Source organism: Drosophila persimilis, unplaced genomic scaffold, assembly GCF_003286085.1.
Source record: "Drosophila persimilis strain 14011-0111.01,24,50 unplaced genomic scaffold, DperRS2 tig00000191-arrow-pilon, whole genome shotgun sequence".
Lineage (NCBI taxonomy): Eukaryota > Metazoa > Arthropoda > Insecta > Diptera > Drosophilidae > Drosophila > Drosophila persimilis.
This window is the reverse complement of record NW_020825298.1, coordinates 11,026,948-11,240,305: the sequence shown is the minus strand read 5'-3', so window position 1 is coordinate 11,240,305 and position 213,358 is coordinate 11,026,948. Positions and strand designations below refer to the sequence as shown.

Here is a 213,358-nt window from a genome sequence, read left to right as displayed (position 1 = left end):
TTAATTTTAGTTGGAGATTTGGCAAGGTCGTAATCTGAAGGGCGGGCGGGCTGGTTGGGAGGGTGCTGGTGCTGTGGCTGGGTTCGGGGGATTAGGTGGCAAGTCGAAAAAGGAAATTAAAAGAAGGAAATAATTTTTCAACCTTGACGGATAACGAAAGAGTTTTAGAGGTTCTTAATGGGTTGGAAAGAAAGTGCTTTGAAGGTAAACGAAGGTCAAATCTTAAGCGAAAAGTGTCTTTGGAGGCAATGGAAACTTTGATAATTTATAAAACAATTTTCTTCGAAATTTTGAAAGAAAAACTAGCCTTTTTTTAAAGAACTTTAAAGAAAGACTGCTCTAAATTCTCGCATAGATAAAATATACCTTTTATTTGTTATTTCCAGTAAGAAAACTCTTCTCTTCAAAGATACTCAAAGTTTCTTCAACAACTTCTATAAAAAACCATAAAACTAGCACCAAATCTTTTACTATTATCGAGGACACAGCTGATTATGCGATTGCCTATCGTTTACGAACAGTTTACCGATGACTAATCTCAGACACACAAGCGACAGGAAGTGCCCCTCAGGAACGACTATAAAAGAATGATAACTTTTGGCACAATCCTTGGAATACTCATCCCCTCGCTTCCCCCTCTTTATGTGCTTGTTTTCTCATAACTGTAATGCTCCTTGATAGTCCTTGATGATGACTTTATGTGAATGACTCACGTAGTCAAACAGTAAAAGTTTTCAATTGGTATTATGCCATTATTAAAAGATACCCGAGACGGAAGCCCAGCCCCAGCCCCAGCCCCAGCCCCCTCTCAAGGACTTGTGCCAATGCAGTTCTTCACGCAGAAAACTTTTAGATTCTAGTTTTCCCCTCCGTTGTTTTTCCCGAAAGAAAAACAAAAGAAAATATAGATAAGAAAGAGCAACACTCAGCAGAAATCTCACTCTTCGCGAATTGAAAAAAAAAAAAAACAGAAAACTGTAAAATGCAGACAATTGCGATAAATGCGCGGGGGGAGTGGGGGAAGGGAGAGAGGGGGGTTTGGTGGAACGAAATCATTGAATACCCGCAACGTGATGCAGAAACTTCGCATATTTTTCCCCCCCTCCCCACACGTGCTGCCATTTCCGTTTCCTGTTGCAGCTTCTCCTTGGCTCACACACACTCGTTTCTATGTATGTGTGTGTGCATGTATGGTGCATTCTTATGCATGTATTTGCCGTGATAAATAAAATGTTTAAGCACACATTTTGGATCCATTGTGTAGATTTGACTTTGAATCGTCGCCTCGCCCCACTGCCACTGCCCCTTCGTACCCCTTTTTTTTTCCTACGTGATGCAGCAGCAAAAGTGCGGCAGACAACGATGACGACAGCAACCATGCTGCCACGATGCTCTATCTGCAATTGCTTTTATCAAAAGTGCAAGGAATGCGGGATTCCAGAGGGAATACTGACGTGACGTTCCTTTAAAGCATAAAGATACAGAAACCATAGAAGATTGGAGTCACTTCACTACATGCTTTGAGACTTGTCCCTCACAGAAGAGGTTCTTTGAGTTGTTTTAAACTGGAAAGAGATCTATAGCACATCATTGTTGTCTTAGAGGTGGATCTAATGGGTTTTCTATTGCAATAAAGGTTCCCTGGCACTCTAGATCCAAAGCTGATGATTTAGATGATTTTAAGGGTAGATTTCCTGATAGATGTACTAGTTATAGAAAGTTCTCTGATTATGAAAAGATCTGTATTCCCTGTTTATGGCTATTCGCTTTCTATCAAACTTCTTTGCTGATTCTACGAATTGTTAGAGCTCTCCTTTTCTAGTCTTTAAGATTGAAATGTTTTAATAGATTATCTAATGGATGGATATGGCCAAAAAGTCGTAAGATTAGAGTTCAAACTCTCCTGAAATCATTGAGATCAAGTGCTCTTGGGATGGACGAACATACGTCCTGGGGGACAAACTTATGTATGTACCTTCTTAGGAAACATCTCCCAGAAGACCTGATTGATAAAAGATCCCTATATCTTCGAAGGAATATCCCAAGTATCTTTATGGAGATAGCGATCGAGGCTCTCTAAGGTTTTCAATTGAAAACCCTCTGCATTTCCTTACAATCCCCTAAATCTTATTTTTTCTACAAAGAGGCGGGCTGTTTTACGGCGGACCTTAGCCATAGTTTTGCCATCTATGAAATAGTTCTTTCTTTTGTTTATAATACGATATATACCAGCCTTGAATCTATATACCTACCCTATAGAGGGGACTCCTCCTTCCATAGCCCATATATCTTTTTTATTTTTTGTTGTATTTTTTTTGTGGCATTTTCAATTGGAATTTTTGTGCTGCATTTGCTGCTTTTGACACGGCACAAAGCTCTATCTCTAAGATGCTGAGACATCAGGCGAAAAACCAAGCCCTTAGCTAAGAAATTTTCAAGAATTTTCCTATGCATTTTGTAGCTGTAGCTGCAGCTGTTGTTGTTGCTTTTGGTGGTTCTCTTGGCTGGTTCTCTTGGCTGGTTAGTAATGTCTCTTACACACGCTAATGAGCAAAATAATTAATGATGCTTCTGTCGTCTGTCGTCTCAGTTGCTGGCTCCGCCATTTCTGTGGGCTCTCTGCTGGTTGTTGTAACATTTTCCATGCCATTTGGCAGAAAAGTTTCACTTGACAAAACTTGAAGTAGTCCCTCCGTCCGTCCGTCCGTCCACAGCCCTGCACAGAGCGCAGCAGAGCACGGCCGCAGTAGTGGAAGCGGAATCCATCACAGGCTTCCATGCTGCCCTTAATAAGCAGTTAATTTCATAGTTTTCCTACAGTTTTTCCTTCTCCTCCTCGCATTAAAAGTTGGAAAATAACATTGCCAACATGTTGTGTGTGTGTGTGTTTGTCTGTGTGCGTGTGTGTGTGTGTGCGGCTTCTGTTTGTTGTCGGCTTTTCCTGGCTGTCGGGAGGTAGATTTTTCCCCATTTTCATTTCATTATGCTCCAGCTTCAGAGGTTCGGTCGGTAACTCTTCATTCGTTCAACTTAATTTACGTTTTATAACTTTTGCAATCATTACATGTTGCATTTATTTTTCTATGGTTCCCTCTTTCCCTTTCCCTCTCCCTCGCTCTCCCTCTCTCTCCCACTTGTTTTCCTTATTGTTTTTTTTTTGTTTCTAGTTTCCTGTGTTATTTTTTTTTTGCTGTACGTCAGAGCCGTGCCTTCCATGTGCGCATAAACCATTTAGTAACAATTTTTGCTTTGGCAAAGTTTACTTTTTTCTCTCTGGCTGTTCGGCATCGAAATGCTGTGCTGTGCTGTGCTGTGCTCTGGGTGCCAGGAGAATGCGCCACAGAGGATGATGATGAGCTGTGGGAGTACTGTGTATCCCACTCAGTGTACCCCAGGGGTCCCTATGTTATCATAGGGTCATAACTTTAAGGAGGTGTATATTGTTTCTATCTCTTGCTCGTTTCTTCTTTTTTTTATTCCCTACGACACATTATTTGTGGGCGGATACGGGATACAGGTGATAACAGTGAATTATAGTTGTATAATTGTTTAGAATGAGTAGGCAAAAAATACTAGAAAACAGAGCAGAAAATTCTGGAAATATACCATAAATAATAAATAACAAAAAAGACATGCTAGATACTAGAACTAATTCCAGATAAATACTAGAAATAAGACCTCTAAATTCTATAAATAATCCCAAAAACATACTTGAAATTATTCGAAAAAATATACCATAAGTATCTTAAAAATACAACAAATAATACCGCCAAAAAACTAGAAATTATAATATAAATAATACCACAAGTAATAGAGTCAATACTATTGGTAGAGTACTGGAGATAGCGCAAATACAAGCAAGAAAACTTTTGAAAAAATACTGGCAAATAACACACATAGCATTCCATACAAATTCTAAAAATAATACCAAAAAAATACTAAAAATAATACCGAAACTTGGTATAAATAATACCAGAAAATACTAAAAGTAAAACTAGAAATGCACCAGAACGAATACCAGAAAAAATATTGACCTATGTAATACCTGTACAATACTTAATTACCGGAAAAATACTAGAAACCTGTTCTCTAACAGTTCGGCATTGATCAATCGTACAGTCTGGCACACTGCTTAGGAGAGATTCCGCCATGCAACATGTAGAGCGATCAGCTGTGCATTTCAAGCTTCAATAAGTTGCTTATTCCCGGAATAGAAATTCTCTAGATTATATTTTTCCATAAAAATAATTTCCATATTTCGCTAATCGCCGAAATTTCCAGGGTAGCACGACAATAAGAGCAAACGCACACACACACACACACGCGTCCATTGGCATAGCCATCTAAACAAGAAAACTTTCCCTACTATGTATTTCCGTTTGCAAATTCATTTTAATTAACCGATAATTGTGTAAAAAGGAGAAAACATTTCAATGAACCAGTCCCTGGCTGCCACGAAGCATACTTATTGGCTTGCAAACTGCATGGCTTTCCAATTGGCGCACAAAAGTACAGTACTCCAGGCCACAGAGACGCAGATGGAGAGCAGCACATGGTTGGCTGTTAAGTGTAAGTCACATTAGCGCCAGGAGTCCGTCCTCCAGGGTCCCTGCCCTCCCATCGATGGAGCGAAGGAGCGAAGGAGCGATGGAGCGTTGCAGCTTATCCGCTGTATTTGGTGGGGCGGGGGGAGGAGTTCTTTTGCTGTAAGTGAACTTTTAGTAACTGCTACAAATCTGTAACCAGGGAGAGCTAGTTAGCGAAGGCTTATCACACAGACGGGCGGACTAGAGACGCCGTACAATCACTCAGACAATCTCTCACATGGGAGGAAAATGACAGCCATACATCACATTGCTGGAAGAGCGGCAGCTGGGGCAGGATTCCCTCAAAGACAGGAACACAGACACTTCATAATGACACCCAGGCTCCTGGCTCCTGGCTGCTGGCTCCACGAACTCCTCTGCAATCCCCCACTCACATGGCTATGAATTACATTTTACGTAACGTAAGCTTCTGCCCAACGTAATCGCAACATGACAACAAGTAATGAGCTTTGACACGCCCTCCACACACACACACACACACACTCTCTCTCGCCCTCTTCCTCTCCGTCTCTTCCTTTGCTTTCCTTCTCTCTGGCAACTCCTATCGGTGGCTCCCTATCCGAGTAGATCCGACTTACGGACAGGAGAGACGACTACTTAGCATTTCTTTTCACCCCGAAACGGAAGCAGGTAAATGCAGTGAGAGAAATTAATGGGGGTGTTAAGCAGGGATAGCAAGGTGTGTGGAGGTGTGGTGTGTTTTACGGGTTGTGTAAATCGATTATGGAATCGACTGTTGCCGGGGAAACTTTCGCTTTTTTGGAGGATTATTCAATGGTTTAGGATTTATCATACTGGGAATGAAAGGATTAGAGAAAATAATTGAAAGACTAAGGAGATTGGACAGGAAAGGAGGGAGTGGAACACAAAACTGTTGACAGGTAGGAGGCTAGATGGGATAAGGGATGATTAGCAATGATACCTGAGATTCCAGACCAAATATTAGACTATAGATTGGGCAGCTAAGGGACTTGTTCAGGACTGAATAAAACCAGAACTCGACTAGAAAAAGGAACAAGATATGAGGTTTGGCCTTGGAGAAGATTCTATAGAAGAAGACGTTAAATAAGAGATGAAACTAATGATGGATCTGGAACATAGAGATCTCGATATACCCAGAGCGGTTTAATCCTATACGAATTTCTCTGAGTGCAGCTTTTGCAGGCTTGGACCAAAGCTATTTCTCATTTTTGTGACATCCACCCTCTGCCCCCTCTCCCTGGCAGTCTGTATTCCAGTGCAAGGTGTCGGTTAAATCATAGCAAAAGTATCTCTGCACTTCACTGGGAAAAACTGAGGAAAATCAGGGGGGAGGGGGTGGGAGGACAGCAAGCAGCCCGAGTTGATAAGCATCTGTGCACTTCATTTTTGCACTTTTCTGAAGTCCTTGCAGCAATTTTATTACAAGCAACTTAAAACCCCCAACCCCACGGTGTCCGCCCCTCCGCCCCCGGCCCGTAACATTCATCCGCAGCTACAGCTCGACGGCTCGACGGCTGTACGGCTCTCCTTCCCGGGCTGAAACTTTGTTCGTTCCGCAGCAGATCCTGGCGCGCTGGTTGCGCTTTCTTATTTATTTGCAATTGCAATGACATTGCCGTCGCCGTCATAGCCATCGTCATCCGGGTGCTGGTCCATCGTCCTCTGGTATTTATTCAAGTGTGAGCATCAGAGCCCCCAGGAGTCCTGCCCGTCTGTCCGCCTGTCTGTCGTCCTGCTGCCTGCTTGTGAATGCGATTTAAACTTCTTACACACACATTTTGAATGGGCAAGTTGCAAAGTGCCAAGTCCATTACGAAGACAGTGTCCTGAGAGATGGCACGGCACGGTAGGGCACGGTGCAAAGCAGAGGATAACACCGCCTTGACACTGACTCCACTCCGCCCCACCCCCCCCTCTCGCAGCCCTTCGGAAGCAGCCTTCAATCGCTGCCTTGCTCCTACTTCTTGTCAATCGGAATTAAAATCACAAAACAGCCTTCAGGAAGCCCTCTTCCTGGCGGAAGGAGGAGGTTAGAGGGGCCTCAAGGAGGCGGCAGATTGGAGGTAAGAATAAATATAGATGGACCTGCTCGCCCACTTGCCCTTCTCGCCATTTCTTCGCTGCTCAAAATCCTTTTCTTGCCTTCAACTGCCACTGGAATATGAAACTTTCCAAGTGGCCAACGGCAACGGCACTCGAAAAGAAAAATCGTTGCAGAATTGCAATCACTCACACCACAAACACACACAGACACGCACGCACACACACAGACACATACGCACACTCACACGTAAGAAAAACGAATAAGAATGATATATGTGGGGGCAGGATATAAGGACCTTGGGATACCCCCTAAAGGTTAGCTTTTTTTTCTTTTTTGGGAAAATATGTAAAAAAGAATCTAATGAATCTCTTGCTTTAAATGAAGTCCTCGTTCCATGGTTTATGTGATTAGAATGTAATGTATTTAACTATAATGGTTTCGGGGGGATGGTTAGATGATGTTTTCTCTATGTTTTGATAGCCATAGTTTATACCTTGATTTATGGGCCTTTTTTGCAGCCAAAAACAACAGATAGACAGACACCCACGGACTTTTAACAAAGACCTCAGAAAATTAATTAAAAAATACAAATTTTATATACTTTACTTCTAAATAGGGTTCTCTGCAGGTGTCCTTCAGCGCCTACATTTCCAAGCGATGATTTCTTATAAAAAAAAGTATATTTTTGTATGGTTTGATCGGTCTAATTTCTCTCTTAGGATGCAATACAAAGCAAAAGGCACTCCATTTTATTTTATCATTAATATTCTCTAGGAAATTTATTTCTGATGAAAAAAGGATATGTTCAAATGAATTTCTTCAGAAATGCTTCAGAAAAATCTATGATCTAGTAAAAGATGGAGTGTATAGTTCTTTTTGGAGGTAATCTATAAATACTGTGTCTTCTTTTTTTTTAAGGTGCAACTAATAAATAAATAAAAAATTACTTTGTGATCAAATATGAAAATTTGTAGAATAAATTCGTGAAAACAATGGGCTTCCTTTTTTTAGAAATTTCTTTTAAAAATTAAAAAAAAAAAGATTTTGAAATTAAAATTCCCTGAAACTTGGGAAAACGTTTCCCAGCTCTGTTACACACTCCCCTTGAACACAACATACCCCGTTTTAATCTTCCGACGCTACCCTGTATAATAAAAAGGGGGGGACAAAAGAGGAATTGATGGCATGACTAACTGACTAACTGCGAAGAGAGACCTAAATGATAAATAGCAGCGACTGATACGTTGTTACTTCCTTCGCAACCCCTAAGCATTCATTGCGCCCCTCCACAGGTTGACTTTCGAGTTGCAGGCGGCTCTATCTCCGTGGCTGCTGCTGCTGCTCCTACGCCTCTTCACATGCCTCAAGATTTATGTTGCGCATCAATTGCTTTGAGAGAAGTTCTTCCCATGGCTTGAGGACTTCAGGTAAAAAGCGGGGGGGCCAGAGGGGGCAGAAAGGGCGGCAAGTGGTTGGTGTACCATTTAATGCCTGCCTCGTAATTTATGAAATGAAATGAAGTATGGCCTGGCTGCCAAGTGACGTGGAGGGGGCGGTGGGCAGGGGACAGGGGGCATATTGTGAATGACTTTGACTTTACAAGTGATTCGAGGGGCATTCGTTTCGACTTAAAAGTTATCAACTCTTAAAAGTATGAGGGGTAGGGGGGAGGGCAGGGTGGGTGCCGAAACATATGAATGTCTATCTCTCCACGCGGCACTTGAGTTTTTGATTTTCGCCTTGAAATTATATTTTAATTAGGGATTTTAGCAGGGAAATGAGTTTTATTTGAAAGGTTCTAATTGGCCTCTGATTTGAGGAGATGCTGAAGGGTTTCTAGGGACCGCCTTTAGAGGAAGGACCTGCCCAAGGTTAGAAAACTTAACCAGGAAGATATATCAGTATCAAAAGTATAGTATGTCCCCCTTTCTATTACCCCACAGCCCTCTCTGCATCTGAGTCTTTATCCCGCCATTAATCCTCTTTCTAAGCCCCCCTTTACTGCCACAAAAACTTGTGTCCCGCACTCAAAGGTTAATCTCTCAATAAGCCGCTGGAAATCTCCATCATTTAAGCGCTCAACTTTCACCTGCTCTTCATTCATTCAGTCCTTCAGTCATTCATTGGCTCAATCACTCACTCAATCATCGATTTGTCAGCTGTTGGGCAATTTTCTTCTTGGCCAAAATCTAGAGGGAATTAAGAGCCATTTCCAAGCAATTGATTTTGGGAAGAAAATCAGATTTCAAGAAGTCAGAATGTGTGTGTGTGTGTGTGTGCCGTACCTTTTTAATTAACATAAAAATCTAATTTGACTTTGGGGCACGCGACAGCTGTGGCAGAGAGGCATCTGTGGGGGGAGTGTGTGTAATGTGCGGGGGGTGGGTGTGTGTGTGTATGTGTGTGTGTCTCTAGTATTATGAAAACAGCTTAACCTTATGGCCAACGATGTGTGCTATAATGGGCTCTCTCTGCCGCTCATTTTTATTCTATGCTTTTTCTCATTTCGTACTCTTTTGAGTACAGGGTATAATGGTTTTCATTGGATGTTTGCAATGCAAACAAAACCTTTGTCAAACTTGGAGCCTTGTCGGCAATCCCTCGAAGGTAATCAAGGGCCTACGATCGCCGCGGCTCAGCGGTACTTGGAAGACTATTAAATTCAAAATTTCATAGAAAAAATGGCTCTACAAGTGTATCTGTACCTTCGGCATTCCCAGCCCTGCTTTTCTAGCATTATTTTCCACCATTTCCCTGCTCTTCCCTGCTCTTCCCTCTCTCTCTCTCGCTGTTTCCCTTTGTCAGCTAGCTTCGCTTTTGACATTGGCTTAGACAAGGCCAAAAGCTTACCAAAACACCTGCCTGCATCTCTGGCCATGATGGCTACGTTCTTCACATCAGCGTCAGCATCAGCATCAGTATCACATCCACACAGAGCCCACACAGGACCCACATCACCAACAACCCACTGTGTCGTTGTCCTCGCGGCACATTAGCGACATTTACACGTCGCAGCAATTTCAAACAGCAGCCGACATCCCAGCCACCGCCTCCTGGTAGCGCCTCCATGTAGCTCCTCTCGCTTTGATATAACATATACGGAGACGGAGACGTGGACGTGGATGTGGATGTGGATGTACACCCCCCCAGCATGCAGTCAGTCATAATCATTTTCATTGTCAACATTTTGCGCGACACATGACAACAGCAACATCAGGAGCAGCAGCAGCAGCAACAACAACAACAAACGGAGGCGACAACGAAAGCTCAAGCAACAGCAAAAACACCAACAATGGCAAAAATGTGCTCCTATTTTGTGTGTCATCTTGTTGGATTGCTCATTAGAAGCAATTAGCTCTATCGCTACCTCTCCCTCTCTCTTTCTGTGTATGATAGCCAGCAACAAAAATTAAGTATTCTAGTATTCAGACTATAAAGATACCCGGCAAGGCGATTCCTATTTAATTTAAAATTATTGCAAGCTTTTGCGGAAAAAAATCAGCAAAAACAAACACTCAGAGCTAGCAAGAAATTATTTTATACAGAAATACAGGAATACAGAAAAATATCACACTTTATGGGGCCTGCCTGCCTTGCCTGGCAAGTCCCGGCAGGTACACGATTCGAAGGTGACGAAGCGACGGCTAAGCGAGAACTAGGAAAAATTGTTGTTGCGATTTGCATTGGCTTCTGCCAGCGCGGCTGATCGTTCGGCTGATAAATATTTGCAGGCAGCAGGAAAAGCAAAAGCAATATATTTTGTATTTGTATTGCGCTCTCTTTCTGCCTAAGCAAGGGAATACGGCTGCTCGACGTCGTTGGGGTGGAATGAAGGAAGGCAAAAACCGAGACGCACCGTTGCGATCGAAGGCTTTGGATTACCGAGTGATCGCCGAGGGTATAAGCGACTGTGTGCTTGCGTAGAGCTCTTGTGTCCACTGTGTTTTCGACTGTGAGTCATAGCATACCCTCACCCCTAACGAGTATAGGGTACCAACGCCGAGCGTGTGCACAAAAAAATGGGAGTACCAAATTAGTGCCTACTTTGCTGCTGGCGTGTCGGTTGGCGGCTCATTTAAATTATATATTTACAGGCATGCAAATTTGATTGCCACTTTCAACAATTTTCTCGCTCTCTTTTCGCTTTTTCTGAATTAAATTTTTAGTGGTAAAAACGGGGAAGGGGGGAGGATGTAAAGGACCCTGTAAGAGCTTCACCACAGTGTCTGTGGGGGGGCGGAGGGGTGGGGTGTAATGTCAATAGCCAAACGGCAAACAATGACAACGACCACTCGTTGTCGCTGGCAAACATTTGACCAAAATGACCGCAACGCACCGGAACGGTGACGGTGACAAAAAAAAAGAGGAAAGAATTTAATAAAAAATAAATTACAAAATGAGTGGAAAATTAAGCGCAAAAGATGGCATCGAATTGAAGATACCCCACAGCAAAAAGTGCCATTAAATGATTCATGTTGCGACTATTATGGGCTTTGAGTGCATATGAATATTGTTTTCCACACAATTGGGTTCTTCCACTACCAGCAATCCCTAGGGGTTCTCCATAGGGCGTATCCACCCCTATCCCCCCCCTGTAAACGAACATCCATCCTCCTGGATGGACACTTCCGAATTAGCTGTCGCCCCCGAAACCGCTTTTCTCACAGCACATTTCCCCTGCTCAATGGTTTATGTAAATTTCAGTAATTTGCCCAACACACAACAGAAAACAGGCCACGCCCCCGGTGGCCCCCACGTTCCGCCCACCCCCCTGGCACTAGCATTTACATTTAAATCTCATTAGATTTTAATGGTTTTAGATTTTCTGTGTTTTTTGTTGTTTCTTTTTGCACTTTTGCATTTTTTGGTTTTTTATTTTTACATTTTTCTGGCAACTCTCTCTTCCTGTCTTCCCTTCTGGTTACAACTTTCGTGTGCCATATCCGGCGGAAACAAAACATGGCGGCTGTTCCACTTGCACGCAGCAGCACCGCACCGTACCGCGCAGGGTGTCAGGGGGGGGTGGGGGGTAAACCACAAAACGCGCGACCCTAAGCGCCCCGCTTTATCTCCCATAATTGGGGGAATGTGTTGTTGCCATTCTCGTTGTGTGTTTATTTAATGAAATTGCAAACAAAACATATGTTTCACTCACACACACCCATTCGCGGAAAGAGAGCTGGAAAATGCTCGTATTTCGTAGCATACTTTTCCGCTGAGGGCTGCATATCCGTTGCTGCTGCTGCACTTGATTTCTAATGACTCCATTTGTCCGTTTTTGGCATTTTGGCTGTTTGCTGGCTGTGGCACGTTGTCTGCTGTGGATGCAACATTTTCCACATTCCATTTTTTTTGGGACTAGGGACTAGGGTATATGCCCAAGCATATAAGGATTGGTTATGGATATGGGACTATAGTCAAAATACGGCCAATCTAGGCTTCTGAGGGATTGGTTTTGCAGGCCACAGAAAGAGTGAAAGGAGGGCTTGGATATGGAATTATCTCTGATATCGTCCGTAGGTATACGGATGGGAAATACATTCTTTCCTGCTCTTCCAATAATGTTCCAATGCAAGTTCTGTAAGTGATTTGTTTTTCTAAAAGGCGACCAAGAAATTTCTAAAGATTTCCCAATAAAATAGAGGTATTAAAGTGGTTCAAAAAGGCACAAACCTATATTTTATTAACGAATATTATTCCCTGCTATAACGTGTCTAAGTGTGTCCTATTCAAGGCTTAAAGACATATATTTTTCCCAAGGTTTCTTCCTTTATGATCTCCCTAGCTCCTGCCCTGTACCCAACGCAGCCTCGTTTACAGGTCATCTGCCCGTCAGCCATTATCCCGGGGTCATGTCTCACCTGATTCCCATTCCCATTCGCATTCCCGTCTGGTTTTTGTGTCCGTGTGGCTTTTGTGCCTGTGAATATTTTAACATAATTGCCGTGTAAGCGAAATGTACAGCTTCTGGGGCTTTAAGCCACTCTTTTTTTAGGCCATTTTTGGTGGCGCCTCGTATGAATATGCCACATTGTTTATGGGGCTTAATTTGCATTTGTCTGTTGCTCATTTATGCGACATGGCCGGGTCTGCGTCTGCTGATGCCTTTTGCATCTGTCTATCTGTGTATCTTTGTATCTTTGTATCTGTGGAGTGCATTGCCCTTTTGTGGCACTCGCAGATAAATCCACATACATTTATGTATATTCATATATCACAGATACATTTATATCTGTGTTGCACGGGGCATTAATGTCGCTTTGAATGGGGCTTCAGATCGTGCACGTCCTTGGCTGGTGGGTGGCTGTTGGCTTTAAATTTTCAATTCGCATGCAATGACTTAATTGTTCATAATTTTGTTATCAGATTAACACAAATTCCGCTTAACGATAATGACTTCATGCAGTTTATGGGCAGTGCGTGCGCCAGTATCCAGAGCCGAGGACCCGGGACCCTGGGACCCTCAGCAAAGGACACGGCGCGGCACTCGGGGCACTCGCGGCACTCGCGGCTTATCCATTATCAGCTGCACGCCAGCACTCGTCGGACCACTCTCACTCACCCTCTACCTCTCTTCCCCTCCCTATCAATGTCCTTCTCTAGGGGCCATTGGATTTTATCGCAGGACAACGCTGATTAAATATCAACGTAATTTATTATTCAAATTAAGTTTATCGCCGAACAAAAGGCAGACGGAATGCCCTGAAATGGCGTATCCAACTCCCCCCCCTTACACGGAAGTTTATGTGGTCTACACTGAGAGAAATCTATTAGCTAAATTGGTGGAAAATTATCTTATATTTCAGGTATAAGGTGTACTGTGGCTTCCAAGGAAAATCTGGGTTTATATTTGGGGGTGAAATCAGCTACAAAGCCACACTGGGAAAGGTCAAGAGAGGGCGAGCGTAATTTCGTATATTGGGGATCAAAAACGATAACAAAGAGAGTGCCACTCTTTGGGTGCATAAAAACCCATTTTTTAATGCTAAGACACACTGGGAGAGAGAGAAATATTTCCCGAAAAATCCTTGCAAATAATTTCACGAAATTTACAAGTTTTTAGGACGACGTTTTTTTAAACTTTTTCACAATTTTGGTGCTAAGCCACACTGGGAGATGGCGATAGAGGCAAAGAAAGAACGAGGGCACGCTCGAAATTTTGTATTTTCTGGGTATAAAATGCCAAAAGGAGTGAGTGATGATCTTCGAGTACTGCTAGGCCACACTGGAAGAGAGAGAATAGACTCGAAATGAAGACCACCCTTGAAGACTAAGCCACACTGGGAGAGAGAGCCCATTGCCTACATTTTGGAGAAATATATATCAGAGTGTTGTGTGTTTTTTCGAGTGTAGGATTATTCATGTCCATACATCAGTCCATATATGTACATATGTGTGGGTGTTCCAAATTGACATATCGCTTTCATACACTATACATGCATATGTGTGTGTATACATGGACCCCTCCCACCCCTCCCCCCAGCACCCTTTTAGGCAAACAAATTAGCTACGGGTATAGGCTATCCATAACAGAGCGACAGAGCAGCGACCAGAACTCCGACTCGTACTCGTGCACTCCACTAAAGTACATGCCACTCGCCTATCACGTGGATTTTCATATACATACGAATACATATATGTATGTGTGTGTGTGTGTATACATATAGTATGCATCGCATACACAAATGAGAATTTTGACGCTCCATGGGGTTTTCTATCAAAAATGCATTTGTCATTATAAATGCAACGTGCAACCAACCAGCACTCAACGTGCATCGTGCCTCGTGCATCGTGCTCGCTCTCTCTCCCTGTCTCTCTCTGACACAAAACTCATTTCAGGGGTAGATGGAAAATGACATGTGGAAGGTGCATGTGGCGTGTGGCATGTCGAGGTGCTTATATCTTTGATTGAAGGGGAGAAATGATTTATGCTTCTCGCAGGGAGTATACAACAAATATTTATAGCATCTTAAAACTAATTGGAAATTAAGCAAAGGAATCGGATTTTGTGGAATAAAACTATATCAACGCCAGGCCAACAATCATTAGGCCTTAAGGATCTTTTATTGAGCCATAGAACACCCCTTAAGAAAGCCTCTACAGATCATAAGAAATCCTCTATGAATTCCTGCGGTATCCCTTTTCTGGAAGCCTAAAAGTGTCTTTGATCGAGGGAAAAGGAAGCTTTATTGTGGTTCCAAGAGAGATTATTAGAACACTCCTTCCCAGAGGAGATCTCTCAATATATATCTGTCTCAATCCATATGATCTTTAAGCCCATTCTACTAGCTTTTAATTCTATGATATTTTAATGATTTTGTTTCTTCATTTTTTATAGATACCCTATAAAGTACCCCCTAGAAAACGAAAAGCTGCTAAACAGGTAAGCCCACCATTTTTAAGAGCATTCAATCATCAGCGTTTTATGCCCCAGCAAACATTTTGCCACTTGTTTAATTTTCAATTATAAATTCATATAAATTCAATGCCCGACGCTGGCCATTATCCCACTCATCCAGACACCGGCCCAGGCCCCACCTGGAAAAGCCTGCCCCATGGCCCTCGGGGCGGACACAATGGTGGGCTTTTGGGGGCCAGAGCCGCCATTATGTTGCCGCCTGAGTCGCCTAGATCTCTGCTGCTGCGGCCCGGTCGAAACGTGTTCAATAATTTTGTCAATAAAATGTCAGAGCAGAGCAGCGAGAGGCCTCATCGTAGTTGTGTTTGCCCCCAACAAAAAAAAAATGGAGTGAAGTGTTTTATTTATATTTTCTCTACTTTTTTTCTCGGCTGGGGCTGGGGCTGGTCGTGTGGCCTACAAATCGTACCCCTGAATGCGGCTGTCCTCTCTCTATCTCTATCTCTCTCTTCTCTCAGCTTTGTGTGTGTCCTCCCACTCGCACATTAAACTCATTGTGTTTATGGCATAAATTTGCATGTTTTTCACGTAAATTTTTCAATTTGAATGGACGTCGATCCTTTTTTTTTGGGGGCCAGCAATAGACTGGTAGGAGGTCCTGGGACATGGGTCCTTTGTTGGCAGAGGCCTTTTCTCGATAGGTTCGATAGGTGGCATGTTGTTGGAGATGTTAAACACAAAAAAACATTTAAAGGTGAGAGAAAGTCATCCATCGGGGGGGGCAGAGGGCAGATCAAATCAGTTTCGAAATTGATTTGTGTGCCCCAAGAGTGGCTTAGTTTATAGGTTTCCTCTGGGCCCTTAAAACTAGTTAAATTTGTAGATGTTTCATAAGCTAGAGGCCACAGGAAATTGACTTAAAAGCCACTGTTCTGCAGAGGCTGATGTCAGTCCTTAGCCTGGAAAAATCCATAAAAATCCAAGCTTAAAACTGTTTTCCCCATTTAATTTTTTAACCCACATTTAAAGCCAACCCCTCCCCCCCCCCTCTACTTGTGTGTGTGCTACTACTTTTTTTGTTAAATATTTATATGAATATTTATGTTTATATTTACTGTACGGGTACGGGCGGGTCACTCAAAAGCACGACAGTTTTCCGAGTTGATTTTTGTGCCCGGTCTTCGTTTTTTTTGCAGGACCTTCCATGCATGCAGTGTGTGTGCCAGTACCAGGACCAATACCAGGACTAATACCAGTACCAGGACCCCTGTATATAAGTGTCAAAGGCATGTGTTTAGCATGCCTCATTTGAGCGCAAATACACCTGCAGCCATCAATTATGCAAAGAGCCGGAGACCGAAGTCCGTTCCGGGGGCTTTTCGTCAGTGAGGCGTCTCCGTCTCCGTCTCCGGCTTCAGTTTGGGTCCTGGCTTTTTGGCTTGGGGCCTGGGCCTGCCTGCGCTTGCCTTTCTGGCCGTGTTCTGTTTAGACCAACTTCTAGTGGCAGGCAGGCAGGCGGGGAGGCGGCACATTCAACGCCAGCTGCCTCTCTCTTCGCTCATTCATTCAACCAGCGCTGCCTTCTCTCTAAATTAATTTATTGGCCTGCCTTGCATACACCAAATAACTGCAGTTTGCATAATCATCACACACACACACAGAGAGGGGGGAGGGGGGGAGAGGGGTAGCTTATATAATATTTATACAAACTGCAAGTTGACTGGCAACTCCTTTGGCTGGCTGGCGCCTGGCAGAATGCAGAAATTTCGGTGAAATATCCTTTGATGCCGAGTCGATTGCTAGGGTGGGGGGAGGGGGGAACAGGGATCGTAAAGAGAGGCTCAGACATTAGAACTAATCTTGGAGTAAACTCGAATCGAAGGACCAACGAAATTTAAGATTGTTTCCTGGGAATTTCGGGGAATTTCTAGAATTTCTCTATACAAAATATTGGGATACAGGAAAAGGAGATATTCGTTTTCTTTAAACAAAGCATTTGGACTATTTTGACTGCTAAGCCACACTGTGAGAGGGAGAGAGCATTTTAGATATATATTATTCAGAGATGTTTGAAGCGTTTAGAAATTCTTGTAATCGATTAAGTGGCCGAACCAAAAACCCAAGAAACGGAAACCCCTTTCCGCCTACGCCTCTGTGTGGGTGGGTGGGTGCCTCTGTGGCAGTGGCTTGGCTTGTACCTGCCACACGGACATAAAATTCATGCCGCAAAAGGTCATTGAAAATCGTTTATCGAAAACTAAAGTTTAATTACCAGAACACGCCCAATTTGCCACGCCCCCCGCCTAAGCCTGTAGCAGTAGCCCCTGCCCCCCCCCACCGAGAAAGGTTGCCTAATTGAGGGTTAACAATCTGAAAACTTATTGAACTACGAAGCAAGGACAACGCCCATCTCATCAATTATGCTGCTCAACGCAGGAGGAGAGTCCTCTGTGCTAAGGCTATAAAAGGCAGCAGGACGACCGGGATTATGAGCTGAAAAGTGCAGACGGAGAGCGGCAGTAGAGAGCGAGATGTTACCTCGATTCCTCACCTCGTCACTGGCCATGGAAAGGCATTATTTTCTGGTGCCAAAGTTTGCACTGTCGCTGATTGGATTCTACCCGGAACAGGAGCGAACTCTGGGCCTTCGTCTGTGGAGTTTCTTCAACTTTTTCATACTGGCCTACGGCTGCTATGCGGAGGCCTACTACGGCATACACTACATATCCATTGACATAGCGACGGCCCTGGACGCCCTCTGTCCAGTGGCCTCGAGCATTCTGTCCCTCCTGAAGATGGTCTGCATTTGGTATTACCGGGACGAGCTCAAGTCGTTGATTCACAGGGTCAGAACCTTGACGGAAGCACAGCACTCGGAGCGGAAGCTGGCCTACAAGAAGCGGTTCTTTACGCTGGCCACCAGGCTGACGACAGTGCTCCTCTGCGCGGGGTTTTGCACGAGCACTTCCTACTCGGTGAGGCATTTGCTGGACAATGTGCTGAGACGAGCCCACGGCAAGGACTGGATCTACGAGACGCCCTTTAAAATGATGTGAGTGAAAGGTATGAGGGCTGTTTTCCCATCTCTCAGATGATGGGGCTTCTATCAAGAGACTCCTGTCCGCCTCCTCCTGTGTTCGACGGCCATTGATAGCAGACTTCCTCGTAATTTGTAGAGATACTGGAAAAAAGTGAGTTCCTGTGCGCTCATTAGGCATTTCTTTGTGAAAAGAAGACATGACTCAATCCATTTCGATGGTAAAAAAGTAGTTTATTGAAGCCGAACATCCAGGATTCCCAGTTGAGGTCTCTAGACCCAAAAAAATTGACAAAAACTCACGATCGGGGATTGAAAGTTCGAGAGACTGTGGCTCGTACACCCTGTTGGGGCTTGGAAGGCTCCTGTAGCTTATTTTTCTTAAATTTCTACTTTAATTTAGTCTTCCCCTTCCTGCCCTTGTCATAGCTTTCCAGATCCTCTCCTGCGTTTGCCGCTCTATCCCCTCACCTACATCCTAGTCCATTGGCATGGCTACATCACGGTCGTTTGCTTTGTGGGAGCCGATGGCTTCTTTCTCGGCTTCTGTTTGTATCTGACGGTGCTGCTGCTCTCCCTGCGCGATGATGTCAACGATCTGCTGGAGGTTTCCAACATAGAAGAGAGCCCCAACGAGGAGAATGAGGCCCGTATTGTGCGGGACATGGAAAGGCTGGTGGATCGTCACAATGAGGTGGCGGAACTCACGGAGCGACTGTCGGGCGTCATGGTGGAGATCACCCTGGGGCATTTTGTCACCTCTAGTCTCATTATAGGAACCAGTGTGGTGGATATGCTGTTGGTGGGTTGGCTTTTGTTTCTATATAGATCGGTGTATCTTTTATTAGCTCTCTCTTTTCTTTTGTAGTTTTCTGGCGTTGGCATCATCGTTTATTTGGTGTACACCTGTGCTGTGGGCACTGAAATCTATCTGTATTGCCTGGGAGGGACGCACATCATGGAAGCGGTGCCTATGGTCTCAGATTTCTGTCTCCGAAGAACCTTCTTTAAGGAATCTTTCGTTTCTATCTTCCATTTAGTGCTCGGATCTGGCTCGTTCTACGTTCGCCAGTCACTGGTATGGCCACAGTGTAGGCGTACAGAAGATGGCTCTCCTGATGGTGGCCCGCGCCCAAAGGGTCCTCACCATCAAGATTCCTTTCTTCTCCCCATCGCTGGAGACTCTTACGTCGGTGGGTGATCTTTAGTGCCCTGTAATTGGGTCTCTTTTAAAGGTCCTTTCTTTGTCTGTAGATTCTACGCTTCACTGGTTCTTTGATTGCTTTGGCCACGTCCGTGATTAGATAGAGGAAACTCGGGAACTCTTACGTTTTGGAGATTAAAGATAAATAAAACGAATTGGAATTTGGAGGATTAATCAATGAAATTTCTTAGAGTTTTCCTAGCCCTCTTCCAGTGTGACTTAGCAGTGAGAATAGGCTCTAAAATATTACCGAATTTCGATCGGTTTGTAATGGCTTACGTTGCAGAAATCGCTATCCCCTACCCGTATCATTTCCCTTCTTTTCCGTTCACTCTCTTGAAACTCATTTCCTTTTGTAATATTTCTTTCATTCTTTCAGCTTCAGCTTCTGTTCTGCTCTGCTCTGCTCTCCTTGTGTCTCTTCATCGTCTGTGCGTTAATTCGTGTTTCGGTTTACTTTTCATTTTTGCTGGCTCTGCCATGCTGCCACGCTGCCACTCTGCCTCGAATGACCCTCTGATTGTTGTTCTGGATGTTGTCGAATTAAAGCTGCAATGTTGTTTAACATCTCTTCCCCCGCCGACCCCCGGCGAGCCCCACTTTCTGCTTGCTGCTCCTTTCTCTCTGGCAAATTGGTTTCTTTACCGGTCCTCATTGCAGAGTCCTCTCGGAATTGCACAGCTCTCTGGGGGGAAAACCTTGCTCTGCTTTCCCACACTTTTCCCGCACTGCACTGCACTGCACTCTTTGGCACTTTCCCCTTGGCCATTCCACTTGGCCATTTTCAGGCTGCAGTTGTGCTTACAGTTCATTTCCATGCTCTCGCACTTGCAGTCACACTGCCACACCCACCCACACCCACACGCACACACCTTAATGACATCCGGACGGGGTGGAGTGTACACTGAACAAAATGGGTACAAAATGTGGTTGAAATCAATGAAGGAGAGTGATCTTATCCTCAAGATTCCCAAGTCTGATTGCCACCGGATCATTATTATAGCCAAAAGGGAATTCTCCTTGGTTTCCCCTCTTCCAGTGTGGCTTATTACGCCTGCGTTACTTCTATGGAAGCTGTCAGACCCAATCTTTCGTAGTTTTTCCCAAGTGGACGGTTCCGGGGATACATCATATCCGTCGGGGGCCCTCCCTCCCACTCTTTTTTCTGGGACTCCCTCTCAAAGACAACCTCTTCAATGATGTTGATGTTCTCTGTGCGTGTGTGTGTTTTGGGGTTCTTCTGGGTTTTTCCCATTGTTCATGCACCAAATTCTTGCCATACTTTTTCCTTTCTTTTCTTTTCTCTTGCTCTTATTTCTGCTTAATGTTGTAGTCCTTGAAATCCTTTACACGCACATGAATGAGCCTATCTACTGTCTCTCTCTCTCTCTCTGTCTGGCTGTCCCTGTCTCTGCGTCTGTCTCTTTCCTTCCTTATTACTGTTTGTCCGTCTGTCTTTTGTTTCTTTTGCCATTTGTTTGTTTGTTTTTCGCTGGCGCCTTCTTTTGTCAAAAGTGCTTTTGCTTGTAATGTGTTCGACGTCAGAACCGAACCGAGACGAGACGCTACGAGTGGAGTGGAGACGACCCCTTTCCCTATCTACGGCTTGTCGCCTCCCACCTTTCTCACACTAAGGGGATAACCTCAGGAGCAGCCTCCTACTTTTTGCTCCTGCGACAGCCCTTTAGTTTCTTGTCTACCCTGTACTTGCTAAGGTAGGGTGTTGCATGCAACAGAAGGAGTGAATCTTGATCGATCTTCACTGCTGGTGGACTAGTATTGCACAGCAGATGCTGCGGATCGATACTGGCATAGCTTCAATTAATCTTTCCAATCCCTGATCAAGAAAAGTACTTCTTCTTGGCTTTTTTGCTATTGTTTGTTTTTCTTTATTTTGTCTAATTTTTCTAAGGTGTTCTTCTACTATTTTTCAGGTATTTCATCTAGTACTTTTCTGGTAGATCATTTTGCATATTTCGGTATTTTTCTAGTATTTTCGGTATTTTCTAGTATTTTTGGTATTTTTCGGCATTTTCTAGAATGGTTCGGTGTTTTCTAGTATTTTCGGTATTTTCTAGCATTTTTTCGGTATTTTCTAGTATTTTTCGGTATTTTCTAGTCTTTTTCGGTATTTTCTAGTATTTTTCGGTATTTTCTAGGAGTCTTCAGTATTTTCTAGTACTTTTGGTATTTTCTAGTATATTTCAGTATTTTTGGTGGAAATATCTTTGCAATTATTCTCTGGCATCATTTTTATAATTATTCTGGTTCCATTTTAAGTATTTCGACTAGTATTTTCTGGTCTTTTATCTTATATTTTGTCTGGTATTTTTCGAACAACCTTCAAAGAATAGTTCTGATACAAAAATATCTAAAACTAAACGAATTTCCATATTTTAGACATATTTTCAGATATTTTTCCCAGGCCTTGGACATTACTTATTGAAAATGACTCGTTTTTGAGAACAGTTGTCTGAATAATGGGTATGTGGTAGCTCTGTAATCCTTTTAGTCTTTTTCTTTTCGCCCTATTTTAGAGGTTCTCCTCTCTGTTCATTTGGCCTTTTCTTCTGCCCCTGTTGCATCTGCTGTTGCTGCTTCTGCTTTTGCTTGTTGCTTTTTGCTTGTTATTTTTATTTCGTTTCCATTCAGTCAGAGCTCAGAACTGGTTTCCTGCCCCCCAACCCTGGCCCACAAACCCAAACCGTCACCCACAAATGTACCGCCCAAAAACCCTCTCTTATGGTCCTTGTTAATGTTGTTCGTTTTCACATTTTTATGTGCATTTTGTGTGTGAGTATGGGTACGGGTGTGGGTGTGTGTGTGTTTGTGTGTGTGTGGGCCATACATCCGCATTTGCTACGCAATTTTTGCACTCAAGTTTACCTACTTTTTATGGTAAACACCCAAGGTTGCTTGTTTATTCTAGCAAAAATGTATTTAGGTGAAGCTTAACTACATGTGAATGTGGGCTGTGGATGAGTACGAATGAGTATGAGTGCGAGTGCGAGTGCGAGTGTGGGCACTGTTTGGAGAGCGGGTAAGCCGGGTAAGCAGTGAGGTTAAGTGAGGTTCTCTCGTTCGGTTTGGGAGTGCCGGAGAGCCCGGGGGTCACACACACAACAGCATTACTCCAAACAACCAAAAAAAAAATTAAAAAACAAGCAGAAAGAACCGAAAGTTAAATAAATACTTCACCGTTTGTTGTGTGCGGAATTCCCGCCCTCCCGAAATTATAGTTTCTTTTTTAGCGGTATTTCAATAATAATATTTTCTTAATAAAAGAAATATTAATTAATCGAGGGTAAAAATAACTCGTTAAATATATAATTTATTCATTTGAATGGAATATAAATACTCAAACACGGATGTACATAGCACTATATTAAGGTCTGAAAGCCTTTCTTTTATTGTTTATCAAAATATCATCAAATAAATGTTTGCATTTAAAAAGACAGGAATCGTAAATACTGAATTTTTATATTTATTTCTGTAAACAATAAAATCATACCCGTAGAAATGTTCAAATTTTAAGCAAATTTTTCGGTGATAAAATTTATTTTTATTAATTAAAAAAATTAAATCTCAAATATAATGATTAATTAATGAGTTATCTTTTGCTGAAAAATAATTATTATAGAATTTTAAATGAAAAACATCCCAAAAAAAAATTGTTTTGTTTGTTTTTTGAAATACTATAAATAATGTTAATTTTATTTGACTCCTTTATTAGAAACTGTGCACGCAAATTTGCCCGTTTTATTACCATTAGAAGTGAATTCGACGTACATTTTCGCATATTTTTTTGGATCCAAAATTGTTTCGGTGAATTCCCTTTTTCCGCAGTAAACGCGAGTGCTTTTGGGGTTTTCAACTGAATCCACGTAGGTGATCACAACCATTCGGTGATTGATGCAGCCCTTTTTCTAAAATTATTAAATGTTAAAATAATAGTTAATAATTTAAAGTAGCACAACTGTTGTCCCAGGCACTCACATCCTTTGGTATGTCCATGTTGCACTTTAGTTCCAGCTGGTTATTAGCCCAATTGGTTACTGCTTTAAGCTTGCAATTGGTTCCGGGTTGGTATTGGGCGGGATAATTGGGACTTCTAAAATAAAACGAAGCTCCCATATCAATCGACTGCTCAAAGTTACAGTCCTCATTCCACTGGATCTCGCCCTTGGCCAGCAAGATGGGAAGCAACAAAAAGCTCAGGATCTCAAAGGTGATGTGCATTTTGCTCAGAACTTGTCGCCGTCAGAGTCAGCACTCAAATGGCTATTCCCTTAACTGGATATACTCATAGAGGTATCGAAGCCAAATCAATGAAGCCAAACAATGAAAAACCTGTCTTTCAGAATTGCCAATTATTCTGTGTACGCTTGATTATGCATAAACCAGTTAACCCTTCGACTGAGACGAGTTTTCAACTACACAAAGGATCTGATACAGGTTGGATTTAGTATATACATAATGTAAGAAGGAACAACAGATAAGAAGCAACGGCAGAAGGAGAGCACTGCAGAGAGGAGAACCGCAGCAGTCAGAGCAGACATAAGCCGAGATCGAGCCGTGAAGTTTCAAATACTTGTTCTTACATTTACCAGCCTACCGCGATTTAGTTTTATTGTCCAGCAACTGAGCTTAGGACAGACAGCTGTATCCCATAAGCACTCCCGCGACGGTTTTTACCCCTAACCAGGGCCATATTGGCCTATGTGTGGCCCCGCTGAGGGTCGTCCGGGCTAACCTTTCCTAACCTAACCTACTGAGCTTTTTCAACAGCGTAATGTTTGTTTTAATTAGGTTTATTCGGATAGGTCGAATAGTAATATAGCGATAGCGACGAGTAAGTGGATCGATTCCAGACGGGGTCTTCTTGAAAACGCAGGGTCGTACCAGTTTGAAGATCAATTAAGCGAAGTGCGAGAAGTCAGTGCTAGATCAAGACTGAATTCAAGGGAAGGCGGGCGAATTGTACTCGCTCTAATTTAAGCGAGGCTTCGACTAGAGCACGACAGAAACGAGAGCGCGACAGATTGAGACAGCGAGAGCGCGAGACAACGAGAGCGAAAGTAAAGAAAAGAAGGAACGGCGCGACATGAAGGCAATGGAAAAGAGCTGCATAGGCTGCTGTCGTTTATATATACTCGTTTAGGTGGTACAGTGGGCACTGCAAATGACGAACAATAATGGTGTTCTACTCCACTGGTGCACCTTTGACTATAATCTATGGAATATTGGCAAATATAGGGCTGCGTTACCCAAAAAATTCTCACGAATTCACTTACTTCTTACGATTTCCACTGCGGTAGAAAATCTACATGTAAATATACAAATCTCAGCCCTTTTTTCTCTGGGTGTATCTTCATGAAAGGTATCTGGAAGTGCTTCTTTGTGGGTTGCTGTTGGTTCTCCTCCCACCACTGCTGCTGCTGTTTTTTGGCCCCTGCCTCTACCCCTGTCTCTGTTTTTGTTGTTGCTGTCCACGAGGGCGAAATAATTTTAAATGTAATTTTTACCTACACGACTAATTAAATTTCGCATTTTATGCGCGCGAAGGGCCAAGTGAAATGTACATAAAACGGAGGACCCACAGCTAGAGCCGGAGCCGGAGTCGGAGCCGGTGACGGAGCCGATGACGGAGCGACGGAGCTGGAGCCTCGTGGCGAACGAATTACCAAAAACAAACACGACCCTAACTGTAAAATGGTGACCCCAACAAGCGGGAGACGAGCATACAGCATGTCAGTGCCCCCCCCTCCCTACACTGGGGGGAGGGAGGGGTCTGGGAATGCGCCAGCGTCGCCACATGAGTGAAATTTTAAGCAGGCGCCAAAGTCTTTGGGCCATTTTCCTTCTATAAAACAGAACAAGACACGTTCGGTCAGAGAGAGAGAGAGACAGTGAGAGAGAGAGAGAGGGGGTATCGGATCCATTAAAATTCCGTTGGGGCATTGCTAAATAAATCCACTTGCAAGTGGTATAAAACAGGCCCCAACAACAACAGGCAACCCCCAAAGAAAATGGCAAAGAAATCGAACGAAAAAAAGTCGTCATCGTCAGCGAGTTTTGTTGTTGTTGTTGTTGTTGTTGTTGTCTCTCTCTCCCTTTGGCGTCAAATGCCAAACGCATGTGATTCCTGCAGTCAGCGGAGTCCTAGGGAAATGTGGCAAAAACAACAGCCAGTAAAAGAGATATAGATTAATGGGTGTGGGCTACGACTAGACGATACCCTAGCCGATCTTAAGAAATACAGATTCAGAGTATTTTTTGGGTATTCAATGGAGAGAGTAGAGCGGAAGATGAATCTTGGGTATCTGCTATCCAAATGCTATCCAAATTTGCTTTAGATTGAACGATAATGTCTTTGTATACATCTCCACCAAATGTAGAAACTCTCACCTTTAGAATGGCCTCAATAATGGAAAGAGATCTCCACATATGGATATATTGTATGTACACAGAAAGATCTCTATAGATCTGATGATTCCCTCTCTCTCTTCTTCCTTGGAGCATCCCTTTGAGGGCCATCTAAATCCAGGGTATCAGCAGGCAAACACCCACGCCGTAAAGCCGAGGACGAAGCGCTTTGCCATCGTCCTTGTGATATGTGAAATGGCAAACAAATATTTTTTTGATGTACGGCCTAAAAGTATGCATTGAAATTCAACACGCGGCACAACAAAACACAAACGTTGCTGCCCCGAGTACCCCCGTACCCGTACTCGTACTCGTATTGATTGTGGCAGAGGCAGGGGCAGGGGCGGGGGCTGGGATGGTGCTTTAGCGGCATGTGGTATTTGAAATGTTGTAAAGCAATCGCTTGAAATTAGCACAAGATCTTTGTTGTTTAAAGCGCGACTCAAGAGACACGCGGCACCAAAAAACGAGTATCCAGAGTGGCAGGAAATTACACGAAAAGCGAGACATGTGGCAGGAATAAGTTGTGAAGGTGGGGGCGGGGGCTGGGGCACGAGGAAGTCAAGTGAATTGAAATGGTAATGATACATGACAATGTTGCTCCCGCGAAGAGATAGGGCGAAATGGAGACAGACAATCGCATCGCTTCGCTTTTGATGTGGAGTCGGAATGTGGGGGACGTACGAGGGGGAGGAGGGGTGATGCCTGGGACAAGTGCCGTGTGCTCCTGTCCCTACGTTTGAATTTGTGCTTAGAATTCCACTTCGAATTGGAGGTGCTTTAACAGATGTCATAAGATAAACGTGCGGTGTTCTGTGGGTTTCGGCTTAAATTTTGTTTAAAGTTGTGCAAATGTGTGGAGTGTATGGAACGATAAAGCTAAGGGGTAGTAAAGGAGGCGATTAGTAGGAAAATAAGTTATATTATATGTATAAATGTATCTTTTATTATTATTAAATAGTTTACATGCGATAATGAGATGCTTTTCTTATTGTATTTAAAATGTGGTCTTTAAAGCTAAAACTACGAAAAAATCTGGAATTTATTCCTTTGTTAAAGGAGGTTTGAGATAAATTTTAGTCTTTAATGGAGTTAATTGTTCAGCCATGGAAATTATTTCTTATGACTGGTTCTTTCTCACTTTTTCCTTCAGATTTCTATAGTCTGCAAATATTTGTAAAATGTTTTGCTTTGTAATAATTTATATATTTGGTACACATTTCTTTCTATTACCTTCTTTTTCCTTGTCCACATTTTCGCCATACAAATAATCATGAATTTCTATAAATTATCACCATTTCAACAGGCCCTTTCTTCACACTTTTTCCCCATTTCCATTGACTCTTAACCTTGAAAAAAAAAACCCACAGCAATGCTAAGCCTTATTGGGGCTTCCCATCTTTTATCTGCTTATGGGAGGTTTTTCCTCTTAAACGTTTACTGTGTTTTTATCACGCATACGCCCAGTTGAGCGCCTAAAAGACTGAGTCGCAATTAGAGACAACAGCCAGAGAGGGAGTCCCCCCCACTGCCATGTGTCTGCCCCTGCCCACTTGCTCTCCCCTCATTTTCCTGTCCATCGCTGGCTGTGTTTTCATCCAGCAGCGGCAGCACCAGCAGCACATAATCTGCATACAAATGCGTTGATTTGCCTAATCGACGCCTATTTGTTTGGACCAAAAAGAGAGCACAAAAAACGAGGGAAAAAAACCCACCAGCAGGAGAATATTCTGTCTGCCTCGAAAAGTTGTACGCCCCAAAAAGTGGGAGGAACTTTCGAGGGGGTGGGCGGCGGCGCGCCGAGGCGGTAAAGTAAACCGACGTTTAATTTTTTGAAGCGTGTTGCACGCATTAAAATTAAAAGGAGAGGCACGCCCCCATACATCCCCTCCTTTGAGCCAGTGGCACTTCCGTTTGGAGCCACGTACGTGATGCTTGGAGCATCAAAAACTGGCAATTGGGGGGCGAAGGGGGAACGGGAATGGGCACGGAACGGAACGTTGCCTTTGACTATGTTTTGCATTTGCATGCAAATGTTTTTTCATTGGCGTTTTCACTTTTCGTGAGAGCGGAAAGCCACGCCCACACACCCACACACAAAGGGAATGAAGATGGCACGATAGAGAGAGTTTTCTGCAAAAGAAAGTAGCATTCTTTTCACTCGCATTCAATTGACAACTACAGCCCATCATCTTCATCTTTTTGTGGGGGTTCGGCTCTTTCTGCTACCCTCTAATCACTGCCTGTCACGTGCTCTTCCCCTTTTCCGTTTTTTTTGGGACATTTTCTTGCTGTCAACTCCTTTGTCTGTGCTCCAAAGTTTAGAGTAGGTTTTTCTTTGGGATAAACGTCGCTTGGGGAACCATTTTCCATTTTCATTTTCATCTGCTGCCTTGACATTCGCGCATTTCCGTTTCCGGCCGTAGTCGTCGTCGTCGTCGTCGGCCAGGCTCCACTTCCGCCGCAAGACGATGCGCCGCAAATGTGACATCCTCTACCGCCTTCTGTTCGTGTGGCTGCCACAAAATTATAGGCCGCTACTCAAGGCGGTAATTACTATATTATAAATGTGGGCGATGGTTGCTGGTGTGCGTGCAGAGAGATGGGTGGGGGAATTTTAAAGGGGGGAGAGGGAGATCACTCTCTGATGAAACACTCGAGGAACTTAAGAGCAACTTTGAAAACATTTTCGACTTCTCAGAGGCGGAAAATTGTGTTCGATATTAATATTAGAAAAAATACCAGAAAAATTCTTTTAAAAATACCAGAAACTACTGGGAATTGCAAGAAAATACCAGAAAAACATACTAGACATTATAAAAATACTGTAAAAATACTACAAAAATATTATAAATACTAAACAAATACTATTCATTCAATCTGTTTTGTAGTGCTCTAGAAAAAAATACCAAAATAATACTAGAGGACTCTTTTCATGAAAAATTCGTAGTTACTGATGAAAATGTATAAAATGCAATAGAAAACACTAAAGGAACCAATAAAATACTACTATAAGAAGATCAATGGAGATCTATCAGAGATCTGATATTCCTAAAAATTTTAAGCACCTAAAGTATTGGAAAGATATTACCAAAAAGTTCTTGGTTGATATTTTTCTTGGTTTTTCTCTTTTATAAATATTTATATATGTCTTTTTATACCAGGTACTCGAGGGAATAGGGTATATTAGAGTATATTAGAATTGTGATAAAAGTAACACCCAGAGGGAAGGGTTTCCGACACCATATACAAAGTCTGTGAATTTCTCCCTAAGGAATTGTTTTAAAGATAATTCCCGAGTACCTCCAACAGAAAACACGTACCAAGTAGAGCATGGACACCTTTCATTGACACATCTAAAGATCCCTCTCTCTATCAGGTATTGTCTTCCCATATCAACCCATTCTCTCAACTCTTCCTCTTGTTTAGGTGAAAGCCCCAATCGATTGATCAACTCTCGCCAACCGTGAGGAAACCCATCAACGCTTTAGTGATTCCATTAACCATTCCATAAATTGAAGGCGCCAATGCATAGACGCCCCCCGCCCCCCCTTGGAACCTCCCGCTCTGCTGTCTGCAGTGCCCCTCCAATATCCTGTCATATACACAGCTGATAATCGAATTCGACTTTTCAACGCCCCAGCGAATTATGGAATCCCAGGAGAGGAGCAGGAACAATTTATTGGCCTTCCCAGTGAATGGATGGGGCAGACAGCAGGAGAGGGGGAGAGCGGCTGAGGGGCAGAGGGGCACACCCACTCGGCTTGCAATTGCAATTAAAACATGCACATGGCATTAATTTAGAGGATGCGACACCTGAGGGCACCGCACTCGGACATAAATCCGCTCCAAAAATGGCCACGATGGCTGAAGCGATAATTTGCAATTATGTGGGGAGGCCACCACACAGCCACCACCCCCCCGCCTCCGAAAAAAGAGAGGAAAAATACGAGAGTAGAGGAGAAACAGGAAACGAAAGGCGAGCGAGGGAAAAACAACAAGTGGAAAAGTGGTTTAAATAAATTGCAGCAGACCAGAGATCAGGGGGAGGGGCGGCACGGCACGGACAGGCTGTGGCAAGTGGCATGTGCAGTGCTTTTGTTGCTGCTGCATCGTTTGCGGCCTGTTGGCAGCCAACAAATCTCCTTTTGGGGTCCCCTCCTTTTGCCTGTGCCCTGCCCCCCCTGGGGCCCGGCTCCTCGGTCTGGACCCTGGACTCTGGAGCCTGGAGCCTGGGGTCGCTCGTCATAGCCTTCTGACCTCTTGGTCTTTTCGCCTCTTTAACCGGCTTGGCCCGTTTGCCGCCATTACGTTAAATATTTTATGAACCATTAAAAGTTTTTGCAAATTTTATGGCCGCTTTGCATACACATATACAAAAAAAGAAAGGAAAAGGGAAAACAAGAAAGAAAAGCTTTTGGTTTCGACAGGTCGATGTTGGGGATACCCTGAAGGATCTAAGGGTTCGCAAGGAAAATATAATATAACCTTTACTAAAACATAGAAACAAAAGAAAAGTTTATTGAACTAATATACTAGATAAATACTAGAAAAACATCAGCGAATTGAAAATTACTTTTAACTGTAACAAACGTCTTCATTGCCAGAAAATATACCAGAAAAATACTAGAAAATGTCTAGAAATAATGTCAGAAAATAATTCTAGAATACCTAGACGACTAGAAAACACCATGAAAATACTATAAATATTATAAAAATACTTCTGTTTAGTGAATTACTAAAAATATACCATCAAAATTACTAGATATACCAAAAAATACCACAAATAATACTATAACTGCGGTCTGCAATGTTTTTGTGAATATTTAGTGTAATTTTCTGGTTTTCAAACAATTGTTTATGCGGATTTCTATGGAGATCTTTGATATAATGAATGGATCTTAGTGGATCCTATAAATAGGCATCAAATAGAACGAAAGATCTGCACAAAGAACAAATTTCTAAGGAAGCAAAGAGAACCTGGGTACCGACGATTCTTCTGTTGATGTTTTATCAAGGATATACGAGTATATATGCTCTATAGGGTCGAAACTTCTTTCTTTTTGTCCATCACACACACCCCCAGTTTCTCTATAGCACCCTCTAAATAGAGTATCGAAAAGAAAGGCACCCGCCTGAGATGAGAAGCTAAGAGAAAGCGGCAAGCTGGCGGCATTCGACACTTTGCCTTCCAGGGGCACTCTGCCCTTCTGCAGCCCCTTCTACCCTTGTACCCTTCTACCCTTTGGCTCTCTCTCCCGAACGACCTCGGGAAGCGTGTTAGTATGTCACGACTTGTGCAAATGACTGGGCCATCAGAGAGAGAGTGCCAAAGGAGCTCATAAAATATCCCCTCACCCCACACCCCGTCCCTCCCGACTCTCCTCTCATATGGCATCCCATATCCCCATGCCCCATGCAGCACTTTCGATTCGACAACAAAGAGCGCGCCATGCGGCTGTAAGTTTTCAGTTTGATGCCAGAAAAGAGCCACCAAAAAAAAAAAAAAAAAATACCGAAATTTTTTGGCGGAAACTGTCGATGGCGCTGTGACATTGTCAAAGGCAATAACGCATCCAAAACAGCAATACAGCAGCAATGAAAATGGGAAATATAGCCCCAAGGCAGGGGGGGATGGAGTGGAACTGAAGCTACTTTAAGGTTGAAACCTCATGTGCGATATATATGGATACCATGGACTGAAGAACAGATCAACGATTTATTTATCAACTTTCAGACGAGCCAAACGATAATCTTTTGGGTTTTGCAACTCCTTTTTACCTACAACCAAACCTACAAATGGATAACTTTTATCCAAGGATGGATGGTGATTCCCAAACTCCTTTGAACACTTAAATGTAATGAATTTATTCAATATTTATGCAGATTCCTTTGCTGTGGGTTCTGTGCCCACAGCTCATGCAAGTTTTTAACAATGTTTGCAAGTTTTCTGATCAATGCAGAAGCCCTTGAAAAGTGCTCGAGAAAACACTCGAACGAGCAGCACTTTAAAGATTTGTGGGCACAATAATAATCAGCAAAAAAAACAGAAACAATTACAAAAGAAAAGTAGAGAAGAGACGACGTCGACGATGACTACAACGACGACGACAAGTGTTGTTTGGGGAAAAGTTTTTGTTGGCAGGAAAAGTTGCCTTTGGACGGAGTGAAGTCTCTGGCCTTCCCTGTAGGCCAGGTGCCGCATGTGTGACCCTATTTGTGTGTGTGTGTGTGCATCTATGACTGTCTCTCTCTCTGTGGGGGTGACACATATGCATAGCCTTAGTGTTACAAGGCCGCCTGACTGACAGTAACAGCTGGCAGTAAACTTTAAAGCAGTGCGAAAACTTTTAATTAACAAAATTAATGTTATGGCAACGCTATACGGCACACACACAAACACAAACACATTTACATATGTATGTACTACATTCTACAATCAGAGAGCTGCCACGACTCTCTCCGGCCCAAGGTAGCTGTGAATGTTTATGCATGAATATCGACTAAGGCGAAAGAAATTTTCGAGCTGTAGCCCGCCTTCCCGCCTTTCGCCTGCCTGCCCGCTGCTTGCTTTTGCTCATTAAAAACGCCCAAAAGCAACAGCAACAACAACAACAGCTGTTGCAACTGTGGCGCTTGCAGCAGCCAAAGCAGCAGGAGCAACAGCAACACGCTGCGTATGCTTAATTTCTATGCAGTTTATTCTCTCTCCTTCGCTGCGGGATGGCAATGAGAGGGGAGGGAATGGGCAGAGGCAGAGGGGGGTAGTGAATGAGATGGGTGGCAGCACACACAATAAGGACAGCATTGCGTATGCTGTTCTTTTAATTTGCGCCCAACATCTGGTGGATGCAGTAGAATCAGAAAAAATGTAGCATACTTTTCAGCGCACGTATTTAAATGCGAAATGCAGTCGGGGCTAAATTGTAGCATACTTTCAGGGCTAGCATTTAATGAGGGGAGGCAATAAATACAGAAAATCGCAGATAAACACACGGGAAACCTAAGGAAAATAGAGGATTTAGGAAATATGTTATGAGAAGAAGAGTCATGAATATTGAGGGAATAATATTTACACAGATTAAACAGAAAAGTTTTTAATGAAAAAATACTTTATTTCTTGGCTCGATAATTTCCATATTTTTGAGTGAATAAGAAAATTGGATAATATGTGAAAGGAAAATTTGCAGCTCAAAGAATGTGAATGGAACAAGAACATGAATTAAGATTTTAAGCACGTTTAAGATATTATTAATCGCTTGGTTTCCCTTTAAATCATTAAATTCAAAACAAAAGCATATTATTTGCACAAATTCGTTGACTTTCAATAGCTTTCCACTCTTCTGTTTTCTATTAAGAAAATTTCATGCAAATTAATCTTCTTCCAAATTAGTTTTCCCCTTGGAGCATTATCGTTAAGCCTTGGAATTAAATAAGAAAATGTTCACTTTGACATGTCGAAAATGTGACGAAAACAAGTACAAGAATTTAACTATATAATAAATATACATAATTAAATAAATTGGTGCCGAAGAAAACGCTCTTAGAGCCATTGAAAGAAACATCTGCCAATGGCAACATATCGTTAGCGGCAACATGTGACAAGGACAACATTTCCTTTGCAACAGTCCCTAAATGATGTCATGATTTCCTTCTCTATTGTTTCTCCTTTAGAGCATTCCCCATTCGCTGTAAAATTGATTAAATTTTCCGGAAATTTCCCAGTGGCCGCAAGACAATGAATCTTAAAATTGAAAACTGCAAATGAAAATGATAATTTCATTAAGCCTGCCCCACAGGAGGCAGCAGCTTCGTTTCTGCCGCTGCTTTGGCTTCGACTTACAACGGAATGGATACGAATGTGAGTGTGGAGTATATGGCATTTATATCCGTCTGACTGTGGTTAATCAGCAGGAGCTTTCGGGCCGTGGCCGTCTCCGTATCCAGCCTCTGGCCTGCCCATGCGCCCCCACTTAATGCGCATCAGCAGTCGCAGTCACAGTCGCAGTCGCAGCTGTAAGTCTCGACATCCTTCGACATCGGCGTCACTGGGGCATCATGTAACGGCATTGTAAATGTACATTTAAAACCCAGAGCATTAATTATGCAACGAGTGGAGTCCTTGCCGTATCTGCATGGAAATATATATTTTAAAAATGCATTTATAACCATAGAAGCTGTGGATAACATTTCAATTAAGTTTCCACTTGAGTTTTAAGTTCAAGTCGCGCTTCACATTAAGTATACGTAGCGCGGAGTGGTTTGGCTTGTCCATATCCTGACAAAAGCAGTAGCCGCAATGCTCTTTCCTTTTTTTGATAGATGCTTTTTTCCGTGAGTTTTGTACCCTTGAAGAGAGTTTAGCGCTTAACTTTGGGTACCGGATTCTTTCAAATCGTTCCAAAATCTGCAGAATCTCCAAAAGACTCTGCCATCTGTTTCCCATAGGATCCTTTAGTGGAGGCATCATTGTCTTGGCCACATGATCGTCCAGCGGCTGCTTTGATGGCGTATCGCATCTTTAGCAACATTTCCTTGGTCACACTGTCGCTAGAAACATCTGTCAACGGCTTCACGACTTCTGCAACATGTCTGTGGTCTGTCAACGGCAACATTTCCTTGGCAGCATGATCCTCCAGCACTGCGATGTTCGCGATGTTTTCTTCGACTCTGAATCGGTTTTGTTGTTGGGTTCCACAAGGTTTTTAGAAAAGTTTTCCATTAAAAGAAGATCCTTCTTCTCCAATAAATCCCTTATAGATGGATACATATAAATATATATAGTTTTAAGAGTATCTAAAGCTTTGGCTTTGGCTTTTTCCCGCTGTTTCGTTTCATTTCGCTTTGTTTTTTGTTGCTTGCCGCTGCTCTGGTTTTTCGATCTCTCTACCCAGCAGCAGCCAGCAGCTGTCGCATTAACCAATGTCCATTTTGTAGCCTGTCGGCCATTGTACTTCATTCCGCTGGTGTCGTCCCTTCCGCGCCCCTCCGCTCCCCTGCGCCCCTCCTGTACATCCTCTTTGGTTTTGCTGTCGCGACGTCGTCTGCCTGTTATTAAAATACATAAATAATAAGCGGCATGTCAGCGGCGGCTTTTGTTGCTCCGCCAACGGCTCGGCTACTGTAGTGTACTGTTATGGCCATGGCAGAGGCACTTAAGCGGCCGCGGCATCCCCCACTCCTCTGGCGGAGGCAGAGCGCAGCAGGCGCCATGTTTGTGCCCCACTCTCCCCCTCTGCCCGGCACCCTCTTTAAAGGAACGCAAATTAGCTATAGATAGAGCACCATTATCTTGATGGGCGAACGGCGGTCGAGTCTATGCGAGTGAACAATATTTTATTGGCAGTTAAAAATTAATTGAACTATAAAGGAACTTCTGCTCGTACCAGGGAAATGTTTCTATCTATCTTTTGGCTTCAAGGGGCAGGAGGGTGGGGGAGTGGCAGAAAATCAAATTGAAATTAATGGTTAGAGGTTTTTTGGGCTTTGGTAAATAATACTTTGAGCATATTTCAAATTTAAGTCGATGGTTTGTGGAGTGCAAAATTCAACGGAAATTTATGTGCAGCCGAAAGTTTTCACTGTATAAATAAAGGGGCTTTAATTGTAAACAATTCAAGTTAATTCAAAGGAAAGAATTGGAGATGATTTTTCGGCTGTTTTCCTGGAAAGAAAAACAATCGAAATTAGCGAAACTTCAGAGTACAAAGAAAGTTTATTTAAAATTATGACTAAATAATAATTTAATATCAAAGAAAACTTTGAGGTGAGGAATGGAAATTTTGCAGAGAAAATTCTGGGAATATCACAGGAAAACAATTGATGTAAAAAAGATCTAAAGAACATTGGGAAATTTCCGGAAAAATACTTAACGTTTATTGAATGAAATAACTGAAAAAGAGACTACAGAAATGGTTTTTAAGGCAAGAGTCAGGCCGGACTACACCAAATTCCCTTTCAATGGGTTAGAGAGACTTTTAAGTACTAGACTTGAGACTTTTCTGAATGATTATCCACCAGGAATGGAGATTTAAACCAGATTCCCAAATGATATCCCCTCAAATCCTCTTTATTTACCATCAAATGTAGTTTAATTGAGTTCGTTTCATTCTTTAGGACTTGCCACTTTGTCGATGATGGTTAATCGTATATTTTTTAAAATTCCTTAAACTCTTCGCTTCGCTTTCGGTGTAAATTTCCATTTGCAAAAGAGAATTTTGCCAATTAACCAGCTTGATTGCTGCACCCCCGCGCCCCCGCGCCTGCCATCCACATTTCCACTCATCGATTTCCGCATAAGGGTCGCCAATCATGGCTGGAAAAAAGAAAACCCCTTATGGGCACTCCGCGGGAATATTATTTAGCACCTCCCCAGCTCTATCTCTATCTCCCTCTCTCTCCAGCTCTCTCTCTCTCTCTCTCTCTCGGGCATGCTTTTGCCCACGCATCTCTCCATTATATGCATTTCAATTTTTACTGAACTACGGATATATTTTTAACCATTTTTTAACCTTTTTTTTTTACACATTTTTTGTTGTTATATTTTTTTTTTATTTATCAGTGGTCCGTACTTGAGTTTCAATTTTTGCCACATTTCGCCCCCGCGCACGCTTCCACTTTGGTGAGTAAATTTTTTCCGTTGACCCACGCAGTGGTGCCGATGGCCCTCTTTATAACTAGCATATTAAGCCCCCCCCTCCCCTCCCCATATGTAATTCATATGTGTGGATACTGTGGATAGTCCCGGCAACAACAGCAAAAAGCACCACAAAAAAAGACTGAATATTATTTAAATTGTGGAGGCTTTTTTTTTTGTTTTTTTGTGTGTGTTTGCCATCCTTTTGTTTGATGCAAGAAATCAATTTTTATGAGAATTTCTGTTTTATTTCTGTGGCATGTGGCATGTGGCAACAACTACAAAACATTTTAAATTTATTAAGCTTTAAATGGAAAATGCAAGTGCGGAAGCTGTCACTCGTTAAGGGTATTGGGATTTTGGTTTTAAGCTTGTTAGGGAATTGCACGTAAAACGTTGAATATTAATTGGGGATCAATGGAGCATAACTAATGCAGAGAAACATATTGATTCACTGTAACTGATCTCGTAATTAAAACTATTTTTGGACAACCGTGACTCTAGGTTTGGAGTGGAGGGAAGTCCTTAAGGAAAGCCCTCCAATAGCGCGTGGCTCTAACTATGAAAGTGCTCGAATCCAGGTGTTCAAAGAGCTAAAAGACAGGTGCGTTTCAACTGGTTTTGATTATCCTTCCCTAAGCCTTGGATATACAACTAATTTAGGAGTTAGTTACGCCCCAAAAGGCGTTTCTTTAGTGCTTTTGGGTGAAGATAGCAGGTCTTTAAAAGTCCTTCAGCCTTGGAAAGCCTCATTGCTTGAAAACCCCAGGTATTTCCCCATTTTTCACCATATCCCATAACAAATATTACCTGAATAATAACAGAGTATCTACCTCTTCATCCTTTACTTCTAAATTTCTAAATTCTCTGCCGTTTTGCATGTTTTTGGAACATTCTCTTTTAGTCAAGGTCGAAAGGTTGATGGGTTTGTGTGGTTTTTGGCACATAATCGACATGTACATCAAATTTATGCTTTTTTATGGATTTTTTCCTTACATTTTTGCGGCCCAGACATTGGCCATAAAATGGCGTACACCCAAGCCGCCCCAACAACTAGGAAACTACCAGGAGGAGGGGAGGGTGGTGCAGGGGCGGCTGAAGGCGAATCAACCTCTTGGCCATAACATTTAAAGTCAAATTACGGCAAATGGTCGCAAAGTGTGTGATTTAAATGCACTTGGGCGACACTTTAAGACGCTCAATTGCTCCGCTTTATTGTGGGGGGGACCATAAAAAAGGCGACAACCCTGGCAGCGCGACGCACGGAGGCGGGACTGTACTCGTGATGGTCTGTGAAAGCCGAGCAATTGTCGCCAGAGTCACGTTTGTCACATAAACTCAATGCTCGGGCTCGGGCTGCCTGGCGGTCAAACTGAACAAGTGAAAAACTATTATTATTTGGTGGCATGCCCCATCCAGAACCACTCTTCTTCTCTCAGAGTTAGACTAAGAGAGCGAGACAGAGAGAGAGAGAGGGGTGCCCCTCTCCAAAATGGTTTTTTGTTCGTAAATCCATCAGTTTTATGTTTTTTTCTTGAAGCATTTTCAATTTTTTTTTCTTTCTGGCTTTTGGTTGAATTTTTATGTGCCCCCAAAATCGTTTGCTGGAAGTTTTTTTCTGGCTCAATTTTTGTGCTTTGACGATGCTGCAGTTTTTCCTACGGTTTCTTCTTCTTCTGCAGTTCCTCTCTCCATCTCTCTCTCTCTCTCTCTCTCTCTCTCTCTCTCTCCGTCGAGTTCTGCGTCAGCATAAAAATTAATTTCATTTTTAAGGGTCCTTGGGTATGGCTTTCTTCCACTTTGGGGATCAATCTAAAGTCATTAAATTGGGTTGACCAGCGAAGGGGTGGCAAAGGGGGGCAAGGGGTGGAGAAATTGAGGAGAAAGTGTTTTTATATATTTCATATTTTTTTGACAATTTTTTAGCTATAGATTGATTCGGGGGATATAAATATTTCATACAATGATTGAGTAATTCCTGAGGAAAGACCTTTTAATTAACAAACTCTTTTGGTATTCTTATGGGGAGTCTTGTATCTATTCGTTTTTAAGATACTTCTTTAGATAGAAGCTCATATATACAAGGTTCTATCCTAGGTGCCACCGCCCTTGACGCCCTTTGGGACGTAACTTCCTTCTAAATTAGTTGAAAGTTCAGTATCCAAAGTTGAGGGACATAGCAATATTTTAGTCAGAATAAATATGCCTTTTAGCTCTTTGAACACCTGGTTTTCGAACACTATTAAAGTTAGAGCCATGCGCTTTTGGACTTCTTTCTTTAAGGACTTTCTTCGACTCCTTTTTGGGACTTTTCGAATCAGTTTTTAAAGTTCACAGGGCCAAAAGCAGTTCTAGCATAATTCCCATTTAAATAAAAGTTAGTTTCCCTAAAAGTGGAGGTATTTCCCTGTTCCTGTTCCTCTCCTCAAAAATAAACCTTGAATTTAAAGGACTCTTGTTGTCTTTCAACTAGAATAATATTTAACCAACTAAAGATTTCCCTCTGGCCGCAGCAGAGTTCAGCTTTGCTTGCACTTGTTGTCAGGGTAATTGCTGTAAAGTGGAGTGGATGTCTGAGTGACTTTACTGGTTTACTGGAGTAACGGCCACCGTCTCGTTCTCCGTCTCGTCTCGTCTCGTCTCTGGATCTGTGGATCTGTGGATTTGGGGCCTGGCTCCTTGTCTCGCTCTGTCAGTCATTCCAGTCAACGCAACCGCATTCATTTGCCAAATTAATGGCATTTCATTTGGGTATCTGATGCTGCCGTTGCTGCTTCTGCTTCTGCTGCTGCTGCTTCATTCATGCAAGGATGTTGTGCCTCCAACCTCATAGTTGTCATTGTCGATGTCGTCCTTTGTTGGGTGGTGGTGAGGGGAGGCGGGGGCCTGACATGTCTGGGACATGCCTCGCCGTCCGAATTTACGTGTCTGGTTGTGGGCCGCTTCAGGCAAAAGATACTGCCCCTATCCCTAGCCGTATCCCTAATCCTGATGCAGGTCCTGCTCTGCCAGAGAGCGAGCCTCTTCTTTCAGCCAACTGGCGCCATGCCATGACACTCCACTACAGCCATTCACTTTGCGCTTTGTTTGGTGCGGAGTGTACCCTGCTTTACGGGAGGATAGGGGAGTGCTGGTTTTGGGGAGATCAGAGCTTTGAGACGGCTATGCATTCCTATTGAATGCCCAACGGGAAAGTCCTAAAGGGCAAAGGGAGGCACTTTCCTACCAAAATTTGTCTCTTCCCGCATTAACCACCTTACAAATTTGTTGCCTTTTCCTATGTGTGATAGATACTTATTCTATAGGTTACAGATATCATAAGATTATACATATACTGGTTGGCTATCGCTCATAAAAGTCGAGCCGCGGCGCGTGCCGCAACTGCCATGCAGTGCCCAAGTGATCTCCGAGTATTCTTCGACTCTGTGCCTCTATATTCTCATCTTTTTGCTCACTTCCCTGGGCTGCAATCCACATACAGGGTATCTTCTCAGTCGTCATGCCAATTACACCGCTTTCTACCAGTTCGTTCGCTGTTTTTCTGTGGCTTCTATCCCTCGGGGACCTCGGGGGATATAACATTTCCAGGCGAACGATTTTGGCAGCCAGTTGTTTGTCAGCGGCGTGCGATTATTCAAAAGTGCAACATGCAAATTTATTTTGTGCATAAAATGTTATGAGCTCTCGCATGAAAATGTCTGACAACAATTGTGACTCTCCTCCAGCCATCCACCCCCCTCCTAAAAATCCCCAATGCCCCAAAGTTGTTGGCAAACATTTCCAAGGGGGCAGAGGGGGGCGGAATATTGCGAACTTTGCGAATGGCAAGTGAGTCACAAATTGACATTCGTTGAGGTATTTTTGGGGCGAAGAGCGTCTGTCATGCCACAAAACAAAGCTTGTGTGGAATTGTTGCCCCAATCTGTGTGCCACAGCCTCTGGAATCTTAATTGGATGAGAGAGGCTGGGTGAATGGAGTCCACATCCACATTCAGAACGAACCGATTCCCCGCTAACCGCATTTCAATTAAAATAAATATAAATTTGTGTATATATTTTTACCATATTAATTTCCATTCAGGCCCAATCGTTTGGCCAGGGGACAACAGCCAGAAAGCCGCCAGTGATTTGCACTTTTCCAGCTCATTAAAATCGCATAATTTGTTAAATATTTACGAGTTTGTTGAGCGCGTTTCCGTGGCCCCACAGCCGGTCCACAGCTCGATGGCAGCGACACGGCATCTACCGCTCATTTACCTAATAAAATTACTGTCAATTAACGCCTGGGATCGCTCTCACCTACATCATACCATCCCCAGTCTCTCCCCCCCTCTCTCTCTCTCTCTCTCTCCCTCTGTCACCTTTGAACCTTCCTCTAGGCTGAGGCCGGAGCTGGAGCCACTGCCATTGCACGTGCCACATCCATTTGGCTTATTATTTACTTTGAGGGCTTCAAATTCAGGCTATAGGTTGAGCTTCTGGCGCTGGTAGAGCGGGTCCGGGTCCGGGTCCGGGTCTGGTCTCTGCCGTACAACACGGTCAATAAATTATGTAAACGGCTTAAGCTTCTGGGCTTGTTTTTTTTTTGGTGTGCATAAATTAGAAGTCGGGACTTCACAGCATTCAAAATTATGTATTTTAACGAAATTAGATTGAACACCTTTTCGGGTTGGCGGAAAAATGATAATTCCGGGGAAAATATCCCAGGATTTTTGGCAAGGTAAAGAAGGCTGGAAATGCCAGGAAATAAATCATGATTTTATGTATGTTTCATGGGCAGATGGAAATTTAATGATCTAGAGGGGATTGTATGGCTTGAGTGGGGGGGGGGGGTCTTTTCTGAAGAAGGGAGTAGGGGAATAGCAGGAGAAAGTCTCACTAGTGAAGCAGGGGAAATCACTCTCGAATAATCCTAGAAATTGGCACCATTCAAGGTGTATCCGCGGAACAGATCTAACCGGAGAGATCCCGTCGAAAGCTGCTTTGTTTTCTTGGAGCACTGGCTACGATGATGATCTTTGCACTCAAATTTCTTTTCTCCCTGAAAAGTAGGTTAAATGTCAACCCGTCTGTCTCTCCCCTCTGCCCGCTGCCCCTCGACTGCCTCAAATCAAAGCTTCTGGCCTGCACTACGCCTTGGTAGCACCGATTACACAAATTGGTTGTTCCTGTGTCCATCTGTGGCCATATTTCATAGTGGCGCCTCGCCGTTCGCTTTGCGTCACTCGCTCGTCGCCTGCCGGAGGATATGCGGGGCCTGGGGCCATCTATCAAGCAAGTGCTGCAAGTGCTATATAATATTTCTGTCATTATGCTTAATTATCTGGTTCCTGGGCAATGCGTCAACGTTGACCTAACCACTGAGTGACAGACACACCGCCTCCCAGCCCCCCAGCCCCCAGCCCCCCTGCCATCCTGCTGGGGGCTTGCGTGCTCTTGTCGAGCTTCAATGTGAAATTAGTTGAGGCAGGGCAGGGCAGGGTCTGGACAGTCTTTGAACATGTAAGATTGAGGTTGAGGTTTCGTTTTGGGGCTCGGGCTCGGGCACGGGGGAGTGGTGGCCATCGCGTGCTGCAAACGGGCGGGCCATAAATGAAATCTGCTGCCACTTTGTCGCCCATTGTTTAATAATGAAATTAAATCGTTTTACCCGACAAACTCTACAGAAATAAAGAATGGAGTGGCGCATAGTGTGCTTGACCCTTTGGAAAGGGGTGTGTGAGGGGGTGTGTGGGGGTGTGGGGTGCCCCATCCGCTTCTCACTTGTCAGCGCTCTTGTTGACGCTTGACAAATGGTTTTTCGGGGGCGAGCAGGAGCTCCTCCTCCTCCTCCTCCACCACCTCATCCGCATCCTGGCCATTCTTCTTTTGATTTACTGCCACATTTTGTATACTTTTTCCCCTTTGTGGCAGTACTTATTGTGTTCGTTGGCAGCGCCAGAACTAAGACTAATTCCCACTGAAATGAGTGTAAAAAAGTGAAATGTGTTGAGGCTCGGGCTAAGTGAAATGTCAGGCAATTGTTCAACGTCCGAAATGTAACCTCAAACTGGGCCAAATTGCATGCAATGTTTGCGAGTGTGTGTGTGTGTGTGTGAGTGCGGTTTGATACCCTTTAAAGGTTACAGGGATAGGGGGGGCTCTGTTGGGCCATTCTTTTGTTAGTTTGGCTTTAATGTGCGCTAATTGTCTCATTCGTTTTTAATGATTCTAGTGTTCACTTTTGGGATTACTTTTCTTATAAAATATGGCATTGGAGTGCAGATTAGAGCCCACTTCGATGGCGTCTCCTTCGACACCAAGAACCCCTCTGTAGTGCCAACGAGAGAGCGCCTATCTGTCTGCCATCTCCAGGGCATTTATTTATAATTTATTATAAAAACCCCCTTAGGGTATTCACATAACCCATCCCATCATTCATTCCCCCCATGGCGTGACCAACTTTTGTTAATATATTTTCTTTTTTTGTTGCCATTTTCAATTTCGTTATTTTTACTATTTTTTATTTGTATTTTTTCCGAGGACTATTTTAACTGATAATTTGCGCGCTTGTTGATTTGGCAGCTAATTACATAGTTGTGGCCCTTTACGTGTGCTTTTTATGCCTTTGTTCAACAATTTTATAATTTTACGAGTTATTTGTGTTTAATTTTAATGTGCAATTTGTTGGCCAGCAAAATGGCCCTCAGGGCGCGACATGTTAACGCAGGAGAAGAGGGCCCCCAAGGGGGGTAGTACGCTCGGCCAAAGGGCAACTGTTTCTGGGCCACTGGCTGTTGTGTCAAGTGCTTAAAGTGCCCCAAACAGTTGTTGCCTCCTGCCTCCTGCCGCCAGCAGCCAGCAGCCTCTCCAGCGGCTGTCTCTCGTGCCACTCGTGCCACCGATGCGATGCGATGCGATGCTGTGACATAAAATAACAATTACGCAATTAATTGCAGCATTTCAATAATATTTAATGAAGCGTAAACAAAATGAAATGACAGCGGGAACAAAGCCGTGGCCAACATGGCAAAATAATTGCAAATAGCGAAAAAGAAACAACAAAAAAAAAAAGAAGCAGAAAGTGGAAAACAAATTTTATATATTGTCAGATAACCCCCTCCTCCCTCCTCCCTCCCCCCTCTCGTACTATGTAGCCTACATAGTACTCTATATAGTAAATACTTTTATCAGAACATATGTATTTATACTCATTCGCTCATGGGCCGTACAATTTATGTGTTTTATTATAATAACCATGAATAAACCATATGGATAACTGCCAGTATTTTTCCACTCCAGCGAATGAGTCGATTTTGAGGATGGATCGATGGTCGGGATACACTTTCGGATAATTAATATCTGTGCTTTATTTATGCTGATGACGATTCTTCTAGTTAGTCCCGCTTCAAGAGATTCGAAGTGATCAATCTGTGTTTTAAATCACCAAGAAAAAAATATAATTATATTTAAAGGCATTCATTCCTTTATTTATTTTAAAGTTGGGTTGGCCGCAGAAATTCGAGGACATTCTTTGGAAAATTTTAATGATTGTTAGCCGAGTTTTGTTCAGAATTAATGTCACTAAAGAACTTTCGTCTAAAAATTTGACCATAAGATACAAAATAAAAATTGTAAAAAATTCCAAGTTAAAGAAACATTAAAAATGGTAGAAAACTTCATTTTTGGTTCTCTATATCTTCAGGTGTTTCCATTCTATAGACGCGAATCAAAAATCCTATGAAACGTCTTAGGATTCTTCCTTAAACCTAAACATTTTTTGTAGATATCCTGCAGATGAAGATTACAAATTATTTAAGAGGTTTTGGAATATTTAGAAAAGATTTATGGGCTATATTCCAAATTATAAGTACCATCCAAGCCTATAAACTAATATTTGTCTATTGATTTGTGATATTAACTAAAATATTCAATGTCTGTCCCGGTCCCTCGTCAATTTTTGGTCAGGGAGATCCTGAAAGATACAAATCTTGCTTCTTCACTTCTTTCTGAAGATCTTCGACGATCGTCTTTCCATTTGTGACATACGTTTCCCTCTCTGCTTGGCAAATATCTCCCCCAAAGGGTAATACCCTCCTTAAGGCGCTACAGAATTAAAAGAATAAGATCCTCCTTAGTGCCTCCTGCTCCTCCTTCTTCTCCTGCTCCTGCGCCTGCTGCTCCTCCCATTCCTTTCCTGCTGGTAGCGGTCTTAATGGTAGTCACTGTGTGGCTGTGTGGCGCTTGGTCACATAAATCTCGGCCACTTAATAGACGACTGCATAATTTAACAGATAAACAAACAAACGAAGCAATGAAGCAGCGAACAAGCGACGACTCGGCAGAATGCAAGTGCCAATGAATGCGAAACTAGTGCACAAGTGGCAAGACAGAGACAGCTACAGGGGGTGTGAAAGAGAGCGGGAGAAGAAGCTGGCAAAGAAAAAACCTACCAAACGAGAGCCAAGCCCGAGCCAGAGTCAGAGCCAAATAGAGAGACAGTGAGGGCCGAAAGCAAAAGCTAATTGCCAAATACTAAATTACCCATTCAGCAGTAAAAACATTCCCAGGCTCAAGCCCAGTAAGCCAAACATGTGAGAGAGAGAGAGAGAGAGAGAGAGAGAGAAAGAGGTAACCCCCCGTTGAAAGCCCTCGAAAGTGTGGTGTAAAACGTGGGCTGGGGAGGGGCCAGGAGCAGCAGCAGCACTCGGCCAAAATGCTGGGCAAATATATTTCGAATTTGCTGTCAATGCGAAAAAAAACACTCCAAAAACACACACACACACACATACACCCAAACACAGAGAGTGAATCCTGTCGAACGGCCCGCCGTTCCCCAACAAGCAGGGCGTATTTTCTGGGGGGATGTCTCTGGCTATGGGCATGGCTTTTGCTGATATGCCAGTAAATGCCAGTAACTGCAGAAACTGGCCAAAGGAAATGGAACCAGGAGGAGGCCAGGGCAGGGCAGGGCTGGGAGAAGGACAAGTGTTAACAGTATCCATGGTTGACCAAGCGAATGCGCTGCCTTGGCCAGAAATTAGCCAGAGATTTTCGGTCTGGGGCCAGGCCGCCGCCATAGGGGGCTCGTACTACTCTGTGCTCGTATGTGCTCATTGATATCGATGTTTTATGACTTCTTTTATCGCTAGTTTGCGAGTGGCTTTCAGTGGGGCATGAAAAATTAATACCACCGAAATGATGTGTTTGGCTACGTGGTCGCCACATAATGACAGGGATAATAGATTTTGTTCGCGGACATAAGAAATAAATAAGTACAGACGGCTCACAGGTTATCGATACATAGTCGATTATTTATTAACAATAATTTAGAGAGAATTTCGTGAAGAGTTTTTAAACAGAAAGCGGATATAGCATATATGAAATGTTAGTTATCGATAAAAATAGTTAACAGAAATAATAAATAAATAATATAATATTACGTCCCCTGGCAGATGGTTTACAAGGTATCGATAAAAGATCGATTATTTAAAAAAGGATTTGATGACAATTTTAAGAGATGAATTTCTTGACAGAATCTTTAAATAAATAATAAAATAAAAGGTAATCAGGCGGATGGCCTACAAGTTATCGATAAAGAATCGTTGTTAAATTAGTTATCGATAAAAATCGATTATTTAAAAAAGGAATTGCTGAGAATTTTTATACAGGAATTTGTTGACAGAAATTATAAATAAATATTAAAATATTAAGTAATCAGGCAGATAGTTCACAAGTTATCGATAAATAATCGATTATTTGAAAATATTTACTCTGGAGAGATTCCTCTCGTGATTGTAACTATTTCATACGTGCCCTCGATAAAGAATCGATTAATTTACGACAAAATTTAAGAGAAGTATTATCTGTAAAGAAAACCCCATTCAACAAATAATCTCAAGGTGGGCTCAAGGCGATAAATAATCGGTAATAATGTGATGGTCACGTGTTTGTATTTTCCTAGACTAACACTTCTCCTATGTCTCTAATAAGCTCCTCCTTTCTTATAAGCATCTACCATATATTGTATCGTTTCAGGGACAGCCAACTTTAAAGTGTAATCCCTCGGAGTTGTCTGCGAAGCGCCAAAAGTCCTAGGACCCACACACGTTGTGGCACAACAGGGGTGCACAAGGGGTGCTGGGGTGCTGCGGTGCTGCTGTGTGGCAGAGGGATAATCGTATCGTTCGATGGTCGTCGTATAAGTAAGCACATACTTACATCTGAAAAGTAGTTCCAAAGTGTAGTTTTCAAATGTAAAATTATAAGCAATGGCTATGCTATTTCGGTCATATCCGTTTCGAGAGTGGAGCAGCCCTTGGCCAAGGCACCCTCCGCCCCTCTAGAGTGTCTCCCTGTGCCTCGTTTTTGCACTTCGGCTCGTCGCCTCCGTTTGTCAACGAGTTCCGGAAATGATGATAAAAAATGGCTGCTGCTTGCAGTTGCAGCTGCTCCTCTTTTTCCACTCTTATGACACATACGTGTGTGTGTGTGTGTGTATCTGTGTGTGTGTGTGTAAGGGTTTGACTTAGTAGCTAAAGGAGCTAGAGGCTGCAGCTAAAATTTCATTGCACTCGACTGCTGCGCGACTACTTAGCGCCAAGTGAGTCGAAGGCCCCCGAAGGCAGTCGGCAAGGAGGAGCTGCTGTTGGCCAGGCTTAAACTTGAACATGGCTGTAGAACCATTCAGAGAAAGTCGGAGAGAAAGAGGGGAAGAGAGACCAAGACAGCTGCTCATTTCCGCACGCTCAGGCGACGATGACTCTGAGATGCTGTTGGTGGGTGGGTGGATGGGTGGAGGAGGGTGGCATAATAAGCAACTAAGACAGCTTACAGCCACCCATCCACCCATCCCCTGTGTTGGCTTTCCATGACAGGCACTTTCAAATGCATTCCTCTCTTCGGCTCGGGGCTCTGACTTCTTCTCCGACTCTCTGCCACTGCCACAATAAATGTCAAGTGCTGCCAAGTGTCGACCGAGAGTCCAAAAGAGTCTCGCTCCCCCCTCCCCCCCCCCCCCCCACCCACCAAAAAACTTCTACTTGTCCACCCACACATGCATAGATTATTACCTGCCACTTGCCACATGCCACTTGGCACCTTTTTCCACTGCGCCCCGCCCCCCTCAACTTTTAAGGAGTTTTCTTTCGACATTTTTCCTTTGCCTTTGGCCCGCTTGCTGCCAACACATGTTGAAAAGTTTTCACTTGGTTTTTACTGCTGTTTTTCCTTCGTTTCTTTTTTGTTTTTTTCCCCCCCCCTCCCTTCTGTTTGCAGCAACATGAAAATGCTTTGAATCTCCATGCAACAAGCAAAAGGTTTAGACGCAGAGCGAGAGGGGAGGGGCAGAGAGGGGGGTGGGGGGATTGAGAGAGGTCTAGGGGCATGGATTGGTAAAATTAAATTTGGCAGCTGCTGCCATTTTGCTCCTTGTACAAAAAAACTCCTGACTAATTGACATGTTGCATGTTGCAACAGAGCATACGAGGATCTGTCTGTGTCTGCCACTCTCTCTGTGCGTCTCTGGCTCTGGGAAAGCGTTAAGGTGTTGACTCCTGAACGAGTGAAATGTATTTAAACATTTCCTTGGCACATTTCAATTTGAAATCTCTGCCTGGCAACCGCAAGGGAGAGGCAGACAGACAGACAGGCAGACAGACAGACAAGGTAGGAGCATGATTCCAGCTTTGAATGCCCTGTTAATTACACGAAACACCAGGCAATAGGTTGTCTCCCTCTCTGGCTCTCTCGAAGGGCAATGGGGCTGCTAAGCTGCTGCATTAGTCGACCACTAAGCGGCAACACAATGCACTCTCTGTGCCGCACAGCCACAGACAGACAGAGACAGAGACAGACACTGCCACACTTGCTCCTGCAGCAGCATTCATTCGGCACTCAGCAAAGTCCTCTGGCAGAACGAGAGTCGAATGTTTATTCACCGAAAATGTATGTCCTTCAAGGCCGCAGCCGCAGAAATTCCATGAAATTTTCCAAAAGGCTTGCGATTCCAGGAATATTCTAATCGGGTTTTGGCTTGGGTTGGGGGAATATTTGTTTAATTTTGATTCATTTATCGAGGACCTTAAAGAAGGACCTAGCTTTAAACCTGGGGAGTGGACAGTGTTTGTGGATTTAGGAGAGGGTTTGGGGGTAGTACCTTAAAGAAGGACACTTTGGGAGATCTCAAGACATATTGGAGACCTGGCCGACCTACCTCCGAGCCTTGGCCGTGACCTCAGACCCCTCCTTTAAGCCTGCCCCATGCTTTTCCTAGTGAAACACATCCATGAAGGGAAAGTGGGCCTCCTCCGGCTCGAGCAGATCCACCAAATAGCAAACAGTCCCGGCCACACCCTCGTACAGGCTGTGGGGTCTGTCGGGGACGCGAGCCTTCTGCTTGAACTCGTCGCTGGTCAGCAGCTCCATGAACTTGTGGGCCCTGTAGAGGTAAATCGTGTCGTGGGTCAGGCGGAACAGCAGCAGAAACACGTAGGCATTGCCGGCCACACCGTGACAGATGCCAGGACCCTTGCGGAGGAAGCCCCTGCGCCACACGCAATCGGCTGAGCGCTCTATGGCCTGCAAGTACTTGTGCTCCTTGAAGATCAGGTAGGCCTTGGCCAGCAGATAGACGACACCGGGCGCACCGTGGCACCACTGCACCAGCCGCCTGTCGTTGCCCTCCTCCAGGGTGATGGGAAAGTTTCCCTCGTCATTCTGCAGCGTGAGAATGCAGTCGATGGAGCGCTTGAGGTCGTGCAATACGTCCGCAGGAGCGGATATGTCAAACAACGACGATTCTGAGGCCAGGGAGTGGCCCTTGCGGAACCACGGACTTTCCAGGAGCATGTGCAGAATGCCGGACAGTCCGTGGGCGGCTCCCAGATACTCCGTGCCGTGAAAGGCGTACATCAGCGGCAGGTGGGAGTGGTTCTTCGCGCTGTACTGGCGACCGCTGGCCACTATGTCCTGGCAAACGGCGATCAGGTCCTCGTCGGGGATCTTCTGGTCCGCCAGCACGTCGTTCAGCCAGTAGCAGCCGGACAGATAGCCGGCACGTCCCACCAATATCTCATCGCAGCCGCCGGTGTCCTTGTCCGAAGGCATGGCCGCCCTAAAGCTCGCCAAGTCCTTGGACAGCCCCTGGGGGTCCTTGAGGGCCTCCGAGATGGCTGCGGACACCGCATAGATGCCAGCACTGCCGCAGAGAAACGAGTAGCTCTGCAGCGACGAACGCCTCTTGAAGAGCTCGGCATTCGCCTTGGCCTTGCGTATGAACGTCGAGGCGTGCTGCAAGGCTGTGGGCCACAGATCACGGGTATGCCTGCTGCGCGACAGCTTCCAGAACATGTAGGCTATGCCCGCGTTGCCCACGTACAGGTCTCCGCGATCCTCCTTCTGGGGCTTGCAGGTCTCCAAGATGCTCTTCACGTAGGTGGAGATTAGGTCTTTGATGGGCTCTTCATCGTAGGCCGCTGTGTTGTCGCCCTTTCTGGGGAAGTCCGGGTAGGTATTCTTCAAGTATCGAACATCCATCTTCGACTGGAGTTGGGATTTGTGCGCAAGAAAATTTTGGATTTGTGAGCTAGATAATAGAAATAAAATATTTACACAAATATCCGGGCATTCTATGAGTTCCTTGCCATCTGTCTAAAGTGCTCCGAGATGCTGCGAGTGCTGCAAAGAATCCAGAAACAAAGTACACTCATGAGCGCGAAAGGGATTGGCAGCGAGGCTCGACAAGGAAGGTTTTGGACCTGTCCAAGATGCTATAAGAGTGCCTAAAGCGGGTCTGAATCATACATTTGGTGCCAAAAACCTCTTTCAATGTGCATTGTTTATGGTTTAACCTCTACTATTTCCTCCATACTTTCGTATCTTTATATATTACTATAGATACATATCTCATAACTTCTTTAATGCATATTTATACCTCTCTCTCTCTCTTTCTCTAGTAAATATCGTATAGGAAAGGTCTTTGTGGGTGCTCAACCGATCAGAGAACGAGAAGGAAGTGAACTACGAGGATGATAAGGAAGGAAGACACCCCTGAGAATGAATCTAATGACATCGAGAGCGAAATATCCCAGAGAAATATATATAGATAGTCTGCCCTTTCTACGTAAGTACCTACTACGATATATATCCCTTATCTTTCCATTCATATTCCTCTCCATATTTTAAATGAGGATATAATAATCTTTGAGCCCTCCCCTAATCATATCTTTAAGAACTTTTGAGCCCCAAATTTTCATATCTCTATATATCTACCGCCTCCATCTGCCCTCTTCCAGATCCCCTTGATGCCTCGTTAACCCCCTATTACCCTATTACCAGGTGTGCCATCCTTTTGCTTTGATTACCCATTCAAATGGCTTTTCAAAGCCACTTTTAACAGCACTTTAATAGAGCCAAAGAATGGTCAGGCTCAAGCCAGGCTCAAACACCTCGGAAAGCCTTAAAGCACACACCATGAAACGGGAAAGCAGCAAAGTTTTTCAATGTCCTGCGGCTTATTTATGTCCACAGCTTGACTTAATGACCTTTGAGGGGGGGGGGGAGGTGTGTGTGGTGTGGTGTCGGTGACGGTGCCCCCTTTTGATAGTTGCAGGCCCCCACAAAAGGAAAGACAAAGCGACTGGCGGTTAAGTCAAAAGGCGTTGAAGGCACTTTCATGAGCTGCCGCCTGGACACTGGACACTGGCCACTGGCCACTGAACACTGGCCTCTGTGTTGGTCCTGGACAATCACTGAGCAAATCCTGGGCCATTGAAATCAATAAAAGTTAACGGCTTCTCTGGCGGAGCAGGACCGACGTCAGCCAGGACGAAGGATGACTACGATTGATGTGCCATAAAAGTCGCAATTGAAGCGCACGCCCGCAGTGTACGACGAAAGGCGGACTGACCAAAGGCGGAGAGGGGGGGTTGGGGGTTGGGGAGGCTTAAGGACAGACAGACAGACAAACAGATGGGGCTGCGGATTGCGGGGGGATTGCAGGGGATTCCCCGCTTTCCGATTGAGTCGTGTCGGAAGTGCGTCATCATAAAAAGCTTTCACGGCATTGACTTTGCTGCCAACGACCCCCCTCCCCCCCGCCGAACCCCCAGCCGAACGCACTGCTTATTGTCTGTGCGGCGGGCGCATAATTTATCATTTAACTGCTTTAATAGTTCCGTTATATTGAAAATATAACGGGTAGCGCAACGGCTAGGGATGGGTCCATAAATTGCGCAACAACTAATGGCCATTCGCAGGATATAGCCCTCTGCATCCTGTGGCATCCTGTGGGGGTCCTGTGGGCTCCCTTATGTGGGTCTGTCCTGCTCTTTCTCGTCAGACTTTTGACTAATGGCCAGGAAAGTGGATGATGGCTCAAAGGGAGTGAACGAAGGGCACATAGAAAGGAGTGCTGGAGAGTGGAAGGAGGATACATGACAAATTCACCTGCCAATCCAAGGACCTTCGCTGCGGCGCAGATATTTATGATTTTAGCCACAAGATGACTTGCCGGCTGGCGGCTCCATTGATTTTTCTTTGGTCAAGAAAAGCACCAAAATGGATACAATTGGAGGAGCAGAAGAAGGAGCAGACGAGGGAGCAGAAGGAGCCACAGCAGCACGACAGCCGACAAGTCAATTTTTCTGTTGGCATTTGACGAAATTTATGAACTACACATCCGTTTTGGGCACTGCTTTTGGGCGCTGCCTTTGGCTGCTGTTTACTTGGCTTGCAACATCCGACTGGCTTTTGGTGGTGACTGGTGTGCCGACCCACATTTCTTCCTTTCTTCCTTTCGCTCTACTTTCTCTCTTCTCTCATTCTCCGCTGGTCTCCTCTTTTGAGGTTAAGTTGCACGTGCGCCACATAGCAAACGAGGCGTGTCCTGACACCTGTACTATATAATTCCGCATCTATGCCACACACATGCCACATGCCACATGCTGACTAGAGTCTAGGTGTGTGTGTGGGATTTCTTTTGGCCAGGCTTTTGATTTGTTTGTTAACCCTCATGCGGTCACCAGAGCTCAGAGCTCAGAGCTCTCTTTCAACGTTTCACTGATCATTTGGGTTGATTGTGGTCACTCCGAGGAGCTGAACGATGAAGGATGTGCAGGGGGAAGAGGCTCTGCCACCACCGATGGGGATTTCCTGACAAATTAGCAATGAAATGGAACAAATATTCATTGGAATTCGAAGAAAATGGGAATATATTGCAAATGGAAGGCATCTGATTCGAAGTAGATTGGGAATGGTATGGAAAATATACGAATTTCTTAGGGAAAAAGATGGGATATGACTGTGGGAATTGGCTAGAATATAAATTGTATACAAATATAGAAGAAAATCTAACATAAAGTAGAAATATTCTGTTTAAGTAATGGGTAAATGTAACTAAGAAATATCCATTCAGAAATACCAAGAAAATTCTAAAATAAATATAGAAATAAACTAACAAAAATTCTCAACAGTTTTGCAATTTATTTCTTCCATTATTTCTAAATCCTCGAGCACTTCTGCAATGCATATATTTTAACAATTACCCTAACAACCAATAAATATGTTTAAAGTATATAAGTTTATATTCTAAGTTGTTGGTATATATGTACATATAGTATTTATTACACGACAAAAATATCGTATGAATTCTTTTCGTTATTTTTTTTAGACTAAGCCTTTGGAAGGCTTTTATCGAGGCCAGACGTGGCTCGAGGTTAAAATACACCAGATTCTCAGTTTATATATTTATTTAATTTTTATTTTTTTTTAATATTAATTATTCATAATTCCTTGAAAAGAGTAAGGCCAGGTATGATTGAACTCTCGCTGGAATAGGGGTATCCTTAATCTTTATTTTTTTATAAATATTTACTGTTTTTTAAAGCTCTTTATTTCTAAGTTCAACTACCAATGAAAAAACCTATTAAATTTAAATTTTCTTTACTTGTTTTTTCAGATGAATTCATTGGAAATGTCAGCCTTTCATCATGGACTATATTTGTACTTCTTTAAGCACATTCCTTAAGTAAACCAAGATCTACCACAAATGCCAGTTTCCATGGATTTTCTCAGGTCTTTGGAATCACTTAAGGTACGTTAAACTGGTTTTTTCCCCTTTTCGAGGTGATGAAAACCAGCCACACATACAGACATATTTGTGCTTCAATTAGGTAAATCCCTTCCCTGGGGAAAACTCTCCCCCAAATCTCGCTCAAGGGTTAAGGCTCATCTGTGGTCTCCCCCCACCACACCCCTCCCTCCCTCTCGCACCCACGCTTTCTGGTTAGTTGGCCAAATCACTGCTCAGACGAAATTCACACAATAAACCCCTGGATGAGGCGGAGAAGCGGAGACGGAGGCTTCGGGCCAACAAATTTGGTCACAGACAAAAAAAAAAGAAATACGAGACAGGCTCAAGGACGAAACCACACACAGATACAGAGACAAAGCAGCTGTGAGTGTGTGTGTGTGTGTGCGCATGTAGCCCATTTGATTGCAGAGATTTACGGCATAACAATTTATGGAATGACGAAATGATTTCCTGTGTTTTTTACGATTCAATAGAAGAGACCAGCAGGAAGAAGTGGCCGATGGATCACAGCATCACAGCCCACACGCACCAAAACAGAGAGAGAGAATTATGGGAGAGGGAGATAGAGAGAGAGACTGATGTAGAGACGCCTCCTCCCTGCTTTTGGGGGCCCTGCCTTTTGGGCATTTGCTTCCATCACGCCTTTGCAATATCATTTCAATCAATTTTGAGTCGGGGAATTTCCTTCTCTTTCCTGCGCATCAGTCGAATAAAATTAAAACGTCAGCAGGGGCTGGGCTGGGGCAGGGGCTGGGGCATGGCTGGGAGTCTCGGAATGTATTTCCTCTGACTGGCAGTGCGGCAGTGCGGCAGTGTGGCAGTGGGGGAGTATAATGATATACATGCCACGTACATGCATGCCGTGGGTCGTGCCTAGTCCACTAGTGCACACACAGGAGGACCGTCCATCGAGGACCCGTAGCCGTAGCCGTAACAGGATTCAGGCATAGGCCCGACCCACACGCCTCTGCTGCTGCTACTGCCAGTGCGGAAGTTCAATCGAATTTCAACGGAAATTGCCGACATTTCATGAGGTGTGAAATGATTTTATTACATCATTACGTGCAGAGAGAGAGAGAGGCGCTACTCGTGACACCCTCCTCCGACACTTTCCATGGGTTTTCCCCCTTCTAAAAACCCCTTTTCGTGGAGCACCCCCCCGGTGGAGGAGGCCGCAGGGTTTGCGTCGTTCCCTAAACCAAAACCTGAAAAAGAATCTCTGCTCCACTCTCTCTCTCTCTCTCTCTCTGTTCCTCTCTGTGTGTGTGTGTGGCATACTTTCCAGCGTTTCGGTTCCGTTCCGTGTTGCATGTCGACATTTAATTATGGCCACGTACTGTCCGCGGCACACAACGAGGCAGCAGCGCCAGCAGCAGCGACCCAAGCGACGAGGCATGCTATTGCATGCAGTGGGTCTACAGTGGGGATTGCCTGGGTGTGATTTTCGGCCTGCCAGCAGATGAATTAAAGATGAATTTAAGGGAGAAAATTAAATCAGGTTCAAAGGGTAGCAAACAGAAAAAAATAAAGGTGAAGTTTTGTTGAAGAATTCATGGAAAAAAAATACTTTAAATGGGGTTTTATTTTCCACAGCTCACATAGGTATTTTCTTAAATTATTATACTTTTATGGGCTGAAATTTTAGCAGTTTATATGTTTTTTTGAACTTTTTCCAAGAAGAATATCGAATATGCCTTTTCCGTCTTTTTCTCATTAAGAACTGTTTATTTTCGGACCCTCCCCGACTTAGTTAACGATCCTAAAGTTCTCGAAAACTTTAAGATTAGTTTCAGCATTCGATGACGATTGATTTTGGAACTCTTTGAGGGAAAAGAAGAATATATGTAAGTCTCTACTCTTTGAGAAGGCCTCCCATTCAGTCCTTCATTTGCCAATTCTTTTTTTCTTTCTTTGCTTATAGTTTTCCACTCAAAATTCATTGTCTAGCTGCCCATTCAATCTTGATTCCATTCAAAACCAATGTATTTTTAGCTACAACCAAAATTCCATTCCACCGCACATCAATCTCCATTGGAAGCTCCTTTTACATGAAATTTAATTCACTCTTTCGCTCTGAACAAATTTTCGGGGTTATATATATTCAATTAACAGTGTGTTCTCGTTGTGACTCTAGAATTTACTTTTTATTACACGTGAAAAATGGGCGAAAAATATGGAAACAAAATACAGCCAAAAAAGCGCCTGAACAGCGGCCATTGGAAAAGCGTATAAATATACATCCATACATAGGTGGAAAATTCTTTATGCTCTGCCGCCCGCCGACAATTGTGGACACAAGCGGCGGAAATTGAATATATTTCGAAGAAAAACCCTCAGTTCTTTAGAGTAATTTTTTTTGCATAGGATAAATATTTACTATATACCAGTATTCCAGGCCAGGCCAACAAAGGGCAGCGGGAAAAACTACAAGAATCGCCCTTTTTGATGGGGTCTACTGTTTGGGCCCCCTTTCCCCCCCGTTCGGGGCCCTGTGGCCCCCAATCAATCGAGTTGATTGAATGCCTCTAATGAGAGCCGCAACTATAGCCAAGGAACCCTTTTCTAACACTCATTATTTCATACACTTGTGACATTATTTTTGGAGAGCCCCCGTGGCCCTCGACCGCAGTCACTTTTGCAATTAGAGCGTAATTATTTAATAAACCAAAATGTCAGAGCAGAGTGCTCAGTGCTCAGAGTGTGCTGAAGAGTCAATGAATCGAACTGCAAGTGCGAGTATTTGGTACAGTGAATAATGTGAATGATGTGAGTGCTAGTGTGTCAAGCTGTCAGGCACTCATGGCATATTGGGTGAAAATGCGACTAAATGACGCCAGCTCCGGAAATGGCTGTCATTTGCAGGAGTATCTCTCTCTCTGGGTCTGTCTATCCGTCTATCTGTCTGTCTGTCTGTCTGTTTGTGGTTGTATCTGTGAGTCATCTAGTGGCAGCATGTGTGTTTAGTTTTAGATACGTAACATGTATATTTGATAATGAGAAAATGGAAATAGATTGGAGGTAACTTTTGTGGCGGATTGAAAGCAGTAGATGGCAAGGAACTTATTGATGATTTCTTGTAGAAATGTCTAGAAAGTAAAATAAATATTACAGAGAAGTCTTGGGCCCATAATTGGGAACTTGATCTGCTTAAATGTAGGAATTATCCTTCATTGATTGCCAAGAAGCTAACCAAAAATATTACACAATTGTTCCCCATATATCCATCATATATCTTGCCACATTTGTCTGGAAATGATACATTTTTCATTGGTAGGACTTCTCTTTAGAGAAATGTAAATCATCTTCAACATTTTGTGGTATTTTCTACCACATTTATGCTTAGAACATTCCAGCAAAGATCCATTTTCCATCTGAATATGGGCTATCTTGATGTCGAGGCCTGTGTGCCTCTACAGAAAATATTCCCACTGTTATTTATACTTTATTCAAAATGTTTTTCTGTTTTTCCTTTCAAAATTCTCCCCAATTCTGGAATATTTCTGCTGGATCTTCACTATATCATCACCAAAAGGAAGGATTCATTGATACGTTGTCTAGAGAAATTCAGTGGATATGAAAGGTAATGTAAATCGAAGTTCTTTGTATCGTCAAGCATACATTAAATATATTTCAGGTGCACAATTATTCTCACCTCTGGCTCTCCGAGAAGGAGACGTCCCATTAAGAAGTCTGCGAATGAATATTCCTTGCCAGAGAACAGCAGCATCCTTTCGTTTGAATAAACCAATTACGATCTGTGCTCGTTCTCACTGGCAATCACCTCCTTGCCGCTGTCCTGTCCTGTCCCATTGCTGATTGGCATTCCATTATCTGCATCTTCACGAGAAGCTTCTTCATTATTCCATCATCATCATCGGAAGGAGCTGCAGGAGCTGCACGAGGAGCTACTGCTTCAGTGGCAGTAACAGCTGCCACTGCAGGATCCTTCATTATGTTGATTTGTGAGGAAGGACGAGAGCGAGTGCGAGTGCTGCGTATTTGGTTAAATTGTTAAAGGTCGCCCGAAGGCAGCAGCACTTTTGTGGGTCTGCCTGCCCGTGGGTCTGCCTGCCCGTGGGTCTGCCTGCCAAGTCTCATGTGCATAATTCAAGTTGTTGCACATGCCACACACATACACACACAAACATGTGAGACACTCGAGCGGCACGACGAGCCCTGTCGACTGTCGACTGCTAAGTGTCCTTTGGCAGGCGCAAGATGAAAGCAAAAGGCGGCTGAAATTAAATTAAAATGAAATGCATGCAAAGTGCCACAGCGGCAGCGACAACGACATGGTCCCGCGTCCCGTGTCCCGTATCCCGACTCCCAGCTCCCAGCTCCCGAGTCCTCTTTTAGTCCTCGTCATCGGTGTGTCCTGAGTGTGTACTTTAAGCTTACAATTAAATTGCAGGACGAGCCGCACCGCTGCCACTGCCGCCGCACGGGAATTGCACAGGCTCTCCGATAGCGAGGAGATGGAGATCCCTGCCGCCCAGAGGGTGGGGAAGAGGGCATGTCCAATGCATATGCATTGCAATTAAGCAATCAATGGCATAATTATCGACACATGAGAGTCACTCGATTTATTAACACGCCTGCCCCGAGGCGCTGCTGCAACAGCAACAGAACAGCAATCGACAATCGATTGGCAACTTGTTCAATTTAAATGCTCAAACAAACAAAGGAGGCCAGACACAGACACCGGAGAGGCGGGGGGCTGGCAGTGTGGGGAGAGTGGTTTTCGGGCGTACAGCCGGAGCCGGAGTGGGGGGTTAACCAAGAAGCCATTTGCAGACCAGATCCAGATCCTGTGCCAATCAGCAGCCGCAAGCCACACAAAAACTGTCGCGACACCGAAATGGCGGCCAAAGAAGTGTTTCGGTAAGTGCAATGTCCTTTTCTACAAGGCTAGACTTTTGAATATGTATGGAACTTGGTTTTTGGAACTTAAACAAGTTTATTTAATGGCCTATTGAAGAGCTTAAATGGGCATAATGTGATCTTTATGTTGGAGAATACATGTATTTGATTGATTGTTGAGGTGGAAAGTATGGAAATTATTCATTAAACATTCAAAATGGTATCAGAAATGGTTAACAGGAGTTGCAGCACTACTCCTCGCCAGAAACCCACTGATTTGTTCATCAGAATGATGTTCAATGAATGGTTTTTTTAATTCAAAACCTAAGATAAAGAAGCCTTTCAGGATAAGGTTCAACTTTGTTCGAAATATGGTGATATTTGTACATAGAAAGAAACCATAAATAAACCAAATCGTAGTGCTTTAAAGACACCAAACTATAATGACACAAAGGAAATTTATACATTTATATAATTTATAGTGCAAATCCCTTTTCCCGCACTAAAATGTTGGAAAACCTCATCGAAAATCAAAAGAAATGTAGAAAATTCAATGCGATTTTGCTCCTCATAAGCCGATATTTTGTTTCACTAAAACCAAACAAATCCCAACAAACTATTATGCGAATCATAAGCCCCTGAAGATAGATGGTATATCATTCCCAACCCAAAAACCCAGCCAGAAAACGCCATATGAATCCGGTTCATAATTCTTTCTGTTTTGACAAATGCCCCTCCCTCTTTGGTCGGTCCGTCGCCCATTGAGGCTTAGTCGGGCATTAAAGACCGATATTAAGGGATCAAAAATATCGCCAGCTGGTTTTAAATTGAATTCAAGTTTTAATGCTTTAATGGCTTTCCCTTTCGCTCTTTTCCCCCCCTCTTTTATTCTTTTATCTGTGCTAATTGCAAGAGAGCAGTCGCCTGAAAAGAGAACTCAAGAGCACTAGCCATTGATTTTCCGTTTGGCTTAAAGGAAAAGGGGTTTTCCAAAGCCATCACCCACTCGTCTGGCAGGCCATAAATGATGACAATAAAAAAATAATACCACGGAGTGGAATGGAATGGAACGGCAACAAAAAAAGTCAGCCACGCGTTGCAGCTTAGCTGCTGGGAAGCTTTCAATTTGATGACAATTCCGTAGATGATTTGACGGTTGCCCCAGCATTGGGGCATTTTTTAATATGATTCTGGTATTTCCGTTTTCGTTCTGCCACAGAGAAGGGGGGTGGGGGTGCTGGTCGCGTCTCTGGGGGATGACAGCATCTAGAGCTCATCTCTCTCTGTCCCTCTGCCTTGCTTTTGATGTTTCAACAATAACAATTTTTCGCTGGCATGAAACTGGAACCAGCCACCCCTCTGAGATGCATGCTGCAACCCTCCCACCCCCTCTGCATGGCATCCGCTCCTTTGGGACCGGGTTTTGCGGCTTTTATTTTATATTTATTCTTAATCGCATAAATCGTCAAGTATGCGTAATAATCTAATCGTCCTAATTCCAACTGCTGCTCACAGAATCTCAGCATGAAAATGCGAATATTTTCCATGCATTTTCCTTAGATTTCCAGCGGGGGATGGTCCACTCATGGCTTGTCTGAGTCGTCGTCTGTGCCCAAAAAAAATTGAATTATTTGCCACATTTTGTATTTCGCATTTTGCAAATTTTTAAATGCTTTTGATGACATTTTTATTTATACGCGAAGCACACGACGACGACAGCGACGAATACGAGTACACATGTTTTCTTCACATTTTTCTGTGTATGTTTCTCGTCTCTTATTTATGTGGGGATTTCTTTTCTTGGTTCCCTTCCCTTCCATGCCGCGCGCGCGCTTAAGAGTCTTAAGTGCCATCTGGGGAAATCATGGCGAGAGAAGATGGCTTGAGGCTGGGGATAAATGGAAAATGGCTCTGTGGGAATACTCACTCGTACTCGTAGAATATCCGAACGTCCTTACCGTCTGGATGGATGCGGATAATGAGTTGGCGATAATCCCTGCGAAACGAAACGAGGTGTTTATGGCTAGTAAAAGATATCCATAAATGTGGCGCAGTGATTGAGTTATTGGAGTTTTTGGGAACGAGTTGTAAAGTAGATAAATTCAGATTTTATTTCAATTCATAATTATACAAATATTAAAAAAATTCCAATTAATAATTCTACAAAAAAAACCAAAAAATATTGGAATAATATCAGAAAAATACTATAAAAATATTAGAAATACCAAAAAAAAAACCAGAAAAAAGGATTATATTTTATTTCAATTAATAATTCTACAAAAATACCAGAAAATAATAGAACAATGTCAGGCAAATACTATTAAATAATAAAAATATAAAAAAAATACCAGAAAAATAAAAGTATTAGAATGAGAATATAAAGGACCTCTATATAAGGAGTTGAAAGGATAGAAAGAATGAGCAGCACACGTTCCTGGACATCAATATACCTGGCGATACTCCTTTACTATCTCTGAGAATTAGCTTTAATTTTCCATTAATTACATTGCATAATTGCCATTCGTTAACCCTTTAAAACGTCAATCGTTAAGCCTTTGTTTGTGCAATTATTAATGACCGTAAACTAATTATATCCTTTTAGCTCGCACTTGTATCCTTTGGCATTCACACACTGACTTGAAACTATTCCGAAATTAAAGTTAAATTTATCTCCTGTGTGTGTGTCTCTGTCTCTGTCTCACTATCTCTCTATTTCTATTTCCACTATTTTCTATCCTTTGCAATCACATTTGATTCATCCTTTGTTTGCCATCGCAAAATGATTTCTTTGCCATGCTTTATAATTAATTGCAAAATGTTCGATTTGCAACACGCTAATTGCAACTTTGTACTCCACTTTCTGCCCCAAAGAGCTGCCCGGGGCAGAAGGCGAGGGAGCGTGAGAGCGTGAGAGGGAGGGCCCTTGTGGATGGATGCGTTTGGTTACATTTTGCGAATGATATATGTATATTTTTGTAGCTGTTTTCGGGGTTATGCAGTAACAAAGTAAATGGAATTTAGAGCAGAAAATGTCTGCCCCGAGGGCCACAAAGCACACAAACACACAGGGATGGCCCCCGCATGCGGCAAGCGGCAAGCGGCATGCGGCATGCGACTCCTCTTGGAATCTATTTGCCTCTGTCGCTGTTTGAGTTGCATTGATTTGTTGACTTTGTCGCTTGCAGCTAATCGAAAACAAATGTACAAAAATGGAAGCGCACATCTATTGCACATACAAATACATATGCTATAGATAGGATAGATATATCCTACATATTTGATATGTATGGGGAGAGACAAAGGAATTTTTGCCACGCGTTGATTTTGACTCATAATTAACGCAAAAGTGTGGCAAATTGGCAAACAGGACAGCGCCTGATGGCCAAGACAGACAGACAGACGGACGGACGGACGAACAGTCAAATGAATGACAATCACCTTTGTGTGGTGTATCTGTGTGTGCAGTTCTGTGAGTGTGTGTGCAAATGGCAGTTTACATGACAATAAAACCGACAGGAGGGATCGGGCGCGCTGTGGTTTGATGATTGCGAAATGAGATGAAATATAAATATTCGAATATTCAATTATTGTCCGAAAAGCACCAAAGAAAGGGACAGCGACACCGAGCACAATGGAAAGACAGAGAGCGCACACAAATCATCATTCCAAACGCCCAAAATAGACAATATGACAAAAACAAAAATTCAATTAATATGCTAAATGCAAATTGATATTTTACATGGCGTTTACACTGTTTGTTCTTTATTTGAAAAATAATAATATTCATAATCATTGTGTGCGGACAGTGCAGGGCAATATAATATTGTATGTATTACAAGCCGAGCAGCAGCAGCAGCAGGGCCCCACACAAAAGAGCCATCGAATGAATGGATGCTCATAAGCTATGGGTTCCAGGATCTACAACAACATCAACAACAACATGTGCAATGCAATACACCAACAAGGGCATTCAACTGCTGATTCTGCTGCATACTTTTGGGGCGAAGCGAATTTTAATAGAATTAAGCTAATTGCCATACAAAAAGCCTCTTACCAGCCCCCCATTTGGACAACGTCCGTCTGGCTGAAATGCCAAATGATGATTCGAATGAAATGAGAAAACTGATTGAAATTTCGCAATGTGCATAGCGAAATGCTGGGCACATTTGTTAGCGGGTGAGAGGAGGCTGTTCTGGAATATGCTTTCGGCATTTCGGCATCGCACAAAGAGGCAATAAATGGTAAAATTTTTCGATTGTGAGCACTTTCTGAAGTGCTGTGCTTTTATGGGTTTGCTAGGAGGTCCTTAATGATGAGTAAAGAGAAGTAAATCCATCCACAAGTAAATGCAGGAAGAGCTGCTACAAAGATTTATACCTTCTAAAAGAACACCTCCACACTTTAGTATTTATTCAGGTATCCTTTAAGAGTAGGTATAGTATTTTTCTGGTATTTTTCTAGTGTAATTTACCTACCGATTCTATACTCTCAGGCCGGCACATGTTTTATTATTGCCCATTAGGTCCCACTTTCCAAGCATTACTAAAATAACACAATGACAGATTTCGTGGCGTTTCTGGGAACCAATTTCCATTAAGAAATTACATCATTAAATTGGTTTTTGATTAAGTTGTAAGACACTTGTAAATTGTAGCAATTCCCAGAGAGGATCTCTTACAAGCGAATCCAGAAATAAAATGATTCAATTTGTGGAAATTAATATGATAGATAAATGGATTCGCAGAACTCCCCAGTGAAAAGTGTGCACATGTCCGGACTGAGCGGAGCGGAGCTGAGCTGAGCTCAGCAGTAAAAAGGAAAACCCATCCACTTGCCAGCTTTTCCACCCACAGTGTCTAAATTTTATTGAAAGCAAATATTTTTGCAAATTACATTTTGAAGGCTATCGCCGGAAAAGACGCGGGCGACGGCGGCTCCAATAACCAAAAATCCCCATTCGGGATGGCCAAAGAATCAGAATGAGAATCAGAGAAGAGAATCGCGAGATGTGGGGCCCAGAAGGAGAAAGAGAGCAATTTGTTTGATTAATTTGAGGAGCAGAGCATTCGAGGAGGAGTGAGAGTGGAGAGCCGACCTTCATTATGTAAATTGTATGGGGAAATTTAAATAATCATCTGCAATTTAAATGCAGAGCAACACTTTGAGCCAAGCCGAAGCCTCGACAATTAATCGTTTCCCGTTCCCGGTTCCCCGGTTCCCCGATCCCCATAAAAGATATGGCAAATGTGCGCCTTATGTTCATTTTCTATTTTAAGACAGCAGATAATATATATGGCTGCCAGCCGGTCGGAATTAACTGCCGCCAACGCATATTTATATGGCAGTATCTGTGTGTCTGCATTCGCATCTGAGTATCTGTATCTGTGGCTGTGTGCTTCTGCCATAAATAATTATTCATATTTGTATAAAATACACACAAAATTTAATTAAAAATTGTTTCGCAGCGGCAGAAATGGAGAACTCGTCTCCCTCGGTTCTCTCTCTGGAGAAGTATTTCTCGTCTCCATTCTCCTTGGATTGGCATAATTCCCTTTGTTTTTTGGACACTTGTTTGTATCTTGTATCTCTCTCTCTCTCTCTGTCTGTCTTACACTTGTTTCTCCGTTCAAAAGGGACAGCGAGATAGACAGAAGACTGAGTGGACGGTTGTGGCGTGGGGGAAGCATAACCCGCCCATCATCCACTCGAGAGTTGGTCCAGTGGTAAAGTGCCATTGCCATTTTGGCTCATAATAAAATTAAAACGAAATGAAACGAAATGAAAAAGTAATAAAGTCCTTATGGAAAATGCCATCCCCATGAAGGGAAAAGCTTCTGCTTCTGTTTCTACTTCTGTTTCTGTTTCTGCTTTTGTTTTTGGTTCTGCTTCTGGTTCTGTTGCTTCTGTTTCTGTTATTGCTTTAGCTTTGGCTTCAACTTCAAGTTCTGTGTTTCTGCCAGGACTTCAACCAGAGACTACTTATGGCAACTGCTGCTGCTGCTGCTGTCCGTCTGCTGCTTCTGCTTCATGCCACATTCAATAGATGAGAGGGACAGCAGCAGCAGCAGCAGCAGCGACAGTGGCCATTGGGAGTGAGGCGTTGGCTGTCGAACAGACGGTCAACCCTTCAGTGGATACCCTGTAAATATTAAAGAAGTGATGGAAGGGTATATGCTGATATATTTCGAAACAATTAGTGTACATTTTTAGCAGTATTAGATTAAAAGACTCTGAAAGCACTCGAATGCTAGGCAGAAATCTGATGTAGAAACGAATGTGTTGTTGCTCTTCCCAAAGGCAACAAAACGGCAAAGAGAGAACTAGAAAAAATTGTGTTTGCTATTTTCATTGTGCTCTGCCAGCGCGCTGATCTGCAGATCTGATAAAACAAGCAAAGCCAAGTATTGCTCTCTCGCTCTGCCTACAGCGAAGCTGGTGACGTCGTTCTGCGTTGTGGGGTGGAATGAAAGAATGAACAAAAACCGAGACGCGAAGCTAAGACGATCGTCGAAGCTGATTACCGCGTGATCGCTGGAGTACGAGTATATGCGACTGTTTGCTCATGCAGGTATGTGTATCAGTGTTTCATGGAATACTCTATACAACTCCACCAACATACTCTTACAGGGTATACACATGGCTTGCCTTCCTTCCTGCTGCCCTTCCTGTCGACACCCATTAATAATTGTTGTTGCTAGTTGATGCGCGGCAATGGCTTTTGCTTGTCTTTGAGCTTTTGTGCACAAATTTTTGAAATGCTGAAACGCTGAAAAGCTTGTAAACGCGTGTCGGCCCATAGTCTGCGACGGGGAAGGGGGGCTTTGGATTGAGTGAGGATTTGGCAGGGTTTCGGGCACTCAGTCTCGGGCATGGGTTTGGGCTTGGGTATGGGTTTAGGGTTCCAGTGTCTGGCTGCTGCCTGCGCATAATTAAGCGGCGGGTCTACAGTGTACAGTCGACGGTCGACAGTCGACAGTCTACGCCTTTTCCACTCTATTGTGAAATATATTCGGCCATTGCATTTAAGTGTTTTGCTCGTAAAAGGAGGAAGAAGGCCAGACAGTGAATTCATTAAACCATTAGACGGGTGCTCCAAAATGGAAGCGATTAACGAAAGATGCTTTACTGCTGCCTGCCTGCCTGCCAATCGCCTGGATCCTCTCTTTGGGGCGGATGGGGTACGGGTACGGCGCAAATCAAACGGAAATCAAAACCCAAACAAGTAAATCACAGAGAGCGAGACAGTGAGACACAGAGTCCTGGCAGCCATGTTATAGGGGACTGGTGGAGGGCGTAGGAGGACGGTCCAGGAGGCGGACACCAGGACACAGCATGCGTCATCTGAAAATTGTTGCAATTACGTCGTAGCAGGCAGCCGAACAATGAGTGGAACGGGGCAGGCCCATAGGCTGAAGGGTGGGATGGGTAAGATGCCCGGAATTTCCATAAACACAATGGCGAAATGATGCCCCGACCATTGGAAATTGGAATCGGGCAGGGATCGAGGGCTATGGCACTCCTGTCAAAGGCTGTGTGGTGGTGCCACTGCCTCTGCCACTGTCACTGGCAGAAAAGTGCCAGTCGTTGCCAGTTGTTGCTACGGTAAATATGGGCGGCCATCGATGTGAAGGCGTGGCCAGGGGGTGCATACATTTGCGTGATTTACGAGCTGTCTTTCATATAGTAGGCCGATGACGACAGAAGGAAGGACAGGACAGGACGACAAAGCGCTGAACATCGAAGGGGGTTGTGGTTGTGCCACTTGTTGTGGCAGAACGAATCGTGACACGAACCCAATTATGAGTAGAAATAATCGGAGTAAAAGTTTGACTCCTGCGGAGTTTTATATCCTGTACGACATTTATTAATAAAAATGAAGCAAAAATTGGTAAACCCTAAGCAGGAAAAGTCATAATCCATCGGAAATAATGATAGATATAAAGAGATGGATATATCCTTCCACAAATTTCTATAAATGTTATAAAACCTAATCTAACCTAAAAACCTAACCTAACCTAAAGTTTTACAGACTGTAAGCGCATTTTATGGAACTTTTGTCCTAATATGAAGGAAGAGACATTTGTAATGGAAAACGATGCAAGATCTACAATGTTCAAAGGTAAATAAAAGGAATATGATTTAATAGATTTTTGTTTACATTTTAATATTTATAATCCGAGTATTATAGGTTTTTGAAACCATTTTCTCAATATTGTATTGCCTGAAAAGGAACATTGGCGGCCGACACAGGAACACAGGAACGACAGGAACTTAAAGACGAAGGACAGGAATAGTTCGATGCTTCAGCAAATAAAAGCTAAAGAAGATTCTCAATTTACCAGATGTCTATTATATATTATTGTGGAAAAAAACGTAAGTTGGCTCTTCTTCTTTACAGTATTACATTCTAAAATCTCCCTATCTCTAACCCTAATGTTTTGGCAAATGCTCTATAAAATCGTTCGTATGTGCATTACCCTTCGTGCTTTGATTTGTATTGGCACATCTCTATGTGGCTTATGAGATGACACACAATGGCAAAATGTTGTCAACGCAATCAGCAGCAGCAGCAGCAGCAGCAGCATACAGCAGGCACACATACAGTTGTTGCTACTCATGTTGTTCCCCCTGTTGCAAGTTACAAAACAGAAGTGTATGATGGGACAAAGTGGACAGACGAGACTTCCACTGAGAGGAGAAGCCGCATGAGGAGAGCCATGAGAGATGAATGAATGAGTGCGTCATGCTGCTGCTGCTGTTGCTGCTGCTGCTGCCGCCTGTTGTGGGTGTGTCGTACCGCCTGTGCCTCCTGTTAGTGGGAGGTGGGATATGGGTTACGAGTTTCAAATTGAATTGTTGCCAACACGTGACCATACGGATGTCCCGAACCCCCTAGCCCGAGTCCTGTCCTGTCCTGTCCCAGGCCCATGTCAATAAAGTCACAAATGAATGACAGGATTACAAACAGTCTACAAGTGGCCGGGCATCCATTCGCCGCATACCCCGCATTCGCCGCGTTCCCTGCTGATGAATGGCATATTAAAAACTCTATACAAAATGATTCCCATTTTCGTTGGTTTTTCGTTGGGTTTTTGTTGGGGGTAAACGCAGAATGTAATTTGCGTAAAATGAGTCCCGTACCGTACCGTTCCGTCCCCCCCCGCCGCCCCGAATATTGTTGTATTGCGGAATGTGAATGCGGGGCAGGGGTTGGGGGTGTCGAGGGTTGAGAGCTAGTTGATGGGTGGTTTAGAGGACCTGCTCTTGTGGTTGGGAATAGAGTATCCTTCCTTCCATCCATCCATCCATCCAGCCACCCGCTCACACATTTGTCTCGTGCCTGGCGCAATCAATTCCCAAATCGCATTATGCTCCTGCCAGACGGCTTCTCCGTGGCAGTATCCAGCAAATTGCTTGGCGGGTTTTGTGGACGCCTTCCACCTCCCACTCCTTCTCCTTCTGCTCCTCGCATCGGCATCGGCATCCTTCACAGCATTTGGCATTTTATGTGCGTCAACATCAGCAAGTCGCCAAGTGCATTGCGTGCCAAATAGTTTACGTGTCAGTGGCGACATCGACATCGACAGCGACAGCGACATCGACTCTAACTTTGCTGCCAGTTGCCACTGGCCATTGGTGTGCTGTGGCAGTGGCAGTGGCAGCTGCATTCTCCACTACTTTATGGCATTTTGTCGTATCCCCAGCTCCCCTCCCTCCCTCCCTCCCTCCCTCCCTCCCTCTCCATTGGCATTGTCCACACGGAAATTTAGCTTAGCATGCAAATGCTTATTGGAGACATTGTTGCGCCCACCGACCAAACTGTAGGCGAAACACTTTGTTGCATGCAGCAAAATGGCAAACGGAGTTTGTCCTCCTGCCAGCAGTATCATTATTATTCGATTATTTTGTGACTTTCTGTGGGGGCTTGCATTGGGACAAAGAGGGTTTTGGAGAAGGAGCTTGGAATAGAAACAGCAGAGGCCTCGGGGAAACGTCTTCTGATGGAGTTTCAATCTTCGCCTTTAGGTCTTTGCTGCTAGACACTCAAGGTTAAAGCCATCAGAAATATGCGCCCAAGAAGTATCTTAAGTCCAAGAAGATGTCCGCTAAGAGAGCTTTCTCAGTACTTTAAGTATTCTCCTATCTTTCTCACAGTCCTAGCTTCCAAATATCCTTCTACACTTACGTAAATCGATCTTCATTCATTTATATCTCTAGCTATCTTTTCGCCAGCTCCAGCTATCCATCTATTTATGAATATCCGAAATGCACGTCATATTCCCTACATGCACTCCACTCCTGTGCTTTTTCCCTGCTGTTTTTCCACTTTTATTGACATCAACTTCCGTTTTTCCTTCGCCAAAATCCATCATCATTGAGTGTCACATCATCATCATCTATTGACATCATCTGTGCCCCTTCCCCCTGCTATCGCCAACTACATTTCGCGTATATCTAGGGGAGCGTGGGCGGGGACCTGGGAGCTCTATTCATCTGTCTCCTACAGCATGAGAGCGAGAGCGTGTGCACGTTTTATAATTCATTTAGCAGTTCCTTCCGACAATTTCGTGAATATTTCATTTGGTTTTGTGTGGTACAATTTTTACAGCTCGTTTGTCACTTTCCCCAAACCGAATGATGCATCCCTCTCCCCTTTTACTTCATGAATAATGCAGTGATCCAATCCGTGGGTATCCGAGTCAACCGAGGGAACATGTCATAGATACAGCCTCAGATACAGATACAGATACAGCCACAGATATATCCCTATCCTTTGCCTAAGCATATGCATACTTATGAAGGCAAGTCAGAAGCTATGTCTGTGGCCAACTGAATTGAGTATTCGAATCGAGCACAAGGACAAAGATGATTAGCTAATTGACTAATTGTAATTGTATTCATTAAGCCAAATGGCAGATGGAGCTGGGACAGTGGCTGGGGCAGGGGGAGGGTCAGGTATTAGGCATCCATAATCTATCAACTAATTAGAATGCATCAGTGGATTCATGGTTTGAATGGGAAAAGGTATTGACAACTTACTGATGGGATAGTATGATAATTGGCTAGTGATTATTCTGGAATGGAATGGCCAAATGTCTTGATAATTGTGTGAATATTTTGAGTAGTAGTGAATTTTAACCTAACTTTTATGTTTAGTGCTGGATAATGGTAGAAAAAGTGATCGAAATCGAGTAATTTTCAATTTCAATACTTCCAAAGCATAGCCTAAGAATAAAAACTAATCAAATTTCATTCTCAAAACTCTTCTCATTATTGGAATACTTCTATGTTGATTTTCTTAAACTCTTCCTCTTGATTCAGTGTTCGAAAGTGGCATAACCAGGTGAAATAAAGTTCGGGAAATTCCAGAAATTTAAAGTAAAGCCAGTCGGAATGGTTTCTCTCAAGGTAAAACGCTTAGGAGAATGTTCCCTAATTTTCCATAAAACTGATTGCTTTTCATTAAACCAAGTTAAAATAAACACAAACCTCTCCAGTATTGAAAAAAAAAGAAAAATCCCTTATAACAGCATTTCCTTTATTTGGTTTCATGGAAATCGAATGCGTAGCAACATTTCAATCGTTTTCAAAGCCTCTACCCATTCAATATCTGTCCATAAATCGTCTAGCAACTGGCAAGAACCCACCTGAACAGTCACCTAATCATTGGGCTCCCTCCTCAGTCAGTATTGGGCAATATCCAAGGCCAATTCCATCCAATCATCGGAGGTTCGTTCAAGCTGACATCTGCAGAAAAGTGAAGCAGAAACCTGTGATTTCTGGAGCCAATCACACAGTTATACAATCTCTTCGAGTGGCAGCTGGAACTGGAACCCTTTCGGCGATTCGGATACCAAAAACTTTTCATGTTAGTTGCGAGTCCACAGTTTTCCCTCTTCCTCATGATTTGCCGATGCCTTCTCCCTCTTCAGTTTTCTCCCTGCTGTTGCCTTCTGCCGCTTTCCCCCCTCTCTCTCCCTGGCAAGTTTTAATTTCCAATGTTGGCTAAACACAAAGTTTGTCATGGGGTTGCCAAAAGGCTTCTTTCATCTTCTGCCACCTCACTCACGTCGCCAGCTACTGCCTTGTGGGCCTCCTGCTCCGCTCCTTCAGGTTTTTGTGGTTCTCTCATGTATAATGCATGCAGCTGGTGGTGCTGCTGCTGCTGCAGCAACCTCCAGCCAATGTCGATGCGATGTCTGTCAACGCAACTTCGATGCGGAGACAATGTATCTCAAAACTACAGACAATGTAGTACTGCCAGCGGAGGAGGGCCACAGCAAAGAGGGGGACAATCCCGTTGAGTTGTGCAACAGAAACAGCAATGACTGAACGATTATGCCAATGGCAGGGCAGGGCAGGGCAGGGCCATGTCTAAAGCAAACGATTTGTCACAGTGGCAATGGAGTTTGAGTCCCAGAAGACGGAAGGGATTGCAGATGGAGTTACGTGAAGGAGTTTTATTGCCACAGAGACGGAAAGAAAGAGAAAGATACAGATACAACCGCAAACACTTTGCCACCAAAGAGAAGGAACTCTGCAAAAGGCGAGGGAGTAAAAACGGTTCGAAGTGGTTCCGATAGCTTCAAAAGTGGGTGGATAGATGCGAGTCCCCTTTCGCAGCGTGTGGGCTGTGGACTTTTGTTGAGTGGCCTTCCGCCTTCCATCCTCCCTCCTCCTTCCTCCTTCCGCCTGCTGTCTGCTTCGATTTCAAAACTCCAGCTGCGACAACTGCAGGAGCAGATCCCACAGATCCCATCGCAGACCGACCCCGTCTCTTGAACATGACACCAGAGTCCAAAGTCGTTTTCCGTATCCCGTACCCCGTACCCCGTTACCCGTTCGCCCTGTGCCACGTCCACGTCCTTGTCCTTGTCCGCCCCAGCTGCAAGTGACAGTAATTGTTTTATTGACATTGATTGACATCGCAGGGCAGCAGGAGGAGGCAGGGGGAGGCAGGATGGATGCAGGATGGAGGACGGTGGCTTATACTCTCGTAACCGTTGAAGGAGAAGAAGGAGGCAGCCAGGATTCAGCCAGCATTCAGCCAAGTCAAGCCAAAGACAAACTGCAATGCCAAATACGAATTTCAATCCCAATTTTTGTAGCCACACCCCTCTTATCTCCTCCTCCCCCCTGTCACCCTGCCCCTCTTATCCCACTCCTGGGCTGAAGCTCAAAAATGAGCAAAAGATTTCAATTTCATTTTGATGGATCGCATTTTCGTTGTGGGGCCAAAACGGCTTACAGCCCCAGACGAATGAATGAATGGATGGATGGACATGGACCGAAACGTAGTGCACTTTTTGGCTTTGGCTTTGGCTTCCCCTTCCCCTTCCCTCTCTCGCTCCCTGTCTTTCTTCGTTACTCTTACTCCCTTTCTCTCTCTGCTTTTCGCCATTGTTTACCCTTGTAAGCTGCTGATTAAACCATGCAATGCTCTCCGAGTGTTCTTTTCTTGTCCTTTCCTTTCCGGATTCCAGCTCCGGCTCCGGCTCCGGCTGCGGCTCCTTCTGTATGCCATGCCCCTTCTGGTGGCAGCAACACATCAATTGCGGGGCGTTGCAAGACAATGAATGTTGTGTTTCCATTGTGTACGTACGAAAGACAATTGTTTGATTTTCGATATGTTTTCGGTGGGGGGCCCCGAGGTGAGAGGACGGTTCTTTCACCAATTCTGCTTTCGTTTCTGTTTTCATTCAGAATTCAGAATCCAGAAGCCGAATGTTGATGCGGCTACGGAATAGTCCTCATGTAATGCACATCAATCCTGAAGCCAAAGGACTCAAAGTTATTGAAGTTTTCCCGTCATTCTGCTGACTCCTGCTCTCCTGCTCCTTCTGTATTTTCATTTCCATTTCCATTTGCTGTCATGGCAGCTCCTCCCGGACTCTAATTCTCCTCCCCATCCGCCCCATCCTTCCCATTCTTCCCTTGTTGTTCATATTAATTATGAAAGCGCATTTGCTGAACGGCAAATTTATTTGGCTTATATTTCGATTTCGGTTTTGTTTTTCCTCTTTCTCCCTTTTTCTCCTTTATTTTTCCCGCATTTCCTGGTTTTTTTCCGAATGTTCGTATTATTTTTGCTACCATTTGTGGGGATACTCGGGGGAGAGAAAGCGAATTGGATGTGAAATGTGATGCTTAATTAGTTTTTATGCTGCTCCTCCTGCTCCCGCTCCCGCTCCTGCTGCCACTGATGATGATTATGATGATCCTGATCCCGATGATGTTTCGTCCTCGGGGATGGGGTCGAGCCATAGATGACGTTTGCTTCAATCAGGCTTAGCCTGGATGAATGTTTGGCTGCTTTGGTTTTCCATCGAATTAAGCAGGAGTTTTGATTAATTTTTGGCAGGGAAATAATGGACGAAAAGTCCCATATTTGTGGGACAGTTTTTGTGGGATTTAATTGAATGAATTTTGAGTGGAGTTTTAATACTTGAAGAGGGATTTGCGGATGGTTTACCTGTAAATTATGTACTCAAATCTGCTTGCATCAAATTCATATTCACAGTCCAAACTGCGATACTGGAGGATAAATCCCTTAGGCAAAGATGTATCTTTCTCAGATGTCTTTCTTAAACATGATAATATTTTAGTAGTTTTGCAGGTATTTTTTCATATATTTTCTGGTATTATTTCTAGTATTTTTCTGGTTTCAAACCCAACTAAGAGAATAAACCTATTTCAAGGCCAAAATTGTTGAACTCTAGTAAAAACTCAAGTCATGTGAAGGGACATGAAAGCAAAGGAAAGGAATTAAGGAAATATCCAACCAATCCCTCTATCTCTTGGGCTGTTGCATTTCTAGGGTTCATGAAACTAATGTTTCTAAAACTGTGGGTGTCCCCCCTAGAACCAAAAACCTCTCAAATCGAGCCAAATTTCATTGTAAAATTCTGCTTAGTTTTGCAGCAGAAGAGCTAAGCACTCATTCTCAGGGTTAAATCAGTGAAACTCTTGCAAATCCCCGCACCAACAACTTACTTCGGGCAGTCAAAGTTCTCTATGCCCCTGAACGACACCTCCACCCTCGTGAAGCCAAGCTTTTGTGTGCTTATTTAAATTGTAGACACAGTTTTATTCCTTGGCAGCAAAATACTCGCACTCGCACTCTGACAGAAGCGAAGCAAAAATATCTGCAGTCGACAACAACTTTGGGGGCAGCACTGATAACGGACGGCAACAGGAAATGTCGAGAACAGGCAACAGCAACTGCAACAGCAACAGCAACAGCAACAACTGTAACTGCAGCTGCCACATGGGGCCAAAGGGAAAGTTGGAGAAAGGAGCCAAGGGAAAATGTGTGCTATGGTCAAGCAGCTGCTGGGCTGGTGCTGGGGAATAGGAAAAGGTGGTGGTGGGGGGGAAGAACACAAATGGAAACACTCTCGGCCAACGATAAAGTTGCAGTCTGGGCCCCGCCATAACTTGAGTGCATAAATCTTGGGCAGGTTTTGTGTGTGCCACAGACCCCTGTTTCCCGGCCTGAAGGCAGGCATGCAGCCAGGCAGCCAGGCAGCCAGACTGAAAGGCAGGCAGGCAGCACAAGGTGACATCTTTGGTGAGTGGCACGTGAAAGTAGCCAAAACTTCACTCCACTCCACTCTCTTTCATTCTCTCCCATGTCCAATGTCCAGACACTGCATAATAAATTGCAGCCGTAGTGTTATAAATATCCATGCTGCCCCCCAAGGCCGTACTCCACTGGGAGGAGGGGCGGTACGGCCATGCGGCTGCCGTCTGCTGATACGGATCTTCTTGGGGCAACAATTTCGCACATGACCAATGCACGAGGCGAAGGCAGATTAAAACAGCAAAACTGAAATGCTGACGCAGCTGATACTAAAAATGAGCAAAACAATAAAAACGTACGTCGGAGGAGAGTTTTTGGATTGACTTGGGGAAATACCCGTACCAAAGCAGAAGTAGATATACTCTTTTTTTGTGGAGCAGAAGAGCGGATGAAACTGAAAAGATTTGAGTATTGAACCCCGGTAAAGATCCACTTTGACAGATCTTTCTATAAAAAGCTCTGATATCATTTGGAAAACATTCCTCTGTTTCTCATTTTTGTTGAATATTAGGCCCTAATTTTTTTCGATTTTGTATGAACTTGGTATACTTATGGTATAGTAGATAGATACCGACTAGCGTTATCTGCAGTTTTAACAATCGCAAAACGAATCTTCATCTGTACAGATTTTACAGAATTATTCTTCCATCTTTCATGTCCATGAAATTTCTTCTTTCAAAATTCTATAAATTATTGCCGGAGCGTATTGTTAATGGTAGTTTTATAATGGTTCCAATCCAATAATTATTTGCTTTAACTGCTCATTAATTTAGTATCATTCCATTAAATATATTTTAAGAGCTGTCACACACTTTTGAAGATAGTCGTTATCCCCTTATCCACATCTGAGAGATGTACTGTATTTGTTGGTTCTGGCCACACTTTTTTGGCCAACGAGGCATAGACCTACGTTCAGAATATTGCATACTTGCAGGTGAAAGGCGGCAGAGCCACTAAAAAGTGTTAAATGGAAAACAATAATAATGCAGTGGGGCTCCAAGCCCTGCCCAAGCCACTGTCTGCACTGTCCGCAGAGTGGCCGTGGCGAGTGGACAAGCCCATTAAGAGGCAGTGGCATTGCCACACAGAGGCAGGCGGCGGGGCGGGCCTCAGTGCCACGAAATATGCGGCGACAACAATAAATTAATGCGATTTATTGCCGCGATAAGCCCGGGACAGTAGCCAGGGCCTATGGGAACCGGAACGTGGACTGTTACTGGGTGTCGAGGGTGCGTCGTCGTCGACGTTGTTGCCGTTGCCGTTGTTTCAGGCATCGTGTGTGGGCTTGCCCAGAATGTGATAGATAAGCAGCCCCATATCCACAGCGCCCACTCAATACCATTTCCAAGGGGGTGGCATGCAAAAATTTGTCCCCAGGCCTCGTCAAGTGAGTGGATATTTACGATGCAACGAGCCCCCCACACCCACCAGATGGCCCCAAAGAAGCAGGAGGTGGTTTCCTCCCTTAGATAAGCCGACTTACTTTACCATTTAATTAGGAACTCAACGGGCATTAGACGCCAAAAGTGTCTCGAGGCACGCCCCGTTGTCAAAATGCCTTTTTAATTAAAACCCGAAAAAAGGACAACAGAAAATAATAAGTACAGAACGGAACCACGGAACAACGGAACAACGGAAGAGCGGAAGGAATTTCCCCCGATCAAGTGATGTGTGAGAAGTCGATAGAGCGCGGGGCGCTAAATCACAATTGCAAACAGAAAGTGCGGCAGCCCCGCCCCCCCTGCACCAGGGGTGTCTGGCAGTCAAAAAACAAAACGGGAAAAAAGGAAACTGGGGAAGGAGAGATGCAAAACTCTGCCAGCAATTGGACTAGGCTTTTCCCCTTTGCGGAAAAGCTGCTCTGGAAAATCTTGTGTGAAAATTTGTTGAGCGTGCAAACTGCCAGCGACTCGTTGGCTGGGAAAACGGTAGCCGTGGTGGTGGGGATCGGTGTCTGGGATTGGTCTGGTCCAGGGGCAATAATTGCATGAAATGCCCAGAAAAATATTTTCGCTGAGTGCGGCACAAAACGTTTTACAGGCGGGTTCTACAGGGGGGATTGTAGGGCAGGGGCAGGGGGAGGTTGACGTCTGGTTAGTGGTAACTGGTCCCCGAGACCCAGACGCTAAGCTGCCACTAAATCACAACCCAAAGCCGCTGTTAAAACATGAGCCCGAGAACACCCCATGGCTGTGGTGGTTGCTGCTGCTGGTTTTTCCAGCCAGCAGTCGAGTCGAGTCGAGCCGGGTCGGTGGTTGCAACAGAACAGTCGCCGCCGGCAGGACACGTGCAACATTCTGCAGAAAGAGCGGGAGGCTATGGAGGCTGACTGACAGCAGCATCAGCAGGAGCCGGGCCAGGAGCAGGAGCAGGCCTTAGGCCGAGGAGAACTTCTGGGTAACTGACACTCCCCACAAGATTTGATTAGGGGAGATCGTCGTGGCGGCCAGGCCTCCGCTCTTGAGGCTCGTTAAACGCACACAAAAAAGTGATTCATACTCAGGAGGGGGTTCCTTCTCGGCAAAAGGGTTCCTTGATATAATGTATTAGATTTCAGACTGAGACCGTGCGACCCTTTTGCGCACTTGTTATTTGAATTCAATATATATTTTTTTGATACATTTAGTGGCTGGGAAGTAACCCTATTCGTGCATGAAATATAACATAATTTGATTGTAATATTCATGGAGGGCATCCCTTGAGAGAACCCCCACGCTTTTCAACCTTTTATGGAATATTTTATTAAGATTAAATGCAGCCTAAATAACACGGGGAATGCTTTGTCTGGGGAATCCTTTGCAGGTGTAAATGATAATCTGGTGGAATATTTGATGCGCTTTAGATACTGCAGGAACCAAAAAAAGATATCAGAATAGATATAATCACTAGAATCATTCGAAAGTGACAGATATTTCAGCATACGTTTTGGCATTAGGAAGAGAAGAAAGATAAGCCAAAAACCTAAAATGTGTGTACAATCTTATCCAATCTTTTGCTTCAATGATCTTCAGAACTTCTCAACCATTAGTAACATTTGAATACAGTTTTATTTGTTTTCTACATAAATGAGTTAGGATTCCTAACCTATACAATAGGTATAATCATACATACAAAAACAGATTAACGGGTAGGGACAGCGCCCTCATATTGCGACAGAAAGAGAGAGAGAGAAAGTTCTGTGTGCGTCCCGCATTTCGGTTATAAGTCCGTCACATTCCGTATGTCCACGCCCATTTCCTCAAAGCGGGTTGCATCATTCTCGAAATAGTCATCACCATCCTCGTCATCGGTATCGCACAACGGCTGACCCTGACCGTCTTTCGGCTGATTGCGCCGCAATAGCCTCGTTTTCCTCACTTTGCTGAAGGCCTTCTGGAATGCCACAGCCTTCTCGTTGCCGGGGGCGGACGCTGTCATTGGAATGATCCAGCGATAGGTGACATTTCCCACGCCAACAATCAGGACGATGGCCAGGAGGATGTACAGCATGATGAGGGCGGGATTGGCGGCGGAGTTGCCAGTGATGTCCATGTTTCCAGCAATGGCATTGGGATCCACTGTCCAAGAGATGCGGTTATTGATCCGCTCTGTAGTGGAAACTATTGAAAGAGGATTATGATATATTTCGTATGGCTATGAAGATTCTTACTTGGATTTGCCTGAGGAGAATTGACAGCGGCGGAAGTTGATTTTTGAGTGGATGTGGTTGTTGTTGAAGTTGTTGTCGTTGGTGCGATTGTTGTAGTCTTTGGCGTAGTGGCTGTTGTTGTAGTTTTTGGTGTTGTTGTTGTTGTAGTTTTTTGTGTTGTTGTTGTTCTTTTAGTCGTTGTAGTAAGTCTTCGTGTTGTTGTTGTCCTCTTTGTGGTTGTTGTTGTAGGCTTTCTTGTTGTTGTAGTTGTTGTACGTCTTGTGGTTGTTTTTGTTGTTGGTTTTGGTGTTGTTGTTGTGGTAGTAGTTGTACGTTTTGTTGTTGGCCTTGGTGTTGTTGTTGTTGTAGTTGTTGTTGTAGTTGTTGTTGTAGTTCGCTTTGTTGTTGGTTTTGGTGTTGTTGTTGTAGTCGTTGGTGTGGTTGTAGGCCTTCTGGTCGTTGTTGTTGTTGTAGTCACAACCTCTTCCGGAGTGGTGGCATCCGTCATCGCAACACACTCCTCGAAGTAATTGAGGCAGCAATTCTGCTGTTCTACGCAATCCTCATTGCACCCACAGCCGATGAGAATTCCATTCGCAGTGAAAACGTACGGGGTGGCCGGTCGGCCACACCTATTCGTGCAGTTCGCCATGTCAAAGACCATTGGCTCATCGCTTCTGTCCGGCGTGACGGTGGGCTCCGTGGTGGTCGTGTATTCACCCACACCACAGTCCCGGCCCGTCATCAGCCGAACATCATCGATGGCAATGTCGCCGAGCCGCGACCTGGCATCGGTGGCCGTGAAGATCACCTGGAAGTCCTCCTCCATCTCGTCAATGAAGATGGTGTGCTCCAGCCACTGGGTGCCCTGACTGCCAGTCATTTTCCATTTCGTGGAACTGCAAGCGAGAGAGAGAGGAAGTGGAAGTGGCAGAGAGAGAGAGGGAGAGTGAGAGAACGATGACGACGATCGTCGGGGCTTATCAAGAGTCGCTTCCGCTTCTCTGAGACTCACTTGTCCCTGTACGTAGACCACATGTCTTGGACGGGCAGGGAAAACGGCTTAACGGACACCACCAGGTTGTCCACGCCCGCGCCGTACATTAGGTAGTGGAACCGGAAGCAGCAGGCGGTCTTCAGACTGAGCTCCCGAGGATAGATGGGCGACATGAAGTGGTAGCTGCCAAAGGCCCCGCTCTTCGTCTCCATGAGCATGTAGTGGCCCCCGTAGCTATTCTGAATGGTGTGATCGTGCCGCGGACCCGTGCGGAACGAGTGGTGGTCGGCCACAGTGCTGATGCGCTTCCAGGGTTGCATGAATGTCTGCTCCGCCGACCAGCCGCATTGATCCTCGCTCTCAAAGTCGCACGAGTGATCCATTGCGTGGTTGCTGCGACGGCAGGTGCCCAATTCGGTGTTCCAGTGCGTCCCATTGCAGTAGGCGTTGCGACTGCCCACCAGCACGAAGCCATCATTGCAAACAGTGTAGGCCTTCAGGCCGTTGTTGGTGAAGCTATAGCTGTTCCCCTCCGAATTTAGCTCTGGGCAGCCCCGTTCTAGGTGGAGTAGTCCAAAGTATTAGCCAAAGTTTGGCACACTGGTACGGCCCTCCACTTACTCGCACAGAAGGGTCGCTCCCCTCGGAGCCGACCATCCGAGCCACAGGTCGAGATGGAACTGCCTTGCAGCGCATATCCGTAATCGCATCGAAAGCGGACGAAATTTCTATTCCGATTGGATATCGTGCCATGGTCCAGAGTAGCAGATCTCTCACAGCGCCCATCTGTGCCGCCTACGAGGATGAGGACCATCAGTCCCAGACCCAAGAGAAGTGCCATATTTCGTGCGGAAGATCAGTGACTGTTAAAGTTATAATGAAGACTGACCAGCGGTCGTTACTCGACCAAAGCCAGAGTTTATATTTATCAAGACATTGCCCGAGCTCTCTCTTTCACCCTGTTTTGCTCTCTTCTGGTGATAAAACATATTCCGATAACTAACTAAAGCGGCGCCTCCGACCCGACACTTCTGGCGGCTCTCGTTCTCGTACTCATTTGTTTTTATTCTAAGTGTTTTCTGGAATAACTCTTATGATAAGACCTTTTTGTAGTTGTCCGCTTAGTTATTCAGTGGTCAACAATTCGAATGAAAGAAACCTATGTATAGAACTTGTGGAAAAAAAGTTCCATTCAAGTGGAGATAGTAATCAGCAGCTAAGACCCCCTGGAATCGGCAATGCCATCATAATAGCGCCATTGTAGCATCTTAGCGTAATCCCAGTGATAGATAAAATCATCGTTTAGTTCATCCCCCACATTACATCGAGATAAAGCGATTGGCAGCGGCGGGGCTCTGTTGCAAGAGTCTGTTTTGGGTTCCATTCAAATGCAATTATGCGCATCTCCTGTGGCATCTCCTGCAGTAGGCAGTTGGCAGCAGGCAGGCGATGGAACTAAATAGTAGCATCTTCTTCCTGTCGCATGCCAACCTAAATTATGGCCATCTCCTGCAAAATAATTGCATTGCCCGGTCGAGAGACCTTCCTTCCTCCACTGTACGGGAGGAGGGAGAAAGGAGGAAGGAGGGAGGGTTGCCATCGTTTCTATCGCTGTGATTTATGTTTGCTTCCGCCTAAGTCCCAAACAACTCACAATCACGACTCTTCCTTCTACTTCTACCGCTCAGTCTCCCTTCTCTCCCTTTTCTCGCTTTCTCCGTGTCGAGATAATCAGTCAATATTGACAACTACTTATTGGCACTTCCGATGAGCGCGAAACGACGCTAAGGAGTACGGTCTGCGAATGGGTATGGGGATGAGTGCCACGTGACCGGAGGATCAGAAGGCACGTGGCCCGGGACCAACTGCAACCGAAACTGAAGCGAATTTCCATTCCTGCAATTCGAATTTCATTCATAATTACAATCAAGACCAGGCACCACAGCAGCAGAGAGTGAGACATTGAAAAGGGGATGGATGGATGGATGGAAGGTTTTCCTTATCGACAAGAAATTTATGTATCCAGGGCGTGTGTTCCCCTGTCTCAGGGCAGCCACTGGTCTCTGCTAGCTGGCTGGCTGGTTGGCCCTTTCTCTGATTTCTGGCTGCTTAAATATTTGCTCATTATTATGATTATTCTTTTATTTGTGGTGCTGCTGTTGGCTGCTGGCTGCTACTGTTGCTGGTGGTTTTAAAACTTCAATATTTGCGCTCAAATTACGCCTCTGGGAAAAAGGCCAGGGCCCAGAACCCCGAACCGGTACCTCGAGGTCTCCGGTTGCCAGGCAATGCCACAGGATGGTGGGAAAGTACTCTTAGGATTAGCGCTAGCAAATGAGCAGCTGTTGCCACGGCGAGTGGCCTCTTCCTGGACTTCCTCTTCCTCAGCCTCTGACTCTGCCTCTGCCTACAGGTAAAGCGCCAAAAAAGTGCCCTGGCAACGGGGATAATCAAATCAAATTGGGATATGCCTTGATTTTGCAATGATTTAACAGGAACGGAACTCAACAGGAGCTTATTTATTTTGCTGCTCTCCTTTCACCTTGCTGTGGCATGTGTCAGCGATGTAATTGGGTTTGGGGGTTGCGAAAAAAAGTTGGGGCTGCCAAAAGTTTATATGGGGATTTCGCGCCAAGAACTGCCACAGACACACACGTTTCGAGTTAACGCGATTAATGGAGGCGCCTCCGCACAGACAAAAGTTGAATATCCCTATGCCACAGAAGGAGGCTCCTCCAGTCAGGAGGAGGCAACTTCAAAGATTACGTCGATAATTAATAAAATTAAACACAAAAGCACTCAACTCCACACGGATAGCGACCGCAGACGAAGAGGACCCAGGACTGCCTCAGTCTCCGCCTCTGACCTCTGACCTGGCTTCTGGGGCCCTTCTTCTGTAACATTAGGCCGCCGCAGGCGTGCCAAGTCCGGCTCTGGTCAGCTTCTGGTCGCATTAATTACAAACCAATGACCGCAGAGACAGAGCGAGAGAGGGAGAGTGGGGATTGGGTATTGGGGGATGGGGTTGATTGGATGAATGTAGGATGAAGCCGAAGTCCCGACTGGCAATGAGGTGGCATCTATAAGGTGGCACGGCGGCACACTCATCGTGTCTTTAATTTGCGGTAATTTATGAAACTCATTATGCGCCTCTCGGCCACACAGTGCCACAGTTCCACAGTTGCACAGTCCGGAGTCCAACGAGCGTGCCCGCAACCGCAATATACAGAGAGAGGTTCAGTCGGTCCTGGAGACCTCTTGAAAAAGTTACCATCACGGTGGATGGTGGTCCGAAAGTTTTCGCGTAATTTCATTTAAAGTCCTCGAAAGTTGTTAGTGCTTCGCAAGTTGCAATTGTTGTCGGTCCGGGGGGGGGTTCGGGGTACGGGGTAAGGGGGCCCGGAATGTGGGATGTGAGGTCCTGGCATTAAGTTTGTGGTTCGTACTTTTGTGTTTCTCTGGCTGTCTGTTTTCCCCCTCCTCCCTTTTCCAGGGGCTCCTCCTAATGGCAGCAGTTCTCGCTCATTATCCTACTGATTTTTAGCACGAGTTTGTGCTTCTGCCCCTTTTGCCTCTGGGCCTGCCTCGCGATTCCACGAATTTGCACCTACACACATAAATGTGGCATAAATCCAATTAGGCGGCACCGGCAACGCTTTAATTGACGGTGGTTGCCGCCGCCTACGTGCTGGATGAGGCACCCTTGGTCATGCAGTGGAATGCCACCGCTCGAGGAGCGGCAAACGGGAAAAACGGGGGGGTTATAGAATGACGAATGGTTGTGAGCGGAGTAAATGAATTTCATATGCCGCTTTTGTTTGAGATATGAATGAATGACTGCGGCTGCTGGCGCATTGGTTTGGATTGGGGTTGGGGTTGGTGTTGGCGTTGGCGTTGGGATTTTGCACTGGTTTTGGTTTCGTTGGGTGGTTCGGAGTGCTCTGCTTATTCTGCACCTGGTGGTGGCCTACATTCTACAAAATCCATGTCATCGAGAGCATCTGGATTGAAGTGTTCTCACTTGGCTCTAATTCCAGCTGTTCTCATTATACCTTTGCAGACGTCGGTGTGGGATTTTGAACAGACAGGTAAACATTTCCGGAACCATGAGGTACACAGTAGTAGCCGGGCTCCCTCCGGCGGCTGTACCTGTTTGGGTGTTGCCGGATCGATACTGCATCCACGATCGCATGCATCGCGCATGTCTGCACGTTTAACGACACACGATGAACGACTTACGTGCTTCGCAGGTGCAGACATTACCGACATCCTGCTTTACCTTGAAGGCTTTGACCGGGTATGTTTTCTGGTTTCCCTCTATTCATCTTTTTCATTGACTATTTGTTCTTGGTTCTTATTCTTTTTTATGTTTATTCCCTCCAGCTTATTGGCCGAGACCCTTTCTGGCAACAACCGCGATCTCCTCCTCTTACCCCGCCAGGTAAAGTTACTAAGCTTTACTTATTGATTTACTTTATTTAACTCTTTCTTTTATTTTAGCAGATCGCACCTTCCGGAGGCCATGAATAGCTCTTGTTTAAGAAGGACCTAAGCCTGCCGACAGTCCACTCCATGCGAGCGGCTGACATCGGATTTGCATAAAATTACAATACTGGTTTTTTCTGTAGGCCATATCTCTGGTATCCGGCAGCCGATCTAGCCGTGGCATGTCTCTGCGTGCTCGGGAGAGTCCTGCCAATCGAATGCCATCCTAAAAAGGGACATCAATTTTCTCACGATTTTCGCAAAAAATCATGATGGTTACATCATTAAATTTGCCAAAAATCGGCCTCATTTTCGAAGTCGAGGTTTTGATGCCGTTCGACAGTCTGGATCCTCGTGATCCTAGGAAAGTTGGTCCTTGACCGATCTGGTCCTATATGCCTGAGATATAGCCTTACGAAGATGTGGATTAGCATAACATTACAATACTGGTTTTTTCTGTAGGCCATATCTCTGGTATCCGGCAGCCGATCTAGCCGTGGCATGTCTCTCCGTGCTCGGGAGAGTCCTGCCAATCGACTGCCATCCTAAAAAGGGACATCAATTTTCTCACGATTTTCGCAAAAAATCATGATGGTTACATCATTAAATTTGCCAAAAATCGGCCTCATTTTCGAAGTCGAGGTTTTGATGCCGTTCGACAGTCTGGATCCTCGCGATCCTAGGAGAGTTGGTCCTTGACCGATTTGGCCCCATTTCTCCGAGATATAGCCTTACGAAGCTGTGGATTTGCATAACATTACAATACTGGTTTTTTCTGTAGGCCATATCTCTGGTATCCGGCAGCCGATCTAGCCGTGGCATGTCTCTCCGTGCTCGGGAGAGTCCTGCCAATCGACTGCCATCCTAAAAAGGGACATCAATTTTCTCACGATTTTCGCAAAAAATCATGATGGTTAAATTTATCATCATTAAATCATTAAATTTGCCAAAAATCGGCCTCATTTTCGAAGTCGAGGTTTTGATGCCGTTCGACAGTCTGGATCCTCGCGATCATAGGAGAGTTGGTCCTTGACCGATTTGGCCCCATTTCTCCGAGATATAGCCTTCCGAAGATGTGGATTTGCATACCATTAAAATAGGCCATAGCCATGATTCCACTGCTGTGTACCTGAGTCGACAAGGTGGCGTGCCGTCCGCTGCAGCAGCGACCAGAGATCGACGACGAAATTGTTGGTTCACGCCCACGGGAAATAATGTCAGCAATCAAACGCTGGGCTATAGCTTTGAGACGCGTAAGTAAATCAGTATATATGTAATTGTGTATATATTTTAATATAAATCTTCCTTCACAGAGGACTTCTGTACCCTACACATTGCCACAAAAGGAGTCGTATCCGATTTCCCCCCGCCAGACGGAGTTCTATCCAGGCATTACCGAGACCCAACCAAGCCAGACAGAATTCATCGTCATCCCTCGACCTGGACATCGATAACAAGGACTTTGACTAGGACAACCAAGGGCAGAACACTCTAGATATATCGTGTTGTTGTTAGGTTTAAGGATATACACGTTTATATATTTAGATAGTAGACAAAAATGTTTTCCACTTGTTTAAATATTTATACTTAGCTAAGTTATGATGAATAAAACTTTTGAAAAATTATCCTTGCTGTTTTCTGATTGGGGGAAACTATCCCGATTGCAAAAAGGCGTGGCACGCCCAGATCGGTTCACAATTAGGGGAGAAAACGAAATCTTATTGATTGGGGAAAATGTCCTTGATCCTTGATAAGGACTCCATAAAATCAGGGACATTTTTTCGATCGCAGGAAGCCATCGCAAGGCCAATTCGGCCCACAAATAGCAGAGAAAACTATGTATGTATGGTTGGGGTTGTTGGAGTCCTTACGAAAGGATCAAGGAGATTTTTCTGATCACGGCGGGCCATGGGACGACCCGATCGGGCCCCAAATAAAAGAGAAAACAAGATATATATGTCTAGAGAAAATATCCTTGATCCTTGGTCCTTGATAAGGACTCCATTAAATCAGGGACATTTTTCCGAACTCAGGAAGCTATCGCACGCCCAGATCGGCCCACAAATAGCCGAGAACACTATATATGTATGGTTGGGGTTGTTGCAGTCCTTATCGAAGGATCAAGGACATTTTTCTGATTACGGGGGGCCGTCGCACGTCCCGATCGGGACCTAAATAAGGGAGAAAACAAGATAAATATGTCTGGAGTAAATATCCTTGATCCTTGGTCCTTGATAAGGACTCCATTAAATCAGGGACATTTTTCCGAACACAGGAAGCCGTCGCATGTCCCGATCGGGATTCAAATAACGGAGAAACAAATCTGGTTTGTAATTTGGTATTTTTGAAAATGTAGTTCAAGAATTCGCCGATAGTAGCGCCACCGTACAACATGGAAAAACTCGCGTCAAATGGCCAAAATCTGGATGGGATACCAGGCGAACAGAAATCAGCAGCAAGCAACTGTAGGAATTGAAAAAAATGGTGCATACTTTTGGGGGACCATTAATTTTAAAAAAATTCAGTTACCTTCTGCTGATTTCTGTTCGCCTGGTATCCCATCCAGATTTTGGCCATTTGACGCGAGTTTTTCCATGTTGTACGGTGGCGCTACTATCGGCGAATTCTTGAACTACATTTTCAAAAATACCAAATTACAAACCAGATTTGTTTCTCCGTTATTTGAATCCCGATCGGGACATGCGACGGCTTCCTGTGTTCGGAAAAATGTCCCTGATTTAATGGAGTCCTTATCAAGGACCAAGGATCAAGGATATTTACTCCAGACATATTTATCTTGTTTTCTCCCTTATTTAGGTCCCGATCGGGACGTGCGACGGCCCCCCGTAATCAGAAAAATGTCCTTCATCCTTCGATAAGGACTGCAACAACCCCAACCATACATATATAGTGTTCTCGGCTATTTGTGGGCCGATCTGGGCGTGCGATAGCTTCCTGAGTTCGGAAAAATGTCCCTGATTTAATGGAGTCCTTATCAAGGACCAAGGATCAAGGATATTTTCTCTAGACATATATATCTTGTTTTCTCTTTTATTTGGGGCCCGATCGGGTCGTCCCATGGCCCGCCGTGATCAGAAAAATCTCCTTGATCCTTTCGTAAGGACTCCAACAACCCCAACCATACATACATAGTTTTCTCTGCTATTTGTGGGCCGAATTGGCCTTGCGATGGCTTCCTGCGATCGAAAAAATGTCCCTGATTTTATGGAGTCCTTATCAAGGATCAAGGACATTTTCCCCAATCAATAAGATTTCGTTTTCTCCCCTAATTGTGAACCGATCTGGGCGTGCCACGCCTTTTTGCAATCGGGATAGTTTCCCCCAATCAGAAAACAGCAAGGATAATTTTTCAAAAGTTTTATTCATCATAACTTAGCTAAGTATAAATATTTAAACAAGTGGAAAACATTTTTGTCTACTATCTAAATATATAAACGTGTATATCCTTAAACCTAACAACAACACGATATATCTAGAGTGTTCTGCCCTTGGTTGTCCTAGTCAAAGTCCTTGTTATCGATGTCCAGGTCGAGGGATGACGATGAATTCTGTCTGGCTTGGTTGGGTCTCGGTAATGCCTGGATAGAACTCCGTCTGGCGGGGGGAAATCGGATACGACTCCTTTTGTGGCAATGTGTAGGGTACAGAAGTCCTCTGTGAAGGAAGATTTATATTAAAATATATACACAATTACATATATACTGATTTACTTACGCGTCTCAAAGCTATAGCCCAGCGTTTGATTGCTGACATTATTTCCCGTGGGCGTGAACCAACAATTTCGTCGTCGATCTCTGGTCGCTGCTGCAGCGGACGGCACGCCACCTTGTCGACTCAGGTACACAGCAGTGGAATCATGGCTATGGCCTATTTTAATGGTATGCAAATCCACATCTTCGGAAGGCTATATCTCGGAGAAATGGGGCCAAATCGGTCAAGGACCAACTCTCCTATGATCGCGAGGATCCAGACTGTCGAACGGCATCAAAACCTCGACTTCGAAAATGAGGCCGATTTTTGGCAAATTTAATGATGGTTACATCATGATTTTTTGCGAAAATCGTGAGAAAATTGATGTCCCTTTTTAGGATGGCAATCGATTGGCGGGACTCTCCCGAGCACGGAGAGACATGCCACGGCTAGATCGGCTGCCGGATACCAGAGATATGGCCTACAGAAAAAACCAGTATTGTAATGTTATGCAAATCCACAGCTTCGGAAGGCTATATCTCGGAGAAATGGGGCCAAATCGGTCAAGGACCAACTCTCCTAGGATCGCGAGGATCCAGACTGTCGAACGGCATCAAAACCTCGACTTCGAAAATGAGGCCGATTTTTGGCAAATTTAATGATGGTTACATCATGATGTTTTGCGAAAATCGTGAGAAAATTGATGTCCCTTTTTAGGATGGCAGTCGATTGGCAGGACTCTCCCGAGCCCGGAGAGATATGCCGCGCCCAGATCGGCTGCCGGATACCAGAGATATGGCCTACAGAAAAAACCAGTATTGTAATGTTATGCTAATCCACATCTTCGTAAGGCTATATCTCAGGCATATAGGACCAGATCGGTCAAGGACCAACTTTCCTAGGATCACGAGGATCCAGACTGTCGAACGGCATCAAAACCTCGACTTCGAAAATGAGGCCGATTTTTGGCAAATTTAATGATGTAACCATCATGATTTTTTGCGAAAATCGTGAGAAAATTGATGTCCCTTTTTAGGATGGCAGTCGATTGGCAGGACTCTCCCGAGCACGGAGAGACATGCCACGGCTAGATCGGCTGCCGGATACCAGAGATATGGCCTACAGAAAAAACCAGTAATTTAATGAATTTTCCAGTTGATCCGCCGCTATATACTCGAGATATATCAGAAATAGACTATATATATATCATACTTACATTTCAATTGAATATTCATTGAATTTTTAATAACTTTTCAGATCGCTAATCGAATTGATTACAACTTGTTAGCCAATTTGAGGGCTGGGTTGCCTGTGCCACACTGTCAATCCAAGGCGGCTCCACTCGGGCCCTGGCGCTGTCAGCGCTAGTCAAAGTGGCTGCCGTTTCTTACGCAAAACTGAAGAAGTGACATGAACAGGAAACCCAACAGCGGAGCCCGCTGGCCACGGGGGCGAGTGGGACTGGCTGGGACTGGCTGGGACTGGGAGCCACTGCGCTTGGCACTAAATTAAAATGTCAGTGTCGTGTTACTTCCGGCGCCAGAGTTGCCAGAGCAAGAGCCGAGCGACGTCGCCTGCATTGCCACTTAAGTCAAATTGCATGGCTATAAATTTGGTGCCAATCAACTTAAACATGGCACATTATGCAACGACTGCAGCTGCAGCTCCTCTGCTCTCTGGCCCTGGCCCTAGCCCACATTCCTTTCCGCAAAATCAAAACGCATGCCATTTAATTTAAATTCTTTTGTTTTGTGTTTTTTTTTTGATGTTTTGCTTTATTTTACCTTCGTTTTAAAACTGAATAAAAAAATATTGTATGTTTTGTTTCATGTGTGAGGACTGTACGTGAGAGTGTCTGACTGTACGCGTGTGTATGCATCATAAATATTTTAGCTAATGTTTTCTCTTTCGTTTTGTTGTGATGGGGTGGCTGGCAATTTGTTGAATTGAATCAGAAATCAGAAATGCATACAAAATAGTTAACAAAGTGTTTTATTATTTGAACAGCGCCCGAGGGCATAGCAATTCTGTTTCTGTGTCTCTGTTTGTTCATGCAGTTGCTGCTGCTGCTTTGCTGCCTGGATCTACATACATATACTCGTATTTTTATTCACTTCATTCATTCTTGTTTTTAAATGATGCCGCATGCCACAACAACATTGTGTCTGTCAGTCAAATTTCAAAATATCGTATACACTCGTGTGTATATTTTTGCTAAATAAAAAAGGTTTTGATTTTGTTTCTCTTTTTTTTTTGTTGGAAATATATTTTTAATGGATTTCGTTTCGTTTTTGTGGATGGGGAGGGGGAGGTGGAGGGGAAGGGGAAGGAGGGACTCTTGAAATGAAAATATTATGCTTTTTACTTATTTACAAATAATAAGTAGATGTATATGTATGTGTATATATATATATGTATGTATATATAATGTATATTCGCTTAACTTTTTTAAGAGTGTATAATTTATATAATAAAGATTCTCATTTCGTATTCTTTTTTGCTTAATTTATCCGTTTTCTGTGTGTTGCTTTTTTGCTTTTGTTCATTTAACGAGATTTTTTGTTTCTGAATTCGCTTTACTTTTTATTTTTTGTTTTTTGTGTGGCATTTGCTCTCTTAAACATTTGCTTACTAGTTAAATTCATTTTGAAATTGTTAAAATTAACTACAATTTAGTTTAAGTTGCCGCTGCTTGCTGCTTATTTACTTTTTGCAATTCAAGTAAATATATACAAATTACACATGTATTTACAATTAAATCTTAGCTACACAAAATGTTCCGCATCGTGTCTAACGTCTATCGTTAATCTTTTATCGTTTATCGTTTACCGTGTGTGTGTGTCAAAAAGTTGCAAAAAACACTTGAAGGGGAATTAATAAAACAACGCACAATGCACAAACAAAACATTTATATTGTTAACATAACTTAATGAATGAATGAATCGTTGTTAGATTGGATTGGATTGGATAGTAGGCTTAACAATAATTACAAATTATTTTAATATGATTATTAAAATTTTGAATTTCAACAAAAAGCTCGTCAGGATTCGAAACAATAATGGAAAACAGAACACAATCATTTTTTTTAAAATTAAATGCTACATTTTTTAAATTATATTAAAGTTTTCTTCGAATTGGAGGAGTTTGTTTTTGTGGTTTTCTATTTTTCAATTATTTGTAATAATCTTTTAAAGTTTTCTGTTTTAGTTTTTTGTTGTTATCATAGAACTTACTTAAAGCAACATATTTTTTACTTTTTTTTCTCAGATTTATTTAAAAATTTAAAACTAGTTTAAGGTAAGTTTTTCTTAACTTTTTTTTAAGTTTTTCTTGGTTTTTTTTTTGTTTTGTTTTTTTGTGGCAGGTCGTACTGTTTAAATATACTTTTCTTTTGTTGGAGAATCTGTGAGAAGAAAGCCCAGAACCAACGCGAATCACTTAAGGATTAATCCGTATCTGTATCTGTAGATCCCTAAGCCTAGGTGTGTGAGATTTTTCTTATGTTTTCTTTGAAATTTGAATTTGTTCTCATTTCAACATTGGATGCCTTAAAGTTTTACACGTTTCTCGTTTCTCGTTTCGCTCGCAAACTGGGACCTAGATCATAGACTGTACTATTAGCTAATATTTAAGACCTATTTGCTACCTGCTCGTCGATCGTAACATTAAGTGCTCGTCCAGTGGGTGATGTGTCTGTAACTGTAGCTGTAACTGTGTGTATCTGTGTATAGATCCGATAGATCCCATCTGGATATCTAGTGCTTATGCCTATGCCTGTCCATCATATGTATCTGCTAGGGTATGATGGAGGGGCCCGTATCGTATGGTATGGTATGGTATTTATATGTATATCATTCGTTGCCAATAAAACTCAACACACGTTCGTCGTATCCCTCAACTAAGCTTACATCAAAAATATATATTTATATTTAAATAAAAAAAAGTATTCAAAAATGGCCACTTTTCAAATTAGAATTTGAGTTCAAGAAGTTGAAGAAGTACAAAAATAATAAGACTCTTTTTTTCGATGATGATGATTATGAATGTTGTGTGTAAGGGTTTACGAGTAGATTCGATTCGATGGTATAGCATGTGTGTGAAGGATATAGAGATATAGATAGATATATTGAGTGCTGGATTTTGATGCCGGACTTCCTGCTTTGTTTTGCGTTTTTCTAGACAATGATCTCGCGTATGACGCGGCGATTCTTGGCATTCGGCGTTGTCGAGTACTCGCCCTCGAAACTGTCATCGTAGCTGAGGGACATGTGCTGTTGGGGTGGCAGGACCTCATCCTGTTCCATATGCTCCATATTATACGGATTCGGCAGGCCGCTTACGTCGTGATATGGTGAATCTGTACGAAGGGAAGAGACGGGAGAGAGAGAGAGAGAGAGAGAGTGGGAGAGTGGGAGAAAATTGTTTAAATTAGTTTCACAAAGTAAGCGGAAAATTGCCAAAATCATGCTCAAACAATTAAAAACAAAATGCTAATCAAAGAAAACCAAACCCAACGAAAAGTCGAAAAACAAACACACGGCGAGGCGAGTGTTTCGTGTGTGTGTGTGTGTGTGTGTGTGTGTGTAGGGTATATGGTGGGTGGTAGGGTATATGCTGTGTCAAAATCATAGCAAATTAAAAAACGTAGGCTCGAACGGAACGGAACGGAAAAAGTAACTCAAAAATCTCCGTCATCATCCTTCACGGTAATCGAATATTCGGCTCGTCCTTTTTGCTGACTTTTAGAAACTTACTTCAGCCTGCGCGCTCCGTTAGAGCGTAACATCCTGTATGATGTCCGCTGATGTTTCGTGATTCGTGGTTTAATTTATCAATTTCAATATTGTTTTTTTTTTGGTGGTGATTTTGCATGAGGCAAGACATGTGAGTGCGGGAGAATATTGGGAGAGAAATTGTAGAGAAAAGCCAAAAAGTTAGGGAAAAGTTGTCAAGTTCTTGATTGAAGTTGATGCGGCGGCTGCTGCTGGTGAGAAATGCTTAAGATGCTTAAGGACTAGCTTAAAATGAGGCCAAACACACGGTTACACCCATGCACACACAGGATACCCAGTTATGCAAGAGCCTGAAGGATGGGAATTATGCCAATTAGAAAGGTTTTCGCAGTTTCTGGTAAGAGTCTGGCTTCAGGGTTTGCTCTACGTTCAAGTTTGTTTTGTTTTCGTAGTTGTGAATGTCAAAATGCATTGCAAAATCCCTTGATTGACATGTAAAGATTAGTAAAAGCACTCCCCACAGCCCCCTAATTCAAGTTCAATAATTGACTGATCAAAACTCGTTCTCTTTCAGCTTTAAATTGTCCATTTAACTGTTGGGGATGTCGGTGATGTCCCCTCCAGCAATTGTTTTAATTTGTCAGTTGATTGCTTTTCCCCAAACGAGACAGAGAACTGCAATTATTGGTCCTCCCCTATCCAGTATCCCGAATTGTAATCGAATTAGAGGACAGGCTGGAAAGGACATCCACCTCGATCCTCCTCGATGGGGAATGGTGTGTGTGTGTGTGTGTTCGGTGCTAGGCAGACCATGTAAACAGGACATTAATTTATAATCAAAGGACTTGGCAGGGCACTTGCTACAGCAAGCATTTGGCAAACATCTTTGTCTGCTACAAATTGTTGCATATTTAAGCACATCTATCCACGATGTGGATCCCCAACCCCTAACCCAACCTACCGCCCCAAAGAATGTCCGCAGCTCTTTTGGTCATGCAAATCCTTTCAAACAAAAGCAAAAAAAACGAAGAGAAAAGGATTCAAACACTAACAACCTTCAAACATTCACACGCTTTTGGCTTCGGCTTTGGCGCTGCTTTGTGTGCCAAATCGTTGGAAAATTTATTGGAATTTGAATTTCAAAATAGTCGAAAAAAAAGCAAGAGAGAACGAATCGAAATCGCCGCATCGAAATGCTTCTTTTTTTTTTGTCCTTTCTCTGGCCAAATACCAATGTGTGAATGTCCCCCCCCCCTCCACTACACTCGGCACCACTCTCTCCTTCGTTCCGTGCTCTGCACAAATGTAAAACGTAAATCCTTTTTAACAACTGCTCTTTAACATATTCCACTTAGCCATCCTTCTCCTCCTTCTCCTGCATCCCTCCCCCTCCTCTTGGGGGGCTGTTGGTCGTGTGAAAATTTCTAAGCGCGTTTGTCGCCATCCTCCAGCGCCTCCGCTTTGGCATCTGCATAAACTTGACCCAAAAAAAAAAGTATAGAACTCTGGGAAAGTGTTGCAAGGCAGAAAGCCAAGAAGAGAATCCTTTTTTCCTTTTTTTTTGGAGCTTGGACTATTTCCCTTTCGAAGATTTGGCTCGGGCTTTCCTACCACTCTACGGTGTTTTATGGCCAATACGTGAGCCTGTGTGTGGATATTATGCGCATAACTTTATTGTGTGCCACGCCTACACCGCATCACCTACCTCTCCCTCTCTCCCCCTCTCGGTGGCCCCTGGTTGTTGTTGCTTCTAGTAGTTTTTCCCTGCTCCGTTTTTCAATTTCCATTCCCTTTCCGGCCTTTCCTCCGCTGCCTGTCTTTCTATCTGTATCTCTCTATCTCTCAACTCAACAACTTAATCGTTTTTGCGTTAAGCATACGCACTGTTGGACTCCACTTTGCTCTACCTTTTCCCCAGCAGCCTCCCCCCCTCCCATATGCAAATTTTCCAAGTGTGTGGGTGTGTGTGTGCCGATGTTGACTGGCGGCCAGAGTAAGTTTTTCTTTTGTTTTTCCCAACGTTTTTCTCCTCAACAGTCGTGTCTGTTATTCTTGCTGCTGCTGCGAGTACTTTCTCTCTCCCTCTCTCTTCTACGAGTATCCTTTTTTTCTTTTTTTTTTTTTGTTATCCTAAGCCCGTAATAACCCATTTTTTGTGCATGTGCGTATGTGTGTGTGTTTCTGTTGCCTTCGTTTAGTAAATTTTCGGAAACGTCGAAAGTAAACAAATTGCAGATGAGTTTATCCCACAGAAACACACACACACAGCAATCTACAGTCGAAAAAACTACGATCCATTTCAGAGGGATATGAATTTTGCCGACATTTTGGAAGCATCCAATGAAAATTCCCTTTACAGAACTTTCTATGCAGAAATTTCCTGGCGAAACCGCAACCTTTTTATGCATTTTCCCCCCAAGCCACAACAGGTGCAAAATATTCCGAAAGTAATCCTCATTTCTCTCACTGCAGAAAAAACAGGGAACAAAACAAGGAGTTAAAACATAGAGTAGCAAAAGCCAAAGCGCTTATCATTTGTTGCCCTTTGGATGCGCCTTTCCCAGCCACTGGCTTTCTCTCATCTTTTAAACTCCTTTCTCCATCTACGATCCACCCTCTCCTGTCCCCTCCTCCTACACTGACTCCCAAATCCACTTAGTGTGTGTTTAGTGCTCTGAAGTGTGCTGCTCCTTCGACTGCTGCTGTGGCTGTTGCGGCCCTGCAACTCTCCTTTTGGTCTTTTCCTGTTGCAAAAATCCCGACTCATGTGATTTATCTCATTCCCCTTCCACCTGTATTTCCTGGAAGGCCTGGAACCCGGCCAGCGAGAACGAGGGAGTGCCAAAGAACATGGGTTTTATGGCACTTTGAATAAGTTTCCCTGTCATTGGCGAAGCATTTATTGCTCAGCCTAAAAGCAAACTGCACTTCGTGTATTTCAACGCAGAGATAAACGAAGGATGGGCCTCAACAGGATTCCAGCGGAGAGATCTATGAAGATACACGGCTTACACGAGGGAAAGGCCAGTCCATAGGAAAGTCAAAAGATGCCAAAAGTTTCGCGATGGATAGCCCAATATTTCACCCTTTGCCTTACGATACTTTGGCGATTTTCTGGAAGTTTTTTGATAACAAAAATTCAAATACTTTACTCATTATGCCAAAAAATATTCGGGTTATTTTCTGTTTCATTTGGGTAGGTTTTTCCGAGGGGGTTTCCAGGAAGATCTACCAAATCTTCAAGGCGAAGACATAAATATTCACGCAAAATCCAAATACTTCGGATCTCACAAATATTCTTTTCTTGAATTTCTCATCTAAAAGTTTTCTTAAATACCCATGAATCATTAAGATATCTCCAAACATTCCCCTACATATCCCTCTCTGCAGACATTTTTCTTAAATTCCTTTAAAATTTCTTTCACTTTCATTTTCATTGGCCCCCCATCTTCGCTTTGCTGCTGCCCCCAAATTTGTCATGTATCTGCATATACTATATCTGTGTGTGTGTGTGCGTGTGTGTCTTAGATATTAATCAAAATCGTTTATGTATATTCATGAAGTAGCAATTTGAATAATCTGCTAAAAGCCTGGCCGATAATCTGCCACTACATCTCTTTCTTTGGCGTTTTATCCTCATTGTGGTGGTGCCTCCCTCTCTCTTTCTCTCTCTTTGCTTTAATGATGAATTAAAGCCATTTCCATGTATGTGTGTTTGGCTCATACATGTATTCATGTGTGCGTGTGTGTGTTTGACAAAAGACCAAACAAAAGCGCTCAACCAACTGACACAAAAGTCTGCATAATCAATCAGTCAGTATGTGTCCTACTGCCCCCCACCACCCCACCGCCTGAGCCTTTCCTCCTCTTGGCCCTTTTGCACCCTCCTGCTGGCCCGCTCATTGCTGATTCTATAACCTTCTTTGCATGTTAACAGATGAAAAAAAGAAGATGCTTTTTGCTTACGAAGCATTTTGGCGCCTGGCGCAGACTTCCTTCCGGCCATGGCCAGGCACCTCATCGAATTCCGCTCCCCCCAGCCCACACCACTCTCCCGCTCCCGCTCTCTCTCTCTCTCTCTCTCTCCGCCCCTTTGATCACTCACTTATTTGCTGCTGCATTTTGCATTGCACAAAAGTCAGGATGAGGTCTGAGAGAGGAAATCATCCTTGGGAGTGGGGAGCAGAAAGTGGGGGGGGTTCAAATGTGAGTTTGGCAAGTGTAAAAGCTTTTAAACATACAAACACATACACACAGACACACAGATGGTAGTCTCTGCCACTCGCAGATACACAAACTCAGACACAGACACACACATGGACGCTTCGGATGGGGCTACAGTTGCATGCAAGCTGTGCATAAGCTGACATCAATGTAATGAAGATGTATTTGCATATTGTAGCACTGTCAATCCTGCCACTCCCACTACCCTTTCCTCTGGCTTCCCCATATCCGACCCTTCTCCCCCATTCAACCATCTGCTGCTGCTCCTTCTCTTCTTCTACTCTTGGCCTGGCTTTTAGTTTGCTTTGCTTTTGATGGCACTCAAAAGGGATCTACTACTATCTGCTGATGCTGCTGCTGCTGCTGCCGCCTCTGTGAGTCCTCGCACTGAGGCTCCTGCTGCTGCCTCCTCTATACGTACGTATTTGTGTCCTTCCCTTCTATATCTTTCTAGAAGTGGTAGTATATTGTTGCTACTTTTTATTGGCATGGCAATAGTTCCTTCCAACACTTTCTTCCACTCTGCCAGTCTTTCCCTTTCCAAGATATCTCGGGACAGCTGTGCCACTCGTTTTGGCATTTCCAAAATGCTTTTTTCTAGTTTTACAAATATTATACCCTTTGGCGAGGGTATGTTGATTGGGAGCACAACATTTGGAGGCCCTAAAGGGTACAAATATTCGATATGACCGCGAGGTTTTTTTCTGTTCTAAAGTTAATTGTTGCACTCCTCTTTCCACCTAATGATCTATTAGTTTATTTAGAAATTTCAAGTATTTCATCTGTATCAACATCTTTCCCCCTTTTCACACCAACACCAGGCCGTTACATATCTCTCCCTTTTGCCAGAGGGCAGTTCTTAGTTTTTTCTTTAAGTGTATTCTTTTTTGGTTGTTTTTCTGGTCGCTCCTGCGTTTAACCTCAGAGTAAAAATCGGACATGGACGAATCTCACATCCGCCTGACCGCCCGCCAGGGTTGTCATGTTTTCTTCGGTGTTTTGGGTGTTTTTTGCTCTCCCTTTTTATTGCATTTTATATGCACGCACCAAAGCGCAAAGAGCAACACACAGAGAGAGAAAGAGAGGAGGAGAAAAAAAAAGAAATGCCAGCTAACAATATTCAGCAGGCAACAAAAACAACATCCTGCTTTTCGGGGGGCAATAAAACCCCCCAAAAAAATATAACAACCAAAAAAGTGTGGTATTTTTTTTGCGGGTTTTTGGTGCTCATAAAGCGTAAAGATAACACAGACACAGCCACTGGCAGACACACAGAGAACACACGTGCCTCATAGTTGTGGCCACAACAGACAGAGATACAGATACACAGAGAATATTACGCATACGACCCGCTGGCGCTTTACAGTCACTGCTGCCACTGTACTGCCCTGCCCCTCCGCTACAGTTACAATTCCTCCTACAGCTCCTACAGCTCATACAGCTCCTCTGATCCGAATCCGCATCCGCATACATATCCGCATCCAGGGGGCTGTTCATCTTTCGCTTTGGCGCTGGGTTCAGAGGTTCGTTTCGGTTCGGTTCGGTTTTTATTATTTAATATTTTAAAACACTTGCGGTGTTATTGGCATTGCAACAAAAAGAAAACAGCAAACAGTCGTAGAGGGGCGGAGGGAGCAAAAAATATAATAAAATACACATAACAAAACATGGGCCATGCGGCAGAAAATGGATTCCTTTGCTCCCTTCAACAGAATTCGAACACACTCAAAGGCCGAGCCCTCACATCCAGATACAATTCGGAAACAAGAAAGGCAAAGCCTTTTCCGTAGGAGTCGCAGATACAGATACTCTTTGAGGCCCCTGTAATTAAAGACTGAATTTCGTTGGAAAAATCAAAAGTTTTCCACAGAAAATAGGTTGCTTGCCCATCGAGTGTTTCATTGAAAGCTTTGTGATCCGACTCCTGGATTCTGGTACACAAAATAGGAACAACGAGCAGCTTTGAAGATCCTTCTTTTGTGTCTGCTTTCTCTAAATCCCAATGCCCACGTCCTTTAAGAGTACAACAATCTGTAGGATGCCAAAGGGCAAAAAGTTCTGCCTCCCTCTGAGCCGCTACTGTTTTCTGCTTAAAGCAAACTTGTTTTTTTTTTCTGCCAAAGACTTTAAGCCAAGCCAACAGCTAGGACCGTACATAATATGGGCTGATACATGGATGAAATATTATTACTTATTTCGTGACATGTTTCAAAACACACTGCCACTCCCCTCTCCTCCTCCGAAAGGCAGAGTGTAACCCTCGGCCAGTGTTTATAATTAGCATGGCCACAAGGACGCCCCCGAAAACCATTCAGCTCTCGGAGCATTTCAGTGCTTAAGTTGTCATAACCGAAGAGCCCGAAAGCCCCAAATGCCAACAGAAATGTTTGGGGCGAAAGTTTATTCCCACTTTGACATAGGCAGGCGAGGACCTTACTCTTTTTCTCAGACCTTTTCCTAGTCCTTACCGCCCCGAAACATCAGCCAGCTTAATGTGTCAGAAAATTGGAAACTTTCGGGGAAAGTTTATCAATCAAAATGGAGGGAAAAACTTTGCGACTAACAAATCTGTTTGGCATATATTTTTTAGCTGTTTTAGTGGCTGGTTTTATTGGCTCTATAGGGAGTAAATCTATCGTTGGGTTCTTGTGCTTAGTATTTATTACAGATCTGTGGATTTTCTGGGAATTGAATGGAAATCTTGGCATCTTTTTAGGGCCTTGGAGCAGGTTTCTCGACTTCGAATGAAATCTTTGTTTTCAGACACTTTTTCGACACCTTCAATCACTCACATATATTCCTCACTTAACCTAAAGATATATCCATCCATTCATTCAGCTATTACCCTTAATTCTCTCACTCATTCATAGTCACTCGATTCATTCCGATCCTTCAACTTGTACTCACCTAAATGCTGATCTACACGCTTCTTGGGCTTCTGCACGGATGCATAGGGATCACTGCAGTAGTCCTGTCGGGACGGATTCTGGCTGTTCCTCAAATTGTGGTACTCGTCGCCCACCTGGCTGGGCGTGGCCGTCAAGTGGGGATAGGGGGCGTAGTCATCGACGGCGCCATAGCCGCCATGGGTCAGGGGGTCATAGCCGTAGGTGGGCTGCTGCTCCACATACTGGTTGAGCGGTGCCTGCACCATGCTCTGCTGGTTGCCCACCGCAGCGGCGGACATCTTCACCTGCCACAGCGAGTCCTGCGAGTTGACACTGCCGCCGTTGTTCGAGTTCGAGTAGTTGTTCTCCATGTAGCCCATGTTGACCCCTGGAAACGGAGAGAGAGAAGAGAGGAGAGAAAAGTATGATGAATGTTCCACAAGTAAGGCGAAAATATAGGTCCGACTCTCTGGCTCTTGGCCAAAACTGTACAAAACTTTCTCTCGTTTTGGCAATCGAATAAAATTTAATTAAAAGTTAAAATTCTGTTTTATTTTTTTATTTATTGATTAACACATAAAAATGGCACGAAAATTGGGTCTCCAGTTATGGAGTCGTGGAGTCAAAGAGTCGCGGAAATCAGCGTCAGACATGGCGTAATTAATAGTTGCCCCCCCTGCCGCGTGCCCTACTTTGAACTCCATTCAAACCCCATAAAACCTTTCGAGGGTACACACCCCAACCCGACCCTCTGCCATTCATCCTTCCGCTAGAGGACATTTTTACGAGGAGCCATGTCCACACGGCGGTGCTTGTTACGCTTTTTGACGAGGAGCAGCTGGGAGGACTTCCTTGGCTCCCCATTCGGCTGGCTCTTTGTTCCCTGCCGCTCTTTTGTTGGGTGCGTGCGCTGCCTGGGCTGCCTCTTGGTCGCATTTATTATTATTTTTATATCGTGATAAATCACTCATAAATATTAAACGCACGCTTTGCTGGCAACAAAAAACTTTTTGAATTTTGAGTTGGGACTCCCGTCTCCCCTCAATGCAGCGGAAAATGTGTTCTGGCAAGTGTTTTCTCAGGAAAAACCTCATGATTTTCTTGTAAACAAAATTTCAAGTCGTGAAAGTATTTCCGAGTTAATTTCTAAAATGATTTCTGATGGAATTTATATAAAGAATTGAGAACATGGAAATTTAAGTTGGATATATATTTTTTTAATTTTTAATAATTCGACCTTATTTCCCTAACCATTTTTCTTCCGAAAAATTACAGCAAACACATATTTTAAAGAGATCTCTGGCCTTCTCTATCGTTTCCCCCATCGAAAACACCAAGAGATTTCCCACTGGAGCATTTCGTTCTCAGAACATTTTCGCTACGCATCGAAAAGTATGCAATAAAATATTCGATTTGTGCAAATTTTCAGATGGAACCTATCCCCGAAAATTATTCTAGGAGCGGGAGAGCAGGTCCTCTAGCATATCCCCATACACATACGAGTTCATATATGTATCCCTGACATGTTGCGTGAGTTGTTTGTTTTCTCTTCTGCTTTTATGACAAGTTTCCTTCGGACTATTCGCGTGTTCCGGTTCCCGGATTTTATGAGCCGTCGTATTGTGTGGCGGTGGGCGTGATAATTTTTATGATTAGCCATAAAACTAAAACAGTAATAATATTAACTTCATTTACATTTCATGCGCTGTTCCTTCTTCTATGGTTTTTTGCTCTTTTTGGCCATGCAATTTGCATATTTGCTTCAGTAATTTTATGCCAACAGATTCCGTCCGTTGTTGTACGAGTATTTGCCGTATTTCTCGTATTCTGGTGGAGGATTCCGCCTCCAATTGCAATTCCACAAGAGCAAAAAAAAATAATAAATATGAGCGCACTGAATGAAACTTTTCAATTTGATAAGCATCAAAAGTACGGAATCTTTTTCGGATGGAGGCAACTTTTGATTGCTCAAGTTTTTGCTGCCTGCCACACAATGAGCAAAATATTTGACCGAAATAACAAAATTTCCACTCTCTCCATCTCAGTCTCTCACTCTCTTAGTTGCATACTCTTTCACAGCCAAGGATACTACGATTTTGAGCAAGGGATTGGCAGTGTTTACGACTCTGGAGATCTGTAGACAGTACTGTAACCATATTTCTCTGTCTAACTCTGTGTCTGTGGATCCTTGTCAAAAGGTACTTTTATTTTCTGTAGGAAGTTCGTAGAAGAGAAAGACTGTAGTATCTATGATGGGATCTCCCAATCATATAGATATAATAGGAGCAATAGGTATAAATAAAGAAAATGTGCCAACCAAAAGCTACCGATGGTGGTTCTATATGATGTTTCATACTAATTATCATCAATATGTTATAGCAAAGATCATTAGAAAAACGTATTCTTGTGGGAATAGAAATGTCTTATGTTTTTCCACTTTTCAAGCAAATTTGATTGAAATCCAAAGACTTTATCACATATTTCCCCTAGGAAAAAGTAATTTTTAAGAGTATCTAAAGCTTCGTTCTCCGGCTGTTAATATTCATCTCTAGTTTTCCTCTACAAAATGAAAAATTTTAATGCATTTTCATTGTCTGGAATGGAACAGTTCTCTGGAATGGAGGGAGCTCGCTGCCTACTTCTCCCCGAAGCGAAAGACGGGGCTCGTTTGTACTCCTTAAGCTGGAAAAGGGGTTTGGGCTGCCTATTCTTTGAGTATTACGTACTTGGGTTGCCTCCTACTCCTCGAAGGAGTTGGCAAGTGGGAACAAATGGGGACGCAATTAAAGTTTGTCAAAGTTTTTCCGCATTGATTTGAGCAAATAACAACAACAGTTGCGGCATAGTTCTGGTCTTCCCCGCCACAGAAATCCCCCTATTGGTTATTAAACCTCCCCCCCCCACGCACCGAGTGCCTCTCTGGAGCAGTTTGTGTGGAAAAATCCTTTCATGTAAACGAGTTCTGGGCCCAAAAGGGCTTGAGAAAAAGAGAGAAAGTGGAAGGGAAAGGGAGGAGGAAAGTTTCTCTGCCGCCGAAGCTCTAATTCACTCGACAAACTTTTCAACCGGAAGCGCTTACAATTATGCAACATTTTTGTGCAGCAGCAGCAGCAACAGCAGTGGCAGATGAAGAGCAAACGAAGAGGCACGGGCAGAGGCAGAGCCCTAGAAGACGCACAATAAAAACAGTTTCAAATGCCATTAACGGTTAACTAAATAGCAGGGCACCAGAGAGAGCAATAGAGAGAGCAATAAAGAGTGAGAGAGCGCAACTGAGAGTTGCCACAAGTTGTGCCCTACTCACATTTGCTGCCTGCCCTGCTGGCTGCTGGCTGCTGCCTGCCGCCTGCCACTTGGCTTCTCAGGCAGCTTGCACCTCAAGCTCTCGGGTGTTAATGGCAGTCGCCTCCTTATCTGCCCTTCTGCCTCTCCCTCTCTCACTCTCTGCCCCTGCCCCACTCTCTCTTCGACCTTTTCTGTTGCTCTGCTTTCTCCTGGCCCCTGCACCCTGTGCTTCGCCTTGTTGCACTTTTAATTAGCGACGCGACGCGATGCAAGTCGAGTCGAGGCCTGGGGGTCGTGGCAGGGGGCAGGTGGCAGGAGGCTGCCTGGCATTTGCCCTAAATGCGCTTAAATGTTGCAGGAACAACGAAGGGCCACAGAAGGAAAGGATAGGTGAAGTAGGGCGGGAGCGGGGCAGGGGCAAGGACTGGGGAAAGCGAGGCACGTCGAGCTGCTGTTGAGTTTCTGCACTTGCCGCCGTGTTGCACTTTTCTACAGGCTTGTTTTTTCCTAATACACTCGGAGAAACTTATTTTAGAAATTCTAAAAAAAAAAAACCTTTAAAAAAATGTTTAAAGTTAATAAAATTTAAATAAATATTTAATAAAATTCCTAACCTTAAGCCATTTTATTTGAAAATAAATATATTGAAAAATCACTAAATTTTGAACAAGTTGTATGCAATTTAATTTTAATAAAAATATTCCTATATTACAAATCAAACATCGTTCTATTCTTTCAGTGCAGTGCCTTCCTTTGTTTTTCATGTTAATGTTGGTGTTTCGTTCCCGAGAAGGGGAGTGGAAGGGCGGGAGGGAGGGGCCCCAAGTTGGCCCAAAACTTTTGCGCTCTCTCAGCCTCAGCTTCACTTTTCCCGCTGCTGTTTTTTGCTGTGTGTTGAAAGCATGAATGAAAACTAGCGGGGGTGTATACAGTGGGTGCGGGGGGTGGAGGGAAAAGAGCAGCGAAAGAGCAGAGTGTAGTACAACATTTTCGTAGGGCTGTTGGTTTGGCCCTAGGACGACGCCTTCCTGCTTTTTAGCTGCTGATCTTTTCACGGAATATCTTTTGAGATGTCGACAATTCTAAAGATACGCCGTCTAGTCGGGGGTATTGATAGCTCTTGGTATATCTTTCCAACAAGACACAGCTCTTGACCCTTTTTTTAGGCGGAAACTTTGGCTTTTCCTTTTTGAAGAGAAAGTTAAAAAGAACTGAGTTCCTATGGTTTCTCGGGGATAACTCTAGCTTTTACTTTCATTCATTCTCCGCGGAGAAAGGGTATTGCTTTCGAAATGAATCTTCTACTCTACCTTAAGATTGTTTCTGGTTCTGTAGATTCCCCTTCTCCTTTTACATTTGTTATTCTTGCTGCCGGTTTTTTTTTTATTCTCCAAAGATTCTCCCTCTGTTTACCCATAGCTTCCATCATGCCCTCCTCCTTCTTTGGTTTCCCTTTCAATTTCCCTGCTTTCCACCGCTGACTTTTCATTCATCGGTTCGTTGTGCATGTGTATGTGTGTGTTGGCAACTGTGTTTAGATTTAAGCCAATTAGTTGGTGGCCGAGGCAGTGGAAAAAACAAAAGCCAGCACAAATTGGAGCTCATAGATTTGTGTCTTTGAATGGCCCCCGACCCGTGCCCCGACCCGTGGTCTGTGTGCCGCTCGAGAGTGCGGTCATTCGGTCAATCCGTTGGTCATCTGGCTCTCCGGGCCAAGGCCCCACCCCATACCCTTCGCTGATAAGAGGAGGAGCTGCCCTGGAATACCCAGCTGTTTGGCCGGCAACAAGACAAACATGTTCGAGAGGCAATCACTGGCAAAATCAGACAAGAGCCTAAAAGGCTGCTGCAGCATAGAATCTGGCACCACTATGCCCCCTCCCCCCCTCCCCACACACTGCTTACCCTCCTTCCACCACTCTTCAGCTGCGGTTGCGTTTTTGGGGCGCGCAAAACTATTTTGCGGCTATTTGCTTTGCGGGGCCATCGCTGGCTGCATTTTAAAACCCATAGAAACCCTCGAGCCCCTCCACCTCCCTCCAGACCAAGAATCCCAACCGAAAAACTATGGCCCAAAGCGGGAGGGAGGCGAGGGCTGGGTCTGGGGGCAGACATTTGTTGGCCCGTCGAGCCCCCGAGTTCATGGCTTTATTTATTTAGCGCATAAATTTGTCGAGAGAGCGCGAAATTCTTTCTTTTCTATTTCTATTCTTTTTATTTTCCTTTTTTTATGCTGAAATTTTCGATGGTTGGTTGACTCTTGTGTATGCCCCACGATACGACACGACATTTGTTTGCATTTATATTTCGGGTTTTCCATATATTTTTTATATTTTTTTTTTTTTTGTTCTCTGGTTCTGTTTTCTGTTTGCATTTAGTTGCCAGGAGAACATGTCCTCGCCGATGTCTAGCCGTAGGCGTGTCGTCGGTCCACAGCCTCCCCCTCCTCCGCCTCTATTTTCCATTACAGAGTGCAAAAAACTTTCACCGCAAAGGCTTCAAGAACTTAAACGGCGAAAGTACTTGGCATTTAAAGTGTTTTTGGAGCCACACTAGGCTTAAAAGTTGGGGTCTATCGGGCATTTCATGGATGATTAGCAGGGACTGTTAATTGATACTTGAGAAGGGTTCAAGAACGGTTTTGGTTTCCAGGAAAAGTCTCATTTTGGGCTTCATTAACCATTTGGAGTACAGTTTTTGTAGGGCCAACGTGCCTCAACATCACGATACCTACATCAGAGTACCCTAAATATATGCTCTGAGTGCTGGGTATAAGAATTTTCGCATGAAAGCTATACCAATTGTTTCTCTTAACAATTCATTAATACCCATACCAGTACGGATCAATAAATTGACCCTAACCGTTCGAAAACCTACGTCCATACCTGGTAAGATGTTACCATAACAGAACAGGGCCTTAGATTCACTTTAAAGGCTCTTCTATGAATTATTTCCTTGAACAGAACTTTTACACCAAATACAGCAATTTGTATATCAGATATTTTCTCCGCAAATTCCTTTTCTTCTGATTGATGTTTTCATAGACCACTATGATCGCAATAGGACTACTATATCTTCAATTTTTTCCTATTGAAACTTCCCTCACCCAGATTTTGTTTCCTCTATTTGCCATCATCATAATGTACTATCATCTTCAGTGTGAAAATGCCTCTGTTTGGTTAACTAATATCTTAAGAGCTTCTGATGATTCTCCTTCGAGAATACAGATAATATTCATCATATAAGGGGATCATTGAAGTTCTAAAGAAATGCCAAATATCACATCGGAACCCCTTTAGTTCGAAGTACACCATTTCTACCCCTGCTTCCACAATCAAAGCTCATTCTCAAAGCTAATCACATTTGGGGTTTCTTTTGGCTGGCAATTTCCCTGCTGGCCAGTGTAATCTACCTCTTGCTCCCCTAAAATCCCCCAAAAATCAACCGCAGCGAGGAGTCTCCACTTCTTCCCGCCCCTTTTCGGTAGGATTCTCTCTCTCTCTCTCGATTTCCTATGGCTGCACTTTCCCTGTTTCCAGCATTTCCACCGCCCGTTGATTGTTTTTATTGTCGTCGTCGTCGTCGTCGTCGTCGTGAGGGCAGAGGGGGGCTACATGCAAAGTTCATTAGGTATTTGGCCTACGACGAAAGCAATTGGAGCTTGCCACGTGCTAGGGCATGGGGCAAACCGTTAACGAGCCCGAAAAGTGCAGGCAACTCCAACAATGAGGGCCGCACAACGTCAAAAACTCCTGCAAGTGGGGTTTGGGCTATGGACCATCTGGCAAAGGACATTTTCGTGTGCTCTCTCGTGTGCGGCATGCTTGTGGCACTGGGAATGGGGCATGGAGACGACTGGGTACTCCTTAAGCGGCAATTAGCGCTTACAATGAAATGGATAGGGGGGCGCAGCAGTAGAAGGAGAAGGAGTTGCCCCGTCGCCCCGTTGTTTGGCTGCCGCCTTCTCTGTTGTTGCCTCAACACTTCTCCCTCTCCTTCTCTTTCTCTCACTTCTCCCGATTGTACTGCCTTCTCTTTGGGAGTCTCCCCTTCTCGCCTTCTCTCTCTGTCTCTGCTCTTGCAACCCTTTATTATTCATGCCACTTTCACTTGCCAAATTAGCTGTTACTGCCACTGCCACACAGCCAATCCCTGCTCCTGCTTCTGCCACATCCTCTACTCCTTTTGGCACTTCATTCTCCTCCCCCCTCCCCCACCTTCTGCCACAGCCTCTACTCCTCTCTGCCTCTCTCTCTGGCAGTTCGTTTTTAAATGCAATTAAGTGGCAATGTTTGCTCTCCTTTTCTCCAGATCTCTGCGATGGCTCTCTCTCTCACTCCTCTCTCTAGAGTCTTTTTTGGTCCTTTGGCTAAGCGCCTTAAAATTTTAATTGGCCTTCAAAACAATTGAAACTTGAAATTGCCCCCAAATACCAGACACATTGATTGCTGCAGAGAATCTGCCAGAAAAAAATCTCAACATTTTAGAGGCAAATTCCATTTTTAAAGGCTACCGAAAAGCGACTGAAGAAATATCTGTCCATTAACGTACAGGCTTGAAAAGGATTCAGATATATTCAATGTATTCCGAAGATTCCCCTTTTAACTGCCACAAAACTTTCGCAGAGAGCCTGCTGCAGATACATGAATATATTGAAAGCAATGTCTCATAGAAAAAATAGACAAATAGATACAGAAATACGGATAACAAGTACAGAGAAACAGGGAAAGCGATACAGATACAGTATCTCTATTTTGTCTTTGATATTTGTATATCCTTTTCAGAGACTACTCCAGATATCTAAATCTTCTTCTGTATGGTACTTGTTGAAAATTCTCATTGAATGATTTGGGTATCTGTATCTTTCCTATAACTATACTCAAACAATTCGTTAGATATCCCTGCTTGAATCTAAATTTTTTCCTCACTATTCCCACATTCTATTAGAACGTTGCAGATATAACCCAAAGAACGCCTTAAATACTAGTTTCTTCGCTCTAAAATCACATATAAATCTTAAGATATCTGTATCTTTCTTTTCCGCAAAAGATTCCTTCGCATTCTATCACCATCAGCCCTCTATTTATCCCCCACTTTCTCTAAGAACCCTTTAGATACATCCACTTCCATCTCAACCTCTAAATTTCCCCCAAAAAACGCTTCAGTTTCCGTTTGGAATTTTTAATTTTCACATCATTACAAAATACCAAACGCCACTCGCCACTCGCCACCTGCTCATCCTTCGCACCTTCCTTGCACAGTATCCTCTCCCTTTTGACGTTTCAAATGTGAAAGGTTAATACCTTCACCGGAGACCCCCCTCCAGGCCACTGCCACAGCCACTCTCTCTGCCCCACACAACCATCGCGATGGTTTCAACAAAAGAACTGTTGAGGGGACGGCGGCGGCGGTTAAAAAATAAAGCGAAAACCGGGAACAACAATTAATAATGAATTGTATGGCGAATTGTGTAAAACCACAGCACCCCCACCCCCCTCCCCACGCAGGGGGAGGAGCATCCAGAGTCCAGTTTACGCATTCATTTTGTACTCCAGACACACACAGCACACACAGAGAGGGCGGGAGGGCAGTCCCCTCCATTTGAAAGGACCACAGCGTTGATGATGACGGGTGCGAAGGACCATGGTCCACCCTCGCTCGGTCGCTCGCTCGCTCGCTGACTGGCTGCAGAATGAATGGACGACAACGTGCGCGTCAAGCGGCGACAGGAACAACAGCAGCAACAATGAAATGGAAAGTATATTACAAAATGCTGCAAAGCAGCAAGCGAAAAAAAAGCGTTAGAAAAAATTGCTGTTTCAACAAATTTACAACGGAAGTGGAAAGTGCTTTCCCTTCTCAGACTCTCTCTCGCGCTCTCTGTGTGAGAGAAAAAGGACCTTCTGTGGTGCGTTGCAAGGGGGAGCATGTGCTTCGGGGAGGAGGCGCAGCGCTTGATGAATGCGCATTGCCATCGATTTGCACTCGAACTCCATTTTGCACTTTTCACTTCATGGGCAACGCAACAATAATTTCTTTTGCAGAAAAACCACACACCTATTGCCCCGCTCTTGAGAGAACCCCAACACAACAGAAGAGGGGGAGGAGCTACACTCCGGCACGGATTTCATTTTGTTTTGCGGACAATGAAAAATCACCGAAACGTACGAGGAGTCTCCTCCCCGTCCCCATCCCCATCCCCGTTCCCGTCCCAGAGCCTGTGCCTCTAGAATCCAGAGTCCTGTCGGACCGGAAGTATTTCTCACTTTGGTTTTGCTCTTCTTTCTTCGCATTTCCTCTTTTTAGTTTTCCTCTTTCACCTTTTGGTTTTTTGCACTTGAAGGTTGTTTGTGGAAGGCTATGGTGGAATACATTATATATGGTATGAAAAATGGTTGTATATAAACGTGGACTGTGGTTAAGGTGAAAGTGTGGAGAGCCTTGAAGTTGGAAAAGGGTTTGCTTCAAGTTTGATAGATATTTCCACAGATTTCTCATCGATTCTCATCGCGTCGCGAGTGCTTTATGAAGTTTGAAAATCCTCGAGAATCGAGTTGGTTTCGGCAAAGGCAAGCACTCCCTTGGCGTACCCTTGGACACATCTTCCAGCATCTGATACCAGCATCGGGGCGCCCAGATATCTTCCCCTTACCCGTGAGAATTCATTGACGTAAAGTATCTATATTGAATGCAAAGTATCTTGTACTTAGAACAGTTCCAAAGTTCTTCTATTCATGGATTAAACTTCATATGAATCTGTAGGTCTTTGGGATCTAATGGATCTAATCTATCTTTAGATATACTATGTATGTATCTGTAACTTTATCTGTTGGCTATCTTTAGATATCTTTATAGAATCCACTCTACAACTTCTTCAATTCTTATGAATAATAGTACCAAAATTCCATTATAATTTTAAACAATATCGAAATCGTTTTTCATCATACAAAATCCCAAATAATCACTCTTAGTCGTTAATTGTATCGGTTTTCTTTAAGAATGTATCCTTTCGCTTATGGGACATTGTTAGTAATGTATTGGAGAGTGTTTTAGTGGCACCAATGATCCACTTCTCACTTGCCATTCCCTCAACTCCCATATGTGATTCGATTTCAAGTTTTACTGATAATCCTCTAAATAAAGTCCTTAAACCCCCGCTCCAATAAAAATCCACCCAAAGTCAGTGATTTTTCAAATCCAAACCCACTAAAACCCCACAAACCAACAAAACCCCAGAAAACCCCACCCCATCTACCCTTTAGAGCACATCCGTGAATGTGTATGTGTACTTACATTCATTTCCTGGCATCGTGTGTCCTGTCAGACCGGGTATTCCATTCACACCGACGCCACTGCCACCGATGCCGCCGACACCGACGCCGCCAACACCGCCCACACCGATGCCACCGACACCCATGCCGCTGACGACACTGCCACCGATGCCCCCCATGCCGCCGACGCCGACCACACCGCTGCCCGGATGATAGCTATAGCCGTTCTGTGTGGCATAGAGGGCCGTCTTCTGCTCCTCCATGCTGAGGGCGAGGTCCATCGAATGCTCGAGGGCCTTGTTGTCCAGACCGCTGGCGGGATAATATGGCGGCGGGGCCTGGCTCTGTTGGGCGGCAACGATGGAGGGTCGAACGGAGTCCATTTCGTAGTCCTTGGCGGCGGCGCTCTTCTTCGATTGATTCCGCTTGCAGCGGCAGAACATGAGCAGCAGGCCGGCGAACAGGGCGAACACAATGCACGAGACGATTATCGCAATCAGTGTGGGCGTGGCCAGGGCCGAAGCCTCCGCTATGTAGGGTCGGCCAACTGTGGACAGAGAAGAGGGGAAAATGAAGCCATGAAAAATGCATTCGCAGAGGCATGAAGTGGATGGATGGATGGCTGGCTGGCCAGAAGGATGGATGCTGCCCTGCTGGATGGTGAATGCTGGATGGATGAGTGATTGATTGTCCATCCATCGGACTGCAGCAGCATCACAGCATTCAAGTGGTGCAATTGCTCGTAATGGCTTTGCATATAATGGAAATCATCAACGAGGAGTCCCCGTCTCCCCGTCCGTCCGCCCACCCATCCATCCATCTATCCATCTTCAGAAATACTCACTCTCGGCATCCGTGTACTCGCTACAGTGTTCCGGATTGTTGCGCAGACAGAGCTTGACGCGCACCGTCGGACTGTTTTCGTCCTCGAGGGCCAGCGTGTTCAGCCCCGAGTCGTCCTCATCCTCGCTGATGGTGTGCCCCAAGGCCCGACCGCCGCCAATGCGTCGTGTGCCCATCAGACGGTCGATGATCTTCTCCTTGTGCGTGGGGCCATTGCCCGAGAGCTGCAGGTTGTCCACAGTGTCGACCACTTCCCAGGCGGCCCGGGGTGTGTCCCCGTGCACCATGGTCTCCACGACGGCCACCAGGGACAGGCATGTGCCACCCACATCGATGCCCAGAGTGCGGGTGCTCGGCTCGTAGGTGACCTGCAGCGGAGGCGGAATCCGACTGACCTTGGTGGTCACCAGGATCTCATTGGAGTAGGGAGAGCCGCTCTTCGGGTTGAGTGCCTTCACCTTGAAGGCGTAGCTCTGGTGCTGATCCAGCGACGTGACCTTGCAGGGTATATCCCGCTGGCAGTCGACTTCCACCCAGTCCGAGTTGGAGTTCGCCAGCGTGGCACAGTCGGGTATCAGTTGCTCCTCCCGGGGCATGGCCACGCGTCGGTAGCTGACGAAGAACTTGGTCTTGCTCAGACCCCCGTCGAAGCCGGGATCCCAGCTGAGGGACACGTAGTTGTGGCCCACGTCCATGGCCCGCAGATTCGTGGGTTTCTCGGGCGGACCCTTCTGCTGCAGTCGGATGGGGGCACGTATGGTGTTCAGGCTGTTGGCCACGCGGCACGTGTACTCCCCGTAGTCCGAGTGGGTCAGCGAGTTGATCCTCAGCACAGAGGTGTAGATGTCGTTCTTATCGGAAGTGGTGCTTATTTCGTAGTGTCCCTCGGAGGACATGGTCAGGGGCGACTGATTGTTGCCGAAGAGCCACACGAACTCGGGCTTGGGATACGCCTGGACCTTGCACACAACCTCGGCCGTCTCCCTGATGTCGAAGGCCACCTTGTTGTACTGGTGCAGGACGATGGGTTCGTGCTCGATCCGCAGCTGCATCGAGGAGTTGGCCGAGTTCACTTCGTTCTGGTACAGACACGTGTACTGTCCCCGGTCTCCCGGCACCAGATCGTTGCCATTGGGTCGGGCCTTGCCCCGGAACTTCAACTGGCTCTGAACTGTGACCATGCCGTTCAAGCCCTGATCGGGATTCGTTTGCACTTCGTACAGATTCAGTTCGGGTATGATTTCCACGTCGTCCTTCAGCCACTTGACACTGGGGGCGGGCTTTCCCTTGGCACTGCACGTCACCGTGTAGTCCGTGTCGCCCACGCGGCGGGTCATGTGCTGCTGCAGCTTCGCGAGGAACTGCGGCGGTTGATGGATCTCCAGCACGATGGTGGCCATCATGCCGATGCCCAGCTCGTTCACGGCATGGCAATGGTACTTGCCCTCGTTCCCCAGATGCGCCTTCGGTATCGAGTACTGGGGTCCTTGCGCCAGGATCTTCTGGGTGCTCGAGAACTCCCCGTCCATGTCGCGGAACCAGCGATACTGGGGCACGGGCCAGCCCGGGGGATTGGCCGAGCAGGTGAGCGTCACGCCGTTGCCCACGTGGACCACTGGCTTGTTGGGCGTTATGTAGGCCTGTCCCGGACGATGGCGGACCAGCAGGGCCACCGTGGAGTTGCCAATCCGTTCGCTGCGCTCCTGTCCCTGGCTGTGCATGATGTTCACCGCGCGACAGATGTAGTTTCCCGCATGCTCCGCCCGCACAGAGGCCAGCGTGAGGATGTCCCCGTTGTAGCGGAAGTCGGGGGCCCCCTCCTTCAGCCACTCGATGGTCACGGGCGAGGGGTTCGAGGTCACGTTGCAGCGTATCGTCACCGTCTCGCCTTCTTCGGCCTCGCGCGTCTTCGACTCGATGACCACCGTGGGCGGGTACAGTATGTCCAGAATGAGCTCCTGCTCTCCGGTCTTGCCCAGTCCGTTGTCGGCGCTGCACGTGTACTTGCCGGCGTCCTGGACACTCACCCGGTGGATCGTGTGGACGAGGGAGGAGCTAATGAAGCGTCCGTTGCGTGTCCAGCGGACATTCGGCACTTTCGGCTTCGCATCGACGTTACACTCCAGTTTTGCAGTGCGGTCACGTTCCACGCGCAGTGGATTCTCGGGGCCGACCTCGACGCGGGGATAGTCTGTAAGGGAGAGGGAAAGAAAAGGCGAAAATTAGTCAAGGAAACAGAGCGGGAGTGAGAGAGGGAGACTGTGTGTCCTCGTAAATCAAAGCAGCCACACAATTCTCCTCTGCCCCAAAAAATGATGAAAATTAATAAACACGCAGCATTTTTCGGGGGCCAGCATAATCAGACGGCATCCGAGAAACTTCTAATTGAATTAGTCATCCCGAAAGGAGGATGCAAAAAGGAGCAGGAGCTGAAGGAGGTGCTGTACCTCTGGTCATGATTAGGGGCCATGCTTCGCATGGACGTTGTCTGATTAGACACGAAATTTGTCAATTATTAATTAAACTAATGAAGTGGTGCCCCCTGACCCCGTGTGCACCCTCTCCCTGAGTGAAAGAGAAAGTCATTAGCATTAGAGCCTTCAATCTCCTCAGGAAAAGAGAGGGGGAGGAGATGCTTTTGATAATTTGTAGTTGAAAGACCTTTTGGGTGGCGATTCATTGAACAGCTATCCCTGCTTTGGAGGTCAAATGAAGGAGTATCTTTCGGTGCTGAAGATATTGAAGAGTTAAGGAAGGAAAAAGTGTATTTAGGGTTATCTGCCATCCTAACTCCTACTCCAACTGAATGATATACTGATAAAAGATACAATCAGCCATTTCTAATGTATCTTATTATCTATTTTCTAAATAGAATCTTCCACATCTGATGGATTTCTTTAGATATGTAGACATTAGCAGTATATTCCTATAAGCGAAAGGACACATTCTTATAGAATGCCACGAAAAAGAGATACTATATGTAACTATGTATCCCTGCTGCTGCTGTAAACTATCTTCTAAGTCCCCAGAACTCTTTCAAACCATCTTTAATCACCTTCTTAGCTTTTTTCTAAGTACAATTTCCATCATCTCCAGTTGATAAACACATTAAATCGTGGAATCTTTCAAAGATAATCATTATACCCACACTTTGTGACATTTTCTTTGAGCCAAAAATGGGCCAAAGCACTCATTGCTCAATCAAGAATCATCCATATTAAAGATACTTCAAATTCAAGAGCACCTCAATCAAATAATTCCGACAGCAATTTGCATTTTTGCTGCCCCTGCACTTGCCACAAGAGCCCTATGGAAAAGGGCTTCAATTTTCGTTGGACTCTCGACTGCAAGTCATAGTCCGACATTAGTGGCCCTCTTATGCACCGCAAATGGCGTGAAATTATGACTCCACCTCCCTGACAACCACTTTGTAATTAACTGCCCCACGGATAAGTGTCGCCACAGCAGCCCCTTCCAGCCGGCGGGCCAGCGGCTGCCTAATGACTTTGCCCATAAGCCCTACCTCCCTCCCTCCGTCCGGCCCTCCGTGAGGCATTGACAGAAACGAGAGAAGCGCTGAAGAGCAAAGAGAACTTTAGTCTGCCGCAATCCCAAGAAACTGGAGCACAGCCCAGCACATCCCATCATCCATCGGACACTGCCACTCCACACTGGCTCCAAAGACCGACCCGACTCTGTCTTGCGCGGGCTGCCCGGCCCCATCATTTTCTACAGTGAGCAAATTATAGTAAATTGCGTGATTCTGGAACTGGAGGGGGAAAGGGGTCTGTCTTCCAGGTGTCTGCATCTGCTCGACTTGGACTTGGACTCTGGTTTTACCGCCAAGACTGAGACTGAGACTTCTTTTTCGTGTTTATGTGCGTGTAATTACATTTGATTGTGTCTTCTGCCTGGCCAGAACCCGGACCCGAGCCCGAACCCATTAAAGAATTGTTAGGAAAATCAACCTCAGAGAACGCGTTGCTTTTTGTTTCTGTTTCTGCTTTTTGTTTGCTTTAGTTGGAGGATTTCTGTGGCCCCGCTAAATGGCTTCAAATTGGCTTAATTGTCACTTTTGTGAACATGTTTTGCCCACAGAAAAAACCTCCATTATGCAGTGCACATTCCCCACACACATTTCACAGCCAAAAGCCATGCAACAAACAACAGAGCAGGCCGCACTGAGAGGCCGCAGCAGGCAGGCAGAAAAGTGACCTAAAAATAGGCCGCCTTTTCATTCGCCCGTTGATTACTTTAAAATGGACCTCCTCCGGGAGGGGTCCTACGGCTACGGCTACGGCTATAGAGACCAGAACTTCTTTCAGGCACAGTTCCGTTCCTTCAATTATTTCCCAAAACGCCGTGCCGCGCCTTGCCGCTCCTTGCCTTCGTGTTCATAAATAATCAAAGACTTTGGGGGGTTGGCAAAGCACTGGAAAAAGAAACAATTTTATGCGTGTTTTGCATATAAATTTTTCTTGGTTTTTTGCGGACATTGGTCGACCCCCCGCTCCTTAAATTATGTACGCAAATAATTGAATTAGTTTACAGAGTACCCCACACCAAAAAAACACAAAAAAAGCGTTGGAAAATCGTGTTAGAAATATTTTTCCAATCAATTGCCAGGTTCTCGCTCCTCCTTCAATCTCTAAAAGATCTCCTTCTCTTTCCTTCCAAAAATTATTATTTTTTTCCTTCAATAAGTTCTGTTCTCTCTTGCCTTTTCGGTAAGTACTCCTGGATGTGCCCCGAGCCATTCATTCACTTGGAAAATACTATTAACAAACACAAAGAGACCTTCGAAAAGGGAGAAAAAGGGAGGCTATATTTTTTGCAGAGGCCCGAACCTTTCTCCTGCGCCTCACTTCTTACAGTTTAGGCATCCCTCCGCCCCGCACAATTTAGAGTCCAAGACCCGATATCCCTCACAAGAACCTTTGCCCCCCTCACAATTTCCACTCCAGCAAAGAAAGCGGAAAAAATACCGAGTAAAAACATTAAAAAATTTAGTTTAGATCTGGAAATGTGAAACAATTTATTATACGACTAAATCCACACCAGAAATGAAGAAAAACGAGTGCTAATTAAATTTAATTTTCAATTTGCACTTCTCTTAACTCAATTTTCCAACAGGAAAAAGGTGTTCAAGCGCAAGCCGAGGCTTTAGATACTCTATCGGAAGCGAGGTCGAATGGCAGCTAGTAGCTATAGAGGATATATCAATCGATCCAATGATTAAAGAGGATATACTAGAAGACCTAAGTATTTCCAAATTTTAATGGAATTATCTCTAGGAGCATAGAATATATTTAAAAAATAAATTTCAACTATTTCTATAATATAGATAAAGGTAAATATATGAAGGTACCATGCGGACTGTTCCGTCTTCATAAAAAGAAGGCTGTTTTCCTTAAGAAATCTTTGGAACAGAAGTACGAACCATAAATATATAGTTTTGACCGAGAATCTATATGTTTTTCAGCTCAAAAAATGCTCTTTAATCTTTAGAAACCTTTGGAACAGAGTCACCGACCACGACCTAAGGATATTCCCTCTATAAAACCAAGACTATTCTTCCAACATCAAACATTTTCTTTCTAAAAGTCGAAGAGCATAAGAATCCTCTCTTTTCTGGTAGATCTCCATAAAAATCTCCATGCCCTTTGAAAGAGTATAAAAAGGTGACAAAAATCTAATGCAATTAGCGGGGTATCTCTTTCGTATCTTTTGCTCCTTAAGCAGCAATTAGTTTTGGACCCTAATTTCATCTGAGGATTTCATTAGAGGATTTTCCCCTCACGATTAATTTCCGCAGCAGGTGGGACGGACTTTAAGCCGAAAGCAAAGGAAGTGTAACTACCAGCAACGAGCAATAAAATTAGCAAACAGCAGAGAGTTAATATTAATTTAAATTTTAATTGCAAGAAGAAAAAAAGACCCACCAAAAAAGAGCGAAGGAAACCGAGGGGGGGAGAAAAAAGGGAATCCTAGAATTTGCGGAGAGAAAGAGTGCAGAGGCAAAAAATCCATTAAAAATAATCGACAGAGCTTTAACTCCACGTCAATGGCCATTGCTTAACTTGGCCAAATCCAATTTGGATGTGTGTGTGTGGCAGAGAGGCGGAGGGAGGCACGTGCTTGAGGCCACAGGCCACAGAAAGCCACAGCCAAAAGGAGGCAACAAGGCAGAAGCAAAAGCGATTTGATATGGCCAACAAGCGGGCGCACAAACCCAAAACGCAAACCGAGGAAACAGGCCCCTCCGTCCCCTCCCCCCCTCATTCTCTCACGCGAAAATTGGCAAAGGGCAGAAAACATTTTCGGGCCCCTTCGCCTCTCCCGCTCCCAGAAAAGATAAATGATAAGGCGAATAAGCCACACGATTGGCAGAGCCCAAGGCTAGGACTCCACCGCCCGGGCCGCCGTGCCTCTTCCCCTCATTTGTAACTAATGAATGTTAAACTTTAAAGAAGAAACAACCAATAAATTACCGGACTTTAATTTGAGGAAAAGTATCTTCGAAAGTACAGGGCCAGAGCCGGATCTCCTCCTGGTATCTCCTCCTCTATATCTTTGTATCTGTGCGAGAGTTTTGTGTGTGGCATCTTCCGAGTTGATGTTGCCATGATTTTCATCATCTACTAAATGTTTTTCTTTGGCCTTTCAAGTTTTTCCCGTTTCCAAGCTGCTGCCACCAGATGGTTTGCTTTTGTAACTTGTTAGTTTTCCTTAGTGGCCCTTACAGAGCGCAGACAAGAGTTCCTATAGATACAGATATGTCCAGCAGAGACATACATGGATATAGATACTCATACTCGTGGCCTGGCCATGGGCTGCCTGCCTGCCTGCCTGTATGTTCCCTGTCTTGTTTTGCTATTAAGTTAAGAATTTTTATAGCATTTAGTTGGAAAAGCTCAACATATTTCCACTCCAGAACTCCAGAACCTCCGTCGACATCTTCCATCCTCCTGTCATCTCAAGAGTGCGGTGGGGTGGGTTGGGGTGGTGTGGAGTGGAGAGGAGTGGGGGATACGTACGCATAACTCGTGCCTGCTGTCAGCGCATTTGAGCTATGAGCTCTGTGTGGTTTCTAGCTCTGGCTTTTTATTAGTTTCTTGTTTGGTTTCCCCCTGCCCGCCCTTACATGTCTCTCGATGTGCGGCTGAAAGTGGTTTTCGGACCAGAGACCATACCCACACACACACTCACCAAACAGGCACACACATTTCTGGCTAACTAGTTACTAAATTGAGCGCATAAACTAAAACAACTGCGGCCCCACCACAGAGGACGGAGGAAAACCAACAAAGACAAGAGACCAGAGACCAGAGACCAGACCAGAGCAGAGACCATCGACCAGACCCAAAAGGAAACTGGCTGGTAACTGCTCATAAATTACAGGAAGACACTAGTCAGAGGAGGAGGGGGGGGCTTCGGTTCCGATGGGACAGTATTTAGCAATCACATTAAGTCCAAGAAAGAACAAGAAAATCGTTTAATCGAACACCAGAAAACCAGTTGGAGACTCAAGTACGCGAGAGAAGCGAAAGATACTCGGAAAAAAGACGCGCTACAAGATACAAGTTGTAGTTAATGCCAGCAAAAAAAGATACTTTTAAGAATACACTTGCGTATCTATAAATGATCAACGTTTGGACTTAATGGATGGCAGAAAAAGGTACAAGAAATGTGTTCCAGGAAAAGGGGAATTAAATGAGCAAGAAAACTAAAGGAAAATGTATGCTAAAGAATGTATCTTAACGTTTGACTGATACTGAAGGACTGTACTTGTTGGAAATCAACAAAGATGTTCTGCAAAGATGCTTAAGATCTAAAGGAATGATCTAATATCATACAAGAGTGGGAATATAAAGGAAAAGATTAACAAAAACCCATCAAAAGATACAGTTTGTACCAATAGAAATGTATTTCAACATATCTTAGATCTATGAGAGCTCCTAACATGTGGAATTAAAGTAAAAGATACTCTAATGTAGTACATAAACACTGAAAGATACTTTTCAAATTAAAAAGGAATTATTAGGTATACAATGTAGCACTCAAACATTAAAAGATACTTTTAAAATGCAATAAGTAATGCCAGTCCATAAAAAAGATACGTTGAAATGGTAAAGATACTTCAAAGATACTTTTGAAAAGATACCCAAATTGAAAAATACTTTTTAAAAGCAATAAATATTATATATTTCAAAACCAGAAGAAAGATACACAAAAACTGTAGCGCAAGATTGAAAGATACTTTGTCTAAATTGTATCTATTAGTGTATATACCATACAAAGATATACAACAAGTGTATACCATAAACACACATAATAATTATATTTAATTTTTAGAAGAAATCAAATTGCATGTGCAAAAGTAAAGATACTTTGGACTAAAATTATATCTATAAATTTTATGCACCAAATAATCTATTTCAAAGCAAATAATTAACGCTGCAAATTTTAGAAGATCTGCAAAAATACGCAATTCTTGAAAGATTCTTTTGGTACACATTCTCCAAAAGTATCTTCAAAAGAGCTACTAGATGTTATCGTACAACCGAATCTGTACGTGCCTAAATACAAATCCATCAAACACAAACAGAGCATCATCTGGAAAACGCGCCATAAAAAAATACACTTCCATGAGTGCTCCTCCACTTGAAAGCGATCACGAGCTGTGGGATCAAAGCCAGGCAAAGCAAAGCAAAAAAGATATAAAGATACGAGACCATATATTTTCCAGGCAACAAATGTTTAAGACTTTTTTTTTGTTGTTTCAGGTTTCTGTGTCACTTTTCTATGGCACAAATCCCTGGAAAAACCATCTCCTCCATCTCTCGACTGGGAAAAGGCAAATGAAATGTGCAAAAAGCTTTTAAAAAACCAAAAGCAATAAGAGACCAAAACCAAACTGATAAACGGACAAATGTTTATTGTACTAAAATTTTTATTGGCCGCACACATACACATAGGCACACGCCGCACATATGCAGATACAAAGATATACACTCATACAGGCACTGGTGGATACATGTGTGTACAGCATGCGTTGAGGACAATGGTTTTTGGGCCATAAAATGAAATCAAATTGTGCCGACCAAAGCAAATGTTTGGTCAAAAAAACAGCAACAAGACAACATAAATGATAAAAAGACTAAAGCAACGTTTTCGTCGAGGCACAAGCCACTGAAACGAACAGATACTCTACTAGTCGCAACGATAGATGGCTTTAGATATAGGATGTAGTCGCACGATCTCCATGAACTACTTAGAAACATTTCTAAAAAACCTTTTTTTGTGGAGTTTAGTTGAAAAGACATTGAAAAGATACAAGTTTTTCTTCCAAGGAATGATTTTTGAGTCGAATTTTCCTATCATAACTATACCTATTATATATTCTTTCAAATGAAGTAAATGTATCCAGAATAATGTAAGATTTTTCCCATAACAAATAAGATACTATTGCAAAACCCTTTCCCTGAATCATAGTACCCTCTCTTCAGGGTAGAATTATATTCGTAAAACAAAGGAATAAAGAGAAAAAATCAAGTAAAGATTTAATAAAATATTGCCTCGTATATGAAGCATGATTTTTATGGATCTCCTGCTGCTGATGCCACTGCTGCTGCTGCTGCTGTTTGCCTGAAAACATATTGATAAACTACAGAAGACTCTGTGGACTCTGTGTGGACTCTGTGTGCTGCAAATGAACGTGTAAACAAACAGATGTATCTGTGCATCTGCCAGATACAAATGAACAAACACAACATAATTGGAAGGCAGAGCTCCTTCCCCCTGGGGGCACCACACACCCATTCCGATTCCCATTCCCCATTCCCCGATTCCTCGATTCCCCCCACCGCTTTCTCTGTCCAGTTTTCAGTTTATTTTTATGGCACACACAATTTGTGGCAAATCAATGAAAAACTTTTCCCCTTCCCTCCCTTCTACGAAAACTAATTTTATGGGCTTCCACATGTTCCAGACATAAACAATTTCCACCAAAAAATTCTCCATTTCTCACTCTATACAACACCTCTCTCTCACTCTTTCTCCCTCTCTAAAGCAGCCTGCTGCAATCAAAGCTGCCCCAAAATTAATTTAAAAGGCAGAAACAGCAGCACAAAGTTTTTCTCGCTATTTAAACAACACAAATTTTTGTAAATTGTCTAGTTCGGAATTTTAATGGGAACACAACAACAACAACAGCAACAACAAGAACAGAGAGGAACTCCGGGAAATGGGAAATGGGTCTGGTGTCTTTTTTTGTTGGTGGAAACGGGAGCTACTTTAAATAGGCAGCAAAATTATTGACAAAGTTTTTTGCTCCCCACATGGAGATTTAGGAGGAGGAAAACTGGTAGGCAAAGTGGGAGGAGGGGGCTTGGGGGCAGAACTGGAATGATGGGCGAAGAGAAGATCTAGGGAAAACTCTGTTCGGTTGATGATGCGAGAAGAGAGAGAGAGGCCACAAACGATGTCATTAGTGTTGGCATTTGCTTTTCTTGCTGCCGATTCTAATTCTACCCCCGCCCCCTCCCCCCACCCATAGCCTTTTCCCTTTATTTGCACAGTAGCAGATGCGGCAGAAGGAGAGCCAGAAGCAGAGCCAGAGATGGGGCAGAAGAAGAGCCAGAGATGTGGCAGAAGGAGAGCCAGAGATGGGGCAGAAGGAGAGCCAGAAATATGCCAGAGATGTGGCAGGAAAACTGGTACTACCATAGACAAAACAACAACAAAAAAGTAACAGAAAACTTTTGCTTTTTATTTATTTACTTGACGCGCAACAAAAAAGAAGAGAAACAGAAGTGGAAGTGGAAGCAAACAAAAGTTCTGTATAGGCTGGTAGCCAAAATTTAGAGACTCCATGGGGAGTTTTCAGGGATCTAAGGGATCCTACAGATACCCTTACAGGCAGGAGACTCAAAAAAATTAAATTTTGGGGAAAAAGTAGACTTCAAAAAGTTTAATAAATAAATAATGGTTTTTTGTTTTTGATTTTTGGAAATACTTCAATCAATTGTTGAATTATTGCTATCATTGGTCTTTGATATTGGTCATCATTCATTCATTCATTCAATCAAAGCCAAGAAATCTTGAGATAATTCTATTATTTTTTCCGTAGGGTGCATGGAAAAGATTCATAGAAAGGATTCCTTTCTCGGGGAAGACACGAACCATCTGAAAGCCCTTTAGGCCCTTTTCTAGCCTTCTGGTTAGAGTATACAATTAAATAGGCCAAGTGATTTGCACAACCCGTGGAAATGTATGAAAAAAGAGGCCAAACACACACTTTTCCTCTCGCAGATACACACACACACACAGACACAGATAGGCATGCAAATACACCAGACACACAGATACAGATACACATAGAAATACACCAGACACACAGATACAGATACAGATGCACGTAAAACGTAGAGCAAATTTTTGAATGGCGTAATTTTCCCCTTAAAACTTGGAAAATAGGAAAAACGTTGAAGATGATGATGATGATTATGGTGGCAACATTGAGAGGAGCAGCAACTGCTGAACCGTTGAGCAATTGCAGTCGACTGCTGCTTTGTTTAACTTTCCCCCAAAAAAGAAAGAGAGAGAGAGAGGAGTCACCTCTTGCCCCGCCTAAAATTAGGCGCAGAAGAAAAAGAATTACTTGCAAAAATAAATAAAGCAAATAAAAGGAAAAGTTTTCCAGCTCCCCCAGAAAGCAGCAGCAGCACGTTCTGCAGGTTGGGGAGTAGGGGCGGGGGGTAGCCCCCATTCTAGCGATAACCTTGCCCCATAATAAACTCAATTCTGCCACACTTTGAGGGGCAGCAGTAGAACTTGCAGCTGCGTCTGGGCGTGGGGCAGTGGGGCCGTGGGGGCCTGGGTTTTTTTGGTGACCAGAAGTGCCATTGTCTTGGCGACTGGCGACCGGCCCCTCGCCGTCTTTTGACCTAAATAATTAAATTCATTTGGGGAAGCAGGCGCCAGGACCCCGGAAAAAGGCAGAACACAAAATACAGAACCCAAAGGGAAGGCTAGGCTCTTTGGGGAGAGAGCGAAGATTGAGATACTCTTAGAGGTATGAAATATAATGATCCAATTTACTGCCTGTACCATAGGGAACGGTCTGTGCAGAGTTTCAGCCTCCAAAAGTACAGTATTACTTTTTTTGAGCGTCATGGAGCAGTGCCCCTCGGTTTGGTGTCCCAGCTGCCTCATCTCTGTTCAAAATCCCAATACCCCAGAGACCCAACAGAGTATCTTTAAAAAACTTTCCTTTTAGCAGACTTAATGGTGTCCTTGGCTCCAGGAAGATGGTCCTGCTGTAACAGCTGCTCCTCTCTCTGTCTCTCTCTCTCTCTGTCTCTCTCTCTCTCTGTCGTTGGGAAATGCATTTCATTTCATTTAATTTTATGTTAAATTAATTTGCTGCTGCTCCTTCTGTTGCTGCAACAGTGGGGGGGCATCCAAGAAGACTTGCACTTTTATGCAGATTTCCATTGCTTTTGTAAATATTTAGTTAATTTTCAAGAGATTTCCCACTTCGTTCTCGTTTTCGTCGTTTTGGGGGGGGGGGATGTCTCTTGGCCAGAAATTGCGTTTAGGCGGAAAGAGAGAGACAGAGAGATAGCCGTACAAATGTATCTGTATCTGTATCTGCAGCTGCTGTTGCTGTTTCCTGCTGCTTCCTGCTGCCAGTCTCACTTTTAGTTTAATTTCCCTGAAAGGTGTCTCGAAATAGTTACACAAATTGCTTTGACTTTGCATTTTTATTCAGTCGAGACGACAAAAGATAGGGCAAAAGTTTTTTAGTAGAGAAATGCAGCAGATTCAGAGATGCAGATACAAGATACTGTTGTCGCTGTCCCGAATTTTCGCTGGATGTGAAATATGGTTGTTTTTCTTTTCGCGGTTCTTATTGCAATTCATGAATTGTATCTGTTAGATTGTAATATCTTAAGGATAGTGAAATTAATTTGAAAAGCTTTTTTCTTATCTAAAAATGTTCCTAAAACTTTAATTCTTTTAATTTCTTGACCACAAAAACCCCTCCTCTCTATCCCTTATAGTGCGTGGCGTTTCGTTGGGTTTTTTAGCAGATTTTTTCTTCATTTATTTCTGGGTTTCAGTTGTGTCATGATTGCACGCAGCGGTGGCAGTGGCAGTGGCAGTGCCAGCTGCTGTTGCATAACTCAGGGCGCTTCATCATCGTTTGGCAATGGGGCAAGAAGCTAACCCTCGGGGAGCGACACACAGTGGCAACAAAAACACATTCGAATGCTGCTGTTGCTCTAGCAGTGGTAGTGTGGCATCGCAGGATTCTGTGCCACAGTTCTACAGTGTTTTTGTTATGGCAGCCCAGCGGCTAAAGCCGGCGCTGCTGCTGTTGCCACTGCCGCTGCTGCATTTTGGTTGCCCCCAAGCGGCGTCAGCTGCTGCTTCAAGCTCCAACTCGAACTCCAACTCCCGCTGCTGCTGCTGGTCCATCTCCCGATACTCCACGGCCACACTCCGGTCTATGGTTCTCGCCCCTTGCTCCTGCTGCTGCTATTTGTTGTTGCAAGTCAAGTAGAAGCTGCACTAACTGTAAACAATGCAAACGGCCGAAGCCCCCAGCCCCCGGCCAACAACAACAAAAACCCTACCTTCCAGCCCCAGCCCCAGCCCCAGCAGCCGCAACCACACCCCGCGCCCCCTCCACAGGCAGGAGAGCAGCCGAAGGCAGCAAGCACCAGGCACCAGGCAGCAGGCGAAATGTAAATACAATTTTTAAATTAACTCCCGGCAATGCCACGTGCGCTTCTCCAGCTCCAGCTTCGGTTCTTTCATTCTCTCTTTTTGTTTGGATACCCTGTAGCAGGAAAGATATGCGGAGAGCGTGGTATGAGTGGAGATGTATCCCACAGATTGAGGAAAGCAGAAGCCTTGATTTTGTACGGATACGATCCTTAGATCTTTATTTATACATGCATCAGAAAATGATCCCATAGATGGTCGTAAAGATCTGTTTCAGACGCCTTTCTATGTATCTCTTTCTATAAAAAGCATCTTGAAAGCTATCTTTATTGTTGAAAGTATCTTTGAAACAGTAAAATATTTATCCATCTTCTTCTACGCAGAAGATCATTTCTCTTCTACAACAAAACTTGTGGTGTCCATAATTTTATAAATATTTGAATAATAAATGGTGGTGCTATAAACAACACCAATGTCCATATATCCACCAAAACTCATTATAATCTAAGATACATTACAGCCAAAGATACGAAAAATATGAGAGATTTATATGGAAAAGAGACTATAACTTAAAGATTTCTTTGCCTCCAAAAACTAGGAGGTATCTTTAAGTCCTACTACTCCTACCTTCAGCCATCCCCTCACTCTCCCTTAAGTGTTTCAAATATCAATTTATTTCCAGGGTATTTCTGTAGTCCGAATCCTCTGCCATTCATATTCCCTTTCATTCTCTTTTCATTCAGTTTCTGTTACTGTTTCAGTTGCATTTTCAGTGTGTGTATGTGGCCTTCTCCTGCCTGTTCCTCCGCAGGAGGCATGCGGGGAAAACCATCTGCCATTTGCTGCAGGAAATGTATCTACATATGTAACGTGCAATATTCAAGATTCTTCTTGTTCATATTGCCGGCAGTTCAAGTTCCAGTTCCAGTACCAGTACCAGAACGTACTGCCCGCACGAAGTACTTTCTGTAGTTGCTTTTTTTTTCTCGGGCCACCGATACCCCCCATGTGTTGTAGTTTTTCCGTGTAGTTTTCTTTGTTTTGTGTACTTTTATTTGTTGTTTCGGTTGGCATTTTAGCTTTTGTAACTTGTTCCATTTGTTCAGCACTTTGCGTAGTTTTTCTTCTTCTTTTTTTTTCTTTTTTGCATCTTTCATGGGTTTTCTTATTTTTTTCTCCTCTTTCTTGCGGTTTTTCTCTGCTTTTGTTCGCCCTTTTCCAGCACTGACTTCCGATTCCTCTCCCTTTTCCCAGGATCCCCCCCGCCCCCACCATATCATCATCATCAGCAGGGCCTGAAGTGAGTGTGAGTTTATTCGATAGTTTTCTGCGCTTTCAGCATTTCCTTATTCCGTTCTGCCACATTTACGGACTTTATTTGCTTGCAGATTTTTCATACTTTCATACACTTCATACACCCCCGCGTTTGTCCCTCTCCCTCTCCCTCTCTTTCTATGCCACTTCTTCCATCTCTTTCTTTGGTTGGTTCTTATATCGCGACCGCACTCTTTTGCCTGTCAATTGCCTTGCACTTCTACATACTAACTTAGTCGGGGTATTATCCAATGGTTTATTGGGTTATCTTGGGGCTTAGTTTCGCAGAGGAGTCGCAGTTGCAGTTGCAGTTGCAGCTGCAGTCTGCCAGTGGCTTTCTATAAAAGATAATAATGATTTATGACCCTTGAACTACAAGGGAATACTCAAAGGATGCGACAAGAGAAATGTGAGAGTGCAAACTCCTGTGGAATATAAAGGAAAATATCTATTTGTTGGTGGAAAGTTCCTTATAAAATACTCCTAATAAATATACATATTATCCATCCATGAATAGCTCCATGGGAAGGTCCAGAACTTCACAGATACATTCCTGAGCAGATATTTCTGCGCTTGATGACTCTCAAAAAATTATTTATTCAAGGAAGATATATATTCTTCGAATACGAATATTTTCGGTTGAAAAACACATCAAATTGTATCCCTTCTCTTATATAAAATACCCACAAATATCTCTCTTTTTTTCCTCAGAGGATAGATCAAAATCTACCAAAAGTTCCCCTCCAAAGAGTATCCAAAATTCCACTTGCATCTCGCATTGTTTCCATCTCTAAATTTCTATGTTTTTGTGCCCCCAGCAACATGTGTGTGTCCCAAAAACGTTTACAGCTCCAAAATGTTATGCTTTTCAGCAGCAGCAGCAGCAGCAGCTGCCCCACACAAATTCCCCACTGCTGAAACTGTGGCAACTGTTTTCGAGACCTAATAAATTTACATGTAGACATTGATATGTCTGTAAACATTTTGCACGCTTTTCCCGGCAGCAGTTTTTCCCCATTTATGGCTGTTGTTCTAAAACTAGAATATTGTCTGATATTTGATAATTTGCAGAATAAAATAAAGAATTTCCCCGCCAGTATTTCCCACAAATTAGTTTAACAGAAACACGAAAAATGTGTTCTAAAAATAAAAACAACAACTTTTAATTATCCGAATTGTAATTAAAACGTATTTCATGGGAAAATTCCTTGCGGGCAAAAAACCACAAAACAATCCATATTTTTGGTCAAGTTCTACGAATTTCATTTACACGAAATTCCCACAGAATAAAATCCGAAAAATAAAGACAAGACCGAAGGGCAGGTCAGTTTTAGGCCAAAATGCACATGCAATTGATGGAATCAACTTTCGTGGTGGAGTCTCTGGGTTTTCCATGTATTCAAAGGGGATCGGGTGGGGGTTACAAAAAAAAAAATAGACCCCACACAAACAACTGCAACAATTGTTTGGGGAAACAGTCAGTAGTCAGCAGAGTGGAGTTTTCCCTGCATAGTTTTCATTTTCAATTGGAAACGGAAATCCTCTGATTTAGTTTGTTGCACATTTTTTTTTTTACGGCAGAAAAGTTTTTCCCTGTCGGTTTCAATCCTTTAGATGTGTGGTTATGGCTTAGAAAGGTTTAAAAGGGGGGTTTTACATGAGGAATAGAGGTTATATGAGAACACTATGGCTTAGAGAGAAAGAGTACTGTACAAATTTCTAGATCCTCTCTACCTTGCAGGGATTTCTCATACTGGAGTTTACAATTTTTTAATGTATTTATTTTACGGACTGACTTATGGGTATATTTTGTTCGGTAAATTCTATAATATTTTGGGGGTTACTGTAGCTCTTCTGCATTCGTGTTTTATTACAATTTATTTTCCAAGGATTCCTTATTTTCGGACTCTTCTAAACTACTTTTTTTCGCAGTCTTGGTACTCCTCCAATATTCCAACATCTCTCAAATGTCCTCCGATATTTTGTTTGCTATATTTTTGTGTCTTTCCTTTTCTCATTTTGTTTTATATCAAATTTTAGTATATTTTTCTGCCACCTCTGCAGAAAGTCACTTCTTTTTCCTGCACTTCTCTCGCACTAAACTGATTTCTGTCGCTTCTACCGAAAACCGAAATCAACTTTGGCTCTGACCGAAAATGCAATAATGAACATATCTGAGTGGCAGTCAAGTGTGGTGCACAGGACGAAGAGCGACGAACGACAACCAAATGACGCCACATTCCATTCCAGTGCAGAGCGGAAACAGATTCATGCATCCCAAAAGCATCTACACTCCCGACGAAGGGAGGGGGACAAGAGCCGCCTGCTCGTACAGTGAAATGAGTTGTACATAATGCTTGTCGTTGTCCCTTTGAATGAGTGTCCTGTGCATGATATGGGGGACATGGGGTGGCCGAGAGGAGAGAGAATGAATGTGGCAGGGGATGCACTTTGGAGGAGGCTGTTTCCCCCTCAACCATGTATGGGGGTAGGTCTCTCAGGAATGCTGGTATTTTCATTGCGTGTTTTGTACACACATCGGCATAAGTATTTTGACAAAAATTATGCACAACATATTCGGTTGTAACTTCTTATTTTTTCAAAGTAGAAACTATATTTATTTATCGTAGATAGGTATTATATTAAGCTATTAACAATATGTAAAAAAAGTATGATAAGTGGGTTTATTGTGAAATGAAAATTAATTATTCCCAAACAGACGGTGGCATAAGTATTTTGACATTTTATAAAATGTAAAAAAAAAAAAAAAACTAATGGAACGAACTAACTTTATATGATGAATCAGTAAAATATATATCCTCCCTTTGCCTCTATCACCTTTTGCAGACGTCTCGGAACTGACTCTACTAAGCTGTGGATATAAGCCAGCAGAATTTCTCTCCAGAGTGATTTCACCTCTCAGATTATATTCTTACGGTTCCTTGTCAAATTTGGAGTCCGGTTTCTTTTTATATAAGACCAGAGATTCTCGATAATGTTTAAGTCTTTGCTCTGGGGCGGCTAGTCCAAAGTATTAACCCCAATGTCCTTCAAGAATTGGGTAACGACTTTAGCTTTATGACACGGGGTATTGTCCTGTTTAAAGGTAAAGGACTCCCCAATAAAATTATCTCCAGAGGAGAAAACGTGAATGTTTAGCACTTCCAAATATTTGTCTTTATTCATGCTACCATCAACAGGAACTAAATTTCGCGAGCCGTTGTAGGCGACGTATCCATACAACATTATGGTCCCACCTCCATGGATCGATCTTACACATATAGGTGCCACTTTTTTGCGATGTTCTTTTAGGTTTCTTACGAAAACAATTTTTTTTGAGCCGTGAAACTGAAAAGCACTGGCATCGCTCCATAAAAAATTTTTCCAAAATTAAAATTATTTGCCGATTAATTTTTTGGCAAACTCAAGGCGCTTTAAATTATTGCGCTGTGTTATTTGCACTATAGCTCTGGTAATATATGTTAAAAAATCAGTTTCCTTAAGACCTCTACGTATTGTCCGTTCGCTGACATCAAAATTTCCTGTTTCCTTCAAGTCATTGGCAACCGATCGAGGAGTTTTCAAGACATCCTGCTTAAATTGCCGCAAACTAAAAGTGTCTACCTTGGCAGTTTTCTTTCGTGGTCTGCCACAACGTGTAGCGTTTTTAGCAGTGTTGGTTTTTTTAAATTTGTTTTTTTATAGCAGTTTGTCTGACGTGAAATATACTATAATCTACTGATATTTTGCACTGAAATACCAGAGTTGAACTTCACTATTATTTCATTTTTAAGAGATTCACTGAATTCCTTTCGGTTACTCATATTTCACAAATTATTGAACGAAAACAATTTTTATCAGCATTTACAATCTCTAAACTGAGATAATCCGTAATAATGGTTTCGCTTTCTATCAACAGCAGATCAATGCAAATTAATTGAAGTTTTGACAAAATACTTTTGTCCAGCCAAGATCAGATTACGAATGAGAATAAGAAGCATATTAACAAAACGCAAAATGCAACTACGAAGATAATTTGCAATATACTTTATGCATTCATGTAGTTAGCGGTAAATCAGATAAGAGAGCTGTAACACGTAGCAATTCGTCAAAATTCAACGCTAAACGTTGCGTAGAGCTTTGTCAAAATACTTATGCCGACGTGTGTAGATGCTCTACAGTATACTCTTATGATTGCGATAACCCTGCAGAGTACAGGGGATGATCTGCAATGTAGGGAGGTAGGCACTCAGATCAGAAGAATGCTCTTCCTGAATGATATGCGGGTATTGAATGAAGCAGGTTCTCTCTTTGAATATGTCAGGGTATGCCTACAGATATAGGGTATAACACGATACGAATTCTACCCCTAATCCCATCCTTTTCTGGGTTGCTTGCAACAATTTGCAAGCTGATCATTTTGACAGACTGTTTCGATTCGTTTCGTTTCGTTCGAGTGCTCTGGTTCGCCCCACAATTCATTAGGCAGTCAGTGGAAAAATATTTGGATTCGTGCTGCTGCAGCTGCAGCTGCAGTGGCTGTAAAAATTCCATGGCTACCTCTTCCTTTTTGGGGGCGAAAAAGTCAAATTTTGGCACTCCAAAAATTTTTGTAAATACGAAAAATGTGTGCAATGTGCGGCTTGTGCAAATTTGCACACATTGCGCAAATTGCATTGCATTCAGCAACTCACAGAGAGGGAGAGAGGGGGAGAGGGAGACCGGGAGAGAAAGAGATAGGGAGTACTGGAGGGAGACTGGTTGAGAGACAGTCGCTCCTCTGCTTCTGCTCTGCCGCTGCTACAAACAAAAGTCAAACAAATGTTGCAAAATTAGCATTTTGACATTTCAATTTTGAATATTATTGACATGTTTACGCGCGTGTGTGTGCGTGCCAGAGTATCTGTGAGATGTGTGCTAGGGTTATTGCTGGTCGTCTGTTGTCCTTTCGCTGGGGATGTGTCCTGTGTTGCATTGAATCGCAAAATTTACTTTAATTAGCAGCAGATACACAATGATCATCGACCATACATCCATGATGTGTGACATGTCGGAGTTTGGTTTCATTGAAACAATGCCGAATCATTGTCCGCCTGTCGGCTGCACACACACACACGTCTTTCGGTCGGCCGTCGTATCTCTCGTTCTCTCCAGCGATGACAAGCGACGCGTGCTGTTTGCACTGTTGACATCATCCACAGCCCACACAACCCTCGCATACCCATCCACATCATCATCATCACCATCATCATCAACAACAACAAAAACAATGGAGAAAGAGAGTCAGATATATATATGGTGGAGTGGGGGGTGGGGGGGGATGGGGCTACCATCATGACTAACAATCCAAAAGTTTGTTTTCGGTCGTTTCGCATATCATCGAACAGAAACCCCTCCGTGAATGGGTTACGGTTTATGGAAATTGAAATGTTTTCAATGCATGTCTTTCTCTCTTTGAAGGGTTTATGCTATTTGTTCAGTTGCTGTCATCGTTGCAAGGGGGATATACGCATATATTTTGGACATACATTTCCCTCTCGGGGTCGCGTTTATTTATGAATGTATTTAAGCATTGATCATCAACATTATGCCGATTTATCGCCTATCTATAGGTCTTTAAGGCTTCAATCTTGTATCTGCATGTAGGCCTGAAGGCTTGTGGCTCGACAAAAACGTTTCGACTGATTTACAGATCGCAATTTCATCTACACCAACATTGTTTGAAGTTTACCAACACTGTTTTGAGCTTTGACGCTCTATATCACTACATGAAACTTTATCAAGCACTATTTGATGATTTCTTAGCCTTGTCCTAAGTTCTCCAATACTATTTATCGTTCTCCAACATTGGAAGAGCATTGTTTCCATTTAGATGCAAATTAAAAGAAACTATAAATTTTAGGCCCTTTAATACTCGGTAGCTTTCCCATTTCTCTTCTTATAATAATGCAAAACTTTCTTTTCTCCTCCTCCTCTCTCAAGGATTCCCCTTTCTTCTCCACAACGCTCTTTTCTTTGTCAGGAATGCTTTTCTCTCTCTCCCGTTGGCTCTCTTTTCCCAGTAAATCTTTTATTTCAATCGCATCAAATGCTTAACAAAGAAAACATTTCAGGGCTTTCTGTTTCTGGTTTCTCCTTTTGCCGCATACCAGAAGTAGAAACCGCATTCATGGAACATTACCCAACTCAAGCCCAATCCACAGACGTAACCCGTAACCCTTAACCCTATCTCATTCCAAAACCCAAAACCGATTTCGTATTCCAAAGAAAACAGGCACCCAAAAAGTGACCTCAACACGCAAAAGCCTTTCCCTTCGACCCACAGGACACAGAAAAAAAAGAAAACGAGAAGATGGTAATGAAGCATCTCAAAACGGAGGCGTTTAGGGTTTCCTTATTCGTATTCCTTACACTTTTCGAAGGGGGTTTGGGCACAGGCTATACAGATACCAAAGGGCTTTTCCGGCGTAGGCCCACAGATGATGTCTCTTCGTGGCGTTTCCATTTGCCGCAGAGAGAGGCCAGGCCAATGCACGATTTTTCCTCCGTCCGTTTGTCTCTGGAAGGTCGTTGTGGCAGAAAGGAAGCTCCGCCCGTTTCGACATAATGTGGCCAAATGTGTAGCCAAACAATAAATGAAAATTGTGTGCAATTGTCGTGTGCCTTCCTCTCATTTTTCCCCTCATTTTTTTTTTGTTGTACTCCACAACTTTGGGGATATGTCAGCTTCTCTGTGTCTCTGTCGCTGTCTCTGGATTGCTCTTTTCTTCTGTCGGTATTGTTATTGTTGTGGCAGCAACTTCCATTTCGTGTTGCCTGCGTGTCTCGCAATGCGCTCGTTATCCTTTTTATTTGAAGTTTGCTTAATGCCAAGTAAATAGTACCTTCCCCCCAGCGTACACACACACACACACACATGTCCTTTCTTCCTTCATTGTTTCATCTTTTTTTGTTTCCCTGATGGTTATCCACTCGCTCTCCCACTCTGCCGCTCTCTGGGTCTCATTTTTCCTGCCTTTCCTGTCAATGTCCTGGCCATTTCATGGCTTGTTGCAGACGAACCTCAACCTTTGGGGTTGCTCCTACTGCTCCTCCCTTTATGAGACATTAAGTTGCTTGTTACCTATGACCCCCTGCACCACATGGATGGACACCACCGCAGACTAGTGGTTCCCCCAGTCCTCCCCCCCACCCCCTACCTCTGTTATCTGGCGCATTATCATCATCATCTTCAATTTAATGCGTCGACGATGCCACTCGACAACCTCTCTCCCTCCCTCTCTCCCTCCCTCTCTCTCTCTCTCTCTCTCTCGTTGGTTCGTTTTTGTTTTTGCGCCACTTCCTGCCAAAGGACATGTTTGCGTTTATTTTTCTCTGGTTTCTAAGAGTACTACTTGTAGTACCGGCACTCCCCATCCTGTATCTCCTCGCTGCGTCTCTGCGTTCCGTTGGGTAATGCCACTTTATATGCCGCAGTTGATGCCTTTAGAGGCTTTTGTGTTTACGCCATGTTAAGCCTCGAATGAATCCTTCGAATGCCGCACAGCCACATCCGAGTACCTCTCTCTCTCTCGTCTCAGCTTCTCATTGCATGTGTATTGGCATTTGCTTGGTTGATTTTCATGTTGTCCCGCCTATTTGCCTGTGACAATCTACCAATCTCCTCTGCCCTCTGTCCATGTGCCTATCCCTATCCCCATCCCTCTATTACTCTCCCATTCCTTGGGTGTTAAGGCCCAAACACAGAGCAAGGTCGTTTCCCGTTTCCATATGCCCGAGCAACATTTACATTTAACATTTCCATTTCCATTTTTGCCGAGGACGTGCCCGCTTCGCTTTGGTTTTCGTTTTCGCTTCGGTTTTCTTTTGCTGTTCTGTTCAGGGCTTTTTTATGCATGATCTCATCGCTGAATGGCAGGTCATGTGACAGCAGGCCTAAAGACTCCACTCCACTCCACTCCAGACCAAGCTCCTCCTCAGACTCCACTTCGTTTCCATTGCTTTTTATGTCAGACTCTCCGCCTCCGCCTCCTTTGGGGCCAGACAAAAGTTAATTGCCTGACATTAAACTATGGAAAATGATGGACCCTTGGGGAGGCGGAGAGATGCTCCAGAACTGCACTTGAGGCGAGGAGATCCGGCAGGAGGATAGGGCTGGCTGGGTTCTGGGATGCTAGCTCTCTTAATTATGCTTTTTTTTATAAAAATACTCATTAGGGAGACTCTCAACTTACTTTAAACGCTTTTCTGGGCTTAAGGGCTCTGGGAAACCAACGATAAAAACTTTAGGAAAGTGTGGAAGTGGCAGTTTCGACCATCAATCGATAGGCAAACGAATTTTCACATGTTTCAAGGGAAAAGACAACATATTCGCTTCGAGAACACTTCGATAACCTTTTTCGGTGAAATTATCGATTATTAGTGATTTCATTGAAATATTACTGTTCGATAATTTCTTCGACTTTATATCGATAAATATATGAATAACAATAATTATAGAAAAAAACGACAATTTAGTCGGCCAATTTATTAAAATGTCGATAAATATATCGATACTCCAAACAATTCGATAAAATGCTGATCCAAGCGAAAGCTAATTGACATCGCTTTAAGGCCACCTATTTGTTCCTTCTTGATTGACAAGATCATCTCAAACACGTGCTCCTTATAGGATCCTAAACTGCCTCCTTCCTCGACTCCCCTCTGACCTCAGAATTTTTCACTTTACTCTACAAATTTTCTGATGTGCAAAACGCTAAGCCGGCAACCAAAACTTAAGCGGTTTTGGGTGCTGGGCTCCAAAGACTTGACAGCAGCGGAAGTGGAAACAACACCCCAAAAAAACACCGCCACGACCCCGGCCCCCGGCCCCGTGTTCCGGCCTTGTCAGCTTAGAATCAAAAACAAAAGCCAAATACCCCTAACCCCTCCTAACCCCTAACCCGGAGACGCTTTTCCTATGGCAACCACCTCTTGGGGCCCTTCCTGCCCCGCCATAAAGCAGCTGTCTGTTGCTTGCCTACTTTTCGCCAGGTATTCTGCCACGACAGATCCAGGACTCCTGTCGTTTCACCTGCTGCCACGACAGATCCAGGTGTGCCTCCTTCTATGAATCCAGATCCGGGAGCCCACTCCTTCTCTCATTCCGCTTCCTTGCAACGACAGATCCAGATCCGATTGGCCTCATCAGAAACCTAAAAAGCGCCAGCCAGGACCCTTCGGGGCTCCAACGGCAATACATTAGCCCGGGTCCCAGATTAAACTTGACTTTTCATTTCCCCATTATGCCCCCCGATTCCATTCAGCCGCCTCAAGGGCTGTGGAAAATATTGCCCATCGTTGATTTTTGTGCGTTTGGCAATTTTCATTTTGTCATTTTGCGGCGGGTTATTAGCGCGACAATTTCCCAGTGTTTCTCCTACGGGTTTCCGCGCTGCGATTTATTGCCCGGCCATTTGGCCATTCGGCCGATGAGTTATTGCCCAAAGATTAGGCCAAGAAGGAACGTCGCGTCGTGGCTCATTCTGTCTGATTAATTTCTAGGTGTCAATGGGGCAGAGAAAACCAGACCACCAGAGACCAAAGAAAAGTGAATTTTTATTGCTTGACGTAAATCAAAGTTGGGGGCCAAAAAAGGATAGCACAAAGGATTGGCTGCTGGTCCTTCTGTTGATTTCAATTAAATTGTTTTGTGATTTAATTTCACTCTTCAAATGTTGGTGAAAATGTTCTCCAAAAAACAAACAGCAACGTGGCACAAAAATCCCTCCAGAGACAACAGACAAGGGTCTGGTGTCCTGGAAACAGGACTCTTTGTCGCTGGGCCCGCAGCAACAACCGCAAAAGTGCCTGGAAGGCAGGCCAAAGCCGAACAGGACATCATATCCCTGTTTGATCTACTCCTCAGGGTACGCTCCAGGGTCTCCGGGACTCCGGGTCTTTCGCTCTGCTTGCTTAAAAACGCATTACGGCCGGGAGTCCTCCACTGAACCGTAGACCGAAGCGAACCGAACCGAACCGGACCGAACCAAACCGGAGGTAACTGAGACGAGACTTTGAGGTGTGTGTGGAAGGACGACTGGTGGGCGGTCTGTTGACCGCAAGGGGAGAATCCTTAGCCACAATCAGGAGTTCACATATCCTTCCTTCGTTGTCGTCTCTGGATTTCGTTTGTTCTGCCTTTTTCCATTGGTGGCGGGGGAGCACTGCCACGTAGCTCTTTTATAAATCCCATTTTTTGACAATTAATAAACATTTTGACAATTTACAAATCTCTGAAAAACAGACATTTTGCGGTTGGTCGGCCTATTTTTTGCTCGTAATTAAAAACATTTGACTAAACTATTGACTAAAACATATAAAGCAGATGCCGCAAATATATGTTAAGTGCGGAGGAGTAGGAGTAGGAGTATGGAGTGGGAGTGGGAGTGGCTGTGGTTCCTGGCCCTGAGGCCCAACTAATTAAACCGCAAGCGACCTATATATCCGACACACAAAACACACATCTATACTCTATTTTCGCTCTATTTTATTGGAATTTACTCGTTTTTGTACGTACACCTTCCTGCCTGCTGTTCGAAGGCGAGGCGGGTCGAGGCGGCTGCTAATTAACGTTCGGGTCAGCCGGCAGTCGGCCGGTTCAGGCCCACTTGTTTATGATGTTTTTAGGTCTGTTAGGTGGGCATATTACTCATACGACATGTGTAACACACACACGAAACAGCGTTGGCGGCGGCTGGCTTTAATGAATTTGCACGAGTGTCGAGTGTCGAGTGCCGTGTGCGGCGGCTGATAAATTAATGAATGCTGTTGAAATATATTCTGAATTGCAGTTCATTTGGTTAACGAGTGGTTCGAAAAATATTAAGTTTTAAACATGAATGAAGCCCACGTTTAACTATTTTTTTTTTTGTATGGTGAACAGGTTTTCGATGGTTTTACAAATTAATTTTGTTTTAGTTTTGTGAAGAGTTTGGTTCGTATTTTGTGGTAGCACATTTAAATGGCCATAACCATAACCAGGGCCAGGAATGAGAGTTTAAGCTGCTTTTATGTGTAAATATATATTATTTCTCTCTTAATATATTTATTAGAATTATTTGGAGTTGAATAGAGCTCAAATGTGATTGATATTTACTCAAAATCTAATATCCCAGAAGTATCCAAGCCTTCTCTATAGAAATATTCTCTCATATATCGTAGTATTTGCTTGGATAGTCCAGCCAATATCTTTGGAAATCTTTGAGGCGTTTATATTCGGATTTGCAGCCACTTCTGTTCCCAAAACCCCCTTTAGATCCTTTCTTCAAAGGCATATCTCCTGCATTACCCCTCTCCCTCTCCCCAGAATCAATATCTTTGGCCTCTATTTCCAAATTTTCATATTCTATGTATATTTCACTATAACTTTAAATCTCTCTGCCCCCCCTTCCCGTTGGTCTTTTGCCTTCTCTTGGCATGCAAAATGCAATTAGCGTGGGTTCTGGCTTCAGTTCTGGTTCTGGGCAAACCCACTCTCAAGTGTCTGACACTGCCACACAGCTATTACCACTCTGCAGCAGCGTGTGTGTTGTTTTTGAATTAATTACACATTTGATAGCCAGAGAGCAATAGAACTACAGCCACTATGGCTATATAGAGGAGGGGGGTTATACAGGGGGAGAGGTGTGCAAAAGTTTTGGATTGTGGATTGTGGCTCTTGGGCCTCGATGCGAGTCGATTGCCCCCCCAGTAGACGGGCAGACGGGCAGACGGTAGGCAATATTTCACTTTATTTGCCTTTTGATTAGCCCTAATAGCCCCAACGTTAACAGGTCACACTGCCAGTGCCAGTGCCAGTGCCAGTGCCACTTGTTGCAACAACAACTACAACACTGGCCGCACAGAGCTGTGTGGCAGCAGGCGGCACATAAATTTCTATTCTAATTACTTGGGCGTTCGGTGGTCGGTTGCAGCAGCAGAGCAGAGCAGAGCAGGTCAGGTCGGAGGCATTGGTAATTTATGTGCCGGGGCTTTGTGTTGGCTTTTTAAAAAAGATATATGCGATTATGCGATGACTGTTGTTGCATCTAAATGCGGCACACAGCCACATTGCCACATTTAAACGAAATGTGTCAGCGCATTTAGGAGAGGATATACAACAGGGTTAAGTGCTGTCCCATTGTCCATTTTCCATTTTGTGTTGAATAAATGAATGTTCAGCGCTCATTCCCTGCTTCATTATGCAAATAGTTCTGGCTGCTCTGCTGCCGCTGCTGTTGCACTTGTAATTGCTGTGCAACATGCTAATTAAGCGATCCCCCAATGTGATCCCCGAACGGAGAACGGAAAACGGAGAAGGTCAACTCGAAGGCAGCCCCAGACATCCGACTGGTCTCCGACTGGTCCGACACTCCCATGAGTTCCCGCAAGGGTCAACAGGGCACAGGGCACAGGGCCCAGGGCACTGGGCACTAATTTATGTGAATATTTTTATTCGAGCGGGTGGAAAATTATTAATGCCGCTCAAGTGGATTCTGGGAGTAATTAATGAATGGCGTGGGATTAACGTGCAGACTCTAGATGGGATGGTGCTTCAATTAGGGCCAGCCACTATTGATTGCCTCTTTGGGTGTGGTATTATGTGGCAAGAATTCAAGTGTACGAATTCCCAGGGACTCTTATTTCATCTCCTGCTTCAGCTATTTGATCCCCCCTTCAATCGGCGAAGAATAAAGATCGACTACTTACAGTTGACATTCAGTGTAGCCGTGGACTCCAGTCGTTTGCCCTCGTTCATGGCGCGATTCCTTACAACACACTTGTACTTGGCGCCGTCGTCCTCCCGCCGTGGGGTGACCGTCAGTGTGGCATTCGTGGGCTGATCCTTGGTGCCGCCGCGCAGTACAGTGGCGGGCAGGGGAGAGTTGGAGCCCTCGCGATACCAACTGGGGAAAGGGATTGTTGGAAATATCAATACAAAAATAAATACAAGAGTTAAATTTATCAAAAAATATCTAAAAAATATATTTTGTATATTGATTTATTATCGATAAAAAATAATTGGCGAAACTAAATAATTAATCTATCAAATATCGATACTCTAAATAAAAATCGTAGATATTTTTCGATAAAAAATCGTTTAAATCGTTTAAGGAAAAATGAGAAATCCACTCACGTGATGGTGGGATCGGGGGAGCCACCAATACTGCTGCATGTCAGCTCCATGGGCTTATCCTCGGTGGCCACGGCAATATTTCCGGGCGAGATCACAGGCGGATGTGGGGGCGTTAGCACCGTTAGATTATGGAACTCCTGATGGACATCGGCGCCAGTGCCCTTGGCCTTGATGCGGCACTCGAAGCGTCCGTTGTCGCGGTTGTAGGAGACATTCTTGATCTGCAGATCGTAGATGCCGCGCTCCGGTTGAAAGTCGAGTCTGAAAATAGCGAAAAATAACGAATAAATGTGAGTACAAAAATACATTTAAATGTTCAAAGGTCAATGGCGAATCAGTGTCCTCTGTGGGACCCCCCCGCCCCGTTCGTTGTGTCAGAAATCAATTTATTTTTTTTATTTGAAAACTTCCCTTGACTCCTCTCTTCTTTCCTTTTGGTAACCAATCACTAATTGTGCTAATATTGAATTTCCCCACGCTGCATCCTGCCTCGAGGGTCCTCGCCGAGTGGCTGTGGATGTGGCATCCACTTCCTGCTGCCCGCAGGTGGCCAAACTTTAAACGTTCGCCCGAATATAAATAAATACAAAATGGTAATATTTGACGAGCAGAGACGAAACAGGCGACACAGAGGAGGGGAGCTCTCGAGGGGCTCTGTGGCAACATAAATAAAATCAACGTTCGAATAAATGTTTGCATATTTTTCCTAGACAACTTTCCAATAAGACGACGAAAGACGCCCTCAGACGAAGGCGTCAGCCAAGTGAAAGGTAAATAGAAACCCCAAGGAATACAGGATTTAAAAGATGAATGTCAAGAGCCGAAGTTACAGCTACACTTGAAGATACATTCTTATAGTGGAGATCGAAATTTATCGATTTAACGATACTTTTCTATCAAGTATCGAACAATTAAAAAGGCCTTCAGGAATTATGGAATTCGATCTAAAGAAGATCGAAGATTGAGATATCCTCTCTAGCAGCTATAGTTTCTTGTTTATTTGTCGATTATTTATCGAAAACTATCGATATATTACAAATTTTCATAATTGAATACCGATTGAAAGGGACAAATCGACAATAAAATCCATTAAATATTGATATTCACTAAATTATCCAACAATCGATAAAAATCGATAGAAAATGTTACCATAAAATATCGAAAAGTTAAGTAAAAGTCTGCAGTAATCGTTGAATACTTCCTGTAACATCTACCTAAATATATTTCCTTTTATATTTCCTTACAAACCTCTTCATTCAATGACTATACCTTCCCTCGAGAGAATAGAAATAAGTAATTTTCACAAAAATACACCTAGATTTCGCTCCAAGGTTCTGTGTGTGTGTATTTTGCTTATTGTTATTTGCTGGACTATTAGAAGATCTCCTGAGGAGTTATTTTTCAGGGTAATTGCTTTGCAACAGACCCACTCATTGCTCTACTTCTCTACTTCTCCACTCCTCCACTCAAGAGCCAAAGCCAAATTAATTGCAAAAATTTTATAATTGGAAAATCGAACATTTTTTTGGTAAAAGAAATTTTATTAGAAACCGTAGAGAACGGGACAAAGAATCAATTTGATTCGTTAGTTTTGTGCTTGAATATTTGTTTAGGTAAATAAACAAACTTTGAAATAAACAAGAGAGGAAATGGTGAGACATTTATCGAGTATTTAACGTGAAAATATGTCATGGATATGCCAGAAATACTCTTCAATTGAATTTATTTACTCATCATTTTTTGCGTGTGTGTGTGACAATTTTTGATTCAATGGCTTAAGCGATGGAGAAACATTTGAATGCAAGAAAATGCGAATTTATGGTAGGAAATTTTATTGGGAATTTATTTATATAAACGCATTTTCATAGACTATTTGAGCATGTCATAGAAAAACTTTAAACCCAAAAAACTTTAAGACTTATCAAATAAGAATAGACATGTGCCTACTGGAAATGATCTCGGTAAAGATTCTAGAATCCAGCTTCTAAAGCTGGCCTATTTATGGAGATTTCCTTGGGATATAGGCGGAATCTCAAAGAGGATTTCAATGAATGCTAAGGCAGAGGTGTCTCTGGATAGACATCGATTTTCGAAGAAGAGACTTCATTAAACGCCATAAAGTTGTATCCGTTTATTCTTCATTCAGTTTTTAGCTTTGTTTCCTTCAAGAGAAATCTTCACAAAATTATCGTTAAGCTCTATCAAAAATATCGCTTAACATATCGACGTTAAAAGAGAGATGCCAGGCATGTCCTTCTTTGGTTCCAATCCAAAGACTTCTGTTGCCAACATCTCTTGTAAGTTCTTCATACATTCCCTTATGAAACAAGACTTCTCCTCAAACTATCATCACGCACATCTTTAAGCCAAATCACGTCTTTAGTTCCATATTCAATATCTCCAGAAATTGCCTCGCTTTCATCTATCATCAACGAGGGAGCATGGCAGCAGAGGATGAGCTTCAGCTTGAGGCTGTGAATGAAGCTGGCGGCTGTGGATGAGGCTGGGACCTGGAGACTGTGGCTGGTGGCTGTTGGCTGGTGGCTGATGGCTGGTGGCTGTGGCACAAGTTTGTCAATTTTCTGCTGTTGGCTTCAGTCCGATAGTCATTTCTCTTCGTCCTCGTTTCGTCCTGGTTCTGCTTCTGTTTCGGCTGCGTTCCTTGCTTCATTTTGTCAATGTCTTAATATTTCAAGGCCACTTCTGCGTTCACATCTTTTTTTGCGATTTTTTTTCTCTCTCTCTATCTTTGGTTTTTTCGGTTGCGATTTTTCACAATTTCTCAATAGAATGATGCTGATGATTATTTTGTCGTCGTCTCCATCGTTGTCCTGGACAACTACTGAAAATTGATGCCCGCCCGAATGCGCTTCGGTGGCTTCTTGTCTTGCCTCCTCCTCCCCTTGCGGCTCCTCTTTCCCCTGCGGCTCCTCCTCCCCCTGCTGCTCCTTCTTTTTCGTCTCTGGTCAGCAGTCAGCAGCAGTTTATTAGATTGGCAAACAAGATGGTATTCGCCGGCTCCTCTACAACGACTTTTCACGAGTTCATTTGTCAAGCCTGACTGACGGTCTGCCCGAAATTGGCTCTCATCCTTGAAGGCTTCTCTTCATTTACGGATGAGGCTTCAGCTGAGAGGTCCTGGCACTTCTTCTTCTTCTGCTTCTTTGCATTCACTTCTTCGGTCTAGACAATTTTTATGATTCTAATTGGACGACAGCCCGAGGCGTTAACAGGAGGAGCTGCGGTCGACAAAAACTGAGCGACTGATTAACTGGGCCAAAAGGGAGGTGGGGAAAGAGACATCCCCAAGCTCCTGTGCTTTCCCTGTGCTAATTGCTGTGAAAAAAAAGCCAGCACGCATCAGTGGGAAAATTTAATTTGCCAAAGCAGCAAACCGCAGAAGCAGCAGCAGCAGCAGCCACTACTGGACTTTGCTCTTGAAAAAATCTCTCTCGAAATAGAATGCAGACAATCCACAAAAAAAAAGGCTAGAGGGGAAGAGTGAGAAGGAGGGAGAGGGGCAGGGGTGGGACGGAGGGAGAGTGCAAAAGCCAGGGCAGCAAATTGACTGAATTCTCCACAGAGACATGTCCCTATCCTCCCCTTGCCATTCTCTCAGCCATGCTCCGCTCTTCTTCAGTCTCTCCCCTCCCCTCTCCTCCCCTCCCTTCACCACTTCATTCTGGGATGTCCTTGTCTAGTTGAAATTTTTGTATTATTATTTCTATACCCTCTAAGAAAGGGTATCAAGAACTTTAACAGAGATTTGTGGTGCACAAAAGTAGAAAATGTCGATCCTATAAAGTAAGCTTTTAAACTTTATCCATTAATTCAGTAAAAACATAACCTAAACCTTTTTGTTTCTATGAAAAATCTAAACTTTTTTCTTATTTTTCTGCAAATATCTCTATAATATAGATCGGAAGTGTATATCTGTGAGCAAAACCTCTAAAAATCGAAGATCCCAAGGATTTGTAGATTTTTAGTCTTATAAAATACCGATTGGATCACTATATTATCATTATATTAGGTAAACCTTATAGGTATTATAGGTATAGACAGATCGGAACCACAAAATCAGATACTATATCAGATCGCAAAAAGGTGTTCGAAAACGAATATTGATTTCCTCAAGGGCTCGAACCGGATGACTTTTTGAATAGATCTTTCAAGTAAGGAATAGATTTTCAGAGGTCTTTTGAGTTCCGAAAGACATCCAAGGATGTTTCCTCTTTCCTATCTTTCATTAGAACAATGCACCCTCAAGGGTATCTAATGCTTCGACCCTTAAAACTAGTCCTATCTTTCATGTTCTATTTGCTGTTGCTGCCTGCCTGCCTGCACGCCCCTGTTCCTTCCCTTTAGTTGCCTCTTTTTGGGGCCGCGTCTCTGGCGACTTGCTCATTTGCAGCTGGGGCCAGAGAGAGAGAGAGAGAGCTCCAACATTGGGGCAGAGGAGACCAGCAGCATCCGTGCCATCCACAGCCAGGACACGTGCCTGCTCCTCTCTAGCTACAGCAACAACAAAGAGTGCAAATTATAAAAACTGCTGGCAAAGCGCAGTCATCGTCCGCTCTGGGGACACTCCCCTCCCCGCGCCCCCTGCTGCAGCCTCCTGTCGATGGCGGAAAAATGAAAAGCGCTTTAAATTATACAAAAAAAAAATATAGAGAAAATCAGCCAAGAAGAAGAGCACAGGACACCGCAGCAGGCGGGTCGCGCGCGTCCTTGAGAGCCACCCAAACCCAGGCCAAAAAAAAAAGAAAACACAGACTCCAGGGAGGATAAGAGAAAGCATTCCCCGAAGCAGCCTCAAGGGATATGGTGGTATCCGTACCCCCCTCTGCCCCCTGCTGTTGCAATTTTCAAGTTTATCCAAAGAAGGACCCCCCCGTCCTCCCCTTTTCCCCTGCTGCAATTTGTGATTCGTTGTGTTGCCCTCAATTCGCGATTTTCTTTGCAAAAACAAAAAGTTTAGTTGTGTTTTTTTTTTGCAGCAGCAGCAGCAGAGGTGGAGACAGGACCTTAAACGGCCGCCAATTATTTCGGATCAGAAGAAACAGAGAACACAAGGATATTCCTTCGAGCTAAAAGAAAGCATATTTCTTTGGGGATACGAATAAGGATCTTAATGGGAAGCCAAAGAGAAGTGCAAAGAGAGGGAGGCGGAGGGAGGATATTAAATGATGAATAAATATTCCAGCGACCTTTTAGAGGAAAGTTTTGAATCAAATGAGCGAATCATTCAATGGCTGGAGAAGCAGTCTTGTGAATATATTAAGGGGCGGACATTCCCATAGATGAAAGATGGAAATCTTCAAGCTCAAGGAAGATAGATGTCTGTCTATGAAGGGGGAATGCTGTTCAAGGGAAGGAACGTCCTGAATCGTTTCTTTCTATTATTTTTGATTGAGAGACTTTCGAATGACAGTGTGGTCGGTCTTGACCTTCCCTTATTTCTGGCCTTTGATCTTTTGAAGCTAAATGTTCTTTGTATTTCTAATAGACGAGGAAAAATAGAGACATCTGTTGGGTTTTTGCGAGTATCTGACTCTCTCTAGTCTACGAGTGCTCTCTACTCATTCTACTGTCCCCAAAGGTGACATGTAATAGGCAATGGGTCCATCCATCCTTCTGTTGCTTTTGATTCATCAGAATCTAATCAGAATATAACAAATCTAGGAGTCGATCTACTGTTTTACGTTTCGAATATCGATTATATTGGAATATTTCTAATTTATTCATTATTATGGCAATATTTTCTCCAAATTTGAGAAATATTTAATTAATTTTGTACGCCATTTTATATGTTTAACAGCAAATTTCTACTCAAAAGTTTATTTCCTTTAAATTCAAGAAAAAATGTCGCATAAATATTTAAGAAATTTCAGAAAAACTCGCTTTCAGAAAACATATTAATTTGCCAATTCCTTGCCTTAAATCTCTCATTGAACTTTACCTTCAACCTCTCGTCAGATGTTGTCTGTTCCTCTCAAGAGATTTCTCCTCCATCTCTCCTCTCCCTCCTCCATCCATCCTCGGTTCCTCTCTCATCAGATTTCAACTCCTCTGCTCTCCTTAATGGCTGGTACTATAACATTTAGCCAAATGATCGACATGCGATTTTCAGCAGCCCCTTAAGTATGCAATCGAATATTTGCCCCCTCCATCTGTCTGTGAAGAGAAATTCTCCAACTGCGAAAAGAAACCAGAGAGGGAGATAGAGGGAGATAGAGACAGAGAGAGCCACTCGACAATTGTCGTTGCGTTGCGTTGCGTTGACTTCTTAAATGCCTTCTCTCGCTCATTGTTTCTCAATCTCTACAGCACACATTCCCCCGATGTCTCGTTAAATTAAATGTTCCAACGAAATATTAGCCATGAGGATTGTTGTGTCTCCCTCCCTCTCCCTCCCCCTCTATCTCTCTCTGTCTCTTTCCTTGCCCCACTCTGGGATTCCTGTGCTCCTGGTCGTTTGGCCCACTTTCTACCCTCTCTGTCGCGACATTTTAGCCCCCCCAAAAAAAAAGAACGACAAAAAATTGTGTAATTTCTCGTTTTGGTTGTTTTTCTTCTCGTTTTTGGCCAACAAATTTGCAGTAATTTCACTTTTGCTGTAGCACAGATGGGACACAGGATATAGAAAAATGAACAGAAAGAGAGGAAGAGAGAGAGAGAGAGATATATAGGGACCCTGCTAAATAGGATATCCATGGAAGAGCTGGTCCTAGAGGGTCCAGATAGAGATGGAACCACAGCGTCTTTAAAGGGGAGAGAGAGGCATGGCTTTGGGGTTTCTTGGGGGAGAGAGAGTGTCCTTCCTTGAGCCTTGTTCTGCTGCTTGTTTTTCGTATTGTTTTGTGCTTTTCTTGTGTTTGGCTTTCGGCGAAAAATCTGCAGTACGAAAATATATATACATATTTTACACTTTCAGACTTTCGGCCTTCCAGCCGCGAAAGCTGCGATTTCTGTGGTTCCTTCTGTGAAGGACCTCCCTCTAAGATTCTGCCTTGTGGCTGCTCCATTCGTGCCTCAGCTGGTTGCTCCTCTAATGCCTCCTCTGGTGGCGGCACCTCCCTCTTCGCCCGTGATTCCTTCCTTCCTTTTTTCGCATTCGCATTCGTTGTTTGTTGATTTGCTTTTATTACACACCCCAAAAAATCCACCTACCAATTGGAACATATACTCCTGCATATAGCCCATACATAGGATATGTAGAGGCTCCTGGCTTGTGGCCAGAAAGGGGGGCAAGCGGAAACAAGAGGCAGTCGAAAACCAAAAACGAAATGAAACGAAACGAAACGGATAGCAGCAAACGGACGACGCGCGACGCCGCCGCGCCGCTGCATTTTGTGGCCTCCGCAGTGTACAGAGTGTGGCACTTAAAATTTATGCGTTGCCACATAAAGAAACCCGTGCAGCAGTGGCAGTGGCAGCGGCAGTGGCAGCGGCAGTGGCAGCGGCAGCGCCAGCGGCAGCTATGGCCGAGGAGGCATTAAAAAGCTGAGCCTCAACGGGCAAACGGGCGAGCGACAGGAAACGGAAGTCGAAGGCACCAAGCAAATAAAAATACAATTGAAAACATTTGTGGGGCACAACGACGACGTCGACGACGACGGGGTAATGAAAATGAAACATAAACACGGCCAAACACCAACACCAACACCAACATGGCCAGAAGGCCATATGTGAGCCAGCAGGGACTGACTGTATGTGCACATACATTTGGCAGAGAGTGTGTGCACGAGGCGCTATACTTGTGGGGGGGTGGTGGGGGGGAGTGTAAATGTGTGTGCGGTGCCTCATAATTGTCTGAACATGCAACACGCGGCGTTGACATTAAGGATTAAAGGGACAGCCATACGCCATCCGCCATTCAGCATTCACCATTTGCCTTGGTGGTGATGGCAGCGTGAGGCGTGATTAAAGCAGGAAATGCGATTAACGCTGCGATTAATAGAGCTGGGAATGTTTGGGTGGGTTCTCTGTGGCTGAGTTTTCCATTACATTGGAAGAAAAGTGGCTTAAAGAATGCAAACCTATGACCCCTATGCGATAGTTCTTCAATCAATATCTTTATAGAATATATTGATCTAGAAAAATGAGAAGCAATTAAGGAAAAAATCACTCTAAATCACTCTTCTATAAGTTTAAGTCGAATGATTCATGTTCCCAAGATATACGATAGTTTTTAAGACTAAATCATTATATATTTCACTCTTTTTAGTTTAAAAACCTAAAAGAAGGACCCACAAATTATGATTTCTATACCTAGAGCTAATAAATATACCATTCTCAAGCACTTACTCAAGTCTTAGATTATTTTACTTTTATTCCCCATGTATACGATAGTTCTTAAGTCACTAGATCGCTAGAAATTCACACATTACACAGCTCAAAGCTCACAGCTCAATATGACAAGTTAGAACATGTATCGTTGTCTTAGGATACGATTGATTCATAGGACAGCTCAAAAGAATTTTGAAATATTTATACAAGGTTCTTCACTCATTCCCTGTGCCCTCTCAAACAAAAACCACAGTTTCGTTGACCCTCGTGTCACGCTTCAGGCTTCGTCTCTCCTCGCAAGAAATCTCTGTTTTCATATTCGTCCAAGTTCGGACGTTTACTTTGGCTCCTTTGGGTCCTTTGGCAGTTTGACATTTTGTTTGAATTGCCAAGAACTTGATTTTAATTAAGTTGGAAGCTCAGTCAGTCGTCACATGCATAAATCGCATTATGGGAAAGGTGTGGGAGAGAGTGTGAGGCATTTAATTAACTTAACAAATGGCTCTGTGGCAACTCTGGCTGTCTGGGCTGCCTGCTGTCTGCTGCCTGCTGCGGGGATAAACTGTACCCAAACGCTGGCCGGATAACTGTTAATGGGCGCATAGCCAGGCCGGCTATTCGTCGTTCCAGTTTATGGCGTTACCCATAAAAGGCATCCACTTTATGGCTAGGCATTTACCACACACTCCCCTCCTGCCTCTGGGAACCCCTTATGTATCCCTTATGTGGATCACCATTTCCATCATTTGTTAACTTATCGACAGGGTTTTACTCACCTATAGCCGGAACTCAATTGAACTTCACCGATGGCCACATTATCGAATTGTGCCGGATTCGCTGTCCAGCGTGTCCAGAAGAATGAGAAATCATTCGATTCGTATTTGTCCGTGAAGCGGCACTTGAGCGTGAGATCCGCATTCTCACGTGTGTCGATAGATTCGTCGGCCAGGATCGTCGAACAGAATGCCAGGAGAACTGTAAGAGAAACAAAATAATAGAGGATTAATATGACAGATTCTAGAGAGATGTGTGGGAAAAAATACATGAAGTTTCTATGGAAAAACGTATCTCCAATCTTTGATTTAAGATCCCTAAATGTTCCCCAATTTTTCTAGGAATTTCTCCAAAGTTTATTCTCCTCTAAGACATACCTTTTTGATTTCTCATCACCTCATTAGATATTCCCCAAGAAATACTTGACCCACAATGCTAAAAACGAAACTTTTTTATACAATATATTCCTATAATTCGTGAGACCATCAACAATCATAACTTTTAAGTTCATCAAACACTCCACTGCCCCAAAGCACTGCGACAATCCATCCTAAAACCATCCACTCAAAACTCCAACCGACGACATAAGAACCTTTTCAATTTCCATGAAATTTTCATCAGCTGTTGCTCTTTTCTTTCATTCTTTTTGCCGCTTCAAAGAAAAACAAAAGAAAAATCGGTTTAAAAGAGAGAGAGAGAGTGAGAGAAAAACAAAAGGACAAACATTTTTGTGTTTAATTCTTAATAAACCATTATGTGTGTGTGGATGCAATGCCTCGAGGAGAGCGACAGGATAAGGGAAGGGGAAAGGAAAAAGGGACAACAAATTCAAGTAACTTTTTCATATGCTTAAGGAGAGGCGACTGTCCTTCACTTCATTCCACACATCCCCACTCACACACACACAGCCCCTAAAGGACCTCTCCGCTAAGGACAAACGACAAAGTTTTTTTCAGAGTTCCACTTCCAGTGCCTACCTTTGGGCGCACAGGCTGGCGGGCAGGCACCTTTACGTACCGCGATACAGGCACTCGCAGGACCCTTCTCTTAACGCATTACTCTTACTTTGGTGCGTAAATTTCAAGTAGAATTTATAGCCGCTTTATATTTGGCATCAAATATGCATGAGTCGGCGTTTAAGCCACTCCAAAAAAAGACCCAAAAAGTGTTCGAAGAGGGAGACCATAAATTTGTGGACTAGGGTTTTGCCGAGGGTCTGTCTGGCTTCTTTATAGATTGTTCTCTCAATTGAGAGTCAGAGAGGGAGACTTTCTCTCTGCATTTGCATTAGCTTCAATAATCGTTAAAATCCCGAACAGAAAAAGTTATGCGCGTTCCAAGAAAAGTTGCAACAGCCATGAAAATCGCATGAAAATCGCATTAAAATTAATTTGGCAGTCGTCTGAAGGCTCTCCCACGGAATCCTAGGATCACACGTCAGAAGGTGGCAACTCTGGCAGAGCGCATCAGTTTTCATTTCGGCCTGGGAGCGGACTAGAGTCTCCTCCTTTTTTTGGTTTTTCGGCGAATTTATGTCAAAAGTTTGTTTCTCTTTCGGGCTCTGTGCCCATTTTTCCCTTTCCTCGCTTTCTCTCCGACTGTCTCTGTCTCTGTCCATCTGTCCATCTGTCTGTCTGCCTGTCTGCTGTCCCTGTCTGGCATTAAAGTTACTTTTGCAGAAGCTTTTTGGCCGAGAGGAGAGGTTGTCATCGCATTTCTTTTGCTCATTTCACTTGACTGCCTACTGAGGCGGCAGCAAGATGAAGGGCGGACGAAAAGGCAGCGAGCTAGGGCTGTCCATTTTCGCAGGATGCGTTTCTAATTAAAAACTTTAGATAGAGAGGCAGAAAGCAGGGAGAAGGACAGGGTAAGGTTGAGAGAGAGAGGGAGAGAGGTCGACACTTGGTTGCACTTAGGCAAATTGCCAGATGTTGCACCAAGGACTGACTGCTGTTCCACTGAATTATCCTTCATGAATATTTTGTGCAAATATTAAGCAAATGCAAAAATACATTCAAGCATATCAATTCTCTTGCAGACTAAAGACATTTTAATGTCAAAATTTCATTTCCAAGAACATGAGACATTTCCCCGAATTTTCATCATTTTCCAGACTACAAAGATCAATTTCTTGTTATTCAAACAAAGTTTCCTTCGTTATTTACATTTAAGGCATTGAGATATGAAATCTCATGGATCAATGTGCATTTCAAGGCAATTTCTCATAGGCTCCGACTTTTGAAAGCCAAAGTTCATTGAATGTTGGCGTTTCCAAGAACAGGAATCCGCTTTTCTTGTAGCTTTAGACACTTCAGAGCCACGTTTCAGGGATTTAGTGATTTTTTCTGCTTTAGAATATAAACTTCTTAAAAACTTTGACTTTTAAATGTAAAATTTCATTGTTTTTTTACTTTTCCAAGTAAAAAATATTAACATTTATCGGGAAATGTGGCAAAAGCGACACCGAGCGCGGATACCAGGCAGAAACGCATTCGATCGACCGATGAGCACTGCCGCATCACCTGCAATGCAACAGTTTCTTATTTACTTCCATCTTATTATTCTTGTTATTCATTTAAACACTCAAAAGTGAAATCCAGTTATTTTCTCTACTTTTTTTACTTTTCCATTCATTAAAATATATTTTCTTACAAATTGAGAAATTTGAATGCCAATTATCAAGGATTTAGTGAATTTTTTTAGCATAAGAATATCAATTTCTTATAGAAAAAAAGTCTTTTAAATGTCATATGCCAACGAAAAAATATCAATTTCAATTGCCTATTAATTTTGACATTTAAATGCTTCACTTTAGGTGCTCTCTGGCTTTTCTTAACAATTAAAAATAATTAAATGTGAAATGTCATTGATTTCGGTGAACTTTCAATTTCTTATTAATTGAAACGTTTAAGTACGGAAATGTCATTGGTTCTTGACATTCGTCCATTCTTCCAATCTTCCATTTTCCTTATTCTCTGGCGTCTCCTTTCGCTCCACTTTCCCTGATTTTGCGTCTGCTTTTGCTGTCTCCAGTTTCCCTGCTGCTGTCCGTCTCCATTTCTCTCTGGTTCTCTGGCTCAGAAGCAGCCTTTTCGCGACTCTGACATTAAGAATTCACGAATTGTTAAGTGCAATTAATGAGGCGAAAAGGAAGCAGCAACAGCAGCGGTGGCAACAGCAGCAACTTGCAACTAATTAAATTATCATTAAAGAAAGAGGAATATACTATCTCCAGAAAAGAAACGCGAAAGAAAAATTGTAGCTAAAAGAAAAATTTCTTATAATTGCTGGAAATTAAAAGTAATATGGAAGAGAGGACACAGGAACTTTGAGCAATGGAGAAACGAGGGAAGGGGAAGGGAGAAAGCATACCCATAGAAAAAGGCTTGCAGAAAAATTTAATTTCCGCTTCGAGAGAGGGTCAAAAGTACACGCTGTCAGTTTTTTTTCTGTTCGTTCAGTAAAAGCTAATGGCATGAGAATTCTAGGGTCAAGTTTTTCTCTTACTGTTTCTTGTTATGTATTTAGTGAACAAATTTCCATATTAACTTGCCAGATTTGTTCGACGAAAAACTTGGGTTCGAAAAGTAAACAGGAAAAGTTTCAAACGGCAAAAGGACGAGGAAGAGAAATGGCTCTGTCTTGGCTTGGCTCTAGATACTTTTGTCTATAAATAAAAAAATATCTATGAATGGGATTCGGTTCCGGGGTCACTTTTGGGTTATTTTTAATGCAAAATATTAACTTTTTTTTTTACTTTTGTTTGGAAAGATGGTAATTGGTGGAAGCTTTGGATCTCACTCAATGTTTATTTATTTTTAAAATTATATTTCCATCATAAAAATATGTGATCTATCCCTGAAATAATCCCAGATCTCATACAATCCTATTTATAGTCCTATTCCCTCCTTAAATTCCCGATTCCTATGCAAAATTCTCCTGTAAAAATTTAAAATGTATTCCCAGAGGCTTGAAAACAATTGAAATCCGTTTGAAACTGCAAAAACTTTCCTACATTTCTAGAACATTTGGTCAATGGCCTTTCTCCGACTGTTGCTGTCTTTATCTGCTGGTTCCTGTTGCCATCTCTTTCTGCGTCTTTGTCTCCAATGCGCTATCTCTTCTTCTGTCTCCTTCTCTGGTGTGTGGTTCTATGGCATTGTTGTCTTTTGGCCAAGAAATTCTCAGCACACACACACGGACAGACACTGAGACAGACATTCGCTTTGCATTCTGGCCATAGTTTTAGACGGGAAAAGTCTTCGGCAACACCTTGAACAGGGGGCAACCGAGGAGAGAGAGGGGTGGGGGGAGGTCCATACGCAATTATGACGTGAGAATTATATTAAAATGGAAACAATGACAAGACAAAGGGAAGCCAGGGGCAGTCAAGGGTGCGGGTGGAGAGGCGGTGGGTTTTGTGGCTCTGCCTTAAGGGGGAAACACGAGAACCCTGCAACCCACAAGAGGAGGAAGGGGGGAAGGGGGAGGGGGATGTGGCAAGTGGCAAGACCCGAGAACGTAGCAGAAGACTCACTTCTGTCTTTTGGCCGAGTGAATTTGCTCTTGTTAATTGCATGCTCTGCATATCACTTATAAATGCACTAACATGCCACATGCACCATCTCTACACAGTGAGAAAATTTCACACTTTGCCACACAGACAGAAGGACAGGCAGACAGACAGACAGACACCTTGACTCCTCCACATGTCATGGGCCAGGCTTCGAAAGTGCGTGAGAGCGAGAGAGATACACAGGGACAAAGGGACAGAGAGTGGGACGAGGGACGAGGGGGGGACGGAGACTTTGGAGAAAAGTTTGCCATAATTGGATTTTGCAGAGTTAATTACCAGCATTGATTTTTGGGCCATAAAATGTAAGAAACACGCTCCACCCTCTGGTCCCCAAAGCTGAATGTCCTTCCTCCTCCCTCCACACTCTGTGCCCCCCTCTCTCTTTCGCTCGCAATTACTGTCGCCCCATCTCTATCTCTCTCTCTCTGTCCCTTTCACTCCATGTCTATGGCCTCTCACTCATGTGATTACAGTGTAAGTTGGGATAGATTTTTGATTTTAATTGGAAACAAAGTTTCGGAGTGAACATTTGCCTGATAATTACAGGAGGGGATAATTTTGCATACTCCTACTACACACACACACACATACTCGTATGTATGGAAAGAGGCAAAGAATTATCGATATATGTTTATCGCGTCAAATATTTAACGAAATTAACGATTAAATAGATTTTTTCATAAGAATATCATTTACAGGAAAGGAATTTCTTAAAAGGATTTAGGATATTGCTACAGCGATTATGTTCGAACAATTCATTAAGTCGATAATTATCGATAGAACAAATTTGAGAAATTTGTAAGTGGAATTCTGGAATTCTTTGAGTATTTCTCTGGAAATATTTATTTACATTTTTGTTTTAAGAATTATCCATATGTATTTATTGTATCACATGTAAAGACGAAAATTAATCAAGCTTTCGATTTTATGTCGATAACAATAGTAATCGAAAGGAAAATTTTTGGTTGGCCGAAATTTTCAATCATTGTTTAAATAAATTTCGTTTTTCTATCTTTTTTTATCAGAAATTTTCATTGATTGGTATCGATATATAATGGAAAAAAAATATCTTAAATTTCATAAGCTTACAAATCCATACGTTCTTTATGGATCTACAAAGAACACTCTCTCTGGCCGCTATCCAAACAGCTACACCTTTAAATTTTCTATGGACCAAAAGACTTTATGGAAAGAACATCTTAAGGATTAAGGAAACACACGACTCAAAGTTTTCATTTATTACTTTAGAAATTTTCCTCTTAACTAAAATCAAGTCAAAGGCACAACACGAAGATTGGTTTGAAGAACCCCGCAACTAAAACAAAGTGAAAATAATTTGTATTTTATATTAATTTTGCGCACTACACGACTTTGTTTCCCCTTTGGAAATCTTTCCTTTTCTTGACAGAGATTTCGCTGCGAAAGACAGAGTATCCCGCAGGTTGCCAAGGTGTCCAACGGCACCGATAGACAGGGAGCGAGAGATGCAAAGTTATGCATAACGTGCACAAAACACAGAGCAGCAGATAGATGCCAAAGGATGAAGGACCGCCCGACCGACCGAGCGACCGAGCGAGCGAGCAATGGAACGGCAGGAGCAGCTTAGGAATTATGTCTTATTATTTTGCCTGCAGACGGCAGCAGGAGCATCGCATCAGGAGTCCTGCAGCAAGAACAATGGCAAATCAGAGAGCCTGGACTCAGGACTAAGGACCCAGGACCCAGGACGCAAGACCCAAGACCCAAGACCCAAGACCCAGGATCTGTGTGCAGTTGTTGTCTCTGGCATTGCACCAAAGTCGCAATCTCAACGCCTTCTCTCACACTCCCCCGAAGCACTTTTCCATGCTTTGTCTCCCTCTTCCTTTAATGTCTTTATGTATAAGCCAAATGCTCTTCTGGGTCCCGGGGAATGCTTAGCCTTGTCCGTTTGCCAGCTTTGGCTTGGGCACGGCAATCCTTTCCTTTCGCATCCAAAAGCAAGAGTCGATAAAAACTGCAGTCCCTTTCTCTCTCTCTCTCTCGCTCTCCCTCTTCTGCCCATAAAATGCAACATAATTTTCTTATGAGTCACACAGATAGTAGCCCCTGAATAAGAACCGAAAGAAAAACGAAATCCAAATGGAACCGTAGCGAAAGGAACTGTTTTTTTCGATGGAAGAAGCTTTGGAATACCCTTTCTCGAGAATAATAGCAACCGATCGCTATGAAATTTGTATCAATTATGTAAAAACATAAGAAACATCAATTTCCAAATTTTCATTGGTTTATCTTTGCGGTTACTTGGTTTTTCATAGTTCCATCCTATGATAACTCTTGGAATGGTGATCCTATTTTAATGATTCTTGGTTGGCTTAGGTATCTACTCATAAACATGCATTTCTCAATGTTTGGTTAGGAAATACATGTTTTGTGAACCATATTCTTTATGAAAAGTATCAGATATAATGCTCTGATCCTAGGGGTTCCAATTAATGTACTTCCTTAAGGAGTTTTCGATAGAAGTCTTCGAAAGTAAGGGATTTTTAGCCACAGAAATCATAGGTAGACCCTACCATTCGGGCATTCCTTTCCAATGGGAGAGGGTATCCAAAGAGGTAAGAAAAATAGGTGCTGCTGCTGGTGCTGGTGCTGCTTTTGCTGCTGTTACAATGAATGTTATCTGTTTTAAATGGCGCTCCCGTTTATCCTTGCTACATGCCACCCCCCAGCCATGCCCCCATTCCTGCAGTGCAATCCAAACAAGACTCCGAGAGTCTGCAATTTAAAGGCGAACGAAGGAAGGCGAAGCAGTACAGAGGCTGGAGGCAGGAGGCAGGAGGATTGGTGGCACAGTGGCAGGGGTGTGCTCCGCTCTCTCCGCTAGAAGGTAGGGTATGTGTGAGGTGCGGCAAACAGGTTTTTTGTGTGTGTCTGCAAAAGTCAGGCGAGGGTAAAAGAAATATTGATGGCCAAGTTGTAAGCTTCTGGCCAACAACAACAAAAAAAAGAAGACGATCCCGCAGCAGAAATCAGAAAAGGTTAAAGAACGAGAGGTAGCATAAAGAGGGATTGGGTGACTGGGAGAGCGGGGGAGTGGGGGGAGGGAGAAACGTGACAACATTTAAGTGGCACATTTAACCCATTCATGTCAACCGGGGGCTTCCATGGGCTTAAGCTCTTTTCTAAGTGGAAGCCAAAGTGAAGTTCTGTAATGTTAGGCTGGAGTACAATGTTCTTTAACAGCCCTATAACATTAACCAAGAAATGCGTGGCTGTTAAATGTTAAGCGACTGTTATAAGTACATAATGTAAACAGTGACTGTTGGGCCACTGTTAGGCGTATGTTAAGTGTCTTTCAGAAGAGCATAAATGTTAATCAAAGCTAAAATAATCCTTTAACTATATAAATCCACTGCTGTTAGGGTTTGCCTCAATTAAGGTTCAGATCTCTAGATTAAAGATCTCTAGGCATTCCAAGAGGTACTTTTCAGCCATAAGCGTGTGAAACTCTTCTGAGGATTCTGCTAAGTTGTCTGTTAAACACTTCTTTATGGTACATAAAAATACATTTTTAGGTTGTATATTCATACAGTTAGAGACTAAGATAGATTCAAAGTCCGAATCATTAGCCTCCAGTAATATTTAAAGATCTTTACTCCCTTTAAAAACTCTTCAATCATCAGAAAAACTACTCCTAATCTATGCTGTTAGCAGTCTACATTAAATACCCATAAAATACAAAGCCAAGTCAAGTTTTTCACTGGAAAAACTTAAACTTAGTTCCATAGATTTCCATAAATTTATTGCATCCCACAAAGAACACTTCTCATTAACAAAAACCAGCCATAAATCATAAAAAAAAAAACTCTTAACACTCCAGAAAAACCTGGAAAAAGCACCATCCTCCAGTCAAGGGTTAACCCCTTCCTCTACTCTAGGGTTAAGGAAGAGAAAACTCCATCTCCATGTGTATCTGTATCTGTATCCGTATGTAGGGTGCTGGCTGGCTGGGTGGCTGTTGCAGCTGCTGCTACTGCCCCTTTGCTCTGGCCCCCCAATTGCATGACTCCGCCATCTGCTGCTTACCTGAGAAATAAATGACAAAGAAGTGGAGGGGTGGGGGGTGTTGAGGGTTCTCTCATGTACCGTTATTTCATTACAACTTCTGCATGACAATGCAGAAAAAGCAGCAGAAAATGTGCAGTGCGTGTGCCACACGAAAAGAAAAAAAAAGAAGCAGCAAAAGCGGCAGCAGAAAAGAGGTGGCATCCAGAAGCTTCTTTCTGTCTTTTGTGCCACAAAAAGTAAAGTCAAAGACGACTTTAGAGTTCTCTCCCTCTCTCTCTCTCTCTGTCTCTATCTCGCTCAAAGTTCTCTCTTGAGAATAAGCCTCTGAGACTCTGCGAAAGAGTCCGACTCTCTGCTGAAAACTTTTGCCAGCCATTTATGCGTTTTTATGCAGCGGCAGAAATTGCTTTTGGCCAACGAAAAAACACAACAAAAACAACAAAAAAGTAGAAAAACCAGTTGTTGGCGGAGAGACTGCCACACACACACACACATGCCACATGGGCCCACACCCCGCCACTATCCCCCCCCCCCCCCCTTTTTTCCTGATGTGTGGTTAAAACATGGCTTAAGAAACTTTTGAAAAAAAGATACAGAAAAAAGCCAAACAACAGATAAGTTGCAAGTTTCGAAAGTTGCCTCTGAAATGTTTTTTCTTAGCTTATTTTGTTGCTCGACCTTCCACCCCACCCCCTCCACTACGCTCCCTCTATCACTCTTTTCTGGCATACATTTTTCTCTGAGAAAAAGCCAAATGAAAATGCAATTTCCCGGCCAAAAAAGCAAAACAAACACTTGTTGATTGGTGGCAAAAAAGGAAAGGAAAAGTGTTTCTGTTTCAAGGGGGTGGCTTTTAGGGCGGAAACTGGTGTTGAAATATTAATAAATAAGCTGGCAACTTTTGCCCAGCTCCCCCCCCACCCTCACCACCCCCCCTCCACTCACTTTGCGCTTCCGAGTGTCCTCTTTCCCTCTTGAGAAGAGGAAAGTTGCACATGCATTCCGTCTCTCTGCCCCCCGCCCCCTCGACAAAATCAAAAGCAGGCCAAGTGCCTTACCAAAAGTTTTGAACTCGACAAAAAATACTCCAGCAGCGGCAGGACGAAAGGAAAGGCAAAGAATTTTCCGTTATTTCTTGTTGACTTTTCCCAACGCAAAAGGCACTCTGCCCCTTGTGCCCCCTCACTTGCTTTTGTATCACTTTATCAACACTAGGAAAATTCAATTTCCCATACGGCATGCGGCATGCGGCAGCGGCAGCGGCAGGAGGCGCCGCAGCGGCACTTATCATATTCCGCGGGCAAACTTTTTCCTGGCTGCATTCGAAAATGAACTGGAAAATTGGGTGACAGCAGAAAACACGAGGGAGAACCGAGGATCCCAGATACACACATCCCCACATCCGCACATCCCACATCCCATAAATTGCCTCTGGCTTTGGTGACCATTTTATCACTTGGCAGACGCACTTGCCTCAACCCTCCCCCTCCCCCACCCGCACCCCCCATCCCGGCTATCTGCCACATTTCAAAGTAAGAAAATACCCCAAGGCAATCTGCAAGATACTTTTCGTATCTGCTGGCTCTTGCGGTTGCAGTAATGACCAAAGCACGTTTTGTTTTCCTGCCAGCGGACGAGGGAAGGGCAAGGCAAGGCAAGGCAGGGAAAAAGATCTAGTATCTCTGGCAATATTTGAACATTTACGCTTCATCGATTGCAGCAAAAAGTATCTCTCAGATACAGTCAGAGATAGATACGAGGATGCAGCAGCTGCAAAGGTAGCAAGCAGCAAAGTTTGCTGGCCAAACAAATAAACCTCCAGAGGACAGGGCGAAAAAAGAGGAAACTTTTGTTGACCCAAGTGCAAGGCGGCGCAGGAGGGACGGTAGAAGGAGGAACTGTGGCAGAAGGAAGGAAACGGAGGAAGGAATCGGTCCAGAAGGAAGGAAGGAAGCGAAGTAGTAGAGACTGCAAGGCTCGAAGGAAGGGACGGCAGGCAAACGATAAAAAGTCAGCAGAAAGAAAGAAAGAGAAACCCATCGCTTGACCAAAGTCCAAAGTTGTTGACACTCCATGAGAGCGGGCTCCGAGGATTGCGATTTGTGGCTAACAGAAAGGTATATTCCAGAGAAGGTAGGGCCACAAGAACTACATTTCTTTGGAAATTGCATGGTAAAAATACCAAAAATGCTCCTCAGAAATGATCTCTGGTTGGTGGTATTCCTAATCCAAGTATCCTTTCACTTATGAGACATTTAAACAGCACATAAATTGTAATTTTTATCATTTGATGAATGTTTCCTCGTAGGAAAGGTGTCAAGGCATTTCATTTGGGTTCTGGAGCATGTATCCTTTCACTTATGGGCAATTTTAGCTCTTTTTTTCATCATTAGACGCCTGTAGCCGAATGCTCCTTTGGTGGAAAAGTGTTTTAAGCATTCGTATCACTGCTTGGCAGCATCCAAAGGGTAGAAACCCTTCTAGAGCCCTCCCTCTAGGCCTGCCACACCTCCTCTTAAATATACCTTCCCTTGAGGTGCTTGTATATTGGATTTGTAGCCATCGAAAGGACTACAGAAGGTTGCAACGATTGCTGGCAATAGAGAGCCATAGGAGTTTCAATGTACGATTGCTGTCTGTCCGAAGAAAAGGAGTTCCCTCGGGTAGGTAGCTCCCCCCTCTCTCTCTCCCTCTCTTCCTCTGTCGCGTAACTAAAGCATTTTCTCATTACCGTTTCAAGTGTCTTCGACTCTCCAGAATCCGCCACTCAGACCGACACGTGGCCCCTCGTGGGAGGAGGAGGACACTTTTCCCAAAAGCTAATTAAAATAATTCACTTTACTACCTCTCCCACTCGCACTCGCACTCCACGACTCTCCACTCTCACTGTTTCTCCCTCTTTTATTCTTTCGTTCAATCACACTTTTTCTTGCTTTTCCAATTTCCATTTTTGTAAGGAAACATTTGATTGATTTCCCTCTGCTCTGACGGTTGCACTTGAGAAAGCAATTTGCAATTTTATTTGCGAGTACAAACAAATTCTCATTACGAGTTTCAGGCTCTTCTCGCCATTAGGGTTCTCTCTCCCACTCTCTCTCTCTCTCTCTCTTTGTTGCAACTTCTGTTGCTTGCAACTTGGCTTTTTTTCAGAGTTTATTGATGCTTCCTGATTTGAAAGGATTCCTGGTTTCCTGGGTTAATGTCTGACATCTCGAAAGGGAGGGTGTTTCATGGGGAAAAAGTCCACAGAGGACGCTCTCCACAGAACATCCTTTTTCCTCTATTTTCCTCCTATTACACCGTATTTTTTTTGTCTTCGAAAATTCCATATTTTTTCTTTAAATTTTCCTTTATTTCCCCCCTTATTTTCCCTTTAATTTTCCATCGCATGCCTAATCATAAACAAATACTCGTAAATTAGTAAACATTTTTGTGTGTCACATTTTGTTTGTTTTATGCACGAGTTTTCCTCGGTTTTTCCTCGCCCTCTTCGCTGTGGAAATTTATGCCACAATATTTTTGATTCAATTAAAAAATATCTGCATTATTTGTCATGAATATTTTGGCAGGGAGCAGGCCGCACGGCAAAGCGTTTTCTTTAAGGGAAAAATCAACAACAGCGCATACGAGACTCTCTCTGTTTTCCGCCTAAATCTGTTTTCCCTTTTTCGGCAGCGGCAGGTTTTCCCTTTCAGTGGAAGGTGGTTTTCCCTTTCTTTCGCTGAGAACTTTCGGGTTCAAGGAGGAAGCATCATCTCCATTCTAAAGGATGACACACAGGAAACAGGAAAGGAAACGCATGAGAAAAAGCAAAGGAAAAATCACTGGCAATTTGCATAAGATACAATTGAGTGAGTGTCGTTTCTTTATATTTTCCTTTTTCCCCCCAACCTTCGATGGAAGCTTCCTTTTTCCTCGTTTCTCTCTTTCGTTGGAGCGGGTGGGCAGGGGGTAGGTGGGGCATGCTCCTTCGTGTAATGAATTATCATATTTCATGTGGAAACAAGTTAAGGAAAAGCTTGAGCATCCAGAGCATCTTGAGACGCAACAACAATCTTTGTATTCAAATTTTGTGCCGTCGCCAAAGAAGGAGAGGTGGTGGGGGGGGGGGGGGGGGGAGTGGGAGGACTTGCACCCAAGCCGCAAGCAAAGAAATGCCGCAAAGTATGCTATAAAAATATTCACACAACACAAGCGCCAAAAGAGGAAAAGACACAATGGGAGAGAGAGAGAGAGAGAGAGGGAGGGAGGGAGGGCTAGAGATGGAAAGGAGTCATCGCTTGAGCAAAAATAAAGATGGAGAGAGATGGAGAGGGGGGACGAGCTGCCTGGCAAAAACATAATTCATGAAAAATATATCTTAAAAAAGTATAAAAAATAAAACAAATTGAACGACATTCGACGGGGGAGAGAATAGAGGAGTCTCTCGGGCTGAGAGGCAGTAAAAAAGAGTAAAGCACACTCCTCTCTCTCCCACTCTGTCTTAGCTTCTGCCTTTCATTTTTTGTCTACTCCCAGTCCCAGAATATCTTTCTCCTTGTTGATTTGGCCTTAGCAGAACTTAAGCCACAGCCAGCGAGGGAGGGGCCACCAGGAAGAGAGGTTGACAGCTGTTCTTGCGGGGGGGACCTGGCCCTGCCTTTGGGGGCCACAAATGACACTGGAAATATGTCAGCTCCGCAAAGCTTCGCTCATCCTTTGGCAGCAGCGAAACAATGCTGCAATCCACTAAATCCCCCCCTCCGCCACCAAACAACAGACCCACTGGAAATCCCTCCGCCTTGTAGGACAGTGTCCATTGCCTCGTTTTGCTGTCGTTGGGGCTTTTCATTCATTCATTCATTCATTTGCTGCGGTTCTCTCTCTCTCTCTCTCTCCCGCGGACCGTGAGAGAGCTTAGTGTAAAGTTGTTCGCGTTATTTTCCCTACAGATGTATCTCCCTCTCTCTCTCTCTCTCTCTTTCGCCCTCTTTTGTGTGTGGCAGCTGTAGCTCTCCCTCCCTTGACGTGTTTTTTTTTTGTATGGTGCAAAAATTTAATTTCCATCCAACATGCCGACACGCCCACATACCTCCTTCCCGCCTGCCTTCCAGCCTTCTCCCGTTTTTGAATCCCCTTTTGGAGGCCCGCATTTTATTTTTTTATATAAAATTGTTTGCAAGTTGAGTTTTGCGTTGCCACTGGACTTCCACTCCGTGCCACACTGCCACTGCCACTCCCTCATCCTGCTGCCCCTCGAATGCCCCCTCCGTGTGTGTGGGGGGCAGGCATTACACGCTTGTTACTCATGCAACTTGGTTTTTGGACCTCAGCCGCCATTCACCGCCGTTCGGACTTGGTCAAAACACAATCCCGCTGCTGGGAACATGCGGCCACGTGGAGGGGCAGTGAAGTGCAGCGACTGACAAAAGAATGGGTGGAGCAGCTGCTGCTGCTGTGCCCCAAAAGGAGATTGACAGAGAGAGGGGTTCCGGCTGTTGGAGTGCTGCTGCAGGGGTGGAGGGTGCAGTGGCAGGGGGGGGGGGGGGAGGGTAAACCACAAACAGTTCATTTGACCGCCTTTCGATTGGCAAATTGCATAACCAACAAAAATGCAGCTACGGCGGAGGAGAAACCAGGGGAAAACACAAAGTAAAATATATGGAAAAACAAAATATTTAAAATTTTATACAAATTTAAGAAAGAATGGAAAAATGTATGCATAAAATTATAAATATAAAGAGTTATATATGTATATTAAAAAAAAAAAATGGTGAAAAATTTTAAAATAAAGAAAAAATTAAATAAAATATTTTCCAAAAATAATATTTGGAAAAATTCATAAATTTAAAACAAGATAAAAACTTATATGTAGGTACATATATTCGATCGGTCTTTTTATTGTTTTCTGAAAAATCCTCTTTTCTAATCCCAACTTGTATCTTTCCATTGAAAACCCTTTGCATATCTTTTCCATCGCGTTCCCAAAACCCTTTTCAATCTTTTATTCCAGTCCAAAATTTAATTCCTCAAACAATCTCTCGCAACTTAAAAAAAAAACTCTGTAAGAAGCTTTTTTTTAAACACAGAAACTGAACTTCTAATAAAAAAAAAAAAAATATTATCATAAATGGGGCACATTTCTTTGGCCCAGACCCCGGTCTTTCTACCAGTTCTCCGCCCTTTTTCCAGCTTACCCTCTCATTTTCTTTAACTTCAACTTCTCCTGCTCCTCCTCTCAGTTCTCTTCATTCTTCTGCTCGCCCCCCCACTGAGCTCTCCATCGCCCTTCATCTGGTACCATCTCCTCTGCCTCTGCCTCCGCCCCTGCCTCTCCATTTCCCATCGCCTGCCTCTGTTTTTTTTTTTCGCTCGCTTTGGCATTCTCTGAGGCACAAGTTGATTATTTTTTAAAGCATATTTTTCAAAACCCTCTTTCAATCCCTGGCTCTGGCTCTCTGGACAGAGACTCCTTCTTTTTGGCATTTTCCCCTGGTTTCCAGTTGCTTTGCTTTGGCAGGGAGTCTCGGCGCTAAGTTGGCGCTAAATTAAAAACTTTTGCATCACATATATTCCACGAGCGAGAGAGAGAGGATCAGGGAAGAGAACCCAGAGCCAGAACCAGAGCCAGGGCCCAGGAACCAGAAAACAGAGTCAGAGATGGAGATGTCCCAGTCCTGGCAACAGAGGAGCAGTGGCAGCAGTGCAATCCTTAGGGAAGGACCTTCCCCTCCCATCCCCTCCCATCACTCTGTTGCATTTTTCACTCAACAAAAAGTTTTGCGAGCTTCGTTCTTTTTTTCTGCTCTGCTCTGCTCTGCGCTGCTCTGTTCTGCTTGTAAAACCAATTCCGAGTAGAAAATGAAAGTAATTTCTTCCATTTAGCATTAAAATATATATAATAAAAGTCAGGGCTGCAGCATGCAACACGGGCAGGGGGCTGGCAGGGGAGAAACTTCAACAGTTTCGCTGGCTGACAGCAGCAGCAGCAGCAGCAGCCGAGCAACAAAATGTTTGCCATTTAAAATTGCAATGCAATAATACTAAAAATCATCATAAAAAACGAGAACACAAGGCAGCAAAAGAGACTGAAAACAGTATGAAAAGTGGAAGAAAAACTGTGCGAAACTATGCGTGGAAAATGATGGAAAAGCTTGACAGCTGCAGCAGCGGCAACAACAGTGCGTATACGCAATCTGCCAGGCAGGCAGTGGCGGGGTGGGGTTGGGGGTGGGAAAACTTTTGCTTAATTGATCCACACAGAAGGGTGGAAGGGAAAAGCCTCCAGTAATTAATAGCAGGAAAACATACCAGTAGGGAAAAGCCTTTGGATGGAGAGGGAAATCCAGAGTAAGGCAGAGGTGCGAGGATAAAACTCTACCCTTATGAAAAGGAAAAGTGTTTGCAGCACCACTATGGCTATTTACAGAGAGGGGTAAGGGGGATTTTCCCACGGTAGGGGATTTTCCCTGTGGTTACAATTTATAGAGATTTTACCGCTGCAATTTTAATCTGCAGATAGTTTTTCCTGCTGTTTAAATCAAAGTTCAGAAACAGTTTTAATACTTTTAACAAGTTTTTGGCCATTGATGAATGTTTTAAAATTGGAATTACATGAAAATTATACTTTTTTTAGTGTTGAAAAGATTTGAAGGGGTTTTAAATTATTATAAATTGAAATTCAATTAAAAGTAGTCATTTTTCCCATCTCTAAAACTCTTTTTAAAAGAGTTCTCAAGGAGTTTATATACTTTTTAAGCCAGACTTGTATTTCGGTTTAAATGGACCTGAAAAAGTAGTCAATTCAATGCAGAAAAATCCTCATATTTTAATGAATATTACTGATAAATGAACCTCCCAAGATCATAGCTGGAATTATGGTAATATTCTACGCTATTTATACCCGAAATTCCTAAGACACTACCATTAAGACACTTTCTGGTGTCTGATTCTCAGAAGCCCTTAGAGACGACAGTTTTATAGAATTTTCTCTTTTATTTCAATCCTACCCATTCCTCTGTTTCATCACCCTTTTCATCAGCAATCTAAAGTAAAGATCGCATCTCCTTCTGCTCCATTCTACCAACCAAAAGGACTTCTCCTTCCTCAAAGAGACACCACAAATCCACACATCAATTCACTCCAAAAACTTGACCAAAATTTGCCAGAAAAACAATCATCGATATGGACTCCTTTTCGAACTAAAGGAACTACTTGGAACTGAAGGAACTACAGAACTACAACTCCAAGCCACCTACAGGGAATGAATGTGGCAGAAGAAACTTTTGCACCACAGAAGAGACAAAGAGAGAGAGAGCGAGAGAGAGAGCGAGAGAGATAGCGATAGAGAACTCCTCTGAAAAGTAATCTCTGGAGTTTTAAGACTCCTCTCTCTCTCTGCCTCATTGAAAGGTTGTTTTGGTTTTGGTTTTGCTTTTGTTTTTCTCTGATTTCTGTTTCTCTGAAATTGTTGTCATGTTATTTTGTTGCTGGCTCTTCCTGCGGTTGTTTCTAACAATTGTACTTTAACCCTTGTCAAAATCCCTGGCCAGCAGAATGAACACCAAAAAATAATGTGGGTCACTTGACGCACAACCAAAAAAACGAGGAATAAAAAAAAAGTAGCGAAAAAAGTAAGGAAAAAAATAAAGGAAAAACCTAGAAAAAACGACCAAAAAACAATTGTGGAAAATTTATTGTCGCCGGTAGTCCTTTTTTTTTTTGTCAGTGGAAATGCTGCCAAAAACGAAAAAAATGCCCAAAAAACAACTGAAAATGTTGTCATGCATTTGCTCTACTTTCGGGCTGTCTCTATATCCATCTCTATCTCCATTCTCTCTCTCTCTCGCTCTAGCAGAATGATGCCTTCTCTATCTCTTGTTTTATTGAGTGTCGCGTTTTGGGGGGAGTTTTGGGGGATTGGAAATGCGATTTGGTTTCGAGATTCGCTTTCGCTTTGGCTTTGGCTTTGGTTTCCCTTCCTCGAAGAGTTCTAATTTTCGGCCCGTATTTTGTGTGTGTTTTAATTTATTTGTGGCACTATCGATAATATTAATAGCCCCCCAACAGTCGCCCCCAAGTGGCCAAAGGTAAGCCCTAGGCATCGCCCATGAGGGTTCCGCTGTGAAAAGATGTCACGCCATAAAACTGCTTTATTGAACCCAATTTTTGTTGTGATTTCGGTTCAGGTTTTAGCGATAGGCCTACGCGTACGATGCCCACAGGTGGTGAGGAGGGGCAGTGGCAGGGGCAGGGGCAGGGGCAAAGGCAGGGATAGGTCGCTTAATAGTTCCATTTCTATCTCTGATGGCCGCAGACTTGACAAATGTATTGTTGAATGTTGAATGCGTGTATTTTGGTGCCCATTTTGTACACTATTTTACACGTTTTAGTGCGTGTGTGTGTGTGGAGGATGAAGAGAGGAACATTTACACTTGTGTATGTGTGTGTGTGTGGAGAGAGATATTATCTTTCCAGCTATTATTCACTTTTGAATGTGAGGCACCATGGAGAGGGCTATCAGAGTACTTTACACTCCCAAATGCATTCTTTTCAACATTTATGGCATGTCCAACGCATTTAAAGTATTATTCTCGAGTAAACAGAAGCTTTTCTTTAGGAATTTCCATCAGGAGGGGAGAGATATCACTCTTAATTCCTATCTAAAGACATTTTCCACCTAAAACATGCCTCCAAATCAAAGACAATCCCAATCACTTAACCATTCCAACAAAAATCTCTTCGAAATCCCCCAAAAAAATCCCCACATGGGCTTTATAGCCCTGCCCCTCACTCTCCCCCGTTCTGGTGGCAGCTTCATTAAACGAGGCTTAAAGCCATGTGCATTTTGTTGTTGTTTTGTTTTGCATTTTAATTGCAATTTGCGGCACTTGAAAGCCAAAGCAAAAGCAAATCCCCAAACGCAAATGGGAGGCCTTCTTTACTCCTTTTTTTTTTTTGCAATTGTCCCTCTGGTAGGGACTCCCTCTCCCTGCACTCTTTTCTCTCTCCCCTCTTGTCTGGTGTTTGTCCCCTCCACTGCCACTTCCACTGCCCCTGCTATTGCTACTCTTTTGCACCTGTTTAAATAGCCAAGTTAGTTGTGCAGCTAATTAAGTCAAGTTTATGCACGGAAGGAAGGAAGGAACGGGGTCCCTACTGCCCCCCCCCCCCCCCCCCCCCTCTATCTCTCTGAGGGGCAGGCCACTTCTCTGTTTCACAAGTTCTCACCTGCTGCCTCCTGGCTGTCCTTTCCCCCTCTCTATCTGCTCTTAACCCTCTCCTTGTTGTCTCTTCTACTGTCTGTCGTTGTATCTGGAATCTGACATCTAATGGTTTCTTCTTTTTTAAGGGGTACCCTTTAAAGAAGGGTATTACGGTTAGGATGAGGGTTTTGCCAAGCAGAAAAGGCAGGGTTTTGGAGACTATATTTCTAGGATCTGAACATTTATTCCTTTATTTCAAAACCTTATTTCATGGCAAAGTGTATCTCCAGTTTCGACCACCAAAATCAGCTTCTTTTCCCATTTTCCCCCTCCTTTTTTTTGTACGACACACACACACATGGGAACATGTTGCGACCACCAGCTGGGGGCAAGCTTTTAATGACCCTTTGCCCCCCCTCCCTTGCTGTCCCTCTGAGCCCTAATGAGAAGGATAGTGGGGCGACAGCCCGACCGCATTGACAATGATGGATTTGCTCTGCTTAATCAATATGAAATGAGTCGAAAAAAAGAGCACCGAGAAGGGTAGAGAGGTAGAGCGATGGAGAGGAAGGAAGATCCCTAATGCAGCTCCCTATTTGTGTTGCCTTTTTACCCCTTCCCTTCCCCTCTTTAGACCACTTTTTCCTACCGGCTAACGTTTGCTTTTGGTCAAAGCCAAGTTGTAGAGGGATTACACCTCTGCCATGCCCCCCACCCCCTTCCCGCCTGTGGAGGGGACCACATCTATTTGGATATGCCGGGCTGCTGTTAGTTTTTCCTGGGACTCAACTTTTGTGTTTTATGAGAAAATATTGTACAAGTTTTTTAATTGCTTTCGCGCTTAAAAAAAAAAAGAAAGAAAAAAAACAAAAAATATCATGCTAAAACCGAGCCAAAAGCCCATTCCGTTGGTATATTTTTCTACATTTTTCCCTGGTGCAATATCAGGGAAAAACTATTTTTTCTATTTCCCATTTTCTCTCTTCTGGTTCAAAGTTAATTTGAACATTCTCTTCCCTGCCCCCCTCTCCCCCTCGCCCCCTTGCTCTCGAATAAAATGAAGTTCTTTTTGGCCAAAGATTTATATAAATATTTATTGACTTTGGTGAAAAGTTCCCCCCAAATTCCCAGAGAATGGCATGGAAATTGGAAGCTTAATCAGTTGATGTATGCTCCGATCGATCGATAGGAATGGCTTAAGAATTATGTGTGAAAAAAAAACAAGCAGACCGTCAGACGGTCTGAGAGCCTGAGAACTTCTTCAAAATGAATTCGGAATGAGCAAAGTTTTTCGGAAGACCCCATAAATAAATTGGAATAAGATGAACACAGACAGACAGAAGAGAGAGAGAGGGAGGGAGAGAGACACACACTGAAATTTGCATATTGCCGTTGCTTAATTTTAATTGAAATTCATTTACATTTAAGCCAACAATTATGTGGATTTTCCCAAGCAAAACAATCTGTAAATGATGCATAAGATAAAAGCTCAACAAAAGTAAGGGAATGTCTAAGGCAATGACTTTAAGGAGAGGCTATGGACCAGGGAGTACCCAGGCATAGAGATTTACAGGGGAAAGAGGACTTTAAAACCCCATTCTTAAGCCCCGTTTTGAAACCCCAAAGAAGGAGAAATTTTAAGGAATTTTTTAAGGAATATATATTTCCTTATTTCCCAGATTTTTGAGTGAAATATAAGGTACAATAAACTGATCTTTGGGCCCACATCTACAACTAAATGGATAATACCCTGCCTGCTTTATAGATTTCCACCAAAAACAAACCCTCCTTCTTACAGGGTACCCAAAATACGAAATAAAATCTTTGGAAAATTTGCATAAATTAAAACAAAAGACACACCGAAACAGAAAACACAGAAGCAGTAAGTAAAAACCCCAAGTGTTTTTGTAAATGAAATGAAAGATGATTTAAGAGTCTGACAAGCCTTTATCTTTCGTCTTGGAAATTATGAAACTTTAATCTGCAGTGTTTTTATTTTACCTTTACCCCCCCACACAACCCAACCCCTCTTGCCCATCAGTCAAACATATGTGCATTTCCCCCGCTCCTAATCTATGGGGCTTAAGTTTTCCATCTTGGGGGAAATTAGTCAAGAATCTTTTACGCACTTTCGAGCAAATTGTTTTCTCGGTGAAGATGTTTTTGTGGTTTTTGGCCAAGAGACAACAAACATGCGACTACGACTACGCCTATATATATTTCATGTAATCCCATAATCGATGCAATTTATAAACGAAAGAGCATAAGGGGGGCAGGGTGAAAATGTTTAAATAAATTGCATAACAGAGAGAGAAACAGAGATTTTCCATCTAAATATCTGTTGTAATGCAATCAAAAACTTTGTTAAGCGCATTAGGCACAAGAAGGGGGAATGGGGGGGGTGGGGAAAGACGTGGCAAACGCATGCCAGAAAGTGAGGAAAATACGAAGAAAATGCATGCCAGAAAGTGAAGCAAATAGACACGGGAAATCAGAGCAGAAAGTGGTGTGCAGAAGAAGGTGGCTGCTGACCAATGGCATTGGCCGTCTGCTCATTGTCCATGACGTTTACACGATTTTCGCTTTACATCTCCATTCCACCTGCTCTTACCACACACAGGGATCCCCCCCTCCACACTCTCCACCTCTTACTGATTTTCGTCATGGAAAGCTGAGCAGCCTGAAAATTGAAAGTGAACTCTTCGCCAAAGGGTGGGGCAAACACGAGACCCATCTTGCAGTCCGGGGTCTTGGACCCTCATCTTCAGCCAGTGCAAAATTTGCACAACAAATTACACTTTTCATCTGCTTGGGCAAATATTTGGCAACTTTCTACAAAATAATTTGCACATCAAATACGGGGGAATATACTGCTCTCAGACGAGAACCAGACGAAACCCCATTTCAAGAGCCGCCACTTCAGGGGAGAACGGTAAACGACTCTATAAATAATTTACATAGATTTTTGGGTGGCCTCTGAAAAGGTAAACCGATTTCGGGGCACTTTTTTGGAAAGTAAATTATACAGAAAATTACTTTCTTGACAAATTGTGGCACACAGTTGAAAACATTCTAAAAAATAGCAAAATTTTAGAAAACAACTTACAACAAATACTAAACAAAAATTAGTTACGACTTTGGAAAAAATACTAATTTTTATAAATATTTTCAACCGAATTTAAAATAAATACTTTCAAAAAATACCCCAAAAGGTTTTTAAAATACCTAACAAATTTTGGAAAAATACTGAAATTAATTTAAGAATTATATTGAATTATAAGTCTTGAAAAAAGTACTAAAATAAATATGGATAAAATACTAAACTAATTGTGGAAAAAATAAAGAAATAATTATGGGAAAAGACTATAAATAATTGTGGAAAAATATTAGAATAATTTGTAAAAAATCCTTAGCAAAATTTAAAAAATTACGACATTTTTACAGATAAATACTAAAAAAGTTTGGAAAATCTTGTAATATACTTGACGATACAGTAACCCATCCAAAGAGTTCTTCTGAATGAAAGAAAAGTCCAAAGAAGCCTTCAAAATGTAATCCGAAATTCCCCAAACAACGACAGAACTGCAAGACCTCTGGAAATTCTAAGGGCCACGGGTCCAAAACCGAAACCCCATTTGACCGCAAACATCATTTTGCAGCAGCAGCAAGCAAAAGCCATGTGTCAAACGTTTGCACTTTTTGCATAATTTAATTTGTGAAATATTTTAAACAATTACAGTGGACAGGGGGTGGTAGAGGGGGTATCGGGGAGGAGGTACCGGCGCAAATGGCGAATGTAATTGTGCATGCGAAAATTTCTGCGTCGAGCAAAAGTCAATTTAGTGTGAAATTTGTAATGCTTCTGTTGTTTTTTTTTCTGTTGCAGAGTTCAGGCCAAGGACGCAATACGGTGACGGCCCTATAAAGTTGAAACATGTGTTCCATCAAGTGACGGAGAGAGAGCGAGAGAGGAGGGAGAGGAGAGAGAGAAGTACAATTTATGCATATGACACATAAGGTTTTGCGGTGTAATTTATCCAAGCGAAAATGCTTTCTGCAAACTCAAACAAAAAAAAATACCGGACAAAATACACACAACATTTTGGGTAAAGAAAACAAGAAAAAAAATCAACGACAAGCTAAACAGAAGCTAAAAACAGAAAACAGAATCTGGAATCTCTCTGAAACTGAATCTAAATCGGAATCGGAATTAGCATCAGCCCACAAAAACAATCGAAGAACAAGAATTTAGGGTCCAGGACATGGAGATACCCTGGTAATTGCCTGATGTTTTTGTAATAAGTATAATGGAATAGGGAGCTACTGGGAGAGAGCGAAAAAAGTGAGAAAGGTGCTGCTGCATCGCAAGGAATTTTTTGGTGAAATTTGATTTAAAGGAATTTCACTACTTTTAATTAGGAAAAATACTACAAAATATATTTATTTTCCTATAGATTAATTTTTTTTTTTTTAATTTCCAAGCTTTAAATTTTTAAATTAAATGAAATCGCAAACTAAAATGCAACATACCGTACTCTACAGGGTACCAAAAATAAAAAAAAACCGCACAACGAGCGGAAATTCGTAAATAAACAAAAATCCAAGAGAGTGGGAGAGAGAGAGAGAGAGAGAGAGAGAGAGAGAGAGCGATGCCCCATTCGATAAACATAGGGTTAAATTCCGTAACGAAACATTTTTGTGCTGAGCGACTAGAAAAACGAAACGAGAAACGTAGAAACACTAGGGCATCCATTGAGAAGGTCCAGCGTAGTATATAAAAGTAAGACGCAATTAAAAACAGAGAGAAAAATAAATAAAAACAAGACCCGAGAAACGTGAGGCGAATATCATTGAAATGACGGGGGCGATGCATGCAACAAATTGAAGGCAGCACGCAGCAAAATGATAAACAAAAAGGAGTAGGGGGCAGACTCCCGAAAACAAAGCAGAAAAAAAAAAATAGGAAGACCAGCAGCAGCAGGCCACGTGCCAAAATGCATTGCATACTTTGTGGCGCAGACAACAACATGTTGCCACTAGCCCCTAGCCCCTCGGTGGTACGCCCCCACCGAAAACTGCACTTGCAACATGCTTCACCTCCTTCTACTCCCCTACAGGGTGGTTGTCATCATCAACAAAGTAATCATGCATCGTCGTGGTAGTCGTCGTCGTCGTCTAGCGTTTAAAGTTTGCCCAGCTGCCAGTTTTTGGGGATGCCCAGCAGAGTCCTTGAGAGCAGAGGGTATATTCGTCTATGGAGAAGGGGTCTATATGGCTTTAAGGCTGAAAGATCATCACTCTCAAAGTTGATTCTCTCTCCCAGGGAGACTGAGAAGACAAGGATAGGTTAATATTCCCTCCCTTCCTTATATTCCTTCCCTTTAAGATCTCATGGGTATCCTTCCTAAGAAACTTTCTGCCTTCCACAATTTCCCAGATACAAAGCTCAAAGCCATTATCCAACTATCTATCCAAAATAAACCATAGAAATACGGAAAATTCTCTATCTTTAAAAGCCTTTTCCACTTAAAAAAACAAAACCCCTAAGATACCAGGTATTCCTAGGGTCCTATATCCATTACACATTTCTCTCTATCATTTTTTGTGCATGTTCTACTACTTTTCTTTTCTTTTCTTTTTTTTTGTTTCTACATTTTATTTTTTCCAGGCTGCTTGCAAAATTTTATTATTAAAATGCAAAATTGAAAATGGCAGCAACGTGCTAGAGCAACACAACGGGGGGGGCATAAAGTAGGGGGTAGGAATGGGGGCGGAGGCGGAGGCGCTGTTCCCCATGTAAGTGATGCGTGACAAGAAAAGGAGACCAAAAAGTAGAGCCACAAGAGGGATGAGCGCATCCCACTTGAAGCTGCTTTGATATTAAGAGGAGTCTACACCCACCACCGGGGACGGACCAGGCATCATCTTCCTTTCCGTTCCTTTGCGTTTCCTTTGTTGATTCAATTTAAGTTTTGCTCAAAGTTATATTGCAAAATTGATTTTGCCTAAGCCTTACTACGGCACACATACATAACCTCAAAAGCATCGTTTTGGATCGAGTTGGCAGGCCCCATAAAACGCAATCATTTGCTTACCTGCAAAGAGAGAGAGAAAGAGAACAGAAAGAGTTAGATATTTTTTCCCGTACAGATAAAAGTACATTTATTTAATGGAAATGTTTGGAATTAGAGGTAATTTTTGCCATTTTCAAGATTTTTACAAATATTTTTCGTATACTTTTTTGTAGTTTTATTTTTTTTTTTGTGAATTTTTTATTAGAATTTAATGGAAATTTGTATTTGGTCTTTATTTGGTTTTTATTTTACTTTATTCATTTTCCGCATGGAGATATATATTTTTTATGCAGTATTTTATTTGTAGACATCTCCCTATTTTCTATTTTCTTTCCTAGAGTTCTTTGTTTGATGTGGTATTTGTTTTATTTTGTCATTGAAATTTGCATTTAATTAAAAGATTAGAGGTTAAATAGATGGCCAAATGGTGGAAAAGTGTGTGAAAAAAAATACGGTGGGAGGTAATTGAGGAAAATGAGGAACATGAGGAGGAAATGAGAGGAATGTGTGGTAGAAATGGGAGAGAGGCACAGGGTAGGATATGGGAGAGAAGAACATAAGGGAAAAAATGAGAGCAGAATGTGAGGAAAATGTAAGTCAAACGAGGGATAAAAGCACATGGAAAAACCTTGCAAATACAAAAAAGAATAATAATGTTGTTGTCACCTCAAATTGCGAGTGTAAAATTTCATTTAATTACATAAAATACCCAAAGTGTTTAGTGGCTGAAACGGGGGACAGAGAGATGTATAGAGAGGGGGGAAACCCAGAGCAAGACAGCAGCAGGTGGCAGAGCGGGGCATGTGCATGTGTGTGACATTGAACAGGAAGCTCAGATTTCAACATCCAGATGCAAAGCCAAAGGAAGGGAGAGGGAACAAGACAAAAAAAAACCGACTGTAATGGGAGACAAGATAGAAAAAAGAAGAGAACAAATATGGCAGTAGAAGGAGAGCAGTGAGGTTAAGAGGGGGGGGGTAGGGAGTAACAAGAGCCAAGGGCTAATAATAATCACATTTTACATGTGAGAAAATAAGAGACAGTCGGAGACAGAGACAGAGACAGACAGGCAGCCACGTCATGGCAATATGAATATGCATCATAATGGAATAAGGAAGTGGAAGAAGGAGGGAATGGGAATGGGAATAGGAATAGGAAAGGGCAGATTCGCACTGCAAGAAAATAAAACCCAAGCAGCAGCCAACAACAACAAAGGAAAAATCAACAACAAGTGCATGAAATAGATGAAGGTTTTGGGGTTTTCGAGTTTCGAGATTTTTGATACCCTCGGAGGTCTATGGAATACTTTAAGGGTGGAATATTGAAGAGAACTATGGAGCACTACAAGGTTTTCTTACGAAAACTAACCTTACGATCGATCATTACTATCTTTCTATTCTATAACTATTCCAATACTGTTCCTATTTTGATAAAACTTTGCATAGCCATGTAGAAATATATGAAACTATAAATACCAGACATTTCTTCTACCGATACCGATATCTGAGTTACTATATAGTGTTCCTAAAGCTAGATAAACTAATAAGATTCCATTTCTAACGTTTTACTCTATTATCTTTAGAGGCCCACAAGTTTTCTTGGAAATATATATGTTTTTTGTATCAATTATATCCATTTAAGATGAAAGATATAGCGTTAAGATCTTGTTGACTACTCAGCAGTAGAAATAAAGACTCTGTGGAAAGTTTCAGATAAAAATAACTTAAAACCTAGTATCATAATTCGACAAAAAAACAGACGAAAACATAGTACAAAATAATCTATAGGGTATATAGGCTTCACATCTTCATATACCCAAAAAAACCCTCTAAAAAGTGTATAGAAACACGCAACAAAAACAACAACAGAGAGAGAGAGAGTGAGTGAGTGAGAGAGAGAGAGAAAGCAGAGAACAATATCCCAAAGCACCTCCAGGCAGGGCCCAGGAATGTTTGTTGTGCGAAGCGGCCGCCGCCTGCAGGGCAGACCACTACGGGATTCAAGTAGGAGACGAAACAGAAGGAGAAGGAAGAGAAAACAACAACAATAACAGCCACAGATATTTATTCGCCCTGCGGTCTATTTCTGTCTCTGTTTCTCTGTGTTTTTGCATCGGAGATGACAAAAACTTGATAAAAAGTGGAGCACAAAGAAATCAACTCTCGGGAAAGAGCAGAGGAATGCGAATGCAACTGCTGATTATCATGGGATGATAGAAGACAAAGGATGGATGGATGGATGGGGGGGGGAGGGGGGAAACAGTAGCCCCGCACACAAGATAATAAATATTTATGTGCAACACTTCGAAGGAGACCACAAATCATTTGAGATTTCCAAACACACACAAACACCGAAAGAGCTCCACAGATCTCGAGTGAACAACAATTAAAAAACAATTTCCGGTAGAAGCAAAAATCAAATTAAAATCCAAATTCATTTGGTACAGAACTTTCAAAGGGAAGTGTTTTTGGTAGAAGCCTAGGTAAACGGTTCCACTCTTGCATCAAACGAGAAATAGAGGCCCAAATAGAGCCCAGAAACAACACCAGAAAAAGGGCAGGCCAGATGTTTCTTTGGGAAAAAAGAGGGAGAGAGAGGGAGCAGAAAAACAGAGATGGTAAGAGCAACAGATGCTGTCTGTTGTAAGCAAGAGACAGCAACACACACGAAGAGGAAATGGTTTTGCCTTTGGAGGCAGGTAGAACTCTGAGAGGAGCACAAATGTATCTGCAATCCATAGAATTGTTCGTACACGAAAGATTTATACCTTAGGGCGTGCATAGAGACGGAGATTGTGCAACTGCCATATCTACAGGTATTTAAACCCAAAACTATGTACCCATATCCCTTAAATCACAACCAATTCTTATGAAAGTTGGTGACGGGTTGGATTATAATACATTTTAAATATTTCCACAAAAATAAGTAACAAAAATCCCTTTTTTTTATACGTTGAATTTTCTTTGCCATTTTAAAACCTTTTTTGTTAGAAATTATCAACCGATTCTCGTGAAAGATGCTGGTGATACAGATCTTTAGATTCTGAGATCAGGGACCTTTTTTTAAATAAATATCTACTAGATATTATGACCTTTTTTCAAACAACAATAAAATTTAATTCCTTAACAAACGCAACAAATGAATTTTTGTACAAAATGAAACCAAACAGTAATTTTCTCAAATAAATCTGTGTTTTTTGGGGGGTCCCTGTATCTGTATCTTTTCGGAGTATTATTTTGGATGAGTGTCAAAAAAAAACCATTCAAGAGAACCAACAACGCCAAAATATGTATAGTGCAGTGTAGTGTAGTGTTTTGTAGTGTTTTGTAGTGTTGTGTAGTGTTGTGCAGTGTTGTGTTGTGTTGTGTAGTGTTGTGTAGTGTTGTGTAGTTTAGTGCAGTGGAATTACGGATTTAGTCATCGTATTCATCCATCTGCATATTTTTAAATTTATCTAGCATGGCATTAGCCTGTTTTTGCGGTCTGAATAATCTCGCCAGAGTATGATCTGGCCATTGGTCCACGAGCTGGCGTACACCTCGCCGTCGGGACTGTACTTGATGCAGTTAATTGGTTTGCCCATTAACTCGGGGGCTTCATGCAGTTTGACGAACTCCCGTATGTAGCTACAACACCCGTAAATCTCATTGTAGGAGCTGGTGCACACAAAGCGTTGCTGCTGCGGATGTAGCGATGCGCCCGTCACCTTGAACGGCGGCTTCAGGTGGTCGATTATGTTGAGGGTATCCGCGTCGAACAGGACAATGCTTTCTCCGTAGGCAATGGTCACCGTCTTGCCGTCGGCACACAGCTCCATGCTCTTGGCGTGGTGGGGCAGTGAGATCATGTGGCTTCGCTGGCCACTCAAAATGTCCCACATCTCGATGTGGCGGTCGTAGGACGAGGAGAGAAACGAGCGATCGCCACGGCAGAAGATCACGTTGCGCACGGCTCGTCCTTGCTTTTGGTAAAGGCACAGCAGGGGCTTATCCTGCTCTCCCCGAGTCACGTCATACAAACAGACCTCGCTGTCGCGCTCCTGGCTGCTGGTGAGCATCCACTCCGACCTGGTGTCCAGCGCCACACTGGAAACCTTCTGGTCCTGTCGGAACATCGTCAGTTCGGCGCCAGTGGCGACACTCCAAATGCGGGCGGTGCCATCATCACCGCCAGTCGCCACAATCGTGCCTTTCGCGCCCATCGACACTGCACGCACGGGCCCCTCGTGGCCCACGAGGTTGCAGCACATTTCTCCAGTGTCGCCGCGCCGCACAAAGCCCCGGCCATCCTGTGCGACGGAGGCCAAGTAGTAGCCGCCATCGCCCAAGCAGACCTTGCTGAAGCTGAAGTCCAGCACACCGTCCAGATGGCCTTCAAAATGCAGTTTCATTTCGATTTCGAGCAACAAAATTTAAAACTTTTAAACACAGGAAAAATTCAAAAGTTCCACACACAAAATTCCGAAAATTACTACGAAATATTTTAGAACTTCCCAGCCAGAGGGATACAAGTTGAATGCCAATACGAGAGTTTGTTTCATATATTTATGGAGCAAATAAAAAACAACAGGCTCCTATGTAGAGCTCAGATATAAGGCTTTAGTAACATCCGATATACCGTTGAAAGAGTTGTCACACTCTGATCAAAGGCCGACTGTGATTCACGTTTTTGTAGTTCCACTTTATGGACAAGAATTTGGGGAATTCTTTGTATTTTTATGTAGAAGCCCGAGGAGTAGCAAAGGGAGGAAGGCAAGAGCTAGGGGTAAGGATATATACATTCTTGGTAATATTTTTAAATCATTTTACAAATTTTTCCTTCAAAAAATTAACTACAAAATGGGATAAAACCTCTTCTTAAACCGCAAAACATTTTTCCATAAAAAAATGAACATTTTCCTGCACCTTTTCAAAGAAAGATATTAAACATTACCGATAGATAATAGGGAAAATGTGTATATAGGGCCCTAGATCCCTTTGCAGATCTCTAATAAAAATTCTTCAATGCGGAAGTATCATTGGATTATCATAACGGGCCTATAACCCTTTGTGGCTCCTAGAATCTCTTAAATTCAAAATCTTTTCGGTATTCCCCTTCCAAAAGGAAAAAAAAGAAAACTAATTGTTTTGCTGTCACGCCTGTTCATATTTTTTGGGTCAATTTGAATAAACGGAAGGATGGGCAGCAGGGATTTCTCTTGTGCAGGCTGTCTTGGTCTTGGCCCTCTCCCTTCTCGGAAGACGCGAAAGCCGCATCATAATGCATGGAGAGGCGCAAATATTTGCCAAACCGGCAGCAAAAAAGTTGACGGGATGGAGATGACGAGGAAGCTGATTGCGAGGAGAGTTCCTGGTAGGAAAGGGCGTAACCTGGTAGGCCATGCCTTGGCAGGCCTCGCTCGAACCTCGAACCATTTTAAAACGAAGCAAGAAAAATGAGCTGGAAAAAACCCCGAGATCCAATCCAATGGCAGATGTTTTTAGTGCCAGACAAAAAAAAAAAAAAACTTAATTACACTTTAGATTGGCACTTTCTGAGCCGAGATTGAAGGCCGAAACGGAGACGGAGATGGGGACTAAAAAAAAAAGACCAGGAAGAAGGAAGAAACAAGGGTTTTGGGGGGTGAGGAAGGGGGGAATGGCAACACTTTAAATGTCTTTTGGGATAGCAGCTGCTGCCAGCTGCTGCTGCCTCCTGCATGTTGCATGCTTTGCCAAAGGGGTTCAATCAGGTAAGAAAGCTGCAACTGCAACTGCATGCCGCCTGCCGCCTGCCGCATCATCAACGAATCTTAATAAATGGCGCGGCGACAACAGCAGCAGCAGCAGCAATTTATGCTCATCTTCGTTGGTATTTTATTCCTCTTGTTGTTGTTTTTGTTGTTTTTTTTTTTAGTTTGTTTCGTTGGTTGAACGTTTTTTAGGTCAACGAAATGCCAGGCCACAAGAGGAGTAGCCAGAAGCAGATAAAGCAGAAGGAGAGACGGAGGCAGAGGCAGAAGAAGTTGGGGAGAAGATGCTGATGATGCGAGCAAACATACAAATAAAGGGAGAGAGTGAAAGAGGAGACGGAGCATTGTAGTGGGGGGAGAGAGGAGACGGAGACGAAGACTGGAGTGTAGTGGATAGTGTAGAAACGTTCCAGAAGACCCCTTACAAAAGAAAAAAACAGGTAGATGGATGGAAAGAGTCAACCAAACACAAACAAACACCAAGCAACGGTATACCCTTTATCGGGAGAGGGTAGGACGAGTCTTCCAAAACGTATGCCATTCCTATAGTAGGAAAAACCTTCTACAACCTGTATGTAGAGCGTCTAAATTAGGTATTCAGGTGATTCAATTCAAGTGATTTTTGTGAGTAAATTTTCTGTTTGTTTTTGAAAATATTCTACCATTGAAATAAACGATCCAAAAATCAAACTTGTCAAGTTTTTTCCAGGGTATTCAAAGCTTTGACTCTTCAAAACACAGCTTTACTTCTTGTTGTAGTTGTTTCAGTTTTAGCCTTTTATATTTCTCGTCTCCCAAACTTCACGTCTTTAAATCCGTTGAAGAACAGAATAGAAACGAGCCAAAAGCTCTAGGAGCGAGAGAGGGATGGAGAGATGGAGGCAACCGAACAGCGATAAAGTCATTTGCATAGTTCAACAATAGTGATAGATACCCCACCTGCAGAGATGCCCCCACGCCCCCCTCCGAAGAGGCAGAGGCAGAGACAAAGGCAGCAGCGGCGGCGGCAGCATCGCACATCGCACACCTACAACAAAAGCCACGAGAGTGAAAAGGGGCCTCCGAAAGAGCGCGATAACCTTTCGAAAATCAAATTAGAAGAATAAAACCAACAGTAGAGGAAGACGAGGGGGAAACAAGAGGCCAAAGAGGAGGAAAGGGGTAAAAGAACGTAGGGGGAAAGACAGGTAAGACAAAAAGGCCAACCAACAATCAAATTTAATCAAAAACAGAAGATACTCGAGCATCAGCGGTAGAGGAGGAGGAAGAGCACAGGGGGATGCATCCAAAGGACACTGCGGCACCCACAAGATGGTGCCTCTGGGTATCGTATCCAAGAGATACAATAGCTAGAATGCCCAAATATTTGCATTTCCTATAGATGAATATGCATGGAGAAAGGCATCGAAAATCGGTACTAGAAAATATGGAGAATATTTTTGGGAATAAATACTGCAGGGGGCAACTTCAAAATCGATCAAATTTGTACTCAAATAAATTTTAAATGCTATATTTGTTGATAAATTCGGTGAAAAGTTTGTAAATCAAGAAAAACATAAAAAAAATATATGATAAAAAATTAATATGCTACAGTATTTTTTAGTATTTTCCTAGCACATATAATCATGCGTTTCTTTACATATTTTGATGGGGAAAACACCTTTTTTCCCACAGCTTAAAGCTAATTCGCTTTAAATTCGACATCATGGGCCCTCATAATTTCCAACATTTTCCCACTCAAACCACTAAAAATGTGGCAACCAAAAGGTTTCTTAAGTATGCTCCTCGAAAACTCCATCCAGCGATTAATCCATCGATCATCATCTTTCTATAGATATCAGAATGAGTGAGTGAGTGAATCCTCCTCCTCCTCCCACAACTCATCTTCTAATAGCCCGTGTTTATAATTTGTTGTTTCTTATGTTTTGAGTATATTTTCTGGTATTCGGTATTCCCTCCATCAAAAGCCATCACCAGCAATGTGTCTGCGAGCCGTCACAACACACATATGGCATTGCCTCACTCAGCATTATTATTATGTATATTTCTTCTTTTTTTTTGGTTTTTTTCTTTGTATTTTGGATTTTTGTTTTGTCTTTTTTATGACGTTTCATCTTACACATGAAAGACGGAATAAAAATGCATGAGAAGTGGCAACATTTGAAAGAGAGATATTATATCAAAAATATACTAAAAGAGAGGGTACCATCATTTTACGATCAAGGGTGACACAGAGGGGGAAATGGAAGGGGTAAGTGTTTTTTATTTGGAATTTTATTTGCCTAATGCTATGGTTTTATTGGGTTTAATGAATTGTGGTCCCCAAAGCTTATATTCCACTAAGGGAAGCGCTCATTTCAATGTAGATATATTTAAGAAAATGTATTTCAGTTTTTCTAGTATTTCGATAACCTATGTTCTGGTATTTTGTATAGTATTTCTTACACTACTATTTCTTTACACTACTTTCTAGTATTTTATTTAGAGTTTTCTTGTATTTTTGGTAGGTTGTTTATTTAGTTCCCTAGTATTTTATACCGAGTTTTTTAAAGAATTTTTTGATATTATTTTCTAGTATATATCATAGTATTTTCTCGTATTTTCATAATATTTTCTAGTATTACTTAAAGTATTTGTTATTGAATTATGTTGTATTTTTCTGGTATTTTTTGTTTTTACTATTTTTCATATAAATATCTTTTGATTCCTCCATTTGAAATCCATCTTTTCTCAGAGTCCGAAGAATATTTTCTATAATCTATCCATCGTTCTCTTTCCACTTGTTAGTGTATTACAGAGCTTCTTTAGCCCCAAAAACAACCTTCATTTCTTGCCAAACTTTTTGTTTTGGTTGAGAAGACGACAGACAGACAGGTTTTTTTGTTTTGAGCGATTATGAAACCCCTGCGCCATCAATGCCTTCGAAAAATTTGATATTTACGATGCGTATCTACATACGAGACGACTTAAAGGCATACCATACTGTATATTATACGAGATATATGCAGTCTATGGCATCGAACAGCAGCAGCAGCGGCAGCGAGCAGCAGGTGTAATCATTAACAAAAGAAGCAACAAAAGTGGTAGAGCTCTCTGGGGCCAAAAGCCGCTTAAAGTTAATTAGTCATTTTATTGCCTGCCGTTCGGTTGGTTCTTTCTGTGGATATTTTTGGGATTCTCTAATGGGTTTTTTATAGAATTATGTAAATGAAATGTACGGCTGATAGGCTTTTGATAGGTCACCAAAGACACGCCAGAGAGAGAGAGAATTCCCAGTTCGATTCCTCCGCCGTAAAGTTATGCTAATTACTCTCCCAATTCCAGAAGCAGAAAAAAGAGAAAATAAAAATAAAATAAGTGGGGAAAATAAATTCATAATTTATGGAGAAAATTACATCGAAGGAGGCTCCGGGAATTAGTTACAAATTAGAAAATGATTCCACGAAGCGGCGCTGCCCCTTGGGGCACACACCCACAACCACAGCTCCACCCGCACAGCTTCTCTGTGTTGTCCATCATTTTCACGCAGAAGTAGAGAAAGCCGGGATCCTTGGACTCGTTGTGAGTGAAAGGAAGACACTTTGTTATGGCACCCCGCACACAAAAATCCTGGGGCTACTACCTGGGATTTTCCCTCTCCCCTGTTTCTCCACCTTTCCCCTCTTTCCTTTCGCATCCCCCCCAGGCTTCATTTTCCTTCTTATCCAAGGCTCAGGCTCATCCTTGTCGCTCCATTTGCGTTTAGATTTTGTCGCTTTTCTGCGGGCTTTTCTTTTCACTTTTTTTTTTGTGCCTCATTGCACATCCCTCTCCTTCTCCTCTGTGGATTTTCTTGGGCTGCTTTTCCTTTTGCATTTGGCTGATTTTCCTTCTGCTGCTCTAAATACTTCCTGGATCCCTGGCAAACAGTCTAGCTGGAGGCGCGTCTCTAGGTTTTCCTTGCACCTGCCACATCTCAGCAGGTGTTTTCCCGCCCCCGCCCCGCCCCCCTTTCTGCTCTAATTTCGCTTTTCCTTTCTAAAATAAAGGAAAAAGGGGGGGGGGGGGAGAAAGGAGAGCGGGTTATCACCGCAGGCTTCTCTGCAATTTCCACGCGTGGCGTCCGTTTCCCGTGTACGCCGTCGTCCTGCCGTCCTGCATCTGTGGCTGTGGCAGCCTCTTGTGGCAAGGAGTCTCTTCTGCCACCGCTTGTGGCAAATCCTGGGCGTCCACGCGTTTTGCATTTAATAATTAAAATATCCCGGGTCCAACGCCAACGACAAAATGATTTAAAGTGTCAACGCAAAACGCCTCGCCTCGCCTCGCCACGGCATAAGGGTTCTGCCTCGTCCGTGCGGCAGGACATCTTCTCGGGCTGTCGGCTCCTTCTTTCTAGGAATCCTCACCCCTCCCCTCCCCTACCGCTTTTCTGGGGCTTTTCCTGTAGCTCTGCTTTTCCTTTTGCCCACTTATTTTTGTTGCTATTTTAAACGCCTTTTTAATTATTTTTCACTTTGCCAAATGAAAATTGCGACCCCAAACGGAGGGGGTCTACAGGGGTCTAGGTCTCACAGAAGGGAGGGAGGCGAGGCAGGGGGAGCCCAGAGGGTATCTCTTGTCCAGCTGCGCTTCTCTTTCTCTTTTCTCTCTTCTCAGATGTCATCAGACGTGCACTTTCCACCAAAAAAAAGGAGAAAAAAGAAAGAGATACTGAAGGAAAAGCAGAGCAGGAGTACAGGTACTTTTACCTGCAGTTAATTTTGGATAAGTGCCACATCATCCCCTCCCCCTCAACATGACACTTTCTCTTCGCCTCCCGCACATCCTCTTCGCCTGGCACCTCCTCCCCTCTCACTCTTCTCCGCCATATCCCGAGGTGTTTTTTAATATTTGAATGCACTCCTCGTGCCATCCCTTTCTCCAACTACCCCTCTCTGTTACGCACATGTGAGTAGCACACACGTTATCCCGGTTCTTCCTTTTCCCCTCTTTGTGCCCCCTTTACCACCCCCTATTTTCCACCTCTTATTATGCATGACGCGCACTAAGAGAAGATTGGGCGAAAAAAAAAAAGTTTCTTCTTTCTTTGGCGGGCGGCTGCTAGACAGGCATACACTCACAGCCACGCCCCCACCGCCGCCCACCTTTACGAATTTTCAGACTTGACATGGTTTCCTTTTGCCACCCCAAATACACCCCCATTCCAGCACTCCTTTAGCTCTTTTATGCACCTGCTTTTGAAACTCTGGAATACCTGCACCTCCACTTTTTTCTCCATTAAATTTTCACAGTTTTAGTATATTTTTCACTACCTCATTTTGTGTTAAATTAAAAGAAGAATATGTTACAACATTTAAGCAAGCCTTTCTTGCTTGCTTAGGGTGTATTTAACGAAGATATCGATACCCTAATAGATTTTAATAGATCTCAGAGATTCGAGTCCCAACAGCTCCTAACTGTTCCTAAGGTATATTCTGTATGATATGGTGATCCAATTACATCACTTTCGATGGGTATTTCCTATGATTCAACTACCTTTTAGACTTCAGACGAGAATCTGCATCACAAACATCTCCCGCAAGTCAAAATACCCCACTTTAAAGATAATAATACCTCCTCTTGCTGGTTAAGACTTGCCACAGGAATAAAGGAAACAAGAAACAGCAGTATACAAGAAAGAAGAGAGAATAAACAACAGTATAAATGGAAGACAGATCCGTAGAAGGGTAAGAAAAGGAACGAAAAAGCAACACTCAGTATCAGAACAGGAAACATTAACATGACTCATTAACAGCACACGCAGACCCTACTTTACAGTGGCCGTGGAAGTAGGAAAGCCGGGCTCTTAACAGAGGAAGTATCTCGTACGAGTATCTTCTCGGCTTCAAAGTTTCTTCTTTTGCAATTTCGTTTGCTGATTCATCAGCGGAAATGTTGCTTGGCTTCTTTACGAGGCAACGCGCATAAAAAATATATTATAATTATAAAACCATAATATTATTATGTGTGTCATCTAAAAAGTTTTGGTTTAAGACCAGAGACGAGATTGGCGACTGACTGACTAAGCCTCTGCTTTGCCTTACTTCTTCGAAGAATACTCTCGAATTCGTAACGTTGTGGGTGGGGCAAGAGAGAGATTTCATTGGGAATTTTGCAGATCAAGCGAGAAATTTAAAGATGTAAAGATATACAATACTCGTAGCTTACAATCTTGACTCTTGTGAGTCATGTAAAACGCTTTCTTGGAAGCAATTTCACGTTTTTGTCGAACTCTACACATGCTGAAACGTGTAAAAACTAGGTACTACCTTAGTAAAATGGCTATATGTGCATTGCTTTGAATGACGTTTTTTTTCAACACGTGTTTTCTTGAGTTATTTTATATTTTTATTTGGGTAGCTGTTAATAAGTACAAAACAAAAAGGCATAAAGAAATTCAATATCAATTTTTTTAATAACAAAAAAAAATAATTGTACATTTTTCACATAGAAAATGGGTATAACAGCAAAAAATATTTTGTATGAAAAAAATTTCCAAGGAACAAGTTTATGGGAATATGTACTCTTTTAATAATTAATGGAGTTAAACTTATGCTCCTGAAGCTTTTGCAGCCTACTGGGCATTGAGTTCGGAAAGTTTTTTAGTGTTGTTATTTCTATCCTGTTCCATTTTGCAACTATCGCTTGTTTTAATTGCTTCAATGTATCGTTCTGCCTTGTACAGGCATAGACTTTTGCTGCAAGGATTCCCCACAGATCCTCAATTGGATTTAAGTCCGGACTCATTGAAGCCCACTTAATCAACAGTTTATTGTGGTTCTCAAAATAGTCCATTGAGGCCCGGGAAACATGAATTGGCGCATTATCCTGCTGAAATGTCTATTGATCACCATGGAAATGCTCAGCAAATGAAAAAGGTTCACTATCTATCAATTCTATCTATGCTTGAGCATTCATCCGGCCAGATATTAAACATATTGGAGACCTCCCTTTAGCACTAAAGGCAGCCCATATCATTAGCGATCCATCACCATGGTTTGGCTTGTAGCAAGTTGCCCGTGGATGACGCGGGTCTCTCCAATATTTATGATGGACATCTGAACCGTGTAAACTCATTTTTTTTTCATCACTAAAAATGAAATTTTCTAATTCGGGGTCCCTGAACTTGTGTTTTTCAAAAATGACATGCGCGCATCATTATGACGTTTAGTTTAGAGGAGCTTTGCCAGCTTTCTTTTGATATGTCAGGTTAAAATTTTCGTTCAAAATTTGGCTCACACGTTGCCTGGGGATTGTTAACCCGAGTTCTGCCTTGATTTTGTTGCAGCTCATTAGGTCTTCAGTTGCAAACTGCCCCAAGTGCCGTTTTGTCAATTCTATTATGGTTGATACTGGGCCAAGTCGACGATTTATGCGGTAACCGTCTGGATCTATGAACATTTTTGAAATAGTATTTTGATGTCGATACATTAGCGAAGCTATTCGACCAGTTTTTATGCCGGCTAATTTCATTCTCTTGATCCTTCCCTGTTCTTCCTCAGAAAATGATTTACCATGTGGCATTTTTAACTAAAATGGAATTTTTTTTTTTAAATTTGTATTGCTTTGAAGCAATAATGAGTGCTTACGTACAGAATCAATCAGCTTGTCACTTTTACTGAAAAGATGCTAACACTGCGACTCTCAAAACATGAATAGACATGATTGCACATATATCTATTTTCTACGTAGAGCGCGAGCTTGATCTCTTATCTAAGCTAATGGTACCACAAATGGAGTTCAAAGAAGACGAAAAATTGTCATAACTGAGCAAAACAATAAGAGATAAGAACTGCATAGTCAAACCCAACAAGCATCTATTACTTTTTAAGAAAAATTGAAAATAAATTTTGCACATATAGCCATTTTACTAAGGTAGTTTCCCATAAGCGAATGTCGTTCCTTTCTCACAAAATATCTTAACAATATACTAGAAGGTGTTAATTTCATTTCTCGGTCTGACGTAGAATGTCATTTCACTAAAACAATAAAAAAAAATACCAAAAATACCGAAAAATACTATAAAATACCGAAAAATACTGAAAATGCCAAAAAAATAAAGAAAAACCGAAAACTACTAAAAATAAATGCCGAAAAATACTAAAATACCGAAAAATACTAAAATACCGAAAAATACTAAAATACCGAAAAATACTAAAATACCGAAAAATACTAAAATACCGAAAAATACTAAAATACCGAAAAATACTAAAATATCGAAAAATACTTAAAATACCGAAAAATACTTAAAAATACCGAAAATACTTTAAAATACCGAAAAATACTGTAAGAGTTAAAATATTTTATTCCTTTGTATTTCTCGTTCTAGAGGAACAGATTTCCTTGGAAAAGTACCAAGAAAATAATATAAAGTACCACAAATACTAGACAATACCAAACATATTTTCTCCTTTGTATTTCTCGCCCTAAGGTAGAGGAACATTTCCTTGGAAACTTTGCAAGAATATACAAGAAAATACTACAAAAATGAATAGAGTTCTTGATTTTCTGTCTACTTCAACCACCAGCTCCCACAGATTTCACCTAAATTCTCTGTTGTTGTTGCATTAACATTAGAAAATGCATTTAAGCCGCATTTTTCTCACACGAGAGGAAGCGCAAAAGCGAACCAAAGTTGATAGAAATCTGTTGACGGTCGACTGTTGGTCTCTCTGTTTCTCTGTCCTTCTGTTTGTTTGCTGGTTTGGTTTTTCCAACGTTTCACATGATGTTTCCTCTTATTCTTTACAAATGTCATTAGGCGCAAAGCAGAGATGAGCGACAGAGGAATCTAAGCAGACACTCCATCTCCATCTCTGTGCGCCTCTCTTTCTGTGTCCCATAAAAATACAGACAAAAAAACCCCTGGACGATGATGAGAATTTCCCTCAAAAGCAGCTCAAAACTTTTGCCCCCGTCTCTAGAGTCTAGCCTTGTGGCAAGTGCATTTTCTGTGTGCAACAATCTCTAGCTCTGCCACACAGTCTGCGTCTACCTCGCTCCCAATCTCGCAGTCTCCCCACACGCCTTCTGTGTGAGTAACTGCCAACAGTTTGACACACAAACACAATTACAACGATCACGACACACAGTTTTCCGAAATGCCACCAACAACAAAATACGGGAAAATAACAAGAAAAAGGTTTTCCAGAAGCCCCCACACAAAAATTGAGTTTTGAGTTTATCAAATTGCAACAATAAAAGAGAACTAAATGCAATCACACCACAATACGGAAAAAGTACGAGTACGATTACGATTACGGCCAAAGGGAAATTCAACCCAAACAAAAATGGAGCAAAGAAAATGGAAAATGTTTAAGGGGGGATTTAAAATGCGAAGTAAAAGTGTGGCTGAGATTGTCATCTGCCTGTGTGGGGAGGTGTTTTCGATGATAAATCTTCGATTTGGGACAAGTGAATGGTAGATTTACAGGAAGCGGAGCTCAATTCTCGGGGAAAGCGGAAAAGATCTAGAAAATATATGACTGAGAGCCCTCTCTGGAATGAACGAAAGCGATTCTGCTTCGATAAGAGATAGTAGGGAACCAGAAAATATTATAGAATACCAGTAAATTTTAAAAATTAGAATACTAGAAAATACCAAAATACTATATATTAACTGTTCAAGCAGTAATGTTTACTATTCCAGAAAGTACTGTAAAAAGATATCAGAAAATACTTTAAAACGATACTGGAAAATACTGAAAAATATCCTAAAAATATTATGAAATTCTAAAAAATATACCAGAACATATTTATGTAAAAACCATGCCAGAAAATACCTTTTTTGCTCCCCAAAAAAGAAATATAAGGGTACATATTAATTGGAGGTCGTTGTGGCAGAGCGACACTCGCTTATATCCTGCTGTGAGGGACAATGCATCTGTAAAGTCCTTTAAAAACTACTCAATATACCACAAAATACTGCGAAAATACAAAAACATACCGAAACAACCCATAAAATGTCAACCAAAAAGCATAAATTGAAATGTATTGGCGTCGTGTTTTTGGCGATGCACTCCCAAAGTGGGTGGACAAAATGGGCGGGTGGGAGTTGACGATGGGCCACGGGTGGTCCATAAGGGCTTAAACCCCAGAGGAGGAGGGTGGTAGGGGTTTTCTGTGGAGCGCCACAGTTCTCTCAAAAAAAAACGTGTAAATTATCGAGTTTATGTGGCAAAAATGACAACCAAAAAAAAGAAGAAGAAAGTTGTACGTAAAAAAAGGACAGCGGATGTGTGTGTGACCCCCAGCCCCAGGCTCTTCCCCCTCTTTGCACTCATCCCCACCCCTTTCCACTTAGTCCGCTCTTTACAGGGCCCCCCCCCCCCCCCCTTCGACTCTGCCCTTCGCTGATCATCCTTTTACCCACTCCATTTTGTTGGAAAAGCATTTTGTATGTCACACTTGTTTGTTTGTTGCTTCCAGAAACAACAACTCCAGAAGCAGCAGCAGCAGAAGGACATGCAACAACAACAACAACAGAAAGGGAGTCAAAGGGATGGGGGATGGGGGGGGGGGACCTGCTGCCAAAGTGGCAGGCAAATTGGCAGTCACCCGTTGCTGGGATGCCACCAAAACGAGAAATGCGCCTGCCAAAACGTTCGTGAACAAAAAAAAACAGGAAAACTGGGTAAAATTTTACGCGACACGCATTCCGAAAAATGCATTTATGTAGGACAACACATCCAGAAGAGTAGGTGGGGGGGATGGGGAGGTGATTCCATGATTGGGAGGTGGCTGCAACGAGTAGGCGGGACACCGGGCACGGGGCCCTTGTGAAATTTTGTATGAAATTGTGGTTTTGCATGCGGCCGGAATCTGCTCTCTCCATCGAATGCTGGCAGATCCCCTCACCGCAGGTCTCCTCTCCAGCCCACTCCTTTCAACCATCGAATGTTTGGCAGCCATTTTTAAAGTGGCAGCACCCTTTTAGCCCTGCCAATCCGTGCCGTGCCGTGCCGTTCCATTCCTCTTTCGAAAAATCCGACGATTTTTGCCATAATTATTATGATGATGCTTGGCATTTGGCAAACATTCAAAACGGGGGGGGGGGGGGGGGGGCTTGGTGGCATGGCGTGGCGTCAGTGTACCCCCAATCGTGAATCCTGAATCGAAATCCCGTCCGTCCGCACACGATGGCCAACAGATGAGCCATTTTATTGCCTGTGCATTTGCGGTTAGCGTTGGGCCAAGAGGGGATCAATGGGGGGGGGGGAATGGGGCCACAACGGGCCACGGGCCATGGGTCAATTGTTTATGCGAGAATTTTGTTGGGTTGATAGAAGTGGGTCACAAACGGAGAGGGACAGAGAGAGCGATAGAGAGAGAGAGAGTGCATTTCCAATTTGTGATTTACGGAACTGGTTCATCGAACCTTGAATGGAAATTGCAAACATTTCAAATGGAAATTCAATTTCACTTTTTTAGGCCCATTTCAAAGGTTTAAAGAGGAGGGGATTTCACTGAAAATTAACTAAACTGCACTTGTGACGATAGCGACTGGAACTAGTACATTGAACCGTGAACTTTAGCTCATTCAGTTATAAATTTCACCACTAAAGACAATTTTGGGAACTAGTTCATTAAAATAGAGCCTTTTTTAACATGTTTTGGTTCCTTAATTGAACTAGCTCATTCATTCCTTCCGATAGCTCATTAAGCCATCCATGAACCATGAAAACAAGTTTAAAGATCCTAAAAGTTTATAACCTAAAAATTCAAGGCCTTTCAAGGTATTCTTAATAAAGAAAAAATGAACTAGTTCCTCAATCATTCGTTTTTTGTGAGATCTAATACCAAAAAAAAATTCATAGACCAATCCTACAACTAGAAAAATATTTGCCATTAGTTCTCTGGTGAATTTCCCATTGGAACTAGTTCCAAAGTAACGGGAACATTAGGAACTAGTTTAAAAACTACACGAAACTCCTAATTACTATTTTTGATTAGACGGAACATTTTGGTAGTTCTTCAATCTGCATTTGAAATGCCTATACCCCATCGACTAGAGAATTCACCCTCTACCCCCCTTTCATAGCCAATAAGCTTAAAGAAAGAGAACAAGTGAGACAGAGAGAGACAGAGAGAGGGACACCTGGGATACCTATAGACACTGAAAATTCTGCTGCTTTGGCGAAAATTTGCTAATTTTTCGGACCAAAAATGGTGCGGAAAATAGGGAAAATCGTTTCGGTTTGCTTTTGCTTTTGCTTTCCAACAACTGCAACGGAAAACAGGGAAATGTTTTCCAGCCAGCGAGTGTGTGCGAGGAAGCGGCGTCTGTTTTTGATTTGAAAGACGTCAAAGTGCGGAATGCGGTTGGGCGGAATGCGGCCGCCGTCGCGCCAGAGGATCGGATCGGAACGGCTCGGCTCGGTTAGAGTTCCAGAGGAACCAGTGAGCGGCGTTGCGTTGCGCTAATTATTGCGCATCATTGATTTTTTGCTGGGATGGGGATGGGAAAATCGCGAGGGAAATTGAAGGGGAAATCGGAGTAGTGTTTGCGGAGTGGATGTGCGAAAGGGTGGGGGGGGGAGGGGGACTAGTGGGAGACTAGTGTTTGATGAGGCCATTGGAGGATGGGTGAATGTCGACGACAGCGTATCAATGGATGGCCACTGTACAAAGATGAAACTCCATCTATCAGTAGGCTTCTCTTTGACATCTCTCTCGCTCTATCTTTTTGTAGTAGCCCTCTCCCCCTCCCACCCCCTCTCTTTATCCCTCCACTTTTGCTGCGTTTCAAATTTCGAAATTTGAGCTGAAAGTTTGCTTCGGTTTCGGGCAGGGAGGCAGGCAGGCAGGCCGAAGGGAGGAGAAGCAGACCGGCCTCTTCCCTCATGAATGAAATGAGCTTTACGCATGTGACGATGATGGGGTCTCAATCTCAGTCTTCATCTCACCCTCAACATCCTCCTTCTCTCGCTCTTCTCTTCTCTTTCTTTTCTCTCTTTTCTGTTGCCATAATCAGACTTTTGCCCCGCGCCTCTCCGCCACTCTGGTCACACTTGATTAGGATTTGTTGGTGGTGTATTTTTTCAGATGCCAATTACAATTACATTTTGGAGCAGCTGCTGAAAGAGCTATTTAGAGGGGGGGAGGACGACAGTCGGCAAGCTTTTCACTTTCTTTCGCTTTTGTAATTGTTAAAAGCCACACTTTTTTCGGTTTCAGTTTCAGTCTCTAGTTATTTTTGCTTGAAAAACTTTCTATTTCTGTCTCGCGTAAAAATACATCTCTTTCATAAATCATGGAAAAGTGTCTTGGCTTTTGCATTGTTCATTGGGTTTTTCTTTAATTAAACAAAAAATTAAATGTGAAAAACTTACAACAAAATGAGACAGAAATCTACCTTTCACAAGGTTTTCGCTTATGATGGATGCTCTTCATTATCTTAAATATTTATTTCACGGCGAGACTTACCTAAAAAGAGACGAGAGAGAGAGAGGGAAAAATAATTAGTTAAAAGTGTGTGAGAAATGGGAATGGGGGAAAAAATATTTCATCATTAATTAATTAGACATTAATATATTAATATTTTTTATATATGATTAGGGAAAGGAAAGTGTTGATAATGGATTTATATTGCATAAGATGTGATATCCATTTGTCTGCTTTATAATTAAACTTAAGGAAGGTTCCCTACAAACAACAGATCATGACTAATATATCATATACCGTTCCGCTTTCAATCAAAATATAACTAATAATGGATTTAGTGCGTTTTCCCATAAATACTCGTTTAAAGGCTGATGTTTCCCATGAAAAATATTATTTTTAATAGATTACAAAGTCCAAAAAAGAGAATACAAGTTTTCAGCTACTAAAACTTAGTTTTAAAATAAATTCCAAACACGTTCTACCAATGTTTTGCGATCTCGCATTAAATGTAGCATTTTCTTTGTTATTATTCCATTGTTAAATGTCAAGTGATGCCATAATTTATCATAAATCAATTTTCCCACCAATGTTCCTGCTTTGCAAAAGTGCGTGATCATAGGAGTACAATAGATCTACAGATCTGGAAGGTCGATGTGTTATATTAAATTGCACATAATTTCCACAACAACAAAGGCTCATTCTCCAGCTCAGAAATATTTGATTTCCCCATTATTTCATTGTAATTGATCAATCGCATCTTTAAGATAATCGTTCCATCAACAGATCTTGCATCTTTCAAGTGAAGTGCCTTGCGTGCTCTTAATCTTTAGGCCCCATCAGATCTTTCATCTTTTGAATACATTTTATTGTATTTAATAATTTATTTTATTTATATTTATCATTCGCATCTTTAAGATCTTTCTTTGTATGCCTAAATTTCAAGATCTCTCACGTTTCCAATGGGTTTCTCTACATTCTTTACCCAAGAATAATTACAGATGACTCTCCCACTCTCAATGCTACTAAAAGATACTCCACATATTCCCCAAGAAACAAAGATACTCTAGAAGCTATAGAAAGTATAAGTATCTTTAGGATTCCGAAATGCTCCATAAATCTCCTCTAAAAAATTACTCTAAAATATTTCTTAGTTACTCTAAAAAAAAAAGAGAAAAGAAATCCCTCCACACAGAGCTATTCCATTCAATTACAAATTACGGAAATGCCTTCCTATGCCCTCCCCCACCGACCTACCCGTAGCCGTAAAAATTCCGCCGTAAAACACCAAAAACCAATTTACCAACAATTTTTGCTCAATCAACGGGCGAGAGGGAGAGAGGGGGGAGACCTCTTTATAAATAGTCTGGTTTTACCAAGGGGGAGGCAAACAATGCAACAGGAGATGCATCTGGGGTGGCATGCCCCCCCTCTTCGGCTGTGGTACATTCTTCAATCAATTTCCATTGGGGTTTCCTCCTCCTGCTGGTGGTGCTGCATCTCCAGCTTTCGCTTCTTCTTATTTACTTTGCATTAATTAAACATGCCCTGCCACCTCTCCTGCACACGCCGCCCCCCTCCCACTCTTCCGGGCGTAGATTTTTCAATCCAAGGGCTGGGGCTCTGCCTCCGTCTCCTTCTACCAGCAGCAGCATCTTTGGTGCTTACTATATTTAAATGGGCACAGACGCACGTGCAGCCCTCCCCCTCTCCCTCTCTTTCGCTCTCTTTCCCATTGCCACATTCGTCTCTGTCAAGTGGCAGTGCATCAGCTGCTGCTGCTCTCTCTCTCTCTCTCTTCCGCTCCACACCCTCCCTTTCTCCTCTGCCATTCTCCCACATTTTGCAGTTTGTCATTGTAGCAATTTCAATGTTGCGCTTGTCAATTTTGCTGTTCTCTCCCTCCCGCTCCCCCCCTTTTCTGCATCTTCTTTCTCCCCCGCTTCTTCATCAGTCTCCTCTCTCACGCTCTTCTGCTCTTGCAGCTAATATAACTGCACTGACAGCTAACGGCACACGCTGGCTGCTGTGTAGGCAATTCCATCTCCATCTCTCTCTCTCTCTCCCACTCCCTCTCTCGCTTGCTGGCTTTTTACGGTTATTTAGACAGAGTTGCAGGCAGCAGCAGAGTTGCATTCGACTGTTGCCTTTTGCCTTCATTTACGTTGGAATTTGTTGTGCCTTCGCCTTCTCTTTTCTCGGAGCATTTATTCCACCATTTTAATGATATTTGTGATTCTACTTCTTTTGATTATATTTCTACCTTCCCTACTTATATTTCTCTGTCCTCCCTCTGTTTATACCTTCTTTCCTCATCTAGCTTCTTGTTAAATTCAGTTTTATTTGAGTTCATCTTCTCTTTTTCCGGCGTATCTCCCACCTTTTCTCCCAGATCTAAGTGCTATTTGTCTCCTTCTCTACATTGCCCCCTCTACATTCTCTTTTAATGACATTTGTCGCTCCCCCGTACCGAAATTTCTTCGCATTGCAACATCTTTCAAGTGTCTTGCCACTGTCCCCCCTCTTCATTTACGTTGCACAGACAATTTAATTTCAATGTCGCATAAGAAATGCAGAACTGCCTTTTCTTTGAAAGCAAGTGGACAGGCCTCTTTGTCTCTGTCCCAAGTGGAGAAAGGGGATGCCTGCCAGAGAGCGAGAGAGCGAGATAGAGGGATGCAGTGGGGTGGAGCGAGAGTGCATAATAAATAGTTTTGTTTTGACACTCTTAAGGCCGCGGTGTCAGCGTTGACGGCAGGCGGCCTTCCAGGGCCTCCATTCGCCTCCTCCCTGCTGTTTCAATACTCTTCTACACCTCTCCTTCTCCCCTTTCCTGCTCCTGCTCGAGCTCCCCTTCGGTACTTTTTCTCTGACCAGCTGTGCCTCTGCCTCTGCGCTGTCTCCATCTCCGTCTGTTGATGCCACAGCCACTGGCCTGTGTGTGTGTGTGTGTGTGTGTGTGTGTGTGTGTGCCGCCTGCATTTGACAAGTGGATTTAGCATTGGAGGCATTGAAACGGCAAAAACCAAAAAAAAAAAAACCCGAATGTAAAACCAACTTTAAAGCCATGAACATGAGATACCCTAGGAATATAAAGCTATACAAAAATTTCGCGAATATCTGTTTCGATTTTGATCAAACTTCGTTAAACCTTATAAAAGTCCATTATATTGTTAGCTGTGAAATTTCAATTGAATAACTTTTAAAGGGAAAAAGTTATTAGCATTTTTACATTATATTTTTTCTGAAAACTATATGTTTTGGGGGATTTTCTGACTTACCAATCCTCTGCTCAAATCTAAATCCCCCTCTCTGATACCCTAAAGAAAGAGAGAGAGAAAATAGGAGGAGAGTGTGGACCGGATCTCTACTAAACGGTTGCCCAACTCTATCCACGAGGCAACTGTTTGGGAAGGCTTCCTACTTTCTTGTTTTTCCTCTTCTGGTTTTTCATTCTTTCTTTATTTTTGCTTTTTTTGCGGTTTTAGGCGTTATGATTGCCCACTTTTTTGAGTGTTTAAGTGTTTCAGTGTGTGTGTGTTTGTGTGTCTGTGGGCGAGTGGGCGTGGTGGCTGAAGCAACAAGTTGACATTTTAGTTTGAATCTTTTTTCTTTTCTCCTCTTCCTCTGCTAATGAGTTTTTAAGTGTCAAAAAAGGGGGAAAAAAGGAGACAGAGACAGAAAGGCGATAAACATAAAGAACAACAACACAACGCAACACTCTTTTCTCTCCCTCCCCTCCCCCTCTTTAGTGCTGCTTTCTTAGTGCTTCTTTTGCTGCTTCCTCTTTCTGTTGATGGCATTCTTTTTACAGTTATAAATCAAGCGCAAGTCACGTACAGAACGTCGTACAGTACTCCATAAGCTGCTCCGCGCCGCTTCCCCTCCCCCCGCTGTACACTTTTTCTGATTACAGAATGCTGTTAAGAGAGATACACCGCTAACAGACAGACAGAGTACTGTTAACACTCTACGGACGGTACTGTTAACAGCTACAGTGTACTGCTAACAGTACTGCTGTACTTCTCAACAGTACGACCTCTGCCACTGTTAAATGCTGAGCAACATGTTGCTCCGCCCCTACCTCTCCACAAATGTTGCCCAATCGTTTGCCAACCTTTTTCTTTCTGGTTTTTCCCTTCAGCTGCTGCTCTTTTTTCACACCTTTTCCCCCTGAGAGACAGCTGCATTTACAGGTTTTCCACCTATCGCTCCCTCCCCGCCCCATCCCTGCCTGTGGAGTGTTGTAATAAACCCCATTTACACACACAATTTTTAGTGCCTTTTGTTTATTGTTTGCTTTCTACTTTCCTACTTCTCCGTCTCCTTCCATAAGTCGTTGTGTCTTTTGTGCCAGAGTTCGAGTTCATTTGAAATTTGTAACGAATGTACATAGAAACAACACCCAAGAAGTGGGGCACACCAACACATAATTAGAGAAGGCAGAAGGTGGGGCATGCCACTATTTTATAGCGCAATTGTTTAGCGGGAGTTGGCTTGAAATTTCCCCCTTTATAGAGGCCTAAATATTTCAAAACATTCCTCCAAAAACAGGAGGATCTTATATTTGTTTATTTCGCTCTTTTTCTTCATCAAAATCTCTGGTTTTCTTTCTTTTTTATAGAAAACTAAATTAATTAGCATTCTAGTGCAATATTTTGTTTAACAACAATAAAAGTTAGATGGCAGAAAAAAGTGCCAACTTTTTTTTGTGGTTTTTTGTTGCTCAACATTTTTACGAGTCTTAAGAGATCTAAAAGCATCTAACGGTCTCCGGGTCGGGTCTCCCCTGTTAACGCAAGATTTTTGATGGTGATTGAAGGTTGCTTTTTATTGCCGGTAAATTGTGGCGGAATTAAACTTTTGGCAAAAGAATTTATGAATAATTTAGCATTAGGTATAGAGGTGTCTATGGACAAAAGAAATCCAAGGTCCAAGATTACGAAAAGGTAGAAGCAACAGAACATTGGGTTTACAGCTTCTATAAATCGAAAACTATAATTTGTTTGGACTTCTATCATGATTTTAAGTTCGAGTTCAAGTAAGAAGACTTTATTGAGGATTTATAGCTTTAAAACATGGATTAAAAATAGCACCAAAGCCTTGAATATTTGCTGATATCAAATACCACACGATAACACAAAGTATTAAACATTTACTGATAACGAAACTATCGATAAATAATTTATCAAATAAGATCTATCAATTACCCATTAATTATGATAAATATATATATCCAAAATAGTCTCCGTTAAATTATCCATAATTAAAAATTAAATAATAAAAGAATATTTCTAAAGAATTCAGAATTTTCCTTTTTGTTCTTCTCTAATCTGCTATAATTTTTCAAATAGTTTTCCACGTTTTTCCCAATTGCCAATTATTTATTTTCTAATAATTATTTTCAATTAATATTTCAAGCAAAAATCCACAATATTCTCCATTAAACACTCAACATTTAAATATTTCCAAATAAATTCTATTATACAATTTTTGGTATCCATTCAAGCCATTGAATATTCAAATGGAAAGTGAATAAAATATTCATAAAAATTCTCTCTTTAATCTCCTTTTTGGGGCCAATAATTTTTGCCGATATTTAAATCAAATTATTGCAGCATCACTTTTAAATTTTCCGGCAAATAACAGAAAGAAAAAGAATAATCTCCGAATGTATTTTCCTTTTGGCCATAATTCAATTATTTCCTCGCACAGAAACAAAACTGTTAGGCACGTGAAACATTTCTATGGATTTTTCGTTTCTAATAATTAAAAACAAACAAATATTGAAATACAAATAATAAAATGGCGAATATGGAATATACAATCGTTGGCCATAATTTATTAATAATTGTTAAACCGAAAAGAATAAATTAATATTCTTATGTCTGGCATTAAAATGACTAAAATCCCACACAAATGCCACATGCCGCCGCACCCCCTGCTGCCGCTGCCGCTGCTGCTGCTGTGTGTCTGTGGCAAAGTCAATCCATTGAAATTAATCTTGTCTATTAAATATTTATGTAAACATTCGACAAACAGCACAGAAAATGATACGGGATGCGGATAGAAGGAGAATGGCAATTTATGGTTATATCCCTGAGGATTTTGGGGCCAGAGTCTGACAAACGCTTGATGCGTTTTGTGCAAAATTAATTAAAATGCATTTCATTTATGAACATTTAACAGAGAACGACACTGAGCGAGTCAGAGATGGACAGGAGGGGGGAATATTAATTGTACAGGGGTAATACCCTAGATTTTCCTCTAAAATCTATGGTTTGTGGACAGCCGATTACAAAGTGGGACTCCACAATATATGATATTTAAATAATATTTTTTGATGGAAAATTAGCATAAATTTAATGAAAAGCTCATGAAAAACTTATGGAAAATATGTAGAAAAAAATACAAAAAACTGTGCCTCGAAAAAAACGTTTTTACAGACAATTTATTAAAGATTTCTTTAAAAATTCTGGAATAATATTATTTTACCCCCAAAATAAAGGACCAATGGATACCAATTTAAAGCTTATATAATTTTCTAGAAGCCATGTAGAAAATCAATCATAAACAGCAGTCCATCAATCAAACGTTTCCACTGTAAATATTCATCATTTGATCCGTAGAGTCGTTAGTCTCATGGCTATATCATTAAAAATCATATAAGTACATACTTTAATCCCATAAAAAGCTGTATGCAAATTCTTCCTTAAACCGATATGCCTTTCATCCAAAAGTTAATCGAACATATTGGGGGATAAAATGGTAAATCCAAGCGGAAAAGTTAGTAAAAGAGTTTGAAGGGGCTCTCCGTTCCGATTTTCACAAACGGCAAATTAATGGAAATTAATTCATATTTAATAAGCTTTTACGCAACAAGAGAAAATAAAATAAGAAGAAAAAAAAAGTTTTAACATTTCAATATTAATTTTAATTCGTATTTTCCTTTACACGTGACGCCGTCCTGTCGCTTTTCTCTGTCGCTGTTTTTCTCTTATTTGTCGCTTTGTTTTGTAATTAATTTTCAATTATGTGCAACATTAATGGCGAATGATTTGGTCACGTTTTCACGTTAATCAAGTCCTTTTATATATCCCTAATAGACGGCACTTTATGGCACCCCCAAAACACCCCTAGACAGCGCCTCCAATATCTCCATTATAGCTGCTCCGCCTGCATGGGCCGCCTCTATAAACTGACTTTTGATTGATTTTGCGGCACTGGAAACCGCATTTGTCGGTGGCCAATGTCTTTGGGGCACGCAACAGCGTTTGTGCCGGCAGGGATTATGCTGGTTATCACAGTCCCCCCCACCACCCCGTAAAAGCCCTCATTCATCCCCTCTCCATTCAGCAGATGGAAATCAAAGAGAAAATGGTTTTGGGGCCAGGGCGGGGCGGGCAGCCTATCGATGACTGCCGAAACTTGTGGAGGGCCAAGGTCATGTCTGGGGCTGGGCCTGGGCCTGGGCCTGGGGTAGGTTTCCCCCCGCCCGCCGCCTAATGGCAATTGACATAATTACGTAAAGTAGTGCCATAAGCCAGCCAGGAAGCCAGAGGGAGGCAAATGAGGAAGGGAAGGCTTTCAGGAGAAAAGTTTCCCAACTTAGATTAGGTCCTGCCGCAAAATTCCTGCTCCTTTGCCGCTGCTTCTAGCCTTTCGGTTCACCTGGGAAAACTCTCCTTTTTCCTACCCCTCCCGCCGTCGCACAAAATGGAAATGAGGCTTTAAAATTGCCTTCAAGGCATCGTCTTTAAAATTTATTGCCTGGCTGCCTATTCGGGGAAATAGAGAAGGCTCCTTCCCCAAGTCCCCATCCTAGTGGGTGGAGGGGGGGGGCCCTCCCCCTGAAGGTAAGTGTAATGAAAATTACTTACAAAAATAAAGGAAAACCAGCCAAAAGAAAACTTCTAAGCAGAGCTATGCGAGCCCTGGGGGGGAAAATGTTTGCCAGGAAAATCAACAGCAACAAAAAAAATGAGGCAATCGAAGGAGAAGCAAAGTCAGTGAAGGAGAGAGAGAGAGGGGGGTACTATGAGGAATAAGAGTCACAGAAAGAGAGAGAGAGTTCTCCGCTGTTTGTTTGTCCTTGAATTTTGGCTTTCTTTATAGAGCCACAGAAGGACTTCCCATCCCATCCCCCCCTCTCCGCCCGCCATTACCCCCTCAGCAGTTATTATTACAAGCACATTTTCATTGCCAGACAAAGGAGGGGGTGTGCCTGGAGATCCAAGGGGGAAAATCCAAGTCAAATTGGCGCCGAAAAAATATGTTTCGCATACATTTTCTTTTTTAGGGAAATTGATTTTCTTTTCCTTTCTTTCTTCCTCTTTGTGGGTTTTTTCTAAGAAAATCTATAGCCAGGCCCCATCCCCTCTAAGTGTCTCCCCTCCCCCGTGTTTCGGGCAACTTGTCAATGAAATTCTTTAGCATTTTATTTGCTTTATTTTATTTGATTTGTACTTTTTTGTTGGTATTAATTTTTGTATTTTAAAGAATTTGAAACTCGAATAAAAAAAAAGAGGAGAAGGAATGGTGAAAGGGAGAAAGAGGAAGGGAGCGGGGATGGATGGATGGGTGGCAAAGAGTGCTGCATTCGAGTGGAGGATTCGGTTCTACCATCATTTGTCAGACGGCGTCTTGCTCTTCACATTTTGGCAGGTGATTAGCGAAAAGAGAAATAAACATTTTTAAAGCCATGCCCCAAGGCTTCTCTCTTGAAGAAGTAAAGGAGCGCCTGTAGGAGGCGGGAGGGAGGGAGAGGGGGTTCTCAATGAGAAGCGTATTTCCCAAATTAAATGTGAAGTGGAAAACACGAAGAAGCGAAAGAAGCAAAGCAGAGGGAGAATGAGAACAAGAAGAACTTTAAAATGCAAACGGAACGGAATATAATTTTAAAGCAAATTTTAAATTAAATTAAAGGACATTTAGGAGAGAGAGAATATAAAGAAAAATTGTGAAGAGAACAAGGGATTTCTTTATATTTTTAGATATTTTTTATACATTTTCTAGACAAATACTTGTTAAAATATATTTAAAAACAAAATAAACATTTTAATCTTATTATGTTAATTTATTCAATGAATTTCCAATATATTTACATGCTTTTCCAACCCTTTTTTATATATTTTCAAAAAAAATTCACAAAAAAGGGAAAACATAAATAGACAAAAATAATCAACTTTAAATAAATTATATGAAAAATCTACAAATGCATAAATTAAATGAGAAAAAAGTTGAAGGAAAAAAAGCAGTAGATAACAGCTGAAAAAACAAAGTTTAACAAATTGAAAAACAATTAAAATTGATTTATGCACAAATAGATATGCCCATGGATGAATTATTATCTAAGTTTCCGATCCTCTGAATAGAGTGCCACTTCCCGGGGGTTCCCCCTTCCAATAAATGGAATGATATTTCCATTCTCTAATAAATAAAAGTACAATTCCATCCCCCCCTTCTAGCCAATAATTCACTTTAATCATTTTGATCTTTAAACCGAGCTCTAAGCAATTATTCAACGCATAATTTATAATTCATTATTAATTTATGGAAACTCTGAAATCCCCCCATATTGTTCTTTCAGAATTCCGGATGTTTGTTCTTCTGAGTTCTGGGGGGGTTCCATTTATTTAACCCTCCAATCATCAACTCTTTCCTCCCACCCTTCCGCGTTGATTAAAGAAACTTTAAAGTTTTTAATTAAAAGCACATTGGCACTGTATTTTCATTTATAATTCACAAAAAAAAAAAAAAAATTATCAAGTGCGAAAAGGGGGGGGTGGCAAATGGCGGAGAATGGAAGCGGACTTTTATCCCATTCATATGACTTTTTATTGCAATTTCAATGCGCTTCAATGAAACTCAATAAAAATACACAAATTTTATTCGGTGGAATAAAAAGGTTGGTAAAAAAAAGGGAGACAAAAGGAGAGTCAGTCAGAGGAAGACTGAGAGGGAAAGAGAAACACGAGTATTATATAATAAATGCGAAAAACGAAAAATAATAGATAAAAACACCATTGGAAAAAATATTTTGAAAAAACGGTACAATAAGTACGAGTAAAGGCGATTTTTTACACGGTACTCGTATGAGATTTGTAGTCCATCTTTTGAACTTGCAATACCCTTTATGAGGGTATTACGACTTTTAGCACATGCTAGATATGATGGAAAAAAAGTATCTAGGATTATATATATATCGGATTCGCAGAGATTGTATGACTAGCAATAAATACATAGAAAAATACCAAAAAGATGCTATAAATAAATATTTGAAAATAAAATTTGTACTATGGAAAGCTGTAATTTTTATGGGAAATATTCAGAACTGAATATTTTAGTATTTTCTGGTATTTTAAAGTATGTTTGAGGTATTTCTAGAGGTTTTATAGTATCATCACTATTTTTGCAGTATTTTCGAGTATGTTTCTAATAACTTCTAGTATTTTTAAACCATTTTCTAGCATTTTTAATCCGTTTTCTAGTATTTTTAATCCATTTTCTAGTATTTTATACCATTTTCTAGTATTTTATAGTGTTTTCTAGTATTTTATAGTGTTTTCTAGTATTTTTATTGTATTTTCAGTATATTTACAGTACTTTCCTGTATTTATTTATTTTTGTCTTGTATTTTATAGTACTATCGAGTATTTTTTGTACTATTTTCTGGTAATTTGTATTATTATCGCGTATTTTTCTAGTATTTCATCTACCATTTATACAAACAATATAGGGTAATGTAAAACTCGACTCTTGTTTCATTTAATATTGCTCTCCCACTCTGTTCTTCCCTCTCTCTCTTTCCTCATTCTTTATTTACCATTTTCCATTTGTGTTTTTTTATGTTTTCTCTTTGATTCCGCAACGAAATCAATTTCTGTGCAAAAATCCAACCAAAAGCATTTCGAGTGCAAAGTGAAATTAATAAAACACTTTCGGTTAAGTCGAGAGGGGAGTTATGGAGAGGTGGAAAAGGTTGTAGAGGCTGTCGAGGGTAGGGGGGGTGCTGCACACGGGGGTTGGGTCGGTTGCACATTCGGATATATATTTTTAAGGAATTTTTCATTAATATATCAAATATTTTCATCAGTTCTTAATTTTTTGCGAATAAATGAGCACTACACATCCAGGGGTTGCACTTCTTTCCAAGGGTTGGGGGTGGTCTTTGACTTCTGTGACGTGGGTTGGCGGGAGGGGGCTTTGCAAATGAATTTTTTCCACTCGAGACGTAATGAAAAACTTCAACTGTGGCGAAAAGACACATCCCATCCCCTGCCGGCTAGCATCTACCCTTGGATCATCCCCCACTCCTCCGCTCAATTGAACAAATGAAATGGAATGTTTGATTAGAAAAATGTTTTGCATAGCGTAAAATTTCTCTCTCCATTTCCCTTCCTAATGGGCGTGTCAAAAGTGGGGTGGCGGAGGCGGGGGTAGACAACCCCTGTATCACGATTAAAAACAAAATGCGTTTTACAGAAAACGAAAAACAAAATCCAAAAAAAAAGGTTTTCACAGTTCATTTTGTATAATTTCTGTGGATCTCTCAGACAGGGAGGCGGCATGTTCCATCCTTGGGACACCCCTTGGCACTCCTCCTTCCCCCCATCCTCCCCTCACGCTCTACAGATGCAACAACCCTAAAAAAGCAAATTGATATGCTTGAGAAACCCTGAAAAGGCAACAAAAAGACAGATTGGATTGGATTGAAACAAAAGGGGCAGAAGAAAGAGTGCATGCATTATCCTGGGGGGAAGAAATAGGTGTTTCGCAGCCATTGCCAGGGTTGCCAGTGCCGTTAAGGGATGCACTGATTTTTTTTGTGCCGCCCGAAGGCCCAATCGCTGGGAAAACTTTATGTTCTGTTCTCCGTCTGTTGTTGTTCTTTTCTCGGTTTTACTTTTACGCAATTTACGATGAACAAATTCGAGTGCTAAACGATCATTATGGGGGTTTTGTCCTAGATAGAGAGGGTGGTTTACGCAGAGGGGTAGGGGCAAAGGCCTTCCGGCTGTGTGACTGTGAAATTGAAACATTTTGAAACAGATTTAATTAATTTGTATTTGCATTTGCGGCTGATTTATGGAAAGTAGTAGAAAATGAAGTCACAGAATGTCGCATTTAAATGTTGCAATTAATGGACGAAATGTGTTACCAAAATAATGGAATATGTGCCCAACAATGGATTAGGCAGACTTTTGGATAAATACTATAAAAATACTAGCTAAAAACCACAAAAATACCAGATAATACGACAAAAAATACTATATAAATACTGGAAAATATAGAATGTTCATTCGAGGCAGTATTAACCGATTATTCTATTATTTTGTTGCTAATTTTATAGTATTTTTAAGTATGTTATAGGTATTTTTTGGATTTATCTAGTAATATTTTTAGTATTTAAATCGCAACAAATTTGATCATATTTACCTAAAATAAACCCCTCTTAATTCTTCTTTTTTGTACCTCAAACTTAATCTACCTCAAATTCCATCTTCTACCCGTTTTTACCCGCTTTTAACCCTACAGCTGCAATCAGGGGAATAAACAGCAACAGAAACAGAGCAGGCAGAAAACAGTAGCAGAAAAAGACTCGGGGGCTGGGCCATAAATACATCAGACATCAGCGAAACATGAAACGTGCGAGTGGCCGAAATGAGCTGAAACAGATACTCAGATACATTTACCAGTTAGATATACAGAGAGAGAGACCCCACAGCCATAGCTCCAGATATTCAGATACATGCAAAAGCAATCAGTGTATTGACCACAACGATTTTTGACATGTTACGCATACAAATTAGAGCGGACGGACGGACGGACGGACGCACGGTATCTCGTACTCTTTTCTCTCCCTTTTTGGAAAGGCACACAACGAAAAGCAATCCCCAATAAAGAAGCCAACAAAGGGGCGAAAGGAGAACAGAGAACCAGAGGCACGGAGGCACAGAAGCAGAAATCAGCAAACAGAAGCCCTGCAACGGCACGACGACAATGATATGACGGGGGGCTCCCGAAGCGGTTCAAGAAAAAATTATATATAAATAAAAGCAGAAAAAAAAACAGAGTAGAAGAAAAGAGTGCTGAAAGGGAGAAGAAGATAAGTGCGGAACAGTAGCGAAAAAATAAACAAAAACTGATGAAAATTAAGCTCAAAGTTAGGCGAATGGGGAATACTCTTCAAGATGAAGAAACTTTTTTAACCTTTATAACATTTTTAGGAGTAATTTCGCAAACAAATTAAATAAATAAAAAAAAAGTAGTTTTCTGTTTATGTTGTATTTTCGGACATTTCTGAAATTTCTAGTATTCTAGTATTTTTTAATACTTTCTAGTATTTTCTGGTATTTTCTGGTATTTTCTAGTATTTTTCTAGAAAAGTGTTTCGTTAACGTTGCCCAAGAAAATTTCATTAAAAACCGTATTTATTGTGAAAAGTGATTCCATTTTTCTCTTAACAACATTCAAAAGACAGAATGATTTTTCTTTATCAGAGTATTCCCATCTTAAAGAGTCTTCCCACACAGTGTTCCCCACTTGAAGAAGACTTGAAATCAAAAGCAAAAAGAAAAACTAAAGCCACTCTCCGCCTCCTTCCAACAGCAGACATCATCATCAGGTAAGCAAAACACAATCCATGCTAATGATCCAAACGGTCGTCTTAAAGACGAAATTCCGATTCCCTCACTCGCCCCCCAACGGCCCCAAAATCCAATTGGCATTCGCATTTCCAATTCCAGTAGCAGTCTTCCAATCAAAAAGGAGAGAAAAGGTGTGTGGGACGCCATAACCCAGTGGGGCAGGGGCAGCGGGCAGGGGCAGAGGGGTGTGTGGAGCTGAATCTCAGGTGAGGTGCGGCAGCCCCAGCCGTTGAAGCATGACAGTCGGCTAAAGCGGCTGCTAACTTGGTCAAGAAATGCCTTCACGTCTTCAAGCGCGACTCTAAAGCGACTCTGACGCGACTGCCGGGCGTTTCCCCCCCAGCGATTTTTATCGCTTACAAACGTTTAAAGAATGCAAGAAACAAAAAAAACCCCATAAAAAACTGCATAAATAAATTATAATTAAATACAAAATTAATTGTTATGCCAAGCAGAAAGTTCTCTCTCTTGCTCTCCCTCTCTCTCTAAAAAAGTAATATTTTTGTATACCGTAAAAAAAATAATTTTGTTTGATGACAAACGCGCGAAAAGGTAAAATCATTGCCACCGCAACGGTAAAAATATAGAAAATAACGTTATATGTATATTTATATTCTCGAAATGTTGGCGCTACAATTTTTGTGTAAAACCAAAACCAAAACCAAAACCAATGACGAGGCCATTGAGGGGTTAAAAACTTTGGCGTCAGTCAGCAAATGTTATTGAATTTTTATTGCATTTATTTTCTAGGGTATTTGTATCTGTTTTTACGTGTGCGTGTTTTGTTTTGTTTTGTATCTGTGAGATACTCGCTTAAACTCGTTGAGGAATTCTCGTCTCGTTTTTTATCTGGTTTTTTAGCTGCATTTCGGCTGTGGGAAGTTGTTTAAACAGCTGCGCGTTTTAAACCGCCACCCACCTCACACACGGGTCGGAGCGAGGGCCCACGGAGCCAGTGGCTGATAAAGAGGGGCATGTGGCATACACAAATACAAATATAGAGATACAAATAGAGGCAGAGAGATAGAGACCCGAGCGCGTCATAAATTCCACATGCCAAAAATTCAACAAAAAACTAAACAAAAATTTCACTAAAACCTAAACTTTGAATGGATTTAAAGAGCGGGGAAAAGGGGGGGATTAACCGCTGGTGGATACCTTTTTTTGTTGGTAAAGAAGATACAAACTAGGGCTATTTGGAAAGTGGGATAAGGGATATTCAATGGGATATTCTTTTAAATGAAGAATATACTTTAAAGTCTATTCATTTCGGTATTTGTGGTACATATTATTTTTCTGATAATTTATGAATTTTCTAATCGATTCTGTTTCGGGACCTGTTTTCCAGTATTGTTATGCCTTGTTTATGGTATTTTTTAGTATATTCTAGTTTTATTCTGGTATCTTCTAATATTCTGTTATTTTTCTAATATTTTCTAGAGAAGGAACTCCTCAAAGAACTTGAATAAAACTAAACCAATTATTTATATGAAAATCTACCTCTTTAAAATGCCCTCACCTCGTTGGCTATATCCTTGGCCCCCGTCTCCACCACTATCCCGCTCGTGAACCCCTCCCACTACCTCCCACACCCGAAACTTTGATTTTCCAAATGCAAAATTGTGAATAAATTTCCTTTTTGCGCCTCGTTTCTCATTTCCCATTTCCCATTTGCCAGGAATCCTCCACTCTGCATTTTTGGTTGCTGTTGTTGTTGTTGTTTTTTTTTCCTGGTGTCTCTGCTGCAGCTGTTGCTATATCCTTCCTCTCTGTCGCCGTCTCTGTCTTGCACGCCTTTTTCTCTTCGTTTCTCCGTGTGGCGGATATTCCCGCACACGTCGCTGAATATTTTGCACGTGGATGAAAAAGTGTTTTGGAAACAAACAAAATATTTGTTTAATTTATTTTAATTTCAAAGTTGCAGCAGTTGCAGATATTTCTCTCTCTCTGCCCCTGGCTCTACCCCGCTCTCTCTCTCTCTCTCTCTCTCTCTCTCTGTTTCCCACTCTGTCTGTCTCTCTCTATGGCAAAGGCAGAACAACAGCTCCGGAAAAGTGAGAAAAACTAAGCCACAATCATAATTCACGCGCTAAAAACACGTCAAGAGCGGGGGATAGAGGAAACATGAGGAGAAGGGAGGAAGGAGAAAGGAGCAAGCGAAGAGGGACAACGAGGGGAGAGAGCAGGGGCGATAGAGAATGAAGTTTTTGGGTGCCGGCAGCGACAGGCACCAGGAAATGAAATGAATGTGGAAGAACTCAAAGGCAAAAAGGCTGCCAAGAGGAGTAGGAGGGGCAGCCCAAAGGAGGGGAAAACGAAGAGAAAGAGAGGGACACGAGGCAGGTAGACGAACGGCATAAATAAAACAACATCGAAACGCAAATAAAATAAAAACCAAAAGGCAAGAAAATACACTCATAAAAACGTGTAGGAAAAACGCATGGAAAACGCACACCAAAACACAACGGCACTAAAGAGGGTCACACAGCGAGGGGGAAGGAGAAGGACGAGAGAGAGGTAGAACCTTCTTGGAACCATTATCCTTAAGCATATCCTTGATTCTTGGGTTCTGTTCTGTTCTGCTCTGTTCCAAGGCGCTGGCTGTGGTTATTGTCCTTCTTCCTCAAGCATTTCCATTGCACCACTCGACAAGACATGGGACAGTGTTTCCGAGGAAAACTCAAAACCAAATTGGAAGGTACTTCAGAGAGTACGAAGAAAAGAAAAACTGAGCAAAACAAGGAATAAAATTAAGCAGCAGCAGCGACATTTCCGAGAGAGTATTTTTCTAATGAGAATATAGAGATTTCTTTACTCTAAAAAGTTTTTCCCTATGTCAATCCACAAGAAATAATAATAAATAAATAAATATTAAAAAATATTAAAAAAAAATAAATAATGTACATTTTCTATGAAACACAAAATATTATAAGAAATATTCAAGAAATCACAATGCATTTATTCACTAATTTTTTCAATTTTTAATGCAATTATGTTCAAAATTGTATTAAAGAAAAATCCATAAATTATAGATCCCAAAACAATCCCAATTTCATATGATAAGCAGAAAGCTGGGACCTTTTTTGTACCATTTTTTAATAAGTTTTCGATAAGAATTTAGAGATCTGATTTGGGCTAAGAAAATCTGGGAAATTTCTTTAATTTCAACCCCCAGTTAATTGACTAAAAATGTAATTGATTTTTTGCATTATTTCGATTAAAAAACTCTCCCTTTCCCCATCTCTTTTCCACTTATAATCTCTTGATTCCCCAACAAAAAGTTTTAATGTATTTTTAATTCCTTGAACCTCCAGTCAGGCAGCCCCCATTCCCTGCCTGCCAGCAAATCTAATAATTTGCCCCCAGAAGCTCTGCCCCAAAGCTCTTTGCCTCCCAAGAGAGTTCATTGATTTCTCGGCAGCGGTCTCCAAGTTCTAATGTCAGGCGTTGACAGGCAGCTCTGTTCTATGGTTTTTGGCTTTGGCTTTGGCTTCTGCTTCCCCTTTTATGAGCGTAAAAACCACAATAAAAACCTACTGTCAAACCCCCAATTAAGATGTCAAATCAACACGTTTTATTTATTAAATGATTACACACACAGAAACACACGCGCTGGGCGGGGGGGAAAGGGGTACCATAAACTGAATAGTTTTCCCGAGAGATAGAGGGAGGGAGGGGGAGGGGGAAGCACTAATCACACGACAAATTGGGAAAACAGAACCGTTTCGAGTGATTCGAATAGGGGGGAATTAATACACATATAATTTAGAAACCCCATATCATCCTTTCGACACCTCTCTTGCCCCCTCGATAGTTGTGCAAGAGTTTCGCCCGCTTTTCGGTTGATTTTTCAGGCATTAAAAAGCATTTTGTAAGCGAAATGATATCAGAGAGAAGGAAAAACTTATGCCAGAAGCGTGCCAAAGTAAAGTTTTTCGTGCCACATAGTCCCCCCCACCGTCCATCCCCCATCCCCCCTTCCCCCTCCATATCTATTCGTGTTTTTTTTCAAGTTCAAAAGTGGAAGAGGGGGGGCTCCTGTCTCCTGTCGAACGGTAAATGCTGTCAATTGACAGATTCTAGAGAGAGGTTCTAGGGAGAGGAATGGTGGTTCTAGCGAGGGAAAGCGGAGGGATGGGTGGCGACTCCAGAGAGAGATAATAGTGGGAGGGAGGGGGGTTGCATGAAAAAAACTTTCTGCTGACGTCAAGAACAACAGAAAGAGAAACAACAGACAGCAACAAAAAACTAAAGTGACGGTTGCAAGGTGACAACAGGGCCAAGGCCCCGCAGGATAAAACCATCCAACAAATGGAGGGGGGGGGGAGACAGAGAGGGAGAAAGGTAACAGCGAGAGAGAGGAGGTGTAAAGGTGATAAAAACTACGGAGTTTCTAAAGAGGAGTGGAGCAGAGAAGACACCTGTCATAAACAACAAATTCCGGCTTTAAAGTAAAACCAAAAGTTAGTAAAAATGAAACCGTAAAAGCCAGCTAAACTTTTAATTGAAATACTCTGATAAAATAAAGATTAAAAAGAGATTATAGGAAGATGTTATAGAAAATAATTGGTGGAAATATCTAAGGGTTATTAGAGGAATATATCTCTGGTTGATTTTCAATGATTGAGTGCCTTCGGAAGGGATTTTTAAAGATTAATATAATTTTCCCCTATGAAGTGGCAGATTATTTAGAGAGATTATCAAAGATTACACAGATGGCTTATCAAAAAGATATAAAAACAGACAGAAATATGCAAGGGGTTGAATGAGAGATCGGTTGATATGAGGTATTGCTCAGATTGGAAGATTTTTAAGAAGGAAATTTTGTAAGATAAACAACAGACAGATTTTTCATTTCAGAATGGTACTTTTTCTTAATTTGTAAATTATTTGTTTATTTTCTTTTATTTCTAACCATAAAGTTAGTCATGTTAATTTCTTTAATGGTCCGTTTATTAGATATAAAGCCCCTATTTCCAACTCTCGTTGTCTCTAATCTTGGATTTCCGGTCAAAACCTGCAAATTTCTGCTGAGAAATCTTCAAAAATATACAAATTATAATCTTAAATAATCTCCCTATCTTTTTTCCTTCTTTCTTTTATCAATTGTAAATATTATCAAATATGTATTTGTTTATTTATTTTTGCGAATCTTGAATCCCCCTGAGAGACTCTGCACTGCTCTGATTATTTGCATTTACTGGTTCAGCAGCAAAAAAAAACCAAATTAAAATACACATTTGAAGGAGTTAAATATTTACATACCCCTTCATTCGTACAACATTTAAAGCTCACATTATTAATCTCCACTTTTATCTAATCTTCCTCTTCTTTGCATTTACCCATCCTCCACCCCTCATTCTTATACCCCCAAAATAGAATCCCCTACAGATTACAGGGTAGCCGCAAAAGACACTTACCGGTCAAGAATAAGTGACAAACAGTTAGCGCTGTTCCCCTCCTCCAGCCGCCGCTGCCGCTTCTGTTGCGGGTCGTTGTTGTTGCCTTCTCCGTCGCTCCTCTTTGCGTTTCTATTGCTGCTGCTCTCCTCATTGTGTCGCCTTGTTGTTGTTCCGTTTTTGCTTTTTCGGGTGGGAGATGTGTGTGTTATCCTTTTGCGTTTTGTTCTTGTTGTTCGTATACGAAGATTGCACAGTTTTGTTGCTATTTCTACCACTTTGTTTTTGCTTTTATCGCTGGTGCTGCAGATTTGCTGCTCCTATTCCACCTACTCCCGCTATTCCTTTAAGATAACGGCTGTTCGGCTCCCACTCCTCTATCTCTCTCTCCCCTTCGTTTAGCTTTTGTTTTTGCGCGACATGGTTTTTGGTTTCTTTGCTTTTTGGGGAATATTGCAACAAAATCAAGGGGGAAATCAAGAAAAAACCAACAAAATCATATGTCGAAAATGGCCGAATGCACTCATACACTAAGCAACACACGATTTAGGCCTGGTCTTGAAGCATTTTTTCCACCAAACACACACTGCTTCTCCGTTACACACTTCTTTTCTTGTTGTTGCTGTTGTCGCTTTTGTTGTTAGAGTCGTAGCTGCATTGCAAAAGAGCGAAAGAGCTGGAGAGTGCCGCCTGACGCTTGAAAGGTTTCCAAGAAGCAAACACACACACACACGCACACACCGATACACCGATCCGATATAAACGCGCGCGCGACGTAAGAAAAAGAAACCTGTTTGACAGGTAAGCAATTGCGTGCACTAGAGCGAGAGGGCACGATCGCTGGATCGTGGACCGTGGATCGTGTCGCCGCCAACTAATGATGCCAAGCCGGCGTCGGCGTTGACTGCGCTGCCTGGCTGCTGCGGGGTTTGGTTTTTTTCTTCTCCTTCTTGAGCACTCCTTCGTCTTCGCTTCGGCTTCTTCTCCTCTTTCGTTGTTGGTTTCTTAACTGTTGTTTACACACAAGCACACACACACTCTTGCACTTTCGAGGGCCTTTGAATTGTTGCTGCCTTTCGATTATTGCACTTCTTTCTCATACAGAATTCTCCTTAATTTTCTGTTTTAATTGTTGCAAACAATTGCATTTAATATTTCGTAATTTTTATTATTATTGTTAAACAGCGACTGCGACGACGACGCGGCGACGGCGGCGTAACGGGTTTTCGGCAGAAAATTTCACAGAGGGTGCGTGCGTTCGGTCCGGCGGATTTTTTTTTTTGACGTCACTTTGTTGACGCGCCATGTTGCGGGCACATCGGATTTTCTCGGCACATGAGTCTGGCCCATACGAATTGTGTTGCAGCAACTTTTGTGCATGGAATGGGACTCATTGTTGGCTACCGGTTAAAAGAGATCCCTTACTCGATTAAGCGAAGTGTTGCGCGCCAAATATAAATTATTTGAAATTCAGCGGCACGATTTTAAATGCAATCCATTGGAATATCATTTGAGAGCGAACATTAAAAAGATGTTCTATTTGTTCATGGAAAAAAGTCTTGGGGCAGTCGCCAAATAAAATGCTTTTCTTTGGATCCTTATTTAAGTGCGCTTTTTTTGTTTTGTTTACATGTGAGACTATTTTGTGGGACTCATGTTGCTAGAAAACGTGCTGCCGGCAAGGCAGAAGAAAGGTATGGACAACAGTCAGCACCGCGCAGAAAATTCAACGCATGTCGGGTAAAAGCCACCCCAATTCTCAACATACCGTGATTGCTTACAGTTGTTGTAGCCAAACAGAGTAAATTGTTGATCAAACACGGCGAGGTGAGGTGCGTAGTGTACCTGGTATGTTGCCGGGCCACATTTCTCTGTTGCACACACCTTTCTATAGCATAATTTCGATCTCGTGCTCATTTCGCGCAATGTTCATGAGCAGCAGCAGCATGCTGCTAAACAACATGTTGGATGCTGGAATGATTGGTTGAAAAGTTCTTGCGTATAAATATGACGAATGAAAATAGCCTATATTTTGTATACACGAAATACCATGTTGATAAATATTTTGCAGTAAATATTTCGTTAGTCAATCGGCGGTTGCTGGAAACATGTTGCGTGGCTAGCCGAGAGAGAGAGAGCCGAAGCCCGAACATAAGTTCGAAAAAGCATAACATTCAAGAGAGCAGCTAACAGTCCTTAACACTGGGCCCTCTCTCTGTTAACATTTCGAAATTGAGAGAGAGAGCCAGCGACTAGCAACATGTTGCGTTTTTCCAGCGATTTGACGCGTTTTCTGCGCGTTTTTCGAACTCCTGAACAGCGTGCGCTTTTCTAGCGTTTCTTGAACCCGTTCTGTTAACAAGTTTCCATCGAGGAAAAACCAGTTACAACGGCAACAAGTTAGCCAGCAAAACAAGCAGTGTGTCCCAGCTGCGCCAATGAAGTTAGAGGGAGATGGTATTAACAAGAAAACGGGGAATAAGTGAGCGAGTGGGATAGAAATAGTGATACTTGGTGGAAGGAGAAAAACCGCTTGCGACTTAGGGGCGATGCAAGAGACGCAACAAGTTCGCTTCGAAAGACTTCGTCAAGTTCGAAGCTCGTTTCGTACGTGTGGCTGTGTGTGTGATGTCTCGCTTGCACACATGCGCTGTTTTCGTATTGCGGTTTAACGATCTACTTTTAACCAGTTTTTTCTTTCGTCGGCTCGTGAGGGGGGGGGGGGGGGGAGGTGTATGCATTGGAGTCTCTTGAGTTCTTTCTCGCTCTCCCGCTCTTCATGTTGGCTTTTGGCTGCCGTTTCTTTTAGATCTCTCTCTCTGAGGCAGCACACCTTTCGATCTCTCCCACCCACTGTCCCCGCCCCCTCCCTCTCTGCCAATAACCTGTTTTTTTTCCTTTGAAGAAAACATGTTCTTCGGCTGACCAAAGCTGGCGGCTGTGAAACTCTTTTGGGAACGCTTTTTGCATGACAATTTTTTGTTGTTTGTTATTGTCATTGGTTTTTCGATGCAGAAGAAGGGAAAATCGTATGAATTTTTAACAGATTGTGTAGTGATACTCTTTCTACCCATTTTTTATTGCATTTTTGATTAAATACCCATTTGGTGGCGTCTGGCGGCCGCAGACACCGGGAGCCCATCTTCAGGGCGGATG

The 213,358-nt window shown here is 42.8% G+C and overlaps 6 protein-coding genes across 7 annotated transcripts; 2 read left to right on the top strand and 4 right to left on the bottom strand.

Annotated features, from left to right (window-relative positions):
- Nucleotides 1-17,523: 17,523 nt before the first annotated feature.
- LOC6589395 (odorant receptor 24a) lies at nt 17,524-19,337 on the top strand. The gene is made up of 5 exons (XM_002014608.1): nt 17,524-18,044; nt 18,459-18,831; nt 18,898-18,996; nt 19,070-19,222; nt 19,284-19,337. Exons 1-5 carry the CDS (start codon nt 17,524-17,526, stop codon nt 19,335-19,337), a joined length of 1,200 nt encoding a protein of 399 aa, XP_002014644.1.
- A 28,971-nt stretch (nt 19,338-48,308) lies between these two features.
- On the bottom strand, nt 48,309-49,837 carry LOC6589396 (lanC-like protein 3 homolog). Its single transcript, XM_002014609.2, has 2 exons — nt 48,489-49,837; nt 48,309-48,380 (listed from the first exon to the last, which is right to left on the bottom strand). The coding sequence occupies exon 1, from the start codon at nt 49,808-49,810 to the stop codon at nt 48,545-48,547; it is 1,266 nt and encodes a 421-aa protein (XP_002014645.1). The 5' UTR covers nt 49,811-49,837; the 3' UTR covers nt 48,309-48,380; nt 48,489-48,544.
- A 27,021-nt stretch (nt 49,838-76,858) lies between these two features.
- LOC113565709 lies at nt 76,859-79,284 on the bottom strand. The gene is made up of 4 exons (XM_026988618.1): nt 79,056-79,284; nt 78,453-78,993; nt 77,512-78,336; nt 76,859-77,410 (listed from the first exon to the last, which is right to left on the bottom strand). The coding sequence occupies exons 1-4, from the start codon at nt 79,273-79,275 to the stop codon at nt 77,008-77,010; spliced, it is 1,989 nt and encodes a 662-aa protein (XP_026844419.1). The 5' UTR covers nt 79,276-79,284; the 3' UTR covers nt 76,859-77,007.
- Nucleotides 79,285-82,419: 3,135 nt separating this feature from the next.
- On the top strand, nt 82,420-83,218 carry LOC113565653. The gene is made up of 3 exons (XM_026988300.1): nt 82,420-82,731; nt 82,818-82,875; nt 82,938-83,218. The coding sequence occupies exons 1-3, from the start codon at nt 82,420-82,422 to the stop codon at nt 82,958-82,960; spliced, it is 393 nt and encodes a 130-aa protein (XP_026844101.1). The 3' UTR covers nt 82,961-83,218.
- Nucleotides 83,219-89,954: 6,736 nt separating this feature from the next.
- LOC6589277 (titin) lies at nt 89,955-211,430 on the bottom strand. 2 transcript variants are annotated; one of them, XM_026989190.1, is made up of 9 exons: nt 210,224-211,430; nt 147,144-147,342; nt 138,079-138,339; nt 137,652-137,848; nt 109,876-112,065; nt 109,054-109,578; nt 98,495-98,863; nt 91,385-91,431; nt 90,942-90,987 (listed from the first exon to the last, which is right to left on the bottom strand). In XM_026989190.1, exons 1-8 carry the CDS (start codon nt 210,354-210,356, stop codon nt 91,403-91,405), a joined length of 3,903 nt encoding a protein of 1,300 aa, XP_026844991.1. In that variant the 5' UTR covers nt 210,357-211,430; the 3' UTR covers nt 90,942-90,987; nt 91,385-91,402. The 2 variants fall into 2 exon arrangements, with proteins under 2 accessions (XP_026844990.1, XP_026844991.1); XM_026989189.1 differs by lacking the exon at nt 91,385-91,431 and having other exon boundaries at nt 89,955-90,987; nt 210,224-211,429.
- On the bottom strand, nt 175,373-176,446 carry LOC6589278 (serine-threonine kinase receptor-associated protein). The gene has a single exon (XM_002014612.2). It carries the CDS (start codon nt 176,413-176,415, stop codon nt 175,480-175,482), a length of 936 nt encoding a protein of 311 aa, XP_002014648.1. The 5' UTR covers nt 176,416-176,446; the 3' UTR covers nt 175,373-175,479.
- Nucleotides 211,431-213,358: the final 1,928 nt, after the last annotated feature.

What these genes read in the sequence shown, in the direction of transcription:
- LOC6589278 (XM_002014612.2), bottom strand. Translation starts at nt 176,415, where the DNA reads ATGAAACTGCATTTTGAAGGCCATCTGGACGGTGTGCTGGACTTCAGC.
- LOC6589395 (XM_002014608.1), top strand. Translation starts at nt 17,524, where the DNA reads ATGTTACCTCGATTCCTCACCTCGTCACTGGCCATGGAAAGGCATTAT. An exon ending in GAGACGCCCTTTAAAATGAT is followed by an intron (nt 18,045 to 18,458) that starts GTGAGTGAAAGG and finishes CCCTTGTCATAG; the next exon opens with CTTTCCAGATCCTCTCCTGC. An exon ending in CGCTGGAGACTCTTACGTCG is followed by an intron (nt 19,223 to 19,283) that starts GTGGGTGATCTT and finishes CTTTGTCTGTAG; the next exon opens with ATTCTACGCTTCACTGGTTC.
- LOC6589396 (XM_002014609.2), bottom strand. Translation starts at nt 49,810, where the DNA reads ATGGATGTTCGATACTTGAAGAATACCTACCCGGACTTCCCCAGAAAG.
- LOC113565653 (XM_026988300.1), top strand. Translation starts at nt 82,420, where the DNA reads ATGTCATCGAGAGCATCTGGATTGAAGTGTTCTCACTTGGCTCTAATT. An exon ending in ACCTTGAAGGCTTTGACCGG is followed by an intron (nt 82,732 to 82,817) that starts GTATGTTTTCTG and finishes TATTCCCTCCAG; the next exon opens with CTTATTGGCCGAGACCCTTT. An exon ending in TCCTCCTCTTACCCCGCCAG is followed by an intron (nt 82,876 to 82,937) that starts GTAAAGTTACTA and finishes TTATTTTAGCAG; the next exon opens with ATCGCACCTTCCGGAGGCCA.
- LOC113565709 (XM_026988618.1), bottom strand. Translation starts at nt 79,275, where the DNA reads ATGGCACTTCTCTTGGGTCTGGGACTGATGGTCCTCATCCTCGTAGGC. An exon ending in GGAGCGACCCTTCTGTGCGA is followed by an intron (nt 78,994 to 79,055) that starts GTAAGTGGAGGG and finishes TACTCCACCTAG; the next exon opens with AACGGGGCTGCCCAGAGCTA. An exon ending in TGGTCTACGTACAGGGACAA is followed by an intron (nt 78,337 to 78,452) that starts GTGAGTCTCAGA and finishes TCTCGCTTGCAG; the next exon opens with TTCCACGAAATGGAAAATGA.
- LOC6589277 (XM_026989189.1), bottom strand. Translation starts at nt 210,356, where the DNA reads ATGAGGAGAGCAGCAGCAATAGAAACGCAAAGAGGAGCGACGGAGAAG. An exon ending in GGCTACACTGAATGTCAACT is followed by an intron (nt 112,066 to 137,651) that starts GTAAGTAGTCGA and finishes TCTCCCTTACAG; the next exon opens with ACTATCCCCGCGTCGAGGTC. An exon ending in CACGATGCCAGGAAATGAAT is followed by an intron (nt 98,864 to 109,053) that starts GTAAGTACACAT and finishes CTCCGTTTCCAG; the next exon opens with GGGTCAACATGGGCTACATG.